At 40.8% G+C, this 258,157-nt stretch overlaps 15 protein-coding genes and 1 long non-coding RNA gene across 37 annotated transcripts in view; 7 read left to right on the forward strand and 9 right to left on the reverse strand.

Moving 5' to 3' along the window:
- Positions 1-39,857, forward strand: part of znf469 (zinc finger protein 469) — a 181,954-nt gene extending 142,097 nt beyond the window's left edge. For all 3 annotated transcript variants that reach the window (XM_019278974.2, XM_027272918.1, XM_027272919.1), the window contains one exon: positions 26,616-39,857. In XM_019278974.2, coding sequence (XP_019134519.2) covers positions 26,805-38,762 — 11,958 coding nt within the window. In that variant the 5' untranslated portion in view covers positions 26,616-26,804 and the 3' untranslated portion in view covers positions 38,763-39,857. The remainder of the gene's footprint in view (positions 1-26,615) is intronic.
- Positions 39,858-57,596: 17,739 nt separating this feature from the next.
- Positions 57,597-69,730, reverse strand: kras (v-Ki-ras2 Kirsten rat sarcoma viral oncogene homolog). 2 transcript variants are annotated; one of them, XM_010737701.3, is made up of 6 exons: positions 69,419-69,730; positions 67,204-67,321; positions 66,073-66,251; positions 65,059-65,218; positions 63,248-63,372; positions 60,001-60,071 (listed from the first exon to the last, which is right to left on the reverse strand). In XM_010737701.3, the coding sequence occupies exons 2-5, from the start codon at positions 67,312-67,314 to the stop codon at positions 63,253-63,255; spliced, it is 570 nt and encodes a 189-aa protein (XP_010736003.1). In that variant the 5' UTR covers positions 67,315-67,321; positions 69,419-69,730; the 3' UTR covers positions 60,001-60,071; positions 63,248-63,252. The 2 variants fall into 2 exon arrangements, with proteins under 2 accessions (XP_010736005.1, XP_010736003.1); XM_010737703.3 differs by lacking the exon at positions 63,248-63,372 and having other exon boundaries at positions 57,597-60,071; positions 69,419-69,723.
- Positions 69,731-72,396: 2,666 nt separating this feature from the next.
- rassf8a (Ras association domain family member 8a) lies at positions 72,397-85,090 on the forward strand. 3 transcript variants are annotated; one of them, XM_019278912.2, is made up of 7 exons: positions 72,397-72,781; positions 76,467-76,572; positions 77,900-78,101; positions 79,314-80,113; positions 80,293-80,490; positions 81,247-81,391; positions 82,953-85,090. In XM_019278912.2, the coding sequence occupies exons 3-7, from the start codon at positions 77,999-78,001 to the stop codon at positions 83,072-83,074; spliced, it is 1,368 nt and encodes a 455-aa protein (XP_019134457.2). In that variant the 5' UTR covers positions 72,397-72,781; positions 76,467-76,572; positions 77,900-77,998; the 3' UTR covers positions 83,075-85,090. The 3 variants fall into 3 exon arrangements, with proteins under 3 accessions (XP_019134457.2, XP_010736001.3, XP_010736002.3); XM_010737699.3 differs by lacking the exon at positions 76,467-76,572; XM_010737700.3 differs by lacking the exon at positions 76,467-76,572 and having other exon boundaries at positions 72,398-72,781; positions 79,314-80,107.
- An 897-nt stretch (positions 85,091-85,987) lies between these two features.
- On the reverse strand, positions 85,988-90,092 carry bhlhe41 (basic helix-loop-helix family, member e41). 2 transcript variants are annotated; one of them, XM_019278924.2, is made up of 5 exons: positions 89,675-90,092; positions 89,513-89,579; positions 89,244-89,354; positions 89,025-89,136; positions 85,988-88,768 (listed from the first exon to the last, which is right to left on the reverse strand). In XM_019278924.2, the coding sequence occupies exons 1-5, from the start codon at positions 89,734-89,736 to the stop codon at positions 87,825-87,827; spliced, it is 1,296 nt and encodes a 431-aa protein (XP_019134469.2). In that variant the 5' UTR covers positions 89,737-90,092; the 3' UTR covers positions 85,988-87,824. The 2 variants fall into 2 exon arrangements, with proteins under 2 accessions (XP_019134469.2, XP_010736000.3); XM_010737698.3 differs by having other exon boundaries at positions 89,244-89,351; positions 89,675-90,087.
- Positions 90,093-91,230: 1,138 nt separating this feature from the next.
- Positions 91,231-98,757, forward strand: sspn (sarcospan (Kras oncogene-associated gene)). The gene is made up of 3 exons (XM_010737697.3): positions 91,231-91,696; positions 93,807-93,893; positions 96,167-98,757. Exons 1-3 carry the CDS (start codon positions 91,469-91,471, stop codon positions 96,524-96,526), a joined length of 675 nt encoding a protein of 224 aa, XP_010735999.1. The 5' UTR covers positions 91,231-91,468; the 3' UTR covers positions 96,527-98,757.
- A 1,830-nt stretch (positions 98,758-100,587) lies between these two features.
- On the reverse strand, positions 100,588-155,018 carry itpr2 (inositol 1,4,5-trisphosphate receptor, type 2). 2 transcript variants are annotated; one of them, XM_010737695.3, is made up of 57 exons: positions 154,600-155,018; positions 150,316-150,386; positions 149,888-150,006; positions 149,719-149,805; positions 148,498-148,656; positions 147,578-147,676; positions 147,302-147,385; positions 146,992-147,138; positions 146,110-146,205; positions 145,698-145,742; positions 143,781-143,932; positions 142,963-143,062; positions 142,711-142,871; positions 142,479-142,620; positions 142,129-142,287; positions 140,441-140,613; positions 139,957-140,076; positions 139,538-139,720; positions 139,106-139,357; positions 138,878-139,025; positions 138,641-138,788; positions 137,704-137,891; positions 137,498-137,621; positions 137,347-137,404; positions 137,050-137,215; positions 136,546-136,734; positions 135,899-135,985; positions 135,689-135,814; positions 135,463-135,585; positions 134,989-135,189; positions 134,629-134,880; positions 134,413-134,538; positions 134,087-134,215; positions 133,712-133,832; positions 133,415-133,596; positions 132,878-133,020; positions 132,172-132,280; positions 121,971-122,091; positions 121,518-121,705; positions 121,166-121,346; positions 120,268-120,521; positions 119,972-120,172; positions 119,297-119,407; positions 118,828-118,923; positions 118,567-118,686; positions 116,254-116,376; positions 115,912-116,104; positions 115,588-115,713; positions 114,138-114,313; positions 113,880-114,044; positions 113,594-113,777; positions 112,112-112,192; positions 110,935-111,056; positions 110,650-110,815; positions 110,405-110,565; positions 103,673-103,834; positions 100,588-101,933 (listed from the first exon to the last, which is right to left on the reverse strand). In XM_010737695.3, exons 1-57 carry the CDS (start codon positions 154,689-154,691, stop codon positions 101,853-101,855), a joined length of 8,073 nt encoding a protein of 2,690 aa, XP_010735997.2. In that variant the 5' UTR covers positions 154,692-155,018; the 3' UTR covers positions 100,588-101,852. The 2 variants fall into 2 exon arrangements, with proteins under 2 accessions (XP_010735997.2, XP_010735998.2); XM_010737696.3 differs by having other exon boundaries at positions 136,567-136,734; positions 154,600-154,691.
- Positions 155,019-158,096: 3,078 nt separating this feature from the next.
- plekhg7 (pleckstrin homology domain containing, family G (with RhoGef domain) member 7) lies at positions 158,097-170,851 on the forward strand. 2 transcript variants are annotated; one of them, XM_010737694.3, is made up of 17 exons: positions 158,097-158,411; positions 158,878-159,654; positions 160,387-160,409; positions 162,711-162,829; positions 164,111-164,151; positions 164,524-164,625; positions 164,996-165,145; positions 165,430-165,525; positions 166,380-166,478; positions 167,158-167,271; positions 167,700-167,874; positions 168,705-168,820; positions 169,133-169,220; positions 169,310-169,389; positions 169,487-169,640; positions 169,811-169,908; positions 170,477-170,851. In XM_010737694.3, exons 2-17 carry the CDS (start codon positions 159,022-159,024, stop codon positions 170,585-170,587), a joined length of 2,199 nt encoding a protein of 732 aa, XP_010735996.3. In that variant the 5' UTR covers positions 158,097-158,411; positions 158,878-159,021; the 3' UTR covers positions 170,588-170,851. The 2 variants fall into 2 exon arrangements, with proteins under 2 accessions (XP_010735996.3, XP_019134413.2); XM_019278868.2 differs by lacking the exon at positions 158,097-158,411 and adding an exon at positions 158,475-158,669.
- Positions 170,852-171,575: 724 nt separating this feature from the next.
- eea1 (early endosome antigen 1) lies at positions 171,576-190,966 on the reverse strand. Of its 3 annotated transcripts, XM_019278950.2 has the most exons (30): positions 190,781-190,966; positions 187,710-187,787; positions 187,473-187,585; positions 187,325-187,379; positions 187,176-187,241; positions 187,027-187,057; positions 186,841-186,945; positions 186,457-186,578; positions 185,709-185,864; positions 184,867-184,881; positions 184,473-184,589; positions 182,824-183,162; positions 181,592-181,741; positions 181,085-181,204; positions 180,543-180,746; positions 180,177-180,377; positions 179,910-180,023; positions 179,620-179,775; positions 179,373-179,512; positions 178,837-179,167; positions 178,647-178,748; positions 178,369-178,563; positions 178,037-178,219; positions 177,394-177,579; positions 177,175-177,306; positions 176,578-176,763; positions 176,239-176,477; positions 174,710-174,830; positions 174,519-174,617; positions 171,576-174,413 (listed from the first exon to the last, which is right to left on the reverse strand). In XM_019278950.2, exons 1-30 carry the CDS (start codon positions 190,802-190,804, stop codon positions 174,291-174,293), a joined length of 4,203 nt encoding a protein of 1,400 aa, XP_019134495.2. In that variant the 5' UTR covers positions 190,805-190,966; the 3' UTR covers positions 171,576-174,290. The 3 variants fall into 3 exon arrangements, with proteins under 3 accessions (XP_019134495.2, XP_019134503.2, XP_019134508.2); XM_019278958.2 differs by lacking the exon at positions 184,867-184,881 and having other exon boundaries at positions 190,781-190,965; XM_019278963.2 differs by lacking the exons at positions 187,710-187,787; positions 190,781-190,966 and having other exon boundaries at positions 187,180-187,241; positions 187,473-187,557.
- A 58-nt stretch (positions 190,967-191,024) lies between these two features.
- On the reverse strand, positions 191,025-203,643 carry nudt4a (nudix (nucleoside diphosphate linked moiety X)-type motif 4a). Of its 2 annotated transcripts, none has more exons than XM_019278771.2 (5): positions 203,555-203,643; positions 197,291-197,401; positions 195,081-195,125; positions 194,659-194,746; positions 191,025-192,722 (listed from the first exon to the last, which is right to left on the reverse strand). In XM_019278771.2, exons 2-5 carry the CDS (start codon positions 197,342-197,344, stop codon positions 192,496-192,498), a joined length of 414 nt encoding a protein of 137 aa, XP_019134316.1. In that variant the 5' UTR covers positions 197,345-197,401; positions 203,555-203,643; the 3' UTR covers positions 191,025-192,495. The 2 variants fall into 2 exon arrangements, with proteins under 2 accessions (XP_019134316.1, XP_010735994.1); XM_010737692.3 differs by lacking the exon at positions 203,555-203,643 and adding an exon at positions 203,059-203,534.
- A 2,486-nt stretch (positions 203,644-206,129) lies between these two features.
- ube2na (ubiquitin-conjugating enzyme E2Na) lies at positions 206,130-211,388 on the reverse strand. Its single transcript, XM_010737691.3, has 4 exons — positions 211,264-211,388; positions 207,983-208,229; positions 207,693-207,833; positions 206,130-206,850 (listed from the first exon to the last, which is right to left on the reverse strand). The coding sequence occupies exons 1-4, from the start codon at positions 211,291-211,293 to the stop codon at positions 206,804-206,806; spliced, it is 465 nt and encodes a 154-aa protein (XP_010735993.1). The 5' UTR covers positions 211,294-211,388; the 3' UTR covers positions 206,130-206,803.
- On the forward strand, positions 210,489-216,348 carry c1qtnf13 (C1q and TNF related 13). 4 transcript variants are annotated; one of them, XM_027273051.1, is made up of 3 exons: positions 210,489-211,195; positions 212,820-213,023; positions 214,773-216,348. In XM_027273051.1, the coding sequence occupies exons 2-3, from the start codon at positions 212,993-212,995 to the stop codon at positions 215,843-215,845; spliced, it is 1,104 nt and encodes a 367-aa protein (XP_027128852.1). In that variant the 5' UTR covers positions 210,489-211,195; positions 212,820-212,992; the 3' UTR covers positions 215,846-216,348. The 4 variants fall into 4 exon arrangements, with proteins under 4 accessions (XP_027128852.1, XP_027128853.1, XP_010735991.3 ...); XM_027273052.1 differs by having other exon boundaries at positions 210,518-210,532; XM_010737689.3 differs by lacking the exon at positions 210,489-211,195 and adding an exon at positions 211,398-211,486.
- An 865-nt stretch (positions 216,349-217,213) lies between these two features.
- nr1h4 (nuclear receptor subfamily 1, group H, member 4) lies at positions 217,214-229,721 on the reverse strand. 5 transcript variants are annotated; one of them, XM_027272519.1, is made up of 12 exons: positions 229,108-229,721; positions 228,513-228,555; positions 228,222-228,377; positions 227,132-227,292; positions 225,757-226,134; positions 222,633-222,773; positions 221,508-221,674; positions 221,320-221,418; positions 221,108-221,207; positions 220,849-220,995; positions 218,007-218,120; positions 217,218-217,917 (listed from the first exon to the last, which is right to left on the reverse strand). In XM_027272519.1, the coding sequence occupies exons 4-12, from the start codon at positions 227,166-227,168 to the stop codon at positions 217,682-217,684; spliced, it is 1,419 nt and encodes a 472-aa protein (XP_027128320.1). In that variant the 5' UTR covers positions 227,169-227,292; positions 228,222-228,377; positions 228,513-228,555; positions 229,108-229,721; the 3' UTR covers positions 217,218-217,681. The 5 variants fall into 5 exon arrangements, with proteins under 5 accessions (XP_010735988.1, XP_027128320.1, XP_027128321.1 ...); XM_027272520.1 differs by having other exon boundaries at positions 221,508-221,650; positions 229,108-229,715; XM_010737685.3 differs by lacking the exon at positions 227,132-227,292 and having other exon boundaries at positions 229,108-229,717.
- Positions 229,722-232,029: 2,308 nt separating this feature from the next.
- slc17a8 (solute carrier family 17 member 8) lies at positions 232,030-243,542 on the reverse strand. The gene is made up of 12 exons (XM_027272974.1): positions 243,212-243,542; positions 241,568-241,823; positions 241,213-241,331; positions 240,007-240,121; positions 238,473-238,560; positions 237,696-237,782; positions 235,092-235,234; positions 234,853-235,002; positions 234,621-234,753; positions 234,188-234,298; positions 233,668-233,795; positions 232,030-233,216 (listed from the first exon to the last, which is right to left on the reverse strand). Exons 1-12 carry the CDS (start codon positions 243,310-243,312, stop codon positions 232,890-232,892), a joined length of 1,758 nt encoding a protein of 585 aa, XP_027128775.1. The 5' UTR covers positions 243,313-243,542; the 3' UTR covers positions 232,030-232,889.
- LOC113744200 (uncharacterized) lies at positions 238,099-240,114 on the forward strand. Its single transcript, XR_003461356.1, has 3 exons — positions 238,099-238,210; positions 238,308-238,548; positions 240,017-240,114. It is a non-coding gene; the product is annotated as an uncharacterized LOC113744200 (long non-coding RNA).
- A 4,535-nt stretch (positions 243,543-248,077) lies between the features above and the next one.
- LOC109143042 (piggyBac transposable element-derived protein 4-like) lies at positions 248,078-250,557 on the reverse strand. The gene is made up of 2 exons (XM_027273200.1): positions 248,403-250,557; positions 248,078-248,326 (listed from the first exon to the last, which is right to left on the reverse strand). Exons 1-2 carry the CDS (start codon positions 249,246-249,248, stop codon positions 248,165-248,167), a joined length of 1,008 nt encoding a protein of 335 aa, XP_027129001.1. The 5' UTR covers positions 249,249-250,557; the 3' UTR covers positions 248,078-248,164.
- Positions 250,558-251,671: 1,114 nt separating this feature from the next.
- Positions 251,672-256,145, forward strand: LOC113744246 (unconventional myosin-Va-like). 4 transcript variants are annotated; one of them, XM_027273199.1, is made up of 2 exons: positions 251,672-255,278; positions 255,501-256,145. In XM_027273199.1, exons 1-2 carry the CDS (start codon positions 253,898-253,900, stop codon positions 256,025-256,027), a joined length of 1,908 nt encoding a protein of 635 aa, XP_027129000.1. In that variant the 5' UTR covers positions 251,672-253,897; the 3' UTR covers positions 256,028-256,145. The 4 variants fall into 4 exon arrangements, with proteins under 4 accessions (XP_027129000.1, XP_027128999.1, XP_027128998.1 ...); XM_027273198.1 differs by having other exon boundaries at positions 251,672-255,068; positions 255,279-256,145; XM_027273197.1 differs by having other exon boundaries at positions 251,672-255,058; positions 255,269-256,145.
- Positions 256,146-258,157: the final 2,012 nt, after the last annotated feature.

The raw sequence follows: 258,157 nt of genomic DNA on the forward strand, positions 1-258,157 counted from the left end.
ATAAAATTATCAAATGAAAGTGTGGAAAATCAAAAGTACTGATTGGAAACATTGTGTATACCGCAGATTTGGAGGTGAATGAAGAGGAATTATCAGTGGACAGATTATATAAAAATTGTTTTGAAGGAAAATAAAGAAAAGCTGTGTGTATGAAATTCCAGTTTAGCTTCTTCTGGTCAGTCAGTCAGGACAGAAAAGGATTTTAGTAGGATGGACTGGCAGAAGGAGGCCATTATGAAACTGTTTGCTGGCCATTAAGCCCCAAAGGGCAACAATAGAACCAACAGTAAAACCAGGTTGATTGCAGTCCAGCTAACAGCAGCAAGTCTCCCATGATTTTCCCAACATTTAACCCTACTGATGCTCACTCTGCTGTAAACGTGTCTATATTGTAAACAGACCACCAGTGGGACTTTCAGGAAGTTTGGTCTATGTTGTTGCATTTCCCATATCCACAATACTTGACATATCCCATCAGTATCTACCTTGTTATCTTTTATTGTGTCTGCTGGCTTTGCTGCCTCACCCTCTTCTGTCTCATCAGCGCCCTTAGTCTGTTTCCCACCCTCTCTGCTGTTTGTGTGACATGTTTGTGTGGCAACCCCATTTGGTGATGATTGAGACCCTGTCATTGGTTCAGATGGCACATTTGTCACACACATGTTTGCCATCAGCTGCTGTTGCTCAGGCTTACGGGGCTGCAGGGGAAAGCATCTTTTGTTGACTTCCTCACTGGGTGGCTCATTTGTTTGTCAGGGCACCGTGACCCCTGACCTTTCTACCACCTCCTACCTCTCACACTGCCTGTTAATGTAACTCTAGATTCCCTGACAGACAACCCCCACCCAATTCCTCCACCACCAACACACTCATGCATGATTACCAGAAGAGAGATGTATGGAAAGATCAACACTTGCAACAGTAGGTCATGGTTAAAGTAAGTCTTCTAAGGAAACATCCACAGGGATCCTGTGATGAAAATGTATGCAGGCAGCATGACTTCACTGTAACCAGAGAGTGTGTGGAGATTGAAGTGTGGACAGAAAGATAACCTCAGCAAGCGTGATTTAATACTCCAAGGAGAGACACTTTCTTTTTCTCAACTTACCAAGGACTGTTAATCATAATCCTACAGCCAGTTATTGTGGTTATACTGGCTTTAAGTATTAAATCTAGTTCAGTGTCTAAGGGGCATGATGATGGCTATAAGGTTGGTTTATTATCATCTCAGCAGGCACTGTCCAGACCAGTCACTAAGGTTACGTAAGACCGGGGAGGTTATTCATCCCTTAATTCCCCTGTTGACTGATGCGGTCACGACTTCTGACCCTCTGCCTCAGTCCTGACATGGCTGAGCTGACTTTCATTAGGCTTCAATAGTGGTAGCTGAACAGTGACCTCAACCTCAGAAGAAAATGTTCATGTCAGTGTATTAATCTAGACTTCATCACTACTGTTAGGATGTTAAGTAACTGGTTGAGCTGGGAGGTGATGAGTACATTGAAATGCATCTTTTGGTTAAATTATATGATGGTGTGGTGGTTCTCATGGTGGTTCAAATATTTGAACTAGTTTGTCATTCTCACAAAATATTGTCTATCTGAAGTTCTCACTGATTTGCTCATCTGGGCAATAAGCAATAAAGAAGAAATTACTAAATAGTGGCCTTACATAAACAGATACAAAAACCTCCAGTAATCTAATCAAACACTTTCTCAACAGTGATTTGTAGATACAAACTAGTGATGCCTTTTTTAAATATCCAAAGAGGCTATAATGTTATCTTATTATCAGATTGATTATTGAATTACCAAAGAATCTAAATGTGACTCCAGTAAACTTTGAAGACTCTGCCATACCGTACAGTGGTACTTACATCAGGCATCAGCGTAGATATTCCCTTGGGAAAAAGATATCTCATGTGTCTCTTGGGAATGGCACTTCTCTTTCTCCTCAAGTTTTAAATTCTTACTTAATCATGAGCAATAAACACAGCATCAGGAAGGTGGAAAAGAAAAAAAAACGAAATAATGTCCTTACTCTCCATAAACTTAATAAGTCAATACATAATTATATTTACATTTCATTTGACAGTATACCCAGATATGAACCTAGTCACTAAAACTTTGGGAACCTTAGAGTTAGTGGTAAGAGCTATATTTTTCTTCAATAAACACATTAGAAAGCCAAACCTTAATTTCTTTGCCTGTATAATTTCCAGCTAAATTTAAATACATAATTGAAGAGTTGCCTTCACGATTAAAAATCAACATTTTATGTGTCAACTGGTCATAACTTGAAAATATAAGCCTGTGTTAATCCTTGATTTTCAAACTTTGCCTATATAAACAAATATAAACAAACTTTTAATAGTAAAGAAACCCACTGTGTGTGTGTGACAAATCAAGTAACAATCATATGTTTTGAATTTCGGTGGTGGGGGGTACTCTGTTTGGATTTGTATCATGCATCATGCCTGAAACATTAATGAGCTATAGTCTAGTTGAAGTAAAGTAAATTGTGGTATGAATTATATAAATATTTTTTTTGGTAGAGCTGCTGATGAAACGTCAGTAGTGTTAATTAGAGTAAATATATTTTCATGACCTACACATTGTTGCCAAATGTCTCTATGCAGTTTGACAGATTCCGTGTTTTTCATTATTTAAGATGTAGATATTGAGGGAATGGCAGCAATTAACTTAATTCTGACTCAGCTCCCATAGCTGTTTCGATAAAGACATAAGATTTGCATTTAGTGAACCCTATCAGTTGTGCTCATTTCATGATATGAAGTAAAGAAAGTCTGTAGATGATGTCTCCATCACTTGTTCAGATCAGCTCTACTGTCACCCTCAAGTTGCTGAGCTTGGCAGCTTCCCAACCACCTGTTTACTTACAGCATATATCCTCTCTGGTGCCCTCTCCAGCTGGTGGCGCTCTTACTGCCCACCTAGTTAGCCCACACTTAGACTTGGAACTGTAAATAGGATTTGGGAGCTGAGGTTTCTTAAACTGACTCATTGCAATGCATATGTCAAACATTTGACTTGTGGGAGAGGAGAGTCCCTCAGCTCTTTCTCCACCTCCTCCTATTCCTTCCCCTATCTGTTTCCTCCTCTTCAAACACGACACATTCACCATATTTTCCATCCTATCATAAGTTTGTCAGGTCACACTTTTGATCTGAAAGTAGTCCCACACAAATTCCCTTACAGATTCATTGTGTACGTATATCACTGTGTATGTACCTATATGTGTTTGTGTATAGTTTTGTGCATTTTCTACATTCTTGATTAAGTATCTCTGTCAGAATGTAGGCACATATACTATGTCTCTTCTGACAAATAACTGTTGGACCAGTCAGTGCATATTTATTAGACACTTTATCCAACAGGCAGAAAATTGGCCTGAATATTTTCCTGTTCCTCCGTTCCTTCTGCTGCGTGAATGCAGACCCAGCAGCTTTGATTGTTTCTGACAGTGACAACAAGAACAGGCTGCCTGAGAAGACTTTCTGGAGACCTCCTCCTGCATCTGCACAAAAAAGTCAGAAGAATGAGCCATTTATTTTCTATCTGAACATCTTTGTGAATTTTCTGGAACTTAGAGGTCAAAGCGTTAATGTTTGGATACCACCATACGATTAACACAGTAGTTGCCTTTTTGCTTTTTGTAGGAGTTGTTTGATATTTGTCAGTATTGGTTGATCATAGTTGACTTTTGAGTGCACCAAGGTTAAAACAGACAAGAACATACACATTGAGCTGTTACACTAAGAAAGGTAGTATCACCTCACATTTTCATTTTTTTCTGTTGCTTGCGTCTGCAGTAGTGACATCAGGTCTGTTGAGGGGAGGGAAATAAGGGGAATCACCAGTAAATTATAGCTCAGGCACATCCCCAGACTCCTTGGCCAGGGTCCTAGAGCTAAACAGCTTTAGGACTGCTTTCCCTTTTTCAACTCTTTTCCGCTACATTCCTGCTCTTCCCCTCTCACTCCTGGGTTTCGCTCCAGATGTGGCATTGTTTGGACACATTTGTTTTGGGCTTTGGGATGGTAGACCTGCACAGAGTCTGATGTCATGCTCTATTTAAAGGGAAAGCCATGAGAACTGAGTGGAAAGGAGTGCACTGTGGTCTCACTTCAAAGCTCCTGTCTAGGACTACTGATGACTGTCATCCGTAGCACAGCAATCTGTGTCATGGACAGATGACCACATTCATTTTAAGTGTTGACAGACATGTCATTTTGAAAAGGTTCAGAGAGGAGGCACCACTTTTTTGTTTATTTTATCTCATATCGCCTACAGCGGCTTACTGACGTTATCTCAGTTTTGCTATTATTGGAATAATCTGCCACTGATACAAAGAAACCATACTGGGTTTTATTTGAAGCTTGCACTATGGATGTTTACGGTATAACTGAGTGAAACTTGATACCATTGTTAAATGAAATGAAAAGATAATGCCCTCAATTATACGAACAATCATGACGGGTTTTTTATGGGTCAGAGGAGTCACATGCTGCCTAAACTTTCATGTCTCTCTAATTAGCTCTGTCAGTCAATGAACCTGGCACCTCATGCCACTGAAAAATGGGATAATGAATCTTTCTTTCTGTATCTCTCCGAGTGTGGGGTACATTGAGTATAGTGTATTCACCACTTTAAATATGTTTTGAAGCTATAGGAGAGTTAGGAATGGCACCTTTTCTTCTCAGAGGGGATGAGGGGATATTTTTCTTGATGACTGAGCTTATTGTGCCTTCTTATTTAAACTGTCTGCATAGTGGAGACTCTGCTGTCAGATTCCCCATGGGAGTTCTGCCTTCAACACTGTTTGGCCTTCAAACACTCATATATTTGCCAGGTCCTCTCTAGTGTCCCCGGTTCAAACAGTTATAAGCTCTAGCCCTGCTGAATATTTCCGGTTCAAAGGGGCATGTTTGCTAGATCTTCATCCCACATCGTTCCCTCTCCCTCTTGCTCCAGAGTGTTTGCTCAAGGAGTTCACAGTGACTTCTTGCCCCTTCAGGAGTTGAAAGCTGGATTGACATGAAGTACCAGCAGACGATGGTCACATGTACAGACATGGAGTGTACATATAGTCATCAGACATTAACTCTCTTTCTCTCTCACTGTATGGCCTCCTGGTGACCCACATCACGTCGGAGCAGAAGGTCCATATCCTGACAATGCTAAGCACTGTTGCTCTTAGTCACAAGTGTTTTAAAAATGTAGATCCCTTAGATTAGATGGTAAAAGTGCCCTCCTAAAAAAACATGTTTTTAAAAGCATTGCTTGCCTCACCTGTTTGGTATGGCAGCTTTGCAAATCCAGGTGAGCTGCTCATTTGTACTCTCAGGTGTTCGACCATAGCTGTTACTGTTTTATTGAAAGTATATTTTAGGACCTTCTCTTCAAACAACTCGGCAATTCAGATATAGTTCCCCACTTTTATACCACACATATAATTCTGTTCTTGTGCTTTGAGTGTAGTTATATATAAATTCAGATGTTTTTGACAGAAAAATGTGGGTCTCTCCCTCTCTCTCTCTCTCTCGCTCTCTCTCAGCTTAACGTTCGCTACAGTGCAGTGCCACTGTGGTCAACATCAAAGACTTGGACACAGACATGTTTACACACTTGCATGTGCAGACACGCAAACAGACTTTTGGATAATTTATATTTACTCCAATAGAAGACCATGAACAAAATGCTAAAATCAGGAGAATTCTCCAGCCCGTGTGTCCTGTTTCACATATGCGCTCACAAACAGTTTCTCTGGCTGCGGTCCAGAGCAGCACCCAGTGTTTCCTCCAGCTCTATGGGCCAAGTATTACACATAGTGAAAGCATAACAGTTCAGCCCCAGGGTCATATGGTCAAGCACATCTAGGTGATCATTGCTTCCGCTCCAGATTCTGTTTATGACTATGTGTATACACACCATGCAGTCTGTCAGACAATTGTATACACCCCACACCCATCCTCAAGCTCACACAGCTGGCACAGCCAAACATTCACAGACTGTTTTAGGGGGAGGGTATGTGTGTGTGTGTGTGTGTGTGTGTGTGTGTGTGTGTGTGTGTGTGTGTGTGTGTGTGTGTGTGTGTGTGTGTGTGTGTGTGTGCGCGCGCAACTGTGAACTCCTTCAATTGAAAGGATCTTCAACCGCCACCCACACAGTAAAAATAATGCATACAAGCACAAACTGAGGCAGAGCTTGACATGTAGGCTAACACGTCGTGGGAATGTGAGCTCATGCAAATAATTCTTAATTCTGGATATAAATCTAGCCAGACTGGACTGGATTTATTCATTTCTGGCCAAATAATAGACTGATTTCTTCATATTTCTTCAGTCAGTGCAAGAAGGTCCATTGAAATTTTGTGGTTTCGTCTCTTCAAAAAGCTCTTGACTGCTGTCTCACATTCAACTATTTCCCTTCATGTGAGAGTGGCTTCACACAAACCTTTTGACACTCACCTTTCAGGGGTAATTATTCTCACTTTTATAGGGCTAAAGCAGGTGGCTGGGGCTATGGCTGTAGAAATGGGAGTTATGGATGGATGAAGTGACGGGGTGGAGTAAACTGTAAACTTAAACTTCAGTTTAAATTAAACATTGTCATTTAAGGGGAGTATCAGACTGGTTGAAATGTATCTTTAATTTGCTTGATTCTTTTGTATTATTCAGTTTTGATGTTTTTATCTCTATATCTTATTTTGTTTTTTCACTTAGGAAAGTTGTAAATCTAAAGGGAACGAAAAGGGAAATAATAAATCAGGTTTTTCATGTAAATGTACCCCTTTTCATCGGTGTATGGTCACATTTGCCAAGCAGCCGTAAATAAATATTTCACTAATCGCAGAAACAGGACATCTATCTGTCCAAGAAAAGTCTCATTTAAACATAAAAACAGTTCAGGAGGCAAAGGTTTGGCACAGTGTAGCAGTCCTGTTACATGTAGCATCCTTTACTCTGCCTGAACCATTTTCATTTTATGGACTTTACAGAACCTCTGTCAACACAGCTGACCGACTGAGTCTGTGAGAGAATATACATTTGTTTGTGTGTGGGGTTGTTTATGTGCGTGTGCATGTGTTCGTATGTGTCTGTGTCTAGCCGTGTATACACACACCTCCATGTGTTTTTGTTTAAATGGCCCCTTGTGGTTTCTCATGGCTATCTGTTGGTTATATCTCTGCAGTAGAAAGTTGGTGCCCACCCTTCAAGATTCAGCCTCAGCACAGTAGTGTATATCTCATTTCCGTGTTTGTATGTAGCCTTAAACTGCCAAGGAGAAGAAAGGGATTTGTTATGTGAACCATGTGTGACTGCTGACGCAGATGGGAGAGGTTAAAGCAACAGGGAACTCAAAGAGTGTGGCTTCATCTGCCAGTCTGTTTGACTCTCCATCTGATGTCAGACTTGAGATTGACAGTCTGCAAGATGATATCGGCCTCTAGACGACCACTGAGGCCGAAAATGCGCACTGATACTAGAGATAAGTGTGTTTCTAATCTATGGCCCTCTAGGTTCCAGGACAGCAAATTAACTTTTTGTTATAAACCAAGTGGTGCACATCATTTCATGCTACATAGTCTCACTTTGTTCAGTGTGTTGTAAGAAATGTAACTTTTTTTAGATGGGTGACGTTCAAAGGCTTCCATCTTTAGCCAGATCTGGTGAGTGGGCTTATGCAGCTGGGCTAAACTAACAGAGCTTCTCCCTGTGAGCCACAGTGGTATTACAAGTAACTACAACAGATACTGATAGTGTACCGTGGAGGCGGATGTATTCACAGATTATGGGAGTGATCCGCTCACAGTGGGCTAACAATGGCCTCATCAATGTGAGGTGCAGTGGGTTGGTGCTGCTTTGGGTTGTGTGGTGTTTTTACAGCCCTGGGAAGGCTGTCCTGTTACATGTTAACACAGTATTAAATCATTTCATGCAGACAGGATTACCATAAGGATGTTGACTCTGGAAAGCTACGTAGCAAATTCTTCCCAAAAGTGTCATCGTGCCATAAATGTGTATTATAACTATATAAGGTGTATTTGTTAAAAATGTATAAAACAGAAAAACACAAATGTATTGTATATTATAGTGTTACTTATGATGCATAAACGTGGTTAAGGAGTTTGCGTGAAAACGTTGCAGGATTTAACGCTTGTGTATTAAGCGGATCAAGTCATTAACTTTATAACTTTACCAGACATTGTATGTGGCAGCCAGGTCCACTGAAGGAATACTTCAGCTTATAATCTCCTGGGACCCTGGGCTTAATGAGAATGTTTTCTGCAAGAGGCACAGCTCCAGGTATGCTAACAACATAAACGCTCTGTAGCCCTGGAGCAGAGAGGTTTTTCCTGCTTCAGGTCTGAAAAAGACCAACCTAGAAAAAGCCTAATAGATAGATCATCACCCAGACCACAAATGCCTTTTTTCTCTCAGCTACTTTTATTTGAAAAGCTCAAACACATAAGGAGCTTAGTTGTCTTGTAGACACAGGCATACACCTGGGAGCATGGCTACAGAATACCCCGGACTGTCTCACTATCAGCAGAGAACGCTGATGTTATCTTTGTCACTGTCTGTTTCTGAAGAGCTCACTCTTTTTCTCTGTCTACAAACATAAACACAGACCCAGAGTCGCTGATGCTCCAGGGACAGCCCTTTTAAACCCTCATGGCTCTGTGAGATGCTAGTTGCTGCCACTGTGGTCCAGGCACCTCCTTTGGCTAGAATGACAGACTCAGAGGGGAGCAGTGACGGGGAAAGAGGGGTGGGCAGAACAGAGTTATTACTATCAGGTTTCCTCTAACTACATTAAAGACTGGGCCTGAGCCAGAGCTGCCACAGGGCTCTTCATATTTCTAGAGGCATTCATGTGCATTCTGCTTATGAAATAACATGCTTGGTCTGAGCTATTCTGTTTCACGGAAGTTCAGCATTATTGCTGACACTTTGTTTTCTATGATTTTCCTTGTGAGTGAGATGAAGGGGGATAAGAAAGAGTAGGGGTGGCAGTGTTTTGGTAAAGCAGTTGGATACATCTATTTCTATTGAAGAGCAGCTTCTCTCAGTCGCACCATATGTTTTGGATAAAGCAACATATACCACATAGATATTTTTACGTATGATCGCCAATTAGTCCAAATGTGTTCCTTGTTTTCTGACTGCAGCTCCCATAGCATCAATAAAATATGCCTGAGAAGGAGTAATTTGAAGTGGTTTGATGTGCTGTAAGTCACTAGAGTGCTCTGTGATTAGACTGCATTTTCTCCTTGGCTTGTCTTTATCACTTTCCCTCCTCATGTTTCACTCTTCTTTTACAACAGCTAGCTCCTCTTTGCTCTTTGTTCTTGCTTCTTTGTGAGAATATCATGAAAGTCTATGGACAAAATATCTTTGATCAAGCACACACAGGCCTGCAGTCAACTTCAAACACAGCTGTCCATCAGAAGCTTAAAACTTTAGTCCTTAATTTCTGATTTATCTGGACTGCCAGTCTTTCCCATGGTGCTTTGGTCAAGCTATGATGGAAAGCATTATAAACCCTTCAACAAACTTGCCCTATGTCACTTATTATTCAATATCTAACACAGAGCTTCAAGTCATGATGGACCTTGAGTGAGTTTTAATGAAAGATTTCCTGCTTGGTCCCTGCCAAGCTTTCTACCACGCAATATCACTCCTTCAAATTAAGGGCGAGGGAAAAAGCAGCAATGCTAAAAACAGAATATTTTCAAAGGAAATAGTCTCATAGTCAAGGAAAGTAACAGGAGCTGTATCCGACTTTAGACCCCAGCATGGGTCAGTGAGAGTAGGACTAGTAAAACCCAGAGGGCCGTGTCTCCCCCTCTCACTTCACCAGTTCAGGGCAGAGATGAGGTGATCCACATGGTGGGTGAAGTGTGTGTATGTGCATGCATGTTTGTGTGTATGCAGAGTTAGGAGGAAAAAGTCAAACCTTGGTTTTGGTCCAAGACAGGAAAACGCTGAAGTAAGCTCACCCGTCACCTCCCAGACTCCTGGATAAAGCGGTGGCCTAATTGTACCTATGCAGTCGTGTGATTTATTCTTTTAACACCCTTTTGCAGTGTGTGTGTGTGTGTGTGTGTATGTGTGTGTGTGTGTGTGTGTGTGTGTGTGTGTGTGTGTGTGGAAAAGCCACTACCAGTCTAATGTGGTAGTGTCGCTGAGGAAAAGGTCATGCGAGGAGAACTGCACTGAGGATGTAATGATATATCGGGCTCTTTTTCCTGCAGCAGATGTGTGTTTTCTGACAGCTTGTTTTTTTCTCCAATTCCTTGATTTGTGTCAGGAGCTGAGACTCACCCATTTTATGCTGTACAGACAGAACAGAACAGCCCCCACAGGCAGAGGAAGTATGAAGGAGTTTGGTCTGTCGAATGATGTCAGTGTTTGGAGAGGATGAGTGTGTTGGTGGTGGGGGGTGAGATCAGTCTGACGGAGGGGAAGAGAAGACTATGTGTGGGGGAGGTAACACGAGATCCCCCACAGAGATGCTAAACCCTATTACAGACTGAAAGAGAGGAAAGAGGAGTCTTTACAAGGATGAAGAAAAACGTTCCACTTTTAATCTGTGTGCAATCTAAAAATAACTTCCCCTCTCTGTCTACTGCCCACTGGGGCAGGCTTGTTAAAGAGTCTGTCTCCAAAGACAAGAGGGGGAGAGAGAGAGAGTCAAAGTGCTACAGAGGACCAAACAAAAAGAAGAGAGAAAAGGGACAAGAAACGAGGGAGGGATTAAGATGGAAAATGGAGCACAAGTGGGAGGGCAAAGACAGAGTAAGAGCAGGCAAAGAAGGAAGAATGCTGGGAAAGATGTGGGACAGATGAATCTTCTAGAGAGTGAGTTCATGAAATAGTAGAGACTGTTGAGTGGATCAGACTTCTGTGTTGTCAACTGTTCCCTCTCACCACGCCAGTCAGCCTGCCGGGCTCAATGCAATGCTATTACACACCTATTTGGCCCGGAGGCTTTTGTGAGTTTTGGTGCTGCAATAAAAGCAGCTAGTCCTTGGAAATGTGGAATAACAGACGACCTTTTCAGGTCCCAGTGGCAAGGGCCTTCTTTGAGAGTTGCTCACCACACAAGCAGTGAATCACACACACCACATAGTCACCCATTCTTCAAATGCTTCCCTGCTTTCCAGTCTCAACGTCTGATTCACAACTTGCTACTGTACCACTTCAGCCAACCACCCAGCCTGATGTGTCATCCTCATCTCTGTTACTGTTATGTTGTTCTTTTTCCCCTGACTGGCAGGAAAATGAATGGAACAGGTGAGTGTTGGTTTGTTTTCTGTGGAGACTGGGATTTGGTGATTTGCGCCAAAGACTTATGAGAAGCATTTAACAAAGAGGGGAACAAGTTCTAAAAATACTAGACACTGTCTCTGGGACGTTTAGATCCTCCCTCGGAAACTAAAACAATCTCTGGGCTTATTCACTAACATCCATCTGCCCAATGGTAGGCGACGTCTCTAGACTGTCCACACCCATGGTCTTTCTGAACAATTTGGAGCAAACCTGGCACAGCTTTGACCAGGTGGATTCGCCGTGCTCATCACATGCTGAAGCTGCTGTACCTTGTAGCACCCAGACCAGACTCTCACCTCGTTCCAGCTTAAGCAGTGGCTGGTAAAGACATCCCATTATTCTTACTGCTTTCTTTTTATACACACATTCACACTGCAATTGCCAGCAATCACATATTGTTCAGATATTTGCTCAGACAACATAAAGACCAGAGCTCTTGCTGCCAAGTAAACAATCACAGCAGTGTAATTACCCAACATAGCTGATAAACGACATATGGACCCCTTAAGACCAGACCACGATCACACAAATATACTGAAGTCACATACCTTATCAGGGGTTCGTTTTTACTGCTGTGATGTCATTTTTCCCTCTTAAAGCAGGGGCACTAACCCCCTACCGCCATTACGTTCTTTTTTTTTTTTTTTTAACAATGGAACATCAGCTGGGCGTCTGTGGAGAGATTGCATCACTGAGGTTATTCAACCCTGTTGGAGCAGCAGCACTAGTCTGAGAGAGAGGAAACAACGCAGAACTAAGCCTCTGACCAACCTAGCACCATTCATAAATTCCTCCTAGAATGTAGCCAAGTGCACAAGACCTGTTGATGTGTGGACTGTTTGACTCTGTAGTCACGATTACTCACACACTGCTGTCCTCATGCGCTCTCTCTCTGCTAACCTTCAGCTAACCTGCTGCTTTGGTCACCAAACCTGCTATAGAAAGGAAGGTATTTCTAATGTAAGATGAGAGCGTGTTCTTGGGTAGATTTTCCTTGTATATCTTTGATGTAAGGTTTTATTGACCCTTCAAAGACCACAATAGTGATTTGGGTTTTCTCTCTGAGGTTGGTCATTGCTTTTAAGATTTCAAATCCTCTCAAAACTTTACGAGCTTGTATTTCATTGAGTGTGCCTGAGAAATGCACACTATCTATTATTTTTATTGCTATCTGCTCCTCTATCTCTTCTGTATGCATGATACAGAGCGAGGTGATGCAGAGAATCTTCCCTCACCAATCAGATAATAATATATATACTTTTGTTATTCTTTTCCTGGAACCGTTGCATTCATGTACTCCCCCACATAGTTTTCAGTGCATGAACTTTAAATGTGTATTTTAGTGAAAACATAAAGAAGTTGATGTTATCCTTTGTATTTAAATTTATTGTGTAGGAGATGAAGAGGACATGATATGGCAGACCTACATTTATGTTATGCTAACTTATCCTATGCACATTTATAATACATCAGAACATAGTCAGTCCTCAGTGAGTGGAAACAGAACTGAAACATGGGATCAAAGGCTTGTAAAGTAATCACATTTTATATGTGACTAGCTCTTATTTATTTAGAATTTCTACAGATGCAAATATTTATACACATTTCTTAAATTATGGCGCCTATTTCTGACTGCATCTTTGACCAAGATCAGGGTGTGTTTTGGTGACCAATGGTTCGTACATGGTCCCTAAAGACCAACTAGCCCTAGATTAATGGCTTTCCTGCTGCCCCAGAGATGCAAACTGTGCCAACACAAATGGTTGGGCACGCAATGTGGGCATGACAAATTGAAGTGAGGGCAAAAGGGCAAAAAGCAGACCACAGCCCAGACTGACAGTTTTGCGAGTAGGAGCTGCATGAAGGCAGCATTCGGACCACAATACTGAACTTAGAGGTCAAAGGCATAGGGTTACAGACCCTAGCTTGTCCCTCTGTCTCAGCCTTTTAATGGTCTGTGACAGGGCTTCCGATCCCAACAGCTTGGCCAAATGGTTTATTCATCAGAGCTGCTCATGGGTGCAACACTAGCACATTTTGTGTGTTGCCTTTTTAGTCTTGACACATAAATTACAGTGTGCTATCCTTACATCAGATCATCAAATGGAAATCTTTCGATCTGATTAATGTGTGTAGATCTGAAAGCAAAGAAAGCTGGCAAATGGTACAGTCACAGGGGTGGGATTTAGCTCAGTTGGTAGAGCAGCCGCCCCATGTGCGAAGGCTCAGTCCTTGCTGTGGAAGCCCAGGGTTTGAATCCGACCTGTGGCTCTTCCCCACAGCTTGGAATGGCCAAAAAAATAAACTTGAAAAAAAAACACAGTCATTTCATTTGTGTTATTGATTGAGATTTTACAAGCTGTCAGAAATGTCAAACATCATTATTAGAGTATACAGTGAAACATATAAACAGTGAAAAATATAAACAGTTGAAGTTCATCTTTCACTTTTGTGTATCTTAGTCCTTGATTTTTCCTACTTTTTGATTTCAGAAACTGTTATTTGTGGTAATAAAAATTTCTTGCCCTTTAGTGACTCATATATTGCATCCTCTCACTGACTGGCCATTGTTAACACAACAGTCCAGTGTTTGTTAAATGCTTTCCAAGTGCTGATTTTGTAACAGTCTGATACAGCGTCACATTCTTGTAGTTTTACCACCTGTGGTTCAAAGTCAATTGACTAAATCAAAGTCGAAGACCAGAGCTTGTAAATCACACACTCATTCTCAGATTAGATCTTTCTGAAATACATGAGCATGCAGCATTATGCTCATGCACACACATTTGTGGGCATGACTGCGTGCGATTGAAGGTCAAGAGGGGATCGTTGGTGGTTGTTTGTGCAGAGACTGTGAGGAAGCAGAGTGACTGTGAGAACCTGAGTCTTGAACACTCTGGCTTTCTTGTCTTTCTCAGTCACCGAGGAGTAAAGCGTTTGAGCAGATCTAGATGCACAGCAGCTGTAAAAATAAGAAGGGGAGGGAAAGTATGATTCATGTGATGGAGGACAGAATTCCAGTATGCATATACTGTTTGCTGCACCATGAAGACGATCTAATGATGTGCCTGGGACAGGCCTTATCAGCCAGTCCCATAGTGACTCAGAGAGATGGAGTGTAGGAAAGTTTGATAAGAGGACAGTTGTAACTTACATGTTGTTAAAACTACAATTGTAATGTGATGCTCTGCTTTTTGCTAAACATTAAGGTTAACTAAAAGTGTGTAAACTTACTGATATCCAAAGAAATATCTCAATCTTCTGCCCTGAGGCTGCTGTCAACGCCTCTGTATGAATTGGGCCTGGTCTAGCATCGTGTGACAGACTTGGAATAAATCACACTCATTCATCCTATATGAAAAAGTTGTGTTATCTTTGTATGTTTTATGTAAATACTCTATTAAGTGCTCCTGAACCGGTATATTTTCCATAAGAGACGAGTAGAGAAAAATATTCCAAAGTACACAGCATTCTCTTTGGGTCGCTTTTTTGGCTTGGCCCAGCTGCCTGCCTCACACACAGGCATCTGAAGCCAGAGAGGTTGGGCATGGTTGAAGCACAGAAGCCACTTTCTCTATCCCGGCCTCCAGCACTGGTCTCCAGTGAGCCTGAGCAGGTCTGAGGGGAACAACGTGAGCTCTGCCAGGGGCTTTGGTTTGTTCCTCAGCCTCCAGTCAGCCACTGACCTATAATAAGGCCTCCTGTTTAACATGGAAAAGGCAATGGGGGGAGTGGAAAAGAATTTACAGTAGTCCGGGTTGACTGAGTTTGTTGATCAACCAGATATTGGTCCTGTAAACACAGTTTTGGTAGATACCTTAATAGAGCTCAGTCAGTAATAGCAGTGGTGTTGCTAACAGGCTGTAGTGATTCTGTCTTGGAGAGAGTTTAGTATCTTGATTCGCCTTCTCATCAGTGCAGGTGTTGACTGAGCCAGTTGAGCAGGGTCCTGCAGAACTCTGGCGATGCTGTCTACGTCTGTTGGACTCAGCAGTGATCTTGCCGAATCAAGGGGCATGTTGTCTCAGTAGTGCTGTCCTGTCCAGATCAATACTGGTGTTGTGCTGTGTTGGGACAGCGGGGACTGGATCAGTACTGGTTCTGTTCCAGCCACCATGGGTCAGTGCTACACACTCTCTGTGGCTGAGCTGTGGCTGTATGAATGGCTTCTTGCAGTGGTCGTACAGAGCGTCATTCTTCTCACCCTCATCTGAGGCTGACATCCGAGGGGGAAGCCCAGGGAGCCGGCAGGCTAAATGTTTTTCTATCCCCCTGGTAGGAATGGACGTATCGGGTGCTGTTTTAATGCGTTTAAAGTAGAATAACAAGGCAGTGTCCAATGGCCGAAGGTAGGAATGACAAGGACAGTAGTGAAAACAGACTGTGGCTCAGGCCGTTTGCTCTCCCCGTGCAATATACATAGGGGGGGTGGGAGCGAAAACATCCAGTCCAGTGACAGACTCATCATTAATGCTCTGGGTTTGTTTGTCTTAAGAGTTATTTGCCCACTTTGCCATTTCCCCAAGAATCTTAAAAACCCCTGCCCACTTGCCCCTCATTGGTTTCATGTTTAAAAGGGTCCAACTCAGTGGGAGTCCACTATCCCCAAGCTTCTGTCCTCCCCACTGTTGCCTGGTCTAGATGGGACAAAGTGAGCATTCCAGGAATAGCAGCACAACTCTAACACCCAAACTCACCTGCTCCCCTCCCCCTCAGACAGGGACCACTTAAACCTGCACCCACTCTACTCCACTAGTATTCCTATAGTAAACCATGAGATTCATTTACCAATGAAGTATCCAACTATTTTGCTCAGCTCAAAGTTGTCCCTTTATCTGTGATCCTTGCTCCTCTGTTTCCCTTCTCATGTAACAAAACAGATGCCAGAGGTGTGGCTGTGCCAGACAGACAGACATCGTACAAACACTTAACACCAGCCCGTTTCACCCCACCAGTCTGAGGGCAGTACTGACACAGCTCGTTGTCAAGCACCACTGAAGAGAGGGAATGAGCGTCCAGTTGATCTCAATGCCTCAGAGAGGGGAATATTTGTGAATTTTAAAATAAAGCCATCCTGAGGCTGGTAGGGGAGAAGCAGGGAGGAGCATTGGGGAGAGGATGAATAGGGTCCTGTGCTCAGCCCCTGGGTGGACTGAACCCCTCTGTTTGCGCTTTTTTCGGCCTTGGCACACAGGGCTGCCTGTGAGGAGTGGGTCGGAAGCAGGAAGTGGTTGTGTAAGGCGATCTGAGATGCAGCACAGAGCTCCTTTTCAACAGCAGACCCCTTGGTCCCGTTCTGCACAGCGACACATCAGGTAGTCCTCCTGCTGCAGCCACAGCAAGACACAGGCCACACCCACATGGGACCAATGGGCTGAGATAAGGGAGAGATGAGGGGAAAAGATAGAAAGAGAGGGAACAAAAATTGGGAATGATGCAGAAAGGGGATGGAGTGCAAGGAAAAATGACAGTGTGGGCTTCTGCTACTCTAGTCACCGATCAGATGGGAAAAGATGTTTAACAGAGTGCTGTTGAGGTCTCTGCCAATAATCACCATGGCTGGACGACAGTGAAATCTTTTATCATTGCAAAGCAAGGAATGATGAAAATGATAGTGGAATTGGGCATTGAAGCTCAAGCTACAGGTGTATGGCAGGTTAATTTTTCCATGGCACATTACATAGGAACCTGTTGAACTATATCTGTTTGTTGCAGAAAAGCTGCCGTATTATCCCATCCCAGATCTGAAGTAGATTGGCAGTCAGCACTCAAAACTCCGGGAGCTGGAATCTGTCTCCTCTCTGCTTGACTTCCCTTCCTCTTCCTCATATCTCCCCTCCCTCTTTTAGACTTTTGGATTTCCCAAGCGACCTAATTGTTGGTGAATTGCTGAACTCTGTTATATCTGATTTCAGATCCTGTAACTGCCCAAGGTCATCATTCCCCCCTGCTCAGTATTTATAGATAGTTTTTTCAGCTGCAAATAAAAAGGGCCTCACTCACAAAGGTGGACAATTGACAAAAACACTCATTTTGAACACTGAGCAGGAATTTGAGGCACTCTAGCTAGTCCTTTGCTTTCCCCTTCATTTTGCTTTAATTGTCTTGGCTATTTCCAAACCATTACCATAAAGTGCTTTTGAGCAGGATGCATACCACCTTGTCTCCCGCAGTGCTACGTAAACACAGTAAAAGGATAAAGTTAGAATACTGCTGAAATGTTGCTAAATGACAGCTCAACTGAGCTTCACTTGAATGAGGCTTTTGTTTGAACATGATTCATTGTTATTGTTTCCTAGAACTATTTTAAGTGCAACTAAGCTGTTGAAGTGGACCAAAGTGTCGGAGCCCTAAAATAGAAACAATTATTTAATGGTGTTTGTTTGGGCAGGGCAGCTTTTGTGTGTGCTGCCCATCAATGCCTGAGTGGGAATTTTAGTAGTAGTTTGATTTTATTTTAGAAATGTGAAATCTAGTACTGAAACAGAGTTTGTGGTTGGTGGTGTATTATTGTGACAAAGTGTGATGAAGTGATCTGGTCAAATCAATGTCTCTGGCAAATCGTTTAGTTCCAGTGAGCCTTTGAAGATCTGCCCAGTCCAGGGAAAGCTTTGAGAACCGAGACACAACAGAGAGGAACATAGACGCACAGACAGAATCCAGCTCACTGTCCCACCATAACGCTAATAAAACCCAGCAGATGAAAAACATGCTTCACTGCCACCAAAGCCCTGCTTTTTTGTGATTATGTATATTTTTGAATACCATGTCATGCTTTGACACAGGCTACTTAGGAAAGCCTGAGTCGTAATTAGGTCATTTGGACATTTCCTTGGACTATTTAAAGGAAGGCAGGCAGGGCGAATTTGGAAAATGCTGGTACTGACTCACCCACAGTGTGCCTGGAATTCCCTCTTTACCATTGGCCAGGGGACTACTGATTTTGGCATTGGTGCAAATTGGACTGAAGAATAAAAAAGGGAGAGAAAAATATTACTCAATGTTTTTTTTCTTTGCTACCCTTTCCACCCTTCTCTTAGCATATGCACTGGAATAGTGCTGGAGAAAGAAACTACCCAGGATCAACCCAGAACACTTCAAATAACCTCAGCTCATCTGATTCTAAGCGTTAGCTGAATGACTGTCAATCACAAGCATCCCCCACTAATGTTCATCCTAAATCTTAAACAAATGTTTTTGTTTCCTCCCAGCACCATCCCCCACCTGCTTCTCAGTTTCAGTGACCTAATGCCAAACTGAAGAGATTTTCTTTCATGTGTGTGCGTGTTGGAGAAAGAAAGAAAGAAAGAAAGAAAGAAAGAAAGAAAGAAAGGAAGGAAGGAAGGAAGGAAATAAGGAAATAAGTAAAGAGGTAGAATGATGCATCTGGCTGGTGCTGCACTGTGGTTTTAAGCAGAGGAATTCAAGAAGGTGGAGGTTTACTGATGATGATGGTTTTCAGGCTCTATTCTTTCCTCAGCCCCACCCTGCTGGTTTAATTTTTGAGTTGTTTCTCTCAGCATACATCACATATTACCTGGTGCCAAGTCTATAGGAAATGAATCACTTCCTGTCACGAGCCTGCTTGACCTTTGAGTTAAATATCTGTATGCTAGCCTCTTCTTCCAGCAAGATAGCATTCAATTTGACTAAAACACTTTGATTCATCTACTGGTGCATAGAAATGTAACATTAAACCTATTATTTTATAAAACCCAAAACCAAACTGCATGTCACAGGATATATACTGAAATTATACATGAAAGCACTTGCATGCTTAAGTACTGCATAACCACATTCACAAAGATGCACATATATACAATTATATCCAATTGAGTGTGCAAATGCTCTCACACGCACTTTAAAACCTGAAATGTTCTCCTCATCTAATTGCGAGCATGAACTTAGACCAAAGGTTCCATCACAAGTAGTGCTTTTGTATATCCGCCGGCTCTGTACTCTCACTGGGAACTTGATTTTATTAGAATTAGCTTGTTTCATTTGGCATTGATTTGTGGTGCATTTATGTAGTCTACTTTCTCAGGGTTCTCAAAGAAAACCCCTTTCACAGTCACGTGTTGAAACTTGACTATCACACTTCTCTGGAGATAAATGCAAAGAATCCTCCCTCTAAGTCTTACAAGCAGGGGTCTTACCTGAAGGTGAAAGGTTATGAGTGTGGCCTGCAGGTACATTGCAGTTTAAAGCAAACAAACTGTATCCTGATATTCTCTAATGTTTTTCTGCCACTCCCGACCTGCCCAAGTCACATAAATGTCCCTCCACAAGAGCCTGTAACTCTGCAATATTTGTGAAGGCTCATCAGCCCAAAAGAACTCAGTCACAGCTGTGTATATGAGAAACAAATCAAGCCAGGATGCCATGTTTGTTTTAACAAGATTTTAACTTTGTATGGTCTGTACTGTACTTGTAACTTATTTATTTCACAAGAACATATGAAATGTCAAATTCCAGATGGTTTGCATTTCTTGACTTTCTTGACTTGAATTTCCTGACTGCCAAAAACATTAGTCCTTACTGTGTGTATGTCGCCTGTAAAAGTCATTATCAAGCTTTTGTGACACTGCACCCTTAGATATGCTGTACAAATAAGAGCATGTGTATTGCTGAATAAGTGTTTTCAGATTTATGCATTACATATGAGGATAAAGGAGCTTCTGTGAAAACATGTGAGGTTGGTGACACGAGAACACCGTTATCTACAGCCCTGCCTGCCCGTGCATGCTTGTCTTAGGTGAGTTTGTTCAATGATTCATGGGAGGGAGGTGACGGGTCAGTTAGAAAAGGTTGAGTCCCCTGAGGCAATGAGTTGTAACTCTGCCTCTGCAGGCCCAGTCCCCTCTCTGGACTTTCACCTATGTGGTAGTGGGCCCGAACTCCTCTCACTACCTCTGACGTTAATGGAGCTAACCATGCAGTTCCTACATAAATAAAAGGCTTCCTCTGTAATACTTTCTTAAATTAGCATTGATCGATGGGAGCCTGTTTAGTATTGCTCTTAGAAACCACTGAATGACTGGCAACTGTGGAACTACAAAAATGTATATCCATACTTCTGTATATGTGTGAGTGTGCATGAGCAATAACATTTATCACTTCTCCAGTCTGCATTAAGATACTGTGAATAAAGATCAAAAAAGCTTTTCTCTCACAGTTGAATGGCAATATTTGAAGGATGAAAATGTGAGATTGATTTTTTTACTTTTTTTGTTTGTTGCTTTTTGCTGGTTGGGTTCTCTTAAGCTTTTTGACGCACAATTAAAACTCAAGATTTATGATTTCCTTGTAGCATGCGTCAGAAACCATTGAAGTCAAGATGGCCATATTTCATCCTTAACCTCTTGTTTATGTGTGTGGGGGCGTACCATCCACCACATCCAGATATATATTTTTCACCCAGTAACCACCTTAAAATGGCACTTTTGCTGGTTAAATGTTAACCAGTGTAAAATTACTGACAGTTCAGAACATCTTTTAAGGTGGTTTGGTAAAGACAATATTAATTGAGTGTCTTTTAACCTTCTTAATATCCAAATATATCTAGTCAGTGCAGATTATCTTTTTAGTATGTGGTATAATATAATCTGTCTCTTTGTTAGACATTCACCAATTGAAATGCAAGAGTGTAGCCTCGAACGGCTAATTAAATTTAAGGTTGTTGTTAATGAATCCTTGTCCCATTCCATCTCAAAGTCTCTTTTACATTTAATAAAACTTTGAGTTTGTGAGGCAACCAAATACTTTGGCCCAGGCAGGAGAACTGACAAGCAAATATTGATACATGGAAAAAAGGAATGCAGGAGAAATATAACCTGAAATAAGGTTATCATGCTTATACGTGGGAGTGAGAACATTTTTGTCTAGCTTGCCCTTTCACTAATATCCTGTTCTACTCAGTCATGTTTTAAAGTCCGTCCCACACGTTACCTGCTTTTTGCACAGCCGCACAAGTAATATTCCATTGGCATGCAGAAATTAAGGAAATTGTGTCAAAAAGAGGAAAAAATAACCTTTAAACACTCTAAAACAAAGATTCCATCATGTTTGTGGAATGCTGTGGTTAGCAATATGGAAACAGACTGAGTCCAGAATCCAGTGGTTAGAAAATAAATAAATAAAAGAAAAAACTCGTCTGAGAAAGAGGAAAAACTTGGGAGGGGGTAAGGGGAGCCTCTGGAATTACACACCAAAACCCCTGTAGACACACACACACATGCATGCACACAGACACACACTCAGACACTCAGACACACACACACACACACACCACACACATACACTCCTTCCATCTTCCCCACTGTGCAGCTAACCACATTGGGTTAAGGGTGGGGTTAGTGGTGGTGGAGGTAGAGAGGCACGAGCATAACAAGCCTCCTTCAGTACTGTGCTCACTGTTTCATTTGAAGTGCTCAAACGTCGGTTTCTCCGGCATCTTTCAAATATTCTGAAGGCATCTGACACAATGTCACCAGTGCGGAGAAAGACAGATGACTCATTAATGATTCTCTCTAAATCATAAATTAAGAAATTAAGTTTGTAAACTGCTGACAGACCACCACTGTTCACACATCTACACCCAGAGCTCCAGTATTATAAAGTGTGTGGTAGTATAGTTGTAAAAGCATGATGGCTCTCCTCACATCCCTGACATATCGCTCCTCCTAGTGTTTCTTTCAATAGACATACGTGCAGAGATCTTAAAGGCTTGCATAATGGATGTTTCCAAAAATACAGATGAGTAGGCAGGCGCGCTGACTGAGGTTTTGGCAGGGTGCTCCAGTATGGGTCTTGGCCAGCCGTTCTCGCTGCGCATTCTCTCCGCTGGACAAGTCAAGCTGGGAGAGGTGTGAGGGGAGCAGTCATACAATTTTCATTCTGCCACCTGATCCTCCTGCCTGCATCCCTCTGGTTACATAGCCTGGACTACGCAGAATATTGAACCCCCCTTCCCCTTCACTTCCTCGTATGAATTTCCCACTCTTTAATGGCTTTCCCTACTACTCTCATCAAGATTACTCATTCTCCTCTCCATCACCTCGGATATCATCACCCCTCATCTTCATCTGTCTTCTCTCTCTCAGTGGTCTTTGAGACGACTGTGTGGTGATATTTCAGTGAGCAAGCATCTGGAAAAGCTGAACAAGTTTGGAAATTTCTGCAAATGCCAGTTATTGATTTACATTATTATAAAGGGATCCATTGTTTGTAGAAGTGAGTTGCTCGGCCTGCTGCTGCCCCTCTTTTGGCTCTAATAATGCTTTGTGTCTCTGGAGAGTCATTGCTTACAGGACCTAACTGTTTTGTGTGGTATCTTACGCAAATGTTAAATTGCTGCGCTGTTAAGATCAACTATCTAAGTAGCTATGGTCTGCTTTTACCATTTCGTTTAGCCACCACTGGGTGCTCTCGTGTTACAGAACACACATCTACAGAAATGTTAAATAGCTCAGGAAAAAAGACGCTGAGCCTTTAGCTTTTTAAGTTAAATGACTTTGAGAGATATGGAGCTTATTGGGGGCTTTCGCCTCTTGGAAAATAGAAATTGTAAAAGCAATTACGAGCTTAAGGCACTGATATGATGAGTCGACAGAGATTTTCACAGTGCTACCAGCATATTTTCACTCAAGCCACCACATATATCCTACACCAAACTGACAGGAAAAAGACTTTCAGGAAATTGAGTTTTCATTCAAGCACCTTTTACCCTCTCTGTCAACCAATACGTGTCTTTATGTGAGTAATGAAAGTGAGTTCTAAAAACAGAAACTCTAGTTTCTCCAGTTTTGTTCTTGATATGTACTTGCACACACACACAGAAAAACACATGCACCTATACCACAAACACACTAGTTCTTCAACACTCAGCAGTCTCAAACATCAGGGTGGTGTTGTGGTGGAGCCATATGGGGCGCTGCTGCTTGAGAAACTTGATTTGACAGGAGGCCTAAAGAACACACACACACACACACAAATACACACACAGCCTTAATTGACTTGTAAAACACCACTAAAACACACTTTTATGGAACAAATTTTAGACCAGTCACAGAGGATTTGATATCAACTTGTGCCCAGCTTGCAATTCTCTCACCACCACACTGTCTTTATATGCAGTCCAAGAGCAATTTATACTTTTAAAGATAAAAAATGACTAAGCTGTACCAAAGACGCCACCAAATTGGCAGATTGATATGCGTAAAGTCTGTGTGTGAAGTAATTCAGGCTTGTGTGGCAGAGATTGGTGCAAGAAAAAAGTTGAGCTGCTCACTGCTGTAGGGGAAGTGGTCAAGGCATTTGTTGGGATATAAATGAGCCCTTACTCTTTGTAAACTGACAGCTCAGGCTTTGGTGCTACTTCTGTAAGGCACCTGTGATCCTCATACTGCTCTTATTGTTGCTGAAGACATTCATCCTCAGCCCCAAACCTCAACGGTCAGTCTGGGCACATACAATTGGGGCTATGATGTATGATTGTGACTGTTGACTTTGCAGAGCTGGATCAAGCACTTCCTGATGGAGATGCTGGCAGAGCTATTCACACGAGTTTCCCCGACCGGTGGAAGAGGTAGCTACAGACACTCCGGCTTTCAGATTCTGTGGAGCTGTAGAGGGGATGTGATTTTTCACAACCAGCCTAAACTCAGCCAGGTCTCAGTCCCAAGCCTCCTTCCCAACCTGCTAAATACCGCTGGGAGGTTTTCCAGAGGATGAGACAAGGAAACACATGGCAGAGAGTGATCTCTCTGGGTAAATGTTGAGGGTCATGTCTCAGTAATTCATTTTGTGGTATCTAAGCACATTGGCTACTGGTCTTTGAACATAACTGTAGCCCTCAGTGTACAATGCTAAAGGCCAAGACATTTTATCTGCTATCACCAGATGCTGTTGTCCTCTCTGAGCCTGTGGGAGGGCCTCTATACAATGAATAAATTTGCCCTTTGGGACCACATGTCTGCCGCAGAGGCCCCTAAAGCATCTTCCATCCACTCCTCTGGGGCTGTGAGCTCTCATTTACGCTGTAAAGCAGTCAACACAACATAGACTTTTAGACTTATACCATTAATAATGCAATAAGTTGTTTTATCATGACTGTAGATGACTTGGATATTTTACCAGGGTTCACGAATATTTCATTTGTGTGCAGTCTGTCATCATCTTCCTGATAAACAGCAGTAATGTTATTTCAAACAATCTTATCACAACCTCAGTGCTGAGATGATCAGATAGGGTCTCAGCGAAAGGAATCTAGGTGTGTTGCAGACAAAATATGTGCAACTGTTTTTTCCACAAAGCCTTCACCGTAGAGTTAACTGCACTCCAGAAATGTCAGTGTATGTTTGAAATAGAACAATTCATACTCACTACACCCACCTAAAGTAGGTGTTTTGCAAAAACCATTGTTTGCATTGTTTGGCTTTGGGGCCTCACCTCAAAGTCTTTTTTGCAACAAAGAGAATATTGCTGCAGCTACTTTACTACCAAAATAAAGTGCTTATGCAACAGAGAAAACAAAGACAATTTGTATTTGAATGTGCAGTCCTAATTAAATCAATGGATTGCCATAAGCTAATAAAGGCTAAGCCCCTGGACTGAAACAAGGCATTCAGGATGGAAGCATTTGATGCTGATCGGGGCAGAACAACAAAATCTCCTGAGAGATTAATGAGGATGGAGTTTGGTGGGCACATTTACTACATCTTTAAAGAGGAAATATATACTCATACAATTTTGCTTCTCCAATTTCAAAACAGGATATTAAATTTCTGTATTATTTATTTTGTACAATAATTTAAGGTGTCAGCATTATATATCCATTGCACTGATCAAATGTGGACATATATTTTGGCTGTTTGCCCCTAACTGGCTTAAAAATATATGGTGCAGACAAGCAATGCATCGTGCTGTAGGTGTGTTTGACAATCAGCTGGGCATTCCTTAATCACTTGGTGCAGAGACCCAATGCAAAGCTCCCATGTGTCATATTCATAAAGCAATGCTGCAGTGTAGTTGTACAGTTTTTACTCACTCCTCCCAGGTTAAGACCCTCGTAAGAAAACCATAAGAACTGCCAGGAATGTCTCTTGCTCAAGGTCATTTTAGCAGTGTAGATGGTAGCCAAAACAGAGGCTTGAACCAAATCCTTTTGCTAAATGGTGTTCTCTGCAAACTGTTGGCCACCCCCAACATTGGCTTTGGTAATAGCTGGGGGAGCAGACAAGAAGGTGAGATGGAAGCTTGGTTACCAGGCCTAGAAATTACATTTTGGTGCTAACTCAAAATTTCATCTGGTCTGACCTCAAACGAGGCAGAGGCAGTGGAGGGCCAAAGTAAACTGGGACATGAGAAGCTGTGTCTGGGGTGCCTGAGGAAAGGCAGCAAATGTCAGTGTGCCCGAAGTTCTCACTGTCTAATAGCTGACTGACTAATCCCTGATATTCCTCCATGATCTAAACCTGTAGCCTTCTGTAGCAATAGAACACTGTGGCATTGTGTCTTTGCTCTTAAGGAGTCTGTGATTCATTTGCTGGCAGTTCTTTTTTGGATCCATGTACCGTATTTTTCTCATCCTCAGTACTATAGTGAGGTTCATCATTTCAAGACCAAACTGGTTTCTTTGTGTGATTGTTTATATAGAGAATTTTGACTGTGATACTTGCACAGCCATCAATCTGCTGTCGTAAAGCAGGAATCCAACACTCAGATCAAATTGAATTAACTTGTTTGAAATGTATTTTTATTGTTGTTTGGAATAAGGAATTTAAGTGTTAGTAGTATCTCCAATACTTGAAGTATTGGAGTTTGGCAGGGACAAACTTTTTCTCTATTGATTACACTGCTTCTTTGTGCAGCATCTCTGTGAAATGCTGCAATAGTGCTCTCTGCTGGAAACTAGGAATATTGTAATTCTGCTTGATCTTACACATGAACATAGATGTTTGAATTGTTTATTTTAAAAGTCATCTTCAGTAACATTCCTTTTAATAAAACGTTCATGTACAGATTTCTCACATTTCTGTTTTCCATACTAATACCTGGACTAAAACATGAACAAAGAATGATTTACATAATTATAGATAATCATAGATACATAATTCTGTTCAATTATTAATGGTGTTTATTGCTTTGCTTGCATATTTGGACAGTATTTTTAACAATTTTACTTTAAAAAGCACATAATATAATCATTCAAATTATTTACCGTCATCTCACCTTCTCTATTTTCTTTTCCTTCCAGTTCTGCTTTGCTTTGGTGCCAGATCAACGTTTCACAATGGAAGTGAAGAGATGAGCCTGCAGCGAGCTGCCCTGTCCCTGCAGTTCCTGCCACTGGACATTTACTGATTCATACTACCCAGAAGACGATGCCCCTGTCTCCCAGATAGCACTTCTGAGGACCAGGCCTTCACAGCACGCATTGTGCACCATGGCAGGAGAGACTCAGCGAATGCATGCTGTCAAAGAGCTGGATGCTGAGTCCAAACTGCAGGATGAGGGGACGGCACCGGAACAGCAGAGTGACAAAACCACAAAGGAGTCTTCAGAGCACTTTTCAAGCACAAGCACTGAGGCCAGAGCCAGCAGCAGAGGGGCCAAAGTTGAAAAACTAGAGAAGGAAAGGGACTTTCCTCAGCAGCGTGAGGCTGTCATACGGCCACAGCAGGCAGGGAAGATTGACTTCAGGTCCCTGCAGAACCGATCAAAGTTTGCCACTGACAGGACTTGGTCGACTGGCAAAGGCAGCCCCCAGTCTCCAAGTGGGAAGGGACGCAGCCGAGAGAAGGGAAAACGGTCAGGAAAGACAGAGCGCGGCAACCCGCAGCAGCTGTACAGACTTAGCATTACAAATCCACGCTCCAACCCGACCATTGGTATTGCCTATCCACAGCAAAAGGTTTCGCCACCCAAGAAGTTGGAGGCCAGTCGTGGCCCAGTCTCGGGCAGCTACAGATTCCACGTTCCCAGTATACCAGAGAGAGAGGCCGAACTACAGCAAGAAGAGCTCAACTATAGCCGCTGTTTCCAGGAGGCCCCCTCTAACCTTACCTCCCCAAGCTATACCTCACAGGCACTGGTTTCCTCAAGTGGAACATCATCCCACCAACATCCACCCCTGTCACAGCAGCAGCAGCCTGTCTCAATGGATAACAACACCACACAGCCTAGCAGCCAGCTGATCCTGGCTGACTTTCAGCTGAATGGCTCCAATACATGGCAGTCTCCTGAAAGGACTTTTAATGGTGCTAACTATGGGGTGTCATCACAAAAATCCACTGCCCTTACAGAAGCTAATAAGGCTAGTGGCTTTGTGCCTGGTCCATTTCAATATGGATATCATTTTCTGGAAGAATCAACTTCTGACTCATTTCCCTGTGAACAGAACCCACAATCTCAAGACTTTACAGACTCCTCTCTAGGTTCTGTTCATGTGACCCACAACTCGTTTTCCTTTACGCCTGGAGAAGGGCAAAACATGGCTCAGAACAGTACTCAGTTCAGTAATGAACAGCAGCCAGAGGACAGAAACTCTTATCCTCAACCCCCACAGTCTCAGTTTATTCAAGGGGTACCATCCTCCATCCAGTGTCCTAGGAATCTGAGTGAGGACTCAGCCAGCAGTGACAGCACTGGCTCCAGCTCACAGCAGTCAGAGCAAGGGAAGGCTGCCCTGCCTGAGAGCACAGACATTGGACAGGCAGAAAGTAGAGATTCAGCCATCACCTCGGGAAATAAGAGAAACTGTCACCCCAAAGACACAGCTGCCAACCAAAGAACACTCATTCAAGGAAATGTGCACCATGCAAGAAATATTTCACAAGGTCCAGGCTCCCAAATGCACTTTCCCAACAAAACATTTAACAGTCCTCCAGTTAATAACGTTCACACAGGCTCAATGCCCTTTGATAAAAACATCAACAATAAGGTGCTAAATAGGTTACCACACTCATGGGAGGGGCCGAATAAATCATATTCATCAGCTGATCAAAACGCAATTCAGTATACCGATATGAATGACAAGTATCACTTTCAGAACCAGCCGGCACTTGACCAAAGGCCAAATTCATCTAAAAATAGCAGAATGCCCTGGCATCAGATACGTCCAACCTCTGCCATGTCAAACCAGAACAGAATCGAGTTATCTAGACAAATAAGCAGTCAAAAAATGGCCTACATGGTTTCCCCCTCTGACTGGCAAGATGATAGTAAGTCACATAAACATAACTCCCTGAAAAATCCCAGCTCATTTCAGAACAGCAGAACTAGTGATGGGTTTTCAAACCACAGACAAGAGACTGTAAAACATAGCGGTAATACGGTCTCGACCTTTAAGGTAGAGATGAGCCATGCACAAGTATGTGAATCCAAAAATAAGGCAGTATATTTTGGACTCAACCAGTCTCTTCCAGCGTCATCATCCAGAAACTATAGCTATCCTCCATTACAGGTCCCACCTATGGGACTTATGATGGTGTCACCTTATGAATCTCCTTTGCCCTCACCAGTTCATAACCCTGCATCTAGTAGTACCTGCTCTTCCCTCTCTCCAGCATCCACCAGTCCTGTTAACATCAGTTCAGAGGACAGTCAAATGTCAAAGTCAGCAACCCCTCACCCATTTTACCACCAGCCACCAGCCAAAACGCAGTTACCGTCAGATCACATGAGCTCTCACCCTCACCAATTTCACTCTGATGCTCCACGAAACCTTCCTTATGCACCAGACAGAGCCAAAGATGACATGATGAGCTACCTGCAAAACAGCACACATCCAAAGTCTACTACTATGGATGGAAACAAAGGTTACATGGACAGTTTTGGGGTGGAGCATCACCAGCCACCACCACCGTACTCTGCACATCAGCTGTTAGCAACCTCGTTAGCCACAGCCAATCTTGACCAGTTAGATGTGCTTCTGACATGCAAGCAGTGTGATCAGAATTTCAACAACCTGGCTTCATTTCTAGGCCATAAGCAATACTGTGCTCAGCATGCATTTCCACAAAATGACCTCAAAGACATATCAAAGATGGAGGACAGCAGAAAGTTTCATGCAGAACCAGCAAAAGCTGTGTCATCTGTTTCCAATGTTTCGATGTCAAGGTGCCCATCTGACCTTCACCTATCTCTGTTGGGTCTCAATAAAAATGGAGAACTGATATCGGATAGTGAAACAAAAGGAGACAACAAGGATGATCCAATGAAACTCAACTTGTTCTCTGGTCACAGCAATCTCCCTGTCCCTCTCCCTGAGCTGGAAATGGAGGATGCCAAATTAGACAGCCTAATCACAGAAGCCTTGAATGGATATCAGTCAGACAATGCAGAGATAGACAGTAGCTTTATTGATGCATTTGCTGATGATGACCTCACCACTGTTAAAGCAACGTCGAACAAACAATGTCTGAAAACCAAAGAATCCCTGGTCTTTGAGACCAAAAATAAACAAGCAGCAGATGATGATAGGTCTTTCACACAAGGAAAGTATTTTTATGACTCTGATGTTGAGAGCCCTGAGACAGAAAAACAGCACACAGAAAGCAAACTTGAGAAAGTATCTCTGAATTTGGAACAAGATGAGAAAATTAACATAATAAAAGAAGTCTCTAATAAAAATTCAAGAATTGCCTCAAGGGAGAAGACAAGGCAACAAGAAAACAAAGTGAAAGAGGCAAGAAAACTGTGCAATAGTGAGGATGAAAACACAAGTACACAAAGATTTCTCTTATCCAGCAAGTTTTCTGAGCATTGCGGTGTTAAAAGCTTTCAGGACAGCTCTGCACTCCGAGGGTCAACGCCCTCACAGGCTTCCACATCTCCAACCTTAAGAACTGCAGTGAAAGAGAGCAAAAGGAAAAGCACTGGAGGGGGCACCTGGAGCAAAGAACTTATTCACAAAATAGTTCAGCAGAAAAATAAGCTCCATAAGCTTCACGTTAAAGGTACCAAAAACCTCCAGTTTTCCTTAGTGATGGAGAGACTGACTCCCACTGTACAGAATCCCGCATTTGGAGAATACGACTATGTCTCGGACTCAGATGATGAATGTGAGCCTGTAAAGATAGCCAGCCAAGGCCGGCTCAATCAAAGCAGTCGGTGTAAATACACATACACTAAAGAGTGCAAATGGCGAGCAAGGAGTGAGAGAGACCAGGCAGCATGGAGACATGAGTCGAAGGAGTGTTTTGAGGTGAAAAAAAGCGAGGAGGTCTCTCTCTCGCCTGAGAAACGTGGTTCTCACCAAAGACTCAGGAGGAGGGGTAGCAGGTCATCCACAAGCAGTGAACTCAGCACATCTGTGAGTGTTTCAAGTGATAGTATCAACAGCCCCAAAAGCACTGACCGCACTGACTCAGACTGTGAGAAGAAGACAGACATCAAAAAGAAAGAGTCTCCAGAGCGGAAGACCTATGAAAGGTCCTCCCCACAGAAGTTATGTAAAGACTCCAGCACACTAGCACTGACATTCACTAAATCTGTCAAGAAGTATAATACTGACAAAGCCATTCTTTCTGATAACAAAGACAGTACAGAGGATCCAAAGAAGAATCATTTAATTTCAGAAGTCTCTGATCTAGTGTCATTCTCACAAAAAGCAAAAGACACAAACAAAAACTCTGAAAAAACAAGAAGCTCTCATGCAAAATCAAGAGGGAGGCTAGTGTCTCCCAGAAAAGAAACTGGCAACACAGTCTGTTCAGACAGAAACGCCCTACAGAGAACAGACAATCTGTGCCCCAAAGAAGAACCAACACAGTGTAGCAGTCCAGATAACAAGCCACCACAGTTTGATTCACAGTCGCCCACGATCAACAAAGAAACAATTTTCAATATTGACAAAAACACAAAGGGCAAAAAAAGAGAGGAGTCCCAAGCCACAAAGCCAGAACTATCAGACAGTACCACATTTGAAAAACGTGACAGTGTCTGCATGGTGAAAGAGCCTATTTCATTAGTCAATGACCTAGACACACACAAGCCTGCATCTCTTTGCACCTCATTGATAGATGAGGTATGCCTATCTCCAACTGAAAGCCAAGGCCCATTGATACAAAAAGGCACACTTCACCTCATGCCCTACCCGCTGGATCAGGAACAAGGACTCATGAAATCCCCGCTTTCATTTGACACCTCTTCAATGTTCGGGGATCTCACAGGATTTGACAGTGGCCTTTACTCAGATATGCCAATTCAGAAAGAGGGTTTCCATTCAATAGAGAACACAGCTGATAAAAAGGAAGAGTTTGTGTCGTCATTCTCTCCATTTCTGGAACAAAGAGATTGGAACCTTATTGTTAGCCCTGTGCTACCAGACGAGATATCTCAGTACAAAGGCAACACTGAGAAATCAAATGAAAAGAAACCAGATTACAATCACGTTCCTTTGTCTCTGCCAGAAAAAATAATTGACTACAGTGCAAATCTCAACAGCTGTGCATCAGAGGATGAGCTAGAGATAAAAAGAATAGTGAATGAGCTTGAAAACCAGCTGCAGACAACTAAGATGGAAAGTCCACCGTTAGTAGCTCAGGATGTCCCCAAGCAGCTGCAAATGAGCAAATTTTCACCTTTACGTCTGGGTGATGAGTCAGGAAGTGAAAGCACTGGTCTAGATGTGAGGTGTCCTGTACAAACCATAGATGTACCAGTGACCAGTTTGCCCTCAGAGCCTTTCACCGAACCATGGGCCAGTCCATTCCAGTTTGAGCTAATAGGTGGACACCACAGTCCCCACACTCCCATCCACAATGAACCAGGGACACTTGAACATTTTACTGAAAAAGAAGAAGTTGCACCAGCTTTGATCACAACAGCATCACATATTGAACAGCCAAAGCTTCAACACAACCACAAATCAGAGGAGAGAAATGCTGAAAAAGAGGCTCATGTAGAAACAAAGGAGGAGATTTTAGAACAGAAGAGATATACAGAAAACCTCATGAAAAGCCTGGAGGTAATATCAGACTCTATATTCAAAAAAGAACCGATTATATCAGAACACAAGGAGCCGAATGTCACTTCTCTCATGAGTCAACAACATCAAGAGATTGAATGTCAGGCAACTGATGCAGTTCAGAGAGAAGATCACAGTGAAAAGGAAGCAATTACTGGGAAGGAGAATATATTATCGCCTCCAAATATCAATGAGCGGAAGGATGATATTGAATTCATTGTGAATGAGTCACAGCCATCTCTCTCTAACAGCACTAACCCCACAGTCGATGGAAACCATCCAATTTCATTGCAGCCAAGTGAGCCCACAGAAAACAATGATAGCAAGGTTGAGACTAAAGTCACATCAGAGGAGGATATTGCTGAGAATAGTAATTTGATTGAGTCTGCTCACTGCTTAAGTGTGGGTACACATGACCCATATGTGGTTGAGGAGTCCAGTGGGAAAAGCATTGCAGCACACAATGTGAATCAGTTACTTAAAAACAGTAGTGACGGTCCAGGACATTTGACCACAGACGGCTATGAGGAAGCAGAGGCAGTGAAGGGAATCACTGGTGAATCTGTTAGCCATCCTTTATCACCAGCTCTTCCTGGCACCAATGTACTCATTGACGAGAAGATTCAGGATGTGATTAAAGCAGCACTCAAAGAACAATCCACTGATAACCATGATCATTCTGGAGACATTTGTTCATCCCATGCTGGTGAATTGAAAGTGGAGAGCTCAGACAGTGTAATCGAAGAAATAACTGTTGAAACAGCAGAAGAGGATCATTTGATTGGACTATCTCCCTCTCAAAACTGCAGCCCTGTTGCAACTTACAGTACAAGTCCAATAACTGATATGTCAGTGGAGATCACCACAGACAAGCCCTGCAGTCCAATACTGGTGGAAACAAAAACAGAGAGGACGGATCACTGCTCACCCACTCAAGACATCCAGTCCATTGAAGGACAAAATAATTGTTTGATTCTTTCCCAGTCTGAAAACATCATGGACAGTGATTCCTGTAAAGTTGCTCCATTGAATGACTCATTAAAATGTGAAACAGGTCTTGCCTTTGACACCATTCAGAAACAAGAAGAGATTTTAAATGTTCAGGACATCAAGGAAGATCTTCCTCTTGATTTCATGGCAAGTCACCAAAACTCACCGTGTAGAGAGGAAGTGGAAGAAAGCCACTGTCTTTTTCTACACAGTGATCCACCGACCAGTCCTCTTTTACCAACATCTCATCAAACATCTATGCAGAAATGGGACATAGAAGAGGATTCATGTCAGTCACAAAGCAAATGTAATAACACATCTGTTAACCAAGGCTCAGTTCAGAATATGAAATCCCCCATAAGTAAAGAAGAAAACCACAATGTCAAAGAGACTTTAAACAGTGATGAACAGCTGAGCACAACAGCCGTGTTGGAGTATTCTGAGCTAAGTCCACCTGCCCTGAACTTGGGAATGATAGTGTGTAAAATCCCCAGCTCTGAAACCACCATTCCCTCTCCACTTCCTGCGACCAGCACAGCAGCACCACCAGAAGTATCGTCTGGCCTTGAAAAGAGTGATCCAGTGTATGATTTCAAACTCAGTCCTCTCAACTACAACAGCACTTCAGATGAACCTCCACAACTGAATCAGTATGACTACATACCAATTTCACCTGCCAGTAAGCCTGAAGAGACTACAGACATCAAGCAGAGTCCCAGAGATAACTGTGGACCATGTGACCTGAGCGTTAACCCTGCACTGATTTTCAACAAAACTGAAATAGACACTGACACAGCGGTAACACTGACAGACCCTGCAGCTGAACTGAATATACCGGACGAACCACTGGTCCTTCAGCAGAGCATGAAGTTCACATGTTTCTCATTGGGTCTCACACCTGACATCAAAAGCAAAGAATCCTCAGCTGATAACTTAAAGACAGACCTAAAGGTTTGCCATGATCCAATTGGCCCCGTTGAGCATTTGAATATTCATGTGGACCTGCTGAGAAAGGTTGAACCAGAGAATTTAGATTCTCATAAGGCTTCTTCTGAGGACGGTACACTCATCAGAAAAAAGATTTCAGATGGTCCGCCCACTCCTAAGCCACTTATCATCTGTGAAAATGAACAAATGCCTCTTCCACCAGACCGTTCAGAGAAGCAACCAACAATAGAGACTGGCCAGTGTTCAACAACGCACCAAGTACACAAAGAAATATCACAAAAAAAGACACAGAACAATGCTCAACAGGGGAAAGTGCTTTGTGAAATCTGCCTCATGTGTTTCAGGACTGTGCCAGGGTTAAAGAGACATAAGGCCATGAAGCATTTGGTCAGAGCTGAAAAACACATTGGTCCGCAGAGCACAGCATCAAGCCATCAGGGGCCTATGCTTATTGATGAAGCATCACACACCACAGAGAAAGAACATAAAGATGATTCACAGTCTTGCTACTCAACAAAAATAGATGGGCTGCCCGAGACAAGTAGCTCTTTCATATCTAAAGCAGGAGAGATTGAGTCAGTCCTGGAGGAAATGGCAACTGAGACAAGTACAGTGGCAGTGGATGGAATAAGCCATCAAAGTCCTCTGCTGCCAACAAAAGCAAAGAAGAACAACAAAGCTAGAAAAAATAAAAACAGTGAGGTGAACATAAAGCCCGACCCTTTCTCTGATGAGCTTCTGAATATCTTAAAAACTGACATACTTCAAGCTATAACTCCTGAATTCAAAAGCAGTGTACTACAAGAGCACCGCAAATGTCCAGAGGACCAGGTGAAAATCAGCCAAAGAACTGTTTCTGGAACAGAGAAATTTCCTCACCATGGCACTTCAAAGTCTGGCTTTGACAACACATCCCAATCTCCAACAAAAGAGATAAATGTACCTAATGAAACTGTGGAGCTAAATCAAACCACTGATACGGAAGAAATGAAATGTACAAGCATGACAGAGATGGCAAATGGGGAAGTAGGTACAGATAAAAATGTTGAAAGTGCTATATCTGTACACAAGGATATAATCATAGAATGTGATGAGTCTATAAAGACTCTATGCGCTGTGGAAGAGATGTGTGAACAGAATGGATCAGAAGAGAGCCTTGCCCAGGAGATTCTCAGAAAAGTTGCAGTCGAGATAAAATGTGAGAAAAACAGTGGCCCTCCAGATGAGATACATCCTCTCTCCTGTTTGAATTCTTCCTCTCTCAGTCCTCCAGGCTTAAGTCCCGAGCTGGAGGCCTTGCTTGATGATGACACCACATTCTCACAGCTCTTCCCCAGAGATGAGGAAGCAAAAAGGAAAAAGTGCCCGAGGGTGTACAGCAAAAGAAACAAAAGACAGAAGCTATCGCCAGATTCAAATGTGACTCAGGACTTCCCTCCTTCCGAAACATTCATGCAAAATAAAGATCAGTTCATGGAAAACCAAGCAGAGCAGGCATTCACTGACAATCAGGCTAACCACTGTGAATATGAAACAATATCTATTGATGATGCCATCATGTTGAATATGTGCCACAACAGCACATTAAAGGCTGATGCTAAGCCATTGTCTGATGTTAAACACAGTGATCAGCATGATGTCCATGAGAATATTAATGAGCTTGGCAACAGCCTCTTGAATCCACTCGAGAGCACTATTGATAAATCTACAATTGAACGGAGCTGCTCCAGTGAGTTTGATAGCTTTGATGCAGGCTCGATGGTGACCTCTAACCCCAGTACCTGCACAGCAGAAGTGCCAACTGCACCATGTCCTCTGCCCCTGCCCTCTGCCCCCTACACTGTAGAGCCATGTGTCACAGAGAGTGTCCCAACCTTTCACAGCATTGACATCCAGAACATCAACACCACATTTCAACTTCCTGAGATTCAGTTCTTTGACTCTAATAAAGATATTTCAGTGGCTCCTCCTATTGCCACTGTTGACATGGAGAACAGAGATGATGAAAAGTCCAAGAAAGTAATTGAGCGCCGAGGCAGGAAACGACAAGATGGACGAATAAAGGTCAAAGATAAGCAGTACAAGTGCAAAGTCTGCTTTACTTGGTTTCTCACCCTAGGGGAATTGAACTTTCACAAACTTTCCCACAACCCATCTCCACCTCCAACCTGCTACATGTGTGTCCAGCGTAAGTTTAGCTCCAGGGAGCAACTGAGAGACCATCTGAGGGAGAAACATGCCAAGAACAAGACAGGTATCTGGACCTGTGGAATGTGCTTGAAGGAGATATCAGATGTGTGGATGTACAATGAACATTTACGAGAACATGCCACTCAGTTTGCCCGGAGAGGTCAGACACAAGGTTCCATGTTAGGTATTCCAGGCTGCTTCATGCAGGAGACAGCCGTGAAGAACTTTATCACCTCGATCATGCAGCACCGCCCCAGCAAAACCAACAGAGAGTCCAGCAAAGCCACTAAAGAACAGGAAAAAGCTGCAGACAGCACTGTGGGAGAGGGGAAAACCTCTGAGGGGGTTGAGCCGAAAGTTCACAGAACAAAAAGCAGCAGTGGAACAGGTGGGAAACAGAGCACATTAACTCCACTTGAGGTCCTCCACAAAACAGAGACACCTAAAAGTGTGGAGATGCATCCCAACTGTAAAGACCCCTCAAGAGACTGCCACCATTGTGGAAAACAATTCCCTAAACCATTTAAGCTCCAGAGACATTTAGTGGTTCACAATTTAGAAAAGATTTTCCTGTGTCACAAATGCCCTGTCTCTTATCAGGAGGCCCAAGAACTTAAAGGCCATCTGAAGAGGGCACATGAGGAGGTGGATGAGCTGGATTCAAAACACACCACCCTCTACACCTGTGAGCTTTGTGCTGATGTCATGCATGTGATTAAAAAATCCTTCATCTGCAGCACCTGTAACTATACCTTCTCTAAGAAGGAACAGTTTGATCGTCACATGGAAAAGCATCTGTCAGAGGGGAACAAGATTTTTAAATTCCGAGGTGTTCTCAGACCTGTCAAAGCATCAACGTCCAAAGAAGATGAATGTGATTCGCCTGCAAGTAAGAAGAGGAGAATTCTCTCTGACAGTCTGCAGGAAAATAGCTCAGACAGCGGCATTGCCAGCGTAAGCTCACTGCACTTAAGTCAAAACTCTGAAACACAGTCTTCAAAACCTTCTGTGTCCACTGCAGACGACTCCACACAGACCATCGCAAATGAATACCACAATAACACAAACAATACGAACGTGAAGACTGAAGACATTGCTGAAGACTACTCTGAACTACTTGTAGAGCTGGAGAAATGTATTCATATGGGCACAGAGTCCACAACACCCAAGAAAGAGGAAATTGATCCAAGCACCTCACCTATTTTTGATAACGAGGGTAATGGAAAACCAATTACTGAACCGTGTGATGTGAAAGAGGAGAATGAGTCAGTCTGTATTAGAGCAGAGACAGCATCATGGTCGGTGTCTAAAGAGAGTAGCTGTTCGGGGGATGAGATTGTTAAGGTTAAGGAAGGCTCTGCTGAAGGTGACACAACTGAGAATGAAGAAAAAACAGATTCGCTACCACCTAGTGAGGACTCTTTTGTCAGCCTGAGAGAAAATCAAATAATTTCAAAGACACCTGAGTCAGCAAAGCATGAATTAGCTGCTGATGTGGTGGAACAACAGGGGGATGATGAGCAGTGGCATCACACGTCGAAAGCTTCAAATAATGACAGCAAACAGCCGACTTTATCACACGGCGCTGAGCAGGAAAGTAGCAGTCAGATGAAAGACAAAGATTCCCCAGCCAAAACAACTGACAATACTAAAAACACCACTACAACCAGCAGCACGAAGGCTACAGAATCCACGTCGGTCCTCCACTCCAAAGTTTCCCTCAATGAGGACAAAGAATCTGTCAGACCACAGAAGAAGAGGAAAGACATGAAATCCCCCCACAGCCTGCAAAAGGTTTCCTTTCCAGCCACACAAGAGAACTATGGTGTTGACTCTAGGGCAAAAAAGAAATTTCGCCCCAGCAAATGTGCAAATCCCTCTCTGCAAAGAAAGTCAGATGGACCCAATGACTACCCAGTGTTGTCCTCAGTACGGGACGACGTTGTTAGCAACAAAATCGTTTCGAAGTGCAAGACTTCAAATATGAGTTTGCAGTCGAAAAGAAACTTGCTTGATAGCTGTACACAAAAGAAACCTGAGATTGTGACTCCTCTTAATGGTGATTACAAAGCCAAAAAGGGACCTCTGGGGCGCTCTTTGCATCCCCCTATTTCTAAAGTGTCTTCAGTTCCCATGAACAATTCATTGAATAAATCTAGGCCAAAGATGGGGGTTAGGTCAATGGAGAGCCATTCCTACCGGACAGCTGAGTCACAGAACCACCTCCTAAGCCAGCTGTTTGGCCAAAAACTCACAAGCTTTAAGATTCCTTTACGGAAGGACACATCAGAATCTATTAACTGAGTTTGGGCGTGATGGATCTGTGAAAAAGGGACTGTAAATTTCACAGTTATAAATGTTTAAGACAATTCATTATGGTGAATGAGATTGCACAGCTCTTTTCTGTGAATTGCTATCTTTAAATACTTACGTAGTCACTTTATGTCTTCTTTGTACATGTGTTTTTATTACACAAATGTGAGGACAAACAGCAGATATGATTTTTGGTTCAAAAATGATGCTAGTTGGGAAAATCATTGGACTTTTTTTCTACTTTTCCTTTGTTGGATATTATCGATTTCAGAGATTATATTTCATTTAACTAAAGGAAAGAAAAAAAGAATACTTGAAAATACAGTAAAATATTATCTTCTAAGAAATGCATGTTCATTTTGCATTCATAATATGATCTTATCAGCCTTTTTGCAAAAGGACCAAATGACATCATAACTGACCTGGACTATTGTCTGTGCACCTTTTGTACATGCTTCCAACGTATTCATTTTGTCATATTTTTTAACTTTACTGTACTGCATTGACATTCATCATATTAGCCTTTTGTATAAATATTACCTGGTGCTACATTGTGTTTTTATTGTAATGTGAATGTCCTCAGAAGGGAACATGTAGCAGTTACAGTACATTCATCCACATGTTTTTACTGGTTCTTTGTAGTGTATTAAAGATATTGTGTAAACCATCCAAGTACTTATGTAGGCTGATAGAAAATTAGGAAAGCTTCATCTCTACAAACTGAGGTGCATACAAGGACACAGTCCCAAGATCTGTATTCAGAGTTCTTCCCATGCACTGATAATACCACACACAAATCACAAACTCAATCATCTGTGTCTGTAACTCCAAATGTTTAATTATGAATAGTATTTACTAGGACAACAAAGGTGCTTTATCTTGTTTATACTGTATGTATCTTATATTGTATAATATTGTAGGTAGATTATTGTTTGGTGTAATGCTTTATGTCAAAGTTTTATTTTAATAATGTGCAAAAGAATCAGAGTGAGAAGTAAGGGATGTGCAGTGCCTCTTGCAAGTTGTAAAGTGGTTCACTAAGTGCCTCTTTTATAGTTGGTTATTAAAGATCTGTATTGGTCTCTCCTTGCTCTCTTCTTCTTTTGTTCATGACATGTTTTGCAAATGTTCCAACTTCCATCCCTGCGGACTGCAGCTGTCACCACATGCATCAAACACTGCAAGCAGTGGAAGCTGCTTGTGCCTGGAGGCAAAAACAGGTGCACACACAACAAAGTCTGACTTCATTTTTTTTGTCTTTAGATCAGCACTTCAATGAGCTCACTCATCATATGAAAGATGAGCATAAATGTATCTTTACTACAGGGAAACATTCAACAGAAGACAGTTACATTTATCCAACCATATGTTAGTCTCTAGGAGCGCCGTCGAGAAGGAAGTGAGAAGCGCTCACTTTTGTCATGCTTCTGTTATGTTGCTCATGCACCACGTGTAAAATGGCTTCTGTTCCTACACGAACATTTTTCATCATCACATAGGAATAAAAAGCCATAGTACACAGTGGCATACATAGAAACAGACGAGGAGGAGAAATGAAAACCTGAGAAAAAAGACTGCACGAGAAGTGGGGAGGGTGATAGATTGGGGTAGAGAGTAAGAGGAGACAGAAAGAAAGAAGAAAGAAAAGAGTTTATTATATTTGTCAATGACTGAAACTGAAGCTTTCAGCTAATATGAATAAAACACTTTATCTTAGTAGTTAGCTCTGGATTTGTATCAAAAGACCAAACACCAGCAGACTCTCATCAACAGACATATATACCGGTGTGCTTATTATGAATATATCCTTACATATGGATCAGATCAGATGTTTATAATACATAATTTACAATTACATAACACATTATAACATGCATTATGAATCATAAGTTGCTCTAAAGCTACATACTGATGACTAACTACAGTATACCCTAATGATTTCACCCATTTTTCATAAAAGTTTTAAATGTGTAGTGAACTTGTCAGCGCCTTTTGTAAACATAATAAACAGCAATCAGTTTGTGCGTTAATTGGGTGACCATGGCAGAAATTCAGAGGAAGCATGGAGAAAACAGAACCACAGTGTTGTCGTTGAAATAACTTCTCTAATTAATTTTGTGGGAATACTGGTTTGGCAGCACCCACGCAGACCATATTTTTGGACTCATTGATGACAACAGAAAATACAGCAAGCATAACTGTCCGTGAATTATGGACCTGTCTACTTATCTGTTCCTCTGCACTCTACTAGAGCCACTGTTCAAAGTTTCTCCAGCAGGGTCGAATTTAAAATTCAGGAAGGTATGCTGGCGTTACATTTTGACCTTTGTAACAGTTCAGTAAAAGTTATGAACAGCACATTAAAAATATAAATTCACCTTCAGTTTCCCTGAAGTGGACGAGGAGCTGTCATGACGGCATTTTGCCATCCATTCTATTGTTTACAGAAGTCACTTTTACATTCATAAAATGTTAAAATCATTTATACAAATTGAATACAGCACGTACAGTGATACTTAATTGTGATACCTGTAGGATTTTATTCAGCTATCTATTAAATATTTTAGATATGGAAATTTATGATCCAAAATATTATTTCATGTTCTACTGAGTCATATTCTTGCTTTGGTCTGTCCATAGTTCTCTCTCTTCAATACAAAGAGGCATTTTTATACAACAAACAACAAAACTTACCAACTGTTTTTGGCTTTTTTTTTAAAGTGGAGAGCAGGAGCTGTCACAGTATGACAATCTGGCATTTTTCAGAGTAATGACTAGTAACTATGACTCTTTTCTCAGTCATGTGTTTATGTTTATGGACCTGTCATTGTAACTGTAAAAACGTATTCTCAGTTTCAATCAGGACAGAGCTGTATTACAGACCGCTGAACTGGAGAGGTCAATCATTTTAAGCTGCAGTGTATTTTTTGAAAATAATTTGCTGAATATCTGTTAATCAGTTCACTGAAACGCTTTCATGTTGCAGTCAGTTGACATGCCATGCCATGCCGTCTTGTTGAGAGTAAACTGGATTATCAGAGTGAATCGCTTTTAGCTAAAATGTTTTGTGAGTGAATCCCCTTACATTTGTAGATTCATACAAAATAAACTAATAAATGAAAACGGTCCGTCTTCCCACTCTGACCATCTGTTGTTGTGTGTGTGCGTGTAGATCTTTTTGCTATAAATAAATGCCATTGATCCAAAGGCAGTAGTATCAACATTAGTTAGAAAAGAAAAAAACGCTCACTGGGAATTGCAAGGTGCTTCATTTTAAACACACAATTGAAGCATATATAAAGAAAGAAAATGCTTGATCTCACAGTGTACCACACTGTTTAAAAGTCTACACAGTGTTACCAGAGTGTCTATTGTCTATCGAGTGTGAATATTGCAAAATTAAATCTAATTAAATATGCAATTAGGCTGAGGATGTGTAGTTCATTTTCCAAGATGAGATTAAATTTATTTCACTGCAGGAATCTTGGCCAGTCAGGGATTCAGTGATGAGTACGGTGCCTCAAGGCTACATGATTGATGACTTCAGGGATGTCTGAGCCATCAAGACATGTAAATAAAATGCCTGTTATTAACATGTCAAACTGAACAATTATAACTGAAGCCAAATAACAGTAACACATGCTTTTTATGTACTATTTTAAATGTTGCCCCGATGTGCGAATCTATTTTCCTCCTCAATATATGTCGTGTTGAACTGATAATTTATTACAAAATCAATGGCTGGGACTTTATCCTTAAACATACCTGGAGTTTACCTGATCCTCTTTGTGGGCTTGGTCCCGCTGCACCAGATTGAATCTCCTGCAGGTCTGGTCAGCAGCTATGTGTAGATTAAGACAAAATGAAAGCAGAGATCTCAGTATGTTTTGGCACCATATAAAATGTGTCACAGAATGAGTGAGAAGGAGCCCAATGCACGCCAGACGTCTTTTTATCATCTGATCTATGAGGAAATTCTCCAGAGGCACAGTCATGCAGGAGCATGACAGGAACGCTTTGCACTTTGAAGTAGAGTGACATTATCAGTAAGTATGGTCTTGAAATAGCATCTCTTCTCTCTCCCTCTTACTCCATTTCTGAGTCTCCCTGTGTGTCTCATCTGATCTCTGACTTTCTTCCCTCCGTCTATTTTCCTCTGCCGCCACCCTCATTCTCCTACATTTCCCTTTCTCCTGCTTTTCTTCTCTCTTCTCCATCAATTTCCCACTCAGTGACTCACCCTCTTCCCATCTTTGCTTCTGCCTCTCCCCATTTTCTTCTTTCACCTTTTATCTCACTCACCCACCTGCTTTTTTCTCCCTTTCTCTAGCTTCCCTAGTTGTTCACCTCACCCCATTTCTCGCCACTCTCGATTTTTCTTTTTCCATCCCCCTCTGTTGCCCTCTCACCTTTCCAAACACCTTCTCCCTTGTTTTCTCTCCCTTTCTATCTCCTCACTCCCCGTACCCCTCACCCTTTGCTCCCTCCCCCTTCTCTGTGGAGCATGCTGTTGGCTGCCTCTCAGGGAGGTCGAGAGATCAGGGGCAGATAGAAATGGACCACTGGTCAGCGGTAATGACACACAGGCTCAGGGGCCACTCGGGTCACCTCTGTTGGGAATGTGGGGTTTCAGCCAGCACAGAGAGAGATAAATAGATAGATGGATGGGGAGGGATTTGTCGCATGGAGGGGAGGAATGACTGAGCATCCATCTCTGCACACACTGTGGGGAGATTGTGATGAATTTCCACTGGGATCATATCTGAAATCATTTGTGTTCGACAATGAGAAAGTCTATGAATAATTCAATATAAACACGATCCCCTGGTGTGAACAAAGAGGACAAAGAAATCTTTGAAATCAAGACATCAAACCAATTTTGCCCGATAACCATCAAAACACTCCCTACCCCATCTTCAAATCCTCAGATGGGAGTGCTGGCTGTGAGAAATGTACACAGGGAAACTACACTTCCACAATGCTGGCACCTGAAATAGGAGTCAAAGAAACTGGAACAGAAGTAACATCAAAATGAATTACTAAGCAAATGAGCAAATAAAAATAAATCATCACGGTCAGGAGAAGATAATATGGAAGATGAAACGTTAAAATAAAGTCAAGCACACGTTGGATTTCCTAATTAATGGCCTCTCAGCAGGAAGTCGTGGTCCCTTACTGCCAATGGAACCTTTATCTGCTCAACCATTTGTCACTGCAGTCAGCGCCAGAGAGAGAACAGGCTGTACACAATAGGTAAAAGTACCTGTTTGATGTTCCAGGTTTACAGGAATAAATGGGGTTGCTCTGCAGGGGCTATGCAAACAAATGAAAGCCTGTTGGTGTGTGTCTGCAGTGACTGGAACACTGCACCCAACAGCAGGTGTCTTTAGAGCAGCTGGCCTCACAAATGACACACACCTGATTTTAAAGAAAAAGTTTGTTACAGATACTTTGGTTGGTTGGTTGGTTGAAAACTGGATTGGTTACAAATATAATTTTCTGATTATACATGAGAAACCCAATATAAATTCAATTGATACGTCTTCATACAAATCGATTCCACTTCTCTGTGCTGTCCTTTATTTTACTGACAGACTACAGAGAAAATCAGGTAATAATTGGTAGGTAAAAGGTAGATGACTAGAAAAAGTCTAATCTCTTGATAAATTGCGCTTCCTGGCATGACATTTTGAAATTGAACGTGCATATGCAATCATGCATATGAGAGACAGAATTTCCCATATTCCGCATAGACAGTAAAAATGACCCTTTACATACAAAGCTGAACCTGCTGGCCAGTAGGAACGCCTCTCATAGCTCTGAGACTCTGTCCGTCCAACATCACCCCGCCCTCACCTCCCCTTATTACTTTTCCACCTTCATCCTCTCCCCTCCTCCACATCTACTCCTGCGCTCCCTCAGCTTCTCCTCCCTGCCGTCTCTGTCTCTGGTTATCATAGAGCATCTGAGGGATCTACCCTGACATTTGATGTGGCACAAAATTGGATTTCCAGTGTGTTCCAGTTCTCTCCCCTCGTGGAGTGTAATCCACGCTGTGACTAATTGAGTGGCATGCCAACAGCCTGAGCGGGTAAATGGATGGATGCTTGTGAAATGTGTTTGTGACCTGTGCTTTTTTTTCTCTGATGGCCTGTGAGTTCATTAAACGGTGAAGGGAAGTCCTGGCTGTGCCGGATTCTCCAATACAGAGACGCATTTTATCCTTTGTCAATGTCATGTCTTGTTGCTGTCTATTGAATGTGACCCTGCATGTGCTGTCGTCTGGCCGCCTGTGACATTTATAACTAATCCCAGCAACAGAAAATCAATTTTTCTTGTATAATGCAGAAGACATCCTACAGACTGGCTGAACCTGTGTAAATTAAGGAGTTTGACAATGACATTAGCCCTTGTGCATAAGCAAACCTGTAATCTAAAGTGAGAGAGCGAGGTGCCAGGTACAGATGGTACAGATGTTACAGGATGACTCACCACAGCTATGTCACCTGTCTGACCACCAGCATCCCAGAAGGCATTGCTTTAACCTGACAAATCTCTTATGCAGACAGAGGAAGAGCTCGATAACAATGACGCAACAGACAAAGAAGCTTCTTTTTTTTTTTTCTTTCCATGTCGATAGGTTATCTTCGCACAAAATCCCCACACTCTAATCTCAAATCTCTGTCATGCCCTCTGCTCTGGGGACTCCGCATCTGATTTGGATTTGAATAATTGAAGCTGTTTTCCTCCCCAGAGGAGACGATACAGCAGTTTCTTCTTCATTAAAAACTTTCCACTAATGTGTGTGTGTGTGTGTGTGTGTGTGTGTGTGTGTGTGTGTGTGTGTGTGTGTGTGTGTGTGTGTGTGTGTGCCCCCTCATTTACAGTGAGCACACTCCTTCCACACCCCCGCTAAAATATACATACCCACACAAATTTACACAGACAGACTGGGATATAAAAGTGTGCACTCGACACACACACACACACACACACACACACACACATACGCACACACACACACACTCCGGAGGTTTGCTATGACACATTCTAAAAACATGATAATTACTTTGAGAAAAATGAGATGTTGGCAGCAATTTAAAGCGTAATAGCAGGCAACACATAACAAAAGGAACTAATGAATGAACTCAGAGACGGATGATAATATGGGATACATACCTGCAGGATTTCATTCAACAGACTCTCCCTGCTTCTCTCCTCTGTGTGTCTCTCACCCCTTGTCTCTCCCTCATTGTGGATTGTGGTTGTACCGGGAGGAGAGAATCTTCACCCTGTCGAGTCGGGGACCGGGGCTCAGCTGCAGAGACTGACATCATCCCTTTCAGAGAGGAGGTTTTCCCCTCCCGCGATCTGCACCCTCTCTCTCCCTCTCTCTCTCTCTTTCTCTCTCCCTCTGTGTGTGTGTATGTGTGTGTCTTGGTTTCCCTATCTCTCTCTCTCTCTCACCCTAACTTAGCCACTCACTCACTCTGTACAGTAGTATACTCCTCCTATCTCTCCCTCCCCTGCTCCTCTCTCTTTTTTTTATCTCTCCTTCTGTTCACTCTTTCATTTGCTTCCACATATTGCTACTATTTTTCAAAGCCACCACACGTGAGAGACGTTGGGCACTAAAACTGTAGCTCTGTACACAGTAACAAGTGCAAAACAAGGACTGTACTCTTCACACCAGCCTGGACTTGCATTGTATTTTACCCCTCATAATCAACCATGTGAACCAGTCATCCCAGAGGTAACTTATCCACAAGGAGTTTTCCACTAGAGGATTTATTAATAGATATATTTGCCTGAAGGTCTTTCACAATTAGCTTTTCCCTCTTTCTCTTTTGCCGTGCATCTCCTTTCCATCTCTGTTAAAGATCAAGAATTGGAGAAGTACATCAAGACTGAAGCCTAGTGGGCAGCCTATCCAATTCTTTTAGATCAGCAGGAATGAAAAAGGAAAGGAGCCAAGCAGAGGGAGCCTCTTTGAGTCTATTGAGATGGATGCCTGCTGTGGTGCTTACGGTGGTGGAGATCGGTGTTGCTGTCCATGGTGCTGATTACAGCTGAAGGAGACATCACTAAGGACAGCAGTGACCCTGCAGACCCACAGAAAATAGCCTTCAACGGAGAAGGGAGGGAAAAACCTGTTTCAGCTGCTACAGAAACCTTAATAAATATACACACACTTGCTCACACGTACTCAGGCATATACACACAAACACACACACACACACGCACGCACACGCACATGAGTGTACACACAAGCCAACACAAACACACACACATATAGAGACTTACACCTACCTCCCAGCCTCCTCCTCTGTCTCCCGCGGGCATTTCTCTGTGTCTCAACTCATTTAGGCTTACATTCATCATTGTAAGGTAACAGTGGCAGGTGGGATTAAAATGGATTAGCCCTATTAAAGAAATGTGTGGTGCATATCACACCCAGACCCACACACACACACATATATACACAGTTGTCCAAAGAGCCACATGCATTTAGCAGCACAGCTCAAGCTTTAGTCCTTAAACACAAATACATCAGAATATATTAAAATGCACATAGACACAAATGTACACAGTCTGGTAAAAGCACAGTAAAGGGCTGATGAGGTGGTTTGATGATGACACCCATGGCGGCAGCAGAACAGGCAGGGAGAGGTATAGATGCTGTGTATATTGCTGCTTTACTGCCACTCACACTGTGGACTCCTTTTTGTTGTCTTAACTCTCGCCTCAAGAGGTAGCTTTTAGAATCTCGCCTCCTTGTTTCCATAGTGACACTTTCCCTCCTTTGTGTGAAAGAGTATGTGTGTATTTTCAGAGACACACACACACACACACACACAGGAGAAAGACAGGCGTGGGGGTGGGGTGGGGAGAGGAGGGGGATGACAGTGAGATAACTTGCTTCAGTTAAATTTATTCACTACAAAAAGAGAAAGGGAAAAAAAAAAACAAATCCACACAGCCAGTTTTTCTGCATCAGGGAAAGCCTCCTCTGTTCACTTCTCATTGGTCGTCAGCAGTGAGTTGTTTTTGACTAATGGCTCCGAAACAGCTCGCCAAAAATAAACCTGTTGTTACTTAAACTGTGATACCAACAATAGTATACGTGCTAATTCTGTATCTATGAGTTCATCCTTCAAATTACTGTTTTTGTAAGAGTTTTTAATTGATTAAACATTGAGCTATGTGCTATACACATTTAGAAAAAAAATGTTAAGCATAATCCATTATGCACAAACATTGAATTTCTTTCTCATCTATATGGTGGACTCCTATCCTATATTGTGAGCACCTTTTGTAAAAGATATTTATACCTCTGAAATGGATTTTCATAAATTGCATGGATATATTTGAGGCTGCTATGGGCATCTGACACCATATGGCAATGCACAGCTCATCCTCAGGTAACCCTCTTGTGTTTTTCCTTCACTGTCAACCCAATTATGTCATTCAGTCCCATTATCTATAAGTTATTGCACTGCTGTGTTGAATGTAAACTCAGGAAGCAATAATGAAAAACATCCAGAATGACCTTCAAGGGTACAACTATTGGCTAGATAAAATACTACCTAATCTAAATCTGTGGCGCACTGTGTGTAATGAATTATTAATTATGGATATTAAATGGCTGAATTTATCACTTTCACAATAACCTGGGTGGATTTAGGAGATTGATGGCAGGAAAACAGATGTGTGGGTTTTGTGTGTGTGTGTGTGTGTGTGTGTGTGTGTGTGTGTGTGTGTGCCAATTTGAAAGTGTATATATAAGAGTTTAAATCTCCTCTCATGGCAAAGCAGGAATCGGCACAGAGAAAAGACTTAGCCGGGGAGCAAATCCCTTCTCCCCATGCCCTCCAGCATCTCAGACAACTGCGTTCCACATCAGTGAGTCAGTATCAGGAGCAAGGACACTGGAGGCTGAAACGCAGGGTTGACTACACATAAGGGGATTGTCTAAACTGAGACGTCTGCCATCTTGAGCTGTCACAATTCTTGTGTATAAACAAGGATACACCTGACAAACTTAATGAAATGACGGATGGGGTAAATAGACCCTCTGAGAAGAGGCTGAACTTTTGTTTCCCCCCTTAATCATTCACTGTCCTGATAATATAGCACATTTAAGACAAGGCCTGAAAGAACACCTGCAAACTTTTTCAAGAACCACAGACTGTTCACACTATCTCAACAGTTGCTAGTGTTATAGCTGCTTCCTACAGTTTCTGAATTCCTATAAATGACTAAAATGGCACAAAACATGATCTGAGTGCTATGGCAAGGTGGTATTAAATAAATTGGAGCTGTTACCCATGAGTGGTTGGGGGTAAGTGGTGGTTCTTGACATTTTTTCTGGTTATGTAGGAGAAAGAGAAGAGTCAAAAAGAGCAGTAAAGAAAATACAGAAAGCAGTGAAACAAAGCTGTTCATGTCAGCGGCACTGACTGATGCTTGAGTGGCTCTGAACCTCTCTCAGCAGCAGGTTGAAGTCGTCGTAAGCCCAGTATTGCTCAGCTGCTCCATCAGCCCAGAGTTATCTCCATAAAAAGCCAGTCTATCACCTTGACAGTGAGGCAGAGGTGTAGCACTCGATCCCTCACCATTTCAAATTACTGTAACCTACCTGCCAGACACTTCCCACTGTAGACAGAAGTGAGGCCGCGTTACCTTGTAAGGATTTGCCATCACCGAGATATTGAAGTTGCTCGTCCATGTGATTTCAAATCTTTGTGTGCGAGCAAGAGTGCGTGTGACTCCAAGCATATAGGGTGCATGGCCGTAGATGAGCGCGTAGTCTTATCTTCACTTTTCTATTTTGTCTTGAATCAATCCCCAGAGTGTAACAATACCTATTTCTCTCTGTATAATTGGACTGGATGACAGGCACATCTGAAGTCAGCCGATGAAAGCCTCTCCTGACAATGGTGTCTGGCCTGTGACATGACTTGAATGAGGAAGAGATAACGCTGCTACATACAGACAGACACACACACACACACACACACACACATATATATATACTGTAGGTGGCTACATAAAAAAAACAAAAAGGCACAAATGCTACACAAATATTTACTTACACACTCATTTGTCACACAAATCAGAACAACTTGTGAGCACAAAGAAGGGAAGGAGGAGATGAAATGATGTAATTTGTATAATGATCTTAAATCTCCCCAACAATAAATCTTGTCTCTATAGTCAGAAATTAGTTGCAGATTGAATTTATTGCAGTGTACGCCAAATATTTGCTACCAATTCTGCATTATGCTTCCTCTGCATAACGTGACAGACTGTAAGTTTGAATAGCTGCCAGTGAAACAAATTATTATTCAGTTTCCCCTGTATTCTGGTTATTTATATCTGCGTGTGAGGGTGTGAATATAATATCTTACATCCCAATGCATACAAACCCACACAGGCACACACAGTTCACACACAAACATGCTAACAGACTGTGAACAAAACAAAGCAAACGCATCTCAATAAAGCACTCAAGGAGGTATTTATAAAACCACATTCCCAACTTCTGCCCCCAAAAGCACAAAATGTCTCTCTCTCTTAGTGTATTTGCTCTTCGCTTTGTTGCCACGGAAACCACCATTACCCAAACATCCCCAAGCTGATGGACACTTACATTAACCCCCCCTCCGTTAAGCTCCTCACTTCCATTTCTCTCCCCTGTCCTCAGTTACATGGTGTGGCCGAGCAAATAAACATCTCAGAGAAACTGTGCTACTCACACAGCCAGTGCAGTCAAGATCTGGCTCAAAAAGACAAAAAGAAAGAAAAATAGGGCCTATTTAAGAATTATTATTATTATTTTATTTTTATTTATTTTTTTTTCAAATAAATTAAAGCCACTGGTGGAACACTATGTGGTGCCTAAATCAATAACATTACATTGCCCAGAGTGAAATGTTTCTCTGAACGGAACATTGATTTATCTCCCCCAAGTTGGTTATATTCATACCCTCTAATGACACCCTCTGTGTCACATCATATACTATGACAAAGGTCTGTGTACATGGATGTACGAAATAGGTACAGAGGTATATAATAGCAGTCATAAATCAATATGACACAGTGTCCAAAAGTGAATGGTTTTCTTTTTGTCCTTTAAATTCCCTCCACAACCTGAACATGGCCTCATGGAGAATGTATTTATCTACCCAAAGTGTATCATACAACACTAATTTGAAACAATGATTTATTCAAGTGAGAGAGTTCTGCAGCCTGTGAGCGAAAATACTGCAGACTGGGAAGATATTTGTGAATAAATAAGAGCAAAACATTCATCATGTGCCAATTTAATTATATAAACAGAGGAGGGGGGATATTTTTTAAAGAATCAATTTGAGTTTTATCTTTTTACCAGTATAGTAAACATCTCTGTGTATGTAGCAGGTGGACTCATTACCATGGACATGTAAATAAATACCATTTAAAATTAATAAAATTTTATTTTGAAGGTGCCAGAGAGGTGTTGATTCAACTCTTTTGCAAGTTTTGAGGATGCTGCTGTGCTGTTGCTTTGGGTTGCATTAGAATGGATTTATGCAAGGCTTGTTAAATATTCCCCCCACTACATACCAGGCTGGACAAAGTACTTAACAGAAAAAGACTTCTATATTGTTTTTACTGTCACCAAATCCTATAAAAAATAATAAAATGAAAAACAATGATGAATTGGTCGTACTGACAAGTATAGCAGTGTAGCAGTGAAGACAATTTTTGTCTAAAAACTATTAAAAATACATCAGTGAGCTACATCGTTGCATGGTCACTATAGTTTGTGTTGAGTCAGTCTCACATACATTGTCCTGCTGCCATAAGTCTTTGCTCGCATCAAATGCAGATTCATCCTTGATGAAAATAGTCTCCCACATGAGCACTATTTACTCTTGTTAGAGTGATGTTTGCTGCCCAGAGGTTTAAGGAAATTACTTAGCTTTTTGTCAAATAAAATTATATATTTATAAGACTCTTCTGGTATCTGGTCAAGTAATTTATCAAAAGACTGTACGTAATGTGAAAGGCTCATAGTGATGATCCCACCTAGCACCAAACTGGCTGGAGTCCAGCTCTAAAAGGAGATTCAATATCGCCCTGAAGTCACCAGGTGGACAATAAACATTGTCTGAATGCATGCTACTCTGTAGTTGCTGGAGGTCAAATAGGTAAATGTTCACCATATTAACTTTCTACATCATTAGTGTGTCAGTGATGTGTTTTCAGCTTGTTCCACTGCCCCCAAGTAGCAAAATAATCGATCAATACTGCTTTAAAGATTTGCGTCACAACTTAAGCCAGCTTAGTCATTTATTCTCTGCTGTTTTTGCTGCCTCATACTAATCCACTCCCTCCTTCCTGCCACTTCCACCACCTGACCTTCCCCACTCACCTGTTCCCATTTTCCCTCATCAGCCCTGCAGTATATACACCACCAGCCTATTTCAACTCATTCCCTGTCAGATTGTCCACTGTGCTTACGCCTTAGCTTTCCAGTCTTTTGTTCTACCTGTCTGGCCTTCAGACTTCTGCTCCTCTGCCTGACCCCGTCTTGGAAGTTTGTCAGTTTGCCTTGATTTGTCTCCTTGTTTTTGTTTTTTTTAGGGTTTTTTTTTAACAACTAAACAAGAACTTTTACCTATCTGCTCATTTTTGAGTCATACTTCTGGGTCCAAAACCTGGGTATTTACCGAGCCTTTCCAATGTCACAGAGAAGTGAGGTCAGCCAGAAAGTACTGAGAGTACTAACAAACACACTGTTGGCTTTGGTCTTTTCATGAGACATACTGACAATAAGAAACATACAGAAAAATACCTGTGACTTATCTTTTAAAATACAATCCAATGCAACAACTCCAAAATGACCAGACTCCACTCAACACAACAACAATAATAAGGTAGCATTAATTGCAGGGCTGTTGTATTGCATTGCATTCATAATATTATGTCCAGGTGGAAAGAATCCAAGTCTGGTGTTATGTATGTATGGGAGAGTATGTAGGTTTTTTAAATGAGTGCAGTGTGAATGATTTAATGATTTCTCCCACAGCTTAGTGTATCCATCATGATATGTGCCCCCTGACACATTGGTCAGCAGCAGCAGGTGGTATGATGTGGCTGAAGTGTAAGTGGCTTTCAGAATGCAGGATAGCCTGTCAGCCAGAGGCCCTTAGGGGAACAGCTTCACACCATGTCTGGTTGCAGAATGGCCTTTACACACTCCCTCTCTTTCTGTCTCTTTCCCTGTGTGTGTGTGTGTGTGCGCACGTGCATGTTTGTGTGTTCCTAGTCGACATAGAAGCTCATCTCTCTTATTTTGTGTGTGTTAAAGTGAGAGAGGGGAGAGCGTGTTAGTGGGTGGGTGTAAATCTCTGTCCAGCAGCACGTTGGGATGGGCGTTTGGGGACTGGTTGGAGAGCTGGCTCACAGGAGCTCAGATTGATGAAGTGATAGTGATGGATGGAGGTAATAAAGGCCTGGATGTCCTGTCTGTTGTCAGTGATGAGGCTGGTATGAATCACCCGTCTGGGGCTACTGAACATGAAGCTGCTCAATCCCCAAACCTTCCACCCTGCCACCCCACTACGCCTCCGTCCCTCTATCCTTTTATCTCTTTGCCTGTTGACTTACCATCATTATGAGGAGATTGCTGCCTGAATGCAACAAAGTATAAACATTCAACAGCATACCATTACTGTATCAATCTGTGCTGATGCATATTTTGAAAGATATTATGAAGCTTGTTTATCCTTCTAGAAATATAGCCCGCTCACACTTCAAAGCATTGCACGCTGTTCATTAATTTTGTGTCCAAACATCACATGTTGAGTGATTGCGATGCATGCGAGAGAAAAAAATCCAATCAACTGAGTCAGCCACTCCTCATGAATAGGGTCATTAGAATAAAGAAGGGCATCTGAAATTGCAGTGTTTGTGTCAACATAACAAGTTAATGATCTCAGATGATAATTGGTAGTTGGATGCTGGGGCGCTGTGTTGTGGCCCGTGAGGTTCAGTGGCAAGGACCTCCTGTGATAAAAGAAGCAGCATGAGTGCTTTCAAAGTGGCACGATGCTGTAGGCAACACAATTCATCACCGCTCCATGAATATTCATCCAGCTCTCTGTTTCCTCCAGGGCTGGTGAAAACACGTCTGTATTAAGTCTCTTCTATGTGTTGCCGTGTGAAGACACCTGAACCTTCTGGCCTCTCATTACCAGACTGCGGTCTTGCTGCCCTGCACTCAGCTGCCTGCCAGGGAGGAAAGCCATGCTTCATTAGAATAAAACGGAAACTCCCTCACTCAGTGCACTAACAAGGCAGAGGTCAGACAGTCAGATGATTGTGAATTCACCCTTCTGCGCAAATTCACAGAGGTCAGGACTGGTGATTGTGATTGAGCTCGCTCATAAAGTGTGCACAGGGCAAACGGACAGATGGATTTGCCTGCCCTGGTTGGTGGAACCAGTCTAAGGCTTATTGTTAGCAATTTAGGAACATTTGCTGTGTCTTTTCCTCCCCCGCCCATCTTCCTGACAGGAGCCTAGAGTGCCACGGATTGGTTTCTGGGGCATCTTTTCAGCGCTTTATCAGACCTGCAGGCTTCTCAGCGCTGTCCCCAGATTACAGTTTAGGGAGGGGGCGCTTGACTGACAGGCCTTGGCCTCTGCCGTCCCAGGGGGGAAGGGGAGGGGGATTTGTGATGGCTGCACTGACTCGTACTTCTCTTACAATTTTCTCCAGGCTGGTTTCAGACTGTCAGGCTGAGAGAAAGCTCTCTCTGCATAATTCATTAGATCTCCTCTCTTTTTCACTCTTGGCTGCTGTGTGGCAGGCACCGTAGCCCCATTGTTTAAGAAGACAGAGTAATGGAGCTTGTCACAATATGTTAACATAGTTTATTGTTCACAGCAACAGTTTGGAAACAACTTAACTTCCTTTGAAATAGGCTTATTCTGCACCTCCTGTGTAGTATAATTATGAAGAAAACAGGGAATGTAAATGGGCTATTAGCATAAAACAGCTAATCACATTTGCTGCCTTTAATTCATAATTGGCTAACAGCATAAAAAGGATTCATTAATGATCAGTATAATGGCAAAAAAGAAAAAAAAAGAAAAACAGCTATGGGTATAAGACAGTAATCCGAAACAGGATTCAGCAATACAGGTTGCTTCTACACCAAACATTGTTTTGCAGCCAATTATTTCAGCATCGCCTGCATGTGACACATACACAGGCCTGTCCTTTTGAAGCTTGTATACTGTCTCTGGTCATGATCTTGCAGGCATTTATTTCTTGGAAATCTGCAAGGGAAAATATCTCATCTTTGATGCTACATGACAGTCCCCTTCACAGAATATGACTAAACAAGCACACCCTCCAACAACCCAGTCCTGCATGTTGAAACCAGAGGACAACTTCTGTCACTGTGACAGTAAATATGGGCTGGTAGGGAGGGAATTTATATTAAACTGTGCCAATACAGAGTCATATTGACCTCTAAAACACCCAACATGGACATGAAATGCCAGTAACTCCACAGCTATGTACACAATGGTGAAGTTTTTAGACATTTTGTCTTAGTGTTGGTATGACTCTGTATAGCCAATAGTACAAGGAGTGGAAAGCTTAAATGCAGGCAGATTCAGTTTGATCTTACAGTATTAGAGATATATCTAAAAAGTTAATTAGCAACACAAATTTTAGGAATGTGAGTATACTAAATACTGTATCATCTAATGGAGGACAACAGATTTGTTCTATTCTTTTATCATCATCTTTATCATCCACGGGTATATTCCCTTGCTTGTATTGTAGATGTTTTGAAGACAAACAAGGCTATTACATGTTATTCCCAGTGAAGATGAAACCATTTTTCCATTTTACTAAGTCCTGCTTTGCTTGACAGAAAGGTCATAATGTTGCTACAACCAGCAATTGGTTCATTTTAGAAAAGGAAATACAGGAAGTGGACAAAAACGCCCCAGAGAAAGTACTGCATATTGGTTGAAACGCTGAAAATAGAAGGAAGAATTTGCACATTAATAAGAAAGTGAACAGAAGTTGTTTCAAATTTATAGCCTGATATTAGTATTCTGACGCGACTTTGCAAAACATCTTGGCTTCTCATTCAAAGTTCTGGATTACCTTCGCTGGCAGAATTTAATGTCTCTGGAGTTTCTCTGTGTTGTTTTAAGTTAGTAAATGAGCCTGGGAAGTAAACTAAGTTTAAGTCATGTTAGTCATAGTCGAAAATAGTTGGTATTAAAGAAATGGAAAACAATAAAACGCCTGAAATCAGAATCATCCTTACATTGTTCAGTAACACCTCTAATAAGTAGTGTTAGTGTTGATGCTAGGTTCTGTTACAAAACATCAAATGTCAAAGTGTTGGTATGAGTTTTATTCCAAAAGTATGTTCTCACATTTAATATTTTCAAATACTAGCCCAGCGTTTGACAGAGGAACATGTGTTTCATATTAGACTGCTGTCATGAGTAAATCCCTGGTCACTGATGTTCAGCTGTAATCCGGGTCTGTAGTAACACCACATCATTATCAAACAGATCTTTTTTAAATCCATTTGTTTAATAAGGTTGTCAGCATCACCTCGTTCAAGATGGGAAATTCAAACTCAGCTTTGCTGAGGTCAATGAGCCTAAACATTTACCCTTTCATCCCAGGGTGGAGCACTTTCAAACCTGTGTTGGTCCTGGTTCAAAAGCAGGGCCATGAAGCCAGGTCACATAATGCATCTACTTAGACAGCAGGTGGATCTCTGCTCACTGCATCAGTTCACTTTTATGTCTGTTTTTTAAAGTTGGTTTCTTTGCTAAATGAGTTTTGCACATTATTATTATTATTAACTATTCTAGTTAAAAATGTACAGTATGGCTTCAAGGATGTCATGAAGGCATAATAACATAAAGCGTTCATCTTGTTGAATGTACTGTAAACACACATTATATCAGGACGTAAGGTGCTTGGACATAATTATAGAAAGCAATGATGCATATAATTAAAGCTTCACAACACAAATATTCCCTTAATACCAAGGGTAATTTCTGCAAAGCTAGCTGCTAATGGCTTTTATTTTGAAAGTTCCATATTGTTTTGCTAAAGACTTATTATCTACCACCTGTAAACACAATTTTATTTTACCTTATTGTAATTTGTGGTGGTACATTTTGGGTTAAATATCATTCATTTTATCCATGAGCTGCAAATATTTAAGAAAAGGGTTTTGAATAAACTTATCACTTATCATACAAACTTAAAACGGAAATGATGCACTTTGTTCTTATTTGTTTACAATAAGCCACAACCTGTCACTTAGAATATCTACTCTGGCCACTGGTAATAAACTTTTTGTTCATTTCAGAGATTCAAATGATTAATTTCCTTTAAACCTAAAAAATAATCAAACCAAAAATGACTTGACTCATGCATTTCCAAGACGAGGGAGCATTTCTGCTCCTAATACCAGTCTGTTTTTAAATCTCTGAAATGAATACATTTAGTCTTGGTTTATTTCAGAAAATGAACATGACTTGTAAAAGCTAAATCTAGACTCACTCTGTTTGGGAGTGTGGGCAACTGGAGAATAGCCCCTTTATAGATTTTGTGGTTTTTAAGAATCCGACCTGCCAAAGTGAGTGAACAGTGCCACCTGCTGGAGAACATTGATGAAATACACTTCTAAACAAATTCACATTTATGATACTGTACTTTGGACCAGTGTTTTAAAGAGAAAGAGAAACAAAAGACAATTTAAGAAAGAAAGACAAAGTTAAGTTCCTCTTTACTTTGTTCTTTATTACACATTAAATAGGAGTGGTGAGATTCATGGCAAAAAATAGACTCATTTGAGATCAGATCACCACTCTACACTGCCCACAACAGGTGTGTTGTAAAGTGGTCATTCATTCACTTCCCTAGACCTGGACCCAGTCACACTCTCTAGTCACATACACAGAGCGGAGTGAAACTCCATTAAAGCAACATTCATTTAGACACACCAACGAAATGAAGCACAATTTACAAAATATGCACCTTTCAGTATCACAACTATACAAAGGTTGTTAAAATATGATCCAGGTATAAATGATACATTTCAGAAATCAGCTGTTGGCACGCAATAAAGGAAGAGGAACATTTCAGTAAAACTACTTTTGAAACAGTATTGTTAACAAGAGGGTTCCATAATTAAAATTGCATTAACAGTTATCTACTTCATGAAAAAAAAGGAGGTAATAATAAACTGGGTCAAAATTCATTAATCCTGAAAGCAAAATGTATCATGTCTGGATTTTCTGTGTCAATAACTTTGCTCCCCTAAAACAGCATTTTGTGTATCTTGAGCACACACAGGACAAAGTAAATGTTGTCTCTGCTTTTTCTACCGTCTAAATGTAGCACCTAATGCAAACATAAAAAAGGCAAATAAAAAAATCCCCAGGGGAACAGGTTGTAAATACGATGGAAAACGTGAAATATGTGTTGACCTGGGAAATAAACTAGGCCCTTTTTTTTTTGGAATCAGACAATTTTCTCTAAAAACCAATTTAATGGCAAATTAGTGCCTCATTTACAAACATCAGTTCCAGTTACATCACCACGATACACAAGCTTTGTGAGAGTAAAATTACAAATTATTTTGCTGGACAATCATTCCTGTTGAAAGGCAGCCCACCAAACAATTTCAACACTTTCAATTAATCCAAAAGTTCTTTCAAAAGCTCCATAAAAGGAACAATCTGAAAATCCATTTGGACAACATTTTGAACAACCTCTGTGACACCACACCAAGAGAAATATTCCTGAAAGCTACTTAAAAGATGCAGTCTGCTTTCTAGCCAGTCACAAGCGAACGAGTCAACAGCTTAGGAAATGTGCAAGGCATGACACCTCTATGGCCAGCTACTGTAGAATCACAAATCCTGATAAAAGGGGCCTCATACTGGGTAAATATGAATGCCTCAATCAGGAGAATGTTGACAGGAGAACTCTTGAATTGTTTTGTAATGAAAAGCAATTAAACTGTTGTTGTCGTCAGGATGAATTTAACTAATCCTGCAGTCGAGCATTTAGAGTAAAGAAAGCAGGAAATGTGTGACCTGTGAGGTCAAACAAGCTGTTCAGACATTAGATTGTGAAGAGGCATGGATCCCTGCAACATAAAAAGACTGCATGGCTGACAAACCCTGGCTGCTAGTCCCATTTCATTATAACAGAACGGGTACAGATTTGGATCTCTGAATGTGTCATTAATCAAGCAAAGGTGGCCGATTTCTTTCTGACAAACACAAGTACAGTTTACTTTATATAAACCTGAAAAACTAGACTGTATGATGTCCACTTGGGTCAGAGTTCATCGTTGTTGGCTCTGTTAAAACGCATCGACCAGAGGCAGTTTGCAATACCCATGTCATCTAGGACACAATGCATGCAAAAGAAAAAAAAACAAAAACATCTCATGTAGGCAAGAAATCACTCCCCACACAGTACAAAGCATTGACAAGTTGCAAATTAATTAATAGCTAATTAGGGTGTTAAAACATTCGGAGAAGAGTAGGAGTTTGCATGCATACTTATATCAGTGACATAACTAAGTCATACCTAGAGGTCATTAGAGATGGGGAAATTACACAGTGGCTGGGACATTTGGATCTCATCTGGCTGAATGTTGGTCCTTTCTTCGTATCTATTGTCTACGAGAATCGGGATGAAAATTCATTCTTTGGCATCCCATACTTAAAAAGGGCATTACAGAACTTTTGTAGGTCATGACCTTTTAAGCAAAGGGAAAAGAAAATTGAAAAATCATTAATGAATCATTTGTCAAACATGAGTTGTGATGCAATTAGCTCACATCTCTGCAGTTCTAGAAAATCATCATCATTATCATCATCCTATCAAATGAAAACAGGCTGTTGGACCAACAAGTGGGCAACTGGCACTAAACTGAAAATAAAGCTTATTGGTGTCCGAGTAGCAAATAACAGAAAGGCAGAAAAATCGGGGTCAGGTTTAGTATTCAGTATGGTGGGTATTGAGAAAGAGGCTAATAATTTAGTGTAATGTACAAAATGTATTACTTTAACTGTTCAACATAGTTCTTTTTTTTAGTCTGTCTTGAAAAGGGGTGATTATTCACATAAGTGTACACTTTGTCTTGGACTTCTTTTTCTTCTTTTTGCCCTCCTTGCTCATCTTCTCCTTATGCTTCCGGATTTCTCTCACTAATGTGTAAAAGGCATCATCAACGCCCTGGAAAGAGATGATAAAAAGAAGACATAATTAGTGTTACAGGTTAATATTTTCATAGCAGAATGCCAATAACTGCCAAACAAATACAGACTAAGGTTGTCAGAGTTTTAAACTTTGATACAACACTAGTATTAAAAGATTACACTTGATACCTCTTTCGATACCACAGCAAAAAGGATGTGTTCTTTGCACACACACAGTGCTCGTACAGAAAGAATGGGTATAGTTGCTGTTTTTCCCACAGAATAACAGTGAAACTTACATTACCCCATTTATTTCTTGTCACCGTCTTTATTCTCTACTTTATTTTAGTGTTTACTCAAACTACTTTAACCTGCTCACCTTGCTTTTCCTTCTCCCCACAAACACGCCTACATCTCATGTCTTTTACCGCACACACACACCTGCTTGCCCCGCCTCTTTTTCCCTCAGAAACAGAGAGGCAAGGCAAAGCAGTTTTTTTTGTTTGCTTGTTGTTTTTAAAAAAAAAAAAAAAAAGTGAAGCCAGGGGAAAAAAAACATGAATTTTGGTCTTTTTCACAGCAGCAGGTGAGCCGCGTGTGGAGGAGGCTGGTTGTTAATGAGGTAGCCAATCAAAACCAACGTTGTCCTGGCCTGTGGTTACTGTTTATTCTTGCAGTCCATGCTTGTGAAATAAACACTGCCGTGCGTCACGACATCAACATAATGCCAGATAACGGCTATCTATCTCTCTCTGTGTGTCTGCAGCAGAGCTGCTCGACTGTCAGTCGACCGCTCAGGAGGAGCAGAGAGGTGGAGATTGTCCACTAGTTAATGATCGCATCTTTCTGATTGTAGATTTGTTTTTCTGATAACTATTTTAGATCCTATCGGATGACTATCGTTTTTCAAACATGTGGTATCAAAAAAGTATCAAGGTATCAATATAACATCTTTCACGGATTGACAATGATCATTGATTCTGAGGTGAAATGTGAAGGCTGCTTAATTAAAAAAGGATAATTGGAACAGGTTAAACTCCACAATCAACAAATCAATCTTTAATATCAAACTGATGTGTAACCTTGACTTGTTCAACTGCCAAAGAAACTAAATCTATGGCAGTTGAAATCAATTGGCTGATTTTATTATTCCACCCCCAAATCAAAACTAAACCAAAATTATCAAATATATTATCAATAATTTCATTCAGTTTTAACAAATTTAATGTCAAGTGTACATCAGCGTGACACACATCACAGGGTGAGGGTAAATTCATCAATCAAGTTATGTGAGACACAGCTGAATAAAGTACAGATCAAACAGATATATCATATATACATTTCAGAGTAAACATCAGCAGTGTTCTCACTGACGGTAGCTGCAGTTATGAGCCAATTTATTTTCCCTTCGAGTGTAATCAATCCAAATTTACAGCCCCCACGTGTTTAAGTGGCCACTAAATAAAATGACAGAACAAGTTGTCCCGTTTACATTTGCAATAGTCCGTGCAGTCTGCCAACACGAACAAACTGTTAAAAAAAAAAAAAAAGATGGACCTGCATCGAGTGCTTGGCACGAATACTGGTTTACTGCTGTGGGTTTGTACTCAAGCAACAGTGTTATAAAAATATTCCTCTAACAGTATTACTGAACAGAAGGCGAGCCTTCTGTTTGTCTTACTAAAACTAATAAACAAACTATTTGAAGGTGGTTCCCCTGGGAAAGATGCAACACTCAGAAAAGTGATAGAAAACTCTCCTAAGAAACAAAAGAAGAGAGACGCTTCTTGCTCAGGTGAACAGCTTTGATTTACATCAAGAAGCCAAGTGCATTATTGGAAGAATAATTTGAAAAGTAATTTGAAACAGAGTTTACAAAGGAAGGTTTAAACCTCCGCTTTTAAAATCAAATGATTTTTTACCGTTCAATTTATTCTGAGTGGGGTGTTTAAATGAGGCTTTTATATTCTTACCGATTATCGGGGAATGAAAGGCTCCATGTAAATGCAGCTATTGTCTGTAGATGCCACACTGAGGCAAGTACATGGAACAGTTTGTACAGTGCAATAAATGTGATGATGAATCTGCAAGGAGCTGCAGAGTAAAGAGCCTAAGGTCACTTCAGGTTGTGACAAAGACAGCAGGAAAGGAAAGAATAAAGACTTGTTTTTTTAATAATTATAAAAAAAATAATTAAAAAAAAATAAATAAAAAGGGATTTGTGACCACAAGAGAAACTCTCTCTCGCAAATTATGTTCACAACATATCTGCCAGTTTCTTAAGACCATCTCCTTCTTTGGAAACATTTCAGCACATGATTTTGGTCCCAGATAACATCCTTTAATCACACGCGTCGGCTCACCAGCCCATACCCCTTTCTTCATGATCGTTTTAACAGATTAGGACGCTTTCACACTGGTGTCCGAATCCTGGAACGAGCGACTGGAAATTTGATAAAGTAAACACTTTTTCTGAACATAAGAGTGGACGTTTACCAAGTCAACCTCAACAAGGTGAACTGACTGGCTGTAGGCCATCTGTATTATTACTGAACGCAATCCTTTTCTCACAGGAAGACCTAAGAGGATGAGATAAAATGTGTCACTGGTGTACGAGTGGACAATAACAACCCTATATTGATGCAGTGTTACTTTTTTCTTCCAGTAGAGTACTCGTGGCAGTAAGGGTTTGCTTGTTTTTGTAAATTTTTTCCAACCTGTTCAGATGGTTGCCTACTTGTAAATCTGTCTCCATTTTTCTTGCACACACCTAAACGCGCACTGTCATCATTTCCTTGTGGAAACGAGGGTAAACCCCTGCACCTTGATGAGGAAAGAACGGAAATATGCCCCCCAAGATCGGAACAAAAGCAGACAAGTGTGAAAGCAGACCAGCAGGGTTAGCGGAAGGGTGAGGGGGGTAAATGAAGTCGCGTTCAGACTCGTATAAACAAACCCAGTGTGAAAACGGCCTTAAATAATAATCAACCATGATACACAGAGACACTGAAAAGAGAAGAAATCATCAGCCGTTTCAGCCTCCTGTTAGAGCTTCACCACAACCCCAGTAGAAACCAGCAGGTTAGCTTTGAGAACCCATGAAACACCAGCTCTCATTGCACGTCTTCTCCCATTGCCGGCTCTCCACAATCCCCACTAACAGCACACACACAGACACACAGAGCTGGTGGGTGCGCGGCTGCATACACTTACCCCTTTCACATCACAACACACTTTTTAAGCTTGACACATCGCGGAGTCTTTTCTTCCTTGCTGAGCTTATTGAGCCGGTACAGCCTGATCTCCCGTACCAGAGTGTAAAAGGCATCTTCCACTCTCTGCAGTATAAGACACAACTTTCCTCAATGTTGAGGAAGAACAGGAGGACATACTGTATGGGTGCATGTGTTACAGCTTACAGATACAAGAAGGAAAGTGGGTCTGCCTGCAATGTCTGGCCGGCCTCATCTATATGAACTGATCTATCCTGTGAAAACTGAACACTCACCTCCTCTAGGCTCGAAAAGGGTCGCAGTTTCCTTTCTCTCAAAGAAAAGGGGCTGTGGCTAGATCAAATTCAAATGGTGACACATTTTCATGGTATGGCAGGGAGGAAAAAAAACTCCAATTAAAGAGGGAAAAAAAAAAAAAAAAAAAAAACTCAGTATGCTTTGAAAAACAATGATTATTTTACAAAATCCTGCTAACTACACTGTTTCTGTGCCGTACGTTTGCCCTCTTTGAAGCTCTGACAGAAGCAGTGTATTTAGCTGTATTGTTTGGGAAATACTGAGCATACACGTGCAGTGAGGTTGTGAAGAGGTTGATAGGCTGGTAGAGGACTGGTTTGATATGCAATTTTCATCAATGGAATCCATTTAAATTGAACAAACTATAAACTTAAAAAAATAAATAAAAAAAAAAACAAAAAAACAAAAAAACAGCCACCTTTCCAGCCTACAGTGGGTGAGTGTCACTTTAACTGTCTAACCCAATGTAAAAAAGGAGAAGTACATGCATTAGGAGCATATTTTGATTGTGCATTTTACTTCATGTGGGAAGCTGCCCAGAGAAAATCAGATGAAATCACTGAGATTTGGGAAACACCGGATGGCTTTCAATGCAAGAAACAGTTGCTGCTGGTCCAACAGCAGCATGACGGTGTGGGTAGAGAATTACGGGTACACTCAGGTGAACAGAGCTGTAAGAAATCAATCATTGTGTCATTAATTTCCCCCGCACCAGAAGGAGCCGTGATTCACCCCAGGTCAGAGAGACCAGGAAAGGATGCGTTTAGAGATCACTGCATCAGCCGGTCAGCCACCTAAGGCCATGCTCACAACACTCACACGCTTACACACACACACCACTTTGATGCGACTATGCCACGGCAAATCTTCCAACACCCAGTCACAGTAACCAGTAAGCAGAATCATTAACCCCCTGAGTATTTGCCAACAGTTTGTCCTTTCATGCAGACTCCTCGACACACATTAATGATTTGCTGATTATTTATAATGCAGGATCCTTTGAAGACGGCCCTCATGATGACATAATTTCACATATCAATGACAAAGTAGCATGCAATGATTACATTATCACCCATAAATTAAAAATTTCAATTAACCAAATAGGATTTAACGATGCATAGCACACTGCCCGAGACATTTCCAAGCAACATTATGATAGACAAAACCATTAGGGCCACCGAATGTGACACAAATCAACAGCACCACATGACTCAAGACTTTAACTTTTTCTTGTGATCCAAGAGCAAAACACTATCAAGCCTTTGCAGAGGCACATTTTTCACAATTAGTCAAAATGACAATGAGCTTAATCTCTCTGGAAGAATAAAATTTGATTTCAAAGTACCCTAATACCCCCTGAGACCACATGCAACTGCTCAACACTCAACATGCTCTACAGGCCTGCAGTGGAATACTCCAGCAGTTTAGTGACAGACTGGAAAGTTAAACTGTTTTGAGTCTTGAGGGCGTGGCCGTCTCCAGCTGGGCTCTCACCTGTCTGGTTTTGGCTGAGGTCTCGATAAAGGGAATGCCATAGCTGCGTGCTAAGTCCTGAGCCTGCTTGGTGTCCACTGTCCGGGATGGGAGGTCACACTTGTTCCCCACCAACACCATGGGGACGTCCTCGGAGTCCTTCACCCGCTTAATCTGTTCTCTGGACATTGACAGACAGAACAGAAATTTATTTTGATTTTAACACAACCTGATATGTTTTATTCAGAGTACAACGGTCACTTCTTCTAATGTGAGCCAATACAACCGTTCTGCTATGAATTATACTTTTATAAAACTTGTAATTTTTCAGTTTTGTTGATACTCAGAAAGGTAGTGAGACTATTATTGAAGTTGTAGCGGGCGGTGTTGTTGTACTGCAGTGGATTATATTGAGGTGTTTTTAATATTATGGCCCTCTCATGCATGCAAATAGGGTGACCAAAATTGTTCCACACCACTGCAAACTTAAACCTCAATAATAAACAGTTAAATGAACACTTCTCTGACAGTGTCAATCAAAATTGAACATTATTATCTTTGTTAAGGCAGAATTTATAGCAGGGCTGTTTTATTGGATAATATTAGATTGTACAATATTAGATTGTACAAGTGTACCTAATGTCTATATATTGCAACAATCACAGATTCTGAATTCTTATATTGTAACTTATTTAAAACTATAAACTAACTATATTTAAAACATGAGAACTGTGACCCAAGATACACCCATAAGACAGTTGTCACAAATTATATGGAGATGCAATAAATGACTTGATTATCACTCAGCTCTACACTACCTTGAATTTCCCCAGATTGTGTGCAGTAAAGTGGCAACTGATCTATCAGTTAGATGCTCATTAAATCTTTTCAATAAAAAGGATAAAACTTTATCTCTCAATGCATTTTTCCCCTTTATTAGACAGTGCAATAACATGGTTAGCGTCATACATCCCGACATGTAAAACGCTGCCTTAAACCTGTCAAAGACCGCAGACCTTTAGCCTCTCAGCTCACCTATAGTGGTGAATGTCCTCGAAGGACTTGGTGTTGTTGATGGCAAAGACACAGAGGAAGCCCTCGCCTGTCCTCATGTACTGATCCCTCATGGCGCTGTACTCCTCCTGACCTGCAGTGTCCAGGATGTCCAGCAGACACGTCTCTCCATCGATCACTACCTGCTTTCTGTAAGAGTCCTGAAGGACGAAGAGGTCAGAGATCAATCAGAACTGGGATGAAGTGCGATTGTCCAAAGAGCAGCTTGATGAAAACAATTAGATGGTTGTGGATGACATAATTTAAGAATTTATAACTTTCTCCATACTTACGGTTATTATTAGTTAGTTTTAAACATATATGGTATAACAGAGTGTAATAATTTTTTTTCAGACTCCGTTTTTTTAAAGCATCCTGTATTGGTTGTATTAATGGCAAGGTAATTGTAATAAATTAGAATTAACATCAAAAGAAATATAGATATTTAAATACACAACAAAACAAATGTTCAGTATATTCAACAGTGGAACAGAGTAACATAAAAGCATGTTGTTGTTTTTTAAATTCAATTAAAACAGAAGCTTTTACACATCATGATGGGATTGTATTGACGTAGTTTTCTTGAAAGACGTCACAGGACTACATTTAATTACTGCCCTACTCTAGCTGTTGTTGTAGGGCACTCCAGTTTCCAGCAGACCTCAAATTATAATGGAGGTCCCAGTTTCCACAGTGTCAAAGCACTCCAGCTTTTCATCACACTGATGGCCACACTTGATCTGATCCAACACAAATAATTGCTGTCTGATCCAGCGGGCAGCTATTGTTTCAGATGTTATCTGGTATTCAAATAATCTTTAGTGGAGCTCTAACCTGCAACAGCACATCAATAATTGATATCAAAGTGAGACTGTGTTCACTCAGCATAGGTTGCCCCTCTGAGAAAGCAGGCAGGCAGACATGCATGGAAAGTTATTAAAAACCTGTTGGGTGTCTTTTTAAAACTTAAACCAGAAGAACCTGCTGGAGCTACTTTTTTTAAAGCGGTGTTCTGCTCCCGTAACAAAATACACAAAAATCCACAGACACAGTCATGGTCTTGAGGACACACACACTTTCACGCAGAGATGTACACACATAAAGTTTCCTTACCTCAATGGTGGGGTCATATTCATCCACAAAGTGATTCTGGATGAGCTGAATAGTAAGTGCACTCTTGCCAACACCACCAGCTCCCACCACTACCAGCTTATATTCTGTCATGATTCACCTACAGGGCCAAAAAATAAAAACACATTATACTCAAATGTTTGCATATACAGACAGACAGTCATCTGGCACAGCATCAATTCATCTAGAGAACCATCAAACATTTCAAGCAGTGAATTGTCACTTAAAACCTTTTTGTCAACTGGCTACATTTGCTGCTCTCATTTCTGTCTGACAAGCTGTTGCATTGCTGGGAAATCTGCATCCTCAGTATTGGCAGTCTGAGAAAATGTTAATGTATCAACATCACTTCCAGTGCGTAACACAGACAGCCTTATGCATTTATTTTTACTGATCAATTTGAATAAATGTGTAAAAATGTATAGTTTCCCATAATAATACTTCTGATTCAATAGTTCACCTGCAAGAGATTATGTGCAAATAAGTTAGTTATCAAATGTTGGGATTAATCCCAAATTAAAAATGAACTAAAAAGACTAACAGGCTTCATATCACAGGTAATTAGGTACCGATGTAGAAGAAATAAAGATAGCTCCTGATCAAATATCTAAATCTAGCAACATATTCAGCTGTGTTTTGCGAGTAGCAGCCACACAACAGAAACTAACCCCAGGCAGAAATCTATGACATGACATTAAGGCTCCAAAAATTGGCAAGCAACTGGAAGGCTCTCTGCTGTCTGTCTGCTTTGTGGAGGAGCAGCCATCAATAGTGGCAGTCGGCCTTTTTCAGAAGTTACAGTACATGCTGCTCACAGCCCTGCACAGCCTGCAGTTAGGGAGGAGTTGCACTCAATATTGTTGCCTTTTCTAGACAAACAAAAACGAGAATGTGGTTTGATAGGTACATGGCCAACAAAGGTAAACTTTAACACTTGTCGGTGCTGTCAATGCTTTAAAAGCTCAGCCACATGTTACATTACACTTATTACAGTGAGGCTCTTCGGTTCATTGGAAAACTATTTTATCTTTACCTGAGCAGATAAGACGACTGACAATGTCACAGAACATTCCAGCCGCCACACTCACCACACTTATAGGGACGCTTTCACTTAAAAAAGGGAGTAAATTATAACTGGATGTAGCACATGAGTAAGCTGACATGTGCCAAGTCCATACAGCATGGATGTAAAAGGAGGGACACCGCTTGTTTATGGGTCAGTAATGAGTAAACCCATACCAGTACCCTCATTTGTGTTTAGTAGAGTAAACTCAGAGTAAAGTTATGATGCTGTAACTATTTCAAAAAAAAAAAAAAGGAACAATAATTTCCAGACAATGTGACTATGTTAGTCATGGCTGCTGATTGCCTTATGTTGACATCATCTTCTCATATTTTAAATTTACTACATCACCGACAACAACTGAATTTTTCAAAACAATGCAACACCGGGAGAATTGAGGACTAATGGAGAAGTGGAAGTTGGTTAACACACACACACACACACACACACACACACACATATATGTGGCTACTTTTGCTACAGTTTGTCACCTATGTGAATTAGCCGAGGTTTAAAAACAGGCCACCCTCACTCCTAAATGAAAGCCCCGGCTGTGTGTTCAGGCAGGCAATAAACACCTAGAGCAGGCTTTAAAAAAGAGGACAGGAATTTGATTCAGATCCACTGCTGTGTTCCCGCAGGGTTTGCCAGATTGGTTGTGAAAACCTCCGAGCTCCGTGTTTAAATAACCGGGCTGCTGTGTGCCTGGTAGCTAGCCTAGCAACCGGAGCTCGCCCATAGCCTTGAAACTCAGCTAACTGAGCTAACTGAGCTAAGCTAATGAGATTTACAAAAAGTAATTCACTGATGTGGCGTTGTCCACATCGTGTAGTCCGGACAAACTGGCTATCGTTCATTCATTAAAAACAAAAAACAGGCACGGCTGCTGATTTTGAAGCCGCCATTGACAGGCTAGCCCCAGAGGTCTGCATTGCAGGGCCAGACGTTAGGTTAACAATTGGGCGTAGTTTGCTCTCACAACGAAAATGAACATTTCCACCGGCTACAATGATACTGTTAAGTGTTAAACACAGCGGGAATCATGACCTGTCTACTTAATAACGGGGGGAACATTACGACGTCGTAGCAAACCCTAAAGGGACACACACATGTATGAATCTTTTTTAGTTTTACCTTTTAGCGAGTGGAGTTCCGCGTCCGAAGTAGCGACCAAATAAGTCAAGCTGATAATCCTCTCGTCTCACACGATCTCTGCATTTCCTATTTCACACCGAAACGCCCGCATTTAAGTCAGACTACCTCGTTTTTTTCCCCCAAAAAGCAAGCGAGTACATGCAACAACAAAACAAAACAAAAAAGTGGGGAAATTAATCGATTGAACTTTCCATTTGATCCAGCGTCCGGCCTAGCTGCTCAGGTTGGCCTCCTTTAAGCGAATATGGGCGGATACCGGGGCGCACTTTACCCAGAAAGCATAGCTGGGGATTTCAACCGGTTTGGGGCATATCACTCGCCTGTGTGTCGCAATAAACGCCAGAAATATGCTTTCTATTGTCCGCTGTAAACGCACTAATAGTGTTTTAATTAAACACTGTAGATTTATTTAAACCCGTATTATATCTGCCTGTAACACACAAGATATACATGTGCAAATATTAATTACATTTATTTATTAAATCTCATAGTACGTCAGACAGAGAGGGGGGGTTCACATATATGCTTTAATTATCACAAATGATACTGTAACTATGTAGGTCACATGGTGTCAGTTTCAGGACGTCTCTTTTCAGTATAGTGATCTCCTGTCGCTGCCTGCTGCAGAGTCAACAAAGCCTAGGGGGCGACTCCACTATATATAGGCTCTAAATATAACTGGATTGTGCTGGAGGGACGTCATTCCCAGGCTAGGAAATGATTTGGCAATTCCTTGTCAGTTTTCCAAAGTGTTCACTAGGCTGCCTCCTGCGCACTCTATGCGCATAAATGCATGCAAGGTTCCCAACAAAGCAAAGACCATGTAAAGTAAGGTCTGTGCTTTGTCATCCGAAATTCACCAGAATTAAGGTAATAAAAAGAAAATGACAAATTAATCTATTTTTACCCACTCATTTATTTCATTACAAGAGTCCGTCAGAAGGAATGTCTCTTCTAAAAGACACAATAATTAATATTAGAGCGACATATTCGTGAAATCCAACACTCTAAATCAATAATAGAAAAAAGAGGTACAACAGAGCATAAATATGCGATGCACTTCACACAACAGACACACTAGAGGTCACTATTGACTTCTTGTCTGGCAGTTCTCCGAGATGCACACCCTCCATTTAAACCACAACTATGTTTGTGACGTAAAAGCAGAAGTGAAGACCATATTTCAGTGTTGTTTTCATTAAACAGTGTGTGTGATGCAATGAGCAAATATTGTGCGCAGAGATGAGCAATTATTGTATCATTTTTTGAAACCTTTAAGATCTTTACATTCTTTTATCTGTATCCTATAGAAGTATTCTCACTACATTTAGAAAACAATAAATTAATAAAAATGGAAATAATGCACTGTTAGAGATGAGAGAAGGTATGTGAAATTAAATGCATCATGGATGTTTTTACAGTTAAAGTGTTAGTTTCACATCTTCACTGGCAAAAAGTTCATACTTGAACAAGAATAAACTCCTAATTCATTAAACACATATTTTTATTATTTATATCCCTATTTATCCATAACTATATCACAAACATAATTTCTCATTTACTGTCTATTACTATTGTTACTGTACTGAAATGTGGATTTAGTGTAAAGTTGATCTGGGAACTTGTTGAGCCTGTTCCTTCTGTACATATAATGTAAATATGTGTATAGTATAAATATATAGCAAACCTGTAGTTTAAATACCAAGTATCTCCCTTAGTACAATAGTATTTGTAAAGTAAAATGACTGAAAATACTATTATTACATAGCAGGTAAATCACAGGTGTATCTGATAACAATGACTGCTTTTCAATTTAGACATGGTGACTCACTGCAATGGCTTACTGTTACACTAACATTAACCTTATTAGTCACACCTGCTTGTTAAAATGTCTGCTGTAAAAAAAAAGATTTATGATGGCACAGTTTTGAGAACAGTTTCCCAAAGATTAAAATAGCATTCACACAATCTTACTCATGTAAAATGTCATTTTATATAATGAAACTTGTCTTTCAAGCTTCAGAGGAAACTTCACGCTCAGAGAATGAAACTGTAATCCTGTGCTGTAGACTTCAACCAGACTTGATGACTAAGAGCACCTAAACCTGCTGATTACACCACCCGTACAACCTGGAAACCATCCAGACAGTTGAGAAAAGACCATATTTAGAGATCTGACAGTTCAAGCTGACGTTTAATTACAATAGCAAACTCTCATTTGTCACAAGAGGGCAGTAAGCCTCCATTTATACGTGGCCCCATTGCCAAAGATCCATCAGCTGCTCCAGTTGAGTATACTGTTTGTCTTAATTCATCAAATAACTTATGCATTTATTTGTGTATCATATGTAGTGATGATTTTTATATGTTCTGTGAAAATCCAAAGTTCAGTCCAATAGAGGCATACAGAGTGACTGTTTTATATGAATTTATTTCATAATGCATATAAAAACAACAACACATTTTACCAGATTTATTTACATTTGTGTACTCTGTACTATGATATATGTGATGTGAAATGTGTAAAATGCATAGCATTTTTTCAATTTTTGTGTTGTGTTTGTATATGTATAGTTATAGTACAGGTTTATTTTGAGAGGAGTAGTTGTAAGACTCATTCTGCAGTATGCACATCTTTCTTTATGCTGAAAACAGACAATCACTTACACATCTACATCTGCAGAAACCCTAAAGACTCTCAAGCCCTCTTGATCACTAAGTTTCAAATAAACTACACATTACTATTTATATTCCTCAACTTCAACAATGATAAATTAGACCTTATAATAGTGACCCTGCCTTTCTCACACATAGTTTTTGATAGGTTTATGTCCCTAATAGTCCTCATGGTCTCCTTATAGTGCTCGGATGCCCTTGCACGTGTAAAAGTTGGCTATAGGTAGCCCCCACAGCCCCTACCCCACCCCCACCACAGTGTATTGCAGCTTTAAACAGTCCACAATGCCTTGCGGTGTCCCAGTTCCAATGCGATGTATTTACCAGCAGGAGTAATGAAACAGGGGAGAGGGGCATTTTCCGCAGCTCATTGGTGAGACCTCAAAAGACTAGCGCACAGAGAGAGGACGCACACAAACTTTCGGACAGAGGATCTAAACGTCAATTATCTGTTTCCGGACGCGTCTGTAGCCTCATATTGCCGTTTTCCTGTCCAGCGGCCAAACGTTACTTTGTCGCAGTTCGTTGGAAGTGATTTACTGGGCATTGGTGAAGAAGGACACATAATTTTTCTTTTGCGGAATTTACGTCTTTACCTGTGTTTTCACCCTAAACTTCACTCCGGGGAGGAAACAACTGACTTGAATCTTATTCGCTGCGTAAAAGGTAAGAAGACCATGGCACACGGTTATTTAACAATGGCAGAAACCAGCCGCAGCTGAGCTCGTTGTAGTTGTGAGGCTGAGATAACGGAAACATTTCTGTAGTAGAATAGTTGGGCTACTCTCCGAGCCCACTACAGCCCATTATCGCCATTTCTTCAGCTCCGTCCCACTCGACACCAGTATGAAGAGGTGAAAGCTGAAATGTGTTATGTGTTTTAGGATGATATGTGCACAAACATCAAGGTAATACTGTTTTTACATGTGTTTTTTAATGTATTGGTTTGATGAATTAGAGCGGTGAGAAGCGTTATTAAGTGTTTTTGGATGCTTATTTTAGCAGGCCCAGATGTTTTGTAGAACATTAACTCAAGAATGTTGCTTTCACCTTTCTCCAACCATTGTCTCTAATCAGGTTCAGCATCTTGTGTAAATATAACCAGCTCCTCTGGTCTCAAAAGACCTTTACACAACCACTAATCATAATCCGAAAATAAAAATCCCCCTAGAGTTTATTCCATCTAAAGCCCTGGTGCTCTACTTGCAAACATACACCAGGTGTAGCAGAACCAACCTGTGGAGTTGCTGCACTCAGCCAAGGCTTTTGTGCCTCACAGTCTTATGCTTTGTGATCATGCTTTAGTCCTGAAATAGAATCATGTAATTCAGTGGTGTTTTCTGCTTTGGATGGTGTCATAGCACCGTGAACACCAACCAGGCTGCCTACACACTGGAAAAAATAAACACATTTTGCCACTTTTTGTGTGTGGTTGCACATTTCAGCTGCTGCCGTTTAAATAAAAAAAAGAAAAAAATGTCTTCTTCTATTCTGTTCTATAAATGCATACATGCAAGAGTGTGATTCAGCCCCAGATTATGTTTTACAAACTGCTGTAACATGTAAACCTTGGCGAGGGGCCTCTTGTTGCACCGCTGTGTTGCTGCAGCGCCTCTGTCCCGGTGCAGGAGGTCCCCTGCTGCCTGCTCTGCTGGCTCTTCAAAGCTGGCTAGTGAGCAGTGAATATGGCAAGGGAACAAAGGCGGCATTATTGCTGGCTGAACGTGCCATCCAGATGTTCGGGATCCTGCCAGAACTGACCTCCCAAATGGGGGAGGCTGCTCCAGCGCCTAATAGTTTAATATCAGCCAGGCAGAGGGAGAAAAAGGGGGCGGCTTGCTCCAGGGTAGGGGCCACTGGAGAGCTCTCAGGAGCTGAGGGTGTTGTCTGTAGCGTGACTGGACTTGGGTTTATTCCCAAACACCCCCCCAATCTTCAGATTGGAGCTGCAGAAAATCTGGACTTGGAACTAAAATTGTGAGGAAGTACTGGACAATGCTTGTTCTTTCTTTGTGTATATTTTGGAGTTATTGTGTCCTTTGCAACTGTCTTCTAGCCTCTGATTAAATTGTGGAACATTGTCACCTTTAATTGCTTTTTATAGTTATCTATATTGCAGGCAGTAGGTGATTGTTGAGGCGCTAAAATGAACTGAGAGGATGCCGATATTGTCCAAAGAAACCATTAGAAACTTTGATTGGTTTTTCACATACAAAAGGATTGCAATTATTTCAGCTGTTCAGTATATTTTAATAATTATCCAGTTTAAACAGACTTTAAGTTGGATGCAGTTTGTTTAAGTTCCATCACAGCGCTGTCGCCTGCTGCAGAGCCATCAAGATTACAGAGCGGATGGACCCATATCTTTCCTGTGTCTTAGTCATAGGCCATTGCATTCTCACAGCCCAGGAATGCATATCCTGGATGTTATCAGATTCCTACTCTCCAGGATCAAGGCCTTGTCTCTGGCCATTTAAATTTATAGAGGTTGGCATACTGATGGCATTCTTTATCTGGTTTCCACTGCAAGACCCTTAACTCCTAACCATGGGGGTCCCATCTTGTCAGCGTGTCTTGCCTTAATGTTATACTGTTTCCACCATTACGTGTTTTAGGCTAAGGGATTACGCTGCGGTTGTAGCACTTGGTGACAATCTGAAAGAATTGAAAGCGAGGAAAGAGATTTCTCCAGTTAGTTCCAACCGAGTCACCACCAGTGCCTCCACAATAAACCAGCGTCTGTCTTTGGCTGCTCACAGAGATCTGTTTCACAACAGATCTGTTACCAATTACAGCAGTATAAATTGCTAGTAATTACATGTTGCTCTACAGGGAGTGCAATTTAAATTAAAGTTTGGTTAGCAATAGGCAAGGAAGTTTAAGAACCAGAAGAGACTGCTGTTGCTTAAGTCTGTAAGAAGTATGACATTGTCTTTAATTCCTGTGGGGGAGTTTTACATGTCAGAAACTTCTTCTATAATAAATTCATTGCCAGTTTTAATTAGGTACTTGGATAGAATTTCCTCAATCTCACAATGCCTGAACTTCCTAAATGGCTGTATTGTTTTCCACCTTGGCGAACAATGGTCAACAAATTCGGAGAGGAACCTGGGTGTAATAACATCTATTCATGGAAGTTGTAGTAGTGTTTTCCTGTGAGGTCATTTCTCTCAGCTTGGTTCAGTGGCTACCCCACAGGCTTTCTCCTGAGTCAAGCTCAGTCTTGGTTTTGTTTTAATGTAATGAATGCCCCATTTTGTTTTCCTCAAATACCCCCTTGTTAGCTAAACTGCACGATCCTCAGGCCAGTACATGATGCATGACGGACTGTAAATCCCCAAAAGATGCGGTGGTATACTGAAGCTCCTACAGTATGTTGCAGCAGTGTGTTGGTCGTGTTGGAACACCTACATGGAGCATATGGTAGGTTGTTTACACCAGCAGAGAGTTGAAGCCTTTTTCCTGCCAGATCGGTGTGCTCCTGTCTAGGCTTTGGAGAATTGTCATCAGCAGCCGGAGCAGGCAGGCTGCTCAGTGCTGCTCACACACCTCACCACTCTGAGACGAATGCATCTTGAGTCAACACTGCTGAACCAAAATAAGACTGAAATAAACGTGCTCTGATTGAGTTTGATGGTTTGCTGCAGTTGATCATTTCTCAACTCAGCTCAAATAGAATACATAGGAATTTAAGCCCTCCGATGACTCATGAAATGCCTTTCTGGCATAAAACGAGCTGCACAAATCAGGGAGCGGGCATCTCCCCCAGGCTGTGGCTTTGACAGGCCAGTGGAATAGAGCTTGCAGAGCTCAGGATGGCAGTCTGCCCCACACTGCTGTGCCTGTATCATCAGTTGGGTTTTCTGGGTTAATGTTAATGAATATAAATGTTACACGTCTGGACCAGAGAAAGTGACATTTATGAATGCCCCGCTGAGTCTCTGCATGGGAGAGGCATTGAATCAGCCTGTTATGAAATGCTCTGTTTGGTTTGTCTCCTTTGTGTCGCTGAAAGTTTGTTTTTAATCAAAACACATAATTTTGTGACTGTTGTAAATGCAAATGCAATTCACGCAGTGGTCCACGTAGAACCCTCTGACACAGTGTTGTTACAGGTAGTATTTTTAAGACACTCTTAGCCCCCCCTCCGCCTCCTCCTGTGTATCCAAACCTTCTCCCCGGCTGATCCACTATGCCTGCTTTGCATCAAGACCTACTCAGTTCTTCTAACTGTTTCCACGTCCCCCGGAGATAAGGGTTAAACAAAATGGTGACTGTGTTTTGGGTCACTGCAGAAAAATCTTGTGCTTCTCTGTCTGACTAGTTTCCTATGTTCCTCTCCATCCCTCAGCCTTTCATGCCATTTAAGGGCAGTCTGAGTGAAGGACAAAAGCACTTTCCAACCAGCTGTGAATACGCCAAGAATAGAGTGATCAAGAGCCAGGACACAGACAAAGGTGACTGTACATATTGGATTAAAACAAAATAGAGTGCATTTGTGCATTTAACACATACTCTGGCTGATGTGCCTGAAGCTTTATTTTGTTTGTTTGTACAGTTAAAATTAGTTGATTATTCTGTTAGGCAATCAACTCAAGATTAAAAATAATAATAATGCTCTAATTCGGATTTTGGTCTGTAAGTCAGATATATTAAAGACGTCATCTTGGGCTTTTGGAACTTATTATGGGTATTGTTGATCTTTTAATAATAATTAATCAATCAACTGACAGCAAAATCAATAAAGAATAATAATCATTGGTTGCAGCTTCATGTGTTTGTCCAACAATTAAATGTTACCTTGCTGCACAGCCAAATGTCTTTACCATATTTAGAAAAGCAATTGGTGGATAGATTGGTGGGTAGGACATGCTGGTGTGGATGACTTTGTGAATGTGGATAGGGAATATGTGGGCTGGGGGAGGTGTAATTGGCAGGGGGTTGGCGAACAAAAGGACCTTTTGACTCAGTAGTATAGGTGCAGTGAAGGTTAGTTCCACGGAGAGTGATACAGATCTGGGCAGATGCCATTCATTCTCTCTCTCAGTACAATGTCCTTGAAGAACACTTTGAAGGATCCTTCCTCCTAGATGAGTATTTGAAATATGCTGTGCGCACTTTATGAAGACAGCACATCTCTAGTATTATGTTTTATTTATACTCATATCATAGCATTGACTACTCTAATGAGTCTGTACTGAATAGTGTTTCAGTGAAGAATGCAGGACATAACTGCATCACATGTTATAAATAAATGCAACATCAAAAGCAACTCCCTGATGTTATGATTCTTCTGGCTCTCCATTTTCTTTTTACATGCTTTTTCATGCTTTCTCTGTTTCACTCTCTGCTCCTGTCCTCTCTGTGTCACTGAGTCTTCCTGCTCTGTCTTCACTGCTTCCATTTAATTCTCTCCACAAAAGCAGGAACTGGACTTGGGAATGTCTGCTGGCAGCCTCTTCCTGCACCCCCAACAGACATGTACCTATTCATAGAGAAGAACAAAACAGCGTTATAGCCAGCTGGTCCTGGCATGCTTGGCAGTATGAGTCCTTTCTCAACTGGACTATCCTTTTTACCTGAAGCTACTGCTGAAATAGCCCGACTATGCCTTGTATTTTCTGCTTACTTGACCACTGGTGTTTGAAGGTTATACCACTAGTGAAACTGTTTGCATCTCTGTGTGTGTCTGTTAATGTTTTTAGGCGACTGAGCATTATAACGGTAGCCTTGAGCACATCCTGACTAACTGCTTCCTGTTTTCCCTTTGTGTTTCCTCCCCAGTGAAGTAGCCAGAGGGGTTTCAGCTGCCCTGCACTACTGGAGCCTTCAATAATGTCGGGGCCAACACACCACGACCGGCCCCCTCGCTTTTGACCCAACATGGAGCTCAAGGTTTGGGTGGATGGAGTCCAGCGGGTCGTCTGTGGGGTCACTGAGGCAACCACCTGCCAGGAAGTGGTGATTGCCCTGGCACAGGCCATAGGTAGGCCATTTTGTACTATTAAACACACACAAACACACAGTTTTCTTTAGACTTTGGCAATTTGAGTGTACAAAACAGTCGAAGCCTTATCAACCCACAACTGTCATCTAATTCTAAATCTCTCCAAATTGCCATATTGCCTTTGGTCGCCTGAAAAAAAGTCCCTAAGAAGTAAACAAGTCTCCTGCCTACATGTTATGCTCCTGCTGAGATACAGTGGGTCATAGTGGAGGCTTTATTGGTAGGATCTTGAATCTAAGTACCCCCCCTTTTCCATATGGCTCCTTGAGGAACGGGGACACTTGAACAGGCTGTATTGACATCACTTCCCACAAAGCGAGGGTTGGAGGAGGGAAAGTCTGACTCATCCCTCCGTCTCCTGCCAAATCGAGAAAGCAGCACTTCTGAGCCCCTTCCTCTGCCTTTTTTTTCTATTAAATTCATATAGACCACATTAAAGCAGTGTTTCCACTGCATGGTACAGCTCAGCTCTACTAGAGTCTACTCACTTTAGGTACCAAGTACTTTTCTCGACTTCATTTTCCACTGCAGATCGTAGCCCCTAAGCATAGACAGGATACTTAGCTGATTATTGCAGTGAATGTACGTGAAACTGCCATGGCATCATCTTCAGTGCAGCATAATCGCAGCCATCCCTTTGGTTTCCTCTATTGGTCCTGTGTTTCAGAAAATACTGATAGCGGCAAAACAAAAGACTGCTGGAAAAAAAAGGAGAGTTTAGGAAATCTTACCTCAGAGTGCAGACTGGTTGCTCTGTGTCACACAAGTGATTATTCTAGCGACAAGTGTAGTGTTTTCACTCTGCCTTTTATTGTCGACTCAGCTTGCCTGGAACCTTGACCGAGGTGATTTAAAAAAAAAAAAAAAAAGTACTATACACAACTTTTGACAATGGAAAACCAGAGAGGAGCCAAGCCAAACCTTGCGGTGGAGCCATGGCATAAATAATCAGACACATTGCAGATGTTTGCATTTTTACAATGTGAAAGAAGACAGTTGTTTGCTAACATGTAATCTTAACAGTTTCATAAGATGATGGTTTATCATGGCTGCATTTTGGAGTTCGTTTTGGAATATTTCTACACCTTAGTGGTCAAAACTGCTGCAATAATCTTTAAATAGAAGTCAGGATCCTTACAATTTGGTGTAGCCATTTTTGCAACCATATTTATAAGTGTTCTATGTTTACAGGTCGCACTGGGAGGTACACTCTAGTAGAAAAATGGCGAGACACCGAGCGTCACTTGGCCCCACACGAGAGCCCTGTAGCTTCTCTGAACACCTGGGGTCAGTATGCTGGTGATGTCCAGTTGATCCTCCATCGCACTGGCCCCTCCTTGACTGAACGACCCCCCTCAGAAGGACCCCCTCTCAGGGGGCCTGAACGTGGACTGCATCGGCAGAGCCTCCCTCCCCTTGCAAAGCTTCGTCATCCCAACGATCGATCCCTCCGCCGCCGCGAACCGCGCCGCAAATCTCTCACGTTCACTGGTGCACCCAGAGGCCTTAGGGAGATACTGAGCGGAGGACAAATTGGCGAGGCTGAGGCTAAGAGAAGACTCCTCGTGGGAAGTGGTATAAATCACCACCATGCAGGACCAGCCATTGGGAATGCATCACCTGGCCTTTGGGCCTGTCGCATGGAAGATCTGGTCAGACTTGTCGGTCTACAGAGAGAGACTCTCAGTGTACTGGAGAAAAAGCTGGAGGCCTATGAGGCTGAGCTCCAGGCCTGGGCTGAAGGACGAGGGGGACGAGGTGGAGGGTGCATTGGGGACCCCGGTGGAGCAGGAGTGCTGATAGAGGAGATCCTAAGGCTGGAGAAGCATCTGAGAAAGAACGAGGTGGAGATGGAGGAGGAAGAGTTTTGGGCCACTGAGCTGCAGATTGAGCTAGAGAGTGAGAGACAGCTGGAGGAAAGACTGCAGGAGCTTCGTGGACGCCTGCAGGGCTGTGAACTGGACATTGAAGAAAAATTGGCAATGGTACAGGTGTGCTATGTGTGGTAGATTTTTGGGATATTGAATTCAAAACCTGTAATTTAGTAGCTAATAGTTTTGGGAAAAGATAAAAATAACTAGCTAAGAATCAAAGAATAATTATTCCATAGTGATTTTGTATATTGTAGTAGGTGGTTTCCTTCTTTTCCAATATTTCTTTGTCACATCAGAGTGTAGAGGCTGGCCTGGAAGAGGAGAGGCTGCAGAGGGAGCGACAGGAGACCCAGTGGGTCAGTGAGGCGGAGGCCCGGGCTCAGGTTCTTAGGGTCAAAGCAGAACTGAAAGCCCAGGAGAGACAGGCGGTCCAGCTGGAGAGCAGCTGCAGGGCTGTGGACAGGTCACTTGGACAAAGCGGCAAGAAACTGCAGGTGAGACGTGCATGCCTTCGAGTAGATTTTACCCTAAACAGTGCTACAGCATGGTGTAGTGATAAAGGAGACCATCCATCAGTTAAAATGCATTTAAGCATCTGTCCCTCAGCATGGTGCTGAATCCCTGCCAGTTTTTGTTTAACACATTAAAACTTGTTTACGGGTCTTGGGGAGTGCTGCTGCATATGTGAAAAATGTTATATGAAGGCTCTAGAGGGAGCTGAATGAAATCTGAAGTGATGTCGCTTGAGTCAGCATCAACTGCATCTGAAGACTAGAAGTTTACGTATGCATACGTACAAAAGTAGGCTAATAAAGCTGCTTTTACAGTCCAGTAATTCACATAATTTGAGATTTGTGTCTAATTTGTTTGCCGTGTGTAAAACTGGGGTGCTTTCTGGTGTGTGTTTCAATTATTCAACCATCAACCCAGTTTCAGTGTGACAAATAATGTGAGAAATGGATCCATAAATTGCACTGTATTTTAGACAGGAGTGGGTTTTAGTCTTGAGCGCTCAATCTGTGTCTCACATAAGAAACTTATGATAAATACAGTTTGGTCATTTTCATGTGTTTCGATCCTGTTGTTCAATAACCAAGACTGACAAAGGACTTGGAGATTTAAACAAAATACTAAGCCGTAGCTGTAGATATCAGTAATTTTCACGCTGCTCACAATGCTTTCCCGTTACCTGGAGAATAACTCTCTCATGCTGTTGTTTTTTTTGTTTTGTTTGTTTTTTTTAATTGAAGGACATGCAGCACGAACTGGAGCAGCTGACCAAGGAGCTGAGGCAGGTTAACCTGCAGCAGTTCATCAGGCAGACCGGCACCAAGGTCACAGTGTTGCCGGCTGAACCCGCTGAGGATGAAAATACTCACAACAGTCACGGTATAGGTAATATCTTTTTATTTTAAACATTAAATGGGAGGATTTTTGTGTGGATATTCTCTCGAGGAATATCCAATCCTATTAACACATTGGTGTTAAAGACTTAACTCACAAGTATAATCCCTTTTTATAATGTTGTGTATGCTCAGGTATCTCTTGCTGTTCACATAAATGACAAGCAAGGGACTGACCTTGTAGGTACAGTATGCAGTCTGCGACAAAGCGGTCAGTTAAGTCTAATTGATCTGAACTGGTCTGACCCCAAAACAGGAATTACTACTTAATTATGTGTCAGAGTCTGTGCTGTGAGGATAAATGCTTTTTGGTTGCCATTCACAGATACACGACTTACTTTTATTCAAGTGCAGTTTGTCTTTGAGCCTGTCTGCGCATTAGTAAAGTCATTCTGTTCCATCAAGGCGCTTATTATTTTTCTACCTCATGTCTTGACAGCCTGCTGAGAGAAAATGACTCAGCTTAGTGTGTGTGTATTTGTGTGTGTGTGTGTCTGCATGAGAGATTGTGATAGAAAAAATGGGGAGTGGGAGGGGTAGTGGAGAGTACAGTATTAGTTTTTACCCACTCCAGTGGCAATTATAGTCTCCATGCCAACAGCTGCCTTGGATACAGGCAGACTTGGCGTCATTCATTCACCCTTCTTTCTCTGTCTATCCCTCATTCCTTCCATCACACTGCCCCTCTATCACATGCTCAGCAGTTTGTGTCATGGGCTCATTGGACCAAAGCTCTGTCACTCTACAGGAGACGAGCAGAGAGCTGATCTATAAGAGCAGTGAATAATGGGAGAGCTGTCAGCCAGAGGCGATCCCCATCAACTGTCAGCTGGTTATCAAAACCTTTACGTAACAGTGAAATTAGTGATTATATAATAATTAAGACTGACCTTCAAGAAGTTTGAGGTGAAACTACAGTGGTGTATTATGTGTTGTAACCAACGGTTGTAACTAGTATCTTGTAAAATAAAGCTTGGAAGCAACGTGCAAAATAAAGTTTATAGGCAGAACCCCCCAAAAAAAGATAAAACCGCAAGCACAGAAATGAATGTAAAAATCTAAACGTACAAGCATAAATATTAAGTTATTTATTTTCTAATCATTTCAGTATGCCCACTTTTTGTTAACTGGTTATTTTTCTTTAAAATTGCATTTTTAGTTTGTAATTGCTCTATGTAGGACTTCATGTGTGATTTGAATTAGAAAAATATTCCTGGACTTCAACTATGAAAAGTAATGAACTGAGTGTTCATGTCCTTCTTCTAACCTTCCGGTTCATGTGTGAAAAATCAGCAAGCACTTTTGTGCTTGGCGATAAAATTCACTGCATCGACAGATTCTCTGCACGGCTCAGTACTGTCCCCTGGTGGCACTTTAGCAGAGATGTAATGTAGCATTAACAGGACTATGTTTTTTGTTTGCTTGTTTGTTTTATATTTGTATTTATCCATTTAAATAATGTTTAAAAATCTGTTATGCAAATATTTTTGTGTATATCTTTTGTGTACATTTAGAATATGTTTCTCATTTCTTTCATGTGTTTTCATTCTCAGAGTTAGTTCCCCTGACTGGCTCCCTAAAGCGTCCAGTGTCATCGCATCCAATATCCAGTCACCTCCGGGTCCTCCACAGCCCTCTCAGTTCTGGCCTGAACCCAGAGGGGATCTATGTGTGAGACAGTACTGGTTGGGGTGAGGAAACGCATCATGTCTCCCTCCAGGAGCTCATTTCACCTGAGAACACATTTGTAAGTGGATATCTTTGTACAGGATACCTCAGTAGCACACTACTATGCACTGTTGTCTCAGTTACATGAAGGCAGCCTTGAGTGTGAAGAATCAAATAGTGAAAGAATGATGTTAATCTTTCAATGGAAGTCACAGAGCACTTGGCAGGATGAAACAATAGAAGCTATGAAGACAAAACACACGGCAGCAGCTCTTTTGTGTCACAGCACACAGTCTCTGAACATATTAGACTTTTTAAACATCAGGCCGTCATGGACTTCCTTTATAAACATATCCACTTAATGTACTTTTACTCTCACTTTAGTACCTGCTGAATGATTTGTATTGTTTTTCTCACTAGCATCATGATTCAAACCTATTGCCTTTTGAACAGTATTCTTGAGAATCTTGGTATGTGAACTATATCTCTAAAAATCATGTGTAATTTCTGCAGTGAATACATTTTACCCAGCATAATGACTGGTTCTTATATAAGTAATGAAGGATCCACTTGTGTCAATAGTAAAACTGTCCAGAATCTATCATTTTGCATATCAGAATTTATTCCTGAAGCTCTGTCTGTTCATGTTAAAACTATGCACAAATGGTTAATAGTTTTGTTACTGAAGAATGTTACTGTCTGTATGTACTAAACCGATGGCTTACTGTAAATATGTTTTCTTACTTTTCAGCTTTATTTAGTGAAGTATTCTATTTTATTACAAAGCTGTGCACACACAGTGACAAAAATGGAGTGCCCTCATTCCTGCAGTAATATCTGCACAGTGTTAATTATCCTCTTAAGCTGTTTCTTTGTTTGTTTTTTGTTTTTTTTGTCTTTTGTTGTTATGATGACTACACAATATATTTTTGCCAAATGTGTTATGCTTGTTTTTCTGTAAGGATCAGTGGCCAAAGATTAGCAGGTCTCTTGTTGCATGATTGTATTGTTAATATAGCCATATCTGGATGTGCACAGCACCCACAGTACAGTAAATCAATTAGTCGAGTCTAAAAATGGTGGCATGTAATAATACAATGGATAGCTACAGCTACAGTGTGTGTGAGAGAGAGTCAGTTGGTGATTAAAGGGACGTGTGTGTGTATGCAGTCAGTATAGCCAAGGTATGAAGCCCCTCTTAGGTTGTAGTTCAGCTGCTAATCACATCAAAGTGCCTTATAGTCATTCCACAGTTGGCGTATTCAAATAATGTACAGTGACACTTTAGTAGAGACATAGGAGCGATGATCATAGCCAGTATAGATCAAATGTTGCTAGATATAATAGTGCCACATTGCTGCAAAGAGAGAAACTGCAATGGCATAGCAACAAAGAGGAAACTATAACCAAGTTTTATCTGTTAGTATTTTGTAGAAATGTCAATGGAAAAAACATTGTTGATAGTGCTTTCCACTTTGCTACTGTATTATTGTCACCATAATACTGTGTGCTGTAAAATGCCTTCACGTGTTATCTGATTTATTTCATTAAGCAACACATACTGTATGCCGTATTCACCAGTTTAGATCAGTACTGTCACCCAGGAAGAAATAGTGGATGTAATACAGAAGGGGAGTCCACCCTGTAATATTTAGTATCTACAAAATACATCGTCACTACAGCGTGTCTCTCTGGCTTTCAGTTATAGAGGAGACCAGTTTTACAATTCCTAAAAGTTTAAACTAATCTCTGATAGTCTATATATTGGGGTGGACTTTCCCTTTAAGAAACCACGCGTGTGCATTTTTGCTACCCTGGGATGAGACGTAGCTGTTGTCACTGTTTACAATTGTATCATGTTCTAGAGAACTGTAAGATGTCGACTGTACATAACCTGTTTTCATTTTTGTTTCCTGCCTTAATATACTGCAAAGTGTTGACGGATGTATGGCTGTAACTGGCTGCTGATGTGACATGGATTGCATGATTCAATAAACCATATGACAAATGCGTCACAACAAGTGCCCATGGTAACTGCAACTGTTTATAGCTGTTTGCCTGTGGATGTAAATGAGAGGGATTTTGTACTGTATAGTACAGTATGTGCCTGAAATGTTTTTCAAGCTTTTCACCAGTAGATGGAGACATTTACTCAGTAATGGTAGAAGCAAGGACACAACATGGCTGGGTGAGAATAAAGGGAAAGACACATTTTTTTTCCTCCACTGAAGAATGAAATCATAAGAAATGTTGTCAGTGTATGAAATGCATATGAATGTTGCTTACAAAGAGGATGGTATCTGGTAAAAAAATAAAGGCAGAGCTGCATTTGCTTAAATCTTTAGAGTTGCTCTCGCTGGTGGTTGATGACACTGACAAAACCTAGTTGTAATGTGAGTTCAGTTTAAAAGACTGCTGGTGCAAAGGTTTATCACCGCAATGTGGATTTAATTTATTTAGAAAGGGCTGCACCATAAGGCAGCATGCATGATCTTAACAAACCTTGAAAGGCATCAGTTGGCAGCAAATGGACTTCATTGTTGCCAAGATCACTAGAAAGCATGGATGCACAAACTAGTTCCAAGAACCATGAAGAAAATATTACTATAAGCCAGTTAACAACAAAGCGTGGATTAAAGCTTTTGACAAGTTGGGAGGTGGCCAGTTGTTTTTCATCAGCCTGTACAGACAGGGTATAATCTCACTTCATCATCTTTATCACATGACATTTGTTTAAAGCCTTGGCTTACTGTACATTCCTCTGCTGTGACCTGTCAGCTGATTTCATATACTGGACTTCCAGTATTGTTATTAGTCCTACTGTACTCTGGACTGTTTGTCTTGTGCATACACAACTTACAGTGTGTAATGTTCCCCATGAACTAGATCTTAAGTGTTAAATAAGAAGAAGCCTGCAGGGTTTAGTTTTGATATTTATTTTACAACTCATCAGCAATAATTTAGAACAGCATATGTGTAAAGCATTAACGAAATGTGCAACAGTTGCTCAGTTAAGTCTTTTAAAAAAATCCATAGACCTCTACAACATTGACATAGACATGTATACTTTATGGTATATTCACAAAAATCTATTTACAGACGCACATGCCACTTTACATAACAGTTGATAACAGATTTGAGGCAAAACCAGCTGAGGAAAACTACAAAAGCAATGTCATGTATGCAAAATACAATGGAAATTATCTGTTTATTCAGTCACATGTGAAACTTAAAAAAAGCGGAACAACACTACACTTGCAGGAATTAATCTCTTAGAAAACAGGCCAAGGTAAAGTTAAAGTTCATAAAACTGCTATGATCAGAGCTGATGGTCCCATGACCACAGCTTCTTCCCCACCTTTGTCAAATATTTGAAAAGCAAAGTTTCACATAATGATAGCATATAACACAGAAATGGGGATAGTCTGGCATGTAGTGGTGTGCAGGGATTTCAAATCTGATTATGATTTGAATCATTTTTGCCCTGAAAGAGCTAGAAAATAGGTTTTGTTTTGTTAAATCAAGCAACCACGGCTTTACTGTGTGAAATCATCACAACGCATATGGTGTCTCTGCTCTCTCTTTTAAAAATGAAATGTTTTTGTTTATTTCAAGACAACACAATAAAAAGGTTAAAGAGTGAACTACAGTGATAGACTGTTTAAAATTTAAAATGATGAGGTGACTGTTTTGGGGGGTGGGGTAAAAGCAGAAAAAAGTGCACTTTACGTCTCAAAAGAGTAAAGATCATTCTACATACAAACTTTGACAGCTGGGAAAATACAGGTACATTCAATATCAAAGATCTATAAGGTGCTATCCTACAACGTTTCCTGGAGGTACAGGAGGTCACTGCATCTCTGTGCTGAAATGCTTCATTCAGAGGAACGTACAATATGCTGGTCAAGCAGCCCCTTGTGAATGAAGGGTTTCTTCTTTTCATTATTCTGAATTATTTCAGTGATTGCTTTTTTTTCCCCTCACAAGAAAAAACAGAAAAAGGAAACCAGAGTAAACTCAGATCTGTAAAAATGACTTGAGGGCAATCAGGCATAATACCTTTGCCATATTATTATCAAAGTGTAAAGTAGCTTTTTTTTTTGTATTTTTTTATTTATTTTTTTGTTAATTATGGAGACGGTGTGTTTATTAGGAAGGGGGTACCATTCACTTCTTCTCAGGAGGGACACTAATGTGCCTCCCAATCAGCCTACCCCATGCAAAGTTGGGGATGAGGTACTTGAGGGCGTTACACTTCCAGGAGCACTTCTTTTATAGGCCCCCTTTAGTGCACATTTACATGTTCATGAATCAGACTGTCTTTCAGGTAATAATATTTACAGTCAGAGTCAGCCAAGCTCTTAACAACCTTGGCAGAGGTCAGTTGCAACTTAATACATCCAAAGAGAGACTCGCTGATTGGGATATTGCGCACTGTTGTACTCAAAGTTTTGGCACCAATGCTGCCATTTCAAAATATTTTTATCAAAGAGGATAAAAAACTAACTCCAGCACAACACAGCCATGTATTAATGTCAATCATTGTCGATAATCATCTAAACTGATTAATCTAGCATAAGTGCAAAAGGCACGCACCGTCACAACTATCCCCTGTTTCAAGATACTGTACATGAGAAACTCTTCCGAGAAACCTCGTTTTAAAACTCGCCTAATTAAAAAAAAAAAAAAAAGAAAGAAAAGAAGAAGAGAGAAATACATAAACTCCTCAGAATGCACGGAAAGGTAACACAGACAAATTAGCTCGTTTGGCAGGCAGAGAACTGATCATGTGGGCTATTCTTGCTCTCCTGGAACGTGTCATCTACGTCACCCTCCCCGTCTTCACTCGCGGGACTTTCCTCGCGCTCCTCAGGTGAGCCTGTCTCAGCCTCGTGTGACTCGTCGCTGTCTGGACCGTGGGAGTCCTTGGACTGGGAAGAGGCTCCAAAATGCGCAGACAAACTCGGGAAAGCGGCAGCAGCAGCCGCAGCCGCCGCTGCTGACGCGTGTGCCGGGTATAGCCAGGGGAAAGGGGACGCTAGAGCGGCCGCTGCTGGGTACATGTACTTCTCAATGTTGCTTTTATCGAAAAAAGGCATATAGGACGCGGCAGCTGAGGGGTTGATGAAGTAGAAAGGCATGCAAATAGGTGTCTGCTGTCCCACACTGCTTATTCCCATCAGAGAGTTCATTAAAGCCAGATCGGGTCTGGTTGGATCTGTGCCCCCTATCCCGCTCCCAGGCCAGTTCATCTTTGGTTTTTTGGCAGCGCGATCATCTCCAAACTCTTGCTTGATCTTCACCGCCTTATGTCCCTGCGCCTTATTGCGCTCACATTCTTTATCTTTGCCATCACTCTTTTCAGCCTCGCCCCCGTATCCACTGTCCGTGTCTGTGTCATTTTCATTAAGCTCCCCGCCTTGGGTCCTCTGGATGACCGGGACACAGTTAGCTTGGCTGTCGGCTTTCTGCCCATCCTGTGAGTCCCCGGCGGGTAGCTGGTGTTGGAGCGGCGGCGCGCCGGCCTGGAACTGCGCCAGCACCTTGTGAAGGTGGTTGATGAGCTGCGCGCACCTCTGCTCTCGTGTCGTCCAGTTCTCAAACTGGCTCAGGTACTGCAGGACCTCTTTGGCACAGGCCTGGAACCCGGAGTGGAACGCATCCAGATCTGCATGAATGGAAGATTTCATCGACCGGTCCCCTGCGAAACATGCAGGTCAAAGATGATCAGATCATTATTGTGTATTATAAAACAAATCAAGTGGACGCGTGTCAACAGCACGTTTGATGAAAATCTGCATTATCTCTATAGACCTTATATCTGTTCTATTTATGTCAATTCCTGCTACTGTAAACAGATTTCCTCTTGTATAAATACCAATAAAGTTTCATGTAATCCATACAATTTAATAATACAGCCTAACCTCACTAAAAATGATCAAATTTGTTCATCTTACCACTCTGCAAAGCAATGATCTTTTGGTGCTGCTGCTCAGTGACAGCAGTCAGTGCGTTTAAATGTTTCAATGTTAACTCCAAGACAACTGCTTTCTCCAAATGCCCGAGCGTCTACGGAGGAAAAAAACAAAGGTTCAGTTGGCTGTTTACGAGATCTCTCTCATTTAAAAGCACGTTCGGTGAGCACGTAAAAACTTTTTGTAGTGTCATGATCTCACCGATAGCTTTAGGTGTTCGGGTAACAAATCCTTCAGCTGCCCAATACATTCGTTGATTCTGTCTCTCCTCTTCTTCTCTATCAACCGGTGTGGTAACTTGTATGCGTCCTGCTGACAAAAAAAAAAATAGTGTATTAAAACACACATATAGGTAACAAAAGTGTGAGTGAAAAATGTGAATTCTGTTGAGATGTATGAACACACTGGTTGGTTAATGAAAATAAGAAACAAAATATTTAGATCCCCTTAGTACAAGAAACTGTGCGCACCTTCCCACCATCCTCCCGTTTTATTCCTCTTTTGGACTTGCACATGTAGAGAGAGGGGTAATCCACCCTAAAGTAAACAGGAAAGTGTCCGATTATTCACCACGTTGTCATGACACTGTATTAGACATAAGTTTGACAGAGTTTGCCAAAAGCGACACTCACCCCAAGAAATCTGCGTGCTCCATGAACTGTCTGTCCTGTAAATGCGGTATTCTTTCATCCATCACTTTCTCCGCTGCTGCTGGATATTCGCTCCTGAGCCTCTTTGAGAGGAAAATGTGTTGTTATTCCACGACCCGCGGACGGACGGCAGAGAGAGAGAGAGAGAGTGTGTGTGTGAGAGAGAGAGAGATGATGCACGGTGCGTGTCCTCCAGTAGAGGCTTCGGTTCAGACTGATGTCTATAGTTCCCTGAGCTGCCACTTCGCAAAGCCGTCGGTGCTGTGGTTAGAGCGCACGCGCGCCTCCGGTAGGGGAACAGCTTCCGACTCACGTGTAGCCTGCACCAGCACAAAGTCCGGTAATTAGACCTTCTCTGTGATATGGCAGCTATCGCCGCTGCTCCTATAGGGACGTAGCGCCAACACTTATCGACATGGTTGCTGAAACGTGATTCGTGCGTAAAATGTAGGGGAAGGGCGCACAGGCGTGAAGAGAGACAAACATAAGCGTCGTTCACTAACGGTGGCGCAAATAATAAAGCCAATGTGTCTCCTGAACTTCGCAACTCGAGCCTCGCTTTAAGTACAAGTGATGGTCAAATAAGAGATAGAACCCACAGGTCCTGAACGTGCCTCTATCACTGTTAAACCATTATATTTTCCAGCTTTTAATGTATTCAAAAAGGTTAATATGAAGTAAACATAGTGGGTAAACGTGGCACCCTTCTCAAATATTCAAGGTGAGTGCCTTGCGCGTACATGCGCGTCTGCCACTCCGTGTTGTTGCCCGGAGCAAGGCAGGGTAACCTATTCATACATCTCCAGTCGTTCAAAGCTGCGTTGTCAGTAACCATGGCACCGGCCCAGCTGTGTGCTCAAACACGTGCGTCGCGGTTCTTTATTAACCTCAGCGTGAGCGCTGCGCTCTCCCACCTTCATCAGAGTCCTCTTTTAGTCCAGTGATAAAATATTAACTATGGTGTGACAAAGATTGGGCGGGATAATTGCTAAATGTGGTTTTGCTCTTATATATCCTTAAACAACATCTGATGTTATTGCTGTATTTTCTGGTAATACAGTAAAAGTGGAAAAATATCCAGAACTTTCCATGTGTTTTAATAAACCACACAGGTTTTATAAATGACTCCAGGAAGTTAATCTGATTGTCAGTGACACCTGTTCCCGTCTTGTGAACGTTAAAGAGCTCAAAAACACTAGAATCTGAGCCCATGTAATGCCCTCACATGCCTTATGATCACATTACTTCTTCCTGTAAGTCATGTGACTGTTTCTGGCTGGCAGCATATGGCTCTCTTGTGTAACAGTGCTGACAAAGAATGATCCAATCACTTCTGCTCTCAAATGAAGTGTGACCTCCTCTTTGCTGGTTTCTTATTAACTCATACCTGCTGATTTGCCTCTGTATTTTCCCTTTCTTGTCATTAATGTAACTATAAGTGAAATCATCTTGCAGTCGTATGTTGGAATCCCCCTTGTGTCTTCCTGTCCCCCCTCCCTTTCCCTCCTCTTCCTTTCCTCCACAGTATGCTGCCTGCTCTATATGTGGCACTGGAGCCGCTTTAGGAATCCAGTCCAAATGTTTTCCATATTAGTTCAGAGCCTTCTCTGTTTCCAAATAGCAACCGAGCAAGGCTTATGGTGAGAGGAGGCCTGGGCAGGGAGGGGAAGGGAAGGGGAGCGAGGCAGACAGCAGACAGGCTCATCCACCCCAAACACTGCAACAGTCAAAGTCAAGAGTACAGACAGGGAAAAGAGTGTAGAAAAAGGAGGAGAAATGGGGCAGGGGCAGAAAGGTTCCTCAGACAAGAAGGAGGGCAAGAAGAGGAGAGATGAAAGCCCAGCACCAGAAGACGGCAATAGGTGCAGAGTCTGTCGCTTCCCTCTGCTCGTCGCCCTGCTCCAGCTGCTGTTGGGGGTGGCCATCACAGCCGTGGCCTTCCTCATGTTGGCCATCAGCCCCTCACTCCTGGCCAGGGAGACGCCACACTGGGCTGGGATCATTGTAAGCTCCATCCTTACGCTCTAACATCAGCCACTACTTTCACATGTTTGCATGAACTTTGAATCTGGTACTTCTGCATGACCTTAAGCTATATCCCTCAATGTGCTCTTCATCTTCAACACACTGCATATCAGCGCTGGCCCTTATCCACCTGTCTCAGGCAGACGGTCACTGTAGGCATGGGAAATCACTGTTATGTTCTAATAAATCTCCATCTGTCATATGTATACACCTGAATCTCCAATACCTTACAGTCACACGGGCCTGCTTGCACCTTCTGTTGTTTTTGTCATACGTCCAACAAATCCTCAACATCTGGCCTGATGAGAGAAATCAGCCCCATTAAAACTTGACCTTTGAACATCTGAGAAGCATCTAAATACCTTGTTATTATTCTGAAAATCTAATATGCATGCATACTATATTTGCTTACACAAAACATGAAAATGTATCTAAAAGTTTAACTTTGACTATACAGGCAATTAAAGATAAACTGTATACTTTAATTAGGTTTATGTGTGTAGTAATTTATGTCATTTTAAAAATGAGCTACCAGAAAAAAGTTTTTTAAAGCACATTAAATTACTTAAGGATCAAGTATGTCAACATTTAGGGGGATCTATTGGCAAAAAGGAAATATAATATTTTTCGGTATGTTTTCATTAGAGTGTAATCACCTGAAAATAAGAATCATTATGGTTTTGTTACCTTAGAATGCGTCTTTAATATCAGCAGAGGGAGTGAAGCAGCTATGTTGCACTTCCATGTTTCTGCAGTAGCACAGAAAGGACAAACCAAACACTGGCTGTAGGTAGTCTCTCCTGCAGGCTTGCAAGAATAGCTGTATTCAGTTGGTTGTAATCTGCAGCTCTACCACTAGATGTCTGTAAATCATACACACTGGACCTTTAAAATGTTTTAAAATGTGCACTTGCACGTGAAAGATTGTATGGATGTTGCAGGTTATGTTTTTAATTCAAAGGAGTTGAAGCGTTAGTTGAAGCTGTGGTACTGGAATTGTAGTCTATGAAGTGTTGGTTGAAATGTTCAAGCTAAAAATTGTTAGAATTTAACCACTGAACAGCTAAAACCCTTGTAAAAGTGTGAGTTTATAAACCATGAAAGCAACTGTCAGTTGACCTGTAAGCACTAAAAGCAGTTAAAGCTATTAAACTGTATGCACTGAAAGCATGTACTAAACAACAATTAACTAACATTTAGGGAATAAGAGCATCAGTTGAAGTGTTTAAGAAATAAGAGCAGTAGAAGTGCACTCTGTCGAGTCAGAGATCAACGTTAAAATAGCAGTTAACCTGTAGTTTGTTAATTGTTTTGACAGATGACATGTAGCACACTAAAAGCAGCTGAACGCCCGTTAAAGCATGAGCAATAAAAACATTTCAATCTTAGTTAAAGTTAAAGAATTTTTGTTTGTTTTTTTATTACAGGTGATCAATGATTAACTGTTTTTGTGAAATCTATAATCTAAAAACAAGTGAAAGGTCAACTTTACTCATCATCATAATTTTCAAAAAGATTTAAGGTCACATTTTGCTGATATAAAAAAACATGTTGTTCCTGTTTGGATCTCATCCCAGCCTATCACAGAAAGCATCTGCTTTCGAAAACATCACTGGACACTAACATCCCGAGTTAGATCCTCACGAGATTCAGCAGAGTGAAAAACACTGAGGTCATCAAGACCTTTCCAGAGAATCCTGAGTGCTTAAGAACCTGGGAAAAACATTTCAATAAGATGCTGCATGTTAGTCACAAGACTCCAATTGCACTGAAGAGATCGAGTGTGAGCGTTTCTGTGTGAGAGAGAGAGGGAGAGGGAGATAATAATGTAATCAGATGACGGCTTACTGCTGAATCATGCAATCATGCAATATTAAGAGACACCCTGGAAACCTGGACTCAAAATATCTTCTGGTACAAGACTCTTGTTTCTATACTGTAGCAAATATATTTACTGTATATCACATGCATATAATAATACACAGCAACAAGGTATAAGCTAAGTGCATAGGTAGATTGCATTTTTTGTAATAATGAAAGGCTACAAAATATGAATGAATGTATATACTTTTGTGATGTATTGTTGCAGCTGTGTTTAGTTTCCATCCTGGGCTTTATCCTGTACTGTATCACCTACCTCCCCGATGAGAGATCGTCTAAGCAATTCATTGTCAAGGTGAGTCTACATGCATGCTGATGCTTTTTTTTGCAGAAGTGAAAATGAAAAAAATTGTCATGTCATGTATGGTGTCAAATCAGGTCTCCCATTAATGCCCAACATGTCTCTTTGAAAATGAAGTAGAAAGGAGTGATCAGATGGGTCAGCGCAGTTTCTAGACCTTTGCAGAGAACAATGTTTCACTCACGCATGTGCTGCAACTGTTGCAGGAGAGTTAATAGAGTTGAGAGAGATCCCTGAGTTCTGCAGGAATCATGGGCAGAGCCAGATGTTGTAAACATGCAGTGCAGGGGCATGCTGCCCTGGGGAAATTTTTGTCTTATTTATAGCAGCTAAATACACTGTTTTCAAGCCATTTGAGATCATAGTGTGCATGAACATGAACATCATTTGGAAAAAAAAACATGATACTTGGATGGATGTCTAGCTGATAAATCTGCTGTATTTAAATCCATGCAATAATAATCTGCATATAAAGGATTCCTAGCAATGTCTTCCAATACTCCAACAGAAGAACGCTTACTCAAATTTAATTTAATTTCTTACAAAAATAATAGGATAAACAACATGGGCATATATTATTGTATGGTACTCTTTTCCTCTGACCTTCTGTCACCCTCTCAAAGTTATTTTAAAAACCTAAAAGATTTGCAGCTTTTTGAGAAAATATGTGGGGTAGAAACCCCAGAAGCCACTCCACTAACTCCGCCTATGCCAGGGATTCCTGTGAGTGGATGAGTACAGTCATTAATGTGACTTGATTGTTCAGCTTAATTAGTAGTGCAATGTATGCAGTTGGAATTTCAAGGCAATTAAAATCAGTCCACCATTGTTTGCCATTGAGGTCCATGGAAGCAGTGTGCACTTTTTTTTTGTGTCTGGCTCGTGTATGCATACCAGGATCAAATATGTACATACGCTGTGAAGAGAGGGTTTGAAAACACTTCAGTAGTATTTTGCCTTAAGAAGTGCAGCTAATTTGCAAAATGGTCTCTGCAGAAAGGCGTGATGAAAAGCCTATTCCAACTGCGTCTGTATTGTGTTGTTTTAAATACCATCAGACTGTCTGCATCACCAAATTACAGTGATTTTCCTGATTTACATACTAATATATAAAGTTTACAAAACAATCTATGGAAATATTAAATGGCCTTATAAGAAGTAGTTATCATAATTATGCATATTTCTTTTCTTTTTTTTAATGTGACTGTGCTGACTGCAGTAAATACTGCATGTTAACATTTCAACTCTCTCTCTCATACTGTAAATAAAACCAAATAAAGTAACAATTTTAACACATTAATAATGTGTATGTCAAAACAGCTGGAATTGGCCTGCACTTACTTACTTTTATGGCTTTACAGTCACTTAATTTATTCATTTCAATTGCTCTTGGCACAAGGCGAGCGACATGTCAAATTATTAGAAAATATAGTGTAATTGGAGACATTTTTTAAGTTAGCTGTTACTATGTTGTCAGTCAACCATCTCAATAATAATTTATTGTGGCAAGACACTCATTTCTCAAACTTCTCTTTGAGTTTGAAAGCAGCTCACTAAAAATGTTCCAGGACACCACATGGACTATAAACTACAACAGTATGACTGTTGACTCCTTTCAGTTTTTTACCTGCTTTAGGGTTACAGAGCATCTCCATTAAGTGAGGTACATCATGTTCAACCAAGTACTTGTTCATGCACTTGGTGTATTTACATTTCCCCATAACCAGCCATACTTCAGATTTCACAGCTGTTCCAAAATTAACATAAATTCCATTTCAAATCAAGCACTGCTCATCACTTGCATAATTCCATAAGCAGCATGTAACTGAGATCAAAATACACCAGTGAATGAGGGCTCCCGTTACATAAGCGACAGAATAAGATGAAGGTCTAGCATTCAGACTCTGCAATTGCATAAACAAGACAAAGCCTTTGTCACATTTTACAACAGTATTTTTAGACACTCTCTGTTCTTCAGGATACTCACACAGGACATGCACCAAAGGTGGGAAGCAGCTGTAGCTGCAGGGCAGTCTTGTGCTGTGTCTCATCTGTGCTCTCACTCCGAGGGTCAGACCTTTCCCTCTTGTATCGTGGGTAATCTCTTTAACTTGCCATAGGCACTGAGCCAGCATGTCTGTTTCTAAGCTACAGATTTGGCACTCTGGGTTAATCATGAGACAAAATGACCAAAACATAAAAAGTTGAAGAAAAAAAGCTTTGTGGTCAAAGGTTGAAGTGCGTGACCTCTGACTTTTCCCCTGCAGCTCCTGTACTTTATCCTGTGTACAATCGGCCTGGTCATTTCTGTGCTGGTCATGGCGTTCGCTGGACACCACTATTCACAGACCAGTAGCTTCACATGTGAGCTGATGATAGATGACTGCATGTGCAAACTGGATGAATCTGACCCAATAGCCCGCACCTTCATCTACGAGGGAGTCAGCGACTGTGTGGTGATCACTGGTACCCTCACACTCTACTTCCTGCTCCAGATTGTGCTGAACCTGGCCCAAGCACTTGTCTGTGCCGTCGGTGCCTTCATCATGTGGAAGCACCGTTACCAGGTGTTTTTCGCTGGTCTTCAGATCGGTTCTCCTTCGTCTCAGCAGTGGCACAAGGTTTAACGTGATGGTGAGAGTTGATGGATTGACTCTCGTCAAGCAGATGTGTGATTACACTCTGGACAAGCGTGTTTTCATTGATGTCAGTTTATATTAACCTTTTTTGTGGTGGTTGTATTATAATAGCTTTTTGCACAATTTTTGTATACCAGTAGCAACTTTGTACTTCCAGTGTCAGATGTTATAAAAAAAACCGAAAAGATGAAGAGGAGCAAAACAACTGGTCTATTTTTGACAAACTAAACCAATTATTTGTGCTCTACGTTTACGACTTTTTAACAATGTTTTTAATTATCTTGACATTTGCTTGTGTGACATACAGCTCATATACAGTTGCAGTACTAGACAAACTATATGCACAACACTGAAGCCAAAATAGGTCATTTGTTGCTAACTCCAAACATGTACATGGCCTTGCAAAATGCCCTTTGGTTTGAGTTACTGAGATTTAATGATCTTGATTAGTTGCTGGAATGATGCTTTAGGTGGCACAGAGAATCACTGTGTTGTCAAATTATGATTAGAAAGTGTTAAATGACACTGCCTCAAGCTCTGGGAAACAGTTTTCACACAGTCAAAAGGTCACATATTGTAGAAATGTAGTGAGTAATATTATATGAGGCATCCTTTTTAATCTTTAGTTCATGAAAAATAAGAAATTCTTTAGTTTATTGCAGTTTATTGAAGTTTCCAACCTTTCTAGCCTGGTGTAATTCATTTTCACATTGTTTGACACACAAAACAACCGATGGATTAAGCCCATGAATTACATGTTTTGTGTCTTTTGCTAATATATAAACTTATGCAAAACAATACCAACGTAGTTTTCAGCAGATAGACACAACCCCTGTAATACTTCAGACTGTCCAGTTGTATGCACTAAAAACGGATCCTGACAGCAGTAACACAATCTGGGCAGAGTACACTTCATGAGACTGGATCCAGACTGAACTGGGCTGTGGCTTTGCGAAGGTGGATGCCAGGCCAGTAGCCAGCATGACTCAAACAGCCTGTAGGAGTCAAACTACTGCAGCCACAACGGGTGGGGGGAAGGGGCCGAGGTGAGGAAAGGGGGACTCAGACAGGCAGCTGGACTTTAAGTAACTAAATCATCTCAGTGTGTTTACGATGTGAGTTGTTTTTCATTCAGACAAGACAGAGTAATAACAGCACAACTTTAGCTTTGGGTTTTTTTTTCATCCTCATGCAGAGCTTTATTTTATTTTTACTCTCATCTCTGGTGCCAACAGCACCTACAGTCTATACATGCTGAGCAGTGAATGGTAAACATGAGGCAGTTTCCGGAGCTAATTAGATTAAAAAAAAAAAAACGTGCCTATGGGGATAGTGTAATTAGTGTACAACGTTATTTCTATTTTGTCATTGACAAAAGGTTGATTTCTTTTTCACAGAAGCCTTAAATGAGGTGTTTGAGAAAGGAGCATTTCATGTGGCTGAAGAACTTAACAAGTGCATTTCCTCTTTCTAGACTGTTTGTGGCTACAAATACAATTTTTTGTCTCTGTTGTAGTATGCAGTTTCCTTTTTCCTGTTTTGTCACAGCACATAATCAGTTAGCACACAAAAACAGCCATTTCAGACCCAAAGCATCACTCATATTCAAATGAATAAATTTGCTTTTGCTGTTAATTGCACTCTGCATCCTTCAAGCTATGATCATGTTTATGCTATATGCCCAAACATGAGACAAGCATTATTAAAATAGATGGTATATATATATATATCTCAAAGTTAGGCAGCATCTAAATGTATGATTAATCTGTGACATCAGCAGTCAAAGACGTCTCTGTCACATTTTTGGGGGGTGATGATGGAGCTCAGTTGGATAACAATCAAAACAGAGAAACACCAGGCTATTAAAAGAAGTGCGGGCGTTGTTGCAGCAATGATTTATCAATTCTGGTCAATGATACATTTCACACACTGTACTGCAAAAGCTCATACTGTACATACTGCATCTACATGTGATGGAGGGCATGCTGTGTTTGCAGTGTTTTTCCGTGCGCTCGCTCTGTGTTATGATGTTGATGCATCATGTGACCACAAAGGCTCAATCTCGCAGGCCCAGACACAGGAAGTCACATGCCAGTCATCACGAGGGCATGTTTATTTATAAAGATGACAATGAGGAAGAACCTTCCACCCACCTCCTCCTCAACTTTCTGTGTGGTCAATTGATCTTCTGAGGCAAAACAATAAAAAAAAAAAAAAAACACTGAATGATATTTGATTCTGGTGGCCACTGACGCAGCTGTGAGTCTTTAGAGGAGACTGCAGAAGGCAGAAGATCAATATGTGTATTGACACAAATCACAGCTTTCACAGCAACTTGAAAACAACAGACTGAGCTCTCATCCAGTATTTTAATTATGCAACTGAGTATATCTACAGAAGAGTTTATAACTAGTTTAATATATAGTTTAAATCTAAATTAATCTGATGGTTTGGTCCTTTCAGTTGTCGTGACTGGCTCACACTGGGTAAAACACTGTTTCCAACCACAGAGGTGTTTGGGACATTGCTTGAATTTATCGACCATCTCTGGGTGTTTTCTCACTCTCACTACTGAATACACACACAGGCTAAGCACGTGACACTAGACTGTGGTTTGCAAAGAGATGACTGCCGTCCAAATGTGTCTGAAGGTTGTGTTTATAAAGTAAATAATAAACTGCACACGTGCATTAAAAAGGTTCACTCTGTTCTGAGATGGTGAAATGAAGCGGAGCATCTTGTATATTATTCTAAGTTGATTTCACCTCCCCAAAGTTTTTTTTGGTAAGAGGACAGCAAAGTTGAATGTTTTCTCTCCATGATCAAAACCTTCAAAATAAATCTCCACTGATAAAATGCTATGTTTAGGAAGTGATGCAGACCAAAGCAGCGCATGTTTGTTTGGTATCACACTATGGCAATAAGGCTTTTGCCAGACAGTAATGATGGCCCTGGTATTATCTTCTCCCCTCCCTTCCCTCTCTGAGTCCAATACATTCCAGTAATGCTGCACTTTACCCTTCTTGTCTACGCAGTGACAGCTGCTCACCATTATGGCACTGCGTGAGCTAATTTTAATGGCTGTCACAGGCAGCAGGAGAAAATGCAGGCCTGCCAGCGTAAACAGCGAACTGAAGCCAAGAAGGATGGGCTTCTCTGTGGAGGGTAAATGACAGGACGGGATAAAAGACCAGTTGAGGCCTTTCTGTGATTTGTTTATCGTCTCAAATATGTTACACAAACACAAACATACAGACAATCACCCAGCCACTGCTTTGTATTATCCATTTCCACAAGTACAGAGTGCTAAAATATCAACAGTGTGGATGGAGTTGTGGATGACAGGCCTACAAATAATCAATGCTTCAGAACAATGAAGGAATTTCATTTCTTTATGAAATCCACATGTTGCAGACAGACAGACAGCAGAGACCACAGCCCTGTCTAATGAGCTAAGGTACCTATTCATTGATACAACACAGTTTTTTCACCAGTTTATTCATTACTTTTCCCTGTCTGCTTGAACACTTAACTGTCAAATCCATTATTTTTTATCTATTTCAACCATCATTCTGTCACTTTATCTAACTATTTCAACCATTATTTTCTGGGACACAAAAACTGCTGTTCTAGAAAACGTTTCTGTATTTTTAACTTAATTTTAAAGCGTATTAGACTTGGTTTAAAACTCACGGACCAGATTGATTTAAGAACAAAGTTTAAAGAGTCTGGTCTAGTCCCTGGGAATTATATCAGCTATTATTAGCTGCAATTAAATGTCAGGATGAGCCAAACAAAAGTAGTACAGTGACAGCATGTAGAGTGAATTTATTAACTTTGCTTTTAATATTTGATGACCAGTGCTGAGTGATCTGAAATATGACCTTGTCTTTTCCTGGGTCCTGTACTCCCTTCATGGACAAGTACAAGTGTGAGTAAACACTGTGGGTGGGCGGGTGCATAGGGGGTCAAGATGAGAGTGTGGGGTGAGAGCTCATCCATCCCCAACAGCAACAAGAACTGAGGTGAACTCAAAGCATGCCAAGGAGTCTTATTTAGTACACATTTATTACAACATCCGACCACATAAAACATATTCTTCTATACACTGTTTTAACAGAAAGTGTCAAAGGACAGTAGCCATCGCCAAATGCATGCAATCATCTTCCATTAGGCTGTGCAAGTTTAAAACACAAGTTGAGACTTAATCAATTGCAGTCCAAGAGAGACTAATGAGACTGATTTACACTAAAAAATGAAACTTTAAGAAACAGTAGAACATGAAGATGATAAGAGCAGATACAGTAAATATTACATATTAGCTGACATCTCTTAGACATGAGAATGTTCATATTGTAACAAAGAACTGTAAGCCAACCATCTCCAGTCAGTACTACATTATGTACCAATATAAGATTTAGACTTAAAAGAAATTTCAAGTAAGTTCTGCACAGGTTATCATTATTCTTATTCACATTTCTGTTACTTATATGCTCTGTAAATCTGTAAAAAGGAAACTGAAATGCTGCAGTGAATGCATTTTTAAGCACAAAGCATGCAAAAACAATACCCCAAAACGAACCAATGTTTTCAGTTACAGGCTTAATTTTTTACCCTCTTTCCTTTTAAAAGTGCACTTTCAGCAATCGCAATGTACTGTTTATAAAAGTTAATGAGTAAAGGCAGCATGATTCCTTCTCCAACATGCAAAAATAATACTCCAGTTATGAACCGTAATTGTTCTCATAAATACCATCAGAAATCTAAAAGGGAAAGGGAAGAATACTTAATGTTCTTCCCCTGGAGACCAATCAGTGATGCAAGAAAAAAAAAACACTTTTCTGTTCACCGCCAATCACTGACCTCTGTGCACCCAGTCAGTTTGCTCTCGGGCACACCAGCACTGAAATAGTTGAAGAACGAAGGCCGTCCTCAGACTTGACAGCATTTAACCATTAACCTTACTTTAACATTACCCTCGATCTGTCTGGCACACTAACACTACACTGGCAGATGTGTGCCGTGCATGGTCAATCATTCACAGAGGGTGTGTATAGACAGGCAGTGAAGAAATGCTCCGAGCGGCTGAATGGGCACAGTTTGTCTCCCATCAGGCAGTGATTGTGTCATAAATAAGGCACTATGTCAAATATGATGTGTCAACACTTGCTGGCCCTTTTGACTTCAGTAATTGTAGGCATACACAGAATGCATATATTGTTCTTAAGGCTGGAGTTTGTGTGTCTGCATTTCTATCTGGTTTCTCCTGCAGTCGAGTGGCCCATCACTGTGTCCTAATTGAGGCTCAAGCCCCTCAGTGGGCTGGGATGTGATGGTTGGGCTGAGGAGGACCCAGGAATCCAAGCCTCTGCTTGTTCTTCCTCTGTTCTGTCATCTGTGGAGGAGATGGAGAGGAAAAAACATCAACCTTGAGTGGCTTTTAATTTAGCATGTAGCACACACATGATACACAAACCTGTATTTGTGCCATTATTGTTCTAGTGGGCACTTTATTATGCAAAACACAATGTTCCCACTATGTTCATAGATAATTAATACATTCCAGAGAGAATGTATTTGAACTTGGAGTGCCTGTAAAATGATGCTCTAAATCTCTACTCAAAGAGCAAGTAAATTTATTTAGACGAAACACAATGAATCTTTGTCTCATTACTGGAAGAAATGAATCTGGATTAGCTGTGACGAAAAATAGTAAATGGCACAAAAAGACTTCTTGCATTAGTCATTTCAAACACTGCAAACAATTACTTTCTCAGTCAAACGGAAATTTAAAATTAATAGCAAGAGAGATAAATGCTCTCCACAGTCGTATACAAATCGCTTTGTTCAACCGCTGTCAGAACTGGAAACTAAAACGTCCCTTGGAAACTTCATTAGAGGATGCTGTCATGTGCTGTGCAGAACTGTGACCTGCATGCTGGATGCTGTAGATGTAGCGTTAGGGTTAGTGAGGGGGGAAGTTTCATGAATCAGAAGCGGCTGGTGTCTCACATCATACACATGTGCAGTGGTTTCAGTGTTGACGTCACAAATGAAGGGCACTCGTTCTATAAACCATAAATCAAGTACGCTGAGTAGAACCCTAAAAACCACACAAATATCTGCGTGCACACACATCACACACACACACACACAAACACACACAAACACACACAAACACACACACACACAGCTCAGCTCTCATTGTGTAAAGTGCCAAGGTCAGCAGAGGTTGTAATGAGGGAGGAGCTGCAGGAGAACTTTCCTCCCTGTCTGAAACTGTTTGAGACCTGCAGGCCTCCCCTCGTGACTGCGGAGCCGTGGTTGGACCTGCATAAACACACTAACCTCTTGTGGTGTACACTAAAATTTCTGTTTATCATAAAGGTGGCGTGACATGCTTGCCAACCTTATGACTTCATATTACTCAGCATAAACTACTGTAAACCTAGATTAGAATAATAAATGGCTTGCTGTTTACCTGAACTACAGATTTAGAGATATGGCATCTGTGTCTTGCCCAGGGGTACTTCAACAACACACAAACTTAGTTGTTGCAAAGGGTTACACAAGGGATCCCTGCCTGCAGGGAGGTTTTACTGTTAACTGAGGTTGACGGAGGTTGTTGTTTTGTTTATTGGAGTGTGATCCTCCCCCAGTAGGAGCTGTTTTCACACATCTGGCAGAAGAGGAACAAGGACAAGCCTGTGACTGGAATCACATGCAGGGGAGGCAGGTGATGAGAGTGATCAGTCACACTGCAGCAGCACAGCTAGTCATCCAAACAGCCAGAGGTTCACTGGCGGCTCTCAGTCGCGCTGAATGCTGACGTGATATTCACCTGTCATGAGTTCAGGAGCATCAAGGGTCTAGATAGGATCTGTCTCAGTACATATATGTAAATGAGAGTTGATGCAGACCTCCTGCCCTATGGGTGTGAAAGTAGTCTTGAGGTCAGGTAGCATGTGGAGCTCACAGTCCCTGTGCCAAAGTTGGCTGAACAACATTTAAACCGGACGTTACTATCATATATACAATTTTGCTTTTGATTGCTATTGAGGTGTTGAGTTCAGTTTGTTCAGACCAGAGCTTTTCCCACAGCAGCATGAAAAACTCCCTGAAGTGGCACTCTACCTGTTCCTTGAGCTCAGCCAGCTGGCCAGACAGCTGAGCCACCAGAGTGACAGTGCTGTCCAGTTTCTCCTGCAGACAGCGCATCTCATTCTGCTCGTTGTCTCCCTCACTGCTCACCAGAGACATGGCTCTCATACGGGGGAACCACTCCAAGTTCTTCTCCTGGGAAGTAGAGAGGAAGAGAGAGAGAGACAGTGAGAAAGGTGAAAGGAATGAAAGGCTGAAATAGAGCTGACTCAGTAGGTCAGAGAGATGGCACCAACAGTATGTTGGCACAGACAACGACAAGGAGGATTTGCATAGACACGCAGGGAGCATTACAGAGCTAAAGCCAGACTGCAGGAGGAGAGTAAACAGAGAGGTATTGGTAACTGGAGACCGGCGTGGAGTTATATATTAATATTAATCATTCCATCAGAGTGGAAGCTGCTCTCTGTTTCGCGCTCAACAGTGTAAAATATTTTTAAGGAGCACTGCTGCCTCTTGGATACTGCAGATAGCAATTATACACTAAATGAACAGCAACTGGCATTTCAATTCTCACCCACTCCATAAACACACTGCTGATGTGGGGATGAGTCACTGTCGTCTGCCGAGAACACAACTGGGAGTAGGGTGTTATCTATATGTGTGTGTGTGTGTGTGTGTGTGTGTGTGTGTGTGTGTGTGTGTGTGTGTGTGTGTGTGTGAAAACTGAGACATTTAGTTTATTATCTGTTTTTCCAACAGTGCAGTGGACAGAGCAAACCATCCGCATCTGATTCCACGAGAAAACAGCGAGCAAAACGAACCTATAGCATTATGTAATGGACTTAAGTGCGTCTGTGTTTGTACATGTGTGGGTGTGTGTACTGTTGGTGTGCATCTGCATGGATATGTACATAGCAGACTGTGAGCGAGAGTGTGTGTTTTACAACACACATGTGCGTCTCTCACAGTGAGATAGGTTTCACAGAGACAGACCGCCATCAGCTGATCTTATGTAATATTCCTTTGCCAGTTCCTTCTAATAAAAAAATTACTTAAAAAGGTGCTGAGAGTGGGATTTGACTGGCACCACATTAAGTCCAGTAGGAGGAGTGAGGTATTCTCCCACCTACTCTTATATAAGAATAGACTATAGGGATAAGAAAACTCATCAGAGTGTGAGACGCTGAGGGACAGAGATGAGGACATGAGAAGGGAGGCGTCTGAGGGTGGAGAGAAGTGTGGGTTATTTGTTTTTGTTTCTGTAATTAATGAGTTTATCACACTTTGCTGAGTGGGACATTAATGGCTCTAACATATCATGGGATTGCTGCTCTACATCTTGATTCACTTTGTTAATAATTATTATGTTAATGACTAGTGCTGACCAACCTTTGAGCAAGTATAGAATTTCTTTGTGTTTTTGTCTGTAAAATTCCATATTTAGTAATTCATACCATAGATAAGAATAGAAAAGCACAGTGAAGCAGCTTTTACCAGTAATTTGAGGTTAAAGAAAAACAAGAATAGGAGTCTATAGTCAGAATAACAGCCCTGTAATGTTCACTTAACACCAGAGAACAAAACTGTTGAACAGATGAGAAGTTTGGAGAAAACTTGTTTATTTTCCCATAGCGGGACACAATGTGTTCGTATGGCAGAGGAAATTATAGTGATTTTGTAAACCAAATGAACAGGGTTTATATTTTGTGCAGTCTGAACTCATTCCAGACTCTGCTGGTCCAGGTTCAGATTATCTTGAATCAGCATTCATTCATCTAAACGGCACATTCAATACTTTTATTTCTTTATTTATTTTTTTACATTTTTAGATTTAGAATCAAACAGCTTCAGCTCGTTGTCATAAGGTTGTGCTCTGAGCTCAATGCTAAATGTTAGCAAGAAAAATTTCCCTTAAAGTTCAGCTGAGGGTTAGAAATGGAGAAGTAGAGAAAGGTCGACAGGAGTGGAGGTAGGCGTGAAATCAAACTGATTACAAATACACATATGACTGTTACTCAGTAGCTTTCGTGTATTTCTTCACTCCAAAGTTAAGTAATTCGTCTTTCACTTCTGATAACAATGTTACTGAATTGGAGACAGATTGTCAGTGGGGTTGATTTATGTTCAAAGTATAGTATAGTCTGGATGGCTGTTGTGCAGTTATTCTATGTTATGAAGTACATGCATACATGTATATCTGCCGCAGATTATGTAAAAAGAGGTCCTTTACTACCTTCGTGTACTTTATTTTGTTGTTTTCAACACTTTGACTGCTTTTTACTTTAGACTAGAATACTTTTTTCCTCCCTGGCTACAGTGAAGCAGTTAGACTGATTAAGTATGACTGCTGAGCTACACAGTATGAATCGAGTCATTCTGTAAGATCTTGTCTGAAAATCTTGGTGTAATTTGGGCCTCAGGCATCAAGGGGCCAATAGAATAAAAAGAATAGTTTCCTTTCTCACAGCTTTGAAAATACAGTGGAGACTTTGTGAACTCAAAGACAAAGCTTGAACATCACTGAAACTAAGGACTATCTGATGCTTGTTTTATCAAGTCATCCATAACTGATGAATTAAGTAACCTCAGAGATTCAGTAAAGAGACCTTCGTTACTTGCGATGAATGCGATATCCTGTTTGAATATAGTCACTCATGTCAGTTAAAGTTAAACAGTGACTCTACAGAAACTGAACTATCCCACTCATGTCTTGTTGCTATGCGTTAGACTGTACAGCGGTCTGCTGTGCTGCACTGTGTGAATGAGTCAAGGCTTTAGTGTCGCTTCACTGATCCATTTAAACATCTCAGTGAGCATGAATTTACAGAGATTCATGTGCTTCTCACTCGGTTGCTGTTACCATGTGTTTCACCACGTACTTGTGCATAATTTACTTCAGCTGTGCAGAGAGCTAAAACACACCTGAAAAGCCGAGCCAGCGCTGTAAACACACTCAGATCTTCAGTGGCGGACACTATAGTCAATTTCCAGCAGAGCTGCAGCCACTCTGGTTGCTATTTATCTTAACAACACCTATAACAACCAAGTTTATTATAAAAACTAAATTTAGTTGTTAAAACTTTGAGTCATTTCTGCCACTCTGGGGGGGGGGTAGTGTGGGATCATGGGAGTTGCTGGCACAGCACAGGAGCTTTAGACCACCAGGAGGAGGATGTTTTTAGGCCCCGGATTGGGAGAAATGCTGATGGACAACGGCACCAGTGTCAGGTCAGAACCGCTACTACCGAAGATCTATTTGATGCGCCTTACATAGAAATTATTTATGGAAGAGGTAATGCATGAAAGTTTAATTTATGTTATATTTATGTGATGTTACCTGAAAAAAATCATAGATTTCATAGATTATCAACTAAAACTCACAAATATTCGACAGTTTCTAACACAAGACAGTTTTATAGTTTTGGGTTCTTCCACTGTTGGTCAGAAAAAGATAAGACATTTGAAGAAATGACAATGGCCTGCGATAACTAAGGCAGTGATTAAGGAAACTTAAATTAACAGGTTAAATTCATTTACTGTGAAATTAGTCATCAATGTTATGCTTTCGCTTCCCATACCTCAAGAAAAAAAATCTTACATTTAAAAATCACATGACTGTAGCTCTCTGCATTTTGGGTTGTGTCTCCAGTAATATATATTATTTAGCTTATATGCAGTGCTGTGCAGAAATGTAAGCTAAAAATACAGGACTTTTGGCTGTCGAATGATGTGCAATGCTTGTACACAACAACCACAAAGATGCAGAAGAGTGTCAAGAGATACAACGACACAGCACACAGAAAGAGTGTACCAGATGAGTCTGCAGATAGTATTGCTTAGCACACACATGCCAAACACCAACAAGGTCTTCAGCTGAGCAGTTTCTAATGAGCTACATCTCATAAAGCAAATGTTGACCTCTCCCCTTACTTTACATCACAAGCATGGGCTCCTTTTGTATTCACATGCTTGTGCTGCTGCTTTTGTTACAGACAACGTGTCACATGTGTGTTGTAAAGTAAACAAAGGGTTCGTGACAGTGCTAGTGACTGTGTGTGTGTGTGTGTGTGTGTGTGTGTGTGTGAGTGAGAGAGAGACAGAGCGAGATAGAGAGAGAGAAAGGGACAGGAGAGCACGTGCCAGGCAGGGCTGAGCTATTAGCAGGCCACTTGAGATGGGTTATGTAACAGCGTTGTGGCTGCTGCAGTACCTGCTAGGCCTGTAGTCGCTGTCATAATTTTACACACAAACACCCGCACACTGATTCACATCCACATGCACAACACACCAGCAGAACAGACAGCGAGTGTAACACGATCCTTCTCTTTTGCTTGGCACCACATCACTCTGTCCTATCCAACCAGATGCACTCATTATGAGAGTCAGTGTGTGTGTGTGTGTGTATGTGTGTGTGTGCGTGTGTTTGAGGTCATCAGGTTTCAGCTCTTTTTCAACAAGGAGAGGGGAGGGCAGAGTTTTTATTAGTGCAGTAGCTTCATGTTGAGATGTCGCCCCAAAACTGTAGTGCAGTAGTGCAGGAGATTAGAATAAAGACTGAGTTTAACAAGCAAAGCCTTAAACTGCAAACTGCCCCCACCTCCCACCTGCTCTTTAACACACACACTTATTCCTAAACATCAAGTCAAAGTCTTCTCTGGGCTGTGGTTTGGAGAGGACAGATGGAGCAGGCTCCTGCAGGGATCAACATCGCAGACTCTTCTACTTTCTAATTCAGCTGTTTTTCCATTGCAACTTCTGTCATTGCACCGAGTAACTTACTGTGTGGGAGCAGGTTAAGGTCTTGCTTAAAGGAGGACTCTAGCAATTTAATATTGCACTTCCATAAAGTTCTCAAAGTGTTTTGGGTTTTCTCACATTTTTTCATGGAATAAATAGATTTTTTTTTGCGTCTTAACAGCCTCATCTACTTTTCTTTTTGTCAATGTGAAGGTGGTTTCTCCATGAGTTGAGAATTTGATAGAGTTAGCTGATTAACCAGAGACAGATTAAGAATTTTTATTTTTATATTTATTTATTTATTTATATTCTTATTATTCTATTTATTCTTATGTTTATGCTGAACTTCATTTCTGCTAGGTGCCATCGTTTTGTACCTATTTGTGCTCCACGGCATGTAACCATAATTTAAAAATCAATGAAAAGTCTGAATCTAGAAAAAAGACAAGTGCTGAATCCTATTTCTCTCCATTATGCAACCATCTTTAGTTCGAAGGCAAATTTACTTGATATGATCGGTTGTCTTTATGTTTTTATTCCATCATATTTAAATGTTCTTTGTAAAGTGTGACGAAGACCACAAGCCAAAACTTTCATTTGGTTTGGGTTTTCACCTCTTCAGATTATTTTCCCTTCTTCCTCACTAAACCGCCTGATAACAGGACTGCCTCTTTAATTTAAAGGCTCTGAAGGCCAATCAGCTTCTGATTGAGGGTTGCAGGGTCCGATCACAAAGTAATCTTCGAAAGTTGTAACAGTTTTTGTTATTTTAAAATAAGGTGATAAATACAGTACTTCCATGCACCAATCAGAATTTGGAAATATTAAAATCAGACTATGATTACAGTTGTGGGGCTGCTTCTGTTTCCAAGACACTGTCAATCAAATCTCATCATACAACACCCACACGGTCTTGATGAAGCTGACTGTTCTCTTAATAGATAATGACGAACTTTTATTGTTCCTTATTTAGAAATGAATATTCAATGCTACTGAGAAAAATTAGGAACAACGTTTTTTTCCACCATTTCATTTGAATCATAATAGAATGTTTATGCATGTGCTACATTTAGTAACAAAATGGAAACAAACTTGGTTTCCCTTCTGTGAGTTTCTGCAGCATATTAGGAGGTGTTAAATTCCTGACTCATCATTACCTCATCACACAGCGAAACTTTGGCCTGGCATCACAGAACCGACCTGTTGGAAGACCTGCTGATGCATATTAATTCAATGTCTGTCACCTGTTTGTTATGCAAATTGTTCATTATAATGCCACCATTCTTATGCCCATCATGGCCAAATGTTAATCACAAAATGTGCCATTGTGCTCCAAGGCTTCATTTGAATCCATTAACCTAACGGGAACACCTTTAGTTGCCCTTACATCCTTCAACTTCTTGTCTGTGTGTCAATGCAGCAAGTTGGTGCATTGATGATAATAGAGCTGGACTGGGTTTAATTACTATTTAACCACACTGTGTCCCAGCAGGTTAGAAGCTCAGCATAGTGAAGACAACCTGAGCACAGAGCTCTCTCCAGCAGTGGAGGGGGAGGAGAATAAATTGGGATGCTTGGCACAGGCCTAGAGGCTCAGTCTCATTTTTTCGATCGCTCGTCTGCTGTAGAGGCTCACGCTTGTCTAGCACACTTTGCAAGTCTGCAAAGTGAGTCAGGCTGCACAACTTTAAGACTCCAACACTGAGATCTGTATGCTGATTGCTACTGCTCGCCAGCAAAATACAAATTAGGGCGAAATGCATGTTTGTTTGTCTATATGTTGGTGGAATAATAAACAAAATATCTCTGGCTTGGGTGTGCCTATGTACTTGTGTATCATCTTAAAAAATAATGCACTGCAGTCTCAAATTCTTCACTGTTCTTTGCTAAATTATTACACTGTGCCTAACAGTAACTCAAGCTGCAGTATTTTAAGGATAGAGATTACAGAATTAAGGTGCAGACAACAACTGCATTACAAATAGTACTGTGTGACTGTTTTCTATGTTTATATGCTCTACTGACCGCAATCATCTGGGCCACGTAACTCTCAGGTCCGGTGTACTCCGTTGGATCCTTCACCCTCACCAGGACCAGGAAGTAAAGGTAGTGCCACATGCTGTGCTCTGATTTGATATGCTCCTCAAAGGACACCGTCTTGTTGTCAAATTTATCCCTCTCCAAGCCTGAAAGAAATTAGCTTTATTTAATGAGCCCTTCTAAATATACCGTCAGTCATTTGCACATGGTATTGAGTGAATCACACTCACCACAAATAAAACAGGTGGTTTTCAGGATCTCCTCCTTCCTTTGTTTCTCACTTCTCAAGTCAGCAAAGGTGTCGATGATGACACCAAAGATGAGGTTAAGAACGATGATGATGACGACGAAGAAGAACAGGAGGTCGTAAACCACCCGGGCCGCAAACAGAGGCTCCTGGATGATCCAGTTACAGGAAAATATAGATTAATTTAACATTCACCATCAAAGTTATTTGATTTAAACTTAAATAGAAGCTGATGCAACTAATTAATTTGTTAATTTTGTTGTTTTACCTCCTTGGAGGGTCTCCTGAGAATATCTCCCACACCTCCTCCATTACGTAGTCCTTGGTTCAACACTGTGATTATACACATGAGCAAAGTGTCGCATACCCGCTCTGTCCCATCCTTCTCATCTGTAACACACAAGATAACATGTGAGAATACACAGAATAGGACAGAGAGTGACAGAGAATACATTCAGATAAAATATATATTAAAAAACAATAGAAAACAAAGATAAAATGTGCAGTTTTAACTGCTAAATATCTACATATTTTTTGTTACTACCTGTAAGAAATCAGCATCGATGAAGACACAAGATGACACAAGACTGGCCTGAAGTTCTTAAATACAGAACACTTCTGTTGCAGCTTCTCCTGTTAATGGCTTTGTTCTCTTCATTTGATTTGACTAAAGGCTTAATTGGGTTTATATTACGTTCATAACCAAAACACCTTAATTTTTCAGATCATTAATCTGAATTTAACTAAACTTAATTAAGTCAAATTGAACAAAAAAATGTGTGAAAGGTTTTTAAGCATACTCAACTCTTCTGTCATTCAAGTACAGTCTGACCTTATTCAAAAAAATGATCATTCAGTTTTACATTCGTGAAAATAAAACACCTTTTTAGCCACCAAAAGTGGTACGATTATGGATCAAATGAACACCTTCAACTCCATCTAGTACTCAAATGTGAGAATAAAACTGATAAAAATGAAAACTATGAAGAATGTTACTACTGTTACTTTTACTTACTATTATTTATATCACCTGTGACGTGTGTATATCCTGTAAAAAGGAAATGGCACACACAGCTGCTGAGGACAGAGAGGAGGTGAAGGATGTTGAGATCACGTGCGTGCCCCTATGGTGCAGGTGATCCATGGAGACGCAGGAGAACACACAGGAGTGTGAGTCACCCTCTCTTGCCTCATCAAGTTTCTTTGTGTGCACACCTCTGAGTGTGTTTGTGTGTGTGTGTGTTTGAAACAGTATATTTGTGTGTGCATGTCTCAGGGTGTGCTTTTGTGTGTGAATAACTTCTCAGCAAGTAATGCCAGAGAGGTCGCGTACACACCCACGACCCGGTCAAATCCCAGAATCTTAAACACTGCTCAGCTCAACAGTGACGGTCATAATGGCAGAATTGAAAGTTAAGTTAAAGAAAGTATATCAGAAAACTTACCAGGAATTGGAGTTGAAACAGGGCAGCTATCTTTCATGCATGTGCCAGGAACTCCTTTGTTACTCAACAAATCTCCTTTTCCTTTCCACAGAAAAAAGAAAAATATAAAGTTGATTAATGACAAAGGCCCTGGGAATTTACAACGTGGTTAAATTGCAACAAATTTTCATCAGCCCCGGTAAAATCTGCAAGAAAGATATAGTCAGACGTTATGTAAACTGAGGCAGCAGCTGCTGGGTGGGTGGTGAAGTGTTACTGAAAAAAACTGAACAAATCATTTGCACATCGGCAAAGCCCAGAGCAGCAGAGGAGCTGTACTTCAGTATGATCAGCCCAGACAGACAGGCTGAAGGAGAACTGTACACCTGGGTCACGGTGTCACCAAAAGGGTCTTCTTCCCTGACAGGCTGAAGGACAAAGGGTTGGAGCGGGAGAGATGAGGCAGAGGGAGCAGAAGAAGAAGGAGCGTGGAGGAGACGGGGGGGCCTGAGGTGTGGTGCAGGGGGTCACAACCTAGAGGTGGCAGTGCAGACAGGGTGCTCCTCGGCTTTGACGGAGCTATGTTTGTGCCTCGGCTCACCCCACAGCGAACGGATAGGCAGACGTGAGCCCAGCTGGTTACATAACTCACCACTGCTCTGCTGTGTCTGCTGTGCTCTATTCAGCAAAACACAGGATGGCGCGGCCACCAAGTTATGCAACAGGTGCACATGTGCTAGCAGGTTGCCTTCCTGACCATCAGAGCACTGTGGCGGAGCTCATTAACACACCCACACGCTACGCTGTTTCAAAACATGTGTCTGGGTATGTTATACAGTATACAGTACATATTCTACAGTTCTTTATGAGAAAAATAAATAATCATTTTGATGACTGTCCTGACTATTCAGAGGATATTGTCAACAATGTGTCTGATATACGCTGTATGTAGACATAACACCTGCCTCGTCTACAGTTATCTTGTGTTATCTTATTTTGCTTTGAAAATCATTAACTTTCTAGGATGTGCAATCTTTGGGTTATTGATACACATAAAGCAGAAACACATAGACAACACATAGACGTTTATGAGTGCACTGTAAGGTTTAGTACTAAGGTTAAATTCAGGACACACAGTAAGTAAATATAAGTATAAAGTCACAAGCACTGCCAGAAATCTGTCTGCAGAACATTATAACAGTATTTTAGAGACATTTAATACAGTACACCGGTAGTCCTGACAGGAAACAAGGGGCGGAAGGAAGGAGGAAGGAAAGATGGGGGATGATGGAACAAAGGTTTCTACCCAAACTCAAACCAGGGACGTTGCAATTACATGGGCTGATTTACCGGGACACCTTGAGAACAACAGACTTTTATTTAAAGCTACTCCTCAAAAAATCTATGTTACACTGTAGAAACTGTTCAAGACAGAGGGTCTGCTCACTATAATGTGCATGGCATAGTACAATAATGACAAATGTTGTTTAATGTAGTTCTGACCTGGTGCAGGAAGGCGGTCCACCTCCATGCGGAAGTCGTCCTTTAAAAAGAGGAAGCCGATGATAGAGAAGAAGTACACGAGAAAGATAGCCAACACGGCTGTCAAGATAATAGAGCGGCCATTCCTGGTCACACTCTTTATCACGTTGAGCAACGTCTCCTCTCGAATCACCAAGTCGAACAACTGCAGCAGGAAATCGACATCAGTGAGTGTTTACCTCTTAAGTGCTATGCTGATAAATCAGTCACAATATATTGGAAGTGAAATGTGAAGAAGAGTTCTTACCAGAAAACTGTAGAAAAACTCATGCACAAAGAGGCCCAGGACGCAGATGATGGCATAGCCCAAATGGTAGATAAAGAGCATGTCCATAACAACTGCTTTGTAGCCTCGAGTGAACGTCCCCTGGTTGCCCACAAAACTTACAAGGAAGACTAATTTGTTGAAGAGCTGAAAGAGAAGAAAACAAGGCCCAGGGATTAAAAAAACAAAACATGCTTTGACATCCCCCAACAACACTGGGTTGAATTTTCTATCACTTACATTGACAGTACCCAGCAACAACAGAGCAGGGCCGAGGCCCATAGTGTAAATGGCACGTAGAATGAGGGAGACCAGAAAGAACAGGATGCCCCACGGTTTAGGTAAGACAGGAAGTAATGCGGTGAACACCCCCAATGCCACCCACAGTGAGATATTCCAGAATGGGGACAAGGTGCCTGGACAGAAGAATAAAGCATCAATCATGGTACCGCACATCAATATTCTGAAATGTTGTGGCATTTCTCTGATAAAATTTTCACCTGAACTAAGAGCTTAACTTAGCATAACACAGTCAGAGGCAATACTCTAAAATCTGAAACAGTGGTCCATAGGGGCCAACATCTTCCTCTTCAAGTTGGACTGTGAACCAGTAAAAGTGGAGCTCACCATTCTTCAGAAAACTGCACTGTTCTGATAATTTATTGATGAAAGATGCTTTCAGGAAAATACTTAAACACCTAAAGTAAGGCAAAAGAACCACACGTGTTCACGTTTCAGTGAGGCTTAGACCATTTGTTTACACAACAACAAACACCTGTATAAGAACTCTAAAACCTTGATATGTGACTGATGTAGTTGTGACCATTTTCAGTTAACCTGACTGAGGGTAAAGTTGGGTAAAGCTATGTAGTGATTTACATTAGATTACCAAGTCTAATCAGGCAAAGAAAACTCTTGTGTGGATGGACTATCGTGTATCTAAACAACATAGGGTACCCGTTTTCAAATGGGAACACGCAGTCCAGAAGGACAACTAGTGTAATGCAGGTGGTGGACGTGCACAATACTCTACCCTGACACTGAAGCAGCTACCGTTCATTTTATTGTAAGTGACGACCTGTGTATAGTGATGTAACAGACTTGAAGGCTTTTTGTTTACTTCAACCACTGGAAACACATACAGTATATTTCAAAGTCTAAATAGTCAATATGCTTATTTAATGTTCATTTGTCTGACTGTTTCAATTTGCTAGGAAAATAAAATAAAAGTTGAATTAAAGAGAGTTTAATTAAAATGAAATGGTTATATTTTCATCTTTGAGCTTATTTCAGCAACTGGATCTGCCCACACTATGACCCACTGGTTTCCACATGGTTGTGCTGATTATTTGATGGTAGTTTTAATTATAAACATGAATAAACTCCCTAATTATGTTGTCATTTCTACAGCAGATGTCTAAAACATGTTTAACTGCTTACAAGAAGCACAAAAAAGGAACATTTCAGATTTTAATGGGAGATCAAATCGATTAAGTTGGATGTCAATCTATCACACTGACAAGGAAAAGAAAACATCAGTTTGAGAAGCATGAGACTAATTCAGAGAAGAGTCTACAGCTATAACTAGTATGAAACTAGGTTAGGTATAGCATCACAACATATACATTTCAACCATCCATCCATGTCAGAAAAGTTGTGGCAGTAAAACAAATGAATCTGAAATTCTTACCCTCGTCTCCGTCATCACCAAAGGGGTAGAATACAGCTACAGCGATGTTGACCAAACAGGCCAGGTAGAAGGAGATGCTTCCCCAAAGAGAGATGTGACGTGAGAACCAGAACAGAGCCTTATTTTCTGCAAAAATAAAACAGTAAGCATAAGTACAGGGACACAAACTCAGCACACAAAGTCGCTGCAGGCCCTGCTATTTATTCTGGAATAACAATAACCAGACATTCTGGGTGATAATCATGATTTACCATCCGTCACCCTGGCCCTGCTGCCACCATCATTATTTTCCGAGAGGATAGGAATCAGAATGTAAAGACTTACTGCGGATCTTCTTCTGCCACCTCATCTCATTGTAGAGGTTGTCAAACTGCTGGAAGAAGTCGTTAACCTTGCTGCCCTGGTCGTCTCTCTCAGTGGTGGTGAACACACGCACCTTGGACTCTTCTGTGAGGTACTCGCAGATGTTGGGCACTGGAAACACTATCTGCTCCATAGTGCGATCGTGACGCACAATCTGGGAAAAACAGATCCAACAAATCGTCTTTATAGGTTTATATTTATACATTTTTTAACAAAGGGACAGAAAAAATATGATTTGCTTTTTAACTTAAGCTTTTGAGATTAAGATCATAAATTAATGAAGTGATAACATTGATGATGTACCTCTATCTGAGCTGTGTGATTGGCATAGTAATGGAGGGCGTCGTCCTTCTCATGGTCGGGGTCAAACCCTGATACCGAGCCTGGCTTCAAGCTCTGCTGCAGGATCTTACTGTGTCGGGCCAGCTATGATCCAAAAACAAACTCCATTTAATCTTTGACTTAAACGACTCAAAATAGGCAGATGAGTGTCAAACCACAAGCATTTAAATAATAATGCTAATGTAATTGACCCTCCTTTGCCTTGCTATAACAATAAGACTATAAAAAAGCTAGATAATGTAGAAATGAACACACTCCCTAACAGGATAAACAGGATGCATTTATAGATATCTAGTCAAGGCAGAAGGAGTATATTACACTCTAGAGACAATTATGTAACTTATCCATATTGCCTTTCCTCCTGGTTCTATGTATATAACTCTGTTAAGTAATATCAGATGCTTAAGGCCGGCTTGACAGCAAACAGTTGCTTATTTACACATCCGGCAATTATGGATATTCATTATCATTCAATTGGAGTCTTGTTTCTGTCCAGCTATTGAATTTAAGTCTAGTATCGACTCTCTATTGACGCTCTGTTTTGGTCCCTACCAACTCCTGTGGGATATGCAAAGCTCTTTAGCTGCTAAATGATTCCCCATGTTCACCAGACAGACTGTCTGCCATTTGTTGTTAAGCAGGTACATGGAGGTTTCCATATAGTTTTTTTATTCAAAACAGATATCAGCCAGGTGAACTAAAACAGTAAGGCCAGGTAGCTAAACAATGAGCTAGCTTCAGCTAATTGCTTAGCTACCCAGGTACCCATAAAGATTAGATTTTTAGTTAGATCTTATTTATATTTGGTAGGTTAGGTAAGATAATCTCCTACTTAAAATGAGCAGTGTGCAGGATTTAGTGGCATCTAGTGTACCAAAAGACTTTTTCCCAAAAACTTACATTGTTGAATGAAGCAACTGTAAAACAATAAATAATGTGTTTGAGCATCACAACTCAAATGAAATGATTCAACTATCAGAATGTGATCCAATAAAAGATGAAAAGTCTAGAAGAGGTGCACGATTCAATCATTTTATCTCTATTCAAGTTAGCACAGAACAATGAGGACGTACACACGGAAGATCTGGGTAATTTTATGGAAATCAAACATTTCACGCACCACTTAGCAGTTTCCTTAAGAATGTACAGAGCCCCACCTCCAATGCTATATCCAGCTCTCTTCATGAATTATCATGAAAACATATGAACATTAAGGAATATAATATTTTAGATTTTTTTTTCTGTTTCTTTAATTTAAAAAAAAAGTCTCAAATCCTGAGATCTATGCACCGCATTTAAAGGACAAGAATGAAAACAGAGATTGCTGTTGTGTTACAATGGAATGTGTGCTTTGAGGTTTGATTACTTTTAATTACCCCCCCCCACTTGTTTATATTGTATATAACTGCCGGAAAAGAAGGTAATTTTCCTCCTGTAAATCCCGTGGATACTAGAAAAAAAAAATGTACAGGAAATTACTTGATACTTAACACAAAAATTTACAGAATGAAAAATGACAGCAGCCATGATGAGCAAATAAGAGCAATAAGAGATGAAATCCTTAATAAGATGATAAAGTGATAAAACTTGATAAAGTTATGTCTAGGTTTGTGTGTCATCTGTAAGTATGTCTGTGTGTGTTTTATTTTTTTGTTTTTTTCGCTTTCTGTGGTCAAAAAAAGGGAAAAAACAGTCAGACTGTCAAAAAACCCTTTTCTTGTCATAATGAAACTAGTCTGTTAGTTGGACAAAAATACCCTGTTTGACACTTGGCTTTAAAGAGGCAGAAGTGCAAACCCGCTAGACTCAGTCTGCCCCCTGCATTTGACATAAACTATAGAGAAAGGCAGTCACACACACACGCGCACGCACACACACACAAGATACAAACATACATACACACATGCACAAAACAACTACTTCCTCAGTGGAACAACACCTCCATCTCATTTCTTTACTGTTGATACCCTGGACCAGGCAGACCACATTTGTTTAGTAATACAGTGGCTACTGCTTGCTTCAGTGAACATCTACGTATGCAGAACCAGTGTCACATCCTGAAAGCTAATTTTAGACCCCTTCATAGAAGAGCAGTCTTCCATCATTTAGCACAGAGGACACACTCAAATGGGAGCATGCGTGTGGACACACACACGCACACAAACTAGCGCAGTGCACAGCCTTGATGTCGGCGGAAGGTCAGGCAGACAGAGAAAGAGGAAATGCAGTAATGCCTCTATTGCAGACAAAAACAAGCTCAGGCATTTTTATTACCTGGTGAGCCAGAATGTAAATGTTGTGTCCAACGTCTCTAGGCTTGATCTTGTCTCCAACGCTGTCCTCATCCTCCTCACTCTCCAAACCCTGGGCATAGGCCTCCTTCATTACATCCACCTGATGCACAAATGTGATAAAAAGTTACTTTAAAAAAATGATAATTAATTAGAAATAATTATAAAAATGCAACTTTGTTGAGTGAGATGAGCCTTCACGGTTACAAAACCAGGACGTTTTAAGCTGTGGTTACACACTTACCAGTTCGGTGGGTCTCATCTTGAAGAGAATCTTCTCTGCATTCTCGCTGTCATGGCGGCTCTCCATGATGGCCAACAGGAGCTTGGAGGCATTGTTCTGCAACACAAGGCTTCACTAGTGAGTGTTCATATTTTGATCAACAACAAACTACAGGGCCAGCATAAATCAGAAATTAATGAACAGACTGAAAAACACAGCAGTCAACCGCTGGACATAAAGTGGAGTCAACAAACTTAGGCCATCACACGGAAAAAACAGGTGCAACATATATTGCTAAATTTATTTAATAAAACACCTTTCAACATTGGAGAACTGATAAAACTGCCTTCAGTTATCTTGCTCCCAGCCTCTAACACTCTATATGGGTATTACTAATTGAATCCAAAGGGGTATTTCTATAGTCACAGCTGTGTCAGTGACTATAGTATGTGTCATAGTGAGCAGCCTCTCAGAGACACCTGCTGCTCACCTTAAGCTCCAGTACCAGGTCCAGCCGATGTTTCCCCAGTGGGTTGATGGAGTTGACGATCAGTGCTATAATAATGTCAATGCCATTTGACTCATGCTTGGCTATGCAGGTCTGGAGAAAGGAGGCGTACAGTTTGAGTGACAGCACATTCAACGATAACAACATTTATCAGATAAATAATGCAACAGAGAATTATGCAATATGACATGTTAATAGATAAAACATCAGAGACGGCAAGAAAAGCTGGTTGTATTTGGGAACATATTTAAGTCAGCTTGCAGCGTGCTAAGTGTTTTTTTATCTGATTTGTTTACGTCATGAATGTAGCACTGTCTCTAAGTGTTCACTGTGACAGACTGTTGATCTATTTTGAAATGAAAACAGACCTATGACTTCCTTGAAAGAAAGAAATTGACACAGATGCATTCTGGTTGACAGTTATGCTGAACACGCATACATGTGCACAGTAGTCAAAGCGCTACAACGTTTGAAACTACTGTAAAGTTGCTTTCCTACATAGTTTACATCCATTGAGTTGAAGAAAAGAGTAGCTTTGTGATCAATATATGACCAGAATCCCAGGGAATAAAAGGCTTAACATTATATTTAACACTTAATTAATATATTACCTACTTAACCAACTGTCAACTCTAAACTAACTAATCCTTCACCTACCTGGTTTTCATGGCAGGGGCCCTGACAGTACTCTGTGATGGTTTCCAGGGTTTGGCGAACCAGGTCCACATTACTCTCATTTATATAAAGTCCGAGCAGCCCGAGGCCTCCAGTGGTGCTTCCACAAATACAGTCCAAGAACTGAAGAGTCTCACACACCAGATTGTAGTTCGTCTTGTTGTTCTGGTTGCGCAGAAAGTTCTGGATTCAGAGCGGTAAAAAAACAGTCAATCAGCAGTCAATTTAACAGCAGTTGGACTTCTTACTCTCAATCACAAAAGGCTGGGGGGCAGTACCTGGAGATCTGAATTGTGGTTCTCACAGAGCAGCTGTAGATAACGTAGGATTGGTTTCATGATGGTGATGGCTGGGCTCATTTGAGTTTCTTCTAAAGCCTCTTCGGCCCCAATTATCTCACTGTGTTGGCCGAGGCCTTCGAGGTCGGGATCCAACTCCTTTCTGAAGGCACAGAAGGCCTTTGAGGTGACTGAGGAAGCCTCCTTCAGCTGCCCTCGCATGTCCTCTCTCATATGAAGCCCTGACTCTTTCCCTAAAGCAGATAAAAAAGGTAATTAAATAACATGATTCCCTGGTTAATTATTGGACAATACAATAACATATAAACACACAACAGAAAAAGGATTCATGTAAACGATGAAGGAAAACATGTTTGTGTGAAACATGCAAGGTTACCATAATCAATGGCAGCCTGCAATATCTAGTGATAATAAAAAAAAGACCCCCCTCGATGAGTGGGTGACTATTGAGTGGGGGTTCTGTAGCATGAAAGTGCCCGATCTTGATACAAAGGCCTTTTGATAGGCTTGTGATGTGGGTGTCACATGGCCTCTGACATGTGACTGCAGGAACTGAGAACAAGAGTCTGCAGAGCAACAAAGATCATTCTGGATTTATCCTCCACTATTGTTTAAACTCAAGCCCAAACATGACGACCACACATACTGGAAAAGGTTTTCATTTTGAGCCTATTTTGTGGCTTTTCACTAAGTCCAGGTCGGTTTCTACAGAAATGCTCAGCTGTCATATCCCCATCAGTTGGTCGTCCTTATATAAATCTTACTTACAGACACAGTTTCACTCTGTGGTGTTGCTGCACACTTCAGACAGGAGCTTTAGTGTTGGTAAGTGTTAGTTATAATTCACAGGTTCAACTGCATAATTTCTTGACTGTACCTTTCTTGAACCTGATGCTACTGACGTCACTGTCATCATCCCTTTTTCTGCAGCTGAGCTCAAACATGTTGACGGACACTGTGGATCGGATCTCTTGCTGGGCTAAACGCATGCGGTCGTAGAAAACCTTGAAGAACCTCTCAGACTTCTTCTGCTTGTGCAGTTGGTGATAGAAGGAATTCTGGATGGGAGGCAGAATAGTTATCAATGTAAATCTGTGAGTGTGTGAGTTTTAGCTGATTAATTACATTTTGTTTCACTGGACTTGCAATAAATACATTTAGCCACATAAATTGCAAGAATCGTTCAAGTACATGTTCAAGTGCTACATTTGATAGTCTGTGTCGCCCACCTGTATCTGTGTGTTTCCACCCTGGAGAAGGGCAATGCCCAGTTGGATGCTCTCCTCAAACACTCTGTCGTTCTTGGTGTTAACAATGAGGTCAATCACAAGCTCTGATGTCCCAACATTGTCCAAGAGACACTGGATCTCTATCATGCTGCTGCCTGGCTTGTCAGAGTCCTGCATTGGAGAACCTCCTGCACAGATCAAATGTTAACATTTAGCATGTTAGATGCACAAAATCCACCTTCATCCAAATGTATGGCATAACTGTTTGGACATAAATGTGTATGCATTTATGGGGTACTTTAGGAATTGCTTTGGCCAAATTCAAAGTCTGCCAGAAAATGTCAAACAGCAATTCTTCTAAGAAGCGGAGTGTTGTCATGTTAGCTGCTGTTGTTTTCTTTGCAGTGAGTAGTTATTGCAGTGTCTACTGGGTTTATTTGGGGTTCTCAGTACCTCCCGATGACGGCTTGACAAAGCCGCCAGATGAGCTGTTTCCACTCCCAAGCTCTGACTTGGAGAGGAGCTTTTGATTTCCAAAGTAGCGTGTGAGGAGAATCTTTCTCAACTCGTTTCCCTGTGGAGACAGAAATCATGATGTTAAATCCATATCACAGTCTGAGAGCGTACCAGCCCTCAAAACAAGGAAATTCATATTTTAACACATTTTTAAAAAAGTAGCAGTTTGTGAGGCATAACCGGCAAAAATAACGTCAAAATAAAGAACACGTTAACAAGCGTCCCATCCAAGCGAACATGTGGTGTATATCCTGAAATGAAATCCACTCAATCATTCAAACAAGAGGGCTGAGCAGATTTCATCTTACACCTAATAGGGATGATCACCACCATCCCATGATATATTTCTTTCTTGATGGGAGCCGTGGCTTCCAGGATGAAAATGCTCTTATCAACAAAGAAATTGGAGCCTCTCATACAATAATAGTGTTGTCCAATAACAAGATCCTAACTGAGCATTTATTCAGAGATGGCAGCCAAGACAGACAGACAAAAATGAAGCTAACCTCTTCTAATCTTTAGGTTGGATTGGTAATTAGTGATTTCCTGAAACATTTTATAAAGATGTTTTTACTTTCTGATGTTTACATATGTGCACAAAACACCAATTTGCTTCTAGCTACACATTTATCTAAACACTAGATTTATTTTCTTTCTATCTCTCACAAACATCTCTGTGCGTCTCTTGTGACATTTGACGCAGACAAGCAGAAATGAGATTAAAGGATTCATGGAGATAATCTCCCCGCGGTGGTTATGTAATCGAAGTGCGAGAGTGATTGGCAGGTGACTTGCATTGTGCTTGTCACCACCAATATGTTTACTGTGCAACAGAGGGGAGCAATGATGGATGGATGAATGTATGGATGGACCAAAGGGTGGTCAGCATCAGTTTCTATGGTAACGGCACAACTCAAAGTGGCCTTGTTTTGATGAAAACTCGCCACCATCATTATTGATCAGCAGAGTGTAAGGACAGATGAATAGATGAACAAACAGATAGATTAAAGGGCGGAGCAAAAGGATGAATGGACTGTAGCGAACCACCTATGGTCTCCATGGGAACACGTTCGTAGGACAATCAGTGTTCCCCTGAGATACAGGTGGTACAAAATATAAACGACGAGACAACACAAGAGCTTTGCAGTAAATGCTATTTTGATAAAGGTCATACTGTGGTGGGATGGGGGTGTTTAAGCTGTAAATTAAGGTATTAAGCAAATTAGTGCTGAAGCTATTAGTAGCTTAATCAATTTAGTTAATTTACTAAATGTTCATCACCAACAATTTAATAATTTAATCATTAAGTACGTAAAACTGCCTCCAGTTGTGTCATCTGCTGTTTTTCTCTCTTCTTTAAATCTCATTGTAAAAAAAATTTTGGACTGTTGCTCAGAGGAAAAATAAGAATTAAAAAAACAATGGTCAGATTAAACAACAACAACAAGCCAATGTTTCTCTCAGTTAATGCAGTTTTTCTATGTTTGGCATTTACTGTCACAAGTACATAATTTTTGCAGTCTTTGTGACAGACACACAGTTATCCAACCTCTCTGTCTCTCTGCAACTTCCCCTACTGTCACACCTCTATTAAAGCTGACACGTACAGCTAATTTGTATTCAGCTTAATATGACACATTTGTGTAGCTGCCTTTGTAAGCACGGTTTACAGTAAATGCTGATAACAGTACATTTCTGGTGCACTGCAAACATTGCAAAACTGGAACATGCCACGGGAAAAAGTCTGACTGAATTATCAAAGAGAAATACTGGTCACTATTTATGGTGTGTTTTCCAGCAACACTTCCAAACTGCTCCTTTTGAAACAAAAAGGACGGATCAATATTTTGACAGCGAGAGATCAGACAAATGAGGCATCTCCTTGCCTCGCCATGAAGCCTGTCCAGGTACAGTCCAGCTGAAGAGCTTCAAATAGGTGCACTGAAGAATGAAGATATGGAGGAGCACGTGTAGCTGATGCTCCCTGTGTCAGTAAACACTCCATCTCATCTGCAGTCAGTAGAGACACTTGTCTGCCTGCACTGTCTGGCTGACTGTCTCACAAACACACACACGCACACCTCTTGAACTGAAGGTGAGAATCCTTGGAGCTAGCCTCTCTCATTCTCAGTGCAACTACAGCTCTATGCTCTATAACGTGTCCCAATGCACGCTCTTTGACTGATTGCAGATTGAATCATCTTTGACTCAACATTTCCCCTTTTCAGACAGAGGACGTGTTAATTTTGCACTACTCTCAAATGCCAGTGAAAGAAACACTCCGGCAGGGGAAGTTGAAAACAGGGTGAGGGGTGGCGACAGGTTTTCGCTCTTGTTCGCCTCCCTTCTGGGCGATGCAGTCTGCTGGCTAGGTCTGCAGAGAGAGAGGGAGAGAGAGAGAGAGAGAGAGAGGGAGTGTGTGTGTGTGTGTGTGTGTGTAGGGGGAGAGGGGAGGCAGGATGGCGGTAGAGGAGAGTCAGCCCTGCCTGACTCATCTGCTTGCTGCTGCATTGACGAGAAAAAACTCCAGTCAGGTGATGTAAGAGCCACGAGAAAGAAAGAGAGATAGAAATAGAGGTAGAAGAACTGACAGAAGTACGTGGAGCAGGAAGGGGTGGGGGGGTGGGGGGGTGGAGCAGGGGTGGGGTGGGTAGGGGTGTGAGAGAGGAGAGTAACAAACAAAACCTAGCGAGGAGCAGACAGTCATGGTGTTTTAAAATGTGCGCCGGCACGCCACACTGCGGCTCTGGTGTCCAAGCTTGGGATGAGCTGCCGATCGCCACCTCCAGCATCCTCGCACCCCCTCCCCTCCCACCTCCCTCTTCCAGCCCCCTCGCAGCTCTGCTGTCTGCAGATCTCACCAACTCCGGAGAGATGCATGGAGGAAAAGACAAAGACACCAGCAGCCCTATACTTCTTTAGGTGGTCTGAAAACTCGCACAGGCAGTGGAGGGCAGCACCAGCTGTGAACCAAGACAGACAGTGCCAGGAACGGGCGGGGGAGGCTTGAGCTGCTCAGGTCAGACAAGGTCGATTATAGAGGAGAGTCGGGCCACAGAGGAGGAGAACCTTGCCCAAACAAGGTTCAGAACGGGAAGGCTGATAGTTTTCTTTTTTGCTTTACTTTTTCCCACAAACTGAAACCTGACTCTGGGTGTGTGTCTTTTGTAAACAGCGGGGAACACTGATCAAGTACACAGTGACACAGTACAAGTTGAGTTTCCCTACGGGCCATGTGAGAGCTGAACAACATCCAATAACTTTACCATCAGGAAGCAGATACTGCAGTCGACACACTTTGTTCAGTAAGGAATTTCAAACTGAAACTCTACCTTGTATTGTTGCTGTCCTTACCACAGGACACCAAAACTCAAACTGAAACTTAATCTGATCGTGCACAGTATAGAACGATGTTTTGCATGTTAACTAATAGAGACTTTGATTGTTTCTAAGGAGTCAACAAGCTCTTCTACAGCTCGAAGCTGGGGGGGGGGGGTTAAAAGCTTTAAGCCTTCCGTAACATAATACATGTCTTTTGTAAGGCTTTCTCACAAAGTAGGTTACTTTATGAATAGGGCAAAATCGGGAAATCAAGACACATACAGTCACATTATACTGCTGTTTTAATGCAAACACTTTGGGGACACGAAGCGATGCGGGAAGATACAGGCAGGGCTGCAGTTGTCATCTGATTTTTTTATTTAAAAACATCAAAATCTGTATTCTTTTTCCTTTTGATATTGTAAAGAGGCCTTGGACATTCACATCTGGATATTAAAATGGCAGTGCTTCACTTAGCTGATCATAATTTCCAATCATTTCTAAGTTACTGAGTTTCCTGGAAGTGTATAATCTGGTACTAATTATGGAAACTAGAGAAAAAGCTCTGAGACACGTTTTAAAGTTTATAAGCAGTTGTTGATTTTAAGAATTTCCTTGAATTGAATCAAATTTGTAGAAAATATAATTTAATTTGTGCTGGTGGAGGCCTCAACTCATGTCTTCTGGCTACAGCCCTGGACACAGTGTAAGCAAACAAGAGTTATACATTGCTGCTGCTGGAGCGAATGGAGCGAATTATTGTTAATGCACTTTAATGCTGGGCTGCTATGCTATGCTACGTGAAGTGATGCGGTTTAATTAAGATGGTTACATCTCTGCTCTTCCTCATTTCCGTTCTCTTCTTTAGGATATGAAACATTTCCTGACCCACGCTCGCCACAGGTGGATCTGCAGCTTCTTACAAAGGGCCAACAGTCTACCGTGGTACATGCATCTGATAAAAAAGATGCACTCATGCTCGGAGACACGCATCACATGCTGTCATTTACAATGTTTTTCAAGCTGCAATTCCACAACACATAAAATGCTTTTGCCCAACAAACAAGCACATCAGCAAAACAAATTAAGCCCACATGTGAGAGCAATTGGTGAGACTGGTTTAGGGAAATGCAAGACCAGCAGCGTAAACAAGCATTTAGAAAAAAAAGGCCAACTGTTAGCCGGCCGGTTCACTCTGGAAGTGTTACATGTGATTCACTTATATTGTTAAGTGGTGATCGTGGCACTTATAAAAGACTGTAATGTGGAAGAGAGGTTAGCTGGAAAGGACCAACAAGGTTTGTTTGTTTCATCTGCCTCACTAAGAAACCTTACTGTAAATAAAATTTAGCTGAGGGCTTCACCCATGCTGGTGGCATTTCCTCATGTTCTGTCCACCATGTTTGATTTGGTCCAAACTGAAATATCCCAATAATTATTGAACGGGTTGCCATAAAATTTGGTACAGACATTCATCTGCCCCAAAAAGTGGAATTGTAATAATGTGGGTACTGACATTCCCATCAGCCTCAGCTGTTTTTAGTGCCAATTACCAAATGGTGCCCTTGGTACATAACATCAGGTACACAACAGCATGTTAGCATTGTCACGTTAGTGTGCCAAAGTTAGCATCTAGTTCCAATTACAGCCTCAGAGCTGCTTGTGTGGCTGTAACTCTTCATTCATTTGAGGTGTTGAATCATCTCAGCTGTGATTTTTGAGTCTGTAGTAGGTGGAGTTTTTTTTTTTTTTTCCATCAGTGTAGGTGAGGTGTCTACTCTTGACCACTGGCACATGTCGTGTTTTGAGACTTTTTCCTCAGCTACATTACATCATTTTCCAGTGTTTGTGGCTGATGGAACAGCAATCAGTCTATCACAAGTGTGAGTCTACATAAGTGATTCAAACTAAGCTTTTACAGATTTAATAGAGAGGTGAAGCAATCAGTCTGAACAAAAGTTGCAATTCATAGGATTCATCATGTCGCCTGTCATGTGCCTCCCTGAGCACAAGAGACCTAACTCACATGCAATCAGATCCAAATAACATGCTATGAACTGTGTCCATGATGATAGTTAGCCTCTTTCATAGCGGCCCTGAGACACGTGAAGTCAAGGCCTTTAATTTTTTTACAAGCGTATTTTTTACAGGATGTGTCTTTCCTCTGCAGCCTTGGAGCTAAAAGAGTTCAGCAGGCACCGTGCTCCTGGTCTGAAGGCATTTCCACACAGGGTACGCAGATTTCCTGTGCCCAGTCACATCCAGACCAGACAGACAAACAACATGTGCTAATCCCTCATCGCCATGGAAACCAAAACATAATACTCCACTAACAGACACCTGACTGATAGATCGAGGGAAGTGAGGGCGAGAGGAAGGAAGGACCTTCTCAGCACAAGCTCAGTTAATGAAAACATAACAAAGTTTTACATAAATTGTTATAATTTTTTCGCCTTAGATGAAGATCTTTAGGCACACAGGGGCCAGATTTAGGTTCTACAATTCCTAACTCCAACTTTCTGACTTGACTCAGCCTGAATCCAGCCAAAGGTCAAACCATACGAGGTATCCTTGAGCTTGCCCAGCTCTCTGCCCTGCCTGACCCGCTCCCTGTGGATGAACCTTAGCCATGTTCCACTACTCCCATGAGAAGACAGACAAACAGGGAAAACCCTGCAGGATGAGCTCACACAGAGACAGCCAGCGTGGCACCGCATGCCTGGGAGTGTGCATGTGTGTGTATGTGTTTGTGTCTGAGCGAAGCTTTTCTGTCTACATGCGTCTGTGTGATGCGCTTAGCATCGAGAAGGTGGTAATCTGTAAATCTGCTTTGCCTTGGGCAGGTGGTGTGAAACTTGGCAAGCAAGAAAGAAAAAGCGTGAGAGAGGGAAGGGAAAGACAGACAAACAGAGAGACAGACAGAGAGACAGCGTGTGAATGACAGGGATGAGTGTGAAAGAGAGGGATGAAAGTGTTTGAGTGTGAGAGTGATTTGTATTACATAACTGGCTTTTTCAATCCTCTGTAAACAGAAGACACGCTTACGTGCATGTACACATGACAGCACATTACATACATATGCATGCACATGTTCACAGAAGAAAATCAAATCGTAACGGAGATATGCACAGGTTAAAAACAACAGGTTAAAAACAAAATATCTTTTTATGTTTTTCCTATTATCAACCAACACGCGAAAAGAATAAAACCAACAATGAACTAATCTTGCAAACAAATGAAGTCTGTGTATACAAAACTACGAACCATGATTGCTGTCAAGAAAAAAACTTTATTATGATGAACACTAGTACTGTAGTTTATTTTGAGCATGTTTTACTTCATTCAAAAGAGATGTCAGGAAATGGGAGGAAAGCGAGTGGATGTGACATTCAATAAAACTAAGCTTTGAAATCAGAGATTATATTGTATGCATGTTAACCACTATGGCAACGTGCACTGGTGGTATTGTAATACATGTGACAAATTCATTTCTTTTGAATCAGACAAACACCGTGTAACTCTTCTATTATAAAATAACAGATTTTAAAATATTTTGAAGTTGCACTGATGTGTAACCAGGTGAATGTGTCCCAGTCATTCCCACTCTGCGCCGCGTACATAGTGTTTCTGCACTATGTAACTTTGGGCTCCGGGTACGATCAACCATAAGAAGTTCTTAACGCTTTATGGTACAAGTCACACGCCACCAACTATTTCACTGATTTTTGTGAAACTGGATCATATTTCATAGAGAAAACGTTTTCTGGTTTTCCCTCTGATGTCCGCTGGCTGCTCCACCTCAACTCTATGTGATATACAGAATTTCCTGATGGACAGTAACTTTGCTGCAAACTATAGCTGTAGTTAGCTGATGTTAGCTCAGTTTGTTAGCTGGAATGTGAGCTCAGGGCCCTGGGGGAGCAAGTGTTTGTATCACAGGCGCTGGGCAAGATAACCGGGCTCAGCAGCCTCTATAGACATCATGACACAGGTGAAGAGACAAAAGGGACATTGATGGAGAAAGCCAATAAAAGAAAAGGAGAGAGTGAAATAAAAGGCTGAAAGACAGACATCGAGCTGGACTCTTGCTGTTGGACAAGTAAGTCATATTAGCTGACTGATATCTCTTGTCTTGTTGAAGGTCAGGATATGCTGATATGTTTGCAGATATGCAGTTTCTTTATTATGTTGCTTTACTAGTAAAATACTTTAAATACTAATAGTAACACACTAAGCAGGTATTAATCGACCGATGAAAACAGTCCACAACAATTGCACTATTCTTGTTTGAGTAACGTTTATAAAGAAATCTACTGTGTCAAGAAATGACTTAGTCTTTTCTTACAATCAAGCTATATATTTGTGACCCACTTTTAAGGATAGCAGTAAATGTGCTTACAGTTGAGTGTCACAGACTGGGAAGGGAAGTGGGAAACTATTGAAAGACTGACACATGATTGGCTTGATTTTTTTTAACAGGATTTAAAGATCAGGAAAATATAGGACAAAACCAGTCTTATTTTTTAGATGGCAGAGTGCATGAGATGAGATAACGTTTCAAATTTTACTTCTACAATTGTATTTTATGCATATTTACTCCCATGTAATATTTGTATACAATACAATTATGCATGAAATATTCTTTTGAGTCTTTTTCATCCAAAAAGCCTCCCAAACCAGAGACATCTTGAGGGCAAGTAGGAGCACAAACATTTATAAAGCTGCCCTTATCTGACAGCCAAAACAAGTAAAGTGCAGCAGTAAGAGCCAACACATCTCTATACAGCACATGACTGCTGCAGATCATCCCCTCGCTGTCCAACCAGTGCTCCTGGCATGACCCAGGCCAACAGAGAGCAGGGCCTGGGTGGGACTAAAAGGGAAAGAGAAAGATAGAGAAAAATAACTCGGGCAGGCAGACAGAATGCGATAGACTGAGACAAAGTGTGGAGGGGGCAAAGGAGGAAGAGAGAGAGACAGCGAGCGGACAGAAGAGTGAGAGTAAGGAGGGAGGGAGGGAGGGAGAACGTGATGGTCCACGTGACGCTGGCTCAGCCACTGCAGGCTGTTACGTAAGCGCACCCCCTGCCCTGTCTCCTCATGGACTGAGCAGACTCGCTTCTCTCCAATCCCTCACCCTGCAGCCGTTGCCCACTTTTTTTTTTCCCTTCCACTCACATGGCTCCTCACATGGCTGCCTCCTTCCCTCCCTCCCTCCCTCCTTTTCTCGATCACTCTCCCTCCATCTCTTTCTCTCACTCTCCTCCACCCACTCATTGCACCCCAGGGAGCCACCAACCTCTGCTGCCTATGCTGTCACTCTGTCTCTCTCTCCTTCTGTTTTTTGTCTGTCTGCCTCTCCCTCTCTCTCATTATTTCCATCAATCGTTTTCTCTCTCCCTCTCCCTCTCTCCTGTGCAGTGAGGCTGCAGCTCCACGCTCAGGGCTACAGGGATATGACAAAGAGAGGCCACAAATACATGCTTGAGCACACTCACGCACACCTACACAAACTGACATTTCACATATCGTTACCGCACTGTCTGGCTTCTCGAAATGTGCCGAGCCGTTTTTAAAAAGTGACTGTTTTTCCACTTTGAATTCCTCTGATCTTGTTCCACACAACTGTTGAATAATTTGCCTTTTTGAAAAAAAGAAAAAAAGGAAAAAAAAACAGCTTGGCTGACTGACAATAGACGCAAACACAGATAGGAGAAAACAAAACTCTGACTGCTTAAGCAGCTGTAAGTGACACTGGCTGACATGTACTATATTGAGAGAGGCAGTCTTGACAGTATTACTAATGCAATTACACTGAAAGAGAGGATGAAGGCACATGTATGCCTTCTATTTTAACAAGTGATGTTCTGATGCAACAAAAACAGCCTTTAGTAGGACAGCCAAAATAATGATCACGTCTGCATGAAATCCCACACAATCAGAGGACAGCAACACATGCTCCCCCCCCCAAGTTTACCCCAGGACAACGTTTTGCACAACAAACTGAGTTCCAGGTGATGCAAAACAACAGACAATCTTTTGGAGTTGTTGTCTTCTTATGCATACTGATTGAAGTCTTGACTGGAGAGGCACATTTGATGTTGTGTGAACTGCACAGGATCGTTTCCTCTCACCACGCAGTTGGAACAAGCTCTCCTAACCTTACAAAGGTGATTACATACATGGCTCTTTTTTTTGTACTTTGGCCTTCACCCTCCACCTCCTTGGTGCACAAAAATATACACACACACGTAGCCACCTCCTTAAAGTCTTCACTACAAACTCTTGTCATTCACTTTTCAAGGCCTCTGGCTGAGAGGGGGGTGCAGCGGGAGACGGGCTCCTGCACCCCCCACTCTCTGCAGTATTGATTTGTTTGTTCAGTGCTTGCCCCCCCCTCCTCCTCTTCCTCCACCTCCTCCTCCTTCCCTTACTTCCTCTCTCCTATTCTCCCTCTCAGTGTGAGTGTGTCCTCAAGTGCCTCCCTGCCTTATGTAACATAGAAAGGCCCACAGCATACTGATGAAGGGGAGTCTGGGCTCTGGGCCGACAGACCTGGAAGAAAACAAGGACTACACTGCACTGCTGATAGGAGTACAGCACTGCTGACACTTGCAGACAGAGCTAAATCCACAGCAAACTAAAAAAAAACAAAAAATTCGCCTAATTAAAGTGTTTTTTTATGAAACAGTGAGCGCGTGCAAGACTATAACCATTTTACTGCAGAATCCTAAAATCTGACTTCTAGAAAGTCACAAATAATTGAATGAAAACCTTGTTTGAGTGACGTACTCCCCGTGTGGCGTCAAGTACTCACAGTCTCCTGAAAGCATTCCTTCTTGTCCAGCATCTCTCGCAGTGTCTGCAGTATCTTGATACACAGCTTCTCCTCTTTGTCCATGAGCTTCTTGGTGTGTTTAATCAGTCTGACAGGGTGACAAGAGAAGTCTCGGATCATTTTTAGTCATGTCATGCTAATGCAGTCACTGGCTAACAAGTAAAAACAATACTTTATTGATCACCACAGGTGAAATCTAACTTTTGTGTTCTCCCCCGGGAGGTCAGACAGCAGCAGCGGCGGCGGCAGAGTAACAGCACCCCTGGAGGTTTGATGATGCATCAAACTCCTCTTTATGAAATGTCTAATATTTTAGTTTGAGTTTGACCAGATACAGAAAATTTACTTTTTTCTTTATATATTCAATATATATATTTTTTATTTTATATTTTATTTTAAAGATAAACTGGTCTTTTTAATGTTTTTATAATTTCAAATGGGCTTTTCTTTCATTGGGTTTCTTCACTCAACTATTGATATGCCAATCTTTAACTTAGCACACAGCAACAACACCTATCAGCAACTTCTGTCAAAAATCGTCACTCATCCATCTCCAAACCACTACGTCAGCCATGCTGTTTGTCTACCCTGTAGTTAGACTAATACTTTAAAATGTGGCCTCCAGGCTTACAAAAACAAGGAATGTGTCCTTTGCTCCAAACACAAGTTATGAACAAGGACTTACTTGGACATGAAGGCTCCGCTCTCGCAGCGTAATCGAGCAGCCTCCGGAAACAACAGTTCGGGGCTGTGAAGAACATCCACCAACACAGAAAACTCTGCCTGAACCTTCGGACTGAACTGCTCCTCCAGAAGGGACACGACCCCCTGTAGATCACAGACAGACTCAATGGGATGCTGTCCTGGAGTGCCCAATGTGCACTCTCATGTTTATGTAAAGTTTTAGCCACGCTAAAACGCAATGTCAGTTGATTGGCACGCCACTTTCAAAATATCTCAGCAACTATAAAATATCTTGCCATTAAGTTTTTTACAGACATTCATGGTCCCCAGAGGATAGCAGCCTAGTAACTTTGGTAAGCCCTAGACTTTTTCTCTCGAGCCACCATGTCGTTGATAAAATGTGATATGGACATTTACATCCCTTCCAGGATGAATTGTAATAACTTTTTAATGACCTCCTGATTTTTCATCTAGTGCCATTGTGAGCATGTTGGCAAGCTGACATTAGCATTGATCTCAAAAACACTGCTGTGCACACCTGCAGCTTCTCAATGATGTTTTTGTAGTCAGGGCCACCCAGGGGCTGCTTGTGTGGTCGTGAGCGGGCAGAGCTCCTCCAATCCTTGGCTGCACGCTGCACCATAGTGCTATGGACCTTAAGAGACAAAGTGTTGACCTGACTGTCCAGGTCTACTGGGATGGCTATGGCCCGTGCCTTAGCTGGGGAAGAATATGAAGAGTTAGATGTTTGTGCAAGTTTATGTGTTCTGCTCGCACAACAAACACGACAACGACAAGTATTTCAATGTCTGGACAGCAAAGTAGGAAAACTCACCAACGTCAGCTAGTGTTTTGATACAGCTCTCAATATTAGCCTTCTGAGGTGAGCTGAGCCACGTGCAGTTATAGATCCTGAAAGCAGACTGCAGCAGCTGGATGAAGACAGGCTGGTTTGTCTGTAAAAAGAGGAGAGTGAGCAGGGACATTTTGTCTCTGAGTGTGGACATACAAACCTCTGCGTAAAACACCTCAAGCTGCTGCTTAGGGTACAAATGTTTCACAACGAAACAAGAAGGGGCAGTGAAGGAGGAAATCGACTGTCAAATTTCACTGTAAAATAGCTAAAACTTGGCAAAGGCTTTGGACGTGTTGGAGTGAGCCTCCCTCTGTGGGCGCATTTCACCTGCTTGTCAGAGGTGAAAAACAATACCTGCAGGTTGGAGTGGTTGACAGAGAAAGGCGAGCTGAAGAAACCCTTGACAATGGCCATCACTGTCTCTGTCACATACTTCTCCAGGGCAGTATCGGCATGGTTACGGTCCGTGGTAGAGTTGCACACCTTTAACAGAAAAATGAAAAAGGGGAAAAACTTCTGAACATGCTCATACTCCCATCACATATCTATCGTGTTTTCTGCACATGCAGCCTATGAATATATTTAGCATATAAGTAAGCCTCAATCTTGACACATACACTGCCTCATTAGAAAAGTTATCAGGCAGACATGTGTGACCTTTAAATCTGACAGAGCCTTACACTGGACATGTCCACCAGAAAGTTGTCAAAGAGCTTCCAGATATGGTTGGAGGTGTAGATCTCCTTCATTTCTACCTCTGTGTCCACGTAGCAGTGATTCACGAAGTTCACATAAGCAGTTTTTACCTGGCGGATGAAGAAATAAGATGTCCAAAATTTATTTCTAGTTTTCTCAAGCTATATTATTATTGTCTAGAAAAAATATCCATCCTTTACCTCCGGTATACAGTGGATATCAGTGACGACTTTGACGATGTCGTCAAGTGGTAGCAGAGAGTTGCATTTCAGCTCAGTGTAGACGTTCTTGCCCTCGGTGCAGGCAGCCAGTAGCTCCACCAGCGTGTTGTGGTAGGCAAGAGCTCCATCTTCATCCATCCGCTCTTTCTCAGAGCCCATCATCTGCAGCAACACTGGGAATGAGGAGCGGTCGTTGTAGAACACCAGGACATCTTCGCCTCCATTCACCAACTGAACCCACAGAAAGGTATATTCAGGATTTATATTTCATTACATAACACACGATTTAGGAGAACTATTTTGTACAATGATGTGATGTGAAAACAATATTAGTCTCACCTCCGTCATGACTTTGTCCTGACATTTCTTCACATACTTCCCATCAGCTTTCACAATGGTTTCCAAGAACTTGAGGTACTTAACGTGTCTTCCGTGTGTTTCAATGCAGTGGACAAAATGATGGACCACACGGTCGCTGATTTCATTGCACAGCTGGTAGTTGTTCATAAAGATGTGACGCATTGTCTCAGCTTCCAGCAACTGATGAAAAAACACGATTCAGTCTTTTAGAAGAAGAAGATTTTCATAAAAAAATGTATACTGATTTATTTATTTGACAGGAAAAAGAAACAAACCGTTCTTGCTTGAAAACGAGACAACATATCACAACATACAGCTTTCTGTTGTTCTGAATCTTGCATTTTTCATTATAGGCTAATTCTGGTGATTCTACTACATGCTGTACTAGAAAAAAAGGACATCCCTAAAAAGTAAGGCATGCCAACAAGAAGAAAGTAGGTCATATCAATATACCCCTGGAGTGAGGAAGAGGTTCAGGTGTTTATGTAGCAGAACTTGGTTTTGAGGGTTTCCTCTGCAGAAATTTTGAAGAAACGTATGTGCCAGGGTCATGATCTCATTCATCTTCGTATCGCTCTGTGCAAAAACAGAACCAAACAAATGAAAGGAGACGTTATCAGAGAGAATATAAGACAGAAAGACAAATAATCTTTCGGTTTCAGTTTCTTTTCTTACTCACCATCTCATAGGGGATCTGCAGCAGGTCCAGCACCACAGTATGGGCACTCATGTTCTTCAGCAACCTCTGCTGCTGGACACGACTCTTCTTGCCGTGATAACACAGGCTACTGAGCCGTATGAGGATCTAAAAAGCAAACACACATCTATTATAGACATGTTATAGAACAAAAAGATAAGAATGACCTGGAAACAGAGACACAAAGCTCACCTCCTTGACAATGTTATAGTTGTTTGCTTTCATGCTGTCAATTTCAGGTTTTTTGTCTCCATCCTGGACTGGGCTCAGAGCAGCCTCCTGGCAAGAGACATGCATGAAGAAAAAAATCTTATCTAGTAACTACATTCAATTATCAGTGTTAATTTAATTAATAATTGTAACAGTAACAAATGTTAAATATTTCAATCAGTGTAAGTTTATGCCAGAGTTAACTGAAGCTGTTGTGTGAAGCGGTGTTCACTCCAAAAGGTTTATCTTTGGCATGCAACAACCTCTACATTCAGCCTCTAATTACCAGGCATTTGTCACGATGTGGTAGAAAAAGTCCTTGCACTGATCTTTATCATCCTGATGTATACATTATTGTAACAATAATAGTCTAAAAAAACAACATTACACGTTACAGGCCTGACTAATAAAAGCAGGTTCCTGTTCTGTCAGACATTATTCTTAAGTATTAGACTAACAAAACAGCTTTCCATCAGCTTTGATGAACAATAACAACAAACAAAGAAGCCTTTTATAGTGTAGCTGAATGACTGGTGGGATGTTTAAGATAAATTTAGTAACTTCCTGTGGAGAAAAAAAAGTCACACTAAAATTTCAAGAGTGAAATTTTGCTTTGAGATGCTGTATACCATTAAACGTTGGTACAGCACCTCTGTGTTCTGTTCTTTGTCCTGCCTGCCCCCCTGGTCTTCACCACTGTAGACTCCAGTCTTCTCCACCCACAGCTCTGACTTCTCAACAGTCAAACGCAGCTGATCCAGGTCTTCTTTGATCTGCATGTAGCTTTTAACGTCCTGCTCTGAAACTAGCAGCTGGACCTGGAACACACACACAAACACAAACACACACACTCAATGAGAAACAAACCAGATATAAAAAGGTTTTAAAAGAACAATTTGTGTGTAACCATATCTCTGCCAAGAAGTCTCATGGCACCACTTTGGAAATTCAGCGAGTTGTTAAAATGGGAGCTTGTGCAGCTCTGGATTCCAGCTGAGGAAGCTCTTAGTGAGACAGTTTACAGAAGCTGCAGTTTGGCCCTTTGGAGAAAACTCCTAATCCAAACTGATTACATCAACCATGACAAAAATCCCTTAACTCAGGAAGTGTCTAATGCCACACTCTGTCGCTACCTGTTTGAAGGCCTGCAGCACCTCGGCTCTCTGGCTGAAGTGTTTGAAGATGAGCTGCAGTGAACCAGACACCAGTGGGGGATAATCTTGCATGATGAGGTGGATCAGAACCCTCAAAAACGTCCGACCACCCTCATCGTCCAGCTCCACTGCGCTTAACTCTGAGCTGAAATCATACACATGCACACGAAGTCAAGTTTTGAAGCAAGTGCAATAATTTCCAAAGACAATAAATTATTCGAAAACAAGCAGATTACATATTTATTAATTTCTCTGTGTGAATACAGCTTCACCTACCTCCCTGCAAACATGGTCTCTGCTTTGGTTGCAATCTCATCTATGTCTGGTTCCGAAGCTGGAGACAAATAAAGTGGACAGCAGGTCAGTAAAGTATGGCAAGCTGGAGTGGAAACACATTTATTGCTAATAAGAGAGAATGAAGTCTCACGCATCATTGGGGGTATATCCGCCAGAGAGGTGGAGTTGTCAATTATACTCTTGTCCCCAAACTCTTTCTTGTAGATGGACAACAGGTATGTTATCCTATAATCCAACCTCACACTCAGGATGAACTAACAAAGAAACAAAACATAGAATCAAACAGTTGAATAACGTCAGAAATCACTAAAAGTATATCGAATCGGAGGTGCTTACTTGCAGGATCTCAATGATCTTTAGCTTCGTGTCCATCACCATGACATCCTCGTTGTCCGGCATGAAGTGTCCCTTTCCATAGCGCAGGGAGGGAGGGGTGTCGGGGAGGCTGTGTGGCACACCTCGACTCATCACCATCTGAGTCATCATTTCCCCGACTCCGTGGATCGTACGCAGGACATTGTTGCCTAAAGGTGACATTCATCTTCACGTATTTGGCATTGTGCATGTGTGCAAAATCATTTACATTTATTCACACATATTGACATATTTTAGCTGTTTGATAATGTGCAACCTCAAAAGATAAATCAAATTCAAAGGGGAAATCTACTGGATGGCCCAGAAACCTTTTCCAGCAATGTTAAACAATTCCAAGTTGCAATCTAATCTAAATAATTTTCTTAAAGCGAGACCTGTATCTTCTTTTTTTGATCTGCAGAAAGTCATCTTTAACCTCATACAACATGTCTATTTCTGTAACTTCATATTTTGGTTTCACTGACACGTAGGCTTCTTTATCTGGTCCAAAAAGTCCTTTAACAAAACTATTACCCCATTTCTTTTCTTCCTCTGCTAGCTCGGTGTTACTTTCACAGTTGAAATCTAAACCCTAATGCTTTTATGCATGGCCGTGCTCCTGCATACATTTATTATCTGCTACACCCATGTTTCTCATCTATAAACCTGTGGACTCCAATCGAACAAGACAAATCATTTCATCATTTCAAGCTTAGTCATAGATTGTTTTTATTGCCTACTTTTTTATTTTGTTACCCAGATTATAGAGCTGCCTCCTCACTGTTTAATTATCTTAGTACCTTAATTAGGAAACAGTTTTTACTCATGGAATATCTACTGTTAAACATACATACAAAAAAATAACCTGAGTTGACCAATGCAATGAAATAATGCACTTATACTGTGTAGCAGCACTGACCAGCCTCTGGGCTCTTGTTGAGCTTGTTCATAAAGGTGAGTGGGTGTTGTACAATATCCAGGATGGCCAGCAGAGTGCGTGTGAGACGCAGCAGTTCACTAAAGCTATAGAAACCAAAGTAAACCAGGTTACGAGCCAGATTCACCACCTGGAAGAGAGAGAAAAAACAAGTACATCATTGAAATAGCCTTTGTGAGAAAAAAAATGTGTATTTGAACAGCGCTGAGTTTATTTTACCTCTAGTGTGAGTTCATTCTTGTCTTTATCTCCAAATGGAAAAGGCTGGGTGACCACATCCTTCAGGTATTCTTCAACGAACTCCATAGTGGGAGCAAACTTCCTTTTCATCTCTTCTCTTGAGGGGTCTGTGGACTCATACTCAAACCTGTGGTAAAGCAAACCATGATCACAATCACAAAAATCAGCCTGTACATGAAAGACATAATTACGCAGACAAATGCCTACTCATTGATGGTGATCTTGGAGGGGATCTCAGTCCAGAGGCGGGCATAGCGCACAGGCACCACAGCCTCCTGTGGGTCACGGTCCACATGCATATGCAGCATGAGTCGGCAGAACGAGGCTCTGAGGTTGTAGGGCAGGCAGTCATCAAACATGCAGCGCAAGATCAGATCTACGGGTAGCTGACTGGAGATCTGATTGATGGCTAGGTACTGACGGTCCAGGCACATTTTAGCAAACAGGTTGAGCTGGTCCCTACAGAGGAGGCAAGGGACATAAACAAAAAGGATCAAAGGGATTTTTATTTTGCAGATTGGATGTGGGAAGAAAAATAAGGGGGGGTGGGGGGCTGAAAAAAACTCTTGCATGTTTGTTTTAGCTATTTTTCTGTTACTAGGGACATTGGGAAACTAAATGCAAGAATACCACTGTCACCTGTAATAGGTGATGATGTCTACATCCATCTTGTGGTTGCCCTTAGCATCCTGGGCCAGGTGGCGAATGGATTTGCCATGAGGCTCCGTATGGCTGTCGATCCAGTAGAGCCAAACCTCCTCATCCTCCAACTCCTCCTGCATCAGAGACGACTCCAGGGTGGTCTCGGTGTTAGGGATTAGTCTGGGGGAGGAAAGAGAAAGAAGGAGCGCGGGAGAGAGTGTGACACAAAGCAGTTACTAGAAAAACTGCACACATTACAGTATGATGGAGAGCTGGTGGTGCTGCTGCTGCTGAAAATATCATGCTGCAGAGAGTACTGTATGTGCGTGTTTATACATGTTTAAAAATGAATGACGATATGAAAAGATTAACTTGGATGTTTTTTTTAAATATAGATACCACAGAGTGTGACTCACTTGGTCTGGATGAGGATATCCGCGTTTGAGGGGTTCAGCATAAATTTACAGATAAGCTCCTGTGTGACAGGAATGGCGGTCTTGTTGGACACACAGAGATCTGAGAGATAATCCAAGAATCTGGAAGAAAAGACAAGACGTGATTCTACACATGAAAGTTTGTGTGCGTTCCTGACAGCATGTAGCAGCATTTTTAAGTCCCCCATGTTAAAATGTTTTGGAAAATCCTTCCTGTTTTTACTGTTGCTTTGTGTGGGTTTCTGTCTTTTACAGTATATTTGACATGCAAAACATGGGGACACAAAAACAACAACACCATGTAATACACGTCTTATGCACTCCAATACAAGTTTAAATAGGAACGATTCTGTGTATCTCTGCTAGTGTCTTACGTCTCGTGCACATTGTCTGCTTCTTTCTATATTTTCTATTATTAAATTGTTCCCTTGGGTCATGTGATATTTGGGAGGTGTTTATGTCTGACCTGGGCTCTCTGTTGCGCCTCAGCAGCTTCACAAAGGTCTCGATCTCTTTGTGTGTGATGTGTTTTTCCAGAAGCTTGCGGTTGTTGTGCAGCAGGGCAGTGATCGTATCCTCGGCCAGGATCTCATACCCAATCTGAGACTGCATGATTGAGAACTTCTTGGCTATGTATTCCTACGTGGCACATACACACACACACAAAAAAGAAAACATGGTTATAAACACTTGGATGTAAGTGGTAGTGAAATGAAGTAGAGAGGGAAAAAAATCAATACAGAGAGCATAAAAAATGTGCTGAATCACTGCCTCTAGTGTGTTCATTTACCCATAATCCAGGGAATAAACACCTTGACTCTCATTCATGATGTTACACAAGAGAGCTGCCTGTCATATCCACAGTCTGCTTGCCAATGAGCAGCTCGGCATCAGCTGTTTATTATTTGATGACTACTGTCATCAGTTAATCTACTGAATAATCATTTAACCGATTTAGCAATTATCTTATCCATCCGTTCATTCTCTGTGAGACCTTATCCTGATCAGGGTCACCGGGGGCTGGAGCACTCTGGACAAGCAGTTCACCAGTTCATCACAGGGCTGACACATAAAAACAAACAACCATTCACACTCACATTCACTCTTATGGGCAATTTATAGTCACCAATTAACCTATTAAACCTGTGTGTCTTTGGACTGTGGGAGGATGCTGAAGTACCACACAGAATGACTCCAGCCGGGGTTTCAATTATCTTATAACAAGGCAAAAATAAGTACACCTAAGACTTATTGAGGCCCATGAGGTGCTTAGTTTACTTGATGAGCACAAACACCACCACCCTCCTGCCATCTCCCACTAACTGGCAAACGTTTGTCATTTTTACTACACAAAATTAATTAAAGTAAGTGTATGTAACTTTTTCACAGCAGACATTTAGACTTGTTATATTGGAGAAGCACAGGTGATACAACTAACATAACTGATGGCTCTGTTCTACTCAAGCGTCCCTGCGAGCCATAACAGTGTGTGATCATTAATTTTATTTTACACCTGTGCTTTATTATGCACACATTTTCTGTTGCTTTAATGAAGTGTTTATAGGGTGACGTGACTGGGAGTGAGCGGTACAAGAACAAAAGCAGGAAATTAAAAAGAACTTCTGGCGACAACTTCTTGTTTTACTTGTGATAAATGGTGCTTATCTGTGACATGCTGAATTGGCGGAAGAACAAGCGGAGTTAGCCAAATGACTCAGTAGAATCAGTTATGCAGGTTTATGTACCTAAAGTTATCTTAAGCTAGTTAATAGCAACCATCAGCCACTCGTCGTACCTGGATGAGATGGACCGTAACAGCTTGAGTGTATTGAGCAGAAAAAGGGTGTGTTTTATTCCTTCTACATAAAACTTTTATTTGAGTTCACTTTCATTATTAAACTTGTTATGGATTATTCTGTTGATCCGCAAATCGATTTAAAAGACAGTTTGAGCACTATTTCGTTTTCTTGTTTAAGAGCATCATTACAGCAGCTGTGGATCTTGTATAGATTTTTCCAGACAGTCGGGCAGAATCTATACAGATAAGCTCCAAGTGAAAAGCCGACTCTCTGTCCTTAAACTACCCCATATCCCTGTGATAATGCGCATGTTAATGAGCCTAAAGAAAACTTGTGTGGAAGGGTTGAAACATGCCTGGTTCTTGCGATAGTCCTGTTGGGAGTGGCGTAGCACCCTGTAGCAAAGTCTCAACATGTACTTGAAGTGAGCATAGCGCTGGTCTCCCAAATCCTCCAACCTTAGCAACGGGCCTTCACCCTTATCTGTGAACGGAGCACCCAGGATGCCAAAGATCTAGAGAGGACAGAACATAGTTTGATAAACAAATCTCTTAGTGGCGATTTGTGATAATTGTAAAACATCACACTAATGGAAGCATGATACAATTCAAGACATTTGAATCTGTCCTGGACCCTTGTGTTAAACTTCATCACATCAATCTGCTTTCTGTCCACACATAAAGGACAGATAGAAGTTGTGCTGACCTGGGCAAGGATGTTCTGTTCCCTCATGAGCTTCTGCCTTTCTCTGTTGGGTGTAGAGGTGACCACAGACAGAACATCCTGGCCGTTGTTTGGTACCACACACACAAAGAAAACCAAGTCCTCCAGGAGCTTAGTCACAAACCTGAAATATATATTAGGCAGAAATAACTCATGTGAAATCATAATATCGTCATCTTGTGCTACCTGTGTGTGTGTGTCCATGCGTCTGTACCTCCTCTCATTCTGAGCGATGTTCCCAAACTGAAGCTTTCTCACAGTGGACTCCAGGACCTTGCTGGCATCGTTGGCAAAGTCCAAGTCTCTGACCTCCGACAGGGGAACAGATACGATGGCAAAAGCCTCTTTGTCCTCTTTAGTGGGACAGGTGCCAATCTATTGTGACAGCCAAAAGACATTTTCAAATAATGCATCCATATTTGTTTTACTTGTGTGTCTATTTGATTGTGGGTGGGTGTGCAGAGACCTTGAGCATAACTGGACGCTCCTCCTCTGCATCAATGGGGACACTGGTGCTCGTCACCCAGGTGTTGGTGCACAGGTGCCTCAGTCTCACATAGGAGTTTCTGAGGAACGATGGGACAAGTAATTTATACCACACAGCCTAACGGCATGATTGCTGCTGTAAATAAACTTAAACACATCTGTCTTGGAAAGTCAGTTAGCGCCATATCCAGTCTTAAAATATTATTGGAATGTGTGGAACGTTGGACACGTCCTCAATGGACGCCATTTTGGGGTAAAAATGGCAACCAAGGAAGCAACTGGAACCGAATCAGTAGCAGTGAAGAAAAAGTGGTAAATTGTTTCAGCCGTGCACAGCAGCCATACTCAAATTGAGACAACACTGCCTTGAGGAAATTAGCACATTACACTGGGAAGTACATTGTGTACACAGCGTACTACACAGAGGTGTACTAACAGAATAATCCGAATTGAGACATGGCATTAGTCTTGGTATAAAATAAATGGGTACTACTGTGTCAACTGAATGAGACACTTCCATTAACTTCTCTTTTAGTTCCACTTGTTTGTGAAATTATCTAGTAACAAGTGTCAGCATATTCGAGATTGTTCTATTGCTAATAACAAAATGATACTCTCTTGAGGAAAATTAACAAAAGCAGATGGTTAGGTGCCAAAATAAGTGACATTACCTCACCCTAACGGCAGATCTTCTGACAAGAACTGCTGTGCTTTGTGCGTTTAAAATGCTCCCTGTGGATACAACTACAGCAGATGTAACATGTTATTTTTATTGTTGCCCCAATATGAGTGACTGACCTGGGCACGAGACAGTCGGCCCGCTGCAGAGTGGTGGCATCCAGCTCAAACAGAGAGGCAATGTCATTCCCATGGGGAACAGAGACCAGGGTGAAAGCAATCTTCTCTGCTGCTTGATGCTTCTTCTTGGAGAACACGATATCTGTCTCATTCTGCAGCACACACAGACACAGAAAGGGGAAAAAGGAAGAGAGTCAGCAGTCTAAAAGCTTATATAACACAGACAGGTAAGTTGTTTATCAATACTCACTCGATGGATTTTGTACAGTCCCAGCAATCTTACAGTACACAACCGTACATGTCTCTTTGTGTGCTCAGTCAAGTTGAACGCAGGGCTTGGCCACACAAGTGTGTTGACACAGAGATGAGCTTATACTTAGATTAGATATACTTTATTCATCCCACCACAGGGAAATTGACTCACGGGGAAATTCACTCATACTGTTGACTAACTATCAAAAACACTCAAAGTGATGGTACGATTAATCAATGAATGGATCAAAAGAAAGTTAATATACATTTTTTTTTGGATTATTGATAAATCTATTTGCTGTGTCTCTTTCATCTGTGACAGTAAACTTAAAATATTTGGTTTTGAACTGGTTGGATAAAAGAAGCAGTATACTCCCATTGGACCGAAAATGTATGGACAAATGATTATTTGTCTATAAATGTATTATGATTAACTCAGTTGCTGATAAAAAGACAGAAAAAAAGAGGCTGCAGCCATGAATATTTGCTATATTACTTTAGATTCTGACATTACACATGATAGTTACACCGGATACTCTAAAACAAGTGTTACAATAACTTGATTGATTACTTTTCTGTCCACTACTCGATTCATTCATAATTTGTTTAGCAGGACGACAACACTCTTACTAAAAAAAAATTCAACCTTGTGTCAGAGAACAAGTATTTTTAAGTCCTTGAGCCCAAAAAGCTGAGCATATACGTGCTTTGTGTCAAGTTTCCATAACTTTACACACATACTCACATAAATACCAATAAATGATCCCAACTGTTGATGAAATCTATAAATGAGGACAGACGGATGTGAGCCAAACTATACTGTCACAGCTTCTTACACTAATGAGGTATCAAATTACACAGAAATGTAGCCAGAGAGCCATGACTCTCTGTGTGCTGTGTGAGACACTGCAGTATGTAGGCTGGTACAGTCTACGCTGTGCAGATGCAGCAGATAATGGCGAGGGTTAATTTCTCCCACTGTTCTCTGCATGTCAATGGGAAGCTCCCCAGAGTTGCCTCCACGCCTCAGCTTCTCTATCCTCCTACTCTTCCCCCCCACACCCGCCTCCCCCGCTCTGCTGGTGACTCACCCCACCAGCTTAGCACAGGCGAGTGAAGCAAAGCAGACAGCACGTCTGCCTCCCCTCCATCCCCTCTCGCAGGGCACCCCCACACCCAGACGTTATGTAAGGAGCCCCCTGTGTGTCTGAAATTCAGCATGTGCATGAGAAAGAATGTGTGTGTATGAGGCTGAGGCAGTTTGTGTGCATGTTGCTATGCATTGCCAGAATACAAATGTGCAAGGTAGCTAAGAGCTGAAAGAAATGTCTAGATATAGATTCAGAGTTCGTGTGTGCATACAGTATGTGTGTGTACGAGTAATTTGTGAGTGTGAGAGAACTGGTGGTATTACATAACCAAAGGATGAGGAGACAGCGAAAGGGCCTGAAGTTGGATAGACAACGAATAACTGCTGAGATAATCTTTTTTTTTTTTCTTCACTAAAGCACTCTTCTCTTCAGTTCACAAACTCATTCTCTAGTTCAGTCAAGGGCACTTGGACTCGTCTGTGTTGTAAAATTGCAAACTATTTGCATTGCTTTGCATGAATACTTAGTATAGAGAATAATGTGAAAATCTGAGGTGCTTGTCTGATTGACTCACCTCTTTTTGAGGCTCCACCGTGCTGTCTTTGAATACGGGGTTCACCTGCAGGGAAACCAAGTGGTCAGTGACCTCAAATCTAGGAAGCTTTAATGATAATCCTCTCATTATCATCCCCCATCACCCAAATTCAAACTATTCAACTGCAAAAGATGGGTGATAGTCACCATATCAATGGGAATACTGCCACCTACAGCACATCCTCTAAAATCCTCTTCAAGTGTGTCTTATTCAGACACTGAAAAGTAGATACATACAGTTTGACAAAGGGTGACTCAGACAAAATGATTGCTGCAGTGCATGCCATTTTCTAAAAGTACTGTGTAATTAAGCACAATCAAAACCAGCTACAAAATTACTTGGATGAAAACACATTACAAAGGCATGACAGAGGTTGAGGAGTAAATCTCACCTCAGCTGCGAGGTAATTTCCAGTCGCCAGGTGTTTGAAGCGGAAAAGACTGTTCCACTGTCCGGCTCCGCCTCTACAGGGGTCATAGTGCACAACCTGGCACAGAAACACAAAGTAAGAAGCATTAAACACCTAAAAACATCAGTTTTTGTCTCCTGTTTACGATGTTTTCTGTTTCTTGCGAGTACATAATTTAGTGTCAGTTCTGTGCTTGCTAGTTTTCAGTTTACGTCTCTATCGGCATTACAACACTGCTTATTTTGTTAGACTGAACAGCTCCGCGTAGGACAGGAATTGTTTTTGGAAGATTTCTGGGACAATAATTTACAAAGCAAATGAAACATGGCTTCATTTTCAGCACTCGGTACACCACTGTCGGTTCAGCTCATCACTGTCATCTCAGAGTGAGTCAGAGTGAAAGTCACCATCAGTGCCAAGTACAACAAGAATTTATCTTTGTCACAGTGACACAACAACATGTCAACGGCTGATATGGCAGAAACAGCTGAGGAACAACAGGAACTTCAGTTTAGTGAAAGCTGATAAGAAGAACAGAGTACAATAGACTGTGGATTACAGACGTTAAAAGTGGCATACATTATTAAAAATGTGTTATCAAAGAGGAAATTATGACTCACATTTGTGAGGAATGGCCTTCAATTATGACAAAGGTTTAATTTAAGAGCTTAAAAATTACATTTATTTTGTTGAAATCTTTATTTTTCTTAAGCGGGGTCTCTATTTATGTATGGCTGGTCCATAAACTGAAAAGTAACCAGAATATAAGAGATGAACATGACATGTTTTTTAAAACAATATGTTTGTAAGTAGCTTTGAAGACTTTAAAGAAAGAAATAGTTTTTTTATCTGTATGTGTTTTACCTCAATTTCCCAGAGAGCCTTAGAGCTGGTGGCCGAGGTAGCAGACTGCCGCAGCGTCGTCCTGAGAAAGACGTGCTGCATGTTTTTGTACTCGTCACAGGTCAGGAACTTCTCCTGCTCGGCATGAAACAGCCTCACCACATCTCCCTGACAGTGGACACATACAAAACATGAGATCACTGCAAGATAACGGCATGTTGTTTGCCATAAAAACATGCAAATCACATGAAGTTCTGCTGAAAAGATGCAGTGAGAAAACAGATCAAGTAATAAAAATAAAACAACAACAACAACAACAACAACAACATACCCCCTTTAGCACATCTTCCTTATAGTCGCTAAACTTCATGAACAAGGCGACCTTCCAGCTGGTGTTACAGTTAACAGCATTGACCTGCAGCATGAAACCGAAAGTAAAGGGAAATATGACATGATATTAAGATTTATGTTTTATGTGGGAGTTATGTTTATCAGGACATACAGGTAAACTAGTTTTTTTTTGGTGAAAGGTTGTGGCGGCTTTTATCTGACAACATCTTCATGTTTTAGCAACTGATAGAAACAATATTAAATGAACTAGTCCCACCTCTTTGCAGCCAAAGTTGTCCAGCAGCTCGATGTTGCTGGCATGAAGAGGCTGCCCTGCGTTTACTGGCATCAGCACCACCTTGTCGCCAACCACCACCTTGAACCCAATTAGAGACAGTCATATCCCAGCAGTAGACACAGGCTGGCAAACATCCAGCAGTGTTCAAGTGGATAAAAATGGGAAAGTAACAGTGTGTTCATGCAAGGGGTTTTCCTAAAGGTCTGCAAACATCCCCTTTTTTTAAAATACAAGGAAACAAAAGGTGCTATGTGCAACAGCAACAGGCTGAGCTGAAAATGGGCTTATTCAGACTATGGTGAGTGGACATGAATGCAGCATACAGAGATATGGTGACTTAAAAGTACACTAGCTGCTATTATATCATCGCTTGCATAATTCATGCTGTCTAACTCAATCCAAGTTATAATGGACTATACAGCTGTAGCTGAATCTCATGTTAACCAGTCACACAAAAGCACAGTGCGGCTTCAGAAATGCATGGCTCATCACGTGGATTCCAATGCTGTGTTGGAATATTTCAAAACATTTGAAATACAATGAAGCCATATCAGTGAGACACAGTAGATAGAAAGTAACAACCAACTAGATGCTTTTAAAGCTCAACCTAAAAGCCTACATGCATTGGGAAGGCCAGTGCATCCATGCTTTCTACATGATATTCTGTGTCTGACAGAAGAAATGCACAAACACACCATGCACAATCAAGAGCAATACCTTTAACCATAGGATGCTAAAGCCAAAGGGGAAGGACAAAATCAGAGAGGTTACTGGAACAGGACGAACAATTAACTGACAGTCGGCTCACACACTGAATCTGCTGTACTTGAATGTCAAGTTGTTGTACAGCACTTCCTGTCTATTGAAATATGTGTGGCACCAAGTGGAGGAGAACCTACATTATCTCCTTCGCTGCGGAGCTTCCAGAAGGGCTGAATGTAGAACCAGGAGCCCTCGTTCCCGGCCGGGTCCAAAGAAACCCGCATGGCGTTCTTCTCAAGCAGAGCAGGGAGACGTTTGTTCACCGTCAGGTACTTATTACTCTTAATGTGCAGTAGCTGGGACAGAAGAATCAGGGTGTTTAGATAGTACAAGAGCAGTGGGGCAGGAAGTGTGCTTCTTTAAGAGTGACGGTCCTGCATTAAATAAAAGTATGTGAATATAAACTGAAAAATGTATTATTAAAAATACTCAGAAAAATGCCTCCTGTGACAGTTATACTTTTATATATTATCATTATCTTATTACTCGTGCAACCATCTGTAAGCTGCATTACACCTGTTGGTTGAGGTGGAGCTAATTTTAACAATTTTATGTAGGACTGTAACTCATTTAATATGCATTCACAATGACGCACATTCTGTCCAATCATCCAAACCTCAAAAAATGATTACAAATAAATTTAAATTATTTAAAATAAAACCAGCAAATCCTGACATTTATGAAGCTGGAAACATGAAATGTTATTTTCTGTCAATCGACTAACCAATACGGACCAATGCAGACCAATCGTTTCAGCTGTACTTGTATGAACTCTGGTAGTTTAGTCGATAACAAAGCATCATATTTTTTTAAGCTCTTCATATGTTTTATGTGCAAAATATTAATACGTCTTTACATATTAATATTTTGCTAAAGCTGTCAAATAATCAGAGCAGATTCAAAATAATTTGTTTGGCTTTTTTCACCTTATGGTAACTTCTTGCTTGATTCAAACATTTAACATTTTACTCAATTTGACCTAATCTGAAAAGGTGTGTGTACTACCACCCAACACATTTCCTGATGCATTTAACAAACAATGGCTTAATTCTACCATTACACCAGTGTTTGAGGCCAATCCTAACAAATAGCTTATTGATAATTCCATTGACTGAAGAAAAGAAACAATGCAGACTGGCCTGAATGCATTTTGCAACGGCAGTTAAATGTTCCCTAAAACAAGAGCTTAACAATCAGTGAAACTAAATACTCCCGCTGTGGGCTTAGACTAAATTGCCTGAGGTATCTGGAATTGTGTGACAGTAACACAACCTTGGTAAACAAGAAAACAAAAACTAGGCTTGAAAGACTGAAGACAATCTGGTGCCGCAGGTGTTTGCTGAAGAGATGGGCTGTACCTGAATGACATTACTGTATTTGACAATTTCTCCAAGGAGCTTCTTGTTCTCTGACTCATTCTGCTTCTGCTCCAGTTCTGCTGCATGCTGAGTAAAGAAACAAGAGAAGTATTCAAACTTTGAATGCAAATAAAAATAAGGATCTAGATGTGATAAAAAAAAATCCTACCTGTAACTTCTTAAACAGGTCTCCTTGTGTATTGTTGTTTCCTTGTTTTCCTTGTTTTGCCTTCCAGAACTGCTTCTGGGCCGAGTATCTGTTCATGGGACACACCTTGAAGAGGCAATCTGTAGAGGAGGAGGAGGAGGAGGAGAGGCATTCAGGCACAGAGGAGTCACTCCCTGTGAGTCAGGTTAAGTGCTACTGAACTTAATGTGGTGAAACTGCGTTTTTGAGGTTAATGGTTATTTACCCAACAGACGCTTTGTAGAGTCACTTAACAACATAAAAGCTCCTTTAAAACCACAATGTTGTGTCACACAACATTGAGCGCAAAGGATCTGGTCAGCCTCGACAGCTTTAAAAAAAAAACTGTGTGTGGGGGTTTCTGTGTGAGTTTAACCTTGAACCCATGTGACTAGTATATTTCTACACACCTCTAAACTTTTTGGGAGGGTTGGCCAGGTCTCCAGCATCAGGCTGGACCACACACCTGTCATCGACAAGCCTGTAGAGAAGAGCACAACATTAAAAACACATAGATTCTTCATTACATTAACCTGGACTGTAAAGTAAAGATTTACATGGGGCACATACTTGTGGCTTTACAGTTAAATGCAAATATACAAAGTCACAGACTACCATTGAAACCAAAAATTTGAATGCAGTGTTTGAAATCACCTCTACAGCTGCTCTGCTGACAACACAAAAAAAAGCATAGCTCTGTGCACCATCATCTGTTTAGATCTCTCCCAGAACCTGGACTGATGCTCTGAACATTTCTGGATGGAGCTCATCTAATTTAACGTTCCTTTGATCACCACAGACCAGCAGGTAGGAGGTCTGCTCAATGTTGTGAGTTTGCATCTAGATCTATAAAGTATAATGACGAAAGGTTTCTACGGCTATCACATAGAGCAGTGTTCTCTCTGAAGTGTAGGTTACTAGGGCATGCATAGACCGCCATGGGCTGCTGCCACCATAGGAAACCATGTGGTTTCTGTGCAGGGTTGATTAGAGGGCATTGAGAGGGTGTCATCGACTTATTAACTGCCTGGTTTCCCCTACATGCAGGCCCTTTATCTGCTAATTACTGACTATTTCACACACTAGAGATGTTTCATTGACGGTTTTAGTGGTGCACAGAAGGTCAGTGAAATTCACACATTTGACTGACATTCGGTTTGACTTATGAAGTGACAGATCTTTAGAGTAAATGTTTTGCTTCACCAGAGATGACAGGAATTAATAAGCGTGACGTAAAACACAGATCCACATGTGCACATTTCTGCTATTCATTCATGCTGCCTCATTTATCACATTCATGAAACACCATTTAAAATGTATTCATCTGTCACGTCACATTATATGTGAGCGGGTACATTTGAGTGATATATCTAAGGATACCTGACTTTTGTCATGTCTTGTCAAGAACATGTTCAACCAGATTAATTTCAGCCACCTCTGTTAGTAAACAAAACAAAGAAAAGATGGTCACGGTGCTCATAAAAGCTTGAATAACAGACTATTATTAGTGGAATTGGAGAAGTAAAAGCGGGTGAAAAACGATGAGGCTGAAGCTGAACAGATCATGTCTCAGAGACCAAATGTGAGATAATCTGGTGTAAAAGTACATGTTAATCAAGAACTAGGTTTGGTTTGTGTGTAAAACTAGTTCTCTAGTGGCAAAGGTCACACTGGAGTTTCCATGCGTTTTATTCAGCACACACAGTGTTTGTAGCGACGTCTTTAAACCAGAGAAATGTTATAGATTCGACCTGATGAAACATATTCTAGAACATAAGATATGTATTTCTATATCAAAAACTTCATATCATCCCATTTGCACCGAAGGCTGAGGTGCACAAGCACATCCATTCATCCCGTCCACTGAGGAGAAACATAATGCAATGGACAATTCCTTCAATTCATACAAAGCTGGCAGCTCTGCACAAACGAGCTGAGCCATTTCCTATTTATGTCAAGGCCCTCAATCAGTGTCAATCCACAGGCCGTGTATTATTTCCTCCGACACTGTATCAGAGTTACATCTAAATGAGAAACAATACAGCCCAACAGGAAGCTGAATCGAATGCTAAATGGCTAAAACAGGAAGGCTCTCTGGAAAAGTATCTCAACCTCATAAATAAGTAACCATAAGTCAGAAGAGAGCTGGGCTATAATTCAAACAGAGAGGCTTCGACAGTGCCTGACACTCAGAGTTTGCTCTGTAACCGGGTTAAACATGAACCAATGATAAATCCACCAGGCTTGACACAGACAAGCTAATTTTAGCTCCATTTGCGTGTGTTAAGTGGGCTGAGACAACTACACAGAAAAAAAAATACAGTGCGTAATGCAGAGCACCTGATCTGATAATTTTCTTTTAAAAGGAAGTATGGTAAGATGTTTTCTAAGGAAAAAGTGTCACATCTGTAAAGAAAGCATACGTGTGAAAATTTTTATAACCAGCGTCTGTTATCGCATGTTTCAACCTGAGTCATACACTTCTTAGTTAAATTATTCATTATTTTACTTCTCATGAACAAAAAAATTAAATCATCATCAATGAAAAAAAAAATATATATATATATATATATAATCTTTGTCTTACAATGCATGTCTTATCTATACACTGCATGTCCACGATAAAATGAACTGCTTGGTTATGAAACACAAAAATATTATACCAAAAAAAATAAATAAATAAATACCAAAATGAACCGCCTGATAATTAAAAATGTGAAACAGCATGAGGTCCGAGAGGTCATGGTCACTTATGGATCTGAATCTGCCAGACGACCTCATAAGAAACTCTAAGGTCATTTGGCTTTTGAGTGTTTGCAATGTAAGGTGTGTGAGGAACTCGCAGATTTAATGTTATCCTGAGCAAACACAGGCGTGTTGTAGCCGAGGTTACATTGTGCTCACAGGGGCTGTGGCTCTGGATGGTTACTGCAGGGTCTTTGCTTTGGATACCGCTGTGGGCTTGGTGAGTTCTGGCACAGCACAGCTCTTGATTAAAAAATAAATAAAAAAATACTCTGCACTCCTGTCAAACTACGTGGGTTATTGAATAGCCGATAAGAGTTTTCCTGCTTTGCCTTACAACTACAGGAGCTGTGAACAATCACCCCTCTCTGCACTTTTGCATTTTGAAATTTGCAATCCCTGTGTGCTACTGCTGCTGCCTACATTTGCATTGGCACAGGTCTTTACAGTCAAGGCAGCTTTTCAGCAGAAGAAAGTAGGTTGGCTGTGCGCACTCCTGCAGATAGTGAAGCAGGGTAAAAATGCTGTGTACTAAGTCAAGGTACTAACATGTTTTATTTTGCTCCTCGACAGCACAAGGCTTTAAAGGATCAGCCAGTTGTGGTGAAGTTACTGTTTGCGAGAGAAATTCACAGCAGAAAAAGCCAAGATTGAGGAACAAGGGTTGAGGAAAAAAGGAAAGGAGGTGGGTGGGGCAGATTCATTCCTCAGGGCCAGTTGATCTCTCCACGCTTGTTCTGCAGGCCAGAGTGCACCCGGAACCACCGAGGAATTTCAACATGCAATGACACTTCGAGCTCAAGAGGAACTACAGACAAAGAAACTGTTAATGAAATTTTCTTTGCACCGTTGTGTGGAGAATGACAAAGCAGTCATTCCTAGCCGTCACACCTACACAAAGCAGACTGACAACTGTATGAGCTATGAAATAAAAAAACACACTCCTCATGGTTGGGACCCTTTAAAATGAGTGCAAACCCTCATCACAAGTTACAATAAGTCTAAGTTGTTTCTTTACCTCTTTAAAGGTTAAAACACTTTAAGTGTTAACTAGCTGGCTAGTTTTCACCTGCAGTCTTATAAGCGTGATGTTTTTGATTAAATATTAACAATAACAGAGTATTTCAGAAGAAAAAACAGAAAACAGAGATAAGTCTATAAAAATTCAATCAAATTTTTGATATTCCCATCCTATTACTTCTCTTATGACCGCTCAGATTTCTCTTGTGACCCATTAGAGGGGTACAGACCCCCATCCTGATTTAAATGGTGTCCCACTGACTGAATCTGACAGGAAAATCAGGATTGTCAGCTCCAAAATCGAAATGTTGCACAGATCTCTTAAACCCTGGCTCACTATCATACACAATAAGGGAGATCACAAAGATCCTCGAGGGGAATGTAACACTCTAAACATATAAATTATTTACTCCTTCAATCAAGTGAAAAATAAATATCAAATCCTTATGGCAATATCTGCAGAGAGATTGCTGAGTGCTCTATATATGTCTACATAACTGGATAACTCTATCACAGCTCCTTATCCTAACTTCAAGTGTATGTTGACACTCTTTTATTCTGCAGAGATTGGGCCCTCTGACACCTCCTAGTGTCCTCTTCCGGATCCCCGAACCCTACTTTTGGGTCCCCAACGAACAACTGCTTCCTTGTCACTGTTACGCAGTGTACCTGGGCTAGCACGCTGCTTTGCATTCCTGTTACATTTGCGTAAACGTGAAGAATTTCCTGAGATGCAGCATTTTGCGCGCAGACAGGCCTTGGCCACAAGTCGCACACTTTAAAGTTCAGAGCGGTTTACAATGAACGTATAAAGTTAAAGAAGGGTGGATAAGTGCTGTGACTAAAGTGAAAGCAGTAAGATAATGAGGATTAATCCATATGGGGGTCCCCAGTGAGTAGAAAGTGAGAAGCAGACAGGAGGAACATACCCCAAAGTACTGATGAAGCCATTCACCGAGCCTTCCGCGTAAAGAGACACAATGTCTCCAATGTGAAGAAAACTAGATCTGTGCTCTGACATTTTCACTCTCTGTGCGGTACAGATGTGTCCTGGTTTCCCATTTAAATACGCGAATGGTGCTTTCTCTTCGTGTGAAGTGATCCACACGTTACAGCGCCTCCAGTTTAGCAGCAGTCCTCATGATCCACCTTCATTCTTCCAGCTCTACATTTCAGCAAGTCGATTCAGGAAAAAAAAAGTGCAAAACAAAAAAAGACTGGTGGTGCCTTTTTGTCTAAACAAAAAAAAGAGAGAAGAAAGCGCTGTGTTTTTTAGACTTATTCAACTTCTTCCTGTATGTCAGACAAACCGGAGAGAGCTCTTCTTCACATCCACTTCAGGGGGAGGAGACTGCGGCTGTCAGGGCTGTGAGCGAATTCCGTTCAATGACATGTTTTTGTTTTTATTCAGAGCAGCAGGCCTCTGAAAAGTCAGCCAAGTACAACTTTCAGTGGCAAATACACAATGCAATAAAGCACTAGCTGTAGGATTAGACAGTTCATACACACTAGAGAAATGTTGCTCAATAGACTAGTTTATATTGCATCATAAGAAGTAGCCTGCTCCTTTTAGATAGATAGATAGATAGATAGATAGATAGATAGATAGATAGATGATGATGAAATGATGAACTAAAACATATTGAACACTTTAGGTCTCCATAGCACTGCAGTGCAATAACAAAGAAGACAACAGAATTGTGGAAATCATAAATCACACATTAATGTTTCAGAGGGTTTAAAGATGATCTGGTCTGATCTTTTCATCACTCCACTTTTGGACAACAACAGCCACAGAAAGATAAGGAAGTACGTAAAGACAAGTAAATGTCTCATTTTCATATGGCAACAGAACCACACGATTGTGTAATTTAATACAGTTGGGTCAGGTGTAATGACTTTGTTGTTATTTATTGTGAAATTGTCAGTTTTATTCTTCTTTTGTTGATTGTTTTGTGAAATGTGAAGTGTAAAACTCCACAGAAAGTTACTAATACATGTACTCAAGTGCTGTACTCAAGGCACTTGTGCTTCCTGTGAGAGAGTATTCGTAGTTTAGAATAGTTTTTTTTTTTCTACATGCTTTACCTGAAATACAACCACACACACACAATGGGTTCATAGACATGCAAATGTAGAGAGCTGGAGGTGTGATGGGCAGCCACACAGAAGTGCCCTGGATGGGGGGGTTCAGTACCTTGCTTAAAGGCACCTATTATACAATGCATTGTCACAAAACAGTGTCTAGTTTGAGCTTGTTGACACTTTACATCAGATCAGATGTCTTTCTGCTAATGCTGTTAGCAGTTGCACCCAAAGACACATTTCCCCTCCAAACAGTTAAACAACTGTTCTTTGTGTCAAATCCAATATTTCACAAAAAATAGAGAAACATCCAAAATATTTATGTAAATACCAAAACTTTACTGCGTTTTCTTCTTTCTCCTCACATTGTTTGCCTCATAATTTATCATGTGACCCTTTTGGAGTTGCCTGATCACTGAACTAATCTTGTATGAGGCAATTAAAACTAGGTTCACCTCAACCAGCTACAACAATAAAATGTACATTGATGCAACAGCATTAAAAATCTAATAAAGTCATATATGATATCAGTTTTCTGCAGAATTAATACTTTTACTTTTTTTTAAGTTCTTTAAGCTGATAATATTTCTGTAAAGAAGTAAATACAGGACTTAAGTAGGTTTTGAATGCAGGACAATGAGTACAATGCAACGTTCTGTTACTGTTACTTAAGGATCTGAATACCTTTTCCACCACAGATGTTGTGCGTGATAGTGGTAATGTTCTGTTGAAACTTTATTTATAAATTTTGAAATTTTGAGCAACAAATTGTTTGGTAATCATGCCACAAAGGCGAGAACACTAAAGAGAACACGAACATTCATTAAATGGAAATCCTTGAACTGGAAAACCAAATGAACCGCAGTGGCATAATGATATAAACCCTTAAAAGTGGTAGTGGTTTTGGGTAAGTTAATGTATTACCTATATTGATACACAAGGGGCCGCTAGAGATCAAGACAAGGGGGATGAAGTTACATTTGTGTCTTTATTATGCAAGAAATGTTATTATCGGACCTATATCACCCTCTAGTGTTCCGTTTACTGAACCAACTGCTGCAGGACTGCTGCTCCCCTCTTGACTCTGTCTGTGTGTTAAATACAAACAAATGCACCAGAAAAGGCCTTTTCATACTGGTGCCACAGACTGGTTCTTGAGGCATATAAACAGTCTGCAGGTGAGACACAGTGACACACATTTACATGTGTATGGCTGAATACACAGCAAGAAACACCAGTAAACTTTGATAGATCAGGGTGATAATAAACCATGAGAAAATAAACAAAACTTGTATAAGTAAATAGAAGTAGTAGTAAATAAGTATAAAATGTAAAAAGAAAAGGTATAGGTGTATAAAAGGAGAGGACACAATAATAAACCAGTAAAATGTCCTGAACCAGCCACTGAAGCAAATGTTGATCTTTCATCACAGACCGGCCTACCATTGACCTTTAATGCTGTAGTGTTGCCACAGAAACTGCTTTATGTCTGTCTGGGAGTAACATGTGCAGCCTTGATGTGCTTCATGTTGAAACAAAGCCTCTTACAGAAAATATGAGGTACAGTGCTGCATTTTACAGTCACTATATTTGTCTGTTTTTTTCATACTGGGAGATGAAAAACTAAAATTGAAATGAATTTTCTTTGGCATGTGACCTCACGGTAATGTGAAAGCTGTAGTATAATATGAAAACACTGTAATCATTTAGAATGTAAAAAAGTTCAGAGTCTAGTGGTGGAAAGTAACTAAGTACATTTATTCAACTATGTTTTATAGCAATAGGTTGATGTACTTGTTGTTTTGTTTTTTATTATTATTTGTTTTTTAGTCTACATTTTACCTTCATTATGGCACTTTTCAGAAGAAATGTTGTACTTTTCATTCACCTTACAGCTTGATAACCAAATAAAATCAATAAAATGGGAAGTGGACCCAACATTATATGAAGCACTTAAAACGTTTTACATGGGGAAACATAAAAACAGAAAAACAAATAATCTGAGCCTCAAAATCTGAGGTATCTTACTTGTAGCTGTATTTGCATTGTATGGCACTTTATACCTCTACTCCACCACTTTCCATTACTTAAGTTAAGGGAGTACTTCTACCATGGCCCACTAAACTATACAAGTATGACCTTTACATATGGAAGTATAATAAGGAAACAAATAATAAGCCATAAGTATAATAATCCTAGCCATTGTCATCCCTTCACTGATAGGAAAAATAGAGAAATGTAATTTAGTTTTATTGAAGCATGGTGTGTTGGGCTGGGAGAGAGAGAGAGAGAGAGAGAGAGAGAGAGAGAGAGAGAGACTATGTATTTATGTTACCATGCAGTGCAGTCGCACCTTCCCACCAGCTCCGAACAATAAAGCGCTCCACTCCCTCCTTCACTGCGCACCACACGGACCTGTTTCTGTTTCCTCGCTTTCGTGTTTTGACAGAGAACTAAACACCGACGGCGAAAACAAAACTTTTTTTTTAATGCTACCTCTATATCTATGAGCTTCTTATTGAGCTCAGTTTACCTCCAACATCAGTAATACCAACAGCGCCAGCAGAAGAAGGAGGAGGAGGAGGAGGAGGACTGTCCCGGTCACACTTCACTTCACCACTAGTCGTTGAAGTCGTCTCGAGGCACCGGTGTGGATGTAAGTAAACCAGACTTCTTAAATTTTAACGCCACTCTACCTTTGCACGTGTGCGGGTTCTGCTTTCACGCAGGTGATATTTAGCACAGGTAAATTATCTCTGGAAACTTTCCGAGTCTTTTTGTTACCTCGTGCATGTGCCGAGGTTAAGTCTCGCGGTTTGAATAAGCAATGAATGGTGGTTAAACTTGGATCAAACCACCAGTGTTGTGCTACAACAAAAGAAATTCAACATGAGCGTTAAGACTAAGAGCTGAGGTAAAGTGCGTGGCTTCCTTTGGTACCACATTGTTAAGACTGATATTGACAAACTATGCAGTTACTGTACACTGGTAGGGCAGGTCTACTCCAGGTTCTATCTTTACAGACTCTGTTACAGATTAAACTGCCTGTTGATCATTTTAAACCCACTTCTTTTGTTATTTTTGGTTTGTGGGACTAATTTTCAACCTTTCCTCCCCCTCAGAAGCTCGAGAGGTTGAATGCTGTGAACAGTGTTGGAATGCAACAGGATTATCATCTGACCTTAACTCACTGGAGGCAAAGCAACCGGACCAGTAGATCACACGTTTTCTGATCTCTGCTGCACTACGATGCCTTTGAGGTTACAATGTCTACACTGAAGCACGTCATACTGCAGGATAAAGACCAGGATGTTGAGAAGAAGAAGCTGGGCTGGAGTTATATTGAGTGGGTTGAGAATGAAGTTGTCACCACAGGTGTGGCAAACGCACAGACACAAACAGATTTGCCCGCTTTTGAGCACAAGGAGTGTCAGACCAGCAGCCCGGTCATAATGCACATAGATCTCACACGGACACACTCCAAGCTGAGACATTCGTCCCTGGTGGACACAGACGGCCTGGTAGCACCTTTCTTCCAGTTTGACCGGCAGGCCCCTGGACGCATATCCACATCCCCTACCTTGAGGAGGATGAGGAGCACCCGGCGTCCTCTGACGGATACATGGGATACTGTCAGGATGGAAAGCACTCTCGAGGAGGCTTCCCCCATAAACCTCCTCTCCCCAGTACATAGAGTCAAGTCTCCTCTTGCAGTAAGCCCCCTGTCTGACGGAGAGATCTGTCCCGAGCATCAGCCCATTTTATCCACTGGCCGACAGAAAACCAAATCACATAGATCAAAGACATTTGACAATGGTATCGCTTCCGAGAAAGAAGAACGTCACAGCACTCATCCTACTCATAGTAAAACATTTGGATATTGTGATGGTGAAGTACAGGTGAGCTTGTAATTTTAACTGAAGCATGTCTGCTTTCTCTAATTACCTTGCAAACCTCTTCCCTCTAATCCAACACAAGTCATGAGCTGCACTGGTGAAGATTTATTTATTTTTAATCTATAGATTAAATAGTTACACATTCCTTCCTTTGCGGAAACCCTCTCTCCCTCAATCTGCCGTGCCTCCTGCGGTGGTCACTCACAATGCAAGCTTTTGACAGCAAATGAATCAGCAGTTACATGCACTGACAGCCTGCTGCCTGGAGAGCCCTGGGAAGTGCTCTCCTCGGGCCCCTATTCACCACAGTCAGCAGTCACCCAATAATGGAGGGGTCAGTGAGCGATGGAAAAAGATAATGGGGAGATCCATTCATCAGCTCGTGGTATTCAGCCCAGCACATTCTCAATAGAGTCCCGACATTCTCCTCAGATATCAGAGGCTTTTGAATCCAAGCAGCCACTTAAAACACTGATTCAGATTTGAATGTCTTTGAAAGTGATATAGTGGTGTCGTTAGCAGTAGGAGGTCTTTGCACCGTCCACTTGAAGCTGTGTACAGTAAGACAGTGCTAATGCGACATGTAAATAGTAGAATAAGTTCAGCTTTGGAGAGCAATGAGAGTGTTTTTAATTGTGTGAAAATAAGTACATTTGCGCTCATGTATGTTTTCATTAGTATATGGAAATGATTTAAAGTTTTCCACTGACACTGACGCAGTGTTCTTTTTTGCAGGACAAAGAGCATTTTCATAATAGGTAAGTGTACGTTATACTGATTTGCATGTTGTCTGTGTGCCACCTGGACGTTCAAGAGTGTCGGAACATGTTTGCATGTCAGGAATGTAGTAAAATTGTCCCTGTGGCTGATGAACTGGATAACAGCGCTCGCATTTGTTTTTGTCTGTCACTTTGATTAGTCTCTAATTTTCATAGTCAACCACCTCTGCGTCAGTGTCCAAAAATACCTGCAGCACAAAGATATAAGCTTTAATATGTCACTTCATCATCGCTGTGTCCTCTGTGCTCACTGGTTGGACAATCGTGAGCGACGATGATTGGATGTTTAAGGGTTTAGGGAGCCCCATTGTGCATTCATTGTCATCCATGTCTTTGTTAATGGAGCATAGGCTTTGTGGGTTAAGTTTTGAGAGTCCCATGGTATGGGCTAGACAAACCCTCATTAAGGCTGTTTTCTCTTACTGCCACCCACACCCCTCCTAATGGGCTACCGGGCTCTTCCCCTCACTGGATAATTAGGCAGCTATTGTCCCTGTAATTACACCCTGGCACTGTGCCTCGTACAGTGACCAGTCCCTGTGAGCCATTGGTTGGGACAGTTGTTGTGTTTGGGCATCATTATTTCTCTTGTTGTGCAGGAACAAAACACCCATTTTTACAAGTGCTCTTGGTGGCAGCGAGGCTGACACAGAGAAAGCTTTCTGAACGGTCACAAAGCAACAGGATGTCATTGTGAGGATGCTGTGGAATGAACTACACGGAAGCACTGACCTGGTTTAGAGGAGTAATTGTGCCTTTCTTACTTTCCCATTAGCCACGTATCCTCTACAGTGCTCAGGTGCTGCTGACTATTATCTGTTTTACCCTTGATTCAGCACTGCCTGCCTTTACATAGATCTGGTGGCAGGGATTGTATCATTTTCCAGGAAGAATACGAACAGGGAACAGTTGACGCTTTCACAGTTGGTGGGGAAAAAAAAGATCTACTCCTCTTTAGTTATAGACTAACTTATCCTCCTGTACAGGTTGGCCCTGCAGCCATGTGGCCTCCATGTGCATTCGAGTTTGTCTCGTTTGCTGCTTATGCAAGAGTGCAGGCACAGAAGCAGAAATGCAGCTACTCTTTGAGCGGATATTCTGAGCTGTAATAGGAAGAACGTCTAAGAAAGATCAATCATTCTCACAAAGCAGTTTTTACATATAATAGGCAGTGCAGTTCCTCTTTCTTGTACTTCTGTTCCAGTTTATTGTTTTATTATCAAAAAGGGAGATTGCCCATGCTTCCTTATTGTTTGATCATGTCCCTGATAACCTTTATAGATAGATGTTGATCTACGTAATGAGGGTTTATTTCTCCTTTATCTGACCCTTTTGTGCTTATCTCTAAACTCTAAACTGTTTTTTAAAGCCAAGATCCTGAAAAATTCAGGCTTGAAACTGCCACATGTTGACGTGGGTCACTGATCAGCTGTTGATTAGTGTCAGCGTGCTGAAAGGGAATCTTACCATTGGCAAAACCAGCCTGTCTGGTTGTTGTGAGCTCATTTCAACCAACTGCAGCCATGTTAAAGGACTATAAGCCTCTTTTTGGCATTGGCACAGTCTGGATTGTGATTGCTGGAGTCACCGATCAGGTTTTGCTATCAACTTTTACACAACATTCATGTTGCCATGGCCTTTCAAGATATTTAGTCTGCAGATTCGATGTCACCCTCACCTTGTTAACATAAATATTAGAGTTTTAATTTCAACACATGAATGCCCAGTCTTACTTTCACAAGTGTAATCTCTGAAGTACAACAGCAAAAGGATAAGTCAAAATACACTTGAGAACAGTGGTTGTTTGAGCTTTGCCTGAGGCAAAAAGGCAGGCCTGTGTTTTTCCAGCCACTGCCATGCATCGGTTACTAACTACGAAAAGGAGACCAAGAGGATTATAACTGGCTCACACTGACAACTTGCCTCCTTACACACAAATAGGGTGATCCATTAATCATGAGCTATCCACGTATAAGCCAGACACATAACACTTATCCTTTATAATTTCTGCTACTCATGTTAATCGCCAATTTGCTGCACAATGCAGATGGTATTTCAGTGGTATTTCAACCATGTAGAACGACAAAAGGAATTCTGTTATTTCCTGAGGCCTTGCACTAAGTCCATTCTCTTTGTGCTGTATTACATTTACAATAGCACAACAATGGTTCTTGTAACAGTGAGTCTCAGGTGTCCAGTGAGAGTCTGAAACTGTCAAGCACTTTGAATCTGAATGTGGAGTACCATCTGAAGACATTAATGTGGTTATTGTTCCCTCAGGCTTCAGGAGAGGAGACGCAGCTCTGTGGTTGTCAGCCTGCCCGGATTGGATGTTTCACCAGGAGACCTTTTTGTATCCAATGGAGTGGCTGACATGTTAAATGGTTCAAACTTCTCTGGTAAATTCCCACGCTCTATTATATATCAACTTTAATGATCTCCTTTTTTATGACAAGTGGCTGATTTGACTACCATCCACATTGGTACCCACTGGTACATCTGGCTCTCTGTCAACATATAAATATAATAAATAAATAAATAAATAAAAATTGGATGTCACGCATCATAGCATGTTTTATCAGTGTTGTTTCCCACCCTCAGTAATGAGGGAAGATGCTGTAGATCACTAAACAGCTGTCTTTATTTATTGTCATTTAGTAATAGGGGTGGCCTCGACTTCATATGTTATGCTGATTTTCAATTTAAACATTTTTCTTCTACCACTGGTGTTGTTAAAGTTACAGTGTTAATTTAGATCGACAGTCAGCTGGTTTGAATTGACAGTCATTTTCATTTTCAAATATTTCTTTATAAAAAGATACGTGTTATATAACCACTATATAATTTTTGTCATGTCAAGCCTGCATTTGATTTCTCAAAACTGAAAGCTCATTTAGATCGATTTTCGATATAAAATCGATATTGTGGCACCTCTGTGTATTAGTAATGATGCTTTTATAATCTACTCTCATACTAGGTGATGACCCATGACCCCTATGAGCTCTGGTTTAGTAATATGTTTTGACTTGAGAACATTTAAATTTCTGTTTTTGCAGCCTGTATTATTTCTTTAAAGGCTGTAGTAAGGTCATAGCTACTGTCTGTTTCCCCTCACAGATTTAACTTATGAGTTGAATGACTGTTCTATAATGAGCTTTCATATTTGACAGCTTCAGACCTTTTAATAAATTGCGACTTGTAACGTAGTTTAGTTTCTAGGCAATCCTAAATTATGGATATAATCAAGCATGAATTATTGCTATAATATTTTTATTCACATCAACATTTTTCAACAAACCTGATTATTCTGGCAAAGACAATGTGCAACATATCCATATCTGGAGCTAATTAGAGACTTTGGGGGCAGATAACACTAAAACACTGTTTTTAGCTTCAGGGTTGATGAGTTCAGCAGTGTACAGTCTTTCAGTGTGTCTTCAAAGGATGCACATTATGTTTGTGGTGCAAAGCTACAAACCAGGTCCAAACGATCAGAAAACTATTTATGCGCTCCTTTTATGTAACTTAACCTTTTATATTTGTAGAAAAAAATAAGCCCACCACAGTTTTTATCCTAACACACTGTTTTGTTTTGTTTTTGTTTAATTATAATCCCATTTATAGTACAGCACACATTCTCTGTTCTTCTAATCTGTATTTCATTTTTGTGATTTTTACAGATACTAAGAAATCAAAGTGGCCTTTTTCAAGACGTAGTACGGTAGGTGTGTTTGTTGTTTGCTGTGTGTATGGCTGGTGCCAACGGTGTGCTTGTGGTTTGTTTTCATGGGTTTTGTTTTAGCAGTGGGCAGTCAGTTTGGACATTGTTCTCTGACCCACTTCTCAAAGTAGATTAATGTGGTTCTTCTTATTCCCTTTAGCCCTTTTGTAATTGGTCAACATATAAAATGCAGAACTCGAGCCAAACTTGTTTCATTAGTTTCATAGTTTTAGTAGAACATAGTTCAACGCTGTCATTTGGAGAGATTAAATCTGCTAACACAGCCTTTCCCTTGATCAACACACATCATAACCTAAAGCCATTTTCAGAGTACACCTAATGTAACTGTGTGCCTTTTCCTTCGCTTTTCAGACTAAAGGGAAATCGCAGACAGGCACAGCAACAGATGTTGAAAAATATCTGTCAACATCACAGATTCAAGACTGGAGAAACTCTGACCTTCAGAGGTATAAGGTGAGAAATGACTGTCAGCAGCTAAAGCCCTTAGCATCTGTGGTGTTTGTTATGTAAATCCTGTTCTTTATGACTGCGCTGTGACTTCTAATCCAAGCAAACTCAGATTTTGAACTGAGAGATCCAGATTTCCAATCCAAATAGATCTCAATGTTTAACAAGTGATTAGAAATTAGAGGGAAGCTCCCGCAAGTTGTGCAAGAACCAGAATTTCCAAACAGAAACCAGTTAGGCCGACCCTACACAGGTACATAAACAAACACTCATGCTTGAGTGTGTCAGGATGGTGGTAGAAATACGCGTTAAGAGTCTTTTTTAATAGTTGATTTCTTCTTGTCTGATCACTTCTTTGCTGCTGTCTTTTCTGCAGGACTACTCTGTGGCAGAGTTCCTGCGGGACCAGTCTTCCCAGGTGAGCCCCACCTCTGACCCTCAGGGCTTCAAGAGACACGAGGCCATCTGGGAACTCTTCACGAGCGAGTGTGTTTACTTCCTGGATCAGCTCATGGTTCTCAAAGAGGTGACTGTACAAAGCCTCAGAATGCACACATACACACACACATGCAAATACACACAAACACACACACACACACACACAGGTCCAGGAATAAATAGACCAAACCCAAACGAAACCCAACACCTGCTGCTTTGTGTTTTTTCTCCTGTCACTGAATTCCTGTCAGCGAGGTTGGTATAAAAGTCTCTTTGGGTTTCCCATTCTTTACGGCAGTGGATTAGAAATTTAATGCTGGCACAGCAGATAGCCCAAGCCTATTCTCACTCTTGCTTCTTTGTTGCTTTCAGGTGTTTTCAGCTACACTCACAAACCTACAGATGAGGAACTGCCTCACTGACATCGACTCCTGGAGGCTGTTTGCAAATCTCAATGAGCTTTGCCTGGTGAGACATGATGCAATGTAAATAATTACAAACAACAGCAGGCTTCGTAGCATTATAATAATTAGAATAAAAACACTGTTTGTTGCACAAGACCCGGTCTTACTCTTGAAATAGTGTAGAAGGTGATAGATTAAACCTTTATCTAACCAGGAAAGTCTTGTGGAGATTAAGAATCCCCTTTTTATTGACTCTTGGCCAGAGACAGCACTGAGCGAGAGACAAATAAAATAAGATACACTATGTCATAAAACTAGAAATCATCAATAAAATTGTGCAAAACATTTAATTCCAGAAACAACTTAAATATCAGCAGCTGTCCAAAACATCCAAAATAAAGAGGTACAATCTGAAACAATAATTTCATGTGTGACATTAGTAACTATCTGTATTCATATACATCATATCATTCATCGTATGTTTTACAGTGTCTGTCAGACACAGCTTAATAGAGAACTTTTGTTTTTGCATTTTTAATTGACTTACTAGCAACTCAAGTATCACACACCTGATTGTATCACAGCCTCCTCACAGTTTCACTACAGATACGAGTGAAAACAAAGTGAACTGTGACATTGGAGGACTGCGTCATTCATAAACAATGATGTATTTGTATTGGTTAGTTATGGTTTTGTTCATCAGTAGTAGTAGGAGTATTAATACTTAGTGATAAGGTTACAATGTTCTGTAAATTAAGTAATTTAGAAGAAACAAAAGTGGTGAAAAATGGTGAAATCTTGCAACAGATTAGTTTTTATGGCAATTTCTTACACTGTTAACAAACTAAACGTGACTGAGGCGTAACCATGTTGCACGTCTGTGCTGTGACACTTGACACTGACTGTTTTCTTCTGCAGGTGAGCTTTGGTTTCCTGAACAACCTCCTCCGCGTCATCAAGGACACGTTGGAGATTAATGAGGGTGGCGGGCCCACCCTGCTGGAGCTGCTGAGCAAGGCAAGTGTGGCTTACATGTGCACACACAAACACACTGACTCTGCAGTCTACACTCTGTCATTCGTTCAGTTGTAAAACTTCACTGATAAGACGTTTGGAGACAAACACAACATTTCACACCTGAAGACAAACTTCACTACTAAATGTGTGCTGGATACGTGTGCACATTATGCAATAATGCAGGACACACTTTTAACCAGATTTATTCAAAACATTAAGTATTTTTCTAACTAGCAATTTGATCTTCTGTATTTGTTAAACTAATAATTTAAGATGCATTCTTATATATAAATGGTTAATTTATTGCACTTATATTATCCACTTATTTGTTTTGAATTGAAGTTTGACAGCCCTATCATTATCATTATCCATCTCCCATAATTGGACAAAATCGTAACAATATGAAATCATATTCACGGCTTTGACTAGATCACGTTTCCTCAAAGAGATTGTCTCTTCATCGCGCTGTCAAATGATGCATCACAAGAAGCAGCAACTAATAGAGGAAGCTCTTCTTACACTAGCTAGAGAATATATCACACACACAGGTTAAGTTTTTAAGCCTGTACGCAGATCGGCATCATCATTTTACATTTTCTTAATAATCTGTTTATCTGCGACTTAATGGCTGATGTGAGCAGTATCCTGATGTTTGTACAACACTCCTATCTGTTGGCAGGCTTTCCAGAAGAGTATATGCTACTCCCTGCAGAAGTACTGCCTGAACTACACCACAGCCCTGCTTTATCTGGACAGCCTGAAGCCCAGGGAGGACTTTGGATCTTACACAAAGGTACGGGAGGGACTTCACTCAAAGCACCTAAATGGTGTGCGTGTGTGTGCGTGTGTGTGTGTGAGTGAGTCAGAATGGTGGCAAGGATGCCATATACCTTGACAACGCGGCAGGCAGCTCTGTGCCAAGTGTAAGAGGGGACACACAACATTGCTGCCTAAACAGCAAACAAGCAGCTCAGTGTCACCAAGGCCTGCCAAAGAGAGGAATGTGACCATTTGTCCCTTGTGTAACCTTCCCTGTCATCATGCTTATGTATTTGTTAGGCCTTTTATTGTGTTTTGGTCTTAGATCTCACTTGTCTTCACACGCTTTTCACCGCCCATCCCCCCCGTCACCCCTGCATTCTGACAAACACCGTGACAAGCTCTTTCACCTTCTGACCTCCCCTCTTTTTTTCCTCCCTCTCACGCTGTCCTCTCTCTCAGTGGTGTGAGAGGAACGAACAGTGCCGGAGGCTGCATCTGCGCGACCTGCTGGTGGCGCCGTTGCAGAGGCTAACTCGATACCCGCTGTTGTTGCGGAACATTGCGAAGAGGTGCCAGACGGAGGAAGAGACCAGAGGCCTGCAGGTTATAGCGGAACAAGTGGACACATCTATATGTGAGCTACGTGCACCACCCTGAGTACTTCCTTTTCTATTGAAAAATGTGATGTTCTCTACCACCTGAACATTGCCTTATCAGCAGACTGAGTAAGCGTACTGTTTTGCAGGGTTCCTTTATGACAGCTCTGACTGTGTCATTCATTCAAGTGTTTCTTTAATCGTGTGTTTGTCAACAGGTGGTTTACACACATATTAAGACACATGTTAAGCAGATGCAAGTGAGGTAAACTCCATCAGAACAAACAGAGCAAACAGGCTACATGTCTTGGATGGCAGCCAAAAGCCCTGACCACTTATTCTTTACAGCATGCCTGTGCCTGCAGACCTGTTGTGGCAGTTTACTGTAACTAGAAGGACAGGCTGTGGGAAGTGTGCCGCAGAGCTGCAACTCCGTGTCATGTTGTTGTATTGAACAAATAGCCATACAAGACCAAACAATGTGGACTCATAAATCTTGACATGACACACTTTCCTGGAATCATTTAATCACGGGTAAATCATGGCATGACAGTGAAGATGTGTAGGGCAATGTTCTCTGGGTGTGGGGCGGGGTATTGACTGTAAAAGCTGAGCGGTGGTGTAATCTCTCACGATATGCTCACACCCGTGTTTGGCACGCAACAATGAGGAAGATTCAACAACGTAATAAAGTGGTGATTGATAAGCAATGTTATGATAGAGGAAATGTGTTTTAAAGGTGTTATAATGTGACTGCAGTAATTAATCTAATAATTAACTCTGTTAAAGTGAGTAGATATTTTGGCAGTACACTCCTATCAGGTGTTTTTGTCCCTGTTGATTTGAAATGACGCCTCTCTGCTTCCAGGTGATTTAGAGGGAAAGGTGAAATGGCTAGACAACTACCAGAAGGTTAAACAGCTAAGAGACACTCTGGTGTGGCTGCCTGTATGGGAGAGAGACAAACGTGCCTTCGTCCCTGAGGTCTGTCTAGTTATGTGCATATATTCAAATTTGTGCCTGTGATAGCTTTGTTAATAACGTATAAAAGTCGCAGATACTCTCTGATATAACACTTCACCCTTCAATACCTTTTATGAGCAGATAAGACAATCCAATCATTTATCTGGATTTGAAATCAGATATCCTGAAAAGCAAAGAAAGCTATTCAAGTCTTACAGTGCCATAATTATTATCTGTTACTTTGGTATCAGAAAATTGGATCTTTCTATATCAGTTTACATGTCAAGAGGTGAGCATGTTTTCTTCGTACCTGACTGACTGCTTCTCTCTCAGAATCTGAAACATCTCTTAAAAGCTGTCACGCTGGAGAACCTCATTTCTCACAGAAGTTTGCTGCACGAAGGGAAACTGGTGCTCATAGGTGAGCGCAGCTGGCTACAGTCCAACAAATATTTTTACGTGCTTAGCTGCTTCGACTTGAGCAAAATCTTTTTTTCGTTTCATTGCTAGACAACACAAAGCTGGTAGACGTCTGTCTGTTCCTGTTTGACGAATTCCTGCTGATCACAAAGATAAAGAGAAACAAGAAGGTGGGTCACTCTGTTGCTTTCCACATCAGATGTCCTGTTGCAATGGTGTACAGAAGCTTCATTAGTTGTTCATACTGTGTCCTTTCTTTTTGTATAGCGGTCCATCGGTCCAGAGCAGAATCCTCTGAGGCTGCCACAGAACCTGGAGCTGGATCAGCTGCTAAAGGAGGGATGCACCTTCACGGTTCTGGACCAGCCTGTCTCACTGGACCGACTGCAGCTCAAGAACATTGATCAGCTCAATGCATCAAGTAATAATAGCATTTTAGACAATCTTTCTTGTTGAGTTCAATGCAAGTACAATTCAGACTCCTTATTTACTGTAAAATGCAGTATTGATTATTGGATTGTCTAATATATCATCATATCGTATCATGTGTTAAAGTTGTAATAACAAATTGTAATGTTGTTTTCTTTGTAGCATCAGGGCTGCCTCATTCTTTCATAATCATGCACCAAAACCGGTACCAGCAGTGCATCGGTGCATTCATCCTGCAAGCTGGATCAGAGACTGCCAAGGTAAATTCAGTTCACTTCAGCTATGAATATTTCATAAGTTTCAAAAGGCATGCAGTCTCTTAAAGTCTGGTAGACTACTGATTATACACCGTATACTCATATATTCTTTGTAACATCAATGCTACAAGATTTCACTGGTAACATTCACAAAGAAGCACTCAAGTAATATTTTAAATGGTAAATGTATTTTGCTTAAGATATTTTTAAATGAGAGTTTAGTGGATTTTTAAATAATCCCACTCATCATTTGCACAGTAATTTAGACTTACCTCATACGTTTGCAGTTACTTACTGACAGAATACTATTGGAAATCTGCCTGGGCTTTCCTTGATAAAGATTTACTTTGTCTTCAATTGTACATATATTTTAAAATTAAAAGTCAGTCATAAGCTTTCCAAATTTCCATGCAGTTAAGTTCAAAGATTTATGCATAATACAGTATAATATATGTTAACTTATACTTATGTGCAAATATATAGATATACATACAAGTAAATCAATATACCTTTCAAATATCTGCAAACTACTGGATAGCGAACTTGATATGTTTTCATGCGTCTTTTCCAGAGAGTGTGGATGTCAAAGATAGAGGGTGCTGTGACGGCGCTGCTGAAGCTGGACTCTCAGCAACCGCGAGTCAAGAGCTCCTCACTGTGGCTGGAGTCTTCACAGATATGACAAACAAACCAGAAGCCCTCTGAAATGTCCCTACTGTTAACATGCACTTCACTGTCTCCTGACCTCCTGTAATTGACTGTATTAGCACTCTAGGATCATTTTGTAAACTCCACGTTTGCCTTTAAGGGCAGCTACTGCAGTAGCGTACAATAAATAACTGATGATGTAGTAAAAGTTTTGATTTTCCTTTTTAAAGAACACACATCATTTCTTCTATTTAAAGCTTCTCTTCTGTTTTGTCCACTCACTCAGATATTAAATTCACCTCAAGTTGCATTCAGTTACTGTTCTTGAGCCTTTAGTCATGTCACATGCTCTTCATCAAATGGTAAATGGACTGTACTTATATCGCTAATCACATTTGGGGCTCAGTATGTTGCCTAAGGACATTTCAACATGTAGACTGGAGGAGCCAGGGATCAAACCACCTTCCACCATCTTCTGATTAGTGGATCACCTGCTCTACTTCCTGAGCTGTAGCAGATGGACCTATCTCAGCTGTCTCAATTTTTACACCAAGATGAATGAAAAGTGCTTTTTAGGTGAGAAATGAACACCTCCATGGCAACTGGGCAAACTCATCTTCGGAGCAAGATCCTCATTAGGGTCGAGAACCTACGGAGACATAGGGAGACCGAACTCTGTACAGAACGGTCCCAACCATTCGAACCAGGAGCAATGCTAACTAAAGCACCTCTTTGCCACCTCTGATCTTGGTCAGAGACAGTTTATGTCCAAAACATGTCCAGAGCATCTGAAAATTGACCTTGAGGTGAGACTGATTTGCCAACTGCTGTTTCCATAGCCAAGAATGAACTTTCAAATTAAAAGTTTCACTTGGTGGTCGTCCTCCAAATCAAAGACTTATTTTTTACTCCATAGAGGTAAATTCAGCAGTTTCATATAAAGATATTTATTTTTAAAAGCACTTTGCATTTGTTCAATGAACAAACTTCTTATCTATAAGCAAAAGCAACACACAAGAAAGTAGAAACATACTGTATGTTTTATTTAGGTTTGTCATGACAATGAATTAGAAAATCAACTGGTGCATGTGAACATAAATTACATGATTTCTCTCGTCCCTTCAGCTGAACTGAGGTCACTCTGACAGTGGTAAATACATGGTGCACGCCACCGCTTAACAGTGAGCGGGTGACGTACAAGACGTTGGCCTAAGGCACACCTTCACGACCATCAAATATGATGACTCTAAACGTGGAGAAAACGTGTGAGCCACAGGCCAGTTAAGTCATCATGCATGATAACTGACAGCAACACGAAGCAAGCCACAATTCAGTGTGCACAAGTCTGTGGTGCAATTTTGTAAAAATGAGTAAGACACTGATGAGTCCACACACATTTTCACTGTTGTCTTGTTTCTACATCCACAAGTGTTATATATTTCCTTTTTCTCTTTCATTACAAACATTTACAAAGATAATTATGACAGCCTTAGTATTGATGAGCAGTTAGGTACATCAGGGGCTAGAAATGCTGAAGCCTGTATAAAGTTGGTAGTCCTACATTTGTGGCTGGGTTCTCATATGGATGAACCCAGAATACAATAAGGTGCAAATCATCTCTCTAGGTTTTAAGGGACTGTACAGTTCATCATCAATTATTGATCAAATGCAGGCAATGACAATACTTGTGATCTCTCGGGTTAAGAAATAGTGCTTTTCCTGTGCCAATCTGAGGTAGACAAAACAAAACCAATGCAACACAAAAAGAGACAGGTGTTGCTGAGAGCTTGCAACTGAGATGGACATTCTTTTTTTTTTTTTAATGAGCATCCGAGCGTAAAGAGCGAATTTGGTAAGCCAAAGTCTGAAACAAGCTGCTTGTTTGCAAAATGCCAGAATTGTCGCCTGGCTTACAGTGTTTTCCCCCTGCTCCAGTCTTTAGACAATTGCACAAAAAGATCTTACCCATATCTGTCAACAATTATAAATTATACAAAGCAGGAATGAACTTTACAGTGTCTTCAGCTGCAGACAGGCAGGACAGAGAACCGACAGTAACCGCCGCACTTGAAAGCAGCAATGTCAGAGAGATACCATGGTTCTGAGCAGCCGACATTCGTACAGTGCATCTCAGCAGACAAGCGCAGCAGGCCTAAACACTTAGACACACACTCTATTACAGCAACGTCACACACACTGCCACAGTTATTGCTTCAAAGCGGAGCACACACACACACACGCACTCACATGCACACACGCACAGCTCCAGCAGTAGTCAGTGCTGAGCGGAGACGAGCAGCAGAAAAAATAAAAATTAAAACATGCAGGCACCTTCAATGACTACATTAGCAGTCTGTAGAAAGCACCACAATTTGCACGCACAGAGAAATGTGGCACAGCAAAAACAACTGACTGTGCATAAAAGCCTCTCAGATCTGTCACACATGCTGTGTGTAAAAAAAAAAAAAAATGTAGGACCCTGTGATTAAAAACTCAAAAGCTTTCAAAGAGACGCTTAGAAAAATACTGAAATATGAAACAAACTGAGGGGTTTTCATCTCGGCTGTATTCCTGCTGCGGACATTCTTTGGTCATGGAATAAGGTTGAAAGCATTTGATTTCAACAAATACACAAACACGCTGCCGCACAAAGGGAAAATGCGGTAACTAGATTTTACGTCACGGTCGATCTCAAGTCCTGTACAGAAAATTGCTGGTGCGTAAATTGACTGATGAATTGTTTCCTTCTACAGTTGAAGATTTATAATACCGAACATGACGTTTTAAAATCTCGAGCTGTGGTCACTTTTGCTTTGTTATATTGTACAACACAATGTTAACAGAAAGGATCTTTACCAGTGAGAATTTACAAAACAGTACGCATATTCTCATATTTAAAATGTTGTCCACAGACATCAAATTAAAACTTAACTAAGATAAACTTAATCACCTCGTTTTGGGGCCAAATCAAGTGCTGACAGCATGTAAGTCTGTTTCAGCACAAATCATGATTTCCTGAGGACAAATTTGAAGAAAAATAAATTATTTTCACATCAAACCTGCATCTACACACATTAAATACATCTGAAAAAACACCCAAAATATTTGAATTACTGGTTAACTTTCTTGCTATAAAATCTGAATTTAAACTTCTTAGTTAGTGATGTAATTACACACAGAAAATGTCACCTTTCTTGGACAAAATAGTTACCCGCATTAACCTTTGTAGGGCAGTAGTGATTTTCAACATCACTTTTACGATATTTACTTCCCCAGTCACTCCTGCAGTGTCGCACTGACCTTCCACCTCCCGATGTCAAACATTTTGCAACATACAAAGCAACCACCTTGCAATCGCTGGCAATGACAAACACTGATGGAGATGTGAACTTAAAAGAGATGGATGGTGTTTAGGTCTCACTGTCTCCGCTCTCTGGCAGTCCACAGGAGTAGCAAAGGCACAAATACAGATACAGACAATCCCAACCAATCCCACCAAATTCCCATCACTTGACTCTAGTGTCTCTTCATTAAAACCCTTCAGTGTTTTCCCTCCACACCAGAGCCACAAGTCACATGCAGGTGGGAGTCTTTGCACTGGGTCTGTCCTTTATAGTGCACATTAAAATATGACAAAGACACGCCTTCTTCTGCCCACTGGAGTAGGTAAGGGGAGGGGGCAAAGGGGACAAAGGGGTAAGGTGATTTAAGGGAGGGAAAAGGACGAGAGAGGGAAATCAGCCTTGGAGCTCCTCGAAGCACGTCTCACAGACTCGTACTGGCTTTTTAGAGGACGGCGTGAGGGCGTTCCTCGATGAACACTCGGCACAGAAAATGTTTCCGCAATGTCTGCAGTGGTGCTGGGGATTCACAGAACAAGTGGAGAGAGATGGTGGAGGTTAGACAAATGAATAGGTGTCCCTTTTACCAAGGAGCATCAAAGCATGAGATAACGCCATTCTTACCTTCCTGACAGTGACAGAAAATCCCTTCCCACAGGCCATGCAGTTTTGCACTTCGTGATCTTCAGCCCACTTCCTGGTCAGAGACTGTGACTGTTTGATCTAAAAGCGCCGACAGCAGGAGTTACAATCAGAGCATCGGGCTTTATTCATATATAATACAATAAAACATAAGCCAGCTTTTCATGACAGACCTGGAGCGACTGGTTCTCTCTGCCGAGCTCCTGCATGGCCGCCGTCGTGTCATCCAGCTTCCGCCTCAGCTCCACCACTTTGGCCTGCAGTTTCTCTATCTCACCTTCACCTTTTACACACCTGAAACACAACCACAGGACACTGATGAATCACTTCCATTCATTAGTGGCTCACTACACCACCAAGACACGGCTGACTGCATAATGGGTTTGTTAATTAATACCTTAAATGTCCAGTGAATTACAACTTGTCTTCTGGGTTACCTTTATTAAAGACACCTCTGTGCTCCCACATTGCTCCATTGTTAAGAGGGGGATTTGCCTCAATTACATTCTGACTAATCACATTGCAGCAGTTTACTTAAGCAGCCACAGAGCACTAGCACACAGCTGACAGCGCTGAGTCAGTGAATGTTTTCATGAGTTACCCGTCAACGGTGGTATTAAAAGTTTAAACTCTGAGGACTCATGCAGCACTTTCATGAAAACATGAACGGAAGTGTCAGCGGCTAACTCATTGCTCTTCCCCTTCACAGCATACGCTACAAAGAGCATCAGTGCAGCAGCACTGTCTGATTGTTGTTCAGATACAAGTTCATTTCCCCTGATATCATTCAAATACAGCGTCATGTATTGCATACATAGCATACAAAGCATTTTAGGTTTTAATAAATGTGTAATGGGAGAGAGACTGGAATCTGATCTGCTGACTCATGTAGTCAGCCCTCCAATGTGCTGCAGTGGCACATGCAACAGCCTAAAATAGGCCTAATATAGAATGATGAAATTCATTATATATTAGGCCTATTTTAATTATCATCTGTTATGCACAAGGAAATGAAGCTCTTTAAAAATTGAGGCCATAAAAGAGTGAATTAAAGTTGTGGGAGAGATGTGGGCGAAACTAACCCTGAAGCGACGTTCAGCAGGTCAGAGTGACTAAGACGAAGCATCGAAGTTCTAATTTCATATCATAATAAAGATTTTAAATCATGAAAGTAATCAAAATTAGTTTTACGGTGCCTTTTGTTTTTTTCTTTGATTTCTTGGATTTAAACAGATGTGCTAAATACACTGGAAAATTCTGTTGACATCTGAGGCCTGCGCATGGTTTCATCCATCAATGTATTTCCTAAGCGAGGGGCTGCTTGTCTTTGGACTGTGGAAGGAAGGCGGAGCAGCCGGAGAGAACCCAACCAGACATGGAGGAGAACATGCAAACTACAGGAACCTTATTTTACATTGCATCGTTTCAATACTCTGAATTTGATGTCTGTACATCCAAAGCCTCATTATGAATAATCAAATTATGTTTTCACTTAACTCTCAAGCAGCACACTTAAGTCCCCAACTCTGAATACAGCTGCAAGTGCTACCAAAGAGGGATTGCTCTCTTTAACAACTCGGGCCACTTTACTCTAGCGCTTCAAGGCTAATCAAAGATATTATTTGTACATGTAGTTTTATGAAACAAAGAGGCATTACTTGCAGGTAGATATGTTATTAAAAGGGAAACGATATCAACCCACCTTTCCAAAAGAGCCCGTCTTTCATCTTGGTTGTTCTGGACAGTGGCCTCCAGCACAGCGATCTCTCCTCTCAGCTCATCTGTCTGCTTTTCCAGTTCACCAACTCTCCGTTGACTTCCCTGCCACTCTCTCTTCAGTGTGGCCACGTTTTCATTCAGAGCCGTCACCTGCACGTCCATCTTGGCTTTCATCTCCTCCCCACGCTTCACCTGCTCTTCCCTGGCTCGCTTCTCTGCCAGCTTTAGGAGGAAGATTGTGTCACGAAAGGGTGAGTAATCAACATTGAACTGTATAATATTAATTTAAAATAGTATGGTGGGATTTGGCAAGTGGGCCTACCAGTTTATCCTGGACCTCCTTGGTTTGGGCGGAGAGCTGCTCCTCTCTCTGGTTTCTGCTGTCCCTAGTGGCCTGGTGCTCTTTCTGCTCCTTCTCAAGGGCACCCTGTGCTGCCTCCACCTGACCCTGCATCTCCAGTTTCTGCTGGATCAACAGCTGTTTGGCTTCCCGCAACTCTCCCAGCTCCTAAAACGCAACAAACACGAAGCTCTTTTGTGACACACAACCCGTAGTAGCAGCTTCTGAGAAAGAGATCACAGATGGGGTTAAACTTTGAAAGGCTTGAGCAGGTTTGATCTAGGAGGTTAGTGCTCCAACGGCAGCTTCAGATTCAAATTCTCGACTCAAGCACCATAAGTTATAACTTTGAAGAATGTAGCCCTGATGACCTCCAGGGGCCTTGAGTTAAGCTGTTTACATAAGACAAAAGCATGAGAAGCAGGTCATGTCAGCCCATATGGGACATAGCATGACAGTCATTAGCCCAGGCTCTAACATTTGTACTTTTAACTATATCTCTGTGGTATATTCTGCTTTAAATTAAATAAAAAATAAAAAGACATTGTTAGTTGTTGCTTCTTGTGAAAAGCGACTGACCTTCTCACTCTTCTCCGTTAGTGCTTTCAATTCAGAAATCTGTTTGGTGTTATTCTTTTCCAGGACAGCCTTGGCTTTGTTCAGCTCCTCCACTTTGCTCCTCTCCTTCTCCAGTTCCTCCTTTATTTGGCCCTGGGCGAGTAAGCACAGTTCATCGTGTAAGAACTTGACCACAACAATTCATATTTATGTGTGTTTGTGTTCAACTGTTTGTCTGACCTGTTGCTTCTGTAGTTCCCTCAGGGTTTGTTCTTGCTGTTGGAGCTTCTGGTCTCGTTTTGCCAAATCCTGCTGCAACGAGCCCTGACCGGTCTGCAGCTCTTGGATCTGAGCCTCTAAACCTGTCTGATGGGTTCGGTTAGCAGCTAGCTCTTCCTGAGCCAGGTTCAGCTTCTCCTGTGACGCCTACAGTCAGATAAAAGGTCACAAGCCACTCAGTGAAAGGGGCCGAGAGAGAAATCAATAAAACAAACAGGCTGCTAGCACGTACAGACAAATATCTGATTTATATTGAGGAAAAACGAACATGTTTCAGCTTATAGCTGCCCATACAAAACGAAAATATTTGTCTGTGAGTGCCGGGATCCTGTCTGTTTTCATCACGACTCAATCCAAAGTTCAAGCTTTAGTGCTGTGTATGTCTGATATTCTTCACCATACCAGAAATCAATAGAAACATCTATATACACAACTAAGAGCTCAAAGGAGTGTTCATTTTTCAGCACCCCTCCTTAATCCAATTAATCAGAATTAGTTAAAAGTGATGCAGCATCACAGCATCTCTGTGAATTCAACATTTAGTACAACCTCCTTAAATTCAGCCCCTAAATTCAATCCAGCCCTTCTGCCTCCAAATACCTACCTTCAGGTCTTGACGCATGGCAGAGACCTCAGACTCCTTGCCATAGAAGTCAGACTGAAGCTTACTGAAGCTTTCCTGGCTTTGCTCAAAGGCCTTCTGCAGCTCTGTTGTCCGGCTCTTTTCAGAGGCCAGCTCCTGGCTGAGCCCCGACACCTGCGACCTCAGCTTACTCTCCTCTTGTGCCTGGTGATAATAGTCAAATACACATGTTCAGAAACTCACATAAGATTGCCACTACATTATACAAACTTCTCAGCGGAAAATACAGTTCCAACTTTTTGGTTGACAGCAGTATGCATATCTATATATTTGTATTTAAAGATGCTACTTGCCTTCTTGACATTCACTTCCTGTAACTCTGCCACTTGGCCCTTCAATTTCTTTGTTTCTTCCTCAAAGGACCCCTGGGCCGTCTTAAGTTGTGCCCGCAGCTTCTCCAACAGACTTTCTTTGTCCTTCAGTGCCTCTTGAGTCTTTGAGTGCTGTTGCTCCACTGTGGTCAGCTGCACTTTCAACTTCTTCTCTGCCTGACATTTGTAGACATACAGAAGATCATTAGGTGTTACACTGCAGATAATGTTTGATCTGCTTGATTTTTCCAGAAACTTACCTCTCTCATCTGCTCCAGCTGTTCTTTAGATGCGTTCATCGCCTTGGTGATGGCCTCGTTATTCTTAACAAGCTCCTGCCTGGCCTTTTCATTGGACTTTTCCTGCGGATTATGAAGTATTAATGTTGTCAGTGTCCTGCTTTTAAGTTGTCTAAACAGTTTTTCTTTGACTGCAGCTTCTTCAACCTACCTTCTCCCCCATGGCTGACTTATGGTTCTTTCGCTCTGTGTCCAGCTGACTCTGACTCTCTTTCAGTGCCTTATTAGCCTTTCCTAGGTTCTCCTGCGTAGCGACAAGCTCCTTCCTTTGAGCTTCTTTCTCCTGTTGGGCCTTCTGTAGGTCTGCCACCAGGCTCTGAGCTTTCTTGTCCAGCTCTGCGTACTTTGTGTTTCCCTCCTGAGTCACCTTATCCAAGGTCACCTTCAGAGCAGCTTTGTCCTGCTCACTGCGCTCCCGCTGCTGCTGAATGTCACTCAGGGAAGCTGCTTTTTTATTTAACTCTTCTTGTAGTGTTGCGGCCCTTAACAGTGGAAAAGCCATTTAGCCATGTGAGTATTAGAGGTAATTCATCAAAATGCAGTGAAACTAAAAACAAAAGAAATACTAGGAAGGATGTACCGTCCCTAAAATACAGTTGCGGAGGGATAGCTACAAGTATTTGTTACTCACTTGCACATCTTAACGACATTTTAATAAAGTTTATGTACCAGTGTAGTTTATCTCACCCCGCTTTCTCTTTCTCCAGCGAGCGCTGCAGCTCCTTGGCTTTTCGTTTTACCTCTGACCCTTCCTTGTGCAGCTTCTGCACTTCTTGCTGCACCTGGTCACGTGTGGCCTGCAACTCCACAACCTGTGCCTCCAATTTCTGTCAGATTAATTCAAAACATCAGATTAATTTATAAAAAAAAGGACAGAAAAATGTGCCTCTTACAGGGGAGTATCAAGTACTGACAACTAAGACTTAACACAAACCTTATTGAGCCCCTCCAGCTGCTCTATACGTTGTTCTGAGGCCATTAGTTTGTCTTTGCATTCCTTCAGAGTGGTGTCCAGCTGTGTGCACTGCTCCTGTCTCTCCTTGAGTCTTTGGGCCTGCTCCTCCACCTTCTTCTGAACTTTATTCAACTCCTATACAAGAAGGTGAGAGAGGATGCAGCATAAGAGAGGGATGGATATTTTCAGAGGAAAGAAGAACATTATATGGGACACTGTTCAGTGTTTTAGCCAAATTTCAACACCAGTGGCACAAAGAAGGTGCTAACCTGCTGCTTGTCCTGCAATGCATGCTGAGCAGTCTCCAGGTTGTTCTCCAGGTTAGCCTTCTGTGCAGCCTTGGCTGCCTCTGCAGACAGCAACATCTCTGTTTTTGCCTTCAGCTGAAGAAAAACGAGACAAACACATTCTCATTATAATGAAATAAAATTAGTAGGACGACATACTGTTTTTGTATCAGCCCATGAACAGTAACAGGAGAACAAACTAAATGATCCCTCTATATGTTATCAGATATATATTACACAGAGGCTTACCTGAGCGTCCAGCTGGGATACTTTCTCCTTGCTTTCTGCAAGCTGGGCGGTGAGTTCGGTGACTGAGGTCTCCAGGGTCTGGGCTCTGTCTTGGGCTGAACGCAGAAGGGTCTTCTGCTCCTGGACCTGCTCATGTAAGTTATCCTGGGCCTGCTTGTTGCTCTCTGACTGGTTCTTCAGCTTGTCAGTCAGCTGTGTGACCTTTGAGATCCACATATACAGATGAGGTTATAAGCTAAAAAATGCCATTATTGTACATTGTACATACATTTCTTAATTAAGTATTGGTGGCATGTCTCTTTTTTCCTATCACTTTTGAACTACATGAAAGTGGACCTTTAAGATTGTGTGTGTGGTTGCACCCACCTGTTCTTGTAGTGCATGGTTTTTCTCTTTTAGCTGATTGAGCACGGCCGTCTCTCCCTCCCCGGCCTGGATCTTGGCACATAAGTCCTCTCTCTCAGTTTCCAGCTGAGTCACAATGTCCTTACTCTTCTGCAGCAGGGCCTCCAGATTCTGGATCTTCTGGTCTTTGTCTCCTATCTGACGCAGAACTTGCTCCAGGTCATTCTACAGCATGAGAGCAAGCCAGCACAACAGAAAGGTTACAACAGGCAGACACATTTATTTATTTTATTTTTCACTAAATCTTCTACACACAGAAATGATAATCCTTTTTTTCTGTACTAATACATAAGGAAACATTGTCACATAACAAGAGCGCAATAAGTGAGAGAAAGTGAGCTCAAACCATTAAACCACACAATGAAACTACTATCATATTATCATCGCCTGTGACTCTCATTGCAACTCTTCTCTGTGACGATGAGTTGATGACTTTCTACATTATTCTGAGTTGAAACTCTTTGTGCTCCAAAGTCTTGTTACCAGAGAGGTTTTTTTTGTACCTGTGCCTCGCGGAGTTTGCCGTTGGTGTTTTGCTGCAGCGCCTGCAGCTCCTGGTGCTGCTGCTTGGCTTTCTCCAGCTGGTGATGCAGGTCTGTATTCTTACTGCCACTCTCCTTCAACTAAAGAAGCAAAACACAAAAAGAACTTTTATTTAATTTTCTCTGTTGTTGTTTTTTCTTGCCATAAATCTAAATGTTCATTTTATTTATTTTGTGCATCTTACTGTTTCTGTATTATCATCCCACAACAGTTTCACAAACCTCTGTTTTTTGGAGTTAGGGTTAAGATTTTTTTTTATCTCATCTGCATACTCATTAATTCCCTTCTGCTTCTCTGTTTCAGCTGAATAAATATATATAACTTGAACTACACTTGCTTATTTTAGAGCATACTTTATGTCTTACAACATACACTTAAAACATCACAAATCTATGTACAGATGTTCTGTCTGTTCTATTACACTAATTCATTTTCCCTGTAGCGACCATTAAAGCTCTGGCGCCTACCTGTTCTTCTGCACGGGATAGCTTGAGCTGCAGGTCGGCTGCTTGCTGCTCGCGGTCTTTTAGTTTCTCCCCCGACAGTTGCCTCTGTTCTTTGAGACGACCTTGCACCTCGCCCAGCTGCCTCTCCGCCTCCAGCAGTTTGGCGTGCAGCTAGGGAGAGCGCAGAGAGAGGGGTGAGGATGAAGATGAGAAAGAAATAGATACTTTGATGATGTATGTAGACGAATGGATACATCCTCTTAAATAATCCAATCCACCATGGATCCCTTTAATATATTGTGTAGAAAATCAGAACTACATGTTTCAGAATTTATCATCCTGTCCTCATTAAATATTTCATGCCAGTCATTGCAGTCCTTGATAAATGCATTACATTTTATACATTATAAAAATCGAAAAAAGGTGTTATTGGTGTTACTCCTACTTCAAATATACTGAGCAGGGTCAAAGCCGGGCACAAAAAAATCTTCACTGGTTCTCTCAGTAACTTTTGCCAAGTGTGCTGAAGAGGTTACAGCACTGCAGTTTTTAAAATGAAAACACCTAAGGCTTGTCATTCTGCAGTAGTGTAAATGTGCCCTTTTCCAGGATGACAAGGTCTCCATCCATGGGGCTCGAGGGGAATAGTTGAACAGTATGACGGGTATGTTGAGGACAGCTGCTCTGCTGCTGGTTCCTCTTGTGTTTGCCAATGTTATTTTTCTTCTTCCTACAAGGAAATCTGGCCATGCATGAAAATAAACAAAACATTGCATGTAGGTCCAGTCCTATGCCAAAATTTCACAACTGGCATGGTGTGCTAAAAGACTGTGGTGTTACACAAACTGTCTTTAAACGTCCCAGACTTTTCACTCAATGAACACCAAACTGGCTACCCTGTCTGTTCAGACTGTGCTCCACATTTTTTAGTGAAATCACAGTACATCAATCCAAACCTTTGATATCATGGCAGTCGTAGTGGGGTTGATTTCATAACTGTACCTCAAAAACAGAATTTTTGACAGCAATTTGAATTTTATCTTTACGTAAACTATTACATTCAATAGAAATAAAACTCCTTGATCATCATTGGAGAGACAAATCTTTGTGAAAAATAAACTTAAGGCATCTCAAGGTTGTCTGAGTTTAAGACCCAGATGATGCACACATACTCGGGCATTGTGCCAGGTGAATCTGAGATTCACTTCGAGATTCAATAATACATTTTTTGTGACTTTGTCCGCCTGACTCACCTGACTGATCTCAGTCTGCTGCTGAGCACCGTGGCTCTCTTTTTCTTCTCTTTGCTGTTCCAACTGTTTCCTCTCAACCTTCAGCTCAGCGTGCTTCACCTCCAGTTCCCCAATCTCACTCTTCAACTTTGCCACCTCCTCAGCCCTCTCCCCGAGCTCCGCCTGGGCCTTCTGCAGGGAGGCCTCAGCCCCTGTGGCCCTAGACTGGAGCTCTTGAACCTCATGCTCCCTCTCCCTCAGGCTGCCTTGAACTTCCTTCTTGGTAGCCTTCTCAGCTCCCAGATGCTCCTCCAGCTCCTGGTACTCTTTCTCTTTTCGTGCCAGCTTTTCAGACAAGTTCTGTGAGAAGTGGAGAAGACAACAGAAGGCAGGTGAGCAGAGGTTTGGGAATCATGAAAGATGTCCACAAGTAGGATGGAAAGCCAGGGAGAATAAGTCTAAAACTATACAATAATGAATACTTTTTTTAACAATACAGATTGACAGGGTTTTAAAGGGTTAACCAGGAATTGTTTTAGTCATTAATTAAGCCACACTGTAACATGCACCATTTGTCTTTTCTAAATTAAAACAACTGGTGTGACAGGAGCTGCAATAATGCCTGTGCTTGTGATGGAAAAGAACAGTCGGCTGTCAAGAGTCAATAGTAAAGTGAGGCATGTCATTTCCCGGAGAACGTTTACAACACTGGACTTGAAATACTGTGCCGTGTGTACAGCGCTTGTCCCGGCAGTAAACTTGGCAACAGGTGATAAAGAACAAAATGTTGTTAACAGTGGAGCGTGCTGCTAACTAGGCAGTGTGACAGGACACCTGGTCTTCCAAGACGTTTAATAGTCCGCCGCGGCAGCTAACTAACCTTACTGTAAGAACCATCTTTAGACGCTGTCTCTTTTGTTCAGCCCTCTTCCTTTTCATGGCCTTGTTGCCATCCTTCTCATGTCATTGTCACAGCGCCCTGCTGGGTCCAACCTCTAATCCTGGAGTTACAGACCAATGAAACCCCTGCCGTTGTTCACCTGTCTGTTCTTAGTCCTGATCCTCTGTGTCCCAACTGTCTGTTCCATAACTTTTGTCTCTATTCTCATGAGATGAGTATCTGTATCAGGTCTCAGGGTGTCCTGTTGCGAGAAGAATCGTAGGGGGGGGGGGTCACGCTGGAGATCCGGCTCTGTAATCCCTATATTACCCGGAACCCTGCTTAGGTGGGAGGGCACTGACGGTCCTTGATGTGGGAGGATTTAATCTCTTACAAGCACCTTGTGCCTCCATTCCCCAGTTCCCATTGCACCAGTTAAGTTACCTGTGATTGTATTTCACCTTAAGTGACAAAGCCAAAGCTGGCATTGCCAGAGATCCCCCCTGTTGGTTTAATTATAGGTCTTTGTGTGACTTTTTTATCAACATGTCTGGGTTGCCAGAGAAGGATGGTGACAGCAGGACATTGTGACGGGATATGATGCCGAGCAACAGAGGAAGGTTTACAGAAACTGAGATGGCATGCTCTGCACTTGAGGGGCAGCTGGCAATGCTTGTTAACACCAGTGGAGTAAAAGTAAATCCTACACACACTTATATAATGTGTGTTAGAAGATATGTTTGTGAATGCAGTAATCTGCTGTGTGTGTGTGTGTGTGTGTGTGTGTCACCTGGCTTTGCTGCTGCAAATTATTCAGATTGCTCTGCAGCTCGTGGATCTGTTGCGTGTAGACGGCTGCTTCCTGTGGACCCTTCTCTAGCTCTGCTTTTAGTTGGGATATGGTCATCTGCAATGCAACAGACAGATGTGTTACATTCTTTTCGCAAGCCATCAAATGCACATCCAAAGAACTGAAGCACCACTGTGAAGGAGTGACATAAAAGAAGAACGTAAAGCCAGCATGGATTAGTAACAACCACGCGACAGTCGCACAAAAACCAAACAAAAACATGAAAGGTAAACACACTTGACACAGAAAAATAACTTTCTGAGGAACTCTTCAAACTTGGAAAAAACTCAAAAGGATGAGACCAAATTTGGGGCCAACTCGAAACATGTTTTACCTCCAGTTTACGAATCTTGAAGAAAGAGTGAGTGTTGAGGAGGGATACAGTATGTGAGGAGCAGGAGAAGAGGAGGGAAAGAGACACACAGACAAAAGTTAAGTCACGATACAACAGAAAAAAGCCAATCTACAACAAGAAGGAAGAAGGTGCTGGGTTAAAAAGTTTTTTTTTTTTTTACAAATTTACTGCACTTGATTGAATACTATTGCAAGGGGAGATGATAGATGTCAACTGTTGCCTTTTACTTAAGATGCAATGTTGAGATTTCACTGGCCAAGCTGGAGACTGGCTGCTGACCGCAAAAACACCTACATGTTCATACCATGGAAGTACCTTAATGAATTACAACTACTGTTCCAGACTGTAACAAAGTCACATGTCAATTAGTTTTCAAATCAATAGACTTCCTCAGTGAGAATAAGACACAATTTGCAGAGATGGGCAGAAGGGGAGGTTCAGGGCTTGGTGCTGCCTCACAGAGCAGGAAATAAGGCTGAATTATTCACCAGCTATTAATGAGTGAGAATTAGGCACAAAGCCATAATTACATAACTACAGTGCCTCAGAAATATTTCATAACTCATTTCAGAGCTTTTTTTTTTTTTTAGGGCCAGTGTGCGGCCTATGCAAACAACAGATGAAATGGAAAGGGGGTAAATAAGAACAACAACACTATACTTCACATCAACCTTATAATCTTCTAGATAATAATGTAGACTCTGGGAATCAGTGTGCATTTGTATGTGCTTGTAACAGGTAATTTTTTTGTGTGCAAGAGTTAAAGTAAAGTTAGAATCAGCAGAACTACATTTGACCTTAAGGCGTTTGGCCTCCCTCACCTCTGAGGTAGTGTAATTAGCCTTCAGTTGCTCGTAGTGGTTTTTGAGGCGTTCAGACTCCTCCTCCCTCTCGCGGGTCATACTGTCCATCAGTGTCTGGACCTGCACCAGCTCCTTCTGCAGTACCTCCACATCCTCCACTCCTGGTCGCTGCAGCTAGGGGGCAGAGCAGAAGCATCGTGTTAAAGCCATGGCAGACAGAGGAGACAACAGGTTTTTTTTGGTGTTACGATAAATCAAAATGAGATGTCTTTGGCAATAACTGCAGGGTTGAGATGTATGGATGTCTCCAGCTATGCACATTTTAAGAGCTTCAAGAACAGCAATATGCAGCCCAATAAATCCAAGACAAGTTTTTTTTAATTGCAGTGGAGGAGACATCAACAGAAGCTGCTGCATCTCCTTAAAGCTCGAGCACCTTTATTTGTCTGAAGCGTCTCTAAACCACTTGTGGAAAACATAAAAGTCCAGCTGCAAAACTTTAATTTAAAGCACGCTTTACTCTTTTGATTCTTTGCATGAAGTTCTATTTCATGTTTCTACAACAACAGTGAGGGGGATTGACTAGGTATGATCTGCTTTGATTCTTCCACAAAACAGCTCAGAGCCAAACGCGTTTCATGGTGTCGACTCATTGTTATTCTTTCAAGCGCATTCATAAAAGAAACGTCAATAGAAAGAACAAAGTATGTCTCAAGCCTAGTGAGAGGAGAAAAAATACCAACGCAAAATCTAGTATGTGTTGTACCAGCTCTGTTTGGAGTCGCTCATTCTCCTGCTTCTCTTTCTGGAGCTGTTCAGTCAATTTGGCCAGCCTCTGGTCAGCAGCCTCCTTTAGGCTCTTCTCCTCATCATAGCGGGACTTCAAGTCTGTCATAAAAAAAACATTTAATAATATCATAATCAAAACATCACAAATACTACAAAATTGCACAAAAAAAAGTATAAAATACAAAACCTCTGACTTCAAGCTGTAAAACCAAATGTTGAAGAATGATCAACAACATTCGCTAGATAAAAACACAATGGATGGATTGAGCTTAACAGTGGTCTCATAAAAGACTACTTCAGTGTTGTTAAATGATGCAGACCCACAGACACAGGCCTCCCAGTTTTCTGGCTCCACACTAACCTACTATCTCCGTGGCCAGCTGGGCGGCCTTCTGCTCAAACAGGTCTTTCATCTGCTTGATGTTAAACTTTTCTGTCTCTGCTTCATTCAACTTCCTTTCAAGAACTGAGAAAAGAGCACCACATATTAGATTAGATTTATGTTTGGTATTATATTCACAGGGATTTTAAATATAACATCCCCTACCTGAATCCTCTGAGTCCATCTGTCCATCGTTCTGTGGAATTGAGGGAAAGAGAGAAACATGTACAGTAAGAGTACACATTGCCATCGTGTTTTATTAAGCAGTTTTACTTTCACATCATGATGTATATTAAATATCTTGAAGGAATTACTTGCTTCAGTTGTCCTTGGACTTTGTCTAACTCCTTCTTGAGCTCTCCAGAAAACCATCGTTCCTCCTAATCAGGTAAAACACGCAGTCAAAACCTCGTATGAACCGACTATTCATACACCTCTGTTCGATTCAGAGACATGTCAATACCTTAAGGGAAGCATGCAGGTCTTGAACCTCTTGCCGCAGCATTGTAAGGTCTTCCCTAAAAAAAAAGAGAAATACCACAAATCTTCACAATGTAAAATTCTGTCAAGTACACAATTTTTTCGTAATTAATGTGACGTTAATATCTCACCGAGTAGGGGCCATGTGAGCAGGCAGGTCTCCAGTATCATGGAACAGCTCATAGTGCTTGAACAGCTCCTCTGCAGAGTTGTGCGACTTCATGCACTGAGGACAGATGAAGCCCTGAACACAGAAACACACCATCAAAATCAACCGTGTGATAATAACGGATCAAACAGCTTCGATTCTGGAGTTCTGCTTGCTGTGTGGCAAAAGAAACCTACAAGTTATCAAGAGTCTATGTTACCTCAGACGTCTGATCATGGTTAAGGTCTGTGCTGGGCTGCTCTGACTCTGCATTCTGGGAGCCTCCCTTCCCAGGAGTCTGAGGAGAAAACATAGACTTGATCAGATATTATATACAGTGAATTAATGTGCTGAATTCCAGAGACACTGGTATGTTACATGCAAACACCTCTAACGTTGATGTGTGTGCTCTAAACAAACAATAATCTGTTTAAGAAACGAAAACCTTCCCAGCAAAGAGGCCCAGGTCTTTGCCAGAATCCCAGCTCACAAGCCTCAAAAACAACTACACTACGACTTAGCCTTAAAGACATTTTAATGAATGATTAGTTCTACCCTAAAATGTTGTATTCTCCTTTGAAAACATGTTTATCTAAAACCGCTGTGTCCTGGAGGTCCTAACCATTACTAGGTGTTGTCAAAGCTTCAAAGCGAGGCCACGTAAGACAACTTATTTTAAAAACACGTGGCCTTTATCTGCGAACAAAACAAAGATTTTGAGGCCCAGTGTATTTTAGGGGCACAAAAAGCAATATAATATGGATTTATATATAATATAACTATGTTTTCATTAGTGTATAATCACCTGAATTTATATTTACAGACACCTCTTCCACAGGCTGCCATGTTTCTACAGTAGCCCAGAACAGACAAACTAAACACTGATTCTAGATAGAGAGCCTTTTACATTTTTCACATGTTTTGCTGCCACCGTAGGCGACGGGGTATTCTGCCGGGTACAATGAGCAACTTCATTGCTAGATACCACTAAATCCTACACACTGGACCTTTAAGTATGTACAATTAAAAATGAAAAAGAAGACTATCCGGAAAAGTCATCTCTGATGCAACATTCACAGGAAATAATCAGTTTAAAATGAAACTGAATGGAGCTTGTTATAGACAAACTTTCACTATTATGGCATTCACTATTAAGAGTTAATTGTTTAGGTTATCATTTGTTCTGTTATGTGTTATATACATTATCAAAACATTATTGTTTTTGTAACTGCAAGATTTCCCTCTACCATAACAATCTTTTTGGTGGCATCCTCATCACATGCTTTACGGTAGGGATGGTGTTTGACCAAAAATTTTGTATGATGGCTAAAAGCTCCACTTAGATTTCATCAGACCATAGAGGCTTCTTTCACTTTGTCTCTCACGACTTCTGGCAAACATTAACCCAGATGTCATATCAGTTTTTTTCAACAGCCACAAAGCTGTGACTGTTGAAGCACCCAGGCAAAAAATATGTGCAGCCTGTCCCATCTGTGTGTCCACGGGCCTCGCTCATTCTTCTCACAGACACGCTGCATTTTTTTTATAATCAACCTTTTGATGATGTGTTTGTGTATGTTTGCAGAGTTCCCTTGTGCTCACAGGTTTTTGCAAGTAAATTCTGTTCCAGTTCACCTTTTTCGTAATCAAACGTTATGTTTTTTTTGTTTTTTTTTTGTAAATGAATACAGTGCTTTTGGCTTTGATCAAAACTAGAGTTACACTGATGAAAAAAAAATCAACTCGACTCGCTACACAGCTCGGAAGTCGGCTGGAGTGCGGTCACTTCACATTAACTCAGTTCACTGGCCTGAAGCACAAACACGTTAGGTGGACATGCCACTGGTAGTCCATTCACAAAAAAAGGGTTTGTTTGGGCCGGTGATAGTCTGCATGAATGAATCAGGTGAATACATGTGTGTGTGTAAGGGGAGGGGGGGGCTTGCGAATATTTCCGAGCCTGTTGGAGGGCTGACAAACACCAGTTTGAAGGCAGGTTAAACATTTATACTTCCTACATACATAAAATGAATATTTTTCACCAAAATAAAATGAATACTAACCACAAAAAAGTAAAAAATAAAACTTGCTTGATGATGATGATGATGCTTGACTAGATTCAATGCAACATAGGTCGTACGCATACATTTTCAGGGATTCATTATAGTGTGTTTTGATAGATTGGCAGCACAATCTTTGAATTTCTACCCCTTTATCAATACAAGCATATATCGGTCGAAGGTTATAGAGTTGCGCTGACATGATACAGCAATAAAATGCATTGTAATCATTATCTTGGTAATGTGGTTCTCTAAACGGTTTCATATGGAGGACAGCTGTGTATTAGAGACCCTCTTTAATCAGATTGTTTCCTGTAAGCCTGTGATAATGTCTGTGTGAATAATTAACAAGCTTCTGCACAGGTCTGTGTGTATTTATGTGAAGGGGTAACATAAACCAAAATCATAGCACCGTTCAATGCAGCAGATTAAAAGGCATTATAAAGATGACAGGTCTGACAGTCCCTGACCCAAATGCACGGTGTTTATAGGCGGTAGGCCAGGACTTCAAAGTGTACACTATGATGCGGTCAACGTTTGCAATGCTTTGTGGTAAATGTAGTCCTTGCACAGACGCTAGCAAGGTAGCTAACCTGTTACTCCCATTCGTACGTTTAAAGACAAACTGGTAAATAAATAAATGTGCTTAAATCTCATGTAAATTAAAACGTTTCTTTATTCCTCAGCCTGTTGACACAGGACTTCCTCAACAACAGCCAATGTGTGGTTATCGTCAGCGTTAGCATGTGATGAGTGGACGTGATGAATGCAGCTTTAGCTGGCCATGAAACGGAAACCATGAAAATAACATGATTCACTGACCGAGCACGTCAGCCAGTGAAGTTATTCCTCACTCAGCTAACCGCGGCGACACGGACACGCTCGCTAATTGGCGTTATATAGACATGTACGAGCTCACAGCCCTGTCAACAGCAGCATCAATCAACCGGAGCGAGTTAGCATTCAGTGGCTAACGTTAGCCATGTCGACCCCACACAAGGAGCGCTTGATATGTTCAACGCGAACTGACGGAGCGGCGGGTAGCATTCCCCAATCGATGCACTCCAGCTGGCGAACAGCGAAAACCCCGCCCACCCGCAACACACTGTGCTAAAAAAGGTGCGCCCCCGCCGTGAAAACAGACAAGGATAGGCCTGCGTCTCCCAAGGAAAACGGCTCGTTTTAGCCACACAAAGGCGATGCGGTTCACCTCGTTAGACCAGGAGCTTACCATCTGAAGTATCCGTCTGAGCATGGCCTCGACTGTCGTTTGTCCGCACACGAAAATCCAGTCAGGTTTTCCAAATGCAGAGTTTACGTCGCTGTACAACGAACACCTGACCAGGCTCAGGCAGCAGCGGCGAATGGGCGGGTCGTGGAGAGGATGGGCAGCACACTGCCTGGCTACATTCAAGATTATACAAAGTGCTGTCATGTACTACTGCACTGGTACAAAAACAAACGGTGGCACTGTGTATGATCAATAAACGTGTTTTTTTTATTTTGAGGTTTTTATATACAACATGATGGTGCACAGCAGAATATTCCAGTCACACATGCACACATAGAAAACGATTCATCACTGATCTGTGCCACGCTACTTCAGTACAAGAGCCATACATATAATTCAATAAACCTTAATTATAACATAATTTGTCCGAACTCATAAAAGTCTGGATTGCACACTGACCATAACTTCCTGCAAGTTTCCTGTTTGTGGTGAGAGGGGGGTATTCCCCGATGAAACAAAAATAAATAAATTCAGTCAAAATGAAGTACAATGATTGTAACAACGATCCCACGTTTCCTTCCACATCCTATTGTTCAAATCTAACCACAGCTCAGTATAATGGTCTGGTTTAAGGCAGATTGTACTGCTTCCAGTCAGGTGCCTAGAAAATAAACACAAATTACTATTGTGTTTGTGAAGGCACTTGTGAAGAAAAGACAAAAACACGTTGTAATTCTTCTCTAAAACCAAGGCCGCCCTATTGTCTTCTAAGGACTTCACATTTGTGCACTTAATCATAATAGTTTCTTCTTGTGTCATACGGTTTGTGTTCGTAGTGTTGAATAAGGTCTGTCTTTGGCACATTTTCATTGTGCAGTTTTGTTCTTCTGTACAAAACTGTGCCACTATACTGTAATTTGTTCAGCCTGACAGCAATAAATATATATGAACAAACAAAAGGATGTTTGAAGAAGGACTATTAAAGTCTCCACTTCAGTGTGATGGCTGGTTTGCAGATATTCACCTAATCTTTATTACTGTGTTGCACTGTTACTAGTGATTAGAGATGATACCGTGTGTACTTTTAAGGCTGTAATTACAGGAGGAGCGATGTTGTTCACACCAGTTGCACCAAAGCAGACTTTGCCCTCAGCTCTCTTTAGGCAAAATACCTCACAAAACTTGAGCTACAGTGAGGTGACATTAGTTTTACCAAAAAAGTGTCACGAGTAACTGAACTGTAACAAAATATGCACACACATGTAGCTACTCCTCTTCAAAACGCCCTGCAGAAGGGCATTATTTGGCACTGAGTCATGTTGGGGGTAGGACTTCCTCAACAAACACTTCCTAGTACTGGCATCCAGGAAACCAACCAAACACTCGGTGCTAGTCAAATATTACGCTTGTAGAACAAAAAAGGATCTTTTCAATGCATAAGCAGCATATTGAGAAAAGCCATAGAAAGCTGAACCCTTAATTGGGACACATTTGCTCTATTAGCTGATGAAGGTTGTTAAAAAATATACATATAAAATTTTTAAATATATCCAGAAAAAAATGTTGGCACTCTTTAAGCCCTCTCGAAACTTTAATGAAGTCCATACTGTACATATTAAGAGGCTGCGTTAGTAATGCAAATCAATGCAGAAGTCTTTTCCAGATTATATGTCCATCCTGGTGTCCTCTAAGAAGAACGTCTCGCTGCCTGTGTCCTATCTGTTCACTAGCTCTGGGCCCTGTGTGGCGCAAACAACATAGTGAGGTGTGTTGTTGTCCGTCACTTGGGAGCTCTGGGTGTTGCCATTAGTCGGGCTACACACAGGACTGCAGGTGGGGTTACAGGTGTTTGTGAGCCTACGCAGGTACTCTGCGTGGACAGGCTTGTGGCTCTGCAGGACCCTGATGGCTTCGTCAACTTTGAACCACTTCCTCTTCCTCCCTGTCACAAAAAAGGACAAGGGCAAGTTGTATATAATCAGTAATCAGTAATAATCATTACTTGTTTCCCTGTCACTGTGTTCTTTATTAGTTTTAGTGTTAAATGCTTGATTGAGATAAGCAGAAATAAAGCATTAAAATTCACATCACGTTTTTATACACATTCACACAGCTTTACTAGATAGTATATCCAAGTGGACCCATCAGTTTGTGATTGACTGCCTGAATCTGAATTTATTGTTCAAGTTTGTTGTTTCTTCTGTTCAGTTATCGGTTCAATTTGTCATATGAAGGTAAAGGTCACGGACCACAAGAGTTCTAAATAGAAAAATTTGGATTTTTAATCACGTCTAGTGTGTGGTTTTCCCTGGATGATCAGATTTCAGTCTTGTCTTCATCTCATTTGTCTTTATCTTTCTCTGTCTTTTTTCCATTCATCCATGAATGGGCTTCACAATTTCAAGTGAAGTTTGTTTATTTCGGGAGGGGTTTTCACACTCAACTGGTCTTATGTTGCCATCATTTATGATGCACAACCACTGAGACTGATAAATTACCAGCTAATGATATCGCTTCACTTTACTTCACTTCACTGCAGTGTTACTGTATGCCTGACTGAGTGGTGAGCAAGGCTGCTCAACAGGAAAAATAACCTTAAATTGCTGAACCACAATATTATACAACATGCTCAAGAATAAACCAAAGCTGCAGAACAAAAGTGGAAATGGACATTCCTGACCTACTTCAGTTAGTGTTTATAAAGCTTTCATGTCATCGAACCTTCAAAAAAAAAAAAAAAAAAAGCACGCTCTTCCACAAAGACAATCTGTCCAATAAACTGTCAGCTGGGAGTTATTTATACTTTACTTCAAAAGCATTATCTCCTCCTGTTCGATTCCAAACAGCAGTTCGGTAAAGGGCTTTGGCGTGCCCTGTGATTATCAAAAGGGTGGTGTGAGAATTTACTGTTGACACCACAAAGTACACCACCGCTGGCCTTTCAGCAAAGGGGAAGAGTGAATTAGACTTGTAGTAGCGCGCTCTCCCCACTCAGGCGCAGCTCTGGCGCAGGGCAAGAGAGGACAAGTAAGAAGGAGGGGGTTGTGGAGAGTGATGATAACTGGAAAACAACTGGGCACAGCAAACATTCCTCCCCCTTGTGAACAAGCTGAACTCTATTTCTGTGCGTAAAGGGAGTTAATGATCACAACCACTTTTTTCCAGATCAGTCAGAAATAGTTTGAGTTACAGTGATGGGGCAAAAGGTAACCATGGAGAGGAGGGAAAAATATTAATTTTAGGCAGCAACTATTTTCATTATTGATTATTTTAGACTGTCTAAAATCTTTAAGTTCAGTTTAACATCAAAATAGTTGCAGATTAATTTTATGCAGATCGACAAATCAATTAATTGATTATTAATTTCAGCTGTTTAAGAGAACACTGAACTCAATGAAGTGTGACATGTAAGTAAGACGAAATGTTGCCAGACTTTTTTCCCAGCAGTATTTTAGGACTGTAAACACTGTAGATCAGGTGCTTTGACTTCAATGTAATAAGAGTATCACAGTTTCTCAGTTTACAAAGTGATGAATGGAGGCCCCAACCATCTTTCTCAATGGTTTCCCTCTATGGTCTTTACCCTGACTCGACCTTCTGACCTGTGATCTACAAATGTCATCTAAATGACTTTTCTACAATCAGTTACACAACTATAACATCACATAAGTTTGTTTAAAGTGTCAGATTAATGTCTGTATCATATTCTAAATATGCTCAGAAATATTAGAAACCATAAGACCCTTAAAGATTTAGAGTATTTTCACCAGTCATAGCGCTATGGAGCAGAGTTTTTGTCCATGTTATACATGCAGCATAATTTGTGGGAAAATATTGGTAGCATGGTGACAAAATGTGACTTAAACCTAGTGACATACCAATGTTGACAGAGTCCTCCCAGTCTTCCAGTGTCTCCGTCACTATGAGGGTATAGACGTACGTCCTGTGCTTTCTGTCTTGATTGTGCTGCAAAGGTTTAGATGAGGACAATACTTGATGTCACTGCAATAAGCGATGTCAACGCAGTGCATGCAAAGCTTGCCTATACAGTAAAGACATGATGTTAACTGTACAGTTTGTCTTTATAGACACTACGTGAACAAAACAACTTGACGTACTGGCTGACTGAGCACTGGCACATAGACGTGAGGCATGCCTACATAAAGGTATCCCAGGCACGATAGTTGGGTTACCAGCTAAGTTAACACAGGATTTAAAAAAGCGTACATTAGTATATATATAGGATAATATGTCAAGTGAGAATTTATGACAGTTTTCCATGACAGTTTGACAAGCTTACCTCGAAAATGCCAAGTAGTCTGCCAAGCTTTCCCTTCACACCAGCCTGCACACAAACACACACAAAGAAATGTGACCAAACAGTGTTTTATATGTCAATACTATTTTTTTTTTTAATTTATGCTTACAGGAACATTCTGTGATTAACAAAACTGACTGAACACACTCGCTTCACTTCAATACAGCAGGAACGCGTGACCTGCTATTAAGAACAGCTTGTCTCTGTTCTGATGTGTATGCACATTCTCAGTTGAACATTTGTCTCATTCAGGACAGGAGACCCTGTGGCTTAGTACCATCCTAGCATGGCCACGTGCCTGTGAGACATCATGGCAGAGATGACCAGGTAGACCTAAACATAGTCTGAGTGACAGGATGACGAGACAGAGGGGCTTAGCACAAGTACAGGGCACGAGTCGAGATCCATTTCTGCTTATGCATAGTTTGTGACATATTTACTTTTAGAAGAACACATCCAACAAATTTAGCCATGGAAACGTCAACTCACATGTGTGCTGGAGCAGTGGTTTCCAACATGTTCCAAAATTAATGAGGTTGCGAGATGATTAGTGGGGTAATATATAAAGACAATCTTTGAACTTCTTCAGGGGGTGAAAAATGTTCTGAGTTAGTCTTTAGTTTAACTAGACACAAACTTATAGACAAACTACACCCTCAAGAGTCAAGAGGTCACAAGTAGAGAGTCTCAAACTTTTTTTGCCTCACAAGCAAAAATAGATTAGGAACCACTATATAGAGTGTGGCAGTGCAGCTAGGTAGCTTGTAGAGTATGTGCCAAGTCAGCAGGTGCTGATGACATGTATAATTAATTTTGTAAAGAAAAAAATCTGCCTGTTGCTGACCGAGAGACACACAGAAGCTATCCAGGGGCATGTTTCAGACTTCATTTCAGATCTGCGAGGATCAGCTGGGTTGTCATGAAGCCCACAACTGACAGACAATTGTTGTGTCCCAATTCCATATCACATACTGACTGTAGACAGTATGTGATACCATTTATCTTTGTCTGTCTATTATAGACGTACAAGTAATCTAATCTTTCTCTCTGGAGCTTGACATTTATTTATTTTGCGCATTGCATTGTGGTGCTGTTCACTATTCATGCTGTCTTTTGAGCTTTTGCAGTGTGAACACATTAGATCCTTAAAACCTGTTTAGAAATAGTATGTAGGACAGAATTGTGACACGGCAATTAAAGGATAACATGCCATGAAAAATGTAATACTGCCATTCTTGAATTTGCAGTAACATTTTCCAGCACTTTTGTCAAAACATTATCTTTGATTTCAGTGGTGATAATACAAAGAGAAATCAAAATTCTATTTGAAAAAAGCCAGATGAGGAAAGATATATCTCACATTTGCACTATTTAAAACTTTCACGTGGTACCATTAGGTTGATGTACTGGACTTGTCAGCAGCAGGGTATTAAACATGACGTTCTAAATTGTTAGCTTGCCACAGTAGTTGGTGTGTTGCTTATCCATATTCAGATACATGTCTGCTGTGGGAGCCACAGGATGTGGGTAACTGGAAACCCTTCCCAAATGTCACTGTCATACTTCAAGGCTGTCAGCACAACCACTATCCAAGGCAGAAGCTCACAGCTCACTCCACGGCAAACACTCTCTGGCCAACTACCAGCAGCCCCCTTTACTGAACCGCAGAACAATTAACCGGTCATTTATGCATCATTGCCAAATATTTCTATCCAGGCCAGTGCAAGAGTTTGGAAACCTTTCTGTAATGTGTTCAATTTCAGTTCAAACACCAACATTTGAGTCTTGGAAAGTTTACTTCCACACCAGAAACCCTCCGAACACGTGAAATGACCTAGTTCACCATGTCCATGTTTGCTCATTTGTTTATCTACTTGCATTTTATGACAACATAGCTTGTGAAAGCAATGCTGTTAATCAGCTGACTCTCACCACTCACATATTGGAAATTTCCACAACTAGTTGAGTCCTACTTTTATCTCTTGTGCAACTAGAGCATTAACAACTTTTTATTCCTTCATAGATTCCTTAAAAAATAAATAAAGTGAGCTCCATGATTCTAAAAAGTTAAACACAAACTAAAAACAGTTGTTCCCTCCAAGGAAGAAAATCATCTAAATGCTCAGCAAAACTAAACAGTAATATCAAGTACATGCAAAATCACCGATATATAGCTGTGTGTGTGTTCTCACCTCTTCATACACCTCCCTCATAGCGGCTCCATAGGGCTCCTCCTCCGGTTCCATTCCCCCTCCTGGCACAATCCATTGGTCTGGATGTCGACTGCTGCTCACCAGTAGCACCTTCCAAGGAGAAAAAACTTTGTTAGATGCCATTACCACGCCAACGGCATGCTCAGGTTTATAATCCCTCACCACTATAGGTGTCTGGTGGCAGCTGAGTGTTGTGTTACTGATTTCGCAGGATGTGTATAAAAACATGACAAGAAAATATTTTTTTAATTTTAAATAATCTAACTAAAACCCACACACTATGTTTAACTGACCTAATACATGCAGTTTGGTCTTTTTTGAGCATGGTGCCCCTCTGGAGACGCAGTCACTTGACCTTAAACCCTATCTTGCATCACACTGACCCACATTAAGAGCATGTGTGAATACTTTCCGAATTCTGTTGAACATGTGCAGCCACTACATTCTCCTGTAATAGCTCTCTTGACAGCAAAGACTGGCACTGAAAGTGTTGCTATCTGCATATTAGACACTTACAGGCAAGCACAACCGTCCCAGTTTCCCAACAAATAAGACGTGTCCGCATTCCTGCTGAGACGCGGAAGCATGGCAGATTTGTGACAAGCACTAATGACAACATCTCCACTGCCATCAAAGCTGGTCTCAGTAGCACACAAAATACTGTGATGAGTGAAACTTCACACGGCGTTACCCTTCACTTTGAAAGTCATTTCTGTATGCAGGTCAAGAGTAAGTTAAAACCCCACAAGAAATCCCAAGACTCAGGACTTTGTTCAGACTAGCATCTATTTTGCCAGTCTCACTGTTAACTGAGCTTATTCAGTCATCAACCTGAATACAGCACGCCATAAAACTACAACTAAAAACTCACAGAGAGGTTGAGTTTACCTCTTTACATGCTTTGGGTCACTGATATTAATACTTAAATGCATGTGTGTGTGTGCCTGACAAAACTCTCTCTGTATTTGTCCTGACATTTACAAACTCTATAACTTATACTTAACACGGGCAACTCTGCAAATACTTATGTATGGATCACACACAAAGTGATATCACAGAATTAGAAATGGAGGCACTGAATTCATTTATTTAATGTCTATGTGGTGTAAAGAGTTTGCTCCTGACTGATGACGAGGTGGAAAATTAAGAGCTGCAAATGATGAGAACAGTGATGAGTCTCTGCCTCACACTATCAGTGCAGGGCCCTGAGAGCTGCAGAAACACTGGCAGCCATCTCACTGACACAAATGCACACAACATACACACATGCATGCGCAATTTCACACAACCGCCATGTGAAACACGTAGGAACTCGAAAAACCACTGGATCAGCAGTTGCTTTTCTGTATGAAAACAAAAGAGCTTGGCAGAGGAGGTTAATGACCCCAAACAAGCTCCACGCACCTCATTGAGAGTTCATAGTGAGTCACATCCTCATCAGTTTACTGTGATCAACACCCGGGGCCTTATTCATACAACTTCCAGCTACAAAGGCTTGCTCCTACTGACGTAATTAAAGGAAAATTACTGAATGAATTTAATCAGAACCAGACAATTTAAAACAAATAGAGAAATTCACCGATTCTGGAAGCAAAAAATCTGGAAGGTGATTTTTCAGTGAAGGGGGCTCAAAACAACAACTTCTTAACTTCAACATGTCCATGGTTGTGGGGCCTTCAGGGGACAAGCGGGTTAGAGATCATCTTCTTCAACTAGCTCTTTCTTGTACTTTGCAGCAAGCTTCGGGTCCATTTGGCCCTCAGAGGGAGCGGGAGCATGCTTTGCCACAAGCTCTAGGTTGGGATCACAGATGAGCTCCCTTACTAGGAAAGGCTTTTAAATTTTACTAGATGCAAGTAAGAATAGGGTTAATCACAAAGGGGTAAGGGGTAGGAAGGAGGACTTTATACGTAGCTTGAAAGTTTCTTAGGAAGAGGAGAAAATGGTGGAAAGAGGAAGAGGTAGATGAAATATTAAAGAGATCATTAACCGCAACACAGCACACCATAAAACTACAACTGAAAACTCACAAAGAGCCTCTGTTTACCTCTTTCCATGCTTTGATCATTGATATAAATACTTAAATGCATGTGTGTGTGACAAAAATCTCTCTGTACGTTTATACATTCACAAACCTGTTCTTAACACAGGATAACAACTCTGTCAATATTTATGTATGGATAACAGGTCAAGTTAGATGGTACACATGTTTTTGCCGTCATGTCATATCACATACAGTGAACTGAATCTGCAGTAGCTACTTTCTCACTTAAAGCTGCAGAGCTCGATATTTATCTCACTAATTCATTGGTCCTACTCTTTATAGTAAAGCCTGATCAAAACATTAGTGGGCAGTTATTATTGTTATTATTAGTGGTGTGGTGACACAAATATAAAGTGACTGGTGTTTATGTAAGACTTATCTGGATATCTAATCATTATTAAATTAAACTGATTGATAAATAAAACTATGCAGGTAAATAATAATAATAATAGAATAATTAAAGCTGCAAGCAGCGATGGTCGGGCCCTCGCATATGCGCGCACGTCGAAATGTGCGCACGTCGAAATGTGCATAACATAACCTTGATAACCGCAAGAAAGTGCAGACAGCTCTGAGAAGGTGGTCCATGCCGAGGCCTTCTTTGAATTTTTTTTTATTTGATAGTGCCAACGCCTCACAGGATTCCCCAAATATCCATCGTTTGGATAACTGTTACGTCAGAAGTCGAGTGAACACACTACCAAGTTTGAAGTGAATGGGGACACAGAATCACTAGGAGGAGTTATCGTTCAAAACATGACCCGTTTGGTCAACGCAGCCATGACAGCACAAAATGACGATTTTCATAGAGCGCCACGCCACGGGACCATTTTCCCAGAAATATAGCATTTTTGAGATAGCACTTTACTATCAGGGAGTCCGATGTGAATACTCCTACCATATGTTTGAGTGAAGTTGGATACAATCCCGCAGGAGGAGGTTTCGTTCAAACATACCCCTTGTCAACCAGCCCAGAACAGCAAAAAGACAATGTTTCATAGACGCCACGCCCAAACCCATTTTCCCAAATAGGCATCATTTTGATAACGTTTAACCAGGAAGTCAGTGAAGTACTCTACCAGTTTAAGTGAATTGTGGATAAATCACTAGGAGGAAGGTAATTCGTTCACAAGCAAGACCCACATTTGTGCAAAAGGATAGAAAAAAAAGCCACGGCCGGAAAACACCCGAAAACGGAATGGCGATTTTTCGATGCAATAAAATTTCTCGACTTTCCTGTTCCATTGTGGCTTAGGTTGCTCCTAAGGAGAGTAGTTTGTGTAGGTCCTGGCATGTTCTACAATGCGCTGATTTCAAATTCTGTGATCAAAACTGTGGCGGGGCTGTTCGAAAAAAAATTCAAGGGGGCGCTATAGAGCGCTTTTGCCCCGCCCCCTCATTAATTATGCAGCCGAATTGTGCATAATTGCTGCTTAACAACCCAAAGTTTCAGACAGCCTGACAAAGGATATGAAGCCGCACAGTTTGGCCGAAAAATCAGCCAAAAGTCAATGGAGTCTGGTTTTTTCGGTGAAAAAAAGGCAGCGTCCACTTTGACGCTCCTCACGGCCACGCCCTCTGATAAAGGTGAAATTATTCTCCAGATGTCAAGGCCAAGGCGGACAACACCACACCTAGTTGAGGTGGATATGACAATATTGTCCGAGCTGCACGCCTCTCGTAAAAGTGGTCTTTTTTTCGATCACTAGGAGCGCTATGAAAATCAACCGAATATTTGTGGAAATGTATTTTAGGCCAGACTGCCATTATATTCAAGTTTGGTGAGATGGAATTTTCACAAGTTAGCACTTTGAAATTGTTTGGAAAAATGGAAATTTGCGTAGATGGGTGGGGGGGGAGGGGGGGGGGGTGCTTTGCCCCCGCCCCTCTGACATAGTTACATCAAAAAGTAAATGTTTTTCGATAACTTTCATCTCAAAGCCTCATGAAACCCATGGCCAAGTTTCAAAGGATCACGAAAGCCCAGGAGGTTCGTTCAATACGACCCCTGGAATGACCAAAAAAAAAATCAAAAAAACGTGAACTTTGACCCAAAATGGGCCGCCGTACCCTGTAACCGAAAACCGGGTCACCAAGAGACTTTTTGGTGCGTCTGGGCATGGTACATCCCCACAGTCCCGTACACGTGGGCGAAACCGTGGCGTGGGGCTCCTCCGACAACCGAAACCTAGGTGGCGCCGTAGAGCCATTTCTGTACGCGCGTGCGTGAGACCCCCAAAATACGTAATTTTACACCTGACATTGGGGGGGTAGGCAAATTTTCGTGAGTTTTCGGGGGGATATGGGCTGTCGAAAAGGCGATTTACTTTAGGAAGAAAAAGAAAAATAAAAATAAAAACAAAAAAAAATAATAAACATTTGAAATACAATAGGGCTTCGCACGGTTTCGTGCTCGGGCCCTAATAATGTGAAGTAATCCTGTCTAGTATTTTTCTGCAGACCTGTCCTCCTGGACTCCAGCTGACATGTTAAGGAAGTGACTGTAAACCAGGCACGCAGACTGGACGGATAGTTTACCACATAAAGTGTGACACATGCAATCAAAGCACAGACAGCGAGATTGACAGATGGAATCAGCATGGCATGCGATAGGAGACCATTTCATCATCCTGCGGCGCATTCAACAATAATCAAAGTGACTTTAAGCATATGTCAGCACTGTGTGACAGATGAACACGGGAGAGGGTGACAGATGAACAGGGGAGAGGGTGACAGCATGAGGAGGAGCAGGAAAGCAAATCTGTCAGGGGACAGCAAGTGCCTGCACCTTGTTTCTATAAATTGCAGCTGATAGGTCACTTGGTGTTTAGCACACAGTGTTACACTCGGCCCCCCCAACCAGGCCCCTATGACCCCAGTCCCCCTATCCAGTGTGGTCCTGAGATGGGCTGCCGTCACTAGGCAGACACGTAGTGATCTAGGACAGCCACCTGACCCTAATGTGTAATCATTCTTCTGTATTAACTCCTAATTATCACCCCGAATAAAAAGGAAAGTAATAAATGGTAAGTAGCATCATGCATTCAGTATTAGTATGAGAGGTAAAATGTCAAACTTTCATATCAAACAATAGAAATGCATACTTTAATTTAAATCATCATTTTTGAGTGGGTGTGGGACATGACAGACTAACAATATCCAGACAAATGTTCCAGCACTCCATTACACATGATTACACATGGGCATGCAGGAGCTGCATGGTGCCTCAGCATTACAGGATTAGTGCTCACAATGACATGTGTACCCTGCACAAAAACCACATCAGCTGATGCTGGAAAACAAAACAAAACAAAACATCACATATGTGAGTGAATGCCAATGCAAGGTGAGGCTGCACGAGGTTCAATAACATATAAGTTTGATGAGAATGTAAATGTGTAATCAAATAAATCCAATGATAATACTGCCAGGACACACAGAGGAAGCCTTGTCTTTATGAAATATGAGTTACTGCTGGACAGGAGATGAAAATGATGATCTCCTGCTGGGTTACAGTGGGTGTCATCTTGTAAGACCCCCGTGGCGTTTAGTTAGTAGGTGAAATATTTGGCACTTCAGCAAAGATGTGTTCACCTCTGACTTAAATGAAAAAGGCATCACACACACACACACACACACATACACAGTGCACAGATAAAGCAGAGTACTATGTGATAGACTGACTGAGTTAAACTAAACTTACCTCGTCCTCTTTTTCGGTTTTAAAACACAAACACGCTGCTCTTCTCTTGAACCCTTCCCCGTCGTACGTCCTGGTCTGGTTGGGCTTAAACTTCATCATTTATATCAACAATAGTCGAGTGCCAGGAGACCTCAAAAAAAGCGAAAATCTGTCTCCAAGACAGTAGCCTCGGCTGTCCAAAAGTGGGGCAGCAGGAGCGGTGTTATCCCTCTCCTAAATCTTCCCAACTTTCTTCAGATAGTGCCGGTTACAACGTGTGAACTCGGTCCATGCAATCCCCGAGCGATGTCAGACTGCATCTGGTCGTATATATTGAAGCTACCATGGTGGTTCACTGTCAACACGCATGATTCAACTCACATCTGTGGTCGGCGAGCAGCTAGCAGCTGATCTCAGAGCTGCGCAACAAGCTGCCTGTCAGCTCCCACGATACAAGTTTAATATTCATGACGATTGATTAAAAAATACATATAAATATGTACATATATATATATACCTGGATTAAATACAGCTGGAAGCTCCACGCGGACACTTTTTCAGACTCGGTTGCCTAGTAATAATAATAAAAAAAACGTCTCGTGCGTGAGTGATGCGTTTCCTGGAATTAGTAATGATGCCTTCAGGTACCGCTCCTGAGATCTTTAACCCATAAAACTGAGACACTTTGACGGTAGTTTAAGGGCATTTTTCGTGTGAGATGCTATCAACACAGGTCATTATAAACTGATTATGGTGTTTTATTCTTTAATAGATAGATAGATAGATAGATAGATAGATAGATAGATAGATAGATAGATAGATAGATAGATAGAAACAGATCAATGATTTAGGGGCCTTTAATTACAAAATATAACACATATTAAATATAACCTGCATAACTATGTTTCCATTAGTCTATTATCATCCGAAAATAAGAATAATTGTGGGTTTGCTACCTCACACGGAGTTGTCTCCCCACTTTTACTCCTGACACATATGAAGACAAATAAATACACCACAAACTATAAACTAAACTATACAAAATAAATCTACCCTTCACTCCTTTGTAGCACATTGACATTACATGTATAACAGAAATGACACTGCACTGACAAATTAAAAGTGGACTTAATGGAATAAATAAGATCATCTATGTAGTAGGCGCTGCCTTGACTCATATCTTGGTAACCTACATGTGAGAAAAACAAGCTTTATTAGTTACTGCAGTTGGATTTTCATGATTACCAAACTTCCCACAGTAAGTGAACGAAGCATAAGGCCGTTCCCTGCTGTTTAAAGGGCAGGTCAACAAAACAAGAAACCCTGTTCAGTCCAGTGCTAACACTCACAGGTTATTTACAGCAGCATGCTTCTTATACTGAGGTGGTGGAGCCTGAAAAGCACTGCTTGGTATTGAAGTTACAAAGCACAGTGCTTCCCTCTAGTGGATTTGAGCTGTCTTTAACCATCAGGATGCGTTCAAAGGTGAAAATATGTTTTAAAATGACAATGCCCCATAATTTGGATGTCTATTCTTCACTGTTTCCAAAACCAAGACATATTCATTCATAACAATGGGACACTGATATCTGGCTGCAACAACATGAATTTATCAATAATCCTGATAATATATAATACATTGTAATAAGATAATTACAAAAATCAGGGACAGGGGAGCATGCAGGCTCCAATTTTCCAGGCCAACGGGACAAACTCTGAAGACCACTTTGAACTTTCAACTTAGTATGACTGGACCAGACCCATGTGCCTGGAGATGACACACAGCTCCATGTGAAGGTTTTAGACAGATAGATTGATTTGATTTGATTTGCATTTGCATTTTAATAACCCTTCAGTTGGAATTTCTTGATGGTTCGGATCAGTAATGCGGTAATACTTATAATCTTCTGTGAGTCAGATATCACATGCTGTATGAGCAGATCACAGTGAACCCCTTCAGATATTTTCAGTGGCTAATTAAAATTAACAGAGATGTACTGTTTTATACTGTAATAAAAATATTTGCTACATTTATCATCTTTTTTTCCTCTAATTGTTTTTAAAGATGAATATTTTCTGAGATGGTACTTATATTCAACTCTTATTTCAGATGAAAATACTGTACTTGTAGTCCACTACATTTATTTATAAATGTTTTTAATACATATCTAATCCTGCACACCCATTTACACTTTTTGTGACTGATTAGTTGGATTTAAGCTATGATATGACTTATGTGAAGTTACCACAACTGATGTAAGTGAAGGTGTGTCCTATCTATAAAAAAAAAGACTAATCAGGCCAAATAAACAACCTTTGTGGGACAACATTTTTTATGAACTGGCTTCACTTCAAGCAGCTGCTTACATTTTCATATACAGTATTAAATTCAAGTATTCTATACAAAAAACTAAAAGAGGCCCTTCTGCATAATACGTATTTTATGTGGTTAGTTATTTGTTGATAATATCTTTGTATTTTTAAAGTGATTAACTTGTAACAAATCTGAGTACTTCTTACACAACTTGGCCATGAGCATTCTTACCAATGTCTCACAGTAGTCATAGCAGCATTCGTCACACGCATCACGTTAAAATGAAAAAGAAAAAAGAAAAACACAAGACGACTATTTATTAATAAACATATTTTATTTACAGAACATAAAAGTATGCAGGTGGACTGTTTCATACTGTAGCATTCTGAGAGCAGGAAATATTTCCTCCTCAGATTAATAGAAAGAATGAATTTACAAACAGTGAATTGAATACAGACTTTTCAGCCAAACACCAATCACAACTGTTGAGAGTCAAAAGCCTCCATTGATGAGTTTGATCCCGTAACAATCCAGATCACCATCCCCCACCCCCCTCGCGTCATCAAACAAGTGACGGCTCAAACGTAACCACTGCCCCGTGAAATAACTGCCAGTGGAAGAAGTAAACCAGAGTCCTGTAGCATTAGACTGTGATGACATACAGAGAGAAAGCGGAGTGGTTAGTATGGCGATCGCAAGAAAGATTCACATATAAAAAGACGGGACTTGATAATAAAACATATGTGCTAAAACTAAGGAAAGGTCCATATGTTCACACTCTCGCACACCATCCCCAAGCTTAGTTTACACTGAGAGAGATTGAAAAAGTTAACGTGACAATTGAAGGCTCAGTTTTAAAGCAGCCAGATGTGAAAGAAAAAAGAAATAGGGCTACAATCGTTTATGCGTCCTGCTTGGGTGGTGACGCAGAACAAAACTCTGGTTCGCCTCCATGTGAGTGTCTACATACAGTGGGCTAGTAGTAGTTAGCTGCTTTTAATAAACAAACAGCGACACAAGGAAACAAAGTTAAAAGAAATAGTATACATTATTGACCACATGTAGCCAGTGTCTCCTCCCCACCCACTCCACTGCTCCCCGAAACCCACATTCAAAATGTGGGATGTAGGACGTCCTGTTCCCTCCTAAATGTGCTTGTTAAAGCAGCGGTGGGCAGAAGCCTCCAAAAATCAGTGGAAAAAGAAAGCGAGGTGAGTAGATCTAAAACCTCCGCCCATGCATTTGAACAGCAGTGAGTTAGGACAACGACGAGTCATTTCATTACTAGTGTGCATTTAAATCACCAATTGTCTGCAGTTGTTTGTTTTTTTCCTTTATAATTCATATATACTGTGTCCTTTAAATGCAAATGAAGCTGGAAGAGATCTTGGCAGAACATGAGGAGTTGTGTCACACTTCACTTCCACTTGTGTCTCCACCTTTTAGACAGCTCTACACTTCATTTTTGTTTCCAGCATAAAGCCTGGTCCATGTCTTGGCTGTGAAAACAAACAAGAGAATAAGAACACAAAATACATAATGTAGCACAGACATACAGTATACAATCAGGATATGGTACGTGTAATTATAGAAATACAAACACAAAATGCAATGTAAATCATACATATCGTTTTGTTTTTTGGCACAAGTGCGTGTATTTTAGAGGTGTGTAAATTTCCTGATGATGCATCACGTGGATGATTCTACATCGATGGCAGTGACCGGACATAAACACAAAATTATAGCCTACTAATGTTGATTGTTGATTTTCCAGCTTCAGCTTTAAGACAATAAAGTTCTTAAAGTTATGTCACTACATTTCAACATCGCTCTCTCGGATCAAATTGTGTATGGACGTTCTGCAAACGGAGCATCTTTGGCTTAACAACGTTACTTTTATGTGTGAGAAGGAGAAAATGGACAAGAAACACTGTGTGTTAAACTGTGCTAGCAGTTTTAACCTTGAGCTAAGATCTGCCAGCTAATCAGCAAAGAATTGAGGAGGTGTTGTCAGCTTTGCTTTGCTCTCTACATCAAAACCAAAGCCTGGGTAATGACTCAATGAGTAAAGCTAGTTGACATCACATGCAACTCCTGAACTTCTGTCACCACTGACTCAGATGTTATGTTTAAGTACTGAAATGGGTCACACGGATACTTTTGAAAATATGCAGTTTATAGACAGTGTGGTCAGATTTTTGAAAGCACTTTATGAAAATTTTTAAAAAAGCCAGATGTTCCTTTAATGCAAATGTGGAGGGTAAAGGGAGCACGCTTGTCCAAAGCTGGGTGGAAAGTGGAACAAACCTACGGTAGAACCAAAGCAGATCATTGCTCTCACCTATTTCTATGGCTTCAGCTTCACTGGCCTTCCACTTCTCTGCAACGTCATTTGCTAGGGGATCATCAGGGTTGGGTGCACTTAGTAACGCCTGGATTGAGAGCAGCACTGTACGAATCTGCAGAGCTGGCGACCATTTATCTGACAAAATGACAGAGGGACACAAAGCTCCAGTTGGGGGTTTTACAGTAACAAGCCTGACTGAACAGATGTTAAGTGGCTGTTAAAGCTAAACAAATGTTCTGTCTTTCCTTTAAGGTAAATCACAATGCATACCACACATAGTTTACCTTTCAAAATGTCTAGACATATTCTTCCCAGCTTGTCTACATTGGGATGATATATTTTGGTCATGAAGCGTACTTTAGGAGCTGCCATGGGATATTCCTCTGGTAAAAAGAGTTCAAGTTTAAACGTGCCGCCCTCAAAAGGCGAGTCCTGAGGTCCAGCGATGACCACATGAAAGTAGCGTGCGTTGCCTTCATCTGGCTCTGCCTTGATGCCTGGGACAGGCTCTGCAAGCAAACGCTGAGTTTCCTGGTGGAGAAAAAGACAGAAAGAAATTAACTAAACTTTGGTTTGTCTTTCAGAAATAAATCTATAAAAAGGTATGTTTTTATGAATTAATTACTAGATATTTTTATCCAATAAAGACATTTTCTAACTCTCTGATCTTGTCCAAAATCTTTTGTGATAATAATTTATTTACTAAAACATTTTACGTAAAAATTGTGATGAAAGTTCTCCAGTTCATTACTTAAATTAAGCCAATTTTTTTTGTTTTTAGTTAGTTTAGTTTTCTGAATTTTTACGTTTAATATACAAATCTGTCTAGTTAAAAATGAATAAATTTCAAGGAGAGCCAAAGATTTCTACAGAGGATAGCCTAATTTGTATATTTCATTTTATCATTCCATGGATTAGAAAACACTGTCAACAGACATAAGAAAATAAATTAATTAATTAATCTACGTCATTTTTGAAAATGTTATACAACTGAATGTTTACAAACTCCTTTAGAACATACTGGAAAAAACTGGAAGGTTTGACCAGTGTGAGTGCTACTGAGTTGGAGATTTCTGTTCTTTAAAGATATGTGTCATAAAATTTCATACATTTTATAATACATAGACACCACAGGCGATCAGGGTACAACATTTTAACTAATAGATATACCATGAAACTGCACCAGTTGATTACTTACATTAAGACAATTCATTTCCATTTTTCTTAAATGTTTAAATATACAAATGAGAGATTATCTAATGCTAGCCTTTGGTGCATTTAGGAGAAATCTACAGATTCAAATGGACAAAGTGCAGTAAAATAAAACTAAATGTGGAGGTTTCATTTTCAAGTGCAAAAAAAACATGTACAAGGCCTGCTTTGTTTTGCCTTAAAATGACGGGACAGGGTGCGGAAAAAAGCACAGAGGTGATTAAAAATGAAATACCAAGATGTTTTTTCGACTATATCAAATATTTCATGCTCATCTCCTTCAGTGACTGTGGACACTAAACTATAGGGGCTACAAATAAAGCTGCCGAGTTATTGGGCAACACATCCCTAGGTGTTTTTATTTGATACTGGTAAAATTTGTTTATTAATATTATATGAATGTTGCAGAGATGGTAGGAAGGAGGTGGACTGTAGTCTGCTTGGCTTTTATCCTTGAACACAGAGGGGGAGGGGGAGGCTTTGACTGCAATAGTGGCTCACTGCTGTAACTCTGAAGACTGTGCAGTACGTATCTGTCTTTTAGAGGTGACACTGACTCAGCCAACTCCTCGCAGGAGACCATTCCCATCAGCTACTGCAGCAAAAGCCTCTCCCGAACCATAGTGACAGCCAAGTGACCTACAGAAACACACACCTTCACTGTGAAAGAGGATCAGGTATCTGATATCTCTTGCGATATGCACGAGGCAGCATGAGTGACACACCTTTAAAAACATTTAATCTCACCACTGTGCACGGCATTATATAAGCCGCAGTGTTCTCAACTCGACTACAAAGGAAGCAATAAATAAATAACAACCTAACCAACTGGGTATGAAGTCAAACAAAGCTTGCCAACAGCGGACACTCTTTGTTTTTGATGTTCTTTTCCTGAATGCAGCTGGGAGTGAGATTCCTGAAATGTTTCAGATAACCCACAGACAAAACCACGCAGTGAAAACACAGACAAGAGAGGGGCTCCCAGTTCCAGTCACACGCTCTGAGGGCTCAAGGGCTCGGTCTGCTAAGTACGCTAAGTCCCAGCACCGCCACCTTTTCCCACCAACGCTAGTCTGTGGTCTGCTTACTCACCCACCTGTGCAACCTTATCATTCATTCAAGTTCCCTTAATAACACTAAATACAATACTCAGCACTATTTCTATCATATTACTATCATATTTACAGTAAGGGCACTGTAAACATACCACAAAGAAAAGTAAGGCTTGTCTATTAACGGTGAAATTAAGTACGAAGAATGAACTAAATTGTAGATTGGAAGAAAATTATTAGTCATTTTTTCAGTGTTTTTTAAATTTTATAGACAAAATAATTAATAATTAACATTAATGTTAAAATAATAAAATAATAATAATAATAATAACAATAATAAATTGCAACCTTAACTTTAACAACAAGTAACTTCATCATAACTTCACTGAAATGTGATGATGATACAGACCAAGGTCCTGGAAGTCTGGGTTAAAGTCTGGGGTTAGAAACAAGCCCAGTCGCCCCAGATTTAACCCTTCTTGAAGAACAATTAAAGTATTTTCTATTTTCTTTCTATTTTCTTTCTATTTTCGTGACTTGATAACAAACATTTCCACCGGACACAACAGGGTTTGTCATTGTAATTCATGATATTAGCTCCTAAATACTGTAATTATGGGTTTGAATCTGGGAGGTGCAGATGACAACTTAAATTAAAGACTGGCAGCTGTAAGCCAGGTGATATTAACTCTTCAGCATCTCATTACATTATGTTTTATATTATTATAAGGGTGATCAAACATGTTCATGATGCTGTTTAACATAACTCTTAGCTGGCTAGTTACTAGCTCACCAACTAGAGAGCAACATTGTAAAAAGCAGCAAAGCGTACACGAGGCAGACAGCCCGTTTCATGTCCATGTGTGCTTAAATGAACAGAGTGTTACTGTTACAGTGTCGGGCTGTTTGTTCATGTGAGGCTCTGCTCCTGTTGCATCATTCAAAACAAACAAAGCTAACAAACAAAAACAGCCGTTGCTAGCACAGTTAGCCCGGTTAGCTATCTGAACCGTAGCAGCTGCTGTGTTTGAACAGTGCGTTTAGAAAAAGATAACCCCGCTACACTGCATATTTTTTATTTATTTATTTATTGTTTTACAAGTGGTTGGTGTGTTTTTGTTGTATCTGCTGCGAAACGGAAGTTACTTTATCAAACTGACGTTAGCGCGTGGATGCTAACGTTAGCACACAGAACTGTTAAACGGGCGGATTCGGCAGAGCGGCACGAGGGAGGTTAGAGAGCACACGCGGGGGTTTAAACTGTGACACATGCTGCTGATTGACACACGTGCAGTAATTACCTTTATGATCCTGCGGGGCAGTCCTGCCATCTTGTCTTAAATGCGGGCTTTTAGCTCTCAGTGCCTCCTCTCATTGACAGCGAGCACACGTCTTCCGGGTCCTCTGCGTCATGACAGTGGATGGAGGGACGGGTGATGGAGCACGGACGGAGTTAGTGTTTAGGATTTGTCGATATGATGTGATACATACACCAAATGATCCTCTGTAGTGCGACTCATCATGGTGAGCGCTGTTTGAAATATTCACTTTAAAGGATAGGCTATTCGTTTGGTCTCAAAAAGTTAACTGGGTCTCAAATATTTTGCCTCAGAATCAACATTATGCATTTAATTAATCCAATAAATCAGTTTATAAAGAAGTATCTTAATTAGGACAATTCCAAGGAAAACCCCACCAATATAGAATTATTAAACCATCATCATTGAGTATATATTTCTAGTTGCTAGTACTAGTATTGAACTACAAGACGCAAAACAGTTGCAAGCCTTTAATTGGAGTTATGTAAAGCTTTTGTTGGGATAGTTAGGTCCTAGAGATGTGGGGCCCAATTTGATTTTTTTTTTAGGATACATGTGACTATTAATTTATTTATGATGCGCATCATGTCTTTGCAAATGTTGTGTGGATGAATATTATAAGATAAGACAGACTTTAACGATCCCACACAGCTGGTACACACACAAGGTGGATAAGAAATGACTCATAAAATAATATTTAGATGAAGTCATGCTGGTGTTAAAGAGTGTGACAGCTGTTGGAATGAAGGACCGGTGCTAGCTCTCCTTCTTACATAGTGGGAGTAGCAGTCTGTTGCTGAAGGAGCTGTTTAAGGCCCCCACAGTCTCATGCAGGAGGTGAGAGGAGTTGTTCATGATGGATGGATGAATGGATGGATCATGAATATCCACCCACATATTTAGGATTGACAGAAGTCATGTTTTTAATTTTCACCTTCGCCTGCAACCTGCAAAGTTATATATCCGTTATCATCAAGGCATCATGTCATAGCATCGATTTTTGAACATTTAAGTAGTGCCTACATCCATTTACATATCTAATTAAAATATGATTAAATAATTGGAAACAGTGAGTGAGAAAGTATTTCATTACTAAGAGTATTGTGATTATTTACATCCAAGATTATTGTATTATATTGCAGCACTTTTATGGTGATATTTATTGTAAATGTATTTTTTTAATTAGTAATTTTGTTTTTATTTTATTTATTGTTTTTGTTATTTATTGTTTTTATTACAACTGCTGGGCTATCACTTTACTCCCTTTGTTTATAAACTTTCATCATCTCACATAAGTACAGTTTATGCATCACAGTTCCTGTCGAGCAGAATGCTAAAATACTTTAAAATACCTTTGATTACAGCCATTAATATGGCCGTGTATTATTTGCAACATTACTCTCAAGTTGAAGAGCCAAACTTTGTGTCCCACAGCTACTCCAACTGTTCTAGACGAAACAAAGCATGATTAGACTTCCATAAACCAATAAGGCTGCACATTACAGCTGCATTTAAAAAAAACTTTTTTGGCCCTGCAGGATGAATGGACGCTATAGATTGGAGGGGGTTTGGAGCTCCTCCTCCTGACATCTCTGTATGGACAAAAGGATCGTCCCTTTGGGTGTGAAGCCTGTTACATAGACATTATCAGTGCAGGAACCCAAGGAGAACTTTATTATTCAAAAAGGTGACTAAGAAGAAGACATCCAGCATGCAATTTCTGTCCCATCCTAGCCCAGCAGGTGGGTTTGATATTTCTGCAGTTGTTATTCTTTTAGCATTAATGTAGTGTGTAGAAACAAAAGTAGAATAAGAAATCTAAGTGGGATCTGTTTTTTTTTTTTATTTGTATTGTACATTTTATCAGTCTTTGGGCATGATAGAGGTTGTTGAATTTTGTGTTACTCTGTAGAAAACCTTTATTTCATAACCATAATCATAATATGTTGTTTTGCAATATATGCATATTAGAGGCAACAACCATATGTAAAACCGGAATCTATAATTACTACTCATTTGTTGCCTGGCAGGTGCAAGACTTCTCATTTAGTTACTATCATGGAAGCTCTTCAGACCAGTCTGACTTTTTAAATTGATCTATTTCTGTACATTTATGCACACATAAAACATTTTTATGGCTTTGCAAATTTGTTAAATTTTTTAAGATTAAAATGGCTTAATTTTTAGGAACGTAAATAAATCAAGTCCTATAAAAAAATATTCAAAAAGCTACAACTTTAATGAAAATATTAGCTAGAAAGATGTCATTCAAATATTAGAATATTACATAGATAGATTTTCTGCAACTCATCTACAATTTAAAGTAACGTTTCGTATACACTTTGCAGTTGTGTCTTTCGGCAGTCTGCCCTGCCTCACCTCACCAACCCAAAAAATTTCCATTGTTCGACACACACAGGAACAGATGAACCAGCGCCTAATCTAGTCCCTTCTCTCAGTGCACAGAGAGAACAGACAATATCAGCCACATTAGAGTGCTTGATTTGAGTGGCAAGATCTATCTCGACAGGGCTTAGCCACACTTCCTTATCAACTTGGAGGATTTTATATAGAGGCATTATGTGTTTGATAAACAAGACTCTGTCTAAAGGAAGTGTGCTTTTACTTTGATGCTGAGAGTTAAATGAAGCAATATCTGCTGATAAGCACATGAGTTGTTCATTTGAAAACTTTTCATTATAGGCCCATTATATAGATGTAGTATTTTACAAGAACGTTTTCTGTTTTCTTCTTATCCTTTCACTGCAAAAGTTCCCTGGTGGAGATTTAGATAAAAACTCTTATAGTTGTCTGGTAAAGATGCAGCTATACCAGCAGCCTGTTAGCTTACCCGAAATGTGGAAGAGGGGAAACAGCTAACCTAGCTCTGTCCAATTAACAAAATCCACCAACAGCACTGGGATATAATGTGTTAAAAGTCCAGTGTGTAGAATTTAGTTGCATCTAGTGGACTAATCACTGCATTGCAATCTCCTCACATCACGCTCACCTTTAAGAACCCTGTTTAAAGCTATTTTTTAGTTTGTCTGTTCTGGGCTACTGTAGAAACAGTTTTTCAACATGGCAGCATCCATGAAGGAGGACCTGCTCCCACAGTAGGTATAAAAGGATAACTTTTAACTAACAAAAACAAAAAGATTCTTATTTTCAGGTGATTATACATACATGAATGATTAATATATTGAATGTCTGCCTTATTCTGAAAATAAAGTCCCCAAATCTTGCACACTGGACCTTTAATTAGCTTTAGAGGTGCTGACAGGCAGATTTATTTTACCAGTGGTCGGTTGTCCACAGTATGAATCTACTCTGAATTCTCTGCAAGAAACTGCAAGAACTATTCTTTTTATAATCTGGTGACCTAGATTTTTTTTATTTGTACAACAAATACATCTTAAATATTTAACTCACTGATCCTTTCCGTGATCTAAATCATCTGTAAATGTAATTTCTTTGATTTTGTTTCGTAGCTCAGTGGAGCTCACGGTGCTACCTGGCCTGTGTATTCATCCTGATTGCCTCCTCTGGACCAGTTTCACCCCTTCATGTCCCTCCAGCGTCAACAGGTCTCCGCTCTGCTTTCTCTGCCACACGAAACAATAATGTGGTGGGAGGGAAGCAGACAGTAGTGACCTTCAACAGGCTCATAGTCAACATTGGAGGGGATTTCAATGCAGATACCGGCCACTTCCGCTGCCGTATCCCCGGGGCTTACTATTTTTCCTTCTCTGTGGGGAAATTTCCAAAGAAAATGCTCTCTGTGATACTGGTGAAGAACGGAGAGGAGGTCCAGGCTATAGCGTACGATGACTACCGAAAGAAAGGGAGGAAAGTTCAAAGCCAAAGCGTGATGATTAGTTTGAAGGAGATGGACACAGTGTGGCTGCGTTTGCAGCAGAGTCCCCAGTATGCTTTGTACAGCAATGCTGGTCCTTACATTACTTTCTCTGGTTACCTCGTCTACCCTGACATCTCCCCAACAAGCTACATCACCAACCACCTGTCCCCATCAGGCCTTTCCTACCTTAACTGCCCCCCTCAGGCTGATCCTTGGGCCAAAGGTCAGACGGCAGAGCAGCCACGGTCTGCCTTCTCTGTGGCACGAACATCCACGCTCATGGGTCAGAGTAGCAAGCAGCAGGACAAGCCACCTCTGACCTTTGATGTGGAATATGTCAACATTGGAGGGCATTTCAACAAAACCTCCGGCTTATTCACCTGCCACTTCCCCGGCGCTTACTTCTTTGCCTTCACAGTGGGGAAACACCCTTGTAAAGCTGTTTCTGTGAAGCTGATGACCGGGAAGGGCGAGGTGCAGGCGATGGTGTTTGATGAGGACACATCCAAGAGACGGGAGATGCAAAGTCAGAGCTTGCTGCTGTCTCTCCGACGGGGTGACCGTGTGTGGCTGTACAGCCAGCAGGATGAGCGCTATGCTGTCTACAGCAACCAGGGGAGGTACACCACGTTCTCTGGCTTCTTGGTTTATCCTGAGGCTGAAACAGTCACACCTCTCACCACACAGGTCAGAACTCATTTCTAACTGTCTTAACCCTTCATGGTGTCCTTTTAAAAAATATACGTACATTTACTACTTTGTTTGTTTGCTTTTTGTTTATTTTCTTTATAGTAAATAATATAAAACCTGGGATAAAGTTTGTTGTTAAATTTCACCACAAGATGGGGCTGTGATACATTTCTGGACACTAACCAGCATACATTGTGGCTATTTCTGTCCTAAAAGTGCAAATAGCTGACAAAAATCAAATATAAAAAACTTGATTAAGTAATAAATTTGGGTTTTGGTTCACATGTGTAATTACAAAAAATCATTGTGTTTAGAAATTTTAAAAGCATTTTTTTTAATGTAAAAATTTTTATTTCATGGCATGGATAATTATGTAAATGATGTATAGTTTATTAACATTTACTGTAAAAAATTAGATTTAGAGATACATCATGGTCATGTAAGTGGAGATGAGTGTAGTGTGGAGATAGTCATGTTGTTAAACTTTTATACTGTGGAAATATCTGCATCTGTTTTGAGGTTTTATGTGCATTTCAGAAAAAAATAAATAAATCTATACACTTCAATTAATTAAAAAGGTCTTGTTTCTTTTCAGTTTAATGCTAATGATAGAACATTGCACTGACTGCAAGGTAGATTCACTGTTAGTTGAGTTAATGTTATCTACACTGAGATCAAAATGTGTGGCAGCTGAGGACATTTGTGTTACTGCAACATATAGACAACGTCTGTTATTACCGCTTTTACTACACCAGGTGGTGGTGTTGCTGCTACTATTAAAGCTTCTCAGCTACTAGTACCACTGCGACGTCAACAAAAATAACAATGAGCAGTAATAGTAGTATCCCAAGAAAGAAAGAAAGAAAGAAAGAAAGAAAGAAAGAAAGAAAGAAAGAAAGACTTTGACTAAGATGGAAAATGGAAGAACCAAACATTTAAAATGTAGCAGTATACATAGGTCATGTGATCAGGGTGTATTTGTTCTGATACTGCACTGAAATGAAATACTAGCAGAGGCTTAAATGGTAATATAAATAAGATATGAAGAGTAATTATTTTCCTGTGATGAACTGGCAACTTGTCCAGGGTGTACACTGCCTCTCGCCCAATGTGAATTGGGAATTTGGGATAGGCTCCAGCCCCCTGCAACCTGGATAAGGATGTAAGTGGTTACAGAAAATGGATGGATGGAGTAACTATATTTATTAGATTATGCAATGGAATAGCTTCTTTCATCAGCAAAACCCTGAGACATTAATATTTTCATATTCAATCCATGTTTTTAAGTAATTGCTTGAGATAAATATTCAGAACGATTAAAGAGGAACAAGAATCATAATTTTCCAGAATAAAACATGATAAACTACAACATCAACCTGTTTCTTGTTAATCTTGTTATTTATTGAGGCAGGACAGACAACTTAGTGTATTTACAGCAAGTACAAGTGGCAAGTATTATGAGTTTTACGAATAAAAAATAAATGAACCCATTATTATTAAATGTAATCTAAACCTCACACTTAAGAGCACCATCATAGCGATGAATAATTTCCAGTGTTTGTTCTTATCTGATTAATCATGCTGGGACTTTACATGATGTATACAATAAAAAGAAGTTATTTCAAGCATCTGAACAACGAGACAAGTCTAAGTAATCATACATTAAACAGACACGATGATGCTGTGAGCCATAAAAACAGAATAAACACAAACAATAATCTAAACCATTCACAGAGTTAATACACGACTAACAGCGTCAAGGTCATATAAATACTGTTGAACCATGACTTGTCTTTTTCAAGTTTAAATGTTTATGTTATCACCCCTATGTTTCCCACTCCTTCTGGTGTGTCACACATCCCAGATCTCACAGAGCAGTGGGGTAAATTTATGGTCATTCATTCTCCAGGATGCAAGCATCTCTGTGTGGTAGTGGCTGAGCGTTCTCAGCTCAGTCAGACGGCCCAGGAGACGAGCAAAATACTGCGGCTCCTGTGGATGCTGCAGGACACACAGCTTCCTCAGCACATCCAGCATGGTCTCCTGAAGTCTCTCAACAGCCTGCTGATCCTTCACATAAGGCCGATCTGTAGAGGTGAAGAAGATAAAATAAGCCGTTACATAGTGTTGTGACAAAATACTTCAGTATAAGTGAAATCTGTTGAGACTGGCTCACCTGGTGTCAGGATGGTTACGGTGGTGAGGAGAGCCTGTTCTTCCTGCACCATGTGGAGTTCACCGATGCTTTTGTAAAAGTTGAACATGGGTGTGATGAATTCCTCTGATATACCTGCAGAAGAATGAGTAGTACAGACCTTGGATCAGTGATAAGATGAACAACATAATGAGCTGTCTTTTAAGCCCTGCTTTAATTACCCACAGTCTGTTCAGCACATATACAGTACTGCATTAACGGTGCCCTAGTCTAGGTCAAAGATAAGCGGTTACAACACACACAACAGAGTAACAGCAGCAGATTGTAAACCTCTGCAATCGCCCTCCTGTTCAAAGCGTAACAGAGAAAATATGGTTGCTGCAAAACATGCAAAAAATTTACAATTTCCTATCTAGATTCAGCGTTTATTTTTTTTCCGTTCTGGGCTACTGTATAAGGACGGCTATTCATGCCATGAAACAACTCAGGTTGTCATTCCAGACACTAATGACAACACAGGTCTGTACTATGACATTCTCCACCGATAGTGCTTGAAATATTTTTTGTAAAATTTTATGTAACTCCTGCCAGAAAGGGCAAGACCAAAATATAATATAATGCCATTAAGGTTTTAATAATGTTGTTTAAATTGTTGGAGCTTCTAAAAAAACGACGATCACGACTGCTTCTCATTCAAACCGATTATATTTACTAATTTAAACAGGTAAAACACTTGTGCAAAGAAGAAAAAACGACAACGGCGACAAAAAGAAACCAGGAGGAAAAAGTCAGATCTGTCACCTAGCAACTAATAGATTCCTTTTTTTAGCAACTTAACGTCTAAACGTTACACCAACAGAAGACAACACAACACATTTCTATTTCAAAATAAAAGCATTCATTATTGTACCTATAATTATTATCTATTGTCAGAGAAAAAAAATATTTACAACATCACATTCTTTTTATATTACTGTAAATATTTCTAATACTAAAATGTAAATGTGGACACTGTAAACTGACTTTCTCAATTAAGAAGTGGTCTACATTTGTATGCAGACGATGTTAGCCTGTATAGTGCTGCATGTCATGTGAACCAATCTGATTAATTATGTAGCAAAAGTTGTGTCAAGGGATGGACAGTAAAAAAAAAATTAAACACTATAAGGAACAATTTTCTGATAAAATGCATGTATAGAAGTTTAAAGAAGTAAGCGCTTGTCTTACATAACAGTCTGCACTTTGAGCCAGGACATTTAATCAACAGTCCGCCCTAATCTCCTTAATACTAATCTGCCTATAAATGTCAAAGTGAAATCCATACTTGTTTTAACATACCTCTTCAAAGGGCTGTCATGCACAATAAATAATACTACCATTAACAGTTGGCCGTGCTGATTAGTTAATGGTTGAAACTGACTGACTATCTGAGGGTCAAAGGTGTGCTGTGCTGTGAAAAAGAGAAGGAGGAAGAAATGTAAAAGGAAAAAAGGGAAAAGAAGAGAACTAAAGAAGGGCAGTAAGAAAGAACACACACTCAATATTCTTGACTATGTTTATGAATATACTGCACAGTATATTTATGACATCTAAATTCATGTGATTGTAAGTAAATGTAACGGAATAATCTATTCTATAACTGTCACAAGGAGCCATAAATGTAAAATAAGCGCTTGGATCAGTGTTATAACATTGCTAAGAACATTGCGAATGAAGGTCTGTGTTAATTTTGATCATCATGCATTTGTTCAAATAAAAATACTGTAGTTTCAGTGCACAACAACAGCAAATATAAGTGTCTCTGCTTTTCTTATTTTGGTTTGATTATTACAAACTGCTCTTTATATAATTTCAAATGTTTGCTCTTGCATGCTGGCATGATTTCCTACTTTAGACACTCCTCAAACTAGCCAAGGGAGTCTGTCCGCTCAGACACATCATCAAGCAGTCAGAAATGCCAGTGGGGCTCAGAGGGAGAGAAGTGGACAATAGCACTCTTGATGTTTTGATAAGGAACAATGGTCTCTTCAGACAGCTTTGATCCCTTATTCTCTCAGACTGGCCTTTAGTGTGAATATCTCTTATCCCCACCATTCACACCAGAGCTGCGCTAAGGGACACTGTGACTCACACACACTCCTGCCATCACTGCCGCTGTCCGTCTAACTGTCCAACCTGGTTGACATAATGACACCTTGCATGCATATAAATAGTAAACTATTTGATATGGGATATATGTGTAAATATAGAGGCTGCAAAAGCAGTATATGGCAGAAATAACTTAAATGTCCTTTAATAAATCAAAACTCTAAAGAATGCTGTCTTTTACCTGTCAGCATGACCACACACATGCCTAAATAGAGTGAAACTGTACCCATTCAGGGTGTGTGTGCATGTGTAACCTACACCCAGCCAGGGATCAGCAGGTCAGCACACATCACCCACCTGCATCACACAGATCAGGCAGATCAATTATTAAAGGAGGATCTGACTAGACCCGGCCGCTTGGCTGCAGGTGGAGCTACAAATGTCACGATGCTGCATTTGTTGACTTCTGCAGCTGCTGGTAGAGAAACAGACCAAGACTGCTGAAGGTCACAAATTAGGAGTAAAGACAATGGAGAAAGACAATTCACATTTTAAAATTATGTGGATTATTTTGGGTGATGAAAGTCGTAGTAGTAGAAGGTCATGGTCCACAAGGATCAGTGTGGCTGCACCGTTTTGAGTTTTGGTACCAATATGTTGTCTTAGACAGTGCCATATATTTTTATTTATCGCTACCACTCTCTCTCACACACACACACACACACACACACACACACACACACACACACCCACACACACACACACACACACATACCACTCTTGCGTATCCTTTCCTCCAAAACTTCTGTGTGTCCGCTGGGCATCTTTCTGCTGAAAACCTGAGCCGAGCGCAGAAACATGGCTTCCACAGCCGAACCCTTCAGCAGAGCGATCTGATCCTCACGATCCAGAGAGAGAAAACCTGCCAGAGTCACCGCATGGCTCATTAAATTCAGCAAAGAACACTGAAGCATCAGTGTGTTATGTTATTATCTCTTTATTCTGACTAAGATGAGCAAACCAGGAAACAATACCTGGAATATTTTTTGTAAACTCCACCAGAACTTGAACTTGACTGGTTGCCATTTCTGTCAGTAGGAGGAAGTTTTCTTCTGCGCTGTACTGGTCTTGCAACTGAAAACATCAAAATCTTGTCAACAACTGTAACCACATGTTGTATCTAACATTCAGGAAGTTTTAATACCAATATTTAAAATAGTTTGGAGTCATGTTGAGGGTTATATACCAGTTTTTTGGCGACATCTTGAGGAATTTGATGTCTGTTGTAAGCATCTGTGATGATTTTCATGAGTGCCTGCTGCTCTTTGGTGATTTCAACTTTTTCCTGGAGAAAACAGAAAACACATGATAGGTTTTGGAGACTTGGAGAAAAAATGGAGAAAACACTTGTGGCATGGCAGTGCTTGTGATTACCTTTGACAGTTTGGTGGTTGAGGTGACCTGTTTGTTGTCTGCATTGTCTGCCCCTTCTGTCTCGTCTCCAGTTGACTGTCCCGGGGAGGCCTTGGTGTTCTTTCGCAGCCTTTTAGATTTACACTGGATCTCTGTCAGCAGGCCTGCCAGCGGTGATGAAGGCTTCACTATGTGTGTTAAATACCTCACAGCTCTTTATTCAACAGCATTTGTAAATGTTGTATGTTGCATGAAATTGCTAGTAAAATGAGAATCTTAATAATACACGATTTTATACCATTTAAACATCATATCCACTGCAACATGCATGACAGTGTCATTAAATTCTATTGTTTCAAGTTTAATCAAAAAAGTGTTTAAGTGAATAAATGTTCCCATTTGAACAAGGAACAAGAGGACAGCCACGGGAGTAATCAAAGAATTCAGACAGAAATCAACCACTCCTGTCTTTTCACACTATGTCTAACTTGTTGAGCTCTTATTGCACTGGCTGGAAGAGTCATGAATGTCTGCCACCCTGCAATATTCATCACAACTTCCCTGCACAATTTATGAGCAACAGGAGTCCAGTCCGTCCCTCTGCTCTTTTCAGGTGACAGCTTTTAATAGACCCAGTAACAAATAATCCTCCAGAGACTCCAGAAGTAAATGTTCACGTTTGCAAGTTCTGCCTTCACATTAATGCTCAGCGTATTAAAATACAGCAGACCACAGGTATAAATAGCTCAAGGGGTGAAGAAAATTCCTGTTAATGACAGCAGCCACTTTAAGGGTGTTAATTTAGCCTAAATAGGGATTATAGTGTCTTAACCTGTCTGTTTAACTGCTTCTATTCCTGTAACAGTAACAGAAGCTGGACCTTTCTATTGTGTGACATTCAATCCTGCAGTAAAATTCAACAGGCCATGTCAGAATGGAAAATGAGGGCTCACCACGACAGCTTTTCACAGCCTTTCTTGACTTATAAACAGACAGTACAGTGTACGCATGTAGACGGCACATGTCAGCTTCAGTTGATGCATTATAGTAAATAAAAATAGGTTCCCTTCGATCGTTGACTCACAATTGTTTTTTCATATCAGCATGAACAGGAAACAGGGTCTTTTAACAAGTAGTGCTACTCACATTCAGCCAGCATGCCCATCTCCTTGCACTTTCTTAGCCGGCACTCCTGGCATTTCCTGCGCATGTACATGTCCATTTCACAGTTTCCGCCACTCTTGCATTTGTACACAGCGTTCTTTGTTATGCTCCGTCTGAAGAAACCTGAATGTGGTTGACAAAACAAAGTATTACCATGAGCCAGGTACAGAAGATGAAGACCACAAGTACAAGTACATTGACCTTAATACTGTAAGTATATCTTCAAGGTACTAGCACTTCTACAGCTTTACACATCTCGTATTCATTCATTTAATTCTAGTTATAGTTACTTATTTCCTTTAAATTTATTTAATAATTATGATGCAGTCTCATAAATTCTGCATTTGCAGACTTGTTGGGTTTTTTGCCACTTTTGGGCAGCAAAAACGAGGTGTGAACACAACACGGTTATTGTCACATATTACGTTTATATGGTGAACATGTTAGCAAACATTTGTCCATTAACATCATTCATTAAAGTAGCCTTTCCGATAAATGTTATATTATATATATATAATCCAATATTCACTTTTCTTTTGGCTTTATCTTGGTCTCCACCAATCTTTTAAACCCATCAGTTATCTTCTGACAAAAAACAATTTCGCCTCTGGAAGCAACAGCTAATGTTTTGGGGATTCTGATGGAGCTGGCGGATACCCATAAAACAGATATTTGGGCGACTTCCTCTGCAGTTTACTTAGCAACAGCAGAGTTAGGTGTTAATCACAGAGACCCCAGAGTTGTTTTTTGGTGCTATTGCTACTTCTACATAAGTAAAGGATCTGATGTTCTTCCATCACTGCTGACTTTGTTATCCATGAAGATTTAAAGCAACATTGTGTCACTTTTATGCCATTAAATAACAGATTTGAAATCATTTTGATGCTACATTGACGTGTAATCAGGTAATGTGTAATAGTACCTCTGCCATTCCCATTCATTTTGGTGAAATCATATTTTATGAAGAAAATATTTCCTCGTAGACAGTAAAGTAAACTGCTGCCAACTATAGCTGCTGTTAGCTAATGCTAAACCAGTTTGTCATCCAGGCTGCCTGGACTGTGAGCTCAGTGTGACAGGGGAGTTTAAGTGTTTGTATCAGAGGCAGACCATTGGAAAGATTTCAGGCCCAGGGCACGGGCAAATATGGATCAGAACCGCTGTTTGTGCCAGAACCGGAGCTGGGCAAGTGGGCTATCTAACCCTTTCTTAGCAGCCTCTACGGACATAATATATCGAAGGGGATGATGAGGAAGCTAAGATGAGAAAAGCAGAGAATGACAGAGCCACTAGACAAGTGTAAATCTGACTTTTAGTTGTTGGTGAGAGCTTTGTAAAATAAAAGGCTGAAAGACAGACGCAGAGCTGGGCTTCTTGCTGTTGGACAAGTAAGTAATATTAGCTGGCTGCTATGTCTTGTGTTGTTGCACTTGTTTGATGAAGTAAAGTTGTCAAGTTTTGATCGTAAGTAATATAATCATAATCTGTCCATATTTATGAGAGCGGTGTTGCACTCTGAAACTAAACAATTTTTACGTAATGTCACTTTAAACTTATATAAGCAGAAGGGATACATGACAAAGAAATTCAAAGGTTATACAGCATTCTAATAATGTCACAGAGAGAAAACCCAGCTGGCAATGATCCAGACAGATAAAACAACACAAACACACACACACACACACACACACACACACACACACACACACACACACACAGAATAACTCTGGAACAGTTATTAGACATTCTGACACACAACATTAAGCAGAATGGCATGCATTAGCGTAACTGAGCTCAGGTTGCTCCTGCATTGTACAGCGGAAAGCTGAGAGGGAACCCAATCTGGCAACAGCACCAGGTAGACCTGAGCCAATTCTCTGTCAAATGGCAGGACAGGCCAGCTGCTGCACTCCTGGCATTGTCCAACCTCGCCGTGTGGAATTACACTCACACCCGTTCACCCTGTGGTTTGGCAGGAATCACAGCAAATTCAGGGTCATAAAAACATGGGGAGGGGCTGCTCAAGGCCACAACGGATAACTTTCACGTTCATGTTTTGTTCTCAGCCTTTACCTTTTCTCCAGCTCAGGAAGCCACAGTCTGACCTGACCTTGATATGCTCCATGATTGCATGGATTTACTGCCTGTTCCCGGCAGTAGTAGTAATTGTAAAGTATAGTAAATAAGATGCAGCACCCTGTGAAGAACTGTCACTTACCTGCCCCTCGGGCCTAACTACCACAGACATCATGATCAGTGTATTAATTGCAATTAGAAATGCTCATGTATGAAATACTATTTGCTGTTTGAACTGGCATGGGTGGCCCCTGAAGTCAACAGCTAATGATAACAACATCATTTCTGCTATGTGGGTCAAATGTCATCTGTGTCTGACATTTACTTTAAACAGTACAAACCTAACAAATAAATAAGAATATTTTTAGTGTATGTAAGAGGAAAACCTCAGCAACAATAATCACATGGACATTTTGCCCCAAACACTGATCATAAACACATTCTTCAGCAATTTCAGCTTATATCAATAGCCAGAAAATGTGAGCAAAACTGCTAGAACACAAATTTTCAAAGGTCCACAGATCAGAATTGAACCCTGGGTTGCTGCAGCAAGGCCTAAGCCTTTTTATATGGGGTTGCATGCTACCAGGTGGGCTACCAGGTGAGCTACCAGGGCACCCGTTCCTGACACATTTTTAGCGATATTGGATTATGGGGATCGTTTGTATGCACATGGCCCTGCTCATGCATTGTATATGATCAACACAATTTGCCATGCTAACCTTAGAGTCATCACTCACCTCTATCCCTGACTCACCACTGTGAGCTTTACACTCAGTTTAAATGTTTTAAAATCTGTATTGAAAGACCTGGAGACCTGTCATTGCTTAAAATAATATTGTTGGATTCACTATGCTGTTATTTTTGTGTTGTAATCGTGTCTGTTTTGTTTTGTATCTTTTTTAATGTACTCATTCTTAGTTTTTGCTGCTGCCTTTCTTAGACACCCTTGAAAAATATTATTAATGAGAAAATTATTAATCTTAATGGCACCTTTCCTGGTTAAATAAAGGTTAAGATCTTTTCTCACCTTTACATCCCTCACAGGTGAGAGCATTATAGTGGTATCCAGAGGCCTTGTCTCCACACACAACGCACAGTTCCTCGCCTCGTACCCTTCCAGCTTGCGACATGTGCCGGGTCCTCTTGCACATGGTGGGCACCACAGTGGACGCCTCCTCTAGCTCAGCATCATAACTAACGTCCAGGGGTCCTTTCCTCAGTTCATATATCCCTGTGTGTGAGTACCATTCATCTCCATTGTATGGAGGGTAATAGTTCTGACTGGAGTAGTATGGTGCAGAAGGCATGGTTGGCTCCATGGACATGTACTGCATACTGGGATAGCTGGTGAAAGGTAAGATTTCGGGATCCTGCAGGAGCGGACTGCCTTGATCTGCCAGGATATCTAAGACATACGTAGGAGAGGAATTACAAAACTCCTTTAAAACAACATGTACAGAAGCTTGACAACATGTACAGAAGCTTGACAACACAACCAAAAGAATGAGATGGAAGATGCTAAAATACTCCTGAGGAACATCCCTGTGAGTGACTCCTTTCATCCGTCCATTTTCATTGTCACCATTTATCCCAGCTGGCATCTCAAGGACAATTTAGAGTCACCAATTAACCGATTAGCCCAGAAAGAACTCACATAGACATGGGGAGAACAGGCCAGCCGTGGTTCAAACCAGGAACCTTCGTCTTTTTCTGTGAGGCAACAGTGCTAAACACTGTACCACCATGTTGCCCTTTCATACTGACCCCAATTGTAGACATGAAAATATTGATTAGTGCAGCTTTAATAATATGGACTGGTTCCTTGAGTGCAAAATGATGAAGTGTAACTTTCAGAAGCAGTCAAATACCAAAGGAAATCTTTCAATAATGTCAAGCCAAGGCATTTTAACTTTTATGTTCCAAAATCACAGGTTTGTCTCAGTAATAACATTTTACTTTCTATTATTAAATCTTAATTTTTAATAAGGAAACTCTCCTCCTGCCGCTTCCAGGCAGAAGCTAGTTAGAAGAAAAACTGTCTCAGCAGTAGTCAGTAACCCACACAACACATACTACAGTATAAACCCATAAATGATTAACAACTGGCTTGCACAGAGCACACTGTGTCTTTTAGATGTATTGGATGTAACTCCAAGCCAAACAAGTTGGCACATAGAAACAGTTACAGGAGTGTTTAGCAGGATTACAGTGTTTGTTTGATTGTTTGATTTGATTTCCAGAGCATGTTTGTTAAATTTAATACATGACATTTAACATAAAAACAGCAGATGGGTAACGTCTGCAAGAATAAACCCTCACCTACAGACATATTGTCAGGAATTCAAATCAATCACTCTGTTACACTCAATGCTAACACAACATAAAGCATATATGCCACTGACCTCTTGAAGACTTTGTCTGAACCATGGCCATCTCCATGTGACCAAACACACAAGTTATTCAGAGACTCTCAGATCCCGGCTGTGTCTTGTAGATCAGTCCTTCCTTTTCCACTAACTAACAAAACATCTTCCATTTATGTCTTTTGAGGTGAAACCTTCCTCTAAAGACAGGAGAACAGCCGATGAAGTACACGGCACTTCTTGGCACTTGCTTGAGAAATCCCAAGGGGAGCAAAGGTTGCCACAGCTACTCATTAACCACATAGTCACATTTCTTTACATAATTACAAGTAGCTGGCTAATGTGTGAAGTAATTCCCAGATTTGGGTAATGGTACAAGCTCACTGCTACTGTAAAATGTTGTTTTGGTATGTGAGCCAGACATTGAGGGCAACTGATGTAGTTATTTTGACATGTGCATCCATCCTGTATGTTTGTTGTTTTTTTTTGCAGGTAATTATTTTGTGTCTACATATTTATATTTTGATGTGCTTCATTGTGCTCTGCTGTTTTTGAAATATCTAGATATATCAAGGACAGTGGCTGTTAAATCAGATAAACTCATTCACCCCATGTCATCATCCAGATGCGTGCCAAAATGAATGTGATTTGCCACTTAATTAACTGTGGACATGCTGATGTTTATGGTTGGTCTCCTTTTTTCAATTGGTTCAGTCAACTTTGTATTTGTATTTGTATTTGACTGTCTTACAACTCACTCAGATTAGTTGGAGGTGTGTCTTGTGCAATCTGCCTATAGTAGCTGGTAGTTGATTGGCTGTTGTGACAATAAATATGCAGATCAGCCTCACACCATACTATTTGTAATTCTACTTCTCTTCACAAAAACAGAAATATGTAAACATACACCTATCTAACTAATCAATTTTGGTGTTCCCCCCCAAAATGGTTTATGACCTAAACCGACCAAAACTAATGATATCCTTATCAACTCCAGCTGTGTTTAGTGCTAGATAGCAGCTGTTAGTATGTTAACATGCTAATCTATGATAGTGCGCATGGTAAACATTATATCTGCTACAGCATCAGCTGTCACTATGAGCATGTTTCGTTTTTCTGTGAGACTTACCAAACAGGTGGGAGCTCTCTGAGATGGAGAATTCATCACTGGGTGGGATTTCCAGCGGTCCCACCACATTGATGTCGGGGCACACCCACTCATTCATTCAGGAGGGTCGTCAGGTGCCAACTCAGAAAACACAAGTTGGACAATGTCTGTTTACTTCTGTAACAAGCATAAAGATAGAGTGATTTGTGAACTGTGGTCTCTTAATCATCCGTTCAGGTCTGCAGGATCCTCTGATACCTGCATTACAAGATGTAATTAAACATCAGTCTGGGAGTCTTTGCATCAACACACCTGACAGGTCTTCTCTCCCACACAGGAATGAGATGTCCAGAAGCTACATGCAGGGAGGTAAGGTATGAAGGTCAGGCTACAACAAAGCTTCCCTGAGAGTGAGTCGGAAAGAGTCTTCTCTTTCTACCTCCTGTCAGATCAGTTATTATACATCCTGTCCTATTACATATTCAATACACACTGTCATTAAGTCTCACTTGACAGGATGTATCACAAGATCAGCGTTGTCTTTCTGAATGTAATTTTACTTAACTTAATGTATGCAAAGCTCAGTTTTAGTTGGGAGTAGTTGAGCTTTCAAAATATCTTATCTAGACTTGTTTTTTAAACGTGTTCATGGGCTTTTTGGTGTCAAGGCAACGCAGTCACATATGAAACATAACTTTTATGGACTTCATCTGCGACATTTTTTTAATTAACTCAGTGTAATTTCCCTTGAGATCCAAAAGCAACCCACGAGGACTCAGAAATCTCCCGTCCAGTCTAACAACCCACACAACATGCCAAACATGCCTGACACACAGTGGCACAACGTGGACTCATAAAAAGTCACCTGAACATGAAATATGTTTAGACTCGATCTCATAGTTCTTACCTTTCACTGGTCAGATGATGTTAAATTCCTGCCTGCTAACTTTCCTCTTTTTCAGCCCCGTTTCTGACATCCACACTGGGAACTGCGGCTCAATCAATATTTGCTATTAAACTGCATGTGTCTGGACTCCAGTGAGAGCATGTGTGACCATTTGAGGTCAGGGAGAAATGGATGGTGGTTATTAATTAAACTGTCCATGCCTGTTCATGTCACCCCCCCTTTAAAATATCCTTCCTTATCTCACCAAGACAAGAGGCTGAGTCTCGAATTCCCCCAGCAGACCAGAAATCCCCCCACACATATACAAACGCAACGAAACATACATCCAGCCGTAGGCAATTAGTATGAGCTAGCTGAGTAGAAATGTTGATATCAGACCAATAGTTTATAGTTTTTAGATTTCTGAATCAAGTTATTGACACTGCACTGTGCAGAACCAGTCTACACCAGATCTGTTAATATTGGCACTTTCATACCTCAGTGTACCTGCCTTGTCATCTTTGTATACTCTAAGATAGATAAAAGTCAAACCCTACGTGTCTTTATAATCCTTCATTTGTCCAAAAAACAATAGTTTAATCATTGATGGGCTGTTGCTCCATCCAAAGAGGCCCTTCTGAGTCAACAGACAGTCTCTCTGAAATAAACAGAACCTTTGCCATTGGCTGCCGGCTGGGCTGTTTGTGTACCATCTGGTCCGTGTTTGAGAGTATATGGGCAGTGATGGCCTCTGGAATGGGACGGACACAAGTCCTCTGAACATATTTGCAAGTTATATGCACATTAATCAAAGTTCCCACAAGTACTGATGAGGTTAATTTGAAATATCTCTCTTAATGTGAAGACGAGTACAGATACCGCCTTTCACCTTGGGTGTTTTGTTACTCATTGCAGACAGGCCGTATTCTCAGTGACGCACACGTGAAATAACAGAAACACACCCTGGAAAGTGACATGATCGCCCACATGTTCTCAAGGACTTAGAGCCCATAACCTTGAAACTTTTCATCATATGTGTGTTAAACTACTTTTTTTTTTCTTTTTTTTTTTTACAGTAAAGAGACTTCTAATTGACAGCAGAAGCTAGTCTAACACACTGGTGGGGAATATCCTGTCCAGCAAGAAGACAGATAAGACAGAGGATGTTTACCACAGTGTGATGGGAAACAGATCAGTCTTTGAAATATTTAAAAATGTCTAATTTGAGCCACTAACATAAACAGGCAACATTAGGGACAGCCTATAAAGGACACATTGTGTCTTTATGTGGGAAATTAGGTGTAAATATAAGGTCGGTTGAAAGCTGAATTTTTTTTTAAAAAGCTGAACTATAATACTATAACTTTTCTGAGCTTTTAATACTTCTTTTAAACTGGCAGCACATATCGATGGGTGGGAATACTGTCAGTCCACCACTTTGATCCATCCACTTTGAAATATACCGACTTTGATGATCCCCTGACTCTTCCTCTAATGCCTACAGCAGGCTAGCATGTCTTGTTTTTGTCTCTTGTAGTGATGGGAATTTCGGCTCTTTTTGGAGAGCTAGTTCTTTAGGCTCTGCATACTATAAGGAGCCGGCTCTTTCGGCTCCCAAACGGCTCCTCACATTTTATTAATTGGTTTAATTAATTAATTATTATTTTATTATTATTGCTGTTGTTGTTATTTTATATTTTTAAATGTTATTATATTTTATTTTATTTTTTACATTGTAAAGCACTTTGGTCAGTGCATGCGGTGTAAATATGTGCTATATAAATAAAACGTACTAACTATTTAATTAATTTATCACCCAAAATAATGCAATAATGTAATAAATAATGTCTCTTGTCTCCCTCCTGTCGTGTTTCGCGACCGCTGTGTGTATGTCTGTCACCCCTGACGTGGATGCTGCTATACATCTTGACCAATTACGTGCAGCTTTCACACAAAAAAGTGGAGAAAAAAAAGTTTTTTTCCCTGCTAGTTTTTTTTTTCCTCCACTTTTTTAATTGAAAGCCGAACGTGATTGGTCAAGATGTGTGAGAACAGGCATGGCATGAGGGAGAGTGTCAGGGGAAGGAGACAGTGAGGCTCCCTAAATCGGCTCCCAACGAAGAGCCGGCTCCAAATAATTGACTGAAATGGAATCCATTTCAGATATTCATGTTCACCTTTTGTCTCATTTTTTCATTCATCATCAGGTCAAAAATGCGATAATAAGACGACGAACATGGTAAGCATTATATCTGCTAAACCTCAACATGTTACCCAGTGGTGTAGTGCAGGTCTGTGCGCATGTATTCATTGGTTTTTGGTGTTTGGGGTTTTAGACTGTTGGTCAAAACAAGACAAAACAAGTAATCTGAAGATGTCTATGTCAGTCTTTATAACACAGCGTTTAAATTGCCGGACAGGCTACTTAAAAAAATAAGTTAATAAGAGTGTTCACACTTCTCCAGGCACCACTACATCACTGATGTTAGCACTGTCATTGTAAAAACATTACCATGTTACAATAGTGTTAGCATTTAGCTACAGCCTAGCATTGCTGTACACTCTTGGTCTTTTTTTCCCATTACATTAATGTTGAATAACCTCATACAAAGCACTCAGTAATCCAGAACCTTCAAGTTCCTCAGGATTTTTATATTTATATCTATAAATAATCTTAATACAGAATGGAAATGTAATTTATTACATCTCCAATGTGTTCAAGTAAAGTGCAAATCAAATCAATGGTTTCTCAAACAATAAGATAATAATTTACTGTACAAAATCGGTTTTCTTCTTTAGCAGTAATGATAATCAGTGTGTGAATTCCCCATACTCTTTTATGATTAAAGTGAATACATTACAGTACATTATTTGTAGAAACAAACTCGGTTTTCAGGTATCAAACGCTGAGGAATTGCCCAAAAAAAAAAAAAAAAAAAAAAAAACACAAAAAAAACCCACCAGAAGAATAAATAGTTTAGTTACACTAAATGCTTCATGGAGTAACGTCGGCACTGAACTCACCATCCATTTCGTTTCCATTATGAGCTCAAAGCAGTACAAATAATGAAGCTGATGTAATGCTAGAGGAGGTGCATTACAAATGGATGGTGAACAAAGACCTGCTCAGACGAGGAGCGTGAGCTAAGCGGTGACAGAGTGCAATCATTCAGCAACAGCAAATACATACAAGCACAAAGAAAATAAAACATAAGGCTCTTTACGTTAACACTGTGGTCTGCTGTCAAACCCATTATTACATTCCAGAAGCACGTCTCTTTTTACGTTGCATAGCTGACACAAAACATTTCAAAAACTGTTCACATGATTCAAAGAAAGCAATGCTTGCTCGCACAGATGGAGTACGGTCAGGTCTAAAAGTTGATATCCGTTTCTGATGTTCTTAAAATAGCACTATTTGGTTCGTGAATGTTGGTCTGTGGTTTATTTTCGAATATACGTTTATACTACACAGTCAGTTTAGATTTAATGTATTGTTTATTTTCTGACTCTATCATGTATTTGTTGATGTTGCTTTCTTTATTATTTTGATCCAATGAGTTTACTAATATGAGTTATGTTTGATCTTAGCATTTTAACTTATTTAATTGTTGTGTTGTCATTTGATTTCTGACAGTACATCACAGTTAAACTGGACCAAAAATGAAAAATCTTGAGGTACATATGATGTCGCTGCTCCTGTCACTTCTCTGTTGTTTCTGACATTTCCACAGGTGTAAGATCAAACCTTCAGCCTTGGCCAGGTTTGAGTGTTTTGGAAGTCCTGCGCCCCACAGGGCATCTCACTGGTAACGATCTTGGTAGTCGCCATTCCCATAATGTTCCTCCTCTTGCATGGTCACCCCTTTGTTCTTTTTCCAACCCTGTTTCCGACCGAATGAATCCTCTGTGGTTCCGTAACTCCTTTTGGGAGCCACCATGGCCTCGCTGTTGAGCTCTGACTCTTCAGCCAGCTCGTCCTGATCAATAATGCCACATTTATCCTCGCTGGTGCTCTCAGGATCGGCCCAGTCCTGCTGCTCTCCCGAAGCAAAGATAGCGTAGAAGATGACCCCTGAGTAATGCACCATGGACGCAATAAGAAAAACATTCTGCCACTCCAGACGAGTCTGTGGGAAGATGAGTAGAGTCAATGAATTTCCTGTCCAAAGCAGACTGATTTTTTTGGATTATGCACCACTGAGGTAGCACTGTAAATCCTTGATGTGGCATCGGAAAAACTGTAAGTGCAGTGTGTATAATTTTACAGGACTATGAATTATGAACAAAAAACACTGATAGGTGCAAGATTACATACAGTCAGTCAGTCTGTGTTTGACCTAAATGATATGGTTTATAACATGCAGTGAGGGGAAAATGTCAGTGAAGGACACTGTTTCTGAGTTTCCTGTGAAGAATATGATTTTAGATTTTAAGATTAAAACATTAAAAACATTTTTAGTTAGAGATCATAGGAGCAAAATATCTTAATGGAACCACTAGTAAAATAACCCATTGAATGTACCAATGTTAATATATGCAAAAACAGTTACTACAGTGTGGCAAATCAACTTGTTATACCTTGTGTTTAGTCAGGGCTCCAACAATCAAAGGACACACCATTCCAGACAGTGTTCCCACCCCATTGGAAATGCCCATCAGGATGCTAGCATAACGAGGAGCGATATCCAAATGATTGACATTAAAACCTGAAGACACAGTGCACACATGGACATATGATAATTAGTAAAGAGTAACACAATTACCATATAGATTCTACTGTTTTTGGGGCATTTGATTTTAGGTAGCACACATTTTCTTGGTTGCCTTGACAACAATCTATAAAATATTCAGGGGGAATGTCTGTGTGAAGGCGTGTGCACAGCACCCAAAGGAAAAGTAGTGCTGCATTTCATTTTTTTTAAGACAATCCTTTCATAATTCAAAAGATGATAGAAAGCAGAGGAAAAGGTACCACAGAAAAACTCTGCACCATTCTGAGCATTTGAGCATTTTTAAATAAAGCTCTCACATTTTAGGTTTGGTGTACAGTCAAGCTAAGTAAAACACAAAATGTTAGTTTGTGCAGATGTGGAAATACCTGAGATGGCGAATCCACTGAACCCTACAGCCAGAACAAGGAAGGAGATGGCGACTCCTCGAGTGTGAGAAAAACCAACCACCAACAGCAGAGTAGCCTCCATACCAAATCCTGTAAAAATATGACACAGATCATTCAAGAAACAACATAATATACAACCTTTGTTTTTTCTGAACACTTCCTGAAATTTACAGCAACACTAATACAAATATTTTAGTTCCAGTTGCTAAAGACGATAGCACATTTTAATACTGGAACTGATTGGTTGAAATCAGTCAAAATCTCGAGCTAAGCTACAAAGTAGTTCCATCACCTACAATACTACAAACGTAGACTACTTGATGTTTGATTATTGGCCGTTATAAGACAGGAAATGTCAGGGAGTGAAAGATAAAGATTGAAAATGTATTGTTTCTTGTTTACAATAACTTACCTCCACAGTTCATGAGTTTCCTCACATTTGTCGTAGACATTATTTTGTTACTGCGTAAGAAGTCAGCCAGCTGTCCTCCAATAGGAACTACAATAGTCATCACCATGTGGGGGACAGCGGACAGGAGCCCCACCTTTTCAGGAAGCCATAATGTAAATCAGTCCTATAATTAATTATCTGTCTTTATGGATATCTGTCAGTTGGATAGGTGTAGTAAAACGGTGACACCAACCTTACTGATGGGGAAGCCAAAGACTTCCTCAAAATATGCCGGCTGGCTGATGAGGAGTAGGTAGAAGGTCCAGCTGCGGCAGAAGTTGGCCACAATGATGGCATAGACGGGCATGGAGGTAAAGAAACGACGCCATGGAGTCTTGAATTTCTGTGATTGAGATACAGAAGTCAGTATACGCTGTTTATGCTGTGTGTGTCAGGATTTTAGAGAAATGATAAAACCCTGAAACTACACACCTCAGTCACACTCATTTGGCGCATTGTTTCACCGATGGCGGTCTCGATGTATGTCCTCTCCTCCTCTGTGATTGTTGGGTGTTCAGCAGGACTACCATACGCCAGCAGGAGCCACATGATGTACCATATGATCCCAAAAACACCTTTTCATGATATGACAACAACAAAAAACTAAATGAATTCTCATATATACACTTAAAGATGTTTTTATAAGCTTTGAAAGGGTCAGAACAGACTAATTAAAACAAGTCCCAACCTTCTCTGGACCACAAGGATTTTCATTATTAAAATGAAATGAACAAGGTATGAGTCACAGAGCCCCAGACAGGAAAATGCTAATTCACATCAATAAATCATGAGATTATATCACAGCAGAACTAGAGTAGATTTTTATTAAAACACATTTGGCAAAGTATGAATTTTATGTCAGTGTTAATCATTTTAATCAAACTCTAAAGCTATTCAGATAACACTTATTGTGCAGAGCATACACAACTACCACGGAGCAGCATGTCACCCAAGTATTATGAAAACCACTTTGCATGTCGCTAAGCTGACACCTAGTGTATTTAATGACTCAACATCTTATATGGTTTACTGTGTCTATATGTACAGTGCTTAACAAATATATTAGACCACCAGTCAGAGACCATCCAGCATCATGAAGTGCTTTAATGCAGACTCATTCATTTTCAGTGAGATTTCGATGTTTTACCTTTTTGAACAGTAATGAGTCATTTAAAACTGAATTTACCTTTTCATACCCAAACTTGAGTAAATTTGAAAATTCATAGATAACAATAATAATTCTATTTTATCATTGAAAATATCATTTTGGTTAAAGAGTTTCTACATATTGGTGTATTAATCATTTCAGAGACATAAAAAAATGATTTTGGTAATTACGGTAATTAGCTGTGGCATGAACTTTAAATTAAGTGGTGGTCTAATAAATTTGTTAAGAACTGTATATTTTGCTTCAGAAAGAGTGTATATGTCTGATATTTATAAATAAAATACGTTTAGATACTTTGTTTATTTGTACCGGAAATAATATTGCAAGGTTTCATTCACCTCAAAAGTTATTGGCAAAACAGAGATCCCTTGCACAGCTTAAAGAAATAGTTTGATATTTTGTGAAGAGAGTTACTCCTGTTAATACTGCTCCATGGCCACCGGAGCTGCACCATGGCCACCGGAGCTGATCGCAGTTGTTGTAGATGTTTGTTTGTGACCCCACCAGAAGTGCTGTGGCACATTTTGTTTTCGAAAGACAACCGCATCAATCAGCACACAGCAGATCGAGCTGTCCCGAAGTCAAACGAACAAACAAATGGCATAGAGAATCCGGTCAATTTTCAGACCACAGTGTGCAAACTTGTATCTGATCGTAAAAACAGACAAAAGTGAAACAGTTTAACTATCTACTCAGGGTTGAAGCTCATAAATCACATGACCGAGTGGAGAAACTAAACAGCAGGGCCATTGCAACGTAACAGAAACCCACTTTGCCCAGTGGGTTTCAGACATTAGCTGAGAACACTGATAGCACTTTGATATCTGAACAGTAAATATGAAGTACTGCAAGCTGTCCAAAGGTAAATAAATTCTCCTGAAGTTCACTAATTAACACATTATATCGTTTATAAGTGCAAAAATGCAGCACTTGTGGATGTATGCGAGGCTGTGAGCCTAAGTGAGTATTTCTTGGCCAGGAGCAGTGACTTCCTGGCGTCTCTGCTTGTTGCCTGGCAACTATTCCTGCTGTACAAGTCAATGTGGTTATGACTCACGCTGCTTTCGTTTACAAGACACACCTTGCATCACATTCAAGCAGTAGCATTAGTCATGCGACCATGTTTGTCAAGTGATGTACAGAAAGATTGTAGAAAGTCAGTAGTGGCAAAGTCCACGTTTGACTTCGTTATCTTAATTTTTTATTATTATTTAACATTTTGGTAACATTAGAGCAACAAAACTAATTATCTATATTTAGAAATAGGTCATGATTTCAGTTGAAATACGTCCTTCACAACATTAAGTGTCGGGAATATTTTCTGGCTGAAAGACCTGAAGGCTAAAGTTGAAGTGTGCTGGGTTGGCATTCAGCTGCAAGAGGTGTGTGGACTGCTTAGGAGAGCAGCACCAGGTGAGCGGATTGACACAGCTGAAACTGGTTGCCTAATCACGCTCTACTTTTAATTATACCTGGAAGGTGTGTGTGTTGGATGCTGGGCAGCCAGGAGTGCATGGAAGGCATTTATTTACTGTATTGTGTGTCTGAAAGGTGTGAATAAAATAATTGTCATCTAATCGGATAATGTCGTGCCTGTAATCGGGGTCACAGTATTACAGCTAACTTCTCCCACTTGTGCACACTATTCAGGGCATGTTTTGCAAAGAAATGCAGTGGGATTCATAAGACCACATGGCATATCCAGTCATCAATGAGCAGACATTTAACGTATGACTTATTTAAACTAACGAGTAATGCTTTTTGTGATTCGAGGAATGATTTTTAAAAATAGAAGTAAGTTTGGTTTTATTCCAAAAACTATTCACTTTGTTGTAGTAGTTTTATAATGTTCAGTCAGTCAGCCTTACCATAAATATAGAAGACCGAAGACCATCCGACGTACTGAACAAGCAGTCCAGCTAAAGGCATGGCGATCACTGCTCCTGCATAGGATCCTGGGAATAATTGGTGTCAGATTTCAATATCAACAGGTAGTAACATCAGATCTCAGTTGATTAACTTAAAATATATTTAATATTTTGAAATATGCACAAATCTGAATATTGTACACAAAAATGTTATTTTGTTACAGCACAACAGCCTTCAACTGCACACAAAAAACTACACTGTGTAATGAATGTGTGTCTTAATAAAAACAAATAAGTCAAAGAAACGCATTAGTTTCATTGAATAAACTCTGTCAGAATGAGTCACTGGCTCAGCTGTGACAGAGAGGGTGTTTTAATGTGTTTTCTATTATCAGGTAGATTCATGAACACTGCTGTTCTGAATAGAGCGGGGAGCATAAGAGTGCTTTTGGACAGTAAGCAATGTGACACTTCATTTAGGTGAATAGAGGGAGAAGCTCCTTCAGAGAATGCAGGTGAGCCACGTTCATTTACAGACAATGTCAAGAGGGTTTTGATGCGTAGGTTGTCATGGTACCAGTTTAAATGGCTATGTGGTTATTTTAATGTCAGGGAAGACAGCGGTGGACTACATCTGCAAAACAAAATATGCCCTCTCGTGTCCATTCACAGTCCAGCCACCTATATGTGACATATGCCTTAACTGGAGGAAAAATAGGTTTGTATCAGAAAAAATCTTTGAGTTGTGGCTGTAGAAGAAACAGAGGTATCACTCACCACAGAATGAAGTTGTGGCCAGTCGACTCCGTTCAAGAGGTGGCGCCCATTTGGACCACATCCCATGGCATGCTGGGTAGGTGACACCCTAGCAAGGACATGGTGTGGAAGATGTCAAAGAGTGACTTGAGATGAAAGCTTCGACTGAATTAGCTGACAAAGTGGAAATGCTTTAAATAATTTGGGACATTGTTGAAAACACACTGATTGGCTTTCTTGCAGAGAGTTACATAGGTTAGTGTTGTGATACTATATGTCTAGAGATTGCCTACCAATCTTTTGGGGATTTCTAAATGCAAAATAGATACCCAAACAAAACAAAATATATGACCCTGACTTCAAGGACACGCCTTAGAGCTTAGTGTGCTTTTTAAAACTTTGAAAATGGATGTTCCAAGCATTGTTTTATGGTACAATAGTGTTTACAGGCACACAACTTGACGTGATCGCTCTATAGACTTTAATTCTGCATTGCCGTTTTTTTTTCTTTATTTGATTCTACTCAGTTTTTGCAATGGAAGATAGGAGGCAGTCCTCAGTCTCCTTTGAATGAAGCTGGTGGCTTGTGAGATTAACAATAAATATGAAGTTAGTTATTTAGCTTAGCTTACTTACTACAAAAATTGTAAACATGGATTGGAACATGTTTTTTTCTATTTGCTTGTTCAATTCATACAAAGAATGGTAGAGAAAGACTATAACCTCCCTTAAATAACTGATTAAACTAACGAGATGTAACTTGTATGTACGGTAAGAGGTGTTGGTATGAAAAGTGGATTTTGGTACCTACATGACCAACCAATTTTATTCTTTATTTCTGATGTTAATAATACAGATGAATTACACTCTGAAAGATCACCAAGTAGTTTTATACCTAAACTTAACTAAAATTTTCAGAGTTTCCTGATGGACAGTAAAGAAAACTGCTGTGAATTGTAGCTGCTGTTAACTAATGCTAGCTCAGTTTGTTAGCCAGGCTAGGAAGACTGTGAGCTCAGAGGCCGGGGGAGTGTTAGTGTTTATACCACAAGCAGCCTTGCATGTGGACCTGATGTCGTGCCAGAACCAGAGCTGGGCAAGTGGGCATTGTAACCACGTTCAGCAGCCTTTATCTCCTTTATAATGACAGAGGTGAAAAGACCAAATGGGATGTTGACGGACTAAGCTAAGACGATAAAAGGAGAGAGTGACAGTGAGTAAGAAGCCACCAGACAAGAGTAAATCCGGGACTGACTTTGAGTTATTGGTGAGAGCTTTGTGAAGTAAAAGGCTGAGCCCGAGCTGGGCTTCTTGCTGTTGGACTAGTAAGTAATATTAGTTGGCTGCTATGTCTTGTGTTGTTGCAGTTGCTTGATGTTTAGCTGTTAACAACTTGCTAGTTTCTGATCATGTGTACAGCTGTCTGTATTTAGACTGGTACTGCAGTCTAAAATTAGGAGCAATAAATAGCAAAAATACCTATTTTTACGTTGCTTTAAAGTGATTCAGTCATAGTTTTCACTATTTTACTGTATTACTGCATTTTTTCTCTTACCTCCACTAAGCCCTGCAGGATGCGAACAAACATGACGCAACCATAGTGCACCCTTGCTGCTGATGGGATGAACATATTGAGCACTGACGTCAGGAAAATGGCGGCCCCAAAAACCCTGTAAAAATACTGAAATGTCAACGCACTGTGTGTGGAACATGTATGTTTTAAAAGTATGGATGAAAGTAAACTTTTTCTTGATGAAAAAACAGTTTTTTTATGGATTATACAAAAAACACAAACACTGCTGAAATACTTTAGAATTAATTAATTAATTCCAATTAATTGATTATATAAGCAGGTATACAATTCAGCATGGAGAATAAAGCTGATTTTAAATAAAGCAGTTCTTTCAGACACCATCTGAAGTTATTAGGAAACTATAACCCTGACTTACTTGATATTTGTCAGATCTATCTGTAACAGGTAAACACACACAGGCTATTCAGTGTCCGAAAGCTAGTCTAGATGTCTAATATTGGCAGGCAGTATATCTCCAAATATCTCCTGGTCAAAGCAGTCATCCTTATAATGAGACAGATCTCACGCCTCTGCCTTTCATACATCGAGATAAAGACATCCCATTCAATCCAAAAGTTTGTGCTTCACCGCCACAGTGCTGCTTAGCTCCCTTCTCTTTTCTCCTTCGCCTCATCCCCCCTTCCTTCTCTTTTTCCAAAACAGTGTGTAAGTGACACTTGTAATATTCCAGTGGCTGGTGTTTCAGAAAGAAATCAGAGGCAGGATCTTTCATTATTAACTCTGTCAGTGGCGTGTCCTCTTTTCCTGTGAAGCTTTTATTACAGGACTGCTATCTGCTCCATCAGCACCGCTCACCACACCGTACAGCTTTAACCCTTTAAACCAGCACAGGCTTGAGGAGACGTGCCCTCCCCCATCCCCGTAAAAAAATCTTTTTTAGTCTCTCTTTTGATCCTTTCTTAACATATTATGTTAGGGCTGCAGCGACTTCATGGAAACTAACCAAGAAAACCTAAATCTATCTATGCAAAACTCACTTAGACCATCAAGTTCATGGGAAATAGAATCAGTTAATCAATTAATAATCATTTTCATTTTGGATTAATTTATTAAATAAATAAATTTGGTCTACAAAATGTCAGAGAAATGCACAATGCAATATCATAAAGTATCATCAAACTGCTTTTTAGAAAAATACATTGTTACAGTGGAAGTATTGATAGTCACCTGTTGGCAAACAGCTTGTTGGAGATGAAACCACCAGGGATTTGAGTTACAATGTAGCCCCAGAAGAAAGAGCCGTGGATCAGCCCCACTGTCTCTGGGTCCCAGTTAAACTGAGCTTTCTGAAGAGGGACAACAAACGGAAGCACAATAAAATTACAGATATCATCACAGATATATCCCTAAAAGAGTTTTAAGTTGTAATTAGATTGGTTAAACTACGATTTAGTTAGACTGATCATCCTAATCAGGCTATCCTCTGTGATTGGTTCCGGGGTATATCAAGCAACAAGAAAATACACACATTAAATCCTAAAAAGTCAATAACCCGGGAGTCCTGTCTGAATGATCCAGCTACCTGAATCACACGAGTCCCATTGATATAGACGGTGTTGTTGTTCACCATCTCCACAATGGCCACACCAAGGTTGCAGCGGATGCCAAAGGAGATGCAAAAGCCCAGGCCGCTGAGGATGGCGAGGATATAGCGTTTGGGCAGACCAGCACAGTTACAGTCCAGCAGAGGGGCAGAAAGTGGTGGTGATGCCACCGGACGTCCATCCTCCGTCAGTTCAATAGTGTCTTCTTCTTCTACATTGCTACCATCTATTTTCCTAAGAAGCAGGAAGACAAATTTGCAGTAAGTGTGTGTGATCATCAGCAGTACTAGTCACAGACTTAAAATATTTGCTTTTACCTTTATCTTATTTATTCTCCCAACCAAGTCATACAGACATATACAGAAGTTTTGTGCAATACTCACTAGTCCTATGACTTTTGTTAAACTGTATAAGATGTGGCAACAAAAATAGCACAGTCTCTCAGACAGGACAGGACAAGCCAAAGCATGTGACTAAAAAGGTCATAGCACTGCTGTTATCAGGTAGCTTGCAGGTCTCCACACCTGTTTCACTCACTGTCTTGCTCCCATCAACTGCTTTCAGATCTGTACTGCAGTTCGAGAAACTGAGATAAGTTTTTGAATTTTGATATCAAACACTCATTTTTATTTTTCATTTTTAGCTCAGTGAAAGAAAAATCAAAGTTGTAACTACTGGTTTGCCCTGTTATACATTGTATTGTATTAATGTGGAAAAGACAATATTTCTAAGTATTTCTGGTTTTTAAGTCAAAAAATAAAACAAGTTAAGAAATACAGTACAAATAATCTGAACATGATTTAGACATACTGTAGATGTGATTCTTTGAAAGAACAGTCCATTAAGATACAAAAGCCATTTATACCTTGTCGATGTGCTCAGTCTGCAAAATGTGGCAAAACACTGGACACAATAAACAGACTTTCGGGGTCCAAAAATGTGCAAATTGTGAGTTTTTTAAATTTATTCTTAGGAAACATCAAATGAGTGTGTTTGAATGGTTTAACACCAGGTCCGGATTTATGTCAGGCTCTTTACATCATGCTAGATGATTGCAAATAAAACTGAAGAAATGAATTACTTACCATTATATTTCTATTGATCGACAGTAAAGACTAAAAATATTTTTCCCTTGTAGTAAATGCATTCTTATTAGTACATACACACTGACGATTCACATACAAAATTCATTTTCCAGGAAATTGCCTACTTCGTGCTTTATCTCTTACAACGATAAAAATCAAACTGCTGTACCACACACACATCTCTCTGTGAAATATGTATCAGATATGAAATATGTATTAATGTCTTAAAATAAAATCTGCGATTACATCACCGTCATTGTCTAGCAAGCACAAGAATCAAATATTTATCGTCAGGATCTCTGTGAACACAAGGGCTTAATGTGGTCGCTTCAAGGCTTTCCACTTCTACAGTGATCGCACATGTTTCAGTTGAGCATTCTTACAAAGTTATTTTCAAAATAAATCCCCATTGTGAATACAGTATATGGACAACGAGGGTGTATTTGATCCAGTCCAACAACCTCTATCACTTCAAACACCCTGCACACACAGTCTTCATGCCTACATCCCACCTCCTCTCCGTATAAACCCTCTCACCTTTGCAGTTTTCCTAGAGAGTCCCCCACTGTGTTCTTCACCTCCTCCTTCCCAGGCTTAAACACCTTTTCCTTCAAACCTGCTAACCCACCAAAAGGCATTTTTCTATGCGTGTTGGTCTCTCTCGCCCCTTTTATCTTAAAACACTGCCTTGATACGTCACTAACACACTTTGCTCTGAGAAATCCTCTAGAAGCTGTTCTTCATTCTTCCTGAGTTTGTGGCGTTGGGGTTTGGCTCCACCTTTCAGTGGTACCAACAATCCCTTAGAGGTAAAACAGACGTTTCCTTTCCACTTTTCTCCAGTGTGAGGATTCAGCTGAGAAGTTGAGGTGGAGGATAATTTTGATATATTCCTCAATGTCCAAAGGACGATGCAGCCAGAGCCTCTGGAGCTTGTTTCATCTCCAAAAGATCCAGTTTAGAGATAGACTGATAAAAAAGGAAGAGGGTGAAATAAAAGTGTAGAAACCAGGTTTTTAGTTTCTAGGCATTGTGAGCCCCCTTTTGCCTACAGCTGAATTGAATGAACTGCTTAGATCTCCTCCTCATCTCATACCTCATCCATTCCCAGTGAGGAGGGGCAGGTGTAGTTGGTTTTCCAAAACCCAACCCCTCGCTTTACACATCAACATCTCTCCAGCACCACCCCTTTAGCTAGTTAGGTTCATCTGATAGCAGCCCCGTGCATACAAAATTAAATATGCATGTGCTTGACAAGTTGCATTGAGAAGAGACATGCTCTGGTGTAAAATGGGAGCAGGTGAAACCTAAGACAGAGCCATCAAGTTCCAGGTTTACACTCCAGCTTTTCCATGACTGCTATTTAAAATGTCTACATTTATAAGAGAGTGATAGAAATCATAACTGCTGCCATAAAGCTGTTAACTGCTCATGGACCAAGCAGTAACATCACAATTCTTAATATTTGTCATCGATTTTTCCCTGCAATGGTTATATTGCCAGAAGGGATCATTTTCCAGAGTTTCTTTTTTTTCCAGATGATCAAATATGCAACATTTTTCAATATGTGGAAATTGAGGTTTTAAAATTTAAACAGTAAATTTAAGAGTGTGTTTTAGCTGCTACAGAGCAGCTGCCAGTGTGGTGCTAGCACCCTATAAATTAACTGAAGGCTCAATCCCCAGTGAACACTCTTTGAATAAATTAGTTAATTTATAACAGGAATATACCACAACTCTGTTACAGAAGACATGCAAGTAAAATGCTGTGTAAACATGAAAATGATGGTCTTAGATGCACTTCTGCAATCCAAATAGCAGAACAGCATTGCATGCTGCTTTACAACAATGATTGAACTGAACCAGAAAGACTTTGAGTTCTTCAGTGATTTTAATCCAGACTAATTAAGGCACACATTTGCCAAAACCAGCAGAATGCAATTAGTAAATTTATCACTTTAAAAGTTGGTTTTCAAATTTTGCTTTGTGGACTTGGGATGCTAAACTATTTCTAAATGTGATATCTGAATATGAAGCCACGGATGTTTTGAACAGAAATTGTCCCTATGTGTCCATTTCTACATAAGTCGTGACTACCATCTAGTGTCTGAAACAAGTAAGTGACACAATGTAACAGGTACTTTGGTATACAAATGTCAAATATCCTTGATGTTCTGTCATCATATGGATGTTTTAATTGTGACCTGTCAGGGGCCCAATGAAACTGAGCCTTTAGATGAGATGTTTATGGAGCATCCTTCTCTGTACAACCACCTCCAGGGGCACCAGAGCAGTCCCCCAGTGGTGTATCCAGGACATTTTTACCGGGGTGGCCAGGATGGGACACAAAGCTAGTGTGTGGTGGCCATGGCATAGTGGAGTTTTTTTGCCATGTACACAGCCGACCACAGTTCAAATCCAAGTCCTTTTCTGCATGTCACATACCCTCTGTCTCCCATAATTTCCTGTTTTATAAGTGTTAAATAAAGGTGACTATTCTGGTAAAAAAAGAAGGAGAGAAAAACTTTTTTTTTTTATTCCATTTCCCATTATCACAGTCCTCAAGTATATCTGGTTATTTAGTAAAATGTGTTCAGGATATGGTACAAATTTTCTAAGAACCACTTCCTTGTAGTGGATTAAAGTCCTCATCTCTTCACAAATTAGATTAGATTAGAAAAATCTCATCCTATAGAATAACATTATCAGTCATCAGCTCATCATCTGTGTCACCTGTATTGTTACCTGTTCGCTTTACTAATTGAAACGACATCTTGTGGCTATATTAAAACACAGAAATCCAGGCAACAGAACAAACCAAAACCTTTTTGATTTGTTCTTTGCCAGATGTGTTTTTAATTAATCACAAGATGGCATTTAAATTAGTAAAGTAAACATGATGGTGACTGAATAATGGCATTCTATAGGATGCCTTGTGATCTTTAAAAATGTGCAAAAAGTGGTTTTCAGCCCAGACAGTGTTCATGTCCCTGATGAAGATATACACTGAAACATTGGCTTTGATTCAGCATAAATGTATTTATTTAAATCAATGCTTAAAAACGATATAATATTAAAACAATGCTTTTTCATAGAGTAACTTATGAAAAATGTGCATAAACAATTGTAACATAAACCAAATAAATATTAACTCCAAACAAAGTACATACTATAAAGCAATGTTATGTAAAACAAAACTCTCATGAACATGCTTAGCAGGTGGAGTTCCAGACACTGCAGGCTCTTCCTCTGGGTGTGGCTGGTCAGCTGTGGGAATACACAGATATCGGAGAAATATATATAAATATTAGGGCTGTCAATCGATAATAAAAAAAAATTAACTAATTAATCGCAAAAAAATCTGTAATTAATCGCGATTAATTTCTCTGAGACTGAAGCTTATAATTAATATTTATTTATGTAAAATGATCAAATTAATGTAGAATAAACACAGAGAAAGTATATTTAAATTCATTCATTTTATCGGCTTAAGGTGCACATATGCACAGTGCATATAGAAAAAAGGAAATAGGAGGGAAGTATACTAAAGAGGAAATATACTGACGAGTGCCACACTCCTGTAGTGTAGACTGGGTGTTTTGCTTTGAGGTGATATGTCGACCTATGTGATAGGTCGTGTTACTTCTGTGGAATTTAAATTCGGCTTTGCAAACTGTGCAAATTGCCTTGTTTTGTCCAACGAGCCGTCGGGCAACTTTTTAAAATGAAATGTTCCCCCTAAAAGTCCATCCTTATCCATCTTTCCGCCATAGACTCTCCTTTGGTTAGGATCATAGACATATACATAGACGCCTCACTGAGCAGGTTGGTCCATTGCTGCGATACGTTACCGTGTCCGTCATATTGGATGTGGCAGATCTGCCCGTAAACTAAAACAAGCAGGACCGGTTTTAGCTATGGGCAATGTGGGCGACCGCCCAGGGCGCAGTCTCCGTGAGGGCTTTAAGTTAATGCCTCTTATACATTCACACACACACACTAATATATCTAATATATATAAAAAAGCTCTACTTTGCCACATCCAAAATGGTGGCTCCAGCAAATCCCAGGAACAACATCTGAAGCCTCAGTCCAGTAGAGTGCAGTCCTAGGAACATCGAAGATAGATAGATAGATAGATAGATAGATTTTACACTCACACAATCATACACACAAATGTGTGTGTGTGTGTGTATTATACAGTATCACACATATTGTTCTTCTGTCTTTTACAACTGTTTGAACTAATGGTGTTTCAGACGGTTATAATTGTATAACTGGAAACACATTCAGCTTTAATGTGAGCCTACATGGAAAATTCAAACTATCCCAGCATGACTTACAGGGGGAGCTGACTGCCCTTGCCCTTCATCACTGCTGTTGTACCTGGGCAGCTGACATGTTTCACTGATGCTGCTGGTAGAAGCTGTGGCTGACTCTGACTCTGTTCTCTTTTTATTGAAGAAGTCTGAATCTCTCTCTCTTGGTTTTAAGCTGCTAAGCTAGCTAGGGCAGCCACTGCAGTGTAGTTCATATTGTTCTTTTTGTCACACCGCGGTGAGGTCAAGTTGGGTTTTTGTTCTGTCTCGTCATTTTCTGTTTTATTTTGAAATAGACATATATACATACATAGACATATACACATAGACGCCGCATTGAGCGCTGAATCGTACGTCGACGTCACCGCCATATTGGATCGGGCAGATCTGCCCGTGAACTAATACTAGGAAAGGGACTGAACTTCATAAAGCGCCTTTCTACAAAGTTCTTTAAGTTAATGTCTCTTATACACCCATTCACACACACACTAATATATCTGGGAAACAAACAGGCACCAAAAACAATGTATGTAACTTTTAAAGTGATGATTATAAATGTTTACTCCTTATGTAAGCACCAAACCAACGTATGTATTTTTCTAATGCTGAGTGTTTACAGCTACTAATGTGTGTAACACTGTTACTGTGATGATAAATATTGAAATATTTACATTTAACATTTAATCTGTGTCTATAATAACCAGATCCTGAAATGTAGAAGTGACATGAGGGGTTTCTGAATAAAGAGCACTAACGTGTACATTACACGTGAACACATACATATAGTGTATACACACACACACACACACACACACACACACACACACACACACACACACACATATATGTGTGTGTGTGTACTATATGTATGTATATATGTTCACGTGTAATGTACATTATGTAATGTATATTATGTGAATATTTTTTTCAACCTTCACTGCATTAAATTTTTTGACCAACTTCAGTCCTAATCATAACTATCAAACTTTTATTTATTTCTTACATAATTTTAACCCTTTAATGTCATTTTGGGAACATGAACCCACATACTTATTATCAAAATCACAAAATACAGAAGATGAAGATGAAGACGAACAATTTAAACAATTTAACAATTTGCATTTGTGTCACTGAGGGAATTGAGCCAGTGAAGCAGGAGCTGCAGATACTGGTCAGGTGGACAGACGCCGTCTGAAAAGTTTCCTCTCATTCCAGCTGGGATTCACATCTGTATAGAGGATGTAAGCATTAAAAGCTGAGACATTCAAGATATTGCAGAAGAGTGTCTGCGGCCACCTGGAGGATCGCCGACTGCAACTGTATGTGCCGACAACCTGCAGAAGAAGAATATTATATGTTTTAAGTAACAACAAAATAAATTGTAAATAATTTATGTGTAATAGCACATACCTTATCCAGGTTGTCGACTGCACATTTGCAGTGATTGTAGTCCACTATGATCTTCGGTTTCCTCTTTGGCCCCTCCTCCACTGCTGGATCTCTATGTTTTGTGCTGAGCAGGAGCACATTCTTTCCCTTCTTTGGAATGTATGACACAACTGTCTGGGTGCGACTGAATGCAAACACGGAGGACAGCACTGGTCTCAGCCTGGTCTGAAGAAGCTGTGGGGGGAGCTCCGGTTTATTTTTCCTCAGGGTGCCCACCACGGTCATCTTCCTCTTGTGTAGCTCCTCTGCCAGTGGAAAAGAAGTGAAAAAGTTGTCCACTGTCACAGTGCGACCCTCAAATCCCTCTGTCATCTCAAGGGCGACCCGCATCCCCTGGTTCACCTCTCTCATTGCCCCTGGAGACCTCCCAGTGTATACCTGCATTTTCCAGGCATATGAGGTCTCCACATCGCATAGCACCCAGACTTTCAGACCATATTTTGCTGGTTTGCTTGGAATGTACTGTTTGAAGGAACAGCGGCCCTTAAAAGGGACCAGCTGTTCGTCAACACATACATCCCTTCCTGGAGTGAAGAGGAGAGGGAGGCGGGTGCTCCATATATCCCACAATTCTCTGATGGCAGCCAGCTTGTCCCTCCTTTGACGTGCTGGTCTTGACAGGCGGTCATCAAACCTGAGGACTGTGCTTATCTGCATGAACCTCTTTCTGGACATTGTGGCACGAAAAATTGGTCTTCCTGTGTTCTCAGCCCAGAGGCTCTGTGTCGCCTCATTCCGGGACCTGTACAGCCCAGCCAGGATCAGCAAGCCGATGAAAGTCCATAGCTCCACCTTGCTTACATCCATCCAATCTTCTGTTGTACGTCTCCCCTCCAGATTTGTATTCTTTAGGATGAGCTGAATCACTTCTTCAGTGATGAATAGCTCAAATTATGTTTTTGGGCTGGAAATCCTTGCCCTAGCGTAATGTGTGGGCCCTGAGGACAGAATTTTGGGTTAACGTACCTCAGAGTGTCTTTATGGGTTAGAGCCCAGATCAGCTTGCCATTTTTTGAATTCCAACCAGCGCCCTTGTCCTCCATCTCCTCCTCATCCTCCCTTGAGCTCGACCCATCTTCAAATGCAGGCAAAGTCTCCTCTGATGAGTACTCATTCCCTGAATTGGTAATGCTGGATGTGTCCTCCTCGCCCTCAGAGGACTGCAAGACAGTGCTTAGAGCCTCTTTTAGTGACATGCGTCTCTTCATTTCTGCTGAAGAAATGAGCAGCCAAGCAAGCTACATGCATCTATAGGTTTGCAGCAACAGCACCTGTGTAAACATGCTGCACTGAAAACCAAAATGAAAAAAGACTTTGCTTTGGTAGTTGAGTGCTTCTTTGACCTTTAACCTTTTGATTTCGATTGAAGCCTTTTGATTTCGATTGATCGCTCTTTTGTTCTGTTTTTTGTTTTTGTATTTTTGTATGGGGCTCTCTGTGTGCGTGTGTGTGTGTGTGCGTGTGTGCGCGTGTGTGTGCTGGGGCCGTGAGGGTCTGTGGGCATAAGAAAGAGAGGGAGAGAGATGGGAATGTGCAAAATGTGGTGAGCAAAAAAAAAAAGACTCTTTTTCCCTGTGCACACACTTCGTCTTCTTCTCTGCACACACACACACACACACACACACACACACACACACACACAAATAATATTCTCAATACACACATTCATACCACACTTTTACATCAATACCAACACACCCAGACCATTTTAGTTGTAATTATGTGTTTTATTGCCAAGCAGTAGTCGGAAATGCAGCAGAAAAAGATCTCAATGAAACAGTATGGAATGGAGCCCTCAGCCATACAGTGGAAAATGACATCAAATGATAGATAATTGATTATTTATTTTTTCTCAAGTCAAAAGCTTCGATTGAAAAGGTTGTCATACGTACAACATTGTTTTATGCAAAAATTAGATAGGATCAAAAGTGTATGTTATAATGGCAGTCAATGGTACAAAAAATGTCCTGAGGGAACCCAGAGGAACTTTCTTTTCTACACAGTGTATCATAGCCCTGTTATTAAATCTAAGGTTGGAATTTTCAAATTGGATAAAAAACCCAAAACCTTAGAAAGTTTTGTGTCACTACCATTAACACAGGCAAAATTATAGAGTTTTTTCAACTGAAACTACCATTAACACAGGCAAAATTATAGAGTTTTTTCAACTGAAAAGTGCACAAAATGTACCAAGGGGAGCATAAGGAGCTCCCTTGGAGGAGCTTCACTTTTTTACTCCTTAAAAGGTCAGAGGCCAAAATGTGGCTCCTTCCTAAAAACTGCTATAAAAATACTATATAATAATATTTTTTTCTTTTTTAAACACGTCAGTCTTTTAGAACTACTTCAGCCTGAAATATACATATTTTTTAATAGTTTTTAACCATGCCAGTATGTTTACATAACTCTTTTTATAAAAACGTGTAAAAATGTTGAGAGTTTATGGGTGTGGACCAAAGGAACACGTGAAAAGTTGGTATTTGGTATCCCCATGGTTTGGCGAGAGCAAAAAGATCATTGGACTGTTACTTTTGTTTAGTGAAAACATCAGGATTTAACAGAAAAATAAAAGTAAAATATAATATCCTTATCTACCATCAGCTATAAGACCAATGCTTCATTCAGCTGAAATTCCAGTGCCAGTTTTTGAACAACTACTTCCTCTAGAAGATCTGAGTAATGTTGAAGAACGCAGTGACAGCAATGATGCAGATTTTGAAATTCACAAGAATTCAACAAACAAGCACATATCTGTTGAGTACAGTATTTTTCATATAATTTAAGAAAATGGGTATAATATAGTTCAAAAATTTGACGTGATAGAGAAAAATCAGTTTTGGATTCCACACCCAAAAATGAGTTAAAAACAGCTGTCAGACCTAACTCAACAAAATTGTGTTCCCCAGTTATCTCGGCAGTGCTCACTATCACAGATTTACACAGATTTGTGAACATTTGAGAGAAATGGTTATTTTGTGTACAGTATATAGAAAATGTTTTAGATTTTTGAGTTTATCTCATGAAAAATGGGAGCAAAAACAAAAGTATTGTGTGTAATGGAAACTGAATTTACACCACATGGAAAGTAAAATGTTACTCACTAGTTAATCACTAATAATGACACGCAAAGAGTATATAGTTTGTACTTTTTTTGTTATATTTGATAAATTTAATGTAAAAAAAATCTGCCCCCTGTACAAAGGCTCAGTCCTTGCTGCAGCGGCCTAGGGTTCGAATCCGACCTGTGGCCCTTTGCTACATGTCATTCCCCATCTCTCTCTCCCCACATTCCTGTTTAAAAACAAAAAACAAATATGTAACACAGTGTTAACGTTTAACACAGCTCCAACCATTCGACAAAATCCATAGATATTTCAGAAAAGTAACTTCCAAAATGAATGAGAAATATGACATGAAAATTAACTACAGTTTTTTTCCACATCAAATATTTTTCACAGTATACAGATGAGACTAGTATGTGTAACCAGAGTCAGTTTAGTGCATGTGACAGCTTCACAGTGAGAATTACGCAGTGGGTATATATCACAGGAAATGAAGGTCTGCCATGAAATGCACCCCACCTGCATAATTTTGTTCCTTTTTACCCCAGCATCAAGTACCTTTAACAGCATACATTTGGTGCCCATATATGTATGAGTTTGATAGGTCTGACAACAGAACAGTCAATGGTGGATGGGGGATTTATTTATTGTATTTTAATTTTAAAAAGCAGCAAGAAAAAATATTTAATATTTTAAAAACAAGAGTATTTGATGGAGTCTTTTAATGGTGAGAAACACATCTCATACGCTTCCACTTCTGGTAAATTTGCTCAGCACATTTTAATCCTAAATAGATTTTCATCCATGTTCTCTGCAGTGCTGCTGCACTCCCCACAAAAATGTATGAAACCTGTCATATTAATGGGAGACCACAGCAAGGAAGACATCCAAACCACGTCTTTAAGGAAGGACAAACACTTTTCATTCATTCATGCCATTTGAAAAAAAAAGTGAAGTGAATAGATGATCAAAAATCATGTTTTACACAAGTTTTCATGCGTTTAATTCTGTGCCATCCAGAAAAAAAATGCAGATTTACATCTTATGTACTCAGGCATAACCGTTGCTTATGGCCACAATTACTAGACGAGGCCACACATAAACTTGAACTTAGGCTGCTCGCTCATCACTGTGTACGGTCTAAAGTTGACTGGCTCGCTGAGGGGAAATGAACCCTTTTCATGCTCTCACGCCACACGTCCATTAACCTACAGATTCAAATCTGTCACTTTGCTCCTGATAGTCTGAAATGTTGCATGGCGCTGCACGTCTGTCTCCCTGCTGTCTGTGTGCTGTCAGTGTCACGCTGTGATGTCATCCATTAGGTTTTGACTGCGTCACAGACCAGTATCGTCATTTTGAGACTCGGTTTGTAAAATTTTGTCAACACGAGAGAACCCGTCGTGTGCGACATGTCTGAAATGATGACTCCGGTCTGCACTTTGTCTGGAGTATATCTTCATTCATTCATGCTTCATTCAGCATCTCTACCTCGCCCTCCGCGCCGTTACTATGGTTACAGGAACGTCCTGAACCTTTATAACAGTTCTCAATTAAATCATGAATGTAGTGTGTAAGTGTATGTGACAAAACTGAAGTCAAATAAAAAGTGAGACCTCAAAGCTCCTCCCTCGTGGAAATATTATGTACGTCATCGTCATGCTTTGGTTTGTTTTTTTGTAAAATACTCGCTCTGATTGATCAGACAGGACATCTGATTAATATTTTAATTTATCTGCAAACTGTCAGAAGATGAACTGCCTTTTGTAGTCTTCAGTAAATATTCGGTTCATATGGGTGACCACAGCGCCTCTGACATGATAAAAAATGTAATAAATCCGAACAAAATAGTTTCGCACAGTTTCGCTGTTTGTAGCTTCTACTAAGTACAACCCTCAAAGAAAGTAAGAGATCTGACGTTTATTGATTTGTCCATCTCTATCATGTGCGTGTGTGCTCATTGGGTTATTAGCAGTGTGTGCCATTTATTGATTGCAATAGGAGAGTTTTTTGAAGATGTAAGTGGCGAACCTGAAAGGTGTATTTTTGATTGAATTATATCAATTAAAGCCACACTGACTTACAACTACATTCATAATTAATCATACTCTCATTTAAAACATTCTCATGAGAAAGTTTCATGCCATAGACACGGAGCGTCCACGTAACCATAGTAACTGGACAACATTCCACTGCGCATGCGCACCGTGAATGTGGGAAGATCAAAGGCGAGAAGATGACGTCATAAGTGGGAGGAGCAACAAAACTTATAAGGGTGCTTATTTTCAAAATCAAACTTATTCGAGGAGTTTTAAGGACTTTTAGACCTGGAAAGAAACAAAGGAGCTACTTTCAAATCCCAGTGTGAACAAAACCAGTCAGAGTGAATATAAAATGGCAGAGGAATCCCGTCGTCTCTATGTGGCAGAGGAGCTTCAGCAGAAGTCTAAGCAAGGCCAGACAATTCAGTCTGAATTAAAAATAATCAAGCCCCAGCTGAGCAATCAGATTGAAAAACTTGAATCTGAGGTCAAGACACTTCAGTCTGAATTAAAAAAAGAGAGGTCCGAGAAAAAGAGGATGCAGGAGTCACACCAGCTCGAGGTAAGTGACCTGCAGATGCAGTTAAAAGAACTCAAAGAGAAGTTAACTGTCATCTCAAATGACAACCTCACTGTCGCCACTGAAGACCTGAAAAAAAAGGAAACAGAAGTGGAGCAGCTCATGGCTGTAATTCAAGAAAGAAACAAAGAGCTGGAATTGCTGAGGGCAACCCTACGTGACTTTGAACATCGCGTAGAGCAGACTCGGCAAGACGAGCTATCAAGAACGGTAGCTGTCCAAGACCTTCAGTGTCAGCTGGAGGGGAATATGATTATGATAAGCAATACTGAAGAGCTGTTGCAAAAGCAAGAGCTTATTAATGCTGAAAAGGATCAAGAAATCAAAGAACATGATAACATGAGAATGGTTTTGCAGCAGTCCATTTGTGACCTAAAAGACCAGCTGGAGAGGAGGCAGGAGGAGATCCTAGCTGGATTTGACAATATTGAAGAACAACCTCCTGCTCCTATGGCTGAACTCAGCAAAAAGGGGGGAAAGAATAGGAGCTATTTCTCTCCAATAAGTAATCTAAAAAAACAGAACGAAAATTTAAATGAGGAAAATGAACAGAATGTTTTTCTGATCGTTCAACTTGAAGCTCTTTGTGAGAGACAGAGGGTTGAAAAAGAAAGCCTGCAGCAGGAACTACAGAGGCTGCAGGAGAGTGAAAAAATCTCAAACGACAACCTCACTGTCACCACTGAAAACCTGAAAAAAAATGAAGGAGAAGTGGAGCAGCTCATGGCTGCAATGGAAGAAAAAAACAAAGAGCTTCAATTGCTGAGGGCAACCCTACGTGACTTTGAACATCGCGTAGAGCAGACTCGGCAATCAAGAACAGTAGCTGTCCAAGACCTTCAGTGTCAGCTGGAGGAGAATATGACTCTGATAAGAAATAATAAAGAGCTGTTGCAAAAGCAAGAGATGATTATTGCTGAAAAGGACCAAGAAATCAAAGAACATGATAACATAAGAATGGCTTTGCAGCAGTCCATTTGTGACCTAAAAGACCAGCTGGAGAGGAGGCAGGAGTCGCACCAGCTCGAGGTAAGTGACCTGCAGATGCAGTTAAAAGAACTCAAAGAGAAGTTAACTGTCATCTCAAATGACAATCTTACATATAAAGAGCAAGAGATGATTATTGCTGAAAAGGATCAAGAAATCAAAGAACATGATAACATAAGAATGGCTTTGCAGCAGTCCATTTGTGACCTAAAAGACCAGCTGGAGAGGAGGCAGGAGTCGCACCAGCTCGAAGTAAGTGACCTGCAGATGCAGTTAAAAGAACTCAAAGAGAAGTTAACTGTCATCTCAAATGACAATCTTACATATAAAGAGCTGTTGCAAAAGCAAGAGATTATTATTGCTGAAAAGGACCAAGAAATCAAAGAACATGATAACATAAGAATGGCTTTGCAGCAGTCCATTTGTGACCTAAAAGACCAGCTGGAGAGGAGGCAGGAGGAGATCCTAGCTGGATTTGAGAATATTGGGGCAGAGGTGCCGCAAGCTTCAAACTTTCTTGATGAACACATAAATGACATTCCCATGCAGGTTGCTGAAGAACAACCTCCTGCTCCTATGGCTGAACTTCTCAGCAAAAAGGGGGAAAATAATGAGAGTAATTCCTCTCAAATAAGTAATCTCAAAAAGGATAACAAAAGTTTGAGTGAAGAAAATAGACAGAATGTTTCTCTTCCTGAAGAACAACCTCCTGCTCCTATGGCTCAGACCACAACTTTTTTCCGTCGCTGTGCTGGCCGTGTACTGAAAGCAGGTTTGACTGCTGGCATCGTTGCTGCAGGTATATACACCCTAGGTTACCTGGGCAGCAGTAATATACAATGTATGTCATCCTGTGTCATCGAGATGATTGAGCCTTACTGCACCAAGTACGACATCACCCCTCATCCCTTCTAAACAGCTAAAACAACATTCATAATGTGTCCAGGGTTTTCTCCGGGTGCTCCGGTTCTCCCACAATTTGCATGTATATATGTAAAAAAAAAAAAAAAAAACACACACACACAAAAAAAAACATATATAGAGCTGCAAGGTCGTGCAATGTTTAGCAATGTTTATTAGGGTTTAAGTCAAGAATAAAATACAAATAAAATTACACACAGACACAATAGATTGGACGTGAAATTGATGCTGTAAAATAAAATAGAAGGAATATAAATTGAATGAGACACAACAGGAACATTTGAGTGTCATTTGATGTCAAAGATGAAAATAATTTATTTACAAAAGGTAAACATAAATACACCAAACTATGGCTTTACACCTAGTGAAAAAACTATCTATAAATGCTCTGCTGTTGGTTCAGCAACATCCAATGTGGTGTGCACATTCAAACACCCAGGATCCAGTGAGCCGTTCAATTTAATTTATTTTCAACAAACAAAAGAAGATGAACATAAGGAGGTGGATAGTTTCATATAACTTAATGCATCCACAATAGGAGAGACGAAAGGTGCAGCCGGTGTGTCCCTTTGTTCTGCAGTGGAGGGAAAAAAGAGAGAGAGAGAGAGCATGAGGTTTGGGGGCGGACTTATAAAACCTTAGGAAGGTGTGGTCTTCTTGGCAGGGTGGAGTCTTGTGATTTTCAACAGCCACCCCTTCAAATGGTACATTTGAATTTGATTAATAAATCACAAGTTGTCAGAGTCTGATTCAACTGGTGGGAGAACTATAAGCTTGGTCACAGGTCTGAATCCTCCATATAAGTATCTAAAAAAGGAGATCAAAAGTTTAAATGAGGAAAATAAAACAGAATGTGTTCTGATCGTTCAACCGAAGCTCTTGTTGAGAGACAGAGGGTTGAAAAAAGAAGCCTGCAGCAGACAAGGCTACAGAGGCTGCAGGAAAGTGAAAAAATCTCAAACGACAACCTCACTGTCACCACTGAAGACCTGAAAAAAAAAAGAAGGAGAAGTGGAGCAGCTCATGGCTGCAATGGAAGAAAAAAACAAAGAGCTGAATTGCTGAGGCAAAACCCTACGTGACTTTGAACATCGCGTAAAGCAGACCGCAAGACGAGCTATCAGGAACGGCTTTGCAGCAGTCCATTTGTGACCTAAAAGACCAGCTGGAGAGGAGGCAGGAGGAGATCCTAGCTGGATTTGAGAATATTGGGGCAGAGGTGCCACAAGCTTCAAACTTTCTTGACGAGCAGATAAATGACATTCCCATGCAGGTTGCCTGAAGAACAACCTCCTGTTTCCTATGGCTGAACTTCTCAGCAAAAAGGGGAAAAAGATGAGAGTAATCCCTCTCATATAAGTAACTAAAAAAAGATAACAAAAGTTTAAATGAGGAAAATAAACAGAATGTTTCTCTGATCGTTCAACTCGAAGCTCTTTTGTGAGAGACAGAGGGTTGAAAAAGAAAGCCTGCAGCAGGAACTACAGAGGCTACAGGAGGACGACAGAGCTCAGGAAGGAAAAATCTCAAGCGACAACCCACTGTCGCCACTGAAGACCTGAAGAAAAAAAGCAGAGCAGTTCAGGGCTGCAATGGAAGAAAAAAACAAAGAGCTGGAATTCCTAAGGGAAACAAATAATAAATAATCTAAAAGAGAGAACAAAAACACCAATTGTAAATATTGTATAATATTGTTATTGTTAATTTTGTTCAAATTATGTTATTTTATATTGTAATTTTATTTAGTTTGTTTATTATTGTTAATTTTGTTCATTATGTATTTTTATTGTAAATATTGTTAGTATTGTTATTGTTAATTTTTGTTCATTATGTATATTTTTATATTGTAAATATTGTATAGTAATTGTTTATATATGTTAATCTTAGAAAAAAAGACAGAAATAAGAAGCTCAAGACAGCAATGGAGATTCTGCTCTTCAGTTGCATGGCTAATGTTGAGTTTTTTATGTTTAATTTTTTATTAAAAAATTAAAAAACTTAAAAAACTATAACATCTGTAGCCATAACACTGTTACCACGCACCCCCCTACCCACCAACAACCCCCACCCAACCACCACCACCAACCTTTACCACCTACCATTACACCACCGCTTCTGCTCTTC

This window comes from Larimichthys crocea, chromosome XXI, assembly GCF_000972845.2.
Source record: "Larimichthys crocea isolate SSNF chromosome XXI, L_crocea_2.0, whole genome shotgun sequence".
NCBI lineage: Eukaryota > Metazoa > Chordata > Actinopteri > Sciaenidae > Larimichthys > Larimichthys crocea.

Coding starts and splice junctions, on each gene's coding strand:
- plekhg7 (XM_010737694.3), top strand. CDS start 159,022: ATGTCTACACTGAAGCACGTCATACTGCAGGATAAAGACCAGGATGTT. Junction 164,152..164,523: donor CTTTTTCAAGACGTAGTACG/GTAGGTGTGTTT, acceptor TTCGCTTTTCAG/ACTAAAGGGAAATCGCAGAC. Junction 165,146..165,429: donor AGCTCATGGTTCTCAAAGAG/GTGACTGTACAA, acceptor TGTTGCTTTCAG/GTGTTTTCAGCTACACTCAC.
- bhlhe41 (XM_019278924.2), bottom strand. CDS start 89,736: ATGGATGAAAGAATACCGCATTTACAGGACAGACAGTTCATGGAGCAC. Junction 89,137..89,243: donor CCGAACACCTAAAGCTATCG/GTGAGATCATGA, acceptor TTTCCTCCGTAG/ACGCTCGGGCATTTGGAGAA. Junction 88,769..89,024: donor GATCATTGCTTTGCAGAGTG/GTAAGATGAACA, acceptor CATGTTTCGCAG/GGGACCGGTCGATGAAATCT.
- slc17a8 (XM_027272974.1), bottom strand. CDS start 243,312: ATGCCTTTTGGTGGGTTAGCAGGTTTGAAGGAAAAGGTGTTTAAGCCT. Junction 241,332..241,567: donor ATGGGACTCGTGTGATTCAG/GTAGCTGGATCA, acceptor GTCCCTCTTCAG/AAAGCTCAGTTTAACTGGGA. Junction 234,754..234,852: donor TTGGCTTCCCCATCAGTAAG/GTTGGTGTCACC, acceptor CTTCCTGAAAAG/GTGGGGCTCCTGTCCGCTGT.
- sspn (XM_010737697.3), top strand. CDS start 91,469: ATGGGGCAGGGGCAGAAAGGTTCCTCAGACAAGAAGGAGGGCAAGAAG. Junction 91,697..93,806: donor CACACTGGGCTGGGATCATT/GTAAGCTCCATC, acceptor GTATTGTTGCAG/CTGTGTTTAGTTTCCATCCT. Junction 93,894..96,166: donor CTAAGCAATTCATTGTCAAG/GTGAGTCTACAT, acceptor TTTCCCCTGCAG/CTCCTGTACTTTATCCTGTG.
- nudt4a (XM_010737692.3), bottom strand. CDS start 203,157: ATGATGAAGTTTAAGCCCAACCAGACCAGGACGTACGACGGGGAAGGG. Junction 195,126..197,290: donor TGAGGGAGGTGTATGAAGAG/GTGAGAACACAC, acceptor GTTTGTGTGCAG/GCTGGTGTGAAGGGAAAGCT. Junction 194,747..195,080: donor GACTACTTGGCATTTTCGAG/GTAAGCTTGTCA, acceptor AAACCTTTGCAG/CACAATCAAGACAGAAAGCA.
- c1qtnf13 (XM_027273051.1), top strand. CDS start 212,993: ATGCAATTTCTGTCCCATCCTAGCCCAGCAG. Junction 213,024..214,772: donor GTCCCATCCTAGCCCAGCAG/GTGGGTTTGATA, acceptor TTTGTTTCGTAG/CTCAGTGGAGCTCACGGTGC.
- itpr2 (XM_010737695.3), bottom strand. CDS start 154,691: ATGTCAGAGCACAGATCTAGTTTTCTTCACATTGGAGACATTGTGTCT. Junction 146,206..146,991: donor AGGCTCTCTGGGAAATTGAG/GTAAAACACATA, acceptor TTTCTGTGCCAG/GTTGTGCACTATGACCCCTG. Junction 110,816..110,934: donor TCAGGAGACCCTCCAAGGAG/GTAAAACAACAA, acceptor TGGATCATCCAG/GAGCCTCTGTTTGCGGCCCG.
- kras (XM_010737701.3), bottom strand. CDS start 67,314: ATGACAGAATATAAGCTGGTAGTGGTGGGAGCTGGTGGTGTTGGCAAG. Junction 66,252..67,203: donor AATATGACCCCACCATTGAG/GTAAGGAAACTT, acceptor TTCGTCCTTCAG/GACTCTTACAGAAAGCAGGT. Junction 63,373..65,058: donor CCTCAGCCAAAACCAGACAG/GTGAGAGCCCAG, acceptor CTTATACTGCAG/AGAGTGGAAGATGCCTTTTA.
- rassf8a (XM_019278912.2), top strand. CDS start 77,999: ATGGAGCTCAAGGTTTGGGTGGATGGAGTCCAGCGGGTCGTCTGTGGG. Junction 80,114..80,292: donor AAAAATTGGCAATGGTACAG/GTGTGCTATGTG, acceptor TTGTCACATCAG/AGTGTAGAGGCTGGCCTGGA. Junction 80,491..81,246: donor AAAGCGGCAAGAAACTGCAG/GTGAGACGTGCA, acceptor TTTTAATTGAAG/GACATGCAGCACGAACTGGA.
- eea1 (XM_019278950.2), bottom strand. CDS start 190,804: ATGCTCAGACGGATACTTCAGATG. Junction 178,220..178,368: donor AGGAAGTGAATGTCAAGAAG/GCAAGTAGCATC, acceptor TATTATCACCAG/GCACAAGAGGAGAGTAAGCT. Junction 174,831..176,238: donor AGACGGGCTCTTTTGGAAAG/GTGGGTTGATAT, acceptor GTTGTGTTTCAG/GTGTGTAAAAGGTGAAGGTG.
- ube2na (XM_010737691.3), bottom strand. CDS start 211,293: ATGGCAGGACTGCCCCGCAGGATCATAAAG. Junction 208,230..211,263: donor TGCCCCGCAGGATCATAAAG/GTAATTACTGCA, acceptor TTTCTCCACCAG/GAAACTCAGCGTTTGCTTGC. Junction 207,834..207,982: donor ATGTCTAGACATTTTGAAAG/GTAAACTATGTG, acceptor TCATTTTGTCAG/ATAAATGGTCGCCAGCTCTG.
- nr1h4 (XM_010737685.3), bottom strand. CDS start 228,318: ATGAATGAGTGGGTGTGCCCCGACATCAATGTGGTGGGACCGCTGGAA. Junction 222,774..225,756: donor CACCTGTGAGGGATGTAAAG/GTGAGAAAAGAT, acceptor AACCACATTCAG/GTTTCTTCAGACGGAGCATA. Junction 221,675..222,632: donor GATGGGCATGCTGGCTGAAT/GTGAGTAGCACT, acceptor TAACACACATAG/TGAAGCCTTCATCACCGCTG.
- LOC109143042 (XM_027273200.1), bottom strand. CDS start 249,248: ATGGATGTAAGCAAGGTGGAGCTATGGACTTTCATCGGCTTGCTGATC. Junction 248,327..248,402: donor CAGTCGACAACCTGGATAAG/GTATGTGCTATT, acceptor CTTCTTCTGCAG/GTTGTCGGCACATACAGTTG.
- LOC113744246 (XM_027273195.1), top strand. CDS start 253,898: ATGGCAGAGGAATCCCGTCGTCTCTATGTGGCAGAGGAGCTTCAGCAG.